This window comes from Oreochromis niloticus, linkage group LG5 (genome assembly GCF_001858045.2).
Source record: "Oreochromis niloticus isolate F11D_XX linkage group LG5, O_niloticus_UMD_NMBU, whole genome shotgun sequence".
Taxonomy (NCBI): domain Eukaryota; kingdom Metazoa; phylum Chordata; class Actinopteri; order Cichliformes; family Cichlidae; genus Oreochromis; species Oreochromis niloticus.
The window spans coordinates 17,735,013-17,994,528 of record NC_031970.2 but is presented as its reverse complement, the minus strand read 5'-3'; the positions used below and the strand labels follow the sequence as shown (position 1 = coordinate 17,994,528).

At 41.0% G+C, this 259,516-nt stretch overlaps 9 protein-coding genes and 1 non-coding gene across 27 annotated transcripts in view; 7 read left to right on the top strand and 3 right to left on the bottom strand.

Moving 5' to 3' along the window:
- Window positions 1–7,063: 7,063 nt before the first annotated feature.
- On the top strand, window positions 7,064–21,154 carry prdm2b (PR domain containing 2, with ZNF domain b). Of its 2 annotated transcripts, XM_005453464.4 has the most exons (8): window positions 7,064–7,378; window positions 9,101–9,218; window positions 10,096–10,199; window positions 10,482–10,634; window positions 12,315–12,441; window positions 14,556–14,660; window positions 14,780–19,323; window positions 19,446–21,154. In XM_005453464.4, the coding sequence occupies exons 2-8, from the start codon at window positions 9,104–9,106 to the stop codon at window positions 19,461–19,463; spliced, it is 5,166 nt and encodes a 1,721-aa protein (XP_005453521.1). In that variant the 5' UTR covers window positions 7,064–7,378; window positions 9,101–9,103; the 3' UTR covers window positions 19,464–21,154. The 2 variants fall into 2 exon arrangements, with proteins under 2 accessions (XP_005453521.1, XP_005453522.1); XM_005453465.4 differs by lacking the exons at window positions 7,064–7,378; window positions 9,101–9,218; window positions 10,096–10,199; window positions 10,482–10,634; window positions 12,315–12,441 and adding an exon at window positions 12,452–12,880.
- A 4,608-nt stretch (window positions 21,155–25,762) lies between these two features.
- On the top strand, window positions 25,763–171,104 carry kaznb (kazrin, periplakin interacting protein b). Of its 9 annotated transcripts, none has more exons than XM_019359251.2 (18): window positions 25,763–26,287; window positions 26,407–26,505; window positions 61,046–61,203; window positions 95,184–95,391; window positions 134,876–134,983; window positions 151,150–151,341; window positions 153,429–153,565; window positions 155,844–156,014; window positions 157,298–157,478; window positions 157,681–157,760; window positions 159,558–159,681; window positions 162,127–162,317; window positions 162,444–162,562; window positions 164,634–164,865; window positions 165,117–165,218; window positions 165,684–165,850; window positions 165,968–166,064; window positions 166,358–171,104. In XM_019359251.2, the coding sequence occupies exons 2-18, from the start codon at window positions 26,430–26,432 to the stop codon at window positions 166,517–166,519; spliced, it is 2,505 nt and encodes an 834-aa protein (XP_019214796.2). In that variant the 5' UTR covers window positions 25,763–26,287; window positions 26,407–26,429; the 3' UTR covers window positions 166,520–171,104. The 9 variants fall into 9 exon arrangements, 6 of the variants coding, with proteins under 6 accessions (XP_019214796.2, XP_025763018.1, XP_019214795.2 ...); XM_025907233.1 differs by having other exon boundaries at window positions 25,768–26,287; window positions 157,627–157,760; XM_013273267.3 differs by lacking the exons at window positions 25,763–26,287; window positions 26,407–26,505; window positions 61,046–61,203; window positions 95,184–95,391; window positions 134,876–134,983 and adding an exon at window positions 137,441–137,806 and having other exon boundaries at window positions 157,627–157,760.
- LOC112846904 (piggyBac transposable element-derived protein 4) lies at window positions 167,809–168,967 on the bottom strand. Its single transcript, XM_025907236.1, has 2 exons — window positions 168,692–168,967; window positions 167,809–168,559 (listed from the first exon to the last, which is right to left on the bottom strand). The coding sequence occupies exons 1-2, from the start codon at window positions 168,930–168,932 to the stop codon at window positions 167,838–167,840; spliced, it is 963 nt and encodes a 320-aa protein (XP_025763021.1). The 5' UTR covers window positions 168,933–168,967; the 3' UTR covers window positions 167,809–167,837.
- A 1,755-nt stretch (window positions 171,105–172,859) lies between the features above and the next one.
- On the top strand, window positions 172,860–182,515 carry tmem51b (transmembrane protein 51b). Its single transcript, XM_019359249.2, has 4 exons — window positions 172,860–172,964; window positions 173,108–173,156; window positions 178,928–179,348; window positions 181,051–182,515. The coding sequence occupies exons 3-4, from the start codon at window positions 178,942–178,944 to the stop codon at window positions 181,481–181,483; spliced, it is 840 nt and encodes a 279-aa protein (XP_019214794.1). The 5' UTR covers window positions 172,860–172,964; window positions 173,108–173,156; window positions 178,928–178,941; the 3' UTR covers window positions 181,484–182,515.
- Window positions 182,516–188,635: 6,120 nt separating this feature from the next.
- On the top strand, window positions 188,636–219,292 carry skib (v-ski avian sarcoma viral oncogene homolog b). Its single transcript, XM_003448307.5, has 7 exons — window positions 188,636–189,926; window positions 215,188–215,295; window positions 215,498–215,601; window positions 215,723–215,952; window positions 216,379–216,653; window positions 216,748–216,978; window positions 217,105–219,292. Exons 1-7 carry the CDS (start codon window positions 189,033–189,035, stop codon window positions 217,324–217,326), a joined length of 2,064 nt encoding a protein of 687 aa, XP_003448355.1. The 5' UTR covers window positions 188,636–189,032; the 3' UTR covers window positions 217,327–219,292.
- A 2,983-nt stretch (window positions 219,293–222,275) lies between these two features.
- On the top strand, window positions 222,276–234,235 carry plch2b (phospholipase C, eta 2b). Its single transcript, XM_003448382.5, has 21 exons — window positions 222,276–222,925; window positions 223,869–224,015; window positions 224,772–225,015; window positions 225,131–225,260; window positions 226,816–226,986; window positions 227,293–227,386; window positions 227,512–227,715; window positions 227,809–227,929; window positions 228,023–228,194; window positions 229,267–229,377; window positions 229,473–229,556; window positions 229,641–229,738; window positions 229,831–229,919; window positions 230,036–230,221; window positions 230,323–230,430; window positions 230,526–230,650; window positions 230,756–230,840; window positions 230,931–231,077; window positions 232,487–232,566; window positions 232,656–233,745; window positions 233,848–234,235. Exons 1-21 carry the CDS (start codon window positions 222,574–222,576, stop codon window positions 233,853–233,855), a joined length of 3,846 nt encoding a protein of 1,281 aa, XP_003448430.2. The 5' UTR covers window positions 222,276–222,573; the 3' UTR covers window positions 233,856–234,235.
- Window positions 233,992–238,440, bottom strand: grik6 (glutamate receptor, ionotropic, kainate 6). The gene is made up of 10 exons (XM_025907232.1): window positions 238,320–238,440; window positions 238,110–238,199; window positions 236,801–236,832; window positions 236,536–236,715; window positions 236,152–236,375; window positions 235,891–235,988; window positions 235,567–235,784; window positions 235,264–235,483; window positions 234,913–235,157; window positions 233,992–234,616 (listed from the first exon to the last, which is right to left on the bottom strand). The coding sequence occupies exons 2-10, from the start codon at window positions 238,174–238,176 to the stop codon at window positions 234,512–234,514; spliced, it is 1,389 nt and encodes a 462-aa protein (XP_025763017.1). The 5' UTR covers window positions 238,177–238,199; window positions 238,320–238,440; the 3' UTR covers window positions 233,992–234,511.
- A 3,100-nt stretch (window positions 238,441–241,540) lies between these two features.
- brpf3a (bromodomain and PHD finger containing, 3a) lies at window positions 241,541–254,348 on the top strand. Of its 4 annotated transcripts, none has more exons than XM_005453470.4 (13): window positions 241,541–241,794; window positions 245,305–246,828; window positions 247,010–247,166; window positions 247,993–248,124; window positions 248,536–248,664; window positions 248,777–249,089; window positions 249,211–249,549; window positions 249,756–250,307; window positions 250,411–250,468; window positions 250,589–250,671; window positions 250,842–250,939; window positions 251,497–251,651; window positions 251,761–254,348. In XM_005453470.4, the coding sequence occupies exons 2-13, from the start codon at window positions 245,324–245,326 to the stop codon at window positions 251,942–251,944; spliced, it is 3,705 nt and encodes a 1,234-aa protein (XP_005453527.1). In that variant the 5' UTR covers window positions 241,541–241,794; window positions 245,305–245,323; the 3' UTR covers window positions 251,945–254,348. The 4 variants fall into 4 exon arrangements, with proteins under 4 accessions (XP_005453527.1, XP_005453529.1, XP_005453526.1 ...); XM_005453472.4 differs by lacking the exon at window positions 241,541–241,794 and adding an exon at window positions 242,938–243,283 and having other exon boundaries at window positions 250,866–250,939; XM_005453469.4 differs by lacking the exon at window positions 241,541–241,794 and adding an exon at window positions 242,938–243,283.
- Window positions 241,855–241,926, top strand: trnae-uuc (transfer RNA glutamic acid (anticodon UUC)). The gene has a single exon. It is a non-coding gene; the product is annotated as a tRNA-Glu (tRNA).
- A 3,145-nt stretch (window positions 254,349–257,493) lies between the features above and the next one.
- Window positions 257,494–259,516, bottom strand: part of mon1bb (MON1 secretory trafficking family member Bb) — a 6,771-nt gene continuing 4,748 nt past the window's right edge. For 4 of the 6 annotated variants that reach the window (XM_013273253.2, XM_019359248.2, XM_025907230.1 and 1 more), the window contains one exon: window positions 257,494–259,112. In XM_013273253.2, the coding sequence (XP_013128707.1) occupies window positions 258,885–259,112 (228 nt within the window). In that variant the 3' untranslated portion in view covers window positions 257,494–258,884. The remainder of the gene's footprint in view (window positions 259,113–259,516) is intronic. The other 2 variants (XM_013273254.3, XM_013273252.3) reach the window with 1 other exon arrangement.

Here is a 259,516-nt window from a genome sequence, read left to right as displayed (position 1 = left end):
ACTGATCTTCAAGTTTTTTCCTTTCTAGTGTCTTTGTCACTACTTGTACCAAGAGATGGTTCCAGTAGGTCATCAGGTTGCTCAGGTAGACCAGTTTCTCCAGGATGGCACTTCCTAATGAGACCGTGTTCACACTGAGGACGTGACAGATGTGAAAGAGCGCTCTGGATGTGCTTTCTTCAAGGGGCTGATCTATCTGTGCAACCTGAACAGGCTGCAAGTCCCATGTCATGGTACTGACAAGGACACTGGGTCAAAGCAAAACTAGAGAAAAGAAATCGGTAACGATTTATCTGAAGATTTACCAGCAAGAGAATAACAATCGTCTCAGTGGGGGAAAATAATCGCATTATAGTCATTACCAATTGAAATTCCTAGTGAGCGATTGTTGAACTATCGTAATGTATGTGCAGAAGTCTCAATCAGACCATGGAGAGCAAAGATCTTCTTGCGCCACCTGTAAAGCCATTCTATTGTCTTGCTGTTGCCTAACTAGTGCATCTGTAACACACCTGCATTTATATATATCTGTAGTCTCAATGAACAGTCACAGCAACATTTTAGCCACATGTTCATACAGCGTTTTATTCTATACGCTACCAGGCTCATTTCGATCACCACCACGACCTAACGTGCATTTTTGGGGGTCGAAAGCAGGAGCACCTGGAGGAACCCCACACACCCCCACGTGTTTTGTTTTTAATTATTATTATTTTAGGTAGGACGTGTCAGAGGCATGTAGGTATTACAATAAAAACACTGAAAGCAGTTGGCTCAGTCTTTTAGACTTCCAGAGTCTCAATAAAAACGTCCAGCAATGCCTCATCACGCAAGCTACAATACATTTTTTTACCAAACTAACAAAAGCTTAAACTACGTAACTTTCCTGTGTATTTCAGATTTTTTTTTTCCAAATTCACTAATTAATTTCAGTTTGATTTAAAAAAGAAAATTGTTGCAGTTTCTGTGTTATTGCAAGTCTTTACAATATTAGGTGCCCTGAGATGACTCTTGTTGTGATTTGGCATTATATAAATAAAATTTAATTGAATTAATCGTGTAATGATTAATATATCATATTTGATATGTGAGTTTTTGTAAGGTTTTGGGACTTCTGCATCAACAGTGTGATACCCACTGAAAATGTAAATAAAATGCACAATTACATTTATGATGAAAATTAAAACTCATATATGGAAATTAATATTTATTTCATTTAAAAAATGTTAAAGGAGAAAAGAACCCACTTTATTTTCAAAAACATTTGAATTTTCAATTATTTCATCAAAGGTTTATCACTGTTCTCACCAATGCTGGAAACCACGTAACATGTCCACAACAATCAAAGTCTAAACACAACAAAAAATTAACATTTACAATATTTTAATTGAAAATTGTCAAATGAATCTATTCGACCTAAACATTTCAATTTCTGTGTGGTTTTACATTTTCATACCATAAACGACACTCACTCCTAAGTATAGGACTATTAAAGGCATTTACAACTTTTAACTCTATTCACAAAGACAGCTACATTACTTTACAAAGTCACCCATATTTTTATGTTACAGTGTATTTTTAATATCTTAAAAATAAATTTCATAGCCAGGTAAAAGGATGTATGAGTGTTGTTCTTTCTCTGCCGTGGAAAGGGAAAAGACACCAACAACATGTTGTAAATGTTTGTTAAAGCAGAGGTAAGTTGTGGATTGCTTAGAAATAGTCATGCATTGATGTGACTTCACCCCCCACCCCCCTTTTAACAGAGCTGATTATTAAAAAAAAAAAAAAAAATTATGTATGTTTTTGAGCTGTGATATAGCTCATGTGATCAAATCTCAGGAGCTTTGTCTTTCAGCACACAGCCCTCCATGTAGTCTACATGCAGTGTGATACTTCACATCATCCTATAGGGATCACACTGTATATGCCACACCTTTATAGGATAATTGTTCTGGCTCGAGTAGGTTCATGTTCAAAGTTTCCCCTCCTGCTGTTGACTCTACGCCCAAATGTTCATATAAATGTAGCACATGAGTCAGACATCTTTGCTGTGAACTGTCTTTTTGTGGTGGTCACTTAAAGCTCTGAACAGACTCACAGAGCCATGATGTGAAAACATTTCAAAGCCATCTTAGAATCTACCTCTCTGAAAAATACTGAATGCATAAAGTTATGTAAATGCAAAATACTCTTAAAATAAATCCCTGGTGCTGCATGTTATTATTCAGTTCTCTCCTGCTGTTATTACAGTTGTCGGTTAGTGAGGGCAAACCTGTGTTTGATGTTACATAACAGGTAGATTGTGAGTCAACAGAATCTCGGGCAGGAAAAGGCAAGTGTTGCTTTAGGTATTATCTACCTATGAATAATAAAAAAGTAATAATATGCATTCAGTTTGGAAACTGACCTCAGCCGGCCCCATAAATCTGCCTCAATTAACAATTTAGCCAACAGCACACGCACTTCCACACAATAAAACAACACTTCAGACATGTACACTGCCAAACAGCAGATGATTCTCTATTACATTATTCATATTTATATATCAATAAAATTGAGACAAAAAGTTACAGGTAGGACTCATAGGCCTGTTTCTAAATTCAGATTCAATTCTTGAGAAACATGGTGCAGGTACCACCTTGGCCTCGGGTACAGCTTGGAGTCAGTTTGACCAGGATGTATCCTTTATCTGCATAACAGTCTCAAAATAGGAAACTTCCTTTCTCAGAGTGATGCTGAAGAAACGAGTCCATGCATTCGTTACCTCTGGCTGAACAATGAGATTGTTCTAACGGCTGAAAAGCTTTCAGTGGTAGAAAAAAACATCACATTTCTCTCTGATTAACTTCTCTTCACTGGCTCCTTGTTAACACCCCAAAAATCTTTCTTCTCCTCCTCGCATACAAAGTCCTGAATGATTAGCCCCCAATTAAAGACCTGCAAGTGCCATATTATCCCAAAAGAGGTTTCTTTCCTGTGGATTCAGGTTGCTAGGGGACTTCCCATCATGCACTGGGGACTTCTCTTCCACTCCCCACTGTGCATGTTTTAGCCTGTTTTTTGTTTGTTATTTTACAGAATAAAGCACCTTGAGAGGATAAATAAACCTGAACCTCATTTACCTTTCAGCTAAGTGAATATGTGGAGATATGATCAGCAAAATATAACTGAAGTATAAAAAAATAGTAATAGTACAACAATGCATTAATGTGTTTGCACCATTTTTTCTGGTTGGTGGAAATAGGGATTACCTAAAATTATATGACTTCATAAAAGGTGTTGGGTAGTTTAACTCTTTATGCCTCGAAAGTATACTAGGAGTAACCCAAACTGACTGCTTGCTGTCATAGTTCAGACCTGCCTATAGAACAAAATGACTGGGTTTGCATTAGGGGGATAGTGACTGTGGTCTATCCCCTATGCAGCTACCCTTAGAAAAATCTGGAAACTATTGTAATGGTCATCAAACCACAACTTTATTGAGCTCTCAAAACTTGTCTAGGGAAGGTCATCAAATGTCAGCCCTATGGGAGAAAGAGTTAAACCTTAAAAATCATAATATTTAATGCAGTAATTATACATTTCAATAAACTATAATTTATAGTGCAGCTATAGCTGTGCAATGAATGCAGATGAGCAAAATATATATTTTCCTCTGAAATATGAAGTTGCAGACATCGTTGGCTGTGTGAAATACTAATGTGAAATACAACTAAACTGTGCTTCAGTAGTCTTTCAGTTACTGATTCTATCAAAGTTTAGCTGTTGGTTATTATAAGCAGAGATCATTGATTGAACAGGAGAGAATAAACTGTAATAAGTATTTGGCTGTTTCAGAATTATGTAGGAGTGTGTTTAAATGGAAGCATTTCCAAATGAATGTTTTAAACTTGTTCCTAATTAAAATTTCATCCCATTGCTGTACTTGTTTTAAATTGTTATTGAGAAGACCCGAGGGTTACGACTCTTACAGAATATATGTGTAAATACAATTTTACAAGATTATGAGTACTGTTGTCTTGGTACATCAGATACTAGTTTTTATTAATTAGCTTTTATTTATACTTAAAGTCACAGAGAGATCAGTTTTCTTTACAGAAGTGATCTGAGAACAAATTACATTTATATGACATAAGAAGATTTATTGAAACAAATGAGTTACAAAGATTTCTTAAAGTGTCAGAAAGTTCAGCTTTATGCAGGGAGCAGAACCACACTGTTAATTGAGGCAGGGCGGTTTCAGATTGAAACAAAAATAGAAAAGAAAGTGAGAAGCAAGTTTTCACAAGGTTGCTCAGAGTCTAAAACTAACGTACTTTGTACTAAGTCTGGACTTTGGGCCATTTTAACCTGGTTCTTTTATTTTTCAGCCACTCTATTGTAGATCTTTTTGCTGTTGCATGACCCAGTTTTGTCCAAACTTTACAGACGGCCTCACTTTGGTATACAGTGAGGTTCATGGTCCACTCAGTCACTGCAAGGTGCTTAGATCCTGCAGATGCAAAACAGGTTTGAATCATCACTCGTCCACCATGTTTGACAGTTGTATGAGATGCTGTACTTTTTTCAGTGTAACTTTGCAAACCTAAGCCACGCTGCCAGAGAAGAGGCTTTCTCCAGGCTACCCTTGCAAACAAGCCATACTTGTTGAGTCTTTTTCTATTTGTACCGTCATGAACTTTAACATTTAACATACTGCTGATTCATGTACACTGTGAGATGGATAGAGAGCACTGCAAGATCTGAAATTAACTGGAACATCCATTCCCGGGAGGACCATAGCATTAACTGACGGAGAACTGAATGCTCCAGACCTGCAAACTGCACAAACGTCTGCTTCTATAGAGATGCTCACTGTTGCAGATGATCAGTTTATCAAATGTGAATCCATGAAAGGATCTGACAGCTACGAAGAGTAAGAAATCATAGAAACAAACATCAAACAAAGCGCTAGGTATATATTTTAATATTTTCCTACCTTGTGATTTATTATTGCTTTTTAAAAACCTTAGCTATGTGTGTATCAGGTGTCAAGATTTGCCCTTGTTATGCTGTCTTGCACTTTGCCATGAATAACTAAAACTCCCAAAACCTTTAAAATGACTGGATGCCATCCAGATGTTTCTAATTACATGTTCTGTCTGCTGCAATGTGAGAAATCAACATAACCAAAATGTCTCTCGTCATTTATTTGTTACTGTCATCAATTATGCTCCATAGCTGCAGTTGTCTCTTTGAAATCCAGTCTTAGATATCTGCCCTCGTAGACTGATTACTTACAATAAACTGAAAGTTACAGTTTATCCAGTTCTTTGTCAGTAATTATATTTCCCCTTAGTGTTGACAAAGTGACAGTTTCCTCAGCTTGTTTTAAAGGTAAGTGCTTCTGTTGTTAAAGTTAATTAAATCTGGCAGGATTTGTTCAAGAACACTGGAGGATGATGGACGAGGTGACTGAAAGATGTCGTAAAAAGCAGGAGGAGCTGCAACAGCTGTCAGCATGGTGGACACGGGAAAGTCACCGGGGTGGTGCAGGAGGTGTCCGTGGGGTAGTGGAGGTGAAGACATGAATCAGCACATCTGCCTAACGCATGGTGACCACGGGTGAAGAAGCAGGTGAGGTGAGGACCTGGGTGATTCACAGTGTGACTCCTCTTGTGTAACGGCATTTCTGAGATATTTTAAACTAGATGAAAGAAGTGGAAGAGGAAGTGCAGTTAAAATAGAAACTCTGGCTGAGTGTCCTGAGGTGAACTGAGTGATCAAGTAAAAGCATTGCAATTATGTGCACTAATAAGGGCATGAAGTCACACCATAAGAAGCTGCCACATGGATGCTTTCATGATCATTAACAGCAGGAACGGTGTTACCTTTTATTCCTGTTAAAATTAGACAGAGACATCTGCACTGTGCAGAGACAGGTGGTAAATTTTCCTACACATCTGATCACAAGTGTTACAACTCAGCCAGTACTTATAATTTAAAGTGCTGATCTGACCCCAGCCCAGTTCCATCTCCTACAGTCACAGTTCACAGATCTGCAGGCTTGTACAGGAGCTTCCACATGGACAACCAGTATGTGGTATCGCAGCAGCCTCTAGTGGCCACAGGCACTTCCTGTTAGTAGTGAGAAATGTCACGTCTACCCAATTTGCTCGACAGGAACCAGTACTCTTACTATATCTGTGAGGTTACACCACAGCCCAACAGGAACTCCAACAATTAAGCTGAGTTGCTTGCTTTAGCTGTTTATCCCACCCACTTTTTTGTGTATGTGTGTCGAAATAAAGGAATCAGGTTTGTGTGAACTGCTGTGGTGCTCAGAGTGATTAGAAACTTAAAATTTATAAGTCTTTTTTCTCCATTATTAATTTAGCATTATGGTGATCTAGCGCTTTGATTGTGTTAAATAATCTAAAAAAAAACGGTTGTCCTGTATTTTACTTAATCAGACTGACTGACTGAATCATGCAATATATAATTATATGTATATTCATACTGATGTTGATGAAACCAGCTATTGTAAGGCCTTGCTTCCTCAGTTAACATACATAATACATACACACACAATACATAATTTTCCTGAGGGATTAATGACGTATTCTGATTCTGATTAAGTACTTTTACTGAAAAGTTTTCACTCGGCTCTCATTTGAACTTGTTTCTACATTATTCTGTTAAAAAAAATCTTAATAAGTTAACAAAATAAATTAACCAACACGTGCTTGTGCTTTTGGAAACACTAAATCCCATTTCACCCCCGATATACCTCCCTCATTTTGAAATGATGTATATTATTTAAATTCTAAAATACTGCCCTATTAGATTTAGAATAACCGCAATAGAGATATGGCAACAAGGAAGCAACAGCTCCGTTACTTAAAATGAAAAATACATAAAAACAGAGGACGCATTGACACCCTTCTGCCTGCATTTCCACTTCTTTTTTTGAGTTCCTCTCTGCTATTCATGGATGCACAGATGGTACCAGCCTACAGGCCCATTATGCTCACAGATGAATCTAAGCAAGGTACTTAATTGGCATGGTTTCATGTTAGGCTGCAGTGTGGACAGGACTTGGACCACTGCTTGCAAGAGAGGCGAGCAAGGGAGCCTTGCTCTTGTCGTCCACAAAAAAGAAAGAAAGAAAACCAAAACACCCCCCTCCTTCCTCGCAGGCTGACTTGAGAATTATATTTGCCCCATCGCTGTGTGTGTGAGCACGGGTCTGAGAGGCTGCCTCTCCCAACTCCACTACACCGCGATTCGAGTCACTGAAAAGGCTTTCGACTCAAGCCTCCCTCCATCCGCCATTTTCAACAGATTGACAGCAGGTAGAGCACAAAAATCACAAGTTCCCGGTGAAATAAAGCAGGTAAGTGCGCGTATGAGTATCCTAAACCCAACAAACACCTTACGACAGGAAATATTGAGGGAGAAAAACCGCTCCAACCACCTTACTCCCGGCCAGCATCGGGAAGAATAAGGGGAGCGGACGGTTTGCCTACAAGGGTAACAATAAACTGCATCCTTCAGGCGCTTTAGTGTAAGGCTTCCAGTCTGTTTTGTTTGCTTGGATCAACTTTTTTTTTCCTTTGACGATCTGAGAGAAAACGCTTTATAATGCGCTTTACGCACACACCCTAATTAAAATCTCTTGCTGTTTGTTGCTTGAACTTCAGCTAGGGGGGATTTAAACATGTCTGATCACAACTCCAGGAACGCCGGTGGTAGTAAAAGAAAAAATATATAATCAATCTACACCGACTGGCCAATAAAAAGTTAAGCATTTTAGCCTTTATTTTAAAGGGGCATCAATAGCTCAAGCTCGAGTGCCTCAAGTGGAGACAGTGAGGTTTATTGTCTCAGCTATGCCATTTATCTGCCACTGAGATAATGCAACCTCATCATTATGTCATGTTACAGTCGTTAAGGTCAAAATATCTGCTAGTGAACCGCTCGGGTTTTATATCTCTTTATTGGATTGAGTGTAATAATGCGTATGCCTGGTCCACAGAGCCACACATGGGTCAGCTGCTTATTGTTGTCCCTAACAAATGGCTTTTCTGCCAGTTGGGATACAAAGCGAGAGACTTAAAGCTCAGTATGTGCCTGTTATGGAAATAGTTACAGGATTAATTTGCTGAGCTGAAAGTTAATTCCGTGATTAGTTAATAGACAGGAAAAAAAAACCCCTCTAAAACCAACAAACAAAAGATTATTTTGGCTTTTTTTCTCTTTTATTTTTTATGAGTGTAATTTGAAAAGTTTCTGTTAACTTGCACAGCGTACTGATACTAAAGGTGTTAAAGAGCGGCTGCCTGCAAGGCTCTAAGTGGAGTAAGATGATGCTTACTAAATGAATGGAAGTTCACCAGCTTGTGCTGGAGAAGAAACTTGGAGGGGTGGAAATAACAAATGGCACTGACAATTAAACCTGAGAGCTACATTATTAAACTGAAAAGGAATAATATTACACACATACAAGTACACAATCCCTGATTTTTTTCCTTTTCATGGGTGTTTTTTTTTTTTTTTTGCCTCAGTTGCACACTGACTGAAGTCTGTAGTAAATGATTGTTTCATATGCACAATATACTGCTGTATCGCGATACCGCTGAGAATTATTCTTTATAATTCCTGTAAATCAGCCTTACTGAATCTGAAGCATAAACCTTTTAGCTGCTTATGCATCTGGGGAATAAAAATGGCTGCATAATTATTCAGAGCCACAAGAGGCTTCTGTAACAGAAGCTGACGAGGAAATATCTCCAAAATGCTGTCTAGCTGTGGTCAGATTTGCATGCTGCAACTTCCATGTCAGAAAAAAGAACAGCTGTTTCTTTTCAAGAACAGGAAATGGATCACTATAGATAATAAGACATTGTAAGTTTTGCTTTTATCTACTATCGGATCTCAGTTTTATGGACAGACGAGTAAAAACGCAGCATTTTACATGTTGGCGATTAATTCAGTTTGAGAGCGTACATTGAAGTGTGCCACAGTGTTTTAATCAATTTGAATATAACTGCAGATGTTTTAATGAGCCAGGTGCTTTTGACAATCAATGAGTGCTGCTTCATGTCACTTATTGCAGGTCATGGCTATTACTGGAGGTACAGTGGAGTCTTTGAATGAAATTCCAGCTCATGTGTGGAAAGGTTTGCCTGACTATCTGAATCTGGGGCCTTCTGCTGTAAATCAGAGCCGCATTGGTGAGTAGCCGGTCTCATTTCATAACTGTAACAACTTCTGTTAGGACTGGCAACATGTTGAGTTTCATTTGAATCTCACGGCAACATAACCTTGAAACAGACTTCCAGCAACCAATGATTGCGGGGCAAAGCGAGACCAGGCTGGGCCAGAAAGTGAAACTTGAAAATGATAACTGAATCAGAGCTTAAACAAACATGAACCTTAGTGCAAGTCATCGGAGTCAAAGGCTTTGAGTGTTTTTTTTCTAACATGCCTCGTGCATGCTTACTCCTTCAAAGAGTCTGTTAGATGCATAAACATCTCGTGGTGCTAAACACCCGTGCTTTACAGCTAGACAGATACATTATAAGGACATGCAAACATGCATTAAATCAAGAAGTGTGGGTTGTATTGATCTGTATTTGAAATCAAAGTGAGCAAATGCAATAAAATAATAATGAAGAAACTGATCAAAGAGGGGAAAAAATCAAAGCAAGGACAAACCAGGATATGATACTGCTCACCTTGATCTCCTATCAGACACAAAATCCACCGGGTTGAAATATAGTTGCATAATTATTTTATCTCCTGCTGCTGCTAACTGATTTATTCTGTGCACAAAGTTAGAATTTAAACATCTAAATCAGTCCTAAAATGACCCCCCCCCCCCAAAAAAAATGACTTCACTGAGGTTTATTACATAGCGTATCATGCCTATCCTTACGATTATCAACACAGACTCTTAAGGTTTACCAAAATATATCAGTCATGGCTCTATTTTATAAGTGTGCCCACATATCCCCATGCATTATTAATAAATGCATTAATATATAACTCTCAGATGTGGCATGAGTAAGGTGTCTTTGCTTTTTATTTATTTATTTTTATTATTTTCAGGTGTTTGGGCAACACGAGTCATTCCTAAAGGCAAGAAGTTTGGTCCGTTTGTTGGAGAGAAGAAGAAAAGGTCCCAGGTGACCAGCAATGTTTACATGTGGGAGGTATGTTGCAGCCCTCCCCCGGCTCCTTTTCCCTAAAAATGCGCATAGCCACCTTTTTCTGTGATAATTGCTAATAACGAGCCCAGCTGCATTCTTTATCAAGCAGCAGCAGTTCAAAAGAGTTTAGGAAGTCCTCTGTGTGCCGTGAGCAAGTTAACATAAACATTTGGAATTTTCCGAGGCACAAAATTAAAAAACTCTTTACTGCATCTCTGTTTCTGATTTAGATTTATTTATTTATTTGTTTTTTTAAAACGTCACCTTCCCGCTTGTGTTCTGTAGGTTTATTTCCCAACACGGGGCTGGATGTGTATCGATGCCACAGACCCAATGAAGGGGAACTGGCTGCGATACGTTAACTGGGCCCGCTCCAGTGAAGAGCAGAATCTTTTCCCACTGGAAATCAACAGAGCCATTTACTACAAAGTATTAAGGGTAGGTTAAACACATTCTCGTGTCAGCGCGTTGCATGTGCGACTATGAATATATGAATGTACTGCTGATTAAGATCCTCAGGGTTGGATGGTTTTTGGTTAGATGAACTTGGATGAACTTGAGACACCCGGGAACATTGTTTTTGGCCCTCTTGCTCTCTGCAGAGTTGATGTAACCTGTCACTTAACAGCTGTTGTTAATCATCAACCACAAATATAGGCAAAGGCGTAATTGATTTGCCTCTCTTTGATTAATGATTTTCTGCTGGAGTGTAGCGGCTCACTATGGTGTCTCCCGAGCCGTCTGGATGTTTCTGTGAAGGATTAGAATTAACAGTAAAAAACACACCCAAAAACCCTAAACTTAAACTGGGCGTATTTATTTGTTACAGCAACATGAAAACAAATTCTATGTGAGAAAACAGCGAGGCAGTCTGTGGGGGCTATGGCAGTCTAATGTAGCATGCACTCACTGGACAGTTCATTAGGTACACCTCATTAGCTGCACATCCATGATGTGAATCTCCCATATCAACACATTTATTGTTCAGGTGCTCTACTGGATTGAGATCTGGTGACTGTGGAGGCTATTTAAGTACAGTGAACTCAATGTCACGTTTAAAAAAAAAAACAACAAAAAACAGTTTGAGATGATATGAGCTTTGTAATGAGGGTATCAACCACCAGCAACCGTGCCACCTTGAATCACCTTTCTTTCCCATTCTTATATTTGATATGAATCATGTCTACATGTCTAAATGCACTGAGTTGCTGCCATGCATTTGTTTGCATCACAAAAACAGTTAAAAAGGTGTACCTAATGAAGTGACCAGTGTCAGTATATGATTTGTTTTAATTCAGTTTTATTTATATAGCGCCAAATCACAACAACAGTTGGCTCAAGGCTCTTTGTATTGTAAGGTAAAGACCCAACAATGACTCAGAGAAACCTCAACAATCAGGCGACCCTCTGTAAAAATAGCACTTGGTAACAGTGGGAAGGAAAAACTCTCTTTTAACAGGAAGAAACCTCTGGCAGAACCAGACTCAGCCATCTACTGTGACCCATTGGGGTAGAGGGGAGGAAGATGGGACAAAAGCTGCACTGTGGAAGAGAGACGAAGATTAATAGTAACTAATGATTAAATGCAGACAGATGTATAAACACAGTGAAAAAGAAATACTCAGTGCAGCCCCCAGCAGCTTAAGGCTATTGGAGCATACCTAAGGGTTAAGGGGTCACCTGATCCAACCCCAACTATGGCCTTATTAAAAAGTACTACATCAGTGAGTTGTATTGGATTGTACAGGTGTACATTTACCATTTAAAGCAAGAGCATTAAATTGGTTATCAAACAAAAGGCTCAGATGACGGTAACACCTGTAATTATCCTCTAAGGTACCCCTTCGAACTATTACAAAAAAAACTGAATTTGAAAGTTTAGATGCAGTGTGATTTATAAAGCCTTTATAAACCTCATAAAGTGGTAATTAACTGCGTTAATTTTGAAATGACAAAGTTTATATGTTGCATGCTTGTTCCTATTGAGATTATTCTTAAAACACTGTCAAATACCCTAAGCCTTTAGACAGATTAGATGCACAGTAGCCCAAATATCCCCGTTGCCTCTCAGCAAGCCGGGCTGTGATTGGTAGGCGACCTCATCTCTCATTGTTGCAGCCTATCGGGCCGGGAGAGGAGCTGCTGGTGTGGTACACTGTGGAAGACAACCCTGAGATAACAGCTGCACTAGAGGAAGAAAGGGCCAGCAGTCTGAGCAGGAAAAATTCAGCCAGAGCGAGGCGAGGTGAGGCCTTTTACTTCATAACCATGATGACATTTGAGCGCTTTGTTTGTCCCTTGTGGCAGATACGCAAATTAGCCGGGGATTGTTTTGCTGTGGAGCCCAGCCGAAGTTGTAAGTGGCGAGCTAGCGAGCTACAAATGAAGGAAGGCTAGTGGAAGCTAACGTTAACGGTCGCGATGTGCGGGGCTTTTCTTTACTTTCGTATCCGACTTTACATTCGCCCATAGCGGCCGATTTGGCTCTAAACGCCGACCAAGTGGCTACACACGGGCCGTGAGATGACTTGTTTAGCTTTCAAACGAGACTCCGAGCAACTTTTTTTTAGCAGCTTTTCCTCATCTGGGTCCTGACGTTGTCGAGGATGTGACCTTCCTTGAGTTCCTAAAGCGTGAAAGCCATCCATCGGCGAGCCTCTCGTCTTGATGATGGCCTATAGCAGGTTAGCTAACTAGCCAGCTTCCTTATCCAAGCAGAGGCTGATCGAGGGGCCCATCTAAGTATTGGGTAACAGGCTGAAATATCACGGTTGTATTTTTGCATGTAGTGTTTGAAATCGGGCGATACATCGCTGGGGTCCAGAATAACCAGTTCATCGAGTTGTCATACTTGGTGTTCTGTGCTAGCAGTAAGCTAAAGGGCTAGGTGTGATCGCACGGACATCTCGGTGTGCAGTAAAAGAAGGGAAACTGTGTGTGTGTGGAGGGTAATTTTATTATTAAAAACTTATCGCTGGCGGTGAATACACAGGCATCCACTATGTAAAAGGTCGAGGCAGAGTTATATTCCGGGTTGGCAAACAAACTTTCCGTGACACAACATCAAAACAAAACCAAAGAGTAGCAGCACACAAAAGTGCTTCTGTGCCTTCTCCCCCTTCTCTCCTCACTTATTTTGAAATAAATAACGTATAAAAACGTGAAAGTAAGCAGTAGTACCATCAGCGCAGGTGATAAATTCCAAGAAACGGTAACCTTGGCTGTTGTGTTGTGTGCCACATTTCCATTTACCAGCATGAACTTTGAACATGTTATTTCCATAAAAGACAGCGAGCTCTCACCTTGTCATGAGATGTCGTCAATACATGACTACAAAAAAGAAGGCAAAATTATTAAAAATATGCAGTGTGCAATGTCAAAAATTGGTCAGTGTGGACTGTTTTGCTTTAGAGTCTGCTGTAAATGTATAATATTCCAAGAGTACAGTGCAGTATAATGGAGTACATCTGCCCACATTTCATATATAGTCTTATAAATGACTTGACTTGCTATTAACATGTAATTAATAGCTACATTCAGCGGGCAGAAACACAAATCCTTCATTATAACATCAGAAAAAAATAATCTGAGGATTGTGAGCTATACAACTCTACAGGCAGTATGTTGTCCCCCCTAATGCCACTGTACTGCAAAGTGAACCTCAGTAAATTAACCATCCAGCCTTTGGATCAGCAATGATCCATATTCCCTAACCTGTGTGTGGTGTAGTTGTAGAGTGACTGCTGGATTTAAAAAAAAAAAAAAAAAAGTTTACACAAAGATAAATTGTACAAAAGTGGGCAGTGGTGCAGCTGCTGTGGATTTGGCAGAATGGCTTTGGCCCTCAGATGACTGACGTGCAGCATGTGTTTCTTTGCTATGAACTGGGCTTTGAAGGCCAGGTCAGATGACCCTTTGACTCCTTTCAGTGACAAGGAGGTGCAGGGGAGACTCCTGAGTCAAACTAGACAGGCATTCAAAATATGTCCTGTTGGGCTTAGTGTGAGCCTTAATCATTAGGTAATTGTCACATTTAAATGACTGATCCATATGACCTCATAATTGAAATACAATTTAAGTGTGCTTAAGTGTAATCTGCATGCTTATCATTGCTGTAAATTGTAGTGTGTACAAACTGAAAGATTTGCTGTACAGACCTGAGCAATCGCTGAGGAAATATTTGAGCTGACTTTGGTGTAGAACTTAAAGTCAGTTAAAGTAATCTGGCAGCAATAAAAAAAAATATCAAGAGGAAAGGATATTACAGGATACTAAGATAACTTTTCTTGACTAAAGTTTGTGATCAGTGATCGAGCTTTATACAAAGTGATGTGTGTGTGTGTGTGTTTGTACTTGCAGCAAGAAGAAAGCTGCTGGAGAAAGCCAGACAGGCTGGTTTGGGTGGATTCAAGAAAACGAGTGGAACCAAACCTACTGTCAAGGAGATGTGGGATGGGGAAGGAGGTAAGTTTGCTTATTGTGAAGTAGTCGATTTAAACAATTTTATTTTATTTACTTTTTTAACTGCTACCTGTGTGTTGCGATTACTTAAAACATTTGATTAATTTTGATATGTTTTGCAGGAGTGAAGGGGACGGAGAAGGATGGGACGCCGTTATCCGTGCAGGAAATCAAGACAGCGCATTCACTGGGAAGCACTGACCATAAAGATGTACAGGACATGTCAACAGCATTAACAGACAGAGGAGACTTGGAGGAGGCAGAGGAGGATGAAGAGGACGATGAAGTAGAAGAAGAAGGAGAGGAGGAAGAGGAGGAGGATGGTGATGATGTGGAAGACTCAGAAGCTGCTCTGCATTTAACGGTCACTGATTCCATGTTAAACAAACTAGCCTGCCCCGAAGAAAGCCACGGGGATGCACAGGTAAAGTCGGAGTCTTCCTCCCTAGCAGGGCGAGAGCCAGAGGTTGATCCCGATCTTGACCCTGATGGTGACCTTGAGGGTGATCCACAAGGAGAGCCCTATCCCTGTCAGCACTGTGAACGCCACTTCGCCACCAGACAGGGCCTGGAGCGTCACATACACATTCATGCCATGAGCAACCAGCAAGCACAACTTTTCAAGTGCCGCTACTGCAATAAATCCTTTGGCTCACAGGTGGGACGGCGGCGGCACGAGAGACGGCATGAGAGCGGCTCTAAGAAAAGGCCCGGCTATCTGGCTGGACCTGCCAGTCCTGTGGTGCAGACGGATTCAAGCCCTGACTGCACCAGCCCAACTACTCACTATATAGCCACAGGATCCCAGTTTACAGGAGGACAACTGCACAACTCTGATATGCAGAGAAAGGAGTTGGGGCCTCAAGTTGACCGTCCCTTTATGTTGGATGAAAACGGGGAGTCAAAAGAACTCCACCCCTGCAAGTACTGCAATAAAGCCTTTGGCACACACACTAACATGCGCAGACACCAACGCAGAATACACGAACGACACTTGTTACCAAAGGGAGTTCGCAGGAAAGCTATGCTGCAGCAAGAGGCAGCGCGGCAGCCTGACGGGTCCCCCAGCATGAGCCCTCCGACAGTCTACGTTCCCAGTGCAGACACGGAAGACGAGGCAGACAGGGATGATTACGCGGTTGACATATCCAAAAACATCTCTGAGAATTTGAGCTTCTACATTGATGGCAAGATCGTGTCCACGAGCGCAGTGAGTACTTGCGAAGTGATAGAAGTGGACTCGAGATCTGCAGCTCTGTTTGGTCTGGACACCGTCATCCTCAACCCAACTCAGATCAGTCAAGCGCTGAAAGTGGAGACTAGAACAACTAACACAAAGCAAACCTCCAACACTGGGCAGCCCGCAGCTAAAAGGAGAACATCTACACCCCCGCTTATTCCCAACCTTAAAGTGGAGACGGAAACTTCAGCGTCATCTTCATCATCGTCTTCCACATCTTCCTCATCCAACTTGTTAGTGGGAGGTCTGTATCAACAGGCCACTGATTCATCGGCTTTTCAGCGAGAGAAAAATGTTTACCTCTCGCCGAAGCTCAAACAACTTCTTCAGGCGCAAGACATTCAGAAATCAACCGTAACTCTGATAACAGACAGCCATAAGCTAGCCTCGCAGCTGTCCGTCATGCCGCTGCAAGGGTCTTCAGGGAAGTTTAAAAGAAGAACAGCTTCTCCTCCGTCGTCGTCTCCGCAGCTCAGCCCTGCAAGTAAAAAGGAGAGCGGTAAAGTTGAAGTGGCAAGCTCATATGCTCTTAAGGTACCGAAGCTGGAAAGCCAGACCGCATCGCCTTCTGAGAGCCTGATGGACAAAGATGACAGGGAAACCCTGAGCCCTTCTGGAAATGCCACCCAAAACCAACCTTCCTCTAGTAGCGGAGGAAATTCCTGTAATCAGCAGCCCTTGGATTTGTCAAGCTCTGTCAGCAAGAAGAGTGAGAATTTGAACAAGATGCTCGGGGACTCGGCTCTTGATTTAAGCTTCCATCGGAAGACCACAGCCGAGCCCGAATCAAAGGGGAATGCAACACCACAGCCACTAACCAAAAAGAGAAAGCCTAACACCAGCATGCTTGCAAAGGTGCTAATGAACGAGTATGCTGGTCTAAATTTGCCGGGAGATGAGGGTCCCTCGACTCTGGCGAACCTAAGTTCTTTCCCTTCTCACTCTCCTAATGTTGCATCCGATTCAGCCAACCCCTCTCCGCCATCTTTGACCCCCATGACCATGACTCCCTCTTCACCCGGGACTTCTAGCGTCACATCCCCGACGCCACCCCCGCCTGTACTACCCACCATACCGTCTCCACCAGCCATGCCTAGTTCTCCTCTCTCTCAGCCTTCGGACTCATCCTTGCTGAGGCCTCTGCCTGTGCTCTCGCCAAAAATGTCTCCAAGATCAGTTGAAGAGAAATCCCACTTGGAGGAGGAGAGCTTCTTAGCTGAGGAAAACAAAGATGAGGAGGAGAAGCACATCTCTGAGCTGCTGGATTCCCCAGACATTTCACTTAAAGGTCCCTCAAATGGCTCAAGTACACCGAGCCCTCCGGAGCCAGAATCAGTCGATATGCCCACTACAGAGGATGATGTATCGCAGACTGAAACTTCCAACAGTCTGCCTAATGGTAATCAGAACCATGACACTGTCTCTGAAACTGAGAAACCTGACTTTGCTGCTATCTCATCCCAACCAGAATCCTCATCCTCTTCAAAATCTCCTTCTGAGTCACGTGATTCATCCTCATCACAAGCTTCACAGTCTCCCCATCCGATTACAATAAAAGAAGAACCTGAGCACTGTATAGATGAGTTATTGGGTACTAGTCATGCCTCTCCGTGTGGTGTTGACTCTTCTCCTCAGCCTGCTGCTGCTCTCCCTGCTGCCCCTGAACCGACTGATAAAACTGCTGAGCCCGAGGAAATTGACATGACGTACTGCAAGACTTTTGTGTGTAATGTGTGTGAAGAGCCGTTTGGCTCCATCAAAGAGCTCAGCGGACATATCGTAGAGCACGCTGCAGACTGGCCGTTCAAGTGCGAGTTTTGCGTCCAGCTGTTTGGTGACGCTCCAGCCCTGCTTGCTCATCGAACGACACTACACGGAGTGGGCCAGATCTTTGTGTGCTCCATTTGTTCCAAAGAGTTTGCCTTTCTCTGTAACCTCCAGCAGCATCAGAAGGATCTGCATCCAAATGAAGCATGCTCACATACTACTGTAGAGAGTGGGAAACTTAGGCCACAGAATTATACCGATCCTTCCAGAGCCAAAGAGGAAAGCAGTCCCTCAACACCAGCGCCTGAGATGGCTGATGAAAATGCGCCACCCAGCGACTCTCATTTACTAAAGGAAGAGCCAGATGTTAATGGAAATCATGCAGAGGAGGGGGCAGAGGACCCCAATGAGGAGCTGTACACTACAATAAAGATCATGGCATCAGAAGGAGGGAAGCCTAAAGGTCCTGATGTCCGCCTTGGCATTAATCAGCACTACCCCAGTTATAAACCACCCCCATTTCCTTATCATAGCCGTTCCCATGCTGGCTCTGTGGCCTCGGCTACAAACTTCACCACCCACAACATACCACAGACTTTTAGCACTGCCATTCGCTGCACCAAGTGTGGCAACAGCTTTGACAACATGCCCGAACTGCACCAACACATACTGGTCTGTGCCAGCGCCAGTGATAAAAAGCGTTACACTCCCAAGAAAAACCCCATCCCTCTCAAGCAAATAGTGAAGAGTCCAAACGGAGTGGCGTCCGCGACAGCAGCCACTGCAGGCCAGAGCGCTTTCCGTAGAATGGGTCAGCCAAAGAGACTTAACTTTAATCAAGACCCTGGCAAAACAAAAATGAGTGCCCTGAGCAAGAAGAAAAACCAGCTGGTGCAGAAGGCAATTTCACAGAAAAATAAAACCGCCACGAATGCAAAGAAGGCTGCCATCAAAGTGGAAGAAGAGCACACCTCTAATGTCTGCCCCCACTGCAGTCGTGTGTTTACTTATACCGCGAGTCTGACTAAGCACATGGCGGTCAGCTGCCCCATGAAGCCTGTTGTTGTTAAAAAGGGCAAAAGAGGTCTGGCGGAGGTGAAAAAAGAGCCAGGGTCTGTGGCAGATAAAAACACGAGTCTGAGGAAAAAAGCATCTGACGGTGAAGCACATGCAGAGACTGAATCTAAACCTTTGGGGAAGACCAGGGCTCGTAGCTCCGGTGGTGCAGACCCTGAACGTCTCCAGGCAAGAAAAGGGAAAACCCCTGCCGCGGTGGGCCGACCAAAGAGGCCCGCCTCCTTCCCAGCTCCGGTTCCTGCAAGCAAAAGAACTAAAAAGGGCCAAATTCAGTATTTACCTCCCACCCCTACAGCCGTGGACACTCCTAGCGAGGCTTCACAACGGCCAGCCATGAGAATGCAGCGTATGGGCAAAGAGGCAGCACCCAAGAGATTAACGGAGGCCAAGTCATCATCATCATCACCGCCATCAACAATGCAGCAGCAGCAACAACAAGTGAAGAAGGAGGAGCGGTTCTCTCTTCGAACACGGGAGAGAGTGGGTGGTCCCGTCACCAGGAGCTTACAGATGGCCAGCACAGCTCCTGCTGCTGAGGTGAAGACTGACGAACCACCAGTTCAAGAGCCAAAAGACACTCAGGTGAGTTAGCTGTTGGCTTACTGCAGTTACACTGATGTCACACTGATGTCATGTTTTTGAAGCAATTCAAATAACTGACCAATCATTGCCCTGTTTCTGTTTGTTTGCCCCCCCCCCCGAAGGAGGTGGCGACGAAGTGAGCCATGTGACATTATTGATCTCCGTCTGTTCACCGATCAGGCAGCACTCTGGAGTCATCGTGTAACCGAGGACGCCCTTTGTGATGTTTTGCTCAGTTGTTGTTGTTTTTTTTTTCCTACTCGAAACATGTCAAGTCTGCTTATCTCAACTGCCTTTGCTGGATTTAAGGAGGGAACTCTTTATCTTCCATCCATCTTATGAACTGAACTGAGCCTCGATTTCTAGCCAGCCTTGCAAAAACAACAACAAAAAAAAACACAAAAAAAGGAAACTGTAAATGACAGTGAGTTAATATATTCAATGTGTGTCCTTACTTGACCCAAAACAGTAAGATTAGGGCTCCGTTATTTTTGGAAAGCTGACATATTGCAAATGGCAATCATGTATCAGTTAGTGTTAGGGAAACTTGTTTATTATTATTATTTTTTCCCCCCTTTTAGCTCTTTTTTTGTTTTTATTTGTTTTATTTGGATGTCTCCAGAGTCTCTTAATGCATGAGCTGTATAGAGTTAAAAACTAGATTAAACCCGTGCCTCTCCTTGTGGGCACCTACTTCAGTTTATACATGATTTGCAAAGTATGTACGTTCGAATTTCCTTTTTTTGTAGTCTTTATATTGTAGAGTATATCTTATTTGTTTGGGAAACAAAAATGAAAAAGGGCAGTACAGTTTACTGCAACAATTGGTCCTCAGGAACACTGTATATGCGTGTGGTAAGTATGTATATGGTTACGGTTGGATGACAGCTCTTCCTTAGGTTTAAATCTCATGTCAAGTGTCATGTTTCTTTTTTTTTTTTACTTGCTTTCTCTTTTGTTCATCTGGTGTTAGCAGGTGATTCCTGTTGTAAAAATGTGATGGGACTGATGTCGGAGTCTCCTCTTTAAAAAAATAAATAAATAATCAAAATAATTTTGATATCACACATTAAGCCCAGTGTTCTTACAGCACTTTAAAACAAACTGCCAAAATTTCAAGCTGGATCGGAAAGCCTATTTATAAGAAACATGCGCGTAATGGAATGTATTCAGGTCTGCTGCACTTCTCAGATGCTGATAATTTGCCCCAAAGGGCAGAAAATTATTCTTCCAATCTCAGATATTTACCTTTTTTTTTTTTTTAAAGCTTTTCTGCAAAGACATCTGCAAACTATTTGTTATCATTAAGAAGTTTGATACAGGAAAATGACCCATGAACCAAGTTTTTGTTTTTTTCCCTAAATGCCAAAATGCATGATACACTTGTTATTTTTGTAAGTGGACGTATACAAAGTCGCTTCATGTGTTCTTTCTCATACGAAAGCCACAGAAGTGCAGCTGAAGTTTTTTTTTTTTTTTGAGGACTGTGCCATTTCTGTTTCAGTGAATTCATGTGTACTTCACGAAAACCTCATCAAGGCCCTGCAAGTGAAAACGTTCGTTTCTGCAGTGTTCGACCCACCTTTCCCACTCGCATCCAGTTATCTGACGGCAAACACGCAGGCAGTGCTTAAACGCTCGTAGCATGTTCTGGGAAAGTAAATTGAACAATATGATTAAAAGCTAATTTATATTTCCATGAGAAATCTTCATGTTTTGCCTTTCAGTCTCATGAATTATGTATTTAAGGATGAACAAAGACAAAAATCCCAAATGACCTCATGTAAAACGTTGCTGTAATTGACATAATTAAAATACGTTTTTCAATTTGTGTAAAGCTTTATTTGTTCTTTTGCTTGTGGGACTCTCAGTTATACGCAGATTTTTGAGATTTGGCTATAGAGAGGACTGGGAATTTTTTTTTTAATTGGCAGCACTGGGCTTGATTTAAAATATGTACTTGTGCATTATCATGTACTGATGTAAAAAATCAATTTGTGAATGTAGACAGAAAAGATTTGATTAACTGAACTCATAAGCAGGTCTGACTCCTTTTATATACTGAGACCTTTTTCTTTCTTTTTTTCAAACATAATAGATGTCCCTGCCATTGGAGCTGTCATAAAGTCTTTCACATTACATTTACTGATTACCTTCTCCACTTAGAGTTTGGCAGGGACTTCACCCAATTATGAAAAATGAATTTTAGTTTTCATTCTATTTGACTTTGATAGAAGGTAAGATCTTGCATAAATCATGCGAAGTCGCCGCCTTTGCTACACGGGTTGGCATACTACGACCGGGACTGGGGACCCGGGGACCCCGTCAGCTGGTTCCTGCAAGATTTGTATCTATTTTGGGAGCAGTTTGCTAGTCAGGTGGCTGATATGTGAGTCGTGCATTACCTTAAACTCTTGCCTCTGTGGTGTGGGCCAGCATAGAAATGGGAAGCAAATTGTGTAACAGTTATATGATTCAAAGCCCTATTGGGCACAGTGCACGTTAGATATGGCTGTTTTGTTTATGGACTTTGAAAATAATTAGACTAGAACTTAATCTTATAAAATATAAAGTGTTGTGTAATTTAAGTCAGGTTTGACTGTCCTCCCTCCAGGTGTGCATTTATATATTCTGAATGGTCACTGATAAATAACAGTTATAAATCCTTGCAGGGCTCATGCACAGGCAGCAAAACAAAACTACTGTGCACACGAACTATGATGAATAATTCAGTGTTGTGCATATTTGTGATATTTCTGTCACTTGCACACTGCTGCTTCTTATTTACGAATAGTGTTTATTACATTACAATATGTAAACGCAAATATTTAATCAGCCAATCACAGGGCAGCAACTCAGTGCATTTTGGCACACAGATGTGGTCAAGACGACCTGCTGAAGTTAGTGAGCATGAGAATGGAGCTGAAGGTGATTTAAGTGGCTTTGAGTGTGCCATGGTTGTTAGTGTCAGATGAGCTGGTGTGAGTATTTCAGAAACTGCTGGGATTTTTTCCCACTCAACCATCTCTGGGGTTTACAGAGACTGATCCAGCAAAAAGGAGATGTCAAGTGAGCGGCAGTTTTCTGGGTGAAAATTGCTTGTTGATGTCAAAGGTCAGAGGAGAATGGCCAGGCTGCTTCAAGCTGTGAGGACGACAACAATGGTAACTCACATAACCACTTGTTACAGCCAATGTATGCAGAAAAGCATCTCTGAAATCAGAACATCTTCTAATACTGACTCGGATGACACTGCTGTCAACTAAGAACAGGAAACTGAGGCTACGGCTCACCTAAACTGGGCTACAGAAGGTTGGAAAAACATTGCCTGGTCTGGTGAGTCTCACTTTCTGCACCTTGACCTTTCACCAACTGTTTGTATTCGACTCCTTAATGAAATTTCCTCCCTCAAGACATTCCTGAGATGTTGTGTTTATGAGGATGTGACAGTGTGGGCTGTGTAATAAACTGGTTGTAAAAAAGAATTCATAATTCACATATATTCAGGTAAATCGTACACTTTCAATAAAATTTATTTTTGTACCCGGGCCACAGTAAACATCTAGTTTTTTTTTTAGTTTCACTTCGTTCTGCACAGTATTCTTCAAAAATAGAATAAATTAATATTCAAGGAATCTATCCCACAGATTTCCCCACCATGGTAAAAACACAAAGTTTTTAATAGCTGTTTTGTTTCCGGAGCATCGTTCAGCAAAACCACAAATCTTCACCAGAGCACTGTGGCGTGGACCAGATCCTCACAGAAGACATCCTGATGGATGGGGTTATCAATTAAATGTAATCTGTTAGTTGGATTTGATCCACAGGCTGCATCCCTTTATTCAGAGGGATGTGGAGACGTGTTTATTTGCCCCAGTGCCATGATGGTATAGTTTATGGCTGGATGTAGTTTATGGCTCCGTATGTGAGTGTGTGTATGTGTGTGTGGAGGGGTGGGCACTTGGAGGAGTGCTGCACCATACTCATGCTGTCAGGGTGAAATATCGCTGCACTCTCTCTTGATTGCTGTGTACGGTGCTTCAGCCCTATTCATAAAAATGCAATTCCATGCAGTACCGTGCCTGACTTGACAAAATAAACTACGACATTCCAGAGAGGCAGAGTTAAGATGTAAAAGAGTGGAGCGATTACCCATCTCAACCTCTCAATTACACCATGCATACAATTCAGGACAAGCATCTAATTTCAAATAAATAAATAAATGGCATCAGCATCAAATAAAATACAATATTTCACTTCACATCTTGATAAATATATTCCATCGTGAAATTTTTCAAGTTGGTTGCTTCTCAGTGAAAACTACAATCTGGATTTGTGAGGAGATGTTTTTGTGTGGAGACTCCGATGGAGAGCAACAGTGTCAAGTTATGAAAAGTTAGCCTCCTTCCAGCTGATCAAAAGACATTATTTTTTGCTGCTGTGAGATAAGCAAGTGTAATATTTGCTTAAATGTAGAAGTCTTTGTGCTATGCAGTCCTAGCTGAGTGTCATGACATGCTACGATTCAGCTGTCAGTGCAGTGGTAGGAATGTTGTTATTGTTTCGCTGGGAAGAGTTTGAAATTTTGACCTAATGCGGGGAGAGTCGGAGATTCCCCCTGAGGGAGGCATAAACGTCTGTGCAAATATTTCAGCCTGGACCAGCGTGGCGGATGGATCGAACAACATGCTGACGCGAGCAAACCGCAGACCCACTAGCACGGCTGAAAATGTCAAAGAGATGAGAGCAAGCCTGAAAAGATGCAAACTTCCATTGCACGTACACACAGAGAGGGCAATAACTTTGCCAAAGCGCTTCCTGTAAAGCAAACATTAAGGCTAAAAATAAACATCTGTGGCTCAGAGCGTGGACAGATCGATATTCTGATCGTTTCAGTGTTCATGTGAGCTGGTAATTGTTTTCATTAATGAAATCTTAAAGCTAACGAGTTTTAATAAATTAAATAGCTTTAAAGTAATAAAATCAAGCTTTACTAATGCGAGATGTTTTCTTCTTTATCTAGCACAACACACAGTTGAACATTAAAAATCTGGATTAAAATAAGATATACACTTATTTGTCCCCAGGAGAGAGAAAATTGCCAGTAACGGGATACATGGTGGAAGGGAATGACAGCTGCTCATACACAATGATTTACAGCCTCCTAAAAAACCTCACTATGCCTCTATTTCCTGTTCAAAGAGAATAGCATTAAAGCTGATGAAGGTGGAGAGGAGATGTATTCTGCAGGGCATTAGTCTCTCCGACTTGAAAGTGAAGGCGTGCCTGGTGTATTCTCACTGTTTATGAAATGCCAGGCTTCACTTTGACCTCAGCATTTTGCAGATTTTTAGTTGGGCCACATGCTGTTTGCAGCTACCAAACCCTTTCCTAACCTACAAACTGACTATCACTTGCTTGCAGGCTTTCAGTGCAGGACATTTTCTTCTTCTTCTACTACTTTTTTTTTTACTTGCAGAAGCACCTGCTTAAACCGGCCCACTGCAGTCTACTGAGCTTCCTGTCATTTCCTTTCAAAACAGGAGGATGTGATGTGAGGATGTGAGTGCTGTGGTCAGGTCCCCGGTGAGCTCTCCTTGGAGAGCAATGGCGTGAGAGATGGCTCCATGACAATGCTGCTTCCTGGCAAAGTTGTTTTTTTTTTTTTTTTCTGTGCCTGGGAGGAAATTGGCTGCTTAACACCGGTTTACAGGCTGCAGAGAGGTTAGACATTGTAAAGATGGCCTGAGTGCGATAATGTGCTGGAACCACTGTGTTGGTCTCGTCTGTGGTGGAGGTCTCCATGCCAACCGCTGCAGACTGGGTACAATACAAGTGTGCCTCCAAGGTCTGGGAGGGTATTTTAAGATCTCGTAACATATGCCCGTTTTGTTCCTGTGGTGTTGTTAATATTTATTACAACACCTTCATTTAGCCCTTTGCTGCGGCGTGAAGATTTCAGACAGCCTCATTTTTCACTTCTCCACCAGAGCTGCTGCACTACACATCGAGGCAAGTGTAAGTTTACAGGAGTTACATTTTCGGTGGAGTAGGAGCTGATTTTTATTTTATACTCAGCAGTTTTCTACAATTCCTTTTCAAGATGAAGCCTCTGGAAACTGTACCAGCCCTACTTTTCACTTTTTATACAACCTCTCCACTTTCTCATCCTCCTTTTTTTTTTCTTCCTCTCCCTCAGCACCGGGGGAAGATGAAGCACTCGAGTTTGCTAGAATCTGTTTCCCAGCAGCGGCCCGAGCTTTAAGATGGATCGAGGGGATTTGCATGGGGCGGGGTGGAGAGTTAGTAAGAGATGTGAGAGAGAACAGGAGAAATGTTACTGCTGAGGCGCAGCAAATGAGGGCTGGAGAGAAGAGAGGAGAGGAGGGGTAGGAGGAGTGAAAAGGGGGCACACTCTCACAGATCAGAAAACAACAGTCCTGTCCTATGCCCAGAGGACAGACGCTGCTATCTACTTAAGCTGAGACTGAGAGGGGAAGAGGGAGGATTGACTTTTACCTGATGTAGAAGCTGCACTCACCCCTCGCCACCCCTCTCTTCTATCCAGCCTGTCTGGAGCCGCAGAGGACTGTCAGCCCGTACAGACGAAGCACAAGATCAGAGTGCTGGCAGAGCAAGTGTGCCTACAGCTCTGCGTTACCTGCTTTACCACCCTGCAATCGCTCTCTCGCCCCACATGCACACATTCACAGAACTTTCTCTCGTGCGCGAACACTTACATGCTGACAAGCAGGCAGGCAGGCAGGCACACACACACATACACCCCCCCTCCCATTATTATCTGTGCGGCGAGCAGTTCTGCTCATATTGGTGCGAGCAGCGAGGGGCTGCATTTTGCTCCTCAGCAGCAGCAGCAGCAGCAGCAGCAACAGCAACAACACAGGACGGGTCCAGAGAAGAGCAGTCACCACCAGAGATCAAGCAGCAGCTGCTCCAACTGAAGGCAAGCCCCTTGTCTCTTGTTCTCCTCATTCGCTTTCCTTCTTTTTCCCATCTGGATGTGACGCAGTGATGCTGACCTTCCCTTTCCCCATTCTCTCCCCCCACTCTCTTTCTCCTCAGCTGCGTGTGCCAGTGGGACAGCCATGGAGGACACCCTCACCTGCAGCCATGCCACTTTCTCCCAGGTGTTTGGACGCCAGGGACAGCTCATGCAAGCCAGTGAGTTTCACTGTCTCAATATCCCCCCCCCCAAAAAAAAATCTTTAATCACATGCATGCCTCACATGTCAGCGTAACTGATCTCCACCCTCAGCAATTCCACACGATCGCATCCTGAGTCTTACTGCTGTTTTAATTCATCTGACCCTTGGAGGCGCATCAATGAGATTGCATTATCACGGCTTAAATCTTGCACAAAGCACAGAGTTTTCAAAGAGATGACAGGAAAACAAAACTGGGTTATCTTTTCACACGTTACGGTGATGTTAAAGGAAAGAAGCAATCTTAAATTTTTCCTTTTTTTTCATCCTTGACAAACTGTGTGTGACTGTCATTGTGGTGCTGCCCAAGTTTCTGAGCAGCAGGATTAACTTGTGCAGCACTGTGTTATATGGAGGTGGCTTGAAAAGCTTTTTGGACAGCATGCGGGATTAACCCGGGACTGTGGCTCAGCTGTGTTGGGAGTTACACTTTGCTAAAAGAGCGCTTTAGAGGTACTTGAATACAAAGATAAAGTGGAAACTGACAGCTTTCTTTACAGACCAGGTGTGCTGGCTAATATTTCTGCATGCTTTTAGTAATTTCTGCAGTCTAAAGTAGCAGATCTGGATGCATACTTTGCAGCACAGTGTTATTCACAGTATGATTGAAACTGAATTTGTCAGGGTGAGACACTATTTGAGGAGCTCTCATAGCTCAGACTGATAGCTAAATTATTAAAAAGGGAATCTATCAAGATTTTCAGGGGTGCAGACACACCGAACACAACCTTGGAGCGCCGCATATAAAGCATGCTCAAGTGATATCTTATTATGTAACGCACATGGTCAGAATACATATTTCCCCCAAGAGGAAAAATAGAGCAGAGATTGACTTGTCTCCACAATCAAAGTGTCAGCTGCATCCTCCCATAACTGACCTGGTATTTCTCCTCATGGAGTCATGCAGCGAGAACTTAGTCAACGCCTTTGATGCCTTCGCTCGGCCTTAAACGCAAAGCGATTCTTCACACGGTGTTATGAAGGATAATGAGGCGAGCCCGGGCGGATTTCAAAACAGATGTGCCTTTATGCTACGTATTGAGTTTGTCACATCAATTTTAAATGCCTTTGTTTCTCGTCATTACCACCTGCAGAGAGGGGCGTCTGATTAGAGTTTCAAAGCAAGTGTTATTAACACGAGCGCAGCTAAGACAGCACTTAGTGGAGCTAATAATGGAAACACATCAGTCATTTCCCTGTGCTGTAAAATTCATGCTTCTTGACACGTGTTACTTAGTAAGGTTGTGTTGCAGGAGTTCATCTGCTGGGATTTTTGAATCATAGAGTTATTTGGGAAGATAAATATGCAGATGCAGTGCAGTGAATTGTAGTTGTCTTTACACGAGAGCACTCTTTTATAAATAATGCGCTTTGTTTGAATGCATCCACGGGCTTGCGTTGATAAGAGCATATTACTGTTGAAGGGGTTGCAGGGTTTTGATTAATATTTTGCTTCAGACGGGCAGGATGCTGAAAGCATCTTCACTAAATGAGTGGCTTTAAGAGCTGCTGTCGTCTCTCTGGTTTCAGGTTTTTATGGCAAGCAGAGAATGCACTGGATTAGTGTGCAAACAGTGTGCACAAAACGCCGGATAAGTCCAACATATAATGACAGCTACATGTGTATGCAGATGCAAATGTATGCAGAATACAAATGCTTCATAGCCCTGAATCAGTAGATTATCTGGAGGGCATCTCAGTATAAAGGGATGTAAACAAGGAGAGGGTGTGTCGGTGCTGAAGAGTCTTATCACATTGGATCAGAGATGACAGCAAGGCAAGCCAAACCTTCACAATAAAATTCAGTATTTCTTTCCATCATCAGAATACACAGTGGAAAATTTGAATTATAAAAAGCAGTAGATTATATTGTGTTGTAGCACATGGCAGTGGATCTCAGCCTTGTTATCATGCAGCATGTATAAAGTCAACTTATTAGCATGTAATCCGCCAAAGCCTTCGCATACACTGGCTGGCATGCAAAGATTTAAAAAGATGAAATGTTTTTGATGTACTTTTTTTTCAAATATTACTTCACTATTAACAATTTACCAGTGACTTGTGAATTACTGATCATTCAAGACTTCTCCATTAATAGCTACTTTTGTCTGCTTATTAACAAAGGTCCGCCACAGCAGGTAGCGCCACCTGTTTGTTTTGGCAGATTATTATTTTTCTTATGCCCGACGCCCTTCCTGATGCAACCCCAAAGGGATTTGTGTCACCTCCCAGGATTTAACAGGGATCTGTGACTTGCTAGTTGAATGTGTAAACCACTTCACTATGAATATATAAAGAAAGACAAGAAATTCAGATTTTTAACACAATCACACAATGTGGAAACACTGATTGATGGGATATTTCATCATTTGCAGGGATAGTGTTAACTTTTTGAGCATCTTAAAACTTTGACTCATTAAGATTCGTAGGGCAGGTCAAGATTTGGCATTAGATATTTTCAGAAAAGAGCTCATAAATTCTCTGACTCTGTAAACCTGAAAAGCCCGGAAACAGTCAGCAACCTTTCCATATAAAAATGCAGCTTCTTGGCGGCCACTGGCTATAAAGGCTATAAAAAGATATCAAAGTGCCTCCAGCCTGCAATTTCCACTGCCTGAAATGCCATTAATGCATGTGAAAGTCACGATGTGGATTTGAAAGAACAAGAAGACTTCACGTCTGCTGGGCAGAAAATAGAAGCCACCCGTGAGTGTGAAGCAGCTGTACGAAGGTTTAGCTGTCGCAGCAGCGTCGTTGTATCAATCCACTGTGCAGGGTTGATGCACAAACATCAGAGAGGGAAATGCTACCTACATCCTCATCATGGAAATCAAATGCGGAAATCTGTAAAGCAAAATTTTTTGGAAGCAACTTTTGTGGACAATTTTAATTAAAACTAAACTCTGTGGCGACGATCACCAAAGGTTTGCTCAGAGAGAAAAGATGAAGATGCCAATTAATAAACATGGGACTGATTCAGTTCAATTCAATTAAATTCAATTCAGTTTTATTTATATAGCGCCAAATCACAACAACAGTCACCTTGAGGCGCGTTATATTGTACAGTAGATCGCACAATAATACATACAGAGAAAAACCCAACAATCATATGACCCCCTATGAGCAAGCACTTTGGCGACAGTGGGAAGGAAAAACTCCCTTTTAACAGGAAGAAACCTCCGGCAGAACCAGGCTCAGGGAGGGGCGGGGCCATCTGCTGCGACCGGTTGGGGTGAGAGAAGGAAGACAGGATAAAGACATGCTGTGGAAGAGAGACAGAGATTAATAACAGATATGATTCAATGCAGAGAGGTTTATTAACACATAGTGAGTGAGAAAGGTGACTGGAAAGGAAAAACTCAATGCATCATGGGAATCCCCAGCAGCCTACATCTATTGCAGCATAACTAAGGGAGGATTCAGGGTCACCTGGTCCAGCCCTAACTATATGCTTTAGCAAAAAGGAAAGTTTTAAGCCTAATCTTAAAAGTAGAGATGGTGTCTGTCTCCCGAATCCAAACTGGAAGCTGGTTCCACAGAAGAGGGGCCTGAAAACTGAAGGCTCTCCCTCCCATTCTACTTTTAAATACTCTAGGAACAACAAGTAGGCCTGCAGAGCGAGAGCGAAGTGCTCTAATAGGGTGATATGGTACTACAAGGTCATTAAGATAAGATGGGGCCTGATTTTTTAAGACCTTGTATGTGAGGAGCAGGATTTTGAATTCAATTCTGGATTTAACAGGAAGCCAATGAAGGGAAGCCAAAACAGGAGAAATCTGCTCTCTCTTTCTAGTCCCTGTTGTGTTGGGCTCTTGAATAAACTCTCGCTCAAGCGTTACCGTGGAGCAACAACCATCTTTTATTTTAGCGTCTCTCGTGCTGCTTACATACCACACATTTCCTGTCTAGAGGGTAAGTACTGCCGCCTAGTGGCGCATGCATGTACATCAATATAGATTACACCACATCCCCCTTACTGAAGTTAGGCTGGTACATTCTTTTGCTCTTCAAACAAAACATAACTGTATACTATTTTTTTTTCAATACAGACATACTCCAGCATTTCAGGAAATATAAACTCGGTATTTTCATAAACACTTTCTTTTCTCTTGTAACACATGTCAAACCGTTTTCCCTTTTGAACACGCCATTCTCAAAAACAAAACTTAGCATTTCAAAATACAACTTTTCCCTTTCCAAACAATTAGCTTCACAGATCAAGTCTTTTTGGTTTGATCACTTCCCTACCAGACCGGGTTCTAACCACACCTGGAGTATGGGGTGCGCTTGGCTCAGAAACAGTCTCTATAGGGGTGGACTGGATCTGTTTTGCCTCGGTTTGAGTCTCTGTTTGTGGGACTGGCACAAGATGACTGCGGTTCCTTCTGATCGTCCCTTGGGGTCCACTGATGATGTACGATCGTGGAGTCGGGTGGACTGATGTCACTGTGCCTTGTGCTTTTGCATCCGTGATCCAGACTGGTTGCCCTGGCAACAATTTATCCAGTTCTCTTGTTCTATGTCTTTTGTTAAAACATTCGGTTTGTCTCAGCCTTTTCTCTCTCTCAGAACGACAAATCTGCTGAAAATCAGGCAGACATGGCTCCAAGATTTCAGGAAGCACTGGTAAAGTAGTACGAAGCCTACGCCCCATGAGAAGTTGAGCCGGGCTGTAGCCATTCGCCAGTGCTGTTGTTCTGTATGCCAGCAATGCCTTGTATGGATCGCTGGCTTTTTTGAGGAGATTTTTGATGGTCTGGACACCTCTCTCCGCCTCGCCGTTGCTCTGCGGGTACCTGGGACTACTGGTGACATGCTCAAAACAGTAGTCCTTTGCAAAGTCTTTCATCTCTTGACATGCAAATTGTGGGCCATTATCAGTAATCAATGTTTCAGGTATTCCATGGCGTGCAAATATTGACTTTAAATGCACAATCACATTGGCTGAACGAGTCGGGCTGAGTTGAGCAATCTCGACATATCTCGAGAAATAATCTACTACCAACAGATAGTTTTTGTCTTTTAGTGTGAACAAATCAGCTCCTAAATTCTGCCATGGCCTTTCAGGTAAACGTGTGGGCATAAGAGGTTCCCTCACATTAACTCTCTCCTGTATGCAAAGCCTGCACTTAAGGACAAGTTCACTGATCTGATTACTTAAGCCTGGCCACCACACTGCTTGTCGGGCGCGTTCTCGACACTTAACTACCCCTTGGTGACCCTCGTGTATTTTGTCCAAAACTGCATTTCGCATGTTTGCAGGTATGACCAACCTTGTGCCTCGCAATAGTAGTCCATTGTGAACGCTCAAAACTGCTCTTTCCGACCAGTAGTGTTTTACTACACCCTGCAGCTGGTTCCTGTCAGGCCAGCCCTCTGCACAGAACTTCATGACTTGGGAACAGACGCCGTCAGACTGTAGCTGCTCACGGAGATCTGCAAGGTATTTGCTGCTAGTAGGAAGGCCCTCCAGCACTGCGTCAACGTAAATATCAGTGTCCTCCATAAGATCATTGTCTCTGGAAATCACACTGTGTGTCAGCGGTAACCGTGACAGCGTGTCGGCTGTGGTGAGGCTTTTGCCTGGAATGTGCCTTATAGTGTAAGAATACCTCATTAGGCGCATGCGGAATCTCTGTATCCGCGGTGGAAGCAAATCCAAGGCCTGCCCTCCAAGTAGGCTCACGAGTGGCTTATGGTCGGTCTCAAGCTCAAAGTGCAGCCCCAAAATAAAGTCACTGAATCTTTCACAGGCCCAGGTGAGCGCCAGCGCTTCTTTTTCCAGCTGAGCATAGCGCTGCTCTGTGGGTGTCAATGATCGTGAGGCATACGCGACTGGTGACCACACGTCACTGTCTTTCTGTAGCAAAACTGCCCCCAACCCGTATGAAGAGGCATCTGCTGAGATCTTTTGGGGTTTGTTTGGGTCGTAAAGTTGCAGTACTGGAGCGGATGACAGTTCTTCTTTTAAACTGCTAAATGCATTTTGTTGCTCATGCCCCCAGTACCACATGTTTTTAGTTGAAAGCAAGTCTCTCAGTGGTTTGTCTTTTTCGGAGAGGTTTGGGATGAATTTCCCCAACTGATTCACCATTCCTAAGAAGCTTCTAAGCTCACTCACGGTGCTTGGCTCTTTCATATTCTGCACCGCACTAGTTTTGTCAGGGTCAGGACTCATGCCTTCGGATGACACAATGAATCCTAAGAATTTCACTGCTCTTTTGCCAAACTCACATTTTGACATGTTCAGGGTGACGCCCGCCTTCTCTGCACGGTCGAGGACAGCGTGGAGTCTCATGTCGTGCTCCTCTTTCGTGGATCCCCAGACCAGGATGTCGTCCATGTGGCACACGACTCCCGTGAGGCCGGCTGTCACTTCCGTCACCATCATGTTTTGGAAATGCTCTGGTGCACTGGAAATACCAAATGGCAAACGATTGAAATGGTATCTACCAAATGGCGTAATAAATGTGGTGAGGAGAGCAGATTCTTTGGACAGCGGTATTTGCCAAAAGCCCATGTTAGCATCAAGCTTGGAGAAATACTGCGCACCTGTGAGCATGCCTAGTGTTTGGTCTACAGAGGGGAGGATGTATCTTTCACGACACACAGACTCATTCAATGGTGTCATGTCCACACAGATGCGGACATTCTCTCTGTCCTTTTTAGGGGCTACGACCATGCCGCAACACCAGTCTGTGGGCTCTTCCACACGACTGATTACTCCCAACTGTTCCATCCTCTCCAGCTCTGTTTTGACTTTGCCCAGTAGTGGCAGTGGAACACGCCTAGGCACTTTCAGTGAATAAGGTTTAGCGTCGGGCTTCAGCTTAATCGTGTACGGTTTTTGAACAAGCCCGAGCCCATTACATAGTTTCGGGTACACTTTCTTCACTGTCTCAAGGTCAACATTGTCCATTCGGGCAATTAGTTTCAGTCTCACAGAAGCTGTCCTGCTTAAGAGAGCTACACGCAGATTTCTGACTACATAGATTGTCTCTGTAGTGCTCCTGTCACTGTAGGAAATGTCCTCCTTTATAGACCCAAGTACGCTCAGTGCTGCACCTCCTGGTCCATACAGTGGCTTTTTAGCTTTTTGCAAATGTTCACTTGGCTGCTTAATGTCTTTGAATGTCTCCTCTGAGATAGCTGTGACATCTGCCCCCGAGTCTAATTTAAATGTCATGCTTTTGCCTCTCACGCAGATGTTAGCAAGCCACGGGTCTTCTCCTGAATCTAGTTCACCTAGGAAAAGTCCATCTGCACTGTCTGCCACCTCATGCACAGTTGTAGACCTACAAACTCTCCCGTAGTGTCCACGTTTCCCACAGTTGTGGCATTCTGCATTTTTGGCTGGGCACTGTGCTGCTGGGTGCATCGGTGCTTTCCCACATTTAGAACAGGTTTTATTCTCTTGTCTTGTTATTTGTGGTTTATGTGGCTTGAACTGCTTTTGGTCTCTGCTTCTGAATTTATTTGGCTGTGATTTTCTGACATGCACGGCATCCACTGCTGTCTTGCCAGTGCTGCTTTCACCTCTTAGGTCAGTTTGCTGTCTTTTTATTTCCTCAGATTGTCTCGCCATTGTGATAGCTTTAGCTAGGGTCAAATCTTTGTTGAGCTGCATTCTCTCCGACAGCGATGAATCTTTAAGACCCACAACGAGCCTATCCCTCAAAAGTTCATCGTGAAGTTCACCATATTCACAGTTTTCAGCGAGAGCATATAGAGCTGTTATGAAGGAGTCAACTGTTTCTGCTGGCTGTTGTACTCGCTTATTAAACTTTGCTCTTTCATAGATCACATTCTTTCTGGGGACAAAATGTCTATCAAATGCGTTTCTGACTGCATCGTACTGCTGGCGCTGCCCGTCTGTTAGGTCAAGTCCCTTAGCACGTCGTCAGCCTCGTCCCCCATGCAGTAAACTAATGTGTTCACTTGGTTAGCATCTGTTGAGCTGTTCAGATTACTTGCCATTCTAAAACGCTCGAAACGTCTGATCCACTTCTCCCATTCCTGGGGCTTTGCGAAGTCGAACGGTTCCGGTGGCTTGATGGTGAAAGTAGCCGCTGGTGGAGCTGCCATAACCGGGCCAGGTGTCGCCGCTGCCGCCGGTAGAGCCGCTGCTTGCTCCGTCATGTTTGTCGCTAGCCGATCGCCAAGCTGACTTTCTTTTCAGTTTTTCTCAGTTCACCGCTTAGAGCGAGTGCACTTCTGACACCATGTTGTGTTGGGCTCTTGAATAAACTCTCGCTCAAGCGTTACCGTGGAGCAACAACCATCTTTTATTTTAGCGTCTCTCGTGCTGCTTACATACCACACATTTCCTGTCTAGAGGGTAAGTACTGCCGCCTAGTGGCGCATGCATGTACATCAATATAGATTACACCACAGTCCCTGTCAGTACTCTTGCTGCAGCATTTTGGATTAGCTGAAGACTTTTCAGGGAGGTTTTAGGACATCCTGATAATAATGAATTACAGTAGTCCAGCCTGGAAGTAATAAATGCATGAACTAGTTTTTCAGATTGGGAACAATTAGAGGCACATTGCAGTGATATAGCAACACATTTTCCTGATAAATATCATGCAGTTAGATTCATAAATATTAAAAAAGATGGATGTAGCCACTTTGATGTCAGGCATTTTGAAGCTTCAGGTTTTGTGATGTCAGAAGTCACCTTATATACACGAAAGGATGGAGTGCGAAAGTTATCAGCATTTATAACAAGTATTAGTGCAATCAACAGTATCAAACTTTGACTTACAAGTTTGAAACAGGCTTCCATAGGTTTCCCTTTACTGCAAGCAGAGACGTTTAACAGCTCTCATACATCGCTACTTGAACATCACTAAAAATTAGTGGTTACATCTCAACATGTTACCCAGGGTGTTCTCATCATGTACTAGTTTTTTCAGTTTCCTAAATGAAGGCACAAATATTTGAAGAAAGGACGATGTTTAACATCTGCTGTACAGGCTATATTTGCTTCATTTCACCTCAAAAATCAACTAATCTCTCATAGCTTGAGCCATATTCTCTTTGTAGCTGATGTTATTTTAATACTGTGACCTGAACAGACGCCACACACACCCAGAAATATCTTCTTTCTTCTTCTTTCTTTGTTTCCTTTCTGAGTTTCACTCAGCTCATTTGTTTGACCATGAGAAGTCTCACGAGTTTGGTATGATGTGTTTCCACTATCCAGTTCTACTTGATTGGGCTTCAATGAATGGGTTAATTGTCAGAGTGGGTACAATTACAAGAGAGACTAATCTAACAGATATGCAAATCACAGTTCCAGGCTGTTGTCTTTTGTTGTAATGAGCTGGATTTGGCTAAATGCATAGTGATTTTTTTCATAGAAAAAAAGATAAAATGACATCCTGTAAGAAAACACTTTTTGGATGACGAACAAGAGCTGTTAGTATACAAGTACAGCAGGATTGTAAAATTAGGTGTTTTATAATTTGCGTCATTATGAGATAAAAGTCTCTCCTCCTCTGCAGAGCAGCAGAAGTGTGAAGTGCAGACAACATGTAAAACTGCAGCAAGTCTGTCCTTTTGTTCCAACAGCATTTTTTCCACTTGTGCTTCTAGGTAGAGCGTTAACTTTTCCCTGAATAAATGACAAGTGAAGCCTCTGTTTCTCAGAGCTGCATGCATTATTCACTACATTCTTAACCTCTTTCTGTTGCCTCTTCACTCTCCTTTTTTCCCCTATTTTTGCTTTTACAACATTGCTTCCAAAAAAGTTGTGGACACGGTGGGGAATTAAAAAGATAACACAGCAATCAGCGAATCGTTTAAACCCCATTTTTGCCTGAAAATGGCACAAAAACCTTCGACATCGAAAATCATTTTATTATTTTAGAAAAACTACAGGTGGATTCTGAATCGATCGAATTGGCAACAAGACATTTGAAAATGACAGGAGCAGGTTTACCACCGTATTGCATCATTTCTTCTTGTAGTAACACTCGCCGTTAAATGCCTTTGCATTTGGGAACTGAAGAAATCAGTCAGCCTAGTTTGGAAAGTGAAACAGATTTTCATTCTTGGGTGATATAAGATTTTGGTAAATTAACAATTCGGAGCATCCCAGAAAGTCGATTCTGGTCATCGGGATGTTACGTTTCGGTAGAGAGATTTCATCACTCATCCAAGTGACTTTCTCAGTCTCCCCTTGGATGAGTGATGCAATGTTTTTCCCAGTGAAATGTTACATCCTGATGACCAGAATCAACTCACTGGGATTTCCCTACTGCATGACTGAACATGCATCAAGACAATTCAGGGCCACCTTTGTTGTATTTTTTATATTCTATCTGAATTACACACACACACACACACACACACACACACACACACACACACACACACACACACAAATATATTTAGGAGGTATCTATCTATCTATCTATCTATCTATCTATCTATCTATGCATACACCATATTGCCACAAGCATTGACTAGGCATGCTGACTGCTTCTACTGACTGCTGGCTCATTGGATTCCATCATGGTACCGTGCAACAAGTCCAGTCGTGAAACTTCCTCGCTACTAAATATTCCGCATTCAGCTGTTAGTGATATTATAAAAAAGTGGAAGCGATTGGAAATAACACCAATTCAGACATGAAGTGGAAGGACACAGAGCAGGGTCAGCAGATGCTAAGATGCTCAGTGCCCAGAGGTTGCAAAATTTCTGTAGTCAGCCACTACAGGCCTCAAGAACAGTGCATAAAGAGCTTCAGGGAAGGGGTTTCCAGTTTGACCAGTCTGGGTTTGGCGGTTTCCAGGAGGTCCGTACTTGCTTTGCATTTCACCAAATGTTTGGTGGAGGACGATTATGGTGCAGGGTTGTTTTTCAGGAGGTGGGGTCAGCCCATTAGTTCCAGTGAAAGGAACTCTTAATGCCTCTGCTTCCAAGACATTTTAGACAATTTCACAATCTCGACTTTGTGGGAAAAGTTTGGGGATGGTATCTTCTTGTTCCAACATGACTGTGCACCAGTGCGCAAAGCAAGATCCATAAAGACATGGATGAGTGACTTTGCGGTGGAAGAAGAGTCCTCAACCTCAACCCGACAGAGCCAGGCCTTCTCGTCCAACATCAGTGTCTGATCACAAATGTACTTCTGGAAGAAAATAAAAACATCATATTGATTCCTATAGATTAGGAATGGGATGTCACTCAATTTCAATTACGTGTGATAGCAGAAAATACTTTTGGCAGTATCGTGTATGTGGTGCCAGCTTATATATTGTTGAGCATTACTGGGGCCTTCATAGATGTGCAAGTTATCCATACCATGCAAACCAATGCACTGGATGGTTCTTTCCTCTTTAGCCTGGAGGATTGTGTCTTACATTATTTCCAGATATAATTCCACATTTTGATTTATGTATTAAACCACAGCACTGTTTTTCCACCTCAGTCCCAAGGAATGTAACAGCTTTTCTGGAACTTGTTTTCTGCGTAATTAGCATTTGCAGATAAAGCAGTGAACTTTTAATAATTATGAAACGTGTTCCCGAGCTCATGCAGTGATTTCTGCTTTGCAGTCTTGTCGATTTTTAATGAAGTGCTGCCTCAGGGATCGACGATCACGGCTATTCAATATTTGTTTTTGGCTTTGCTCACTGAAGTTTCTCTGGATTTTCCAAATGTTTTAATAAAATTATGAACCGCAGATGCTGAAATCCCGAAATTCATTGCAACTTTATATTTAGAAAAAAACCTCTGCAAATGTCTTACTATTTGCAAACTTTGTGTGAGTTTAGGCCACTTGGTGTTTTTTAAGCACTGCACAACTTTTCCAGTCTTTTGCTGGCCTTGTTCCAACTTTTTGTCAATATTTCCTGCATGAAATGGGAACAAATTTTTCAAAAAAAACAATAAAACCTTTCATATTCAACATTTTCAACATTTGTTATGTTCTCTTCACTTTTTTTTCAATTAAATATGAATAAATTACAGAGCAACTCAACTTTTCTGGAAATAATTCTTGTCCTACTTTTTTCCTTCAAATTGCTTGCGGCAATGAAAAAGCCTCACGAGTGCTATTGCTACGTTTGCATAAATCCCCACAAGCTCAGGCTCTGCTCCTTGCCAGAATGTTGTGTCCTGACACAGTGAAGTGGTTTCAGTCACCTTTCTGCTCCACTGGACCAAAGTGATGTGAGGACGGCCACAGTGCAAGGTTGTCTGCAGTGTCGTCCACAGAGTAGGTCCACAGATGTCAAGAGCTGAATATCTTCATCCTTCCTATTGTGGAGATTTATCCCCCTATCTTTGCTAAGAGAGGTCAGGGGACCGCCTATAAACTCCAGATTTGCTCATTATTGACCATACATTACAAACCACTAACAGTAAATCCAATAAGATAAATACAAAATTGCCTTATTTTTCATATTCCTGATAAATTAAACAGCCTAAACAATGCAAACAATGTAATCACTGCTGCTAAATTTGTGTGATACATCCTACACACTTGTTAATATACTCTTACTTACTCTATTGATCCTACTTAACTCCCTGGATATCCCCAGCAGCACTGAAAATCACTTCCTCAGAGTCATTACAAGCCTAATTTAGATCTGCCTACCTATTTTTATCCCTATATTGGATTTAAGTAGCTCAGCAGAGCCGAGACCAGTGGACGTGTCTTAATCTCTTGGTCAGTATATCTGCTATCAGAGTGAGCCTCAGGCCAGAGCAGCTGGATCATTCCAGATCAGCCATCCATCTCCATCCATCCATCCATCCATCCATCTTCATCCGCTTTATCCGAGGCCGGGTCGCGGGGGCAGCAGCCTAAGCAGAGAAGCCCAGACCTCCCTCTCCCCAGCCACCTCCTCCAGCTTATCCGGGGGAACACCAAGGCGTTCCCAGGCCAGCCGAGAGATATAATCTCTCCAGCGTGTCCTGGGTCTGCCCCGGGGCCTCCTCCCGGTGGGACATGCCCGGAACACCTCACCCAGGAGGCGCCCAGGAGGCATCCTTGTCAGATGCCCGAACCACCTCAACTGGCTCCTTTCGATGTGGAGGAGCAGCGGCTCTACTCTGAGCCCCTCCCGGATGGCCGAACTTCTCACCCTATCTCTAAGGGAGAGGCCAGCCACCCTTCGGAGGAAGCTCATTTCTGCCGCCAGATCAGCCACTCTTGCTAATTCATTAAAGGTTAATTATTAGTTGATAGGATTCACTCATTTTTACAAACCAGGTTTAAAATATGTAGTCCGATGTGGTGAACTGCACTGTTGTGCATAATTTAGCTGCATAATGCTGCTTAGGTCATTGGGAGAGCAGAAATCACATGCATCTGTATTAGCAGACTTGCCCTCAGGGTGATCAATAATCCAATGGCTGTTCACTTAATGGGGTGTGTGTTCAGACAATCAGCCTGTCTGGAATTAGAGAATATCAACATGTTTGAATGGCGGGAGTTTGCTCATTGGCTGGAGATGGTGTAATTAGTAGATGCTGAACTTTCTTGAGCCACTTAGTCTTACTGTAATGCAACAACCAGCAACCTTTTATATTCTTTTATTACTTTTTATTATCAGTCTATACTTGAGGCCCTCTGAGGTTGTACTGTATGTACTTGGCAGCAACACAGGATGCTAATGTTTAGCAGGTATGCTAATGCTGTGCAGCATCCCCTGTTTGAACAGCATGCTGCAGACGTCTGTGAATCGAGGAGACCAGCTGCTGGACTTGGGAAAGAGGAAACGTTGGCCCATTCTTGTCTGATACAGGATTCTCAACAGTCCCGGTCTTCTTTGTTATGTTTGTCTTTTCATGATGGGCCAAATGTTTTTGGTTGGTGAAAGGCCAATTCAGCTCCCAGAGTCGCTGTTGGAATAGATGCAGTATGTGGCTTAGCATTGTCTTGCCAAAATATGCAAGGCCTTCCTTGAAAAAGATGTGTCTTGATGGGAGCATATGTCGCTCTAAAATCTTCATACAACTTTTAGCACTGATGTGGCCTTTCCAGATGTGCAGGCTGCCAATTCCATAGAAACTAACGCACCCCCTAAGATCAGCGATGAAGCTTTTTGATCTGAAGGCTGAAAACAAACTGGTTGCTTGCTGTTCAAACTTCAATTCATCGGACCACAGAACAGCTTTCCACTTTCCCTTAGTTCAGTTTAAATGAGTTTTGACCCATAGAAGAGAGTGGCATGATCATCTTCACATGTCCATGATAAAACTTTAACCTGCATTTGTGGATGTCACAGTGTTTACAGACAATGATTTCTGGAAGTGCTCCTGAGCCCATGTAGTTATTTCCATGACAGAATCATGCTTTTTTTAATCCACTACTGACTGATTGATCCAATATTGTCCTTTGCACACTGAGATTTCGTTACATTCTGGTGATATTATGACATTTAATTTAATCTCAGTTTTAGTTTAAAGAACATTATTCTGAAATTGTTCCACAAGTTTGTTCATGCATGCACCTCTGCCTACGTTTACTTCTAAGAAAGTCTACTTAAAGGCTCTTTTTATGCCCAATTAAACGCAGTGCACTCCAGGTGGCACCATGATTATGACAAATGGACAAATTTAAAATGTAATAATTTAATTGTCACGCGTCTCAGGGGATGAATGACGGTACCTCATTTTTATTTATTTTTTTTCATGACATCTGATGTGTATATACCCTACTGGGAGTGTAGTGTAATTTAGTAATCCCCAGTCACCAGAATTTAACACTGAAGGAACATGAAAATCATGCAAAATATATCAAAACTCTCAAATTCATGTCGTAATAATCCCCTTTTAAATGTTTAAAACTATAGTAAGCCACAAACTATCGTGTGGATTTGCATTTCAGGCCTGAAGAAACTGGTAAAAAGTAATGGAGGGAAAAAGCTGCAAACAGGTAACTTTTTTTTTGTCAATTACTGACTTCCAAAGTAAAAAAAAACAAAACAATGTTATGTATAACTCAGGTTTTTATATGTCTTCCAGAAAGGAGGTAGTGCTTCACTTTCCAGAGCAAAACTAGTTCCAGCCTGGATGTTGCTTTATTATTTCAGGTTGTAGCAAGAAAACCGATTTATTCCTGCGATACCACAAACCCCTGTGTTTCCATGTCCATCCCGGACAAAGTGCTTTGCTGTTTGTACAGCGTTTCATCCTGTAAGGATTTGAGTCATTTCTCACACTTTGAATTGATGCGTCTCTTGCTCTCTTTTTTGTAATCTCCTCTGTCTCTCCCTGTTGCTCTCTTGCAAAAACACATACACGCCCTCACAGGAAACGCGGGGTTATTGCAAAATTTTAAGTGGATGCACATAAGCTGAATACTGCGCGCTCAGCGAGCACATCACTTGGATTTAATAGTCACTCATCTCCACCACTTTAAAGCGGCTAAATTTGTCACTGCTCGATCTCCTGTGTGCACACACTGAAGTGCCAGGAGAGTGTTTAAGATATGAACAACAGCAGATTTCACAGAGAAGCTAATCCTGCTCATTTTGGCATCTGTATGATTACTGTGTGCATCCTTTTTCTTCTTTTTTTAAACTGTTGTGGCTGCACATATCCGTCAAAATGGATTTTCAAGTTCCAAACAAGGTAAAAACACACAGTGAAGTCGCAAGTGGTGGACAGAAAAACAAAACAACAAAACACTCAGCACTGCTCGGATGAAAAATGATCTTAATATATTTGTACACCTAGAGAGCATTTTCTGATTTGCCGTTTACGTCCCTCCTGTGGTTTCTGCATCATGAGCTCTCTGCCTGAGTGCTGAATGTGCATATCTGCCTCAGCACAACCACTACATCTGGCCTCTTTTCCCCTCTCCTTCCTTAGTTACACAAATGCTGAGCTGAACATCAGTGTTCGTCTCATAATCTTGTCATAATCCACCACAGAGAAGACAAAGAAACAGAAAGAGAAGGAGACACAGCGGCACGGAACAGCAGCTACAGCACAATGCTCATATGGAAAACTTATAAGTATATAGAAGTTTATATTTCAAAAAGGAAAAAACAAAACAAAAGGGGGGGTGTAGATTAAGAAAAGTGCCACTTTGGCAGATATAAAAACCCAGCTGGAAATGTTTCATATTTTATGATACAGCTCGGAATGATAGTAATGTCACAAGGCAACAACAAAAGGTTGAACACACTGTTCAGCAGCTTAATTTATGAAGCAAACTTACATACAAAACTAATGATGTGTGCAAATCAGTAAGATCAGCGGTGTAGGATGTGCATGAGTGGAAATGTGTGTGAGAAACCTAAGAAATGCAAATTTGACGCATGACATAAGCAATTATGATGAGCCCTGATCAATCCCCCCAGGGACCTACAATTACTGCTGTGGACTATTTTGGTATCTAATGATATCAAGTACTAAACTTAGAGGTGATCGTGCTTTTGCTGTAGCTGCTCCAAAGTTGTGGAATGATCTGCCCTTGCACGTTAGGCAGGCCTCTTCTCTTTCTGAGTTTAAAACTCTTCTTAACACATTTATTTGCTGAAGCCTTTGGCACTCTTTAAGGGGTTGACTCAATTTGTTTTAACATGTTTTATTTTATTTTATTTTGTGAACCCTGGTTTTATGTTGAAGTGCTTTATAAATAAAGCTGGTATGGTATGGTAAGTAAATACAGGGTCATTGTCACCATTACCAGTACTGATACTTTTAACCTATAACAGCAGTTTATGTAGGAGAGACCAGTGTGTCATGATTCACGACATCACCACCATCAATTTGCAACTGTGCTTTTTACTTGCCACAATAACAATTTAACACAATAAAAACACACCTTTCAGTTTTTCATGTATTTTGAAACTTGGTATTTTGGATACCTTTAGTGCAGATGTGGCTGTCTCTAACGCACTTTGGGTCGGCTTCTGTTGTTTAAATGTGTTATAGGCTACAAATAAACTAGACGTGACAGTTAACACAAAAATGTTAAGGTATTTTTCATAGTGTACATTTCAGGTATATTTTCTCTTTCCCCCCCCCAAAAAAAATCAGTGGGCTACATACTGAACTTAGAGGCTAGAAACCAGGCATTGATCCTATTATTGATACCATTACCAGCATTTGTATCAATATTATCAACATATGGAGTGATCCACCCACCTCTACCTACAAATACACAGTATGCAGAAGAAAAGGTTGCGAGTACAGGCAGAGGTCGTCTCAGCAAATACTACCCTTTTCCATTTCGGCTTCCCACTCCTCAGCACTCACAGCACCGTCGGCCAAAAGAAGAATCTAGTGTGCTCTGAGTCTGTATAAATATGCATCACTAGTTAGTGCAGGCGCTCCTGTGGTGATGAAATATAGCCGATTCTCCCGGGTTCCTCTCTTTAACATGCAGGGCACGCCGTTAAAGGATGGGAGTGACACTGCATACTGCATGTATATCTGTGCTAAAGACAGTTTTCACTGGATTCGCTCCCTGCATGTGATCAGAAAATTAAAACATACACCATCTGGAAGCGTTTCTCTGCTAAAAAGAGGCTTTAGTTTCTGTCGTCACCGCTGAGAAAAAGTAGCACTTTTTGGTAACTTTCAGAGAGTTCAGTGATGTTTTGACACTGTAAACACTAATGAGAAGAACCGTTTGAGCCTACGCCTTGTTAATCCGATATTCTCCTGAGCTGAGACGCTTCACTGTACATGTGATTTGCTACCAATTTAGGAAGGAGCAGCATTTTCAATGCCAACAGTTTCTTAAGATGTCTACAAAGTGTGGCTCAAAGAAAGGAGTCGGGTTCACTTTTCCAGAGCTCACGATAAGCAGCTCTTAGATAGAAAATACTCATTGTGAAGCCCTTTGAGGAAACACCATTACACTGCGGGACGGAGTTTACATGACGGTTGTGAAATGAAGAGTGTGTGTACGTTTGTAGATTAGCGCGTCTCCGTGTCGGCCACCACAGTGATATCAGGCTCAGTGCCTGCTTTCTACACATGCCCCTGGATAATATGTCTTAATGTCTGTAAGAGTCACACATGTGGCCTGTGCTACATTAGCTGGCCACGTCAGACACGTAATCTTCTTATAAAGGTCCTGGGTGATTTCTGCATAAGTCTGCAGAGCTGTCCGTTCTAACTTGTATCTCTCTCAGATTGATGCAGAGAAGTGAAGGTAATAAAAAAATTATGTGTGATGATATAAACATTTGTGGTATCACAGTGCATCTGTGATTCCTCTCTCACTGTGACATCCAGTGGGGAAAATAACACCGCTCCACAGGCTTCACCTTTGACCTTTGTTAGCCACCAAAAATCAATCCCGTGACTTTTATGGCCTCCATTTCAGAGGTGAAGGTTAGGCTGTCAATAGACTAACTGCTTATTTGATTAGTAGTTGCAGCTTTGACGTTCAATTCTTGATAGCACTTTTTCTTAATTCTGACATATTTATTCATATGCAAAGGGGAAACAGTCCTGTGCAAAAGTCTTAAGTCACCCTTCATATTTTGCTGGGAAAATGGGAATTAGGCACAGTGTTCTTCTTTGGAACGCCTTTTTTCACATTCTCTGTTAAGATGATCCTGCTCTGCTTCAGTTATGTTGAAGTCAGGGCTCTGGTGAGGCTGGTTCATGACTGATATTATTCGATTTTGTGTTTTTATGTCCAGGTATGCTTTTACTGCGTTGGCAGTGAATTTGGGATATTGTCATGATGAAAAATGAAGCTCTTGCCAATCAGACACTTTCCAGATGGTATTAAAACTGACGGTACCTTTCTGCATTCATAGGTCCATCAATTTTTAAAGCTCTGCAACACTACTGGCTGGCAACTCTGCCAACTCATAGTATGAACACCTCCTGTGTTCATACTATGAAAAAACTATTTGAAAAAAAATTTCTAATTTGGATTCATCAGTCCATACGACCCGTTGCCACGGACTTTCAGTTGAGTTCTTGTGTAATGGGGCGTACCTCAGCCCTGTTTTCCTTCCTTAAGAATGGCTTCTTGACAGCTGCCGTTAAACTGAGATCATGTCTGATGAAGCTCCAGTGAACGCTAGACGGATCAACTGCCAGATGGAACTCTCAGATCCTTCGTCAGGTCTTCCCTGGATTTTTTTCCCTGTTTCTTTCAGATACTGTTCATGTGCTGTAGACAGTTTTTTTTTTGCCACATCTTCTTTTGTGCTCTTGTCCTGTTTCATCAAAATGTTTAATGACACACTGCACACATTAGAAAGATATGCCAAGTATTAACTCTTTGGAATCACCTTTTTGGAGCAAAATTACAATTAAAATTAAAATGATACGTAGACACAATACTGGTTCATTCCTTGAGTTAGGTGCCTTTTTTATGCTTGAATGATTCATAGGTCAGTGTCAAGTGGCTAAACAAACATAAAACATTCTTCAGAAAACAGTCAGGTACAAGTACTGGACTGAAAATGAGTGAAAAAGTAGCCAATGTGACAAGAAAAAGTCTGAAAGACCTTCAGAAAGGATGGAGAACTGTTCCTCAAGACCACTTTAAAAACCCACAAGAGTGTCTGGGTCTTTGAAAGGAAAATATAAAGAAGTGAGGGGTGGCTCAAGATGTTTACACAGTACTAGTATGTCTAGAAAACTAAAACTGCACATGTTAACCTAAAGACAGTAAATATGAACACAGCAGTTAAAACAGGACTTGCAAATGCAAAAATGCAACCGTGACCTTTATAGCACAGTCTCCTGAGATCAGTTTGTATAAACCACTTACTTTTCCCCCCTTCTTGCTACCAAACATATGGACAGAGCCAAGATCAGAGATGCTGAACACATATTAGAAATCAGAGGCTTCCTCCTAGTTATGGATCGGCAATTATGTCAAATGCTTTCTGCACCACAATTCTGATGTCATTTCGGTCAAAGCTGTCCTCCACAGACGTGCACTTGAAGAGACATGCTCAGCATCATTAAACAGCGCTCTGCTCTCTCCTCTCCACGCTCACGAGTAGCGGCCATGTGAATATGCAGAACGTACACGTTTTTTGATGTGAGAGGGAAGTGAAAAAGCCCACGAGATGTGCTGGCAACAGTTTTCCCCACACAGGAATGTCTAACTTGGTAAAAATGTTGAGCTTATGTGCCTTTGAACTCTCCGAGTTGTTTACGTGCGCCGAAACGTGTTAATGAATGATAGCAGTATTACCTGCAGTCTACAGTCAGAGTGGTTCATCTCCTAATAGAAACCTGTTTTGAAATTGAATTTTGAGCATCAAAGTGGCTGATACCGATAATGGATTCAGAACTGTCACCCCCCACGTAAGAGCAAATTCCGAGTTCAGATATTTAATCCCCATCTGTCGTACTTCAAGTTGGTGAGTTGTGTGTGCTACCTGCCATTGTGCAGCGCCACAAAGATATGTGGCTCTGACCCACTTTCATCTGCCCTGCGAGACGGGTTCAGACACTTTCTCACAAACAGTCCTAATTGGAGGCAGCCTTGTCACCGGTGCTGCCTGTAGCTCCGGCTTTTCGAAAGCACTCCTGCGTGCAGCTTTGGATTTTGAAATGTCATGTTTGAACTCTCACAGGTCTGCTCTAACAAGCAATGTTTACCCCGACTGTAAAAAGACGAGAGGATCCCGATTTCCCCTCCATATCTCAGCCAATGCAAGAGTTTCTTCTCTTCTGTCTGCCAGTTGCATCCTCAAAGTTTCTCCTTAAGCTTGTTTTCTTGCTTGGAAACTTGCTATTGAAAGCAGCAGTTTCAAAGTGACTCACCTTGCTTTCCCGGGTCCATTTTGTGCTGTGTCTTTCTAGCTCCTGCCGCATTGTGTTGTGATACTCGCAGCACAGCTGGGGAACTTTTTCAGCAACCAAAACATTACTGACGAGGTTCACATTGAGACCTGTCTTGCAAAGAGGGAAAAGTTTCTCCAACAACAATCACGATGCAGATGCAGTGATTTATTGGTTTGAAGTGCGCTTTTGTTGTTCTCTGCAGCTGCCGCTGCGACTGTCTCTTATGCCATTTTTCTCCACCTACACAGCTGAAAACGACATGTGCTTGAGTGATTTTGGGTATGAAGTTTCCAGCCGATGTACGACTAGAAGAGGCACATTGCAGTGAAGTAGGTGCACCGATAAAATAAATCAAAACACAGAACCACCTGGAGTGCACTGCGCAACAACAAAGTGTTATTATATAAGAGAAGCTCTTTAATTTATACAGTATTTATACAAGATTTCACTCTCTTTCTCTGCTGCTTTTGCCTTGCCTTCCTCTCTGTAGTTAAGATTTATTGAGGTTGCCAAAACCAATTCATCTTTAACCCCCAACTTGAGAACACACACAAGCTCATAGCTACTTGTTCTCTTCACCATAACATTTTTCCAGATTTTAGTGAGCACCGTTCGTTATCTGTAAATTAATTACCTGTGTGTGACCCCCGTGTGTGTGAGTTCCCGAGTGGAAGAATATGAGTGAGAGCCACAGTCCTCCGAGTGGTTTCATGAGGTGTTGAAGAGGTGGCCTGAGGCAGATTATCAAAGGGCCATCTGAGGCTTTTATGTTCATCCGACGGCTTGACACTCCCGCTGAGGTTTGTTTTACTAAAGTCTTTGACTCAAAGGAAGAAAAGAGAAACCCACATTGCTCAGCGCTGGTCTATTGTACTCCTCACTAGGTGGCACACTGATCAAAGTTATGCAAAAGTCAGCGGAGGGCCCTTTACCCGTTTTTTTCCACAGCATAGTGTGCTTTCTGTATAATTAAACTAAGCACCATATTTTCATTATGCATCAGTAGTGAGATCAGAGATAACCTTTTTTCTAATATGTGCTTAATACATAGTCTAATATGTGCAGATTAAAGGGGAAAAAATGGCTTTAATGAATCATTTGACATTTGAGGCTTTTTAGTTTGGGTTTTATAACGCCGGAAAACTTCATGACCTTGTTTGAGCAACTCATGAGTGTTTTTAAATACTTCACTTTTACAAGAAGAAGAAGGAAAAAAGCTCACAGGTCACTGTCAGTGAGACAGCTGAGGCAGGTTTTCGTCCTACTTTTTGCAGCATGCATCAAAGCCGCCAGGTGGTGGCAATGTTGCTGTGGGCAAAAAGAAGTCCCTCCTGTAGTTTCGGCTTCCACACTAGAGCCTCGTCCTCAAATGTAGAAGCAGTTATCACAGTGGCGTTCAGATTTCTTAAAGAGTTGAAGAGGTTTTTATTTTTTCTTTACCTCTTCTGACTATTCCCGAGTGCACAGCTGCTTCGGAAGATACACTGGCAAATGATCGGGACTGAAGCCCTTACAATATCCAAGTTTTCGGACGTGTTTGATCTGTTAGCCAGTCGCTGGTCTTTTCAGATATGCAAATCGGACATTGCATCATAATCTAAAGGGTTTAAGATTTCTGAGAAGCCGTCTAAACTAATCTTCCCAGTTTAGCCCAGCATGACATCCCTGTACCTCCAGTTTTTGATTTCTTTTCTGGTTCGGGTCTTCATTTCTCTTGTAAGGAAACTCTCGAGGCCAGTTTACTCTACATGATTCCCAGCCTTTAAATTTCACTGAGTCTTATGTGGTTTTGGAGCCAGCTTTGCAAGTCTGAGAAAATTACCTTAATGCTGACATTTTTATGCCTTAATTAAAGAGCAGACAGCAGAGACATGACAGTAAATGAGAGGAGAACGACGTGGGGATTGAATGACACACACACACCAAAAAAATAAAAAATAACAAAAAATGGCTGGAATCAGGACTCATATTATGGTTCCCAGTCTGAAATGTCATTTTTAAATTGGAAGTGCAGTGTTTTCATGTTGTCACATAAAATATGCTCTTGCTTCTGCTTACACTATTTCGATATTGCTAGATCTTTTCCCCAGTCTGTTTTGCTAAAAATTCCTCTTTTCTGACAGCATTATTGCAAGAAGATTATTGTATAAATTCAACAAAACAACTGAGGACATTTTTCCCATCTAAACATGAACCAGGACCCAAAATAACTGGTCTGGATCCAGTTGGTTCAAGGACTGGTGCTTCCTGCACAGACCCTTCACCTCAACCAAACACCTTCAGTATAACTTGAAATGAGGCAGATTTTAATGCTACATTAAGACATTGCTGCATTGTTTCATTGACCTAATACCTTTAACCAAATACTCTGCTTTAACATGTGTGGAGATTAGGGTTCAGCCTCTTATTTCTCATAAGCTACTGTAGGCGGTCTTAAGAGGTGATTACAGTATTCACTTCCTTGCAGTGTTTGGCATTTTGTACTCTGATGGTCATCTGATTTATGTGTGTCTGTCTTGGAGTTAATGAGTATGCCCTGCTAAGAATAAACTGAAGGAGATCTGTAAACAGACTCTGGAAGTAGCTGAATGCTTAATTTGACCAACAAAACTACTCTAAGTTATAAAAATGCAAGTTTCTAGTTTCCAGGGAAGGATTTGTGTTTATTAGTGCAGTGTGGGGAATCTACAGGGAACGCTGGAAACTTTTCTACCCTCAAGGCTTCATTGTGAAGATGTTTTCCTTCAGGCTGCCCTTGAGATCTTTACTGTCTTACCTGTACCAGTTTTCACTTGTTTAATAATCTGAATAGCAGAGAGGAAAATTAAGAACCTATTTGAGGGAGAACGTGTTTATTTCATTAGCAGCCCCATTAGCAGTTTGCAGATTTGTACATGATTGAATTATGGGAGCAATGGGAATTAACACTTGCATCTCTGCACACATCTCTAAGCTTAATATTTACAGGTTGTGATGCGTGTTTCCTTTATTTAGAGAAAGCTGATGTAACGAGTCATTTATGACTAAATGCTTGCAAAACTAATTGCAGGACATTCCCATCAGCCTCAGCTGTCCTTTGTCCCTTAACTGCTTATCCAGTTAGGGTCATAGGGCCACTAGAGCCTACAGTATCCCTGCTAACAGTGGACAAAGGGCTGGGCACACTCTGGAGAGGTTGTCGAGGTCCATCACACGGCTCACACAGAAACAGGCAGACACTCACGCTCACATGTACACCTGCAGCCCTTTTTAGGATTCATCAATTAATAGTATCTCTCTCTCTCCAGCACAACAGTCTGGTGCAATGCCCACATTACTGTTGACAACTTTCCATCTCATTTTCCACTTATTTTCCAATCTCGATACTCCTTCTCTTGGGGCGGCAACTCTTCTCTCAGCCAAGAGACAGACATCTACTGCAAATCGTACACTCAAATCCTCATCCTGGCTGTGTACACACTCAGCTTAAATACACATCGGTGCACCTTGAAGGTCACGTTGGTGAAATGAACAGAACCATTTTATCTTGAAAAAGGCAGAGAAACCAGAGTTTTCAAACGCAGACAACTTTATAACGAGTAATCTCCCTTTTTGAAAACGGGAGCCAGCATCACAGTCAGCCTCTAGCGTCTGTACTGCCTTCAGGAACGCTGCCTCTGCCAGGGTAGTGGGCACGTCTTCAGACTTTGCTTCTTCCACCAACAACCTGATGGTCAGGTTCATTAGATTCTCAAACTGCCTGACAATTCACCGCCTGAGATTATACAAACTCTGAGCCTACAGTGTTCTTCCCTGGCTGTGCAACGACCAAACCAAGTACTGTTTTCCCATCTTGAGTCACAGCTTGCTATGAATTCCTTGAGGCGAATTTAACGTTCCTCTCCAAAGCCTCCTCAAACTCCATGAGCTGAACACAGTTAAAGACCTCATGGACACGAGACTCAGTCACATCTCTTTTGCCTCTTTACCCCATGAAGAGGACAGGCCATTGATTTCTCCCTGCCAGCCCACCCCACTCCAAGCTATGGAAGCTTGTTTCAGCCATGGATTTTTTTGTTTTTTTAGCCATCCATAAGTCAAAATTTCAGGTTATTATTTTAGAATTTTGAGTTAGGTATCTCAGTATTTTGACTTCCCAATATAAACGTCCAAGGAAATAACTGAAAAATTGGGAAAATAATTATGATTTACTAAGTTACTAAATTTTGAAAAAATAACTCAAGATTTTAACTTATGGATGCCAATTTATTTTTGTTTTTGTTTTTGTTTTTCATCCGTGGAAACAAGCTTCAATAGGCTACTGAGCAGTCTTCTCCAGATCTCTTGTTTCTCCTGAGAGATGTGGTGTTCCTGAGCTTTCTCCTGTTGCTCGTTCCCTGTGGATTCCAAGTCAAGACCTGATTTCATTAGTATGCTTCCCGAGGTTGTGGCTACTAAAACTCCACTTTCGTCTCAGGATCATTGTGGCTATTTGCTTCTGCTTTGTTCTTGTTCCTCATTGGTGATCTTCTCTAGCTGCTGGATACGCAGGATTTTGTGCAGGCGGCTGTTGATGAATGTCTCCATCTTTCAGAATCATACAGTCACATTGGTGACTGTAGCCCAGGACCTAAAGCAGGTCACCTAATAATCAGCACTTTGGTGTTTTGATTCCTGGCTGCTACATTTGCATGTCAAAGTATACTTTTGCAAGATACTGAACCCCAAGTTGCTCTTTGATGCCTTCATCTGAATGTTAGATAGAAAGCACTTTGAGTGCTCTGAGTGCTCTAGTAGAGTAGAACAGTGCTGTATAAGAATCAGTCCATTTACCAAATATCCTCAGCTCCAAAACTCCTCGAGGATCAGGGAAACAGTTTGCTATTGGCCTATTCTGCCCATCAGAAGTTAACTGGTGTCCATGATTCTCCCTAAACAGGTAAAAAGGATATGCTGCTACTGTGATGGAGCTACAGCCTTCCTGTTGTTGATGTTGATGCCAAAGGTGGAGCCTTGTTGTGCATCTACTTTTTAACAATTTTAACTTTGAAAAAGTAAACAAACCAAAGAACTGCCACTCCTTGTCTTGTTATTAGATCGTACACTATATTCATTTTATTAGATGTTTATGCTATTAGTGTCAAACACTGAAAGGCCTTTCATCGTGAGACTTATTAGCAATACAAAAACTACTTAAATCTTCTTTTTTCCACATATATACGCTTGTTCATCAGCTACCAGTTAAGATGCATTTGAACTACAGTAAAACAGGATACAGCATATCAACAATAGACAAGGCGATATTTTTTTCTGGAGCTTATTAAATTTAATCTTTATCTTCATCCACATCTGATTGCATTAGATACAGCTCACTATCTAAACCAGCCAAACGTGACTGCTGCGCTGCAGGAAATGTGGAAATGAGAGTGAGATGCAGAAATGAGGGACGTGACGTGGACAGGGACGAGACAGCTGGCATTCTGCCTGATCCAGCAGTTTTTCCTCATTTCAGTTCTGTGGGAATGTAACAAAAACAAGAACAGCTAATAATAATAATAATAATGATAGTACTAAAACCAATGATAATAAAATACAGAACCCATATGATTTCCCTGGTGACGCTCCATAGAAAATCTACCATTTTCACAAATTTGCCCAAAATGACAGACACTTGCCCTAAAACTGAAAATAAACTAGTGTAAATTAATTCTCTGCCCAGCATAAAAAATTAGAGATCACTCGCTCTGGATAACATGCTCTTTATTGACATTGAAGTATTAAATGTAATATATGGTTCCTTGATTCAAAGGTTTCAAATTGGGCTTTCGCCTCATCAGTGATATCAAAGGCATTTGGTTTGCCAGTGTTTCTCTGTGTTGATTCAATGTTAGCGGTTCATTAGTTTATCAAAGGCTTGACCAAAAAGCAAATAATATCAGCACGTGGACCAATGAGCACAGGCCTACCAGTCATTCATTTAGTCATTAGAATAGAGAAGACAATCTGCAGTGACTGAACGAGTCAATTTTTTATTTCTGCATAGGGCCAAGTAGGTTTGGATAGCCTTTTTTCACAAAGTCATCATTTAAAAACTGTATTTAAAAACATTAAAAAACTGCATTTTGTATTTATTATGGTTATCCTTGTCTACTATCAAAATTTGTTTAATGATCTAGGGGGGAAATACTTTTTCACAGCACTGTCAATAGAAATGTTTGCCAGTCAACAAAACAAAAGATTATTTCTTCATAAATATTTCAAATCAAGGTGCTAATCAATGACAAGCTTCAAAAAAGCTGAATGACTGATGGCGTACTGAAACAAAAAACAAGGAAACAACTGAATCAAATGAAAAAAGGTCACGATAAAGGCATCAAAATGTAGCAGGAAAATCATCTTTAACATAAGGGCAAAGCAGCCAAAGTGCTTTTCAGGGTGAAGAGATGTCGTATCTTTGACTGGCTGAGTCAGTCAGTTCATCTCAGTCCAACTGAGCTGCGTCCTACTAGCTGAAAAAAAGGGAAGAAAGACATCATGACATCAAAGAGCTGAACTGTCTGAAGGTAAAAGGATTTTCTGTAAAATATTAAATTTGATGCTCTTGTTTGAATTCATGTGTATCTAGTGATGAATTACTCTCAAACACAAAGGTTTAGGTGTTAAAATGTGTTACGTGTTAAAAGGATTAAATGTCCCGCACAGTTCTCAACCCACTCGAGTTAATGCTCAGACTTTGGAATTAAAATGATGTGGTTAATTTTCCGTTTAGCCTAAATGAACATCTGGTGTGTTGGTCCAGTCCAGTTATAATATAGATAAGCAGGTATCTGTAAAGGAGAGATGATATGACAGTTTACATGGTGCATTTAGTACCTATTACCCAGATTAAAAGGCTGATCTCACATGATATCCAGCTGCTGGCTGTGAGCACAGCTGCAGTTGTTCCTCCTGTAGTGATGAGAGAAACTGTGGATGAATGAATATAATGTACCTGTTGGTGATATGCAAGGGGATGCATGGGACATGTGTCCCTTCCAAAACTCCTTATGTGAGCAAAAACAGGTAACACGCGGACATTCAAGCAGGTCAGTTTCCTCAAACAAAACACACAAAAGTAGTCTTAGCCCTCTCGCTCCGACACGTGGAACCAAAGAAACACGACAGAGGATAGACAAGTAATTCGTGCCTGTATATCTGTGTTTACTCAGGGATGATGTTAAATGATTCGTAATCAATCCAGAATGCCTGAGAGTCTTGCTGCATCATATTTCAATTCATGTTTTTCTCCTGCCCTGTGGATGATTTTTGTGATTTCCTGTACATAAATGAAGCTCTAGGAAGTGTTTACTTTTAAGAGAACAGTATTGTATTTTGTAATTTGTACTTTAACACGTTTGTAGTTCAGTAAAACAAGTGCAAAGTGCAGGCTTTTGTTTTTTGGCCTGTTAAAACATTAATATAACTGACATTTTTTATTTATGTGGATATAGTTCATGATTGAATTGTTTAGTACATTTGTTTAAATATTTAGGAATGAATATCACGTGGAAAAAGTTTATTTTGTTTCATTTTTTTGTGCTTATTCAGGAACATGTAAATGTATTTAAATTGTTATAACCTATAAGTCATAATAGAATAACATGATTTTTATAATCCCCATGTATTGTTCCCTATATGCCTCTGTGTCATCAATACAAACAATGGCAGTAAGAAAAATAGCTTTAACACCACTTTTCAACAGCTCTGCACAGCATCATTATCACTTTGACCTTGAAGGTGAGGTCAAAGGTCAAATGTGACACATTTTAAATCTTTATACAGTACTGTCTAAGACTATTTGTCAATTTTCAACCAGTAATCATGAAGCTGACCTTAGAGACCTTGGTGGATCTAAAACTAAGTAACATGACCCCACTTCACACTCCTGCAAAGCTTGATCAGCATTCATTCAAACTTTTTGAGCTGTCGTGTGAGAATTAGAATGACACTCATACATGCATGCAAACGCTGCAAAAAAAAGTCTGTGCCCGAGGTTAAAATTGACCAGAATGCAACAAATGAATGCAAGAAATCAAAATGTGTTAAGGGCGGACCCTCAGATCATGTGTAGATATGTATAGTTTGGTCCTTGGATGCTTCTCTCAGTGATGTGTCACCAACATACAGTAGATTCAATAGCTCAGCCAGCTTAATCATGAAGGTATACGCTAACACTGCATACTGTCAGCATTAAATTAATAAAAAATAAACATGTTATAGCCACGATGGTCACATCTAAAATCACTCCAGCTTTGCACTCAGTCACAGATGCAGCGTGTCCTGGCAGGGGTCAGTGATAAAATTAACAAACCAGGTCCTGTTGTTTCATTCAAAGTGCAATGGGATAGACTTGCAAGACAGCGCAGAGGTTGTCCTCCAAAATCTTTTTTGCAAGACTGCACTAACTTTTCACAAATAAATGCTGTTCTCATCGAGCTACACAACCACCTGATTTGGAGAGACACTGTATCCTTATCTTTGTCTTTGGAGTTTTCCTTTGGGGAAAACGTGTCCAGTTTCTCTGGGGTATTATATTGCACAGTCAGCAGGGAAACTGGATAGTGATGCAGCACAGTGAGGCAAACAAGAAAATTACAGGCTTGTTCCAGATACAGAAAGGGGTTCAGTTATTTGTATGCAAAGCAAACTTTTGTACACTATAATTGATCTGTCCAAATTAACAGTTAACTTCACAGTAATATGTTTTTTTAAAATTTGCTAGCTCTCATCCTGACTGCGGGAGATACTGCTATTCCCTCGGTTTGTGTTCAATGCAGGCTTTTGTCCCTCAGCAAGATTGTGTTGTGTATTTATCTGGCATTGGTGTAATTGAATTGCAGCTGAGCACGCTCACTTGGGATTGACTTGGATTCCTACAGACTTCCTTTCATCTGATTCGGGCCTTTTGGGATCGAAATGTGACATTTTTTGGAGCTGCCTCAAATTGTCTTGGCAGAGGCTGCCCGACTGGTAACCAGTGGTCTCCAAAGCAAGCAGAAGCAAAAGGGTTGTTTTCATATTTTTGTCATCACTGTTCCTGGTGGGACAGCTGACTGAACTCATTTGAATAAATTTTCCTGTAGATATCTGCATTATAGAAACTCTCTTCTTCATATTTTGTGATTTTGCAAACTAATCTACAGAGAAACAGCATTCGGTCTTTTTCCCCAGAGCGGGGACATCATTTTATGACTGTTTCTTTTTTTTTTTCATATGCATATTATATTCTCCTTTCACAAAGACTGTAGCGGCTGACAAAACACCAACATGCCTCATTAGAGTTCATTGTTGATGTTGTTTTTGCTCCCGTGGGTGGCTACAAAGATTGTAATGAGCTGTCCACATCTCACAGTCACCAGCAGCACTGGGCCACCTGCATGTGGGAGTGTGCGTCACAAAATATACAATATCCTTCTGATTTAAATGATTGTATCTGAATATTTTTCAATCAGAAATAAATAACCCAATCATGCAAATGCACTGTATTTTCCAAAGTGTTTCATAAAGTTTTTAACTATAAAATACACCGGGGAAGAAATGAAAGATTGTGTTTCACACATGATTTTTCTATTTTTTAAACAGTGCATTCACTTATTTACATATCATTGCAGACAAGCGAGCAAAATGCTGATGTGGACCTGCGCGATATATCTCATTACCTCTGTAGACCCCATCACTGGTGGAGTGGGAGAAAGGCATGTGTGATCAATCTTTGCACTTGATTTTTCTCACCCTATAGGCAAAATGTTAATCTTATGACCTTTATTAAATGACAGCATATCATCTGCATGTGGAAACAGAAGACATTTAAGAAAATAGAAATTAAAAAATAAAAATGAACCAAAAAACATAAAAAAATGAGAAGAAACAGGGAAAAAATTAGGATTAATAAATAAACAGCAATTAATACTTGGGAAAATAATAGTATTTTGCCTAATATTTTGGATATTACAACCTTTAAGGTAGCACACTGTGTAAAATGTAATTAAAACAGATCCATAATAGAATGTAGAAAACATATCAAATGTTTAAACTAAGATATTTTTCTACTTCATGAAAAATGAATTTGGAATTTGATGGCAGCAACACGTCCCAGCAAAAGGCTGGAAAAGTAACTGGTGCTAAAAAGAAACAGCTGGAGGAACATTTTGTAAATAATTAGGTTAATTGGTCTGGAAAACCTGGACACTGTGTCCTCCAGACTAGAGAGGATATGGACCGTTCAGCTTGTTATTAGCTCTCAGTTCAAAAGACTGCATGTCTCCTGATGATATGGGGTATGTTAATGCCTAAAATTGCCTAAACTTGGCACCCTACACATCTGGAAAGAAATGTCAATACTGGACGGTATATACAGGTTTCAGAGAAACACATGCTCCCATCCAGGTCTCTTTTTTGGGAAAGGTCTTGCATATTTCAACAACACAATTTTGCTGAAATATGCAAGACCCTGCACAAGGAGTCTAGGTGCTGAACCAGTCTGCCTGCACTCCAGTCCCTTAACCAACTGAAAACATTTGGCCTATCATGAAATGAAGAATAATGGGACAACATTACTCTCCCCAAAGTCCAACAGCTGCTCTCCTCAGTTCACAGATGTTAACAGACTGTTGTTAAAAGAAGATGAGATGCTACAGACTGGTAAACATGGCCCTGTTCCATTTTTTGTTTTTCCTCCTGTATGGTACATTTTCTCCATTTAAACATTTGATGTGTTTTCTATGATCTGGTGTGAAATTCAAATGGTTTTATGAGATTTGCAAATCATCTCATTTTATTTTTATTTAGATTTGACAAAGCATCACAACATTTCTTTTAATTTATCTACAAAGATAAGTGAAAAAGTGCTTAACAAGGACAAAAATGTTTTCTTTGAGCCCAGACTGATAACAGAATGGACATTTCTCAATAAACTCTAATTTTTTCATCATTAAGATTCCTCTTCAGATATCTTTTTTGCGTTATTTAAATATTCACAAACGCTCGGCTTCGCCTGGCCATGCTGAATACTTACACTTGCTATTGAATCCAATCAGCAATGTGAAAACAGGGCTTGGCATTGACTCACTTACATATTCTTGGCAGAGGACTGGGGTGCGCTCTTGTGTATATGCTGCTGCCTTGTCTGGTTTGCTTCAATAAGAATATTAAAGGTGGAAGTGTTAGAGACTTTCAGAGGTACATCTCAGAGCTGAAACACTGTCAGAAGCATTGATCAAGGGTGTCAGCAGCCTGGAGATGAGATTCAGCCGTTTGTAATTTCACAAGGGAGAGGCAATAAGTTATTACAAATGGCTGAACAAATCTCAAATTCAATATTTCTTGGTGTTTTTTGTGCCTTTTTTTGTTAATATCATTTCTCTCTGATTCTTTATGCCTTTGGCCAAAACCTGTGGCATTTCGAATGAGATGTGGTATGTTGACGTATTCAGTCTCATCAAAGTAACGTAGAAAACCACCTGTCTCCTCCATCATCTATCACAGTGTGCGCTAGAATGTGCTGAATAAAAATTGAAAGCGGAGTAGAGAGGGGAAGAGGGTGTGTCTGCATCCCATTTTGACAGCATGTCATTTTCAGCAGCAGCATGCCATTACCCAGCGTGTTTGGCCATCTTTGGGGCAGAGAGGTACACCTTGTAAATGTTGAATGTGAAATTAGAATCCAGTCATCAACCTCTGCCATAAACATTTTATTTCTCCCCTGCACCCACCCATCCCGTTCTCATTTGATGTACGCCGCGTTGCCTGCAGGGCTGCTGTGTGCTCGTAAACATGCCTCTCTTTGCTATGCTTCCACAGTTCAAGACAAGGCTGGAAGGTGTGGCCATAAATCTTTGATCGTTCTGTTGAAAAGTCGACCTTGACTGTCATCAGAGAGTCACACGTTGCCTCAGTCGCTCTGTCAGTCATGCCCAGATTGACCTCTTAGCCTGCTCAGTGGTGTGTGGATGAGAGAGAAAGCGATGCTCGACTCGGAGTCCCGATGGTTTCACATTTCTACGCAGTGTGTAAAAACTCATTAGTTGATTATTCTGTTGGTTCACTGACAGAAAATTACAATTAGGCCTGAAAGTAGTGATTATTTTGATTATCATGCAATCAAGTGATTAATTGTCTTGTTCATAAAATGTCATAAAATGTAAATCAGAATTTCTGGCAGCTTTTTTGTTTGTCAGTCACAGTAAAATACCAGAACTGAACCGGTTAACTGAAGAATAGTGAGAAGCATAAGAAAAAAAGGAAGAATAAGAAAATGATGTAGTCTTTGACCATGTAGGTAATCAAGAAATAGAGCTAAATGATGATTTTAGTTAATCGAAGCTTACCATTTTCCTTTTTCCCGATATTCATAAATTGAATGTACAAGATTAAGTTGATCAGACAGACTAACAGTCATATTCCTCTAAGCATTGCCCAGCCCATACAGAGTTTTTCATTACCAATATTCGTGATTAAAAATATGTCGGATATGTCGGACAATATTTTTTTTATTTCAGACACATGAAGGATAAACAGGTTACCCTAACATTTGTTATGTGCTTTTATTTATGAGTCAGTATTTATTGAGATAATACAACAATACAGTTTAAAAATGATCTCATTTATCACAAAAAGTAATTTTTGTAAACAGCTACTTGTTCTGTTGAGATCAGCTGTTGTTGTTTGTCCCGTTCCAAACACTTGCTGCCAACAGGAAATTTGCAGAGTGCCCTCTGGTGGACAAACAATGCAAAATCATCATTCAAAACATGGTTGAAGGGTGTTTCTTTCAAGGTTGGCTGTGTGGCAGAAATGAGTTGGACCCAAAACGACTCGGGAAAATGAGGAATAAACTGAAAACAGCTTTACAAAATGCAACAAACACAGAGAAGGCAAGGCCAAGGAACTTACTTGGTACTATGGAAGAAGCAGAAGCACAGCATAAAGGACGACACAAAGAGCAGAAGCAAAACTGACCATAGCGCACACGAGATTGGAGAATGTCAAAATAAAACAGGAACCAAACAAACAGAACACAGAAAAAAATGCAGACTTGACACAAAGACAGAAAGGGGAACACAGAGACAAGACTAGACAGGATAAGACGTAAAAACACCAACATCATCTGAAGAGCATAAAAATGGCTACAATTTTAAATAAAATTCTTGGTTTGATCAACGCGTATGAGTCTGTAAAATATAAACAGCAGATACATGAATAACTGCTTAATAACAGTCTGAGGAGGAAGCCTTGTACAACAATGGTTCCTCTTTCTAGTGTTCATCTGAAAAAGTAATCTATCACTCAGCTGGCCTTAGATTTACACGGCCGTCTCAGTGAAAAGTCAGTGTTCATCATACTTTTCTTTATTACCACCCACAGGGTCTGACCAAAGAGCTCTGTGAAGCAACCGCTGTATTGCCATTGTTTCTAATTGACAAAACCCTGGTGAATGGATTATGTAATGGGCTCTATGTGAGTCCCTGTCTTGGTTATGGATTTAACCTAATGATGCCCCTTTACTGCAAAAGAGGGATTATTCTGAAGAGAACAGTAGAGCCGTGGCCGTATAGATGAAGGAAGTGTCTCAGATCACACACGTCTGATCCAGAAAATCCCACTAGAGAGAGAGCATGCAAACAAGCTTGTCAAGACACTCAGGAGATTCTTGACCTACATGAGAGGAGCAGAAAAATCATTTGTAGTGTTTTCATGTGGTATGAATTTTCAACATTTGTTTTAAACTTCTTTTGCAGCCGTCCAGTCTCTGAACAGCCTGAATGACCAGATTGCTCAGTTCATGGTTACTCGACCTTGTAGCCTGACTGATGAGGATGAGGCCTTCATGCCGGGAGAGAGGGATACCTTGAGGAAGTCCATGACTCTGATGAGACACTTGCTCATGGATGCTCAGGTACAACTTCCTTCTTCTCTTAAAGTCAAACACATCGTTTTGTGGACACCTGTCCGATCAAAATCCTCAAAAGAAACTAAAATTATTCTTCAGTGCTGTGGAAAGATAACACTGCTGGGACAGATAACTGGTTACAGGTAACAATGAGCCAATTTTCTTTTACAAACCAAAACCGTCTCACACGGACGTTTACCTGCTCAGGTTCAGTAGGTTCCACAGGCAGACAGATGAATGATTGAATGAATAAAGTTTTTATTATTGTCATACCCAAAGATACACTGTGCCAGGTACAATCTCTGAGGAATGTGTCCAGCATACTGTTGACTCTATGCTATGAAGACTTTTTTTGATGGTAAAAGGAGGTACAGCCTGGTATTAGCAAGGTGTACCATATCAAAGTGGCCGGGGTCAGAATATTTATATCCATAAAACATTGGCAATAGAATTTCTTTTTAATAATAGAAAACTAAGCATCAAATTTAAGCACCCTTTCCAATCTTTGATTATGTGTTAGCCAGAATCTGACCACAAAAACAAAGTTTCAAGGAAACAGTCAACAGGACATTTTTGTCATGTTGAGTGCTGTATGCCAGCCAAGATGAAGGACCCAAATGCAGGACTCAGAAACTGAAAGTTAAACTTAAAGCGAAGCTTTATTGCTGGGAAAAACTGTTTGTAAGAAATAGACTTTTACAAAAACAAATCAAAGGACTGGGAGCTAGAATATTCTCAGGAACACGAGAGGAGAAAACACAGTACGGAGAGCATGTACGACACGACAACAAGCAGGGAAAGACTGAGAACTAAAACACACAGGCAGGAATATGAGCAGACAGGGAACAGTTCGAAACACAGCTTGGACAAATCAGACATAATGAAATGAGGGAAGGCAAAACTAGATACACTGACGTTGGATAAGGACTATCAAAATAAAACAGGAAACAAACTGACTCAGGACACACAAGCTTAACACAGCAACTGGGGAGACCCGGGGAACATAGCAACAAGGGTGACTAGACACGAAACGTGGGATACAGGAAAAGCATAGAGTAGACATGGGAACACAGGCTAAGATAACTACTAAGGGAGGAAAGACTACAATCACTAGGAACTACAGAAAACCAAAAATATAAACAACAATCATCAAATAATATAATTACACAGTCAGAAACACCAATACTTGGTCACGTGACAGTTGTTAAAGTTCCTTTACCAGAACTTTTAAAATCTTTCAGCTCCTTGTCGAAATTTTGTTATTTTTTAAATCTATGCAGAGAATTATAGTATTAACCTTTTTTTATGGCAACCAATAAATAAATTAACGTTTCCTCAACTGAGGATTTATCATTAGTTTCATATACAGAAGAAATTAAACATTCGTGACCTCTTTATTTAAAAAAAAAAAGATTTCAAAGATTTCACTTTAGTTTGCAGGTTTAGATTAATAAAATTTTTCCTCTCACTCTTTCATACCTGCATACGTTCTCGTCAAAGAGAAAAGGCGCCTCTGTTTCCGACATGTTAGTGTGAAATCCGTTCAGGGTGACTGCAGAGCCTTTTCATCCTCGTCCTTGCCCTTAGCACAACCAGGCCAACGCTGTGAAAACTTTGCCAACCTCAGCAATGCTGTGAACAATGTACAGTCGAACCAGGGAGTGTTTTTTTTCCTTCTTAATCCTCATTTTTGGCTTCTTCTTCTTTAGAGTTGCACTAAGTCTTTAGGCTAAAGCGAAATATGCGATGTGGCATAATTTCCTTTTAAAAGTTTCATCCTCTCTCTGCTCTGCTTCAGAGATAATTCATCCATACGATGCTGCTCCCATTCAGCCTTTTATTTATATACCTTTTACATTCTGATAAATCTTGACACGGTGATGGATTTGTGTTATCTATTAGTGCCACTGCAGGATGGATAAGGAGTCCCCCTGCCATTCTCCTGGAGATATTTTCTCAGACATAGTGTCATTGATTAAATGGAAGGTAATTCAGTAAAAGGCCATTGCTCTCGCCTCAGCTCGGTGGTATGCAAGCTGGAGTGAAAGATTGTTAGCCTGCAGTCTGTTCTTTTTTTTCCTTTTTTTTAACTCAGGAATATACCACTGGGAGGTGATGGATGAGTAGGAAACTCACCTGTGGATGGAGTACCGATTATCTCTCCAAGAAGTTGTACTTGGAAAAAAAAGTTTGCCGGTAGTTCAATGTTAAGTGGGGCACTCAGACACCAGTCATCATGACAGATTTCTCTGCCTTTTGGCCTTGTTAGTCAGACGCTACACCCACAGCCTTTACATGTTCCCTGTTTTTTTTTTTGGTTTTTTTCTTCAGTGGAGTGTCAAATGGAGGCCCCTGTCAGCTGGAGGCCTGTTACTCTGAACTGTCAAGAGGACAAAAAAATATCACCAGGGGATGCTGGCAGTTGCTACGGCTGTATGTTTGTTTATTTAAAGGTTAGAGCTCAAGCCATGCCTCGAAATAGATATTATATACGCGCTATGTTTTATTTCAAAATATTCTGTCAAATGACAATTCTACTCCACAATGCAAGACCCCTAAAAAGTATCGAGAAGATGCTGACAGCTGAAAAAATGTGACTGCTGGGTGACACAGCTCTAGAAAAATCTGGAATAAAGAGCAAAAAATGAACAAACAAACCAAAAAACTGACACAGACGGCTCAAATCTTAGGAAAAACACATCGTTGCATTGTTGTCTGTTTGTGGTAAAATGTAGTGTTACAGTACACTAGGCAGCGTTAATAGATTTAGGCGTCTCTGTTGAGGCTTGTGAAATATCTGGATTTGAAGCTGATGAAGCTCAACAACTCATACTTTTTCTAAAGCACCTTTTTGTTAATTAGGAGTGAAAAAAAACATTTCAGTGTCAGATTTCTCATTCACACTCTGTCATAGCTCTGCTTCACCAGTTAATGCAACAAATGTGTTTCAGCAGTTGCCACACATCCATTTTCTTAACCACACATCCAGTTCACAGTCGCTGGGGAGCTGTAGCCTGTCGTAGCTGTCATAGGGCGTGATCACCAGTCTGTCATATAGAGCCAACACAGAGAGACATGCAGCCATTCATTCTCACTTTTGAATCTTTGGGTAATTTAGAACCACTAGTTAAACTAACAAGCATGTCTTTGGACTGTGTGAGGAAGCCAGAGTGTCAGGAGAGAACATGCAAAACTCAACACAAGTGCAGCTGTAGCTAATTAATGATAAAGGCTACCAAGTCCAAACTTTTTGTGCATAAGTCTTGAGCCACGTCCCATTTCTTTATATTTAACTAGGAAAATGGAAAATACGTGCAGCAATACTTACAAACATCCATAGAAATACAGTATATAAGGCACCATTCTAACAAACTTGAAAAATCAATATTTGATGTGACCTCCTTTTTTTCTTTCACACAGCCTGATCTCACTTAAGCAGCTTTCTTCTAATTTCTTTTAGTCTTCAGTAATAGTTCTCCAGGCTTCTTGAAGGCTCTTCTTTGGATGTTGGCCGCCTTTTCTTCTGTTCTCTGTCAAGACGATCCCAAGATGTCAGATTTTTGCTGGATTCTTTTTATCAGTTTCTCGAGGACATGACTTTCATGCTTTTCATCAGCTGTAGTTTTTTTCTTACACTGTAAGAAAAAGTCCTAATATAAAAGTATTTTACTATGTATTTTACAGTTTTTTTTATAACTTTTTATTTATTAATTTACAGTATGAGAATACAAAACATTAGGTCAGCATGGAAGACGTACACAGTCTCAACATTAGTATCTACTTACATCATGGTAATATTTAATTATTCAGTACAAAGGGAATACACAATCCATTTTTCCCAGAGCTTCTTGAATTTCTCAAGCTCAAGTATAAGGACAAAGGTAAGTCTCTCCATTCCAAAAATTTCTTTCACTATCCCATGCCACTGGGCCAGAGTTGGAGGGTCTGCCTTTAGCCATCTTCAGGTTATGGCCTTTCTGCTGCTAGCCAAAAGTATTTTCAATAAATAATTATCTTTATGTGGAAGCGCCTTAGGTAAATTGCCAAGATACAAAGTATCAAATGAATAGTCTATTTTTATCCCGATTATTTTGTTTATCTCAATGGCCACCTCCCCCCAATATGGCTGGACTCTTGGGCAGGCCCAGAAGACATGAAAATGGTTTGCCATGGGGGTACCACAACCTCTCCAACATAGGCCCTGGCTCTGTGAGCCTGTTTGCCGAGCTGTGAGTTTAGGAGTGATAAAAAATCTCACAACATTTTTTCAACCAAACTCTCTTAAGGACCTTGAATTTGCAGAGGTAGCCTGAGACTCACATATTCCCAACCAGCTGTCCTCTGATATTTGTGAGCCTGATTCCCTCTCCCAGTTTTGCTTAATATACAATGTAGAGTGGTTTTTAGAGGCTTGTATACTTCTGTATAGCTTTGAGACCAACTTTTTAGAGTCCTTTTTTTGTATGCATCTTGAAAGATATGAATTAGGTTGTATTCGTTTTCATCTCTGAATAGTGACGTCTTGTTGTAATAGTCTCTAACTTGCAAGTATGTATAGAAGTCATGCTTTGCCAATCCGTATGTATCTGAAATACTTTTATAGCTTTGAAATCCCCCGTTTGTTGCTAGTGAACAAAAAGAAGTAATTCCTCTCAGAGTCCACTGTTTAAAGGTCCCATCCAGCCTGGCAGGCACAAATTCCGGGTCATAAGCTATCCAATTCAAGGTCCTAGCCTGTTTTTCTATTTGTAGTTTCCTCACTACCCTGAACCATAGTTTCAGGGTGAACCGGGTCAAATGATTCAAATTTTTGTAAAATTTTTCAGCTTGGTTTTTATTTCCTAATAGAGACTGTAATGGGATGTCTAATTGAGTAATTTCCATGGTTTTCCATTTAGCTTCATAATTTGGGGAACACCAGTTTACCAGGGGTTTCAGTTGTGCGGCATAATAGTAATCTTGTAAGCATGGCAAAGCTCTCCCTGTATTTTACAGTTTTGTTCTGTTCTTCTAGAATATCATTAAATTTACATAAATAGACTGTGATTTCACATTTCAAATGTAGATTAACGTAAAATCACTGTAATGTAATAAAACATAATTTTCTTGTTTTTTAAATGTATTTGTCTGTACATATGCATATTTAGATTGTTAAAATACATTCACAAATGTATCAGGATTTCACAAATATTTGTCCGTTATTTGAAAGATTGAACTGTTAAATTCAAATGTAATGCTATGGAAAAATATATGAAATGATTCTTATAAACTTTTTTAACATCAAATAATTATTACTATTATTGCTATTTAGGGCGATCGTGGCTCAAGAGTTGGCAGTTCGCCTTGTAATCAGAAGGCTGCCGGTTCGAGCCCCGGCTCCGACACTCTCGGTCGTTGTGTCCTTGGTCAAGACACTTCACCCTCCACCTACTGGTGATGGCCAGAGGGGCCGATGGTGCGATATGGCAGCCTCGCCTCTGTCAGTCTGTCCCAGGGCATGCAATCAACCAACTGTTAACTGTATATTTCTGTACATTTAAGTATTATTATTCATATTGCCACATTCATTGACCTTGTTTATAGGTAATTTTAGTGTTTAATCACATTAAAATGTTCCTAATTTAATGTTTAAAAGCACTTGAAAAAGGCAAAATCCCATGTAAAATTAGGGCAACAAACTGTATTGTCATTACTGAAAATAACCGTATTTTTATGAGAAAGTTATTTTCTGTTATTTGATGGTATTATTTTGGCGCCCCAGCTGCCGGAATATTACTGTTTTTCTAGGATTTTTGTTTTTAACAGTGTAGGCCTGCTACTCCTTCTCTACTCCCCTTGTTCCTATTTCCTCAAGATTTTTTTTAAGGACACAATGCACAACGTGCTAAATATATGCCAATATTTCAGCTAATAGCTGTTGCAAAAATGCTGTTTTATACCTGTGAAAACATGTTATCTTTGGCTTTATTCATGGATCCAACGCTGGAGTGCCTTGAATGATTCAGAGGTCACTGTTAATGTGGCTTAGCAAACAATTAAGTTGTTTGTAGTTTCACCCACTACAAAGTAATGAAACTACTTGTATTACTATGCAAATATAAATCCAGTTGAACTACAAGCAATCTACTGCAAAATGCAGTTCACCCTTGTCTTGTCTAATTCTCTGCAGTTCTCCCAAACTTTTTCCTTCAACCACTGGATCTGATAATGAATTCAGGCTATCCAGCCCGGTTTCTGTATTTAATGTACTTGATCCGAACAGCAGAACTGAGTTTGGAGTCTCTCTGTTATCACTCGGGTTACAATTTATGTACAAAATAATATTGGCCAAATTATGCATCACATTTCTTTGTTCTCTGAGCCTCAGAGGTCAGAGTCAAGTGTGATCTCATCCCATGTAGAAAAGCTCTGCTCATCAAGAGGAGTTTGCATTCATGGAGCACAGTCTTTCCACTTTCAGACTGAATATGAAATTAGTCCAGCCTATCTCTTTTAACGTCTGGTCTCATGTGTTTTAAGTGCCTGCTGCTGAGTTCAGGCAGGCCCGCGTGCTCTGATGTCCAGTATTTAGTGCTGCCAGTGTTCTGCAGAGACTTTACTGTTGAACTGGAAGAATAAAGGACTCTCCAAGGCTTACCGTCAGTCACGAAACCTTGACGTTTTCTGTTTTATGCAGATCTTTTGAGCATGTTTTCTGACACCAAATGGTTTCGTGTGTCTGGGAAAGTTGGGCTGAAAACATCGTCTGATAAATTCAACATTAAGATTTCAAGTCAACGGCCACTAAAAGGCAGAAAATTAATTTAGAGGGGATTTGAATAGTTTCTCTTTGAATGCTGTCCCGGAATTGATTGCCTCATTTGTCATTTGCACAGATGAATTATTTATGTCCTCGTTGCTGTGCTGGGGTGACTAATCAAATGCATTTCAATGGGTGTGGAAGCTGCGAATTGATGTCGTGGAACACTGCACTGCATTAGGTGCTTTGGTAGAGGAGTCAGCAGGGCAACAATAGTTGCCTGATGATGGCGTGGCAGAAGAGACAGTGCTCATCATAATTAACAAACGAATGTACAGAAACAACACTCTGTTCATATAAAGTCCTCTCTTCACCCTCGGACAGCGAATCCGTTCAGAGGAAATACACAAACACAACAATTCTTCAAAACGTCTGTAACTCTGCACAATCAGTGCAGGGTAGCACAAATTCTCGAATGTTTTATGAAACTTAAAGGTCAACGCTGGCAGTGTTTTTTCTGGACTATTTTTTGCATCACCTTGCAATAACTTTTGCATTTCCTCTGAACCATATGAACAGTTGAGAGAAATGCTTGGCATTACAGAGAGGAGAGATGATGTGATACTTTACACGGTGCATTTATTGCTCATTTCTCATTTTAAAAGGCTGAGCTGTCACAATATCTAGCCACTGGCTGTGATCAAAGCTGCAGCTGCTCTGTCTGGCAGTGCTGGCTGAAGGATATTGCTTGAAGTTCGGCAGTGTGCTAAACCATGTAAATTTATTGCATACATGTGTCATAGCCAGGATTGTGACAACCAACATGGATCCACGGCCACAGCCACAATCAAACAGACAGCTATGGAGTTTCAGTCAAAGTCAGAGCTACTGACAACCTCAGCAGCGGTCAGAGCGCTGCCGGGGTGAACTGCTGCTATGGTACAGACTTGTGCATGAGCAGTTCAACTGAGGGTGTGCACTCTGGCCACAGAGAGGAGTGAACCAGCTCAGCTTTTCTTTATGCATCAGTGTGAACTCAGAAAATGACTTTGAAAAAAACCCACTATGTGTCTGTACAGATTTTTAAGGCCTTTGCAAGCATAGCTGATTGGTCCGTTTTGGCCAGGATGGTATTTCAGACTAGAGAACTGCAAGTTCCATTATTGTTATCATCAAATGTAAAACAAATTGTGCCATAATTTCCAGGCAGTCATACACCTCTTTAAAAATACTCCTAATTAAAAAAAAACCTCACGCCAATTTATATCACTAGAATTGCCTTCATTTCTGTCTACTTAATCATCTCAGAGTTGTTAAAGTTTTAACCAGACTAGCCGGACATTCCGGTCCAGGATAAAACATCTCAACAACTACTGCATTGTAAACCAGAGCGTCAGTGATGCAGTAGCTTATCTGGCTCACACTCTGTCACAGTTACAGCACAGTGTCATTAAAATCTGACCAATATTTTATCAGGAATATTTTTGTGAATTGTCGATAAACAGAGAAACAGACAAACAGATAAACAGAAACACCACCACAATATATATTTATATGCTCTTAGACTGGATGAGCTTAAAATTTATAGTTGCCTGTTGACAAGTTTCAGCCATTAAACAGGGGTGGCTGTAGCTCAGGAGGTTTGAGACAGTGCTGGATATTTATTTATTTAGGACAGTGCATGCTAATGAACATAAATGTAAAAACAAATTACATGAATGTAAACATGCCAGATTATAGCCAAAGGCTAATTTCCATCTGTTGTCCTTAAACATAAAAAAAAAATAGACATAATTCATAAAAATTCATCATTCATTCATAATAAAAACTCCATCACCAAACTTACACATACACACCATTCTCTTCCCAAATAAAACATTAAAACTATACAACTCATACATGATCACACACTTGATTTGTCCATAACCAGTTTTTAAGCTTTGCCTTAAACAAATTGAATGTCGAGCATTCTCTAATGGGTTGAGGAAGACTGTTCCACAGATGGCCACCCTTGACAGAGAGGACGTTCTGCCCAAATGCTGTCCGTCTGTGAGGTATAAACAAGTCTCGTCGGATTGTAGCTCGAGTGGTCCTGTCTGAGCTTTCTTTATGCCTAATGAACTGCTTTAGTGGTGGTGGAGCAAGGGAGTGTAAGACTTTATATATTAAACAGACTCTTTTAAGTTTCACTAAGTTATTGAAGTTCAGTAATTTATGTTTTTTTAACACATGACAGTGGTGGTGGGAAGTCGGTTTTTTGTCAAGTAGTTTCAAACTTCTTTTATAAATGTTTTCAATAGTTTTAAGTGTTGTTGGACAAGCAAGTGACCAGGACGTCAAACAATAGTCCATATGAGAGATGATCATTGAGTAAAAATAAGTTTTTGCAACATTCATATTTAAATTATTACATATATGATTAAAATTTCGATTATTAAATTTAAGTACCTGGGACACTTTATTTATGTGACTCTTGAAGGATAATGTTGGGTCTAGAATGACCCCAAGATATTTAAATTCTGGTGCTAGATCAAGTTCTACTCCATCCAGGAATATGTTTGACTGCTTCAAGTTTAAGGGACGTTTTGAAAAATACATGCAGACAGTTTTTGAGGTGTTCAACATTAGGCATGAGTCCTCCAGCCAGCTATTCCAGAATGGATATGTGGCACCAGAATGGAGAAGATTAGAAATTAGTATAAGAGAACTCAGCTTAGGCAATTTGGAGACAAAGCTAAAAAGGCAAGGCTGAAATGGTTTGGACATGTGCAGAGGACAGATAACTGACGTATTTGACAAAAGATGTTGACGATGAAGCCACTAGGCAGGACAAGAGGACGAAAACAACAGAGGAGATTCATGGATGTCGTGACAGAGGACATACAGTGGGTTGGTGTGACACAAGAGGATGCTGGTGATGGGATGAGATGGAGGCAGATGATTTGCTGTGGTGGCACCTAAAGGGAGAAGCTGGAAAAAAAAAGAAGAATTGACATAACATTCATGTCTCTAGTATGTCGGAAAAATCCAGAAAACCCATGTACAGTAAAAGCATACAATTCAATTCAATTTTATTTATACAGCGGCAAATCACAACAACAGTTGCCTCGAGGAGATTTATATTGTAAGGTAGACCCTACAATAATACATACAGAGAAAACCCAACATTCATATGACCCCCTATGAGCAAGCACTTTGGCAAAAGTGGGAAGGAAAAACTCCCTTTTAACAGGAAGAAACCTCCAGTAGAACCAGGCTCAGGGAGGGGCGGGGCCATCTGCTGCGACCAGTTGGGGTGAGAGAAGGAAGACAGGATAAAAACATGCTGTGGAAGAGAGACAGAGATTAATAACAGGTATGATTCAGTGCAGAGAGGTCTATTAACACATAGCGAGTGAGTAAGGTGACTGAAGAAGAAATACTCAATGCATCATGGGAGCAAAGTGCACAAAGAAGCCCCAGTAGGCAGGTAGATTCAAACCCAGGACCTGCTTACTGTGAGGCACCAGTGCTACCCACTGGACCACTGTGCAGTCCAACTCTGTCCATCCATCCAACAACTACTTTGTGTTTAGATGTTTTAGACTATGATGTTTATATTTCTAATTTAAATTTATAGAAACCCTTTTATACTCAGCAATGCAATATATGTTGTTCAGCCCGGTTTATCTTTCCCACCTCTAATTCTCCTGGTCTCAGAGAAGCATAATATTTTCACAGTGACGGTGGTTTCAAAAGAAAGCCCAGCAACATGTTTGGAGAATTGTAACTGAAACTATGAGCCAGAAATCACAGCTGATTGCAGCAAAGCAGTTTTTCTTACTTATATGGGTGTTAGAGCTTTTTTTAAATTCATTATTGACTTGAGAAGGATTAAAGATGTAATACGGGCCCAAACCCAGTAAGTAAAATAGATCATAAGTCTAGATTCATTATCCAGGAGCTGAGGCTTGGCTCAGCTGCTGTTGAGAAAATTGACCAGTTCAGATCTGCTACCTAATGAACGAATAAAATATTGACATACACGAGATATAAGAAGGGGACCAATAAAAAGAGAGAGTCCAGTGACTGCAGCAAAAGTGTAGCTCCATACTGAAACGAATCTGTGGTGTCTGTTGTTTCTATTCAGCCATTTTGACTCCTACTGGCTGCAGGAAAAATAGGTTATCAAGATCTCGTTTGTGTTTGGACACAAAGACACTGTTATTACCTGAATGTGTTGGAGGAAACAACAGCTTTCATCTCTTTCTTTGTGGAGAGATTCCTAATAGGCTATTGTATGGAAATAAGTCCACCCCTAATCCTTTACATCTATTTCAGTGTTTGGTCTTGTATGCTGGTGTGGGCTAGACTTCAAAGTCCTGGGATTGCTTTTTTTCATAACAGCTGCAGTTTCAGTGGTATTCATCTCTCCCCACATTTCTACCCACTACAGAAACACCAGGGAAACAAAAAAGATTAATGAGTACACAAAACCTGACCACAGTGAAGCCGAGTGCCGAAGAGATTTTAAAGCAGGCCCGAGACAGCTGATGATTAGGTGAACCTCGGCGCAGGGATAAAGTGACAGCGTAGATTTAAATTTCCTGACATGGCGTGTCGGATCAGATTGTTTTTCAAATGCCACGAGACAGACACATTCGTTTCTGTGTTCCTCTCAAACCCCATCACATTAATAGACACACATGGTAATCTCTCATCCGGTGAAACAAATGCTATTTTGGTCTGTAAAGGAGGTAGAATTCGCTGGATCCAACTTTTGCTGTGGATATTTTGAGATGAAAATATGGCCTCCGACAGATGAAATGATGCATGCCAGAGTGAGACTTCGTCATCCTTCAGCCTTTCTACAAGCCATCTGCTGATGCGGTTCAGGATGTTTTAGTCCGCCTTGTTTGGGGCGCGCATGTTTCTATGGAAACCCCAAGCACCGTCACAAAAGCAGATCCGGATCACTACTCGCATCTTTCTGCAGATCAAAGGTGTTCACCTCAATTTCAGAGGGAGTTTGGGCGATATGAAAGGGCCTCTTTCCCTCTGTCAGTCTCCTCTTGAGTGACAGACAGTGTTTGTACTCTCTGCAGCCCTTTCTTTGAGGGGTTGTTTGTGTCTGGCTGATATGGATAAGTGTCTGGGATTGGCTTACTAATGCAGGAGCGCAGAGACAGATTCGTGTCCTCCTGGTGTCTTTCTCTGCGAAGCACAGGAAGCTTAAAGTTCCTGGAGATTTCTCGAGGCTTCCATCAAGCTTATTCTGTTTTGACTCTTTCACAGAAAAGAAAGCTGATCCATTAGTCCATTATCTCGTATTCATCCTTAGGTGAGTTTCCTTGTAGCGCCGGAGTAGCCTTCACAGAACCGAAACATGAATAATTCATGGGAAAACAGCAGAGGCAGGCATGAGGGGTGACATTAATGTGACGTGTGGCGGCATTGGTACGCCTATTGTTTTGTTTTTCTCAACCTTTCCAACATGTCAACACAGCCTCTTAAACACAGTTATTCACTGACGTCCACGTTGTCATGTTTACTTTAACCTTCTTAAAAACCCTTCATCAGAGGCAGAATTTCTGTAGCGGTGACAAGTGTGTGGAATCAAAGATCGGATACTTGTTATCAAAGCCAGTGAGTTCCCTGTTGACCTTAGTCAAGATTTAAATGCTCCCTGCCTCCACAGCTTGTGGGGTGATGCAAGAAATATAAATGACTCTCCTTTCTATCTGATTCCCTGCCAGAAGCAATTGCTCTGAGGACTCAGGCCAAGTGGGCATCTAGCCCAGAGCTGCTTCAGACACCTTTTTTTAAAACCAGTACACCAAAACCCCTTTTTGTTTGTTTGTTTTTACCATTGCAACTTTAGCTGGTCTGTTTTATGCTATGAAATAGCCAGAAAGAAATAGATCGGAATGAGGCATTTAGTGAATAGAGGCAGTAGAAATTAAAGATATATTACTATAATACATGAAATCTCATAAAGTTTCTTTGTCTGCCATCTCCTCCTACACAATCATTAATTAAGCAACCAAACTGAGCACACATGTACATCCCAGTATAGATGTTTTTATCTATATCAGATATTATGATGTCACTAGATTGCCTAGTAACCACCTAGCAACTGGCTAAAATGACCGGTTTTAGCACTCATGCACAAACGCGACTTTATAAAAACAGTTTAATCACATTTATATCCATCACATTTCTGTTATATCCACAAAAGATGAATTATACTTGACATATTATAATGTAATCATGTTTCCTAACAATGAGCAAAGGGCTAAAATGACACATGTCATTGTCTTTTTAAGGCCAACAGGACAAACAGGACAAACACTACCAGAGCAAAGGCGTGTGTTAGTAATTATAAAAGAACATATCTTGAAAGTGGACACTGTTGTTTGTACTGTGTTGTATGTGCATGATTATTAGCTAGAAGATAACTGTTAATCTTTTTACTTATTTTTAATTGTTATTAATTTAATTATATGTTTATCTAGCGCACCAGTTCTTCTTTTAAAATAAAATGACACTGTATTTTCCTGTATCTAAAATTAAATTAGACATTTTTTTCCTTTCTTATTTTCTCTAATTTTAGGAGTTGTCAAAAAAATACAATTAATCCACAGACCCCAAAATAATACATGAGATTACATCATTTAAATAACAAAGCTTCCCCCGTCTGATGATAATCGTGTAAACCATGCAGCGCTCAGCGTTTGCTGCCTACAATCTTGTAATCTGGTCATGTAATCTGGAGTAATGCAATTAAACTGAGAGGCTCTTTGGCTGTAATCCTACAATGCAAACCAGGCTCAGGAGAGGCTGGGTGTTATGGATGACCAGACCTCAGCACTGGTAGTCAGGATTCAGTTACCCAGTATTACAAGTGCCTTATTCATCTACACAGAGTGACTCAGCTTTTCGCTGCCCTGGCGCCCTGCACCACATCAAAAGTCCCACACTAAAATCCATCATTAGCTACTGTAAGACTACACTGGGTTTTCTGTAATGGCTCCATAAATGCAACTGACTTCAGCTTCCTGCCTTGGAGCGCTAACTCTAGTTATTCTACGAAGGCAAAATTTATTTAAGATGCTCAAGTGGTGCATAACTCAAGGCCAGACTTTTCAGTTAATTGGAAATCAGTAAATAGAAAAAGAAATATAAGACAATTTCAAGTTTTATTACCTAGAAAATTGGTGAAAAGTTATTTTTAATATTTGACCGAGACTTGAACAAGTGTAAATTATGGCTTTTTGTTTCCATTATTTTAAATGTATACTACATGTGCACCACATTTTGGTGCACATGTAACAGCTGCTTCTAAAAGTAATGATCACGACTTGTTTATGTGTCGACGTACACAATGTACAAATCCAATTCGAAAAAAGTTGGGACTGTGTGTAAAATGTAAAATTGAAAAAAGCTCAAGCTTGCAAGGCTTTCCAGGCTTTTTAACAGAGTGCTGATAACAAGCTGGATGGTACCGCTCCTCAGACCTGACGTCTGTTTCATTCCAAAATGAATTTGAGAATTGATCTGTCTGACCATAGAACAGTTTTCAAATTTGCCTCAGTACTTTTTAAATGAGCTTCTTTAGACGTTTAACCTGCATTTGTGGATTTCTGGAAGTGTTCCTGCATCCATGCAGTGATTTCCATGACAGAATCCTGACTGTTTTAAATGCAGTGCCACCTGAGGGCCTGAAGATCACAAGCATCCAATATTCATTTTCAGCTTTGTCCCTTGCACACAGAGATTCCTCTAGATTTTCTCCTGTTCCAACTTTTCTGAGACAGTAAAATGTCATATTTGAAGTATTATAGATAGATATATTTTTTTCTGTGTTTTGAATGAAATACAGGTTTCTTGCAAATGATCGCATTCTGTTTTTATTTACATTTTGCACAGTGTCCCAATGTTTTAAGAATTGGGTTGGTAAATGATCAGTCTTAATTTTTTCTGGTCAGTCTGCATTTCGTTTGTCAAATTTCACTGCAGAACAAACAAAAAACAAAAAAAATCATATTGGTGAGTCACTTATTCTGGAAATAGAATGGTAATGAGCAACAGGACAAGCATTTGGCTATTAGACTAAATGGTTTGTTAAGAGCGTTTTCGTGTTGGTTGAGGAAAGTTGTTTAACGTTCTTCTTTCCAATAATGCAAAATAAACCAGCTTCTCTGTCCAGCTCCTGTATATTCTCTTTGTGGCTATTGCTATTACTCAGTTTCATCAAGTAAAGATGAGAGCAAAAGAGACGTCATGTTTAGCCAGTACATTTAGTGCATGACAGCCAGCAGGAAAATCTACACATGTGATATAACTCCCACCTTATAGTGAAACTTAAATGAAGACCTGGAGGATTCAGTATGTGGTATCTCTCATATTTACTGTATTTAAATTTGTTTATTTTTTTGCCCTGAATGCATGGTACTGTATATTATGCTTTACTTAGCTCTAATCCATATGATTTACTCTCAGTTTACCATATTGCTCGTATATTAACACTTCTCTGCTGCATATCATCGCTTCCTGGGAAGAAGAGGATGTGTTAGATTCATAAACAGGCGCAAACATTTAAATGGAAAGATTAACTGCGGGAGCACGGTGAAGTGTAAAAGCAGGAAATAGGATCAGAAATGTCAAACATAAATGCTCATAATGAAAACCCAATTTCGATATGTTCCAATAAGCCTATTACTAAAATGGGAGCAGTTGGTTTGATTGTGCTGTGTACATAATGAATCATGTTCTTAATGTGCTATTCTGCTCTTTTCCGGTCTTGTTAGTATTCATGAGGACGATTACGATGGCTCTCCTCGACTTCTGCTCGGAATCCTCTTACGTTCTGCTACAGTTTCACATCTATACATTTGTTAGTGTGTGGCTGCTGGCTGCTCTGCTCTGCCTGGATGCTCCACTTATTGTTTGACTGTTTTGGTTAGAACATGTTTCCAGGGATCTAAACTAAAAGCCCATCAGCATGCATAATCATACATCGTCTAATACCGCTGTTGCCAGATTACTGAATCCCTTTTTTTTTAGTTGTTTTACAGTTCTCTGGAGAACTATCCCACTCTGTCATGAATATCTGCAGTTTTTTTAGCAGCAGATGGTATTTTAATGAACTCCACAGAAGATACTTTAATACGATGCTTGTCCTCTTGCAACCATGACATAAGATGCCAGGCAGGTTCTTTAGAAAACAACAATAAATGTTGCTCTATGAGGCCAATGTGTGGCTACATGTTTGTTTGTTTTTGTGCAATGCAGAAGTACGACAGAGAAGTAGAAGATTTTTGATAAATGAAACATTCCAAGAAATGCTGAAAGTATCTTCTCCTTGGCATGGTAGCAAACAATGACAGTCATAAAAATTATGTGAGTATTTCTTTTATTTTGAGGTATTGTGGTTGAATGCTTGAAGTCATTACACAGTAGAAAATGAGGCTCAGCAGGTTTCCAGCAAAATATCGAGGATTGATTTGGAGTAAAGCTGTTTTGAAAAGCACCAGTTTGAGAACAGTTGCTCTAAATGGCCAACATTTCTCCAAACAGTTAATTACTTTAGTTTTTTTTTTAAGACCAACTTGCTCCCTGCTGATCTCAATGAATAAACATGTAGGAAAATTAAGCAATATCTTGATTTCCCAGGAAAATGGACTAAAATCTTACGATCCATGAACTCTGTTTGTTTGCTCACAAACTCCCCCCTACACAATCGGGAGCCAAAAAATCAAACTTGGCACAGATGTATATCTTGGGGTCCCAAAGGTTCTTATCTATGTCAGACAGGAATTATTACATCATGATCAATTTACATCCACAAATTATGCCCAGCGACCATATAACTCTTCCACCCTGGCTCTCCACAGGGCTGTGCGCCTAGGCCGCTACTGTACAACTGCACATCCACCCACCCCACTAACACAACTACTAAGTTCGCTAATGACATGACACTGGCGGGACTCATATCAGGAGGAGATGAGTTTGCCTACAAGAACTGGTCATCTGGTGCTCGGCACACAATCTGACAATCTGAAGACAAAAGAAATCATCATAGTCTTAAAGAAGACCACAGCCCCTCACCCGCTGATCATCAGTGGAGACTCTGTAGAGAGGGTCCTATGATTTTAAATTACCTTCATTTCTGACAACCTCGCCTGGTCTGCTAACACTACAGCTGCAGTGAAGAAGGCTCCGGAGCACCCTCACTTCCTGAGGTTGCTGAAGAAGAATTGTGCAGAAGAGAAACTGCTGGTGGTCTTCTATCATTCACCCCAGAAAGCATCCTGGTGTACTGATTAACGGTGTTGTATGTCAGATGCTCTGCGACAGATAAAAATGATAAGAGGGTAATAAACACTGCACAAAAGATCATTGGCTGTGCTCTTCCCTTTTTGGAAGAGATTGCAAAAGCAAGATAGCACTCAAAAGCTGTAAAATCACTAGAGACCGTTGTCACCCTGGACACTTGCTGTTTGTCCCTTTGCCCCCTGGTAGATCCCACAGGTCCATCAAAACAAGAGCAAACAGATTAAAGAGCAGTTTTTATTCAAGCGCAGTTACTGTCCTAAATCAATCAGGATTGCAATAATGCACCGTGGCACCTTCTATTTAATTCTTGACTCCCTTATATTGATAATTATATATTATCTTTGTTTGTGTGAATGGTTTATTTTTTTATACTGTGTGTTATTTATTTTTTCAATCATTACCTGCAGAAGCAGCACCGCAATTTCCCTTCATTTTATAATACAATAACAAGAAAAGGCATTCTAATTCTGAAAATCCCAGACCAGACACTACTGCAGCACTGACATGTACTAGTGACATTAAAAATAATTTTCTTGCAGAGTTTACACCCCCCTCAAAAAACACAGAGATTGGCCTCAGTGTCACATGCTGGTTAAAATGAGGATTACTCCTCATTATTTAAAATCATGATATAAACTCATCTGGAAGTTATCAGATATTCAAAAAGTAGAGTTACAGAGCAGTTTGTGTTTTCATTGAGCCTCACTGTTCGCCGATCATTTCTCTACATGTACAGTAGGAGAAGCTGCTCCTGAAAGCTAAAGCAAAGCAACTGCTTGCACAAGGAACTGCACCAGCTATCAATCTCACACAGTCCTCCCTTCAAAATCCCACCCAGAGCTCCATCATATCTTCAGGAACGTAATCCTCTTGTCTGTGACAGACAACATGCAGCAGTAAAGTCCCGTCACTTCACCTCCACAAAACACCCAGGCGTGTCCCATAAGGTTCGAGTTTGTGCGACCTGCCCACGCAAAATAATTCACCACCATGAAACCTGCAAAAAACACCAACTCATGTGCAGATTTACTATCACCTTCTACGAACAGGGTGCAGAGGGCAGACGGCAGAGGGCTGAGACATAATATAGCATGTTTTGTTTAAAAAAAAAAAAAGAATTTAAGAGCTCTGCTTAAAATTTTGCACTTTTTCATTTGCGTTTCAGACCTAATGTCCTGTAAAGCATGCAAGGCTTTTGGAGACATGGTGGTCAGATGTTTGTCACAGTAGCCTCACAGCCAGCTGTTTCTGGTTTTGAACCTGTGGGCTTTTTTGTAGAGTTTATATGTTATGTGTATGCTTGAGCTTTCTTTAGGTGCTCTGTGTTCATCCTACTGTCCAAAGATATGTCTGCATGGTTAATAGGTGATTTTACTTGATATGAGTGTGACTGGTTCTCAGAGTCTCTTTGTTAGCCATGAGATGGACTGGCAGTCTGTCCAGGGTGTTATCTGGGATTGGCTCCAGCTCCTCCACAACCCTGGCTGGATAAGCAGTTAAGAAAATGGATGAATGGATGGATTTGGGCTTTGCTTAAGAGAGGGGTTTCAATCAATTTGTCATACAGTGTAATGTATTTACAATGATATTTTAAGCTTGAACTGAGAAAATGTTGCATAAATTCAAACGGAAAAACATAATGCTTCCTGGATTATGTTTTTATGGACGGCAGCGTTGATCCATCTGTCACTCAGCCCACCACTTCAGTTTGTTTGACGCTGAAAAATTTCAAAATCTATTTGATGGATTGCTATAAACTTTAGCAAACTCAGTGGTGTTCAAGCAAACTCTTGTGTGCTAACACACTGAACTAAGACGCTGAACATTAGCATGTCAGCTGTAATTGTCACACAGGAAACACTCAAGCATCACAAAATTGTTCTCCTTTAGTTTGCAAAATTTCACTCACACCTGTCACAGACTCAGATATACAGTTTGCACAGCTCAGGATAATTGCGTGCATCCTGCGCCTCAGTGCTTCTGTAACTAACGCAGCATGCATTCGCATATGGAAAATGGCTCATGTGCTTCCTTTACATAATACTGGTGACTTTTGGGACCTTACAAACTATTGACCCCTGAAAACCTATCCTGGAGTCATTAGTCAACACATAATAGCACTGCTAACTGTAGGATAATAAGGATTTGGATCTGCTCATGATATACTCAAGGCTTTTGACGTGGCTGATCAAAAAATGCTCTTAAATTAACTGATTTCTGTGGGCTTTGACGCTTCAGGTAAATAACTGTAGGCATTCCTAAAGGATAGATATTAGGACTATCTTCTCTTCCAAACTTGCAGAGTTCCAAATTAACACTTATCCTGGATGTCCAGAATTTTAATCATACTTTTAATGAAGATTTGATGGATGCAGCTCAGCATTATAAATATTTATAATATGCTGTATTTTCATTAGGATAATTGGACACGTCCTACACCTCGGTGCTCCTGTTGCTACTACATCACACATGTACATATGGAAAATTGCCCACGTGCTTCCATTACGTAACACTGCTAACGTTTGTGACCTTACAAACTGTTGACCTCAATATTACATTGAAATCCTAGAGCTATTAGTCGACACACAATAGTACTGCTAACAGTGGGATAATAACGGGCTCTAGCTAGCAGGATTTAGATCTGGTCATTGTTGATCTACTCAAGGATTTTGACACAAGTGACATAAAAATGACACATTCAAGCAGGACAAGTGGTAGGAAACATTTTGTACATTTATCCAGACTGATGCAACTGCAGACAACGGGTGTCTCAAATCTTTAGCTGTGCATTTTCACCGCAAGAGCTCTTCACCGTACTCTTCAGCTTCTATACCTTTTATGTCTAGCCATAGGACGTCTCTTCAGGGAGAAGCAGAAAGACCATTAAGCTTTCAAGGGCTCGTATAATGAAAGGTGGTTTTTAAGTCTCAGAAAAATTGCAGTCCAACGTGATTGTTATCCACAGTAAACAAACTGCCTTTGATTGTAGCTTTAAGCTATGGTGATCAACAAATACTCTTTGTCCTCCCCCTTCCCACTTTAGTCCCTCTCTGCTCATTTGACTCTGTGTTTGTCTCCATTTTCTTCTCCTCTCTCTGGCATCTTCACATACAAAGAGCTCAAACAAAGTCATATTAGAGGCACAAACAATCTACAAATACTAAGCGCCGAGGATAATAAACACATGCTCTGCAGGGAAACTGGTTGGGTACATACTCTGGAGTACATTCATTTTGTGAGGCATGTAAAATGGTACTATGGTAATTAGTTTGCCCACATGCAGCATTTTTTAGAAGCAGAAAGGAATATTACATTGTTTTGCTTTTCATGGATCTTAGTATTAATGCCCTGTTCTAATCCCTTACAAGAGCTAAACTCCCTGAGCCAGACAAGTTTTGGATTCAAACAAACTCATTTAGCATGCAGATTAATGCAATTCCCAGCTCCTGCAGGAGTCAGCTTATTAAACACATTTAAATCACATACATTTACAATTAGAGTAAGTTAGAGCTATTAAATAAAAGACATAATACAAAAGTAGCTCACCAGCACAGTTTGTCTCTCTAAACACATTTGCATAAGTGCTTCGTCCTTTCGTACCAAAGCATAAAGCATAGTCACACTCTTTAAACGCAGTTAAAGCAGGCGAATGAGCCACCTTTTTCTTTAGTTATATTCATGGATGAGTCAGCCATATTGCTCTAATTAAAATAATCAAAGTCCTGCTGTCAGGTTGGCACTTCTTAGGCACAGTTGTGGCTTGTGTTTAATTGCTTTTGCATTTTAATGTTTGAGAAAGTCTATCTGTGGGTGCATATGTATGAATACAGGTGTGTGCGTGTCTGGGTGTGTGCGTGCGTGCAGACGGCTTTCCATGCAGAGCAGCATGCTACTGTGGAACAGTCAGAGCTTTTGCAGGTCCGGTCATCAGCGTTCCTCCTGCTGACTATACTGCACGCTTGAATGTCTTTCAATTTAGGCCTTCTGATAACTCGGCTCTCTCTCTCACAGAGATAAATGTTGAAATATAATAAATGAGTTTGCAACTTCACATGTTGTGGCTCCGACCTCGTCCTTCTCACACTGTCTCTGTGCCCTCCATTTCGCTGCCTTATTTATCTTTCGCTCCGCTTTCCTTGTTACTCATTTTTCAACATGTTCGAATGACTTTCCTATCTTGTAGCATAAGCTTTAGCAAATAAAGACTGTATTTTCAAGTACAGAAGGATTTTTACTTCCTGGGAACAATTTTGAATCCTCTTTATACTACAGAGTTATTACTATAACAATAGAACAGGAATTTGACTCTATTATGCAAAAAATATATTTCCTCTTTGCCCTGTTATCTTCAAGACCTTACTGAGACAATTACAGGTTTGGAACAGTTTTACTGCTAGCATTATGCATTTATTTGCATAAGAGGTGGACTGCTGAGATATGGAGAAATGGGGAAAAAAAACTGTGCAATATTGACATGCATACAAAGTAGCTGTGTGGTGACAGCGATAAAGCAGTGATGGAGTGATCATTGTCTCTAGTGTCGCTGTGCACTGAAACTGTCCACTAGAGTTGGAACAAATGAGAGTGAGATGAGTCTCTTAATCAATACGCTTTGCAGATGTGCCTTTACTTGCACAAACAACGGGGATAAGCTCCTTATCAATGCACTGTACCAAAACTTTTCTCAGATATGGATTAATCTGTCCTCTGGACTGCGCATTATTTTTTTTTCCTCCTGAACCTGTCAGTCAGATATTTTCCTGCAGTGCTACAGTAAATCTGGCTGTGGTAGTCTTTAGTGTAGAAAATTCCTGTGTGGTCTCAGCTATATTGAGAGTTTTTACTGCAGACTGCTATAGCCTCTGCTACTGAATGTTGTCCACCACCCAGGGTTAGAGAACAAATAACATTTCAGTAGGAAAATCAATACCACCCTCATGTATGTTTACTGTGACACTAATCTCAGCAGCATATTGACTAGCATATTAACTTAGCTTATCCTCTAGCTCACTAAGCCACAAACCTCCTGGAATATACTACAGGTACATAACTGAATGCAAAACCCTATTTTTTAACCATTCTGAAGGAAAATAATGTGTTTCTAGCTTTAGAGCTTTAGCTTTAGAGATGCTAACTTGAAATGCTAGCTATTTAGCATTGCTGTCAGTCTTTGTACTATGCTAAGCTAACAGAATGTAGCTTCATATTTACTCATGTGTACATACATTAGCAGAGTCTAAGGAGCTTGGAAAGAAAAGCGTCTGGACTTCTTTGAGTTGCTTGAAGACGTTTCACCTCTCATCCGAGAAGCTTCTTCAGGTCTAAGGGTCAATGGTGGAGAGTCCCAGATTTAAACCCAGTGGGAGTTTCCTCCCAAAGAGGGACAAAGGACCCCCTGATGATCCTCTACCTAATCACATGAGCCAAGGTGTGAAAACGGGTGTGAGTCCCAATCAGCCCGGGTTTCGGGTGAGCTCATTGTGAAACCTGGTCCCACCCTATCATGTGATTTCCTGAGGTCAGATGGCCCAGGATGTGAGTGGGCGTTAAGACGTCTGGGAAGGGATCTCAAAACTGGATTATAGTGGGACTCTCCACCATTGACCCTTAGAACTAAAGAAGCTTCTCGGATGAGAGGTGAAAATGTCTTCAAGCAACTCAAAGAAATCCAGATGCTTTTCTTTCCAAGCTCCTTAGACTACGATGACCTGGATGACTGAGAACCTTCACAGATACATTAGCAGACATCCACAAAGCAAAGATACCAGCAGAGAAGCAATAACATTCTAAAGTCTCTATCATTCAGTCATACACTACATGGACAAAAGTACTAGACCACCTAAAGGAGCTGCTTGGCAATGGAAACCCATAACATGACGTTCCAGCACAGGTTTCATGCTTATGTTAATGCCAGAGGAGGTTTGGAGCTCTGATTTGCCAGTTTGGATATGTGACCTTCATGGTGACAGTCATAAAGGCCTTGACACTAATCTGCTGACCATCTAGAAACTGGGAATGGTTCCTGGAGGTTGATGGCAGTCGTAGGGAAAATTACTGAAGTCTCAGTAACACAGGTCTAATAACTTGTCATTGACCCACTGACAAGCGTTTCCTGAAAACCATGTATTCATCCAACCAGTTAGCAAAAATCTCATTGTGACTGCTTTGTTCTTCAGTTGTTGCCTACTCCACATCTGGTTTAGTTCACACTTTTTGAAGTTTTACTACTGCTGGGCTCATAGGTAGCAAGTATTTACAGAGAAACATGAAAAACTACAGGCAACCTGGCAATCTGCTAGCAACCAAAATATTGACTAGTAGGTTGTTGGTGCAGCAGTTTTGTTGCAACCCAGGAGGGAGCCAGAAACCTCCAGGAACCACTGCTATTACATTACCACACTAAAATTCAGTGAGCTCCAAGACACATACTTTATCAAAAGTTCGTCAGACTGCATGGCTAGGTGCTTGATTTTAAACAAAAGACTGAATTAAAAAGCCTTAGAATTGTGGCCCAGTACTTTGTCTGTGTAGCTTATGCCAATATATGCGCTTTCATCGGTTGCTTTGATATCGGATCAGGAAGTTGAGAAAAGTTTAGGTGTGAATCCACCAACAATCGATGGCCTCTGGTCGCCATATTACTGGTAATCACCTCCTGTGTGAAAAGCTCTTTAGTCTTTCACCTTGTCTTCTTTTGTTCCACTGATTGAAGATGGGTGCTTTACCAGAAACAGACACACAGCTGACCTGCCAATCATTTCCCTATCCAAGTCTTGCCCAGATACCTTCTCGAAGTGTACTCCAACCTGCTCTCAGCAGCCTATAACCAGCTAAACGTAAATCATAAATCAACCAGGAGAGCTCTGTCAGGGTGATTACCCCTGTAGTTGCTCTCTGAAAATCACTATACTGCCCTAAAAGAAGAAGGAAACAGAGATTGATGGAGAAAAGTTTGGCAATGAAAGAGTTTCCTTGTATGTAGTAGAAAATGTTTTACCTTGACAGATGTCCTCCTGTACTATTACTCACAGATGAATAATTTGCTCTGCTGAAACCTGTTTTTGCTTTTTTTTTGGCCTGATTAACGGTGTGATTAAGCTACCACTTGATACTCCAATAATCTCATATTATTTGGATTTACTCAAATTGCTGTTACCATGTTGCTAATTATGCCACCTTCAACTATTTTCTCACCTGAAAGCAACAGGAGCACATCTCATTCTCTCAGCATCACCTTTTAATTGTGTCTCCTGCAGAAGAGAGCACAGAAGAGTGGCAGCAGGGGTGAGGATCTCATTTAGAGAGAAGCAAAGTAGCCAAGTGTGTAATGCTTTTCACAAAAACAGGCACCTTCGGTTTCAACACCCGCTTTGTTTGTGATCTCACCATGATATCCATGTTATTAGAGATATCTGTGATATTCAGCTCTGCATGTCTGAACGTTTCATTTTGAAGAGAGAAGTACAAATGTGGTAGAGCTAAGGCAGAAAAAGGCTATTGATTATGAGTACCACAGTGAGCGCAATGAGGAGAAGCAATTGCAGGAAGCAGGCAGCAGGGAGCAGAAGTGAGAATGAGGGGAAATGAGAGAAAAATCAAAATGGTGTTCAGCAGAGAGTAAGTATGGAAAAAAAACACACATTTCCTCAGATTTATTTCCCATCCTGCAGGTTCATCATAACAAACCCGCCGTCTCTCACCCATGCTTCCTCTCTCCCTTTGATTCCCTCAGAGCCCTGTAGACAAGCCTTTATCTTGATACTTATCAAGGCCTCTGGCAGTGTGTTTCATCCGTAACCCTGTCAACTGTTATCTCCAAGTGTAGAGGCTGTCAAACTGTTAACTGTGTTTACTGTGGTAAACAATTATTACAACGCTATCAGTGATGGGAGAAGGACATGGCTGCAAGGTGTTTGAGCGGTGTCGACTTTGGGCGGAAAGTGTGTTGAGTTTGACAACAGATAATAGGTGTTTCTCTTCAGGATTTATCTCAGCCTAGAAAAGCGTCAGTGATGAGAGTTTACCCTTCTGCCAAAGTTGAGGCTGCAGAGGTGGAGTGGAGCTGCGGCTTTTCCACCGTTGCCTGAATGTTCATTCAGTGATTATCTGCATGTGCAGACAGTTGCAGAGCTGGGGCTGAAGAGATGACGAGTGCTACTTCTGATCAAGCATTTTATTTCATGTGTTGCATTAGATATAAATTCAGTCAGTTCCTCTGACTTCTGTTACTCTTGAAGATAAGTCTAACACTTTGGTTTTAAATGAAAAACACTGTGAAGTTTCTGCTATAACTTAAATCATTGTTTTATCAAACATTTGACACCGAATCAGTTTAAAACTTATCAGATGGCTGTAATAGGAGAGAAAAGGTTCATCTTGCTATCACCAAGTCAGACATGTTTTATCTTGAGAACTTTTTTGTGTCAGAGATGCAACAAGATGTTGGAAACATTCCTCAGAGATTTTGACATAAAAGTATGACAAAGTTATTTCACATTTGTCAGCTGCACATCCATAGTGCAAATCTCCAATTCTACCACATCCCACCGTTACTCGACTGTATTGAGATATGTTCACCGTGGAGGCCATTTAAGTGCAGTGAACTCATTGTCATGTTCAAGAAACCAGTTTGAAATGATTTCAGCTTTGTAGCATGGTGCGTTATCCTACTGGAAGCAGCCATCAGAAGATGGGTACACTGTGGTCGTAAACGGATAGTGATTATAATAATACTCAGGTAGGCCGTGGTGTTTAATCAATGCTCAAGCAGGGCTCATACTATGCCAAGAAAATATCCCCCACACCATTACACCACCAACAGCCTGAACCGCTGATACATGGCAGCATGAATCCATGTTTTCATGTTGTTTATGCAAAATTCTGACCCTACCATCAGAAATATAGACTAATCAGACCAAGCTATGTTTTTTAGTCTTTTATTGTCCAATTTTGGTGTGCATGAGCAAATTGTAGCCTCAGTTTTCTGCACCCAGTGTGGTCTTCTACTGCTGCCGCCCATTTGCCTCAAAGTTTGATCTGTTGTGCATTCACAGATGCTCTTCTGCATACCTTGGTTATAATGAGCTTACTGTTGCTGTCCTATCAGCTCAAAGAATTCTTGCAGTTCTCCTTCGACCTCTTGTATTAAGAAGGCATTTTCATCCAGAGAACTGATGTTTACTGAATATTTTCTTTTTCAGACAATTCTCTGCAAACTCTAGAGATGGTTGTGTGGGCAAATCCGTGCAGGTCAGCAGTTCCTGAAATAGTCAGACCAGCATATTTGGCACCAACACCCACACAATAAGTCACTCAACTTATTTTTCTTACACATTCTTATGATGATTTGAATTTCAGCAGGTTGTCTTGATTATGCATTGAATTGCTCCCATGTGACTGGCTGACTAAATATAATAGTCAGAGGAACAGATTTAACAAATCAAGTGACCAATGAGTGTATGTCTGGCCTCCCATGTACACTACTCAGACAGCAGCCTCACCCACACCAAACAAAGTACTTCTAGAAGCCAAAAACACATCTGTGTGCTACATGTGAAAAAGAGCAGTTTCAGACAGCGCTGGGACCTGATTCTCCCAAATTTATCTGGAGTCTTTGGACGAAGACAGGTCAGTTGAACCCTTTTACACTGAACACAGTGATGTTATCCATTGATGAGACTTCCTTTCATAAGCAGTAAAGCTTCTAACTAATGAGTAAACTTATATAAATGTTTTTTGAGCAAGGCTGTTATACACCAAAAGTGACGTGAAAGAAGCATTAGACAAAAAGCTCAATACAAAAAGAAAGAAGTTGAGTTTCCGTTCCCCGCCGATCATAGTTTATTCCATCAATGCCTCTCTGTCCTCGATTGTCACTACTTGGGGCAGAAGGCTTTCTCTCTTCATCACTTGCACAGACATAAATACCCTGTTTTTTTCCTCCAGCTGTGACATTTCCATTTGGTAATTCTGCAGTGTGTGGAGCATTCAAAGCAGCATTCTTCATGCAAGCTTTCTATAGCTTTATCTGTCCTGTCACACATGTAATGCAATCGTTTCTGTATTGCATCACTTTAAACAATGTGCATGTGCTTTTTAGTAACAAAGTACACATTTCTACAACAATGAATCAAGCACACATGATCTTAGGATAGTTTAAAGGCAGAAGCCTTGTTTTTGTGAAAAACTGGTTGTTTTTTAACTGACTGCCAAAGGCCAGATTTGTCTGAAGTATCTTGTTTGTTGCAAATGTTGGCAAAAAGAAAGTAAGTGGTAATGGCACACAAAATGCTAGTTTTTTTTTTTTTGTAACTTTGTAGCACACCCTCACACACACACACTAATCCGATGCCACACAGACAAAGGTAACATGTAAATGCAGTGCAAATTAACCTGCCTACAAGTAAAGAATGGAAAGTCCTTTACTCTTTGATGTTGGCAGACACTGTGCTGTGTGCTCAGACAGCCTTTAATGTCAGAATAAAATAACCTGGAATTTGCTGTTTTGATACAGACCACAGCAGACTGAATATTGTGACATATTACAATTTACAAATTCAGGCCTGCTGTCTGTGACAGCTTAGATTCGGTGCAGCGCTACATGAAGGCTGGGATATACTTTCAGCCATATACAAGCTTTATTCCTTGGGAAGATGTTTTTTTCTCTCTCTTAGTGACGGTTAAGAAAACAGGCCTATTATTACTTGACTGTGACATGAACCTAAAAATATTTAAGATTTCAGATCTTCCCAAATCATAAACAATGACTGCTTTTTAAGAGTGTTACATAAGCTTTCTCATGAAAGATCATTTGTGAGATATGAAGCTTGACCAGCTAATACTGGAGATGAGCTTTAGTCATGAGCAATATGGATATGGAAAATCTTTTGTTGTAATAGATTTACTTCAATAGCCAGACGGGGATGTGTGTTTTCGGCTAATCCTGTGAATTAAACTAATTCTACAACTAAATTTGATTAATAATACCATAAAAATGCAATGCAATTCCCACAGGCCTTCAACATTTCCTGCAATTACCTAATTGTAAGCACAGATCAATATTTTCTTTATTAACATAGTATCAAATGCCTAATGCAATGTAATGTTATAAACCCATGAAGAGTTATCACTACACTCTGGAGCCTGTCTCAGTTCTTCTGTACTTTTCAGCTTCTCGTTTTACAACATTTTGCTTTTAGCCTCGAGCAACTTTACTATTGTGATTCACTCTTACTTCTCTTATCATCATCATTCTGGCACAGCAGGAACAGTTTCATCCAAACAAGCCCTAAAAACCCATTGTTTTCCATCTGCTCAGGACCCATGGCAGACAGACAAAGATGATGAAGATGGTTTAACATTTAGTAACCAGAGAAAGAACCAGACATACCTGTCAAGATTTAATGGAGACAAAAGAAAAGAGATGTGAAAAGGAGACTGGCAAACAACTGAAAATATTTCTCAAGGTTTGCTTTATGTAGTCACTGCTGGAAACCTTACAACACCAGTGTTGTGTCCATATATATATATATATATATATATATATATGGACACAAGCATTTGTGAAAGAATAGATCGCGCTCAGTGAATTCCGGTATGGTACAGTGATAGGATGACACCTGTGGAACAAGTCAGGAAATTTCCCTCGCTAAATATTCCACAGTCAACTGTTATTGGTATTGTAAGAAAGTGGAAGCGATTGCGAACGACAGCAACTCAGCCACAAAGTGGTAGGCCACATAAAATCACAGAGCAGGGTCAGCAGATGCGCAAAGTGTGCAGAGGTCACCAACTTTATGCAGAGTTAGTTGCTACAAACCTCCAAGCTTCATGTGGCCTTTAGATTAGCTCAAGAAGAGTGTGTAGGGAATGTCATGGAATAGGTTTCCAAATAAGTTTTTTAAATTTAATTTAGGCAAATAAGCAACTTCTGAAAATAGTTTTGTTCTTTGATGTCCTGTTTTATTTTGAACTTACTTACCGGTCAAATGGTCGAGTAATCACTTCTTCTTAGGAAAGCCCCTAACTACTAAGGAAATGTGCCTCAGTGTTTCCTTGAATACTTCCTTTAACACTGGATACTGGACCAACCTTTAAGAAAATGAAGTAAGATGCCATCCCATAATTCATAGTGGCACACTACACTACTGTCATGAAAAACAGACAATCATCATAACTGACAAGTGACAGAGATGATGTGATGAAGTGATATTTCCCTCTTTTATATGTCTTTCATTAAATAAGCTGATAAGAGCACTCTGAGCAAAGCATACAAGATGAACTTTCTGCAGTCCGGGTCAAATAGTAGTTTCATCATGGCCCACATCACCAGAATCCATCATCACATTATTAAAGAGCCTGGTGTAAGTGCAGTCCGATTATTAAAGCATCGTATTTCACTTTTCCTAAATCCTAATATATATTTTCCCTCACACCTTAACTTGTCCTTATGCCCTTTTCCATCAAGGTTAAGGTAAAGTGATAAGAAAAAGAAAGCAGGAGGTCATTTTTTGGACTTTTCCTTTTTTTCATTTCCTGCCTTTGTGAGAATAAGTCATCACTGTGTACATATACTTCACTTCGTTCCCTGGCAGATTGTCTCTGCACTCACAGCAGGGAAGTGTCCTGGCCATTCCCCGTCTTTCCCTTGAATGATCTCTTGTCTGTTTTTCGTTTGCCTTCTGCCTGATATTCGACTCACATGGACTGAAAGACTTGCTGTAGATGCCCTCTTGCCTGGTAATAGTTTTGGATTTTGCCTTTCTCTGCTGTCCTCTTACCTGTGAACCACAACAATGGGAATAGTAGGGCTACATCAGCCTGACTGCACTGCATTTCTTAACCATCTTGTTTTTGAAAAAACTTTTCTAGTTTTTATGCAACTTTCCAAGTTCCTCCTATTCAGAGGTAAGGCTCACATACCTCATAGACTTTCTATCTTTTTTTGCAGTATTTGATTAATATTAGTAAGTTTAGCCGAGCGTAGTGGATATTTTCCCCAAGCCCCTGATAAGACGTGTATTAATAGTTGAGCACAGCATTATATCACTTTGTTATTGGGAAAAAATGGAAAGCATTTCAGTGTGTGGAGGATTAGTCGATATTCAATTAACCCAGGCAGACAGTCATGGTGACTCTTTATCAATACCTCTTTTTAACTGCACACCCTCAGCACACTTAATTAAACTTCCCATTAATAGCATCAAACAAGTGAGAAAACTAACAACACAAACACTCGCATAAGTTTGGAAAAGTGATCCAAATCCATAGAAGCACCGATCGGAGAAGTGGTTATCAAAGGCAGTCGGCCAAGCTGCTGCACTGGCCTCAGGTCTCGGCTGTGGTCATAGATGCTCTCAGTCCAGTTGTGGAGACAAAGGAGGAGGAGGAGGCTGTGTGTTTTGGACATGGCACAATCGCGTGTCCTCAAACTATTTGTCTGGTTATTGATGTGTATCTGGGACACCCTGTGACCCTTGACCCTGAAATCATTAATTTCCCTGCATTCCACAGCTGGGTTTATGAAAGCCCTCCCTCACATGGCTCAGTGCAGAGCGTGGTTATGACTATGAAGGAAGAGCTTCGAGATTGTTTTAGAAAAGCAGTAATTTTGAAATAACAGAAAGCCTTCTATGTAAATCAAGAGCCCTCTGATAACCCTATCCTTATTCCAGACCATGCTACATTTCTCTTTGATAATCAGCTACAAATCAGGGCCAGTGTGCCAACTGGGGCAGCGATGTGACTGTCTAGACAGTGATAATGATCTGCTAACATGTCTGTGCTGCCGTAGATCTTCTCTACTAACTGTAAGCAATAATTGTTCTCTATGGGAATAACTAGATGTGCATTGAACAGTAGCTATTATGGGAGACCTTGCAAAAAAGATTAGAGGCCACTGTTTTCCCATCCATACAAAGCTGCAGTACAAAGAAGGGTAAGTCAACCCTCATAAAGTGAATCGAATGTTAGTGTTGGCATATTTACAAACTAACTTCAATGAAACTGTACAACCCATTTCCCTATAATTTTTTATGTGTGTGTGTGTGTTGCCCAGAGTTAACATTAAAGCTATTTGGTATTTAGTTTACGCCCAAATATCCAATTTGTTGCAATATTCATCAACAAATGTTAGGTGTTATAAATGTTCAGTTTTAAATTATACAGTGTTCACTAAAGTCTTTAGCAACCCCTCATTTCTTTATATTCTGCTTCCAAGGAGCCAAATTTTCTTTTATTCTTTCAAAAGTGGTCTTGAGCAATAGTTCACCAGGCTTTCTGCAGGCCTTGTAAAGTTTTTGTTTGGACATTGACTGCTTTTTCACTCATTTTCAGTCCAAGGAATGGAAGAGAACCAAGTTTTAATTGTGACATTAGGTGCTTCGTTACTAGCAGCCGTCACAAAAACACATAATTTGTTTCCACTTCTATGAAAAATACCAAAGATAACACAGTTTAATAGGGATAAAATAGTGTTTATGGACCAACAGGTTTATTCCAAAAGATTTTTTAGCCAAAAACTTGGCATATCTCACACAGTCCTCTAAAAATATTAGCGAAAACTGGACAAGTGGATGACAGAAGAAGTGGTAGGACTAAAAAAAAACTTACAGACACAAAATCTACAGATGAACAGTATCTGAAAGTCCTTAAGAATTAGGCAGAAAATATCCAGCAAAAACCCGAGTGATGCTTTGTTGAAGCCTGATCACAAATGGCCGGAATAGAAAGGTGGCATTAAGAAGTGGTATTAAGAAGCCATTCTTAATGAAGGAAAACAAGGAGAGAAGGTTGAGGGTTGATCTTGTCAAAACTGATGGAATTATGAACACAGAAAATTAGTGTCAGATTTTGATCTGCAGTTTGGAAAGTGCCCGATTGGCAACTTCAGTTTGTGGCTCAAGAGTTTTGCACAGTAACTTTTAAGCCCTGCAAAATAATTTTTTCTCAAAATTGAGCAAAGCAGATTCTCACTTGATGACGTTAATATTTAATCAGTTATCAAAACTGTTGTGTAGATTCTGTTGATGGCCTTATCAGCTGATTGACTAATTGTGTCAGCACTACTTAAGACCAGGAGAAAGTCCCAGCTGGGTTCACTGCTTCAGAACTTTAAAAATGCAGCGTGCAATTAATTTGTTCATAATCAGCTTTTTCTCCTGCTCCAGCCAAAGATAATGACATGCAGTAAAAATATTCTTCAAATTTTAGAGGCACAGCTGCTTACAGGTATAGACACGTTTTGCAAAATCACTTGTGTCTTAATTAAATTAGTCCTAATTTATCTGCAGCAGTATCTTCAATAGTTAATGATTTTAAAGGGATAGCATCCTGTTTCCATTTTCTTTTCGACCAGGCAGTATAGTGAAATATTTTTCATCAAAGGATGGATACTGGCTTTACAGAGTAAAATAGTTGAGTGAAAGTAGAGGAGTCACGGCCACATAACCCAAATAACACCAACACTCTGAGGAATTTATTGTAAAACAGTATGCAGTGAACAGACTACCGGTGCAACTAACAAGTTTTGTGTCTCATTTGGTTGTCAATCTCCCGAGCCCGGTGTCCCATCTTTGTTTGTCACTCTGCGCTGTTGCGTGAATACCAATGAACAGCGAGCCGTTATCACCTGAGCCTCGGATGACAGCATCTCAGTGATGTATTGCTCATCAGCCTCTGTTTCGTGCCAGACAGGATGTGTTTTCTTACTTGGAAAATGAAAATGTCAAATGCAGATCTTTAGTTGTGATGGCTCAGCAATATCCCGGATTGTTTTAAGTTAAGATGCACAGCCCAACCCATCTCTAACCTTTTAGATGCGTGATGGAGTTTTACAGCTGTACAGATAAGAAACGATGCCGCTGCGTTTATTTCCTGTGCTCGCTGATAAGCCGAAATATAATTCTTTAAACTGCTTTTGATCAAAGACGTAAAACTTTACTGTGTTCCCGCCACAACTCCATTGTAATTCTCCAGGCCTCTTCTCTTACCGTGTAGCCTGTTAGAGGGCTGTTCCTCCGTCCTCTACCAAGTTTGTTCTGAATGTTGAAATGTTTTCCCCTTGGGTGCCTTGTGCCAGCCCCCTTCCTCTTCCACCGATGTGGGGGTGAGCTTTCCCAGGACAAAGAGAAGAATATATAAAGGAATGGAGGGCGGGGGGGTGGGAGAGACAAAAAGACAGCGGGTGTGTGAGCGAAGGAGGCCAAGTGAAAAGATATAGAGGGCTTGACAAGTGCTTGTCAAAGGGCTCAATACTGCTGGCAAGCTTTGAGTGTGGGGATACAGAGAGAGGAGGAAGGAGAGAGAAACAATCTGTACTTTTTCCCCCTATTACAAACCCAATTGCTCACTCCTTACAGACTCCACAGGGTGTGGGGTACACACCACGCTCCGTGTTTAGAGACTTTCTGGAGAGCAGCTCAGTCCAACTGCACCCCCACCATCTCCCCTAGTCCTCCTGCACATGGTACAGTCCATTTAAAAGGCTGCATGTCATCTCAGTGTGTGCAGGGTCCTCTCTGAGAGCAGCTGCTCACAGCACATTCTCCTCTGCGGGAGCATTCACTTTCCCCTCCGCCTGCTGGGCTGCATCTTTTTCTCCCCTGCCTTTTTTCTTTCTCTTCCTGCTCTCTTTGGTTTCTCTTCCCCTCTTTCTCCCGCGCTCACTCTCTCCACTCGCACACACACACATGCTTTCTCTGACTGTGTAGCGCTTGGCCACATTCTTTATGCAGTAACAGGTAGACATCATCTCTGTACTGCCGGCTTTTTTTTTATGTGCGAAGTACACTGTGAGAGAAAAAGCACAGGTGGAGTAGGAGAAGAAGAAGAAGAGGGTGATAAGAGGTGGCGGAGGAGGAAAGAGTCTTAACTTCACCTCCTGTAATGCTTCTCTTGACACCATGCTGCTCTGTGTGGATTTGGTCCTCAGGGGAAAATCCTTAAAATGATGGAAGACAACAAACAGCTGGCACAGAGGATTGATGGGGCCATCCAGTCTGCCAGTCAGGAAGTGACCAACCTGCGCTCCGAGCTCTCTGCCACCAGCCGGAGACTGGCAGAGCTGGGTGCCAGCAGCCCCCCTGGCTTGGAGAACCACCACCAGCACAACCACCACGATGACAGCCTCCACTACCGGGGTGAGTGCCTGAATGTGTGCGCACTCACATGTAATCTCGTGCCTCTGTGTCTGTGTGTGTGAGAGAGTGAGAACAGGGACATGTGTGAGTGTTTTGAAATCAGCAGTGGGAAGTATTCTAAGAATGTGCAGCGGAGTGACTAATATCATCCCACCGTTCCTCCATTGACTTATTTTTCCCCAAACTCAGCATGAGAAAAGTCAGCAGCTTGAAAGAAAAGAGAGAAAGAGAGAACGACTGAGTGTTGTTATTAGATGGCAGGGAGGGGTTGGGGTTAGAGAGCGTGGGCCAGAGTTGCTCAGGGTTTGGTTTCCCAGGCAGCAGCTGGGCTCCTCTGGGGCTGCACTCCCTCCAGCTCTGGCTCCTTCTCCGCACTCTCCCCGAGTCTGGCACTGAGTCTATGAGGAGAAACTGTGCTTCATGTCCAGAAACTATATGCCAGCATCTCTGAAAGAGGGCGGTGACACCATGGCACCACCACTTAGCTGGGAAAAAGATGTAATGAATGACGAACGAGAAGTTAAAGAGAAGTTTTCATGGGACTGCTCATTGAGGCTTCCTGCTCTTAAAATAGTTTCTATTGGCTTCTTGTTACACTTATTGATATCTCTCTTGTTGCTAAAAGTAATAACTTGGCCAAAGCACTGTTTTATATTTAGTTATTCCATGACTAATGATGTCTGACAGGAAATTTTTATCTAGTGTGAGACCGTGTTCTGGGTCTAATTAAGCCTCGTTACGACGTATTCGAGTTAGTTACTTTTATATCGCCGACATCTTGGATTCATTAATGATCATTTTTATGGAGTTGGACAGGAACAAGAATGAAAGGGGAATTTTTGTTTTCCTGTTGCCTTGAATGCATTAACAGAACAGCAAATACTCGTGTCAGCTATCCAGATAATTTGGTGAGAAACTTTCAAAAGTTTCCAAAGGTGAATAACATAACAAATAATATTTTGCATTCACTGCATGCACAGAAAATTTGGCTTGCTGAAAAGGAGAACAAGAGAAAAATATGACCTTTCGCCTTTTGGTGTTTCTGTTCTGCATTTGAGTTGAATGCATCTGGGAGCCTGTATGTTTTTGAGATCTTATCATACACAGCCGCAGTGGCTATTAAATGCACTTTGAAAGATATACAAGAGACTACCCAAGCAGGAAAAGGTCTAATGAATGAAGACAAGATATAAGTTACAAAGGACTAAAAGGTTTTGCTAATACTTGTGTTACAAATCCCATAACTTAATGGAAGCGAAACCACTGTATCATTCATTGTGGGCATGCTGTAAAAGAAGAAGTACACGCTGAGAAAATGGTAATAATAAGCTGACAGTTATTATCTCCAATGCAAACAATTTATAACAAAAAACTCAATTTTCATTAAAAGAAATGTTACATTTTGCAAATTAGAGAACATAACAGAGATTATTCAGCCAGCTGATTTAGCCCTCAGCTGCTGCCTAATAGATATATTTTTCAATCCACCCGGTACACAGAGATTATAAAAGAAAAAACAATGTGAACAAAGCACTCTATTATTCAGAAAACACATTTAAAAGTGAGTTTTTTGCACTGCCAGCTACAGCTGGTAAGCTTTTCTTGACCTGTAAGTCTGTTGAGTTGAGCACATCTTCAGGTGCAGGGACTACATGGCAGATTCTCCTCTTTTCTTCGAAATTCAGCGGATGCTGGAGCGTGATGGTTCAACTACCAATGTGAAAATGATATAACAACAGATTAATCTGAGTAACAGATTAATGCTTATCAGATGGCCAAACCACGAGCAGCAGAGTGGCTTCACAAATCCTGAAAATTATTATGGCGCAGTCATTTAATCTATTCTTGTCATGATTTGAAGTATTATATATGCTGCATTTATAGTTTGTTTGTTTGTTGTGATAAATGCCAGTTCAAGCCCAGTCTGAGTGTTTCATCTGTGTGGCTGGAATAACTCTGCTGCAGTGAGTTATACATGTTGTGTTCTTCCAGCTTGCTGTTCTGACTCCCTCTCAGTGTTAACAGGCAGCCTGACATTCCCACATTCCTGAATGTCAGGGTGGTGATGTCATACTTCCTGTTCCCAGAGGCCAGGCTCGCAGTCAGGTGACTGATTAAACTAAACACACCCACACACTGAGAACCGCTTGGCTTAAACATGTTTTTGTAAGTTCTTAAGTTTAGGGGGTTTGGGGTGTGATGAGCCAGCACCATCGTCCAGTGGCTTAGTGAGATTAAATGTTCTTTAGGTGTGTATCCCTCTCCGGGCCAGGCTGTTCGCTTGCCCGTTTGTTGGTCGTGTCCTGTGCAGGATCAAAACAGAGTTTTTTATTAATATGCATGAACTGACTTCCTGTAAATATATTACACTGTGCCAAATGTCAGAATTTCTGCTGTGTTTCAACTCCCTGTGGAGCTACAACAACATCTCTGACAGACATCCAATAAGCCCATAAACACAGCACTTCAGCCTGCTGTTCCTGATGGCCTTGGAGTCCATTGTGGAGTCCTTCTTACTGAGCTAACCACAAGGAGCAAAGCATTAAATGAACCAAAACTTTCAGTCCGTTCACAGAGATCCAGGATTAACTTGATTATTTGCTTTTGCTAATAAACATTTTGTATAATTTTTATACTTACCCTCTTTAGAAGATTTTCTTTATTTACCAGCATTTAAGAGTACAGTATAAGCATTCAATGGAAAGGTCTATGACTGGCTATTAGACATGACCTTTATTATTCTATTCAGGCTGCTGACATTAATGTATTTATTGCCAGGATAATGAAACCCTATCGAGCCTCTCTCTTGATAGACCCAACTGATGTCAAGACCTTGTTTAACATCCCTAAACAATCAACTGCATTGCTGCTGTGTCTATGTTCCACTGAGCTGTTTGGAAAAAGACATATTCATCTTCCTCTCAGTTTGTCTCAGGGAACTGAAGCTGTATGAAAATATCCTGTCCTCTAAAATCAATGTTAGGTAACCCTTATGGGGTTTTACATTATTTATATAAGCGCCTTGCTGTCAGTGGGTGAGAAAGTGCACATCATGGGCTCATGGGAATCTGCCAATTGCAATCCATAAGCCTCTAAAACACAACTATAAGGCAGCTGTTAGTGAGTCGTACAGCTCGGAGAGTATGGATGACCTTTGGCTGCTTTAACGAGCAGAGGACAACACAAAGGGAGAGAGCACTGATGTGGGTATTGTCTATCAGTTGTCATTTGTCCTTGAGTATCACAGTTGGTCACTGTGGAAAGAGAATAGTTAGGACAATGCTCTTACAAAGTGAGTTATTTCAGACATTCACGGTTATGAAGGTGATGAACGTTATGAAGGTTATGAAAGTGAAAGTAACTGCAGAACACAGAACGTTTGATGACTTTCAGTTTAAACATTTCAAGGTTTTGGTGGAGGAAGATGTTGTGTTTTTAAAGACCTGACTCGCTGACACAAAATTAAATGCAGAAGGTAAGAGGTCAACAGCAACAAAAATGGAGTTACATTTGACCTTTCGGTGAGAAGAATTCAGAGCTCATAGAAAAGCTTGAAATTCTGTTATATGTTAAATTCTGTTATCTGTTATGTGACCTAATGAACCATTGGCAGCTTAGATAAGTTAACCTTCGAATTTATGAGCAATCTGGGGTGAATGTGGTAACTATTAAGGAGCTCTGAATTTGTTACTGCTCTGGTCCTTGCACTTTGTTCAGGTTTGCTGCTCCAGTGGCATAGTCTAAAAACAACCCACCACACAAAAGGCAAAATTTATTTTTATAAAAAGATTTAAACACTTAGATAAATGTTGTTCTAGTAACAATTAAAAGAAAGCTATAGTGGTTTACAAGTGTGATAAGCAACTTCCTTCTTGTTTGGAATATGGGGTGAGCACAAATTCAACAAGGTGCTTGAAAAGTTCCTCAGAGATTTTCGTCCATGTTGGCGTCAGAGCATCACACAGTTGCTGCAGATTTGTTGGATGCACATCTATGATGTGAATCTCCCATTCCGCCACATCTCAAAGCTGCTCTACTGGAATAAGATCTGTTGACTGTGAAAGCCGTTCTAATGTTCAACAAGCCAGCTTGAGATGATTTGAGCTCTCCACCACCTCCAGCCTGAACCATGGATACAAAGCACAATAGATCCAGACTTTCATGTTAACGCCAAATTCTGACCCTGAAATCTGAATGTTGCAGCAGAAATGAGGCTCAACAGACCAGGAAACATTTTTCCACTCGTCTATTGTCCAATCCCGGTCAGGCCTTGTTAATTGTAGCCTGAGGTTCCTGTTCTTAGCTGGCAGGAGTGTCACCCAGTTTGGTCTTTTGCTGCTGTTTCAAGGTTGAATGTGATGCAGATTTAGACATGGTCCTCTGCATACATTGGTATCAACAAGACATTTTCACCTAGAGAACTGCAGCACACTAGATATTTTCTATTTTCAGACCATTCCCCGTAAAAACTTAAGAGATGGTCATGTGGGAAAATACAGTACATTAGCAATTTCTGAAACCAGCTTGTCTAAACAGGTGTACCTAATAAAGTGCTGAGTGAGTGTAGTTAAAAGTAAAGTAAAACTTTCATAATCAGATAGTCTTCCATCTTAGCATTTCTATTAAAGCTCCCATGCTGTATACCAAAATAATGTATTCTGAGATTGAGGAGGGTGGCACATTTTTAAAACTTTACAGTGTACTGCAAGGCATGCACGCTGATTAAGTATTCACTAAAAGACCCCGCGATTATCTTTTCTCCAAAGAGGAGGAGCTGTACTGGCTCTAATGCTCTCTGCTGCAGAGTAATTGTAGAAAAGAATCCTCTCCCCATCTGGCCTGAGTTTGTTAGACGCCTAGGTCTCTCATTACTTCATCCAGCAGAAGAGCGGGGCTGGGAACACAGTGCCAAACTACAGCAGCAAAATCCCATTCACCCCAGCTATTTCCCTGTAACGCTCTCCGGACCACCCGCCTTCCTGTTTGCTGTCAGCATCAGAGCAACTATGCAATGCAATGCAATGTAAGCTTCCCCCCTGTATTTACCACCACCCGAACACCCCCCAGCCCTTTCTTTATTCCCTGCCTCAGCCACACCCCGTCTGTGGTCAATGCAGTGTGAGAGAAACTGTGTCCAAACAATAGCCCCGGAGAAGCAGCCCCTCACTTCCCTAACATTTTTCTCTCTCTAGTCTTCCTACAATAAAAGAAGTAATCGTGGAATAGAAGGGACTCCAACAGCAGGTGGAAACAGCAGCATTAGTGGGTGGTTCTGCTGTTAGTTAGGGATGCAGACAACAGTGATGCTGTTGGGCACAGAGGCACTGTTTTAACACTGCAGCAAGAGCTCCTCTTACTATCCTCCTCTTAAACGCTGGTAAACTGGTTATCTTCAAATTAAGATTTGTTTTTTACTTAGTTGCAGATTCATGCATAATCCAAAACTTCAATAAATAGCTGGAAAAACTAAGAAATGAAAGCTATTAGTGTGCAAAACGACCTGGAACAAAGTTATGGAAAGGCAATCAAATGTGAAACCAGGACTTAAAGTCCTTACAGTGTTTGCAGTTTAGTTATTTTATAATTAAGGTCCTTTTTGCATTCAGTGTTTATTTTGTTGTCCACACTTTTTTTTTCAAATACATTTGAGTGTCTGTGCTTAACAACTGAATAGAGCTTAGAAGTACTTACTGGAACTGGCGGACTTTGTTCTGCGGAGGTAATGGCTTTAAATAAATAATGACTCTGTGGTTATTTGTTTTGCTTTGTAATGGAATGCAAGCCCCAGTAATGAACTGACAGAGCAGTGCAGACTGTCAGTGGGAACAGAAGCCTGGTGGACTTTGACTTGTGCAAGAGTTTCCACTTTGGAATTTAGCTACGCAGAGAGCAGGGAGGAGAGATGGGCGCCACATATCCACTTTCATGTCCATACGGGGCTTGGATTGTTTCAGTTTCTTTAAAATCTTACTTAGTGTGTGGTTCACCAGGAGAACATTACCTATTTCACATTGCAGTGTTTGTAAAAAGGTCAGAGGTGACAGATGACAGCTGACCTCAACATGTCTTATGGGTCTATTAGCAAAGGTGACAGAACTGCTGCCCCCGGACACCAGCTGGTGATGCCGTTCCTTCGCTGTGGGCGCCAGATGGCCGCAGCGCTGTCACCATGCGGCCCATGTTGTGTAAACTGCCACCTTGAAGCGAATGAGCCTGCAAAAAGGCGGGCAGTGAAGTCTACAGGCAGTGAGGCAGAGCCAGAAAAGGGAACTGCAAAAAAAAATGCCAACTCTCAGAGAGGGTACATCTCAAACAGACATTCCTCAGCACTTAAATTTTCCAGGGCAGCTTTATCTGAATGAAACTTCACATAGCAAGTCAGTGAAAGCCATTTCAAGGAGAACTGAGGAGTACTTTAACCATGACACGAAGCATTGAATTGCTTTCCGGTGTGACACTCTGCCTCTGAGAAGATATTATTCCTATCAGTGAGACTGATATGTCTCCATATGCTAATTATATCCATGAAGGCTAAAGTGCTTATTTAACTGGTTCTTTTCCACAAGTTCCAAACAGTCTTTTTTCCCAGATGATTTTTTTTAGGGATAATGTCATTTTAATATTGATTTCCTGTCTTATGTCACGGTTCAGGTTAGGAGCACGTTGTGAATGTGGCTTTTATTAGCAGGGGAGTCGGGAGAGAGGGACTGACTAATGAGGATATTCCTCACTGTTATCATTGGTACTCCTGCCAGTTTCCCTCACATGGGGCCCCTTCATCATAAAAGTACTTTGCAGTTTTCATCCAGAAAGGAAACTGCTGAAAATGAGAACTCTGCATAACTTCAGTGACTATCTTGTGTTTATCACCATCACATGTCAGGGGAGGGAATTAAGTATTACTTCCTGGTTGTGTTTTATGGGCCTTGTAGATGCTCCATCTGTACCATGTGCATCTGGAGAGGATCAGAGATGGGGAAACCTGCAGCAAGCAGTTCTCTTAAGAGGATTTCCTTAAATCTGTCCTAGGTAGAAAAAGACATAGAGTATCTGGAGGAAGGATGAGGCTTGAAAATCGGTACAGGTGTTTGACCGAAGCCTGGCATAGGGGACAGTGAGGGTGTGCGTCTCCATTAACGACACGCTGGGCTAATGATTGAAAGAGATTCACTGAACTTCATACAAAAAAAAAAAGGAAAAGAGCTCAGACAGACTGTTTAGTAAGATTCTCCCAAGTGGGGTGTTTCAAAACTGTTGTGGCTGCTTCACGACAGGAGGCACAGATAATGATCAGGCTTAAAGAACCCGGCTCCTCTGCCTCCTCCGTGCCTCCACTCTGCACATCTAGCCTTTCGTTTTCACCTTAAATCATTCAAATCCCCGGCGAGTCCAAACTTCAAACAATTGAAACTCTCAGAAAGAAAGAAAGATGCAGACAGCAAGAGAGAGTAAAGCCTGGTTGCTTCCACAACAGTCTCAGCTCATCCTATTAAAATGCCTCATTGCTTTAGCAGCGGAGACTTTTTATTGCTGCTGGTACATATTGTTGCCTTGGTTGCAGTTTAAATCCATTCCCAGAAGAGAATGGACTTGGCATGGAGGAAAATAAGTTGTGAGGAAGTGCAGACCCCCTCCCTTCTCATATCCAGAGGATGCAAAGCGTGACATTCCAGCAGAGCAGAGGATAAGCAGAACACTTTTCTGCTTCTCCGAATCATCTGCTTCATGCAGGCCTCTGACAAGATTGATGAGCTGAAGACATCCTGAACATCGGGACAATGCTGAGCGCTGTTAAACACCCACACGATCCATAAATGGCAATGCAAAGGATGTGTACGTCTTCAGATCATGTCATTATCGTGTCTCTTGTGCAAACGTGAAATTATACGAGGAGTTTAAAATCAAACTTTTACATGAATCCTTTATTATTCTAAATTTGTAACGTAGGAGTTTCTCAAGTCAGCTGCAAAAGTACTCCATAAAGCTGTGTTTGGATTATAGCTCAAATAATTAGGCAGTTCACTGAGCAGCAACTGAAAATTAATGATAAGCAATTTGATTTTATTTAGTTTTTTCCACTTTGTAGCATTTCTAAGTATAAATGTTTACCTGTTTTCTTTGCCTTGCATGATCGCTTACCTGAAAATGGACAAAGCATCATTTAAATAGAATAACTTGGATTTTAAAAAGTGTGAGGAGCATTTCCAGTTGTTTCCTTACATTTAAGTAATAATATCCTAATAATGATTTCATTGTGAAATCAGTTGTGGTATGCGGTTTACCAAGATAGGTATTTGCTAGTTTGAAGCCTTCTTCATGTGAGAGTTTCCTGATTTCTTTCTTGCTTTTGCATCCTTGTGAGAGTCTTAAAGCTGGTTTTACAGTCCAGCATGTGTTTCCGTCAGAGTACACGATTCTGGTCAGACAGAGGCGGGAGAGGGCTCCCGTGCAGTCCTCCGAGGTCCCGACTGGTGGTTGCTGGAAGCAGATCACATAAACGTCTGCTGAATGTTGACTGTTGGACAAGTGGGCCGGAATAGGGGGCAAGCTGAGTTCAAGAGGAATGGGATAAAAAAACAAACTTCAAAGATCAAAAAAGAAAACATGAAAAGCAGACACAGCAGCTGTAGTGGACACTTTTCATAGTTTTTAACACTTGGTTTCACTTCACCATCGGATTTAACCATCAACAGCACAAGCAAGAGTGGCCCACAGACCGGTGGTACCACATCTTTGGACACTGCCTCCATCTGGCAACAGAGCTCACTGCAAACAAAGGGGCCATCCCTGGACTGGATCTCACGACCTCATCTAACAGTCACTTGTATTTACAATCACCGTTAAGGCGCAGGAGGCTGCTGCAGCATTCTCCTGAATAATAGGTGTCGCCACTCAGACATTATCACGTCAAACGTGCTGAAAAGGAGGAGAAGAAGTCAAAACCGGAAGCCAAGATTTGTGTTTGTTTCACAAACTCAAGTTTTCAAACAGCTAGAACATCTCCTTCTGTGTGTCAGTTTGTCTCTGAGCTTCTGTGCGGGATTATCAATAAAATGGTGGCAAACACCAGCACTGGCAGTGCAAAATGGCAAGTTACAAAACCCAAGAGGTGCACAACCAGTCAACATGCCACAAAAACTGTGTCTTGCAACACAGGATTTGACGTGAAAATCGTCACGCAACACAAGCGACGCGGCAAGCATAAAAACGACTTTAAACGTCTTTAAAGTCCACTTGAAGTCTGCACATGTGCAGTTGGTGGACTGTAATGTAAATTCAATGCGGACGCTTGCATTCACATCCAGTTACATCACTGGGACCCAAAGACCCTAACACAGTCGCTTTAGAGCCAGCGCTAATTAGGTTTGGGTGTAGAAATAATAAAAATGTTTTTAAAAAGGAACCATCAATATATACAAAAAGAGTCCAGTGACAAGACTGAATGTAAGAGATTACAGACCCTGTTGCATATGTATTTCTAGGATTTCCTTTCTCAAGCCGCAAACTATAATGAGGACATAAAGTCCGCACACTAACGACACACAGTTTACTGATAATTGTGCAGATTTTTCATGCCAACAAAAAGCATGTCTTTGTTTTGTAAGTCACTCGTAAAACTCACCACATCTTTTGGGATTTCTTCCACATGCCATTCGGCCACGATTTAGTCAATCTTGCCCATCGTCATGCAAAACAATCACTTTTGAGATGCAATTTTTTTGCTCTCAGAAAGTATTTTTTTATATATATATTTGAGAATGTAACAAAAAAACTCATAAAAGCAAAAACTTGTTAGCATAGTCAGAGTTTTGTGCATGTAGTAGTTGTAATTTGCGTTCTGTGTTGCATCTACACACCTTTTCTCCCAGGCTACAACAGATGGCTCACACTGCAGCACACCTCACTGTTTAGTTTCTACGGGGAATCCACTGAGCGCCGCTGCTCAGGTTGTTTCCAATTACTCTAAAATGAATAAGTTCTGTCTTTGAATGTATCATTAGGGAAAACACTGATTTCACAAATGAGATTACACACGTCTGAAAAAGCCTGGCGTTAGAGTTTGAAAGAAACTTTATCTGCTTCTGTTTCTGGAGCAACACTGCTCTTTTTGAATCTGCCTTCCATTCCTCATAATCACTCTTTGTTTTTACTTTTTATTCTTTTACTTTCACTTATTTGTAGTAAACATTTCTGCTTTAGTTGTGCAGTTTAATCGGAAAAATTCTCTTTGAAGGTTTAAAAAAAAATATCTATAGGGAGTTATTACAAAGCAACAAACATTACATGTTTCTGTTGATGCATCATGATCATCATCATATCTCCAGGCCCCCTGAAATGTTGATATCAGGCATGTAAGTGGGCTCCATCCCTGAATTATTTTTGGTTTGCAGCCTGAAGGCATTAGTGTTGAAAGCATGCCTCTATGTTTTCTCCTGCTGAGGAGGTCCTACACAAATATTTATCAGGTCGCCAATTACCGTAGCCCGTGTTCCCAGGCACATAGAAAAACAAAACAGTGTGCCTCTGTTGCCAGGCGTGTGTATATGCATTCCTGCAAATCTGATTATTGTTTGAAATAAGTGTCTTGCTAAATTTGACCTCAAACCATATGTTCTCCATCAATATTCCAGGAGACAGTGCGCTTCTTCTCTCGCAGCTTATTGTTAGAAGCAAAGAGGCATCTTTATCACAAGACCTTTAAAAGTTACACACACCTGGCAAGCAGTCAGATCAATGGTCTAAGAGATTGCTTTCTCTCTCTATAAAGCATCTATTTTCAAACTCAATTTTCCACATAAAGGGATCAGAAATAACCATGTGGTAATCTTCTGTATGCATAGAATTACATTATTTACTCTTCAGATTAGGATACATCTGCATCTTTAATATAAACAAACCAAAATTAAGCCTGCTAATCTATTTCAGCTGATGGAATTATCATTCTCAATTGACTACAAAGCTTTACAAAGGCTACTCAGTGAAACTGCTGTGGGCCGTTTGATCCTGAATTATGCAAATTGCAGTGAAAATAGAAATTAAACAATCAGCAGTTTTTTTTATTCTATTCAGCATTTCTTTCAAGCTTTGCCATATCTAGTCTCCATTTAGATTAATAGGGTAAACCAGAATTTAGAAAGCTGCATTAATGTTCTAATCAGGATATTGCTGACTTAGACTCATCATTGTATTGACATCATTTCAGGTTTCATGCATAGCAATAGGACAATTTCCTCTATATGACTCCAGGCTGCATGCACTCACATATTACAAACCACTCACTTAGCAGTTTGTAATTTTCTCCTGTGATCGGACATTCTCAAGTTCGATATTTTTATTTAAAAGTTTTGTTTTTTATTTAAATATGTGCCTTGTGGATATTTACTGTGTTCATTTTTCAGGTTGTTTCCTGTTTGTTGTGCTCATGGTGGCTCAGTAGTTAGCATAGCTCCTTCATAGCATATCTGTTCTGAATTAGCCAATGAATCAGTGTGTATACACTCACCAGCCACTTCAAGAGGTTCATCTTGTTAGTACCAGGTTGGACCCCCTTAATTCTTAATGGCATAGTTTCAACAAGATGCTGGAAACATTCCTCAGAGATTTTGGTCCATGTCGACATGATAGCATCACATAGTTGCTCGAGATTTGTTAGCTGCACATCCATGATGTGACTTTAGCAGTCTGAACTGTTGATGCAAGACAGGATCTATGCTTTCATGATGTTTCTGTCAACTACCATCCAAATGTCACAGCAAAGTCCAAGACTCATTAATCCAGGCAGCATTCTTCCAATCTTCTATTTTCCAATTTTGGTGTGTCTTTGCTGACTGTAGCCTCAAGTTCCTGTTTTTAGCCGACAAGAGCGGCACATGGTGTGGTCTTGTGCTGCTGTAGGCCATCGCTTTCAAGTTTTCACTGTGTTATGCATTCAGAGATGCTCTTCTGCATACCTTGATTGCATTGATGAGTTATTTGAATGACTGTTGCCCCTCTCACCGTCGTCTGGCCATTCTCCTCTAGCATCAGAAAGATATTTTCACCAAGAGAACTCCTGCTCACTGGATAGTTTCTTTCTGATCAGTCTCTATGAGCCCTAGAGATGGTTGTGTGGGAAACTAAAGGAGATCGGCAGTTACAGAAATCCATCTGGCACCCACAACCATGGCATGTTCAGTGATTGGATGATTAGATATTTGCATTACCAGCCTGAACCATTCACTTCTCACTGGTTATATCCTCTTATAATTTTTTCCAGTCAAGGTTACCAACAATTTCACTACTACTCATTTTTTGCCTGTTCTTTTTTGTTTGTTTTTTGTTTCCTTATGTTCCCATTGATGTCTTTGAGTGTGACTTTTTGGACCATTTTTGCAGTTTGTCTCATCCCAGCGCCTCGCTGGAATTGTTTGTTTATGCTTACTGCCTCCAAGTGTATGACCTCTGCCCGGATTAAAGAAATGGATTTTGGATTTCCGCTCTGCCTCCTGTGTCGAACGTTTAGGTCCTCCTCTTTCTGAAACCCTTACACAAAGCAAATCAAGGGCAGCATAGTAACCAACTGATCCTGTACTTGCAAACAAAGTATTATAAGCACCAATCAAGTGAGGCTCACAACTCATGCCAAAGTCCCCGTTTGCCAGCGTTCCCAGGCATGCCAGTTTACCCCTGCAACCGTTTCTTTCAAGCTTTCAGTTTTAATGCCTGCCTTATAAAACTTGAGTCCCTAAGCCCACGCAAAGATAACCCCATTGAGGAGATTTTCTTTGACTCTAACCAAGTTCTGTTTTTTAAGTCTGAGTAATACTCCTTATGACTAGTCATTTCACTGAGACACGCTAAATCTTAAGATTGCTTCTTTAAGCATCGTTGGACTTCAACTATTCTGTCTTCTGTCATCTGGTGCTATTACCGCACCCACTCTCTGGTACTGGCCCTCTCATGGTGAGGATGGCAACGCCGACAAATGGACATAAGTGATGGAGTTTTCTGCTCTGGCCACGAAACAACGAGTTCTATTCAGTGTGGCCACCATCACTTGAAGTGAAGTGGGTTTTTTTGGAAGAATGTTTCAGATTCAGGGGTTTCCCACAGACTCCCCCTAATTAACCGCAGCAAGAGACTCAGCTACTCTCTCTGTCCGGGAATGTGCTCCTAAACCTCCAAGTATGCCACTGTTCCATCCATTCTGCAAGCCCTCCCTACTTCCAACTAATATACAGTGAGAACAAAACACAATCATTTTATTTTACAGCATTAAACAGTCAGTCAGAAGGGACCCACCATACCTGTATGTTTTACTGTTTTAAATGAGTCACATTTTCCTGTGGGTCTAGTTGAGGTCGTTGGGCTAGAAGGGGTTGTTTTTGTTTTGTTTTGTTTTTCATGGGTATTATGTGGCAGCTAAGACAGGTTCTATTACTTTCGCTTTATGAGGTTAATGCGTGCCACAGGGCTGCACAACATCCACTGCTTTGTCAAAAGACTGGACTGAAGCAGAGGAGCTGGGATGTGTATAATTTATTGTCCACCGTGAGGTCCTGAAACTACAGGCAGAAAACAAGAGATAAGGAGAGACAAGGCAATAAATAGGAGAGGAGAGGAGAGGAGAGGAGAGGAGAGGAGAGGTAGTTTCAGGCTTAGCTCCATTATTAGATCCTGTGTGCTGCCGAATTGATTTTGAGGTCAGTCCATAAAGCACACTGCCTCAGCACTGTACTAACAGTGGCATCATTATGGCGTTATTAGTGCAGAGCGTGAGGACTCACAGGGCTGTGGGAGTAATTTACAGGTGTGTTAAACATGACTGCTGTTCCAGAAAGAGAGAAAAGAGCCCAGACCATTTCTGTCACACTGCTGTTAGCTAATTACATTCAGGGGGTACCTGAACAACATTGGTTCATTTTCTGTCTTCCTCTCATTTTCATTTTCAGCATGAAACTCGTGCTTTGATGTCACATGAGCCGCTACCTGAGAACTATATGCATACTGCTAAAATGACCTGATAACTACAGTAGCTCAGGTAGTGCTCAGGTAGAGCAGGAAAGCTCTATATAAGCGCCAGTCCATTTACCATTTACTTAGCATTGTACCATAGGGAAATGAATTGCTTAGAAAAAGTAAGTCACAAAATAATTTGTTTTGTAGCGTTTTCTTTGTGTAAGGCTGTAATCAGCTGACCTGTGCTGCTGCTTCGACATTCACTGCGCTTTGAGGATTTAGCCGAATTCAATAAGATGTAAGCAGATGTTTAATGAGCTGCATGGTTGACTTCCAACCCCTAGACACCATAAAGCTAGTACAGTATAAAAGCTACAATTCAGTGAGTGAATCTAATCAGCCCGTATGCTCTGTAACCTTACACTGAAAAGGCACTGCATCACTGTAAACTTCACCACAGTACTGCAAACTAGCCAGTGCAGCCTCACTAAACTGGACCAAAGTGCTGAGTGCATTTTCATGCAGCCTCTTAATAACACAAAAAGTGTACTTTTGTTAGTTTTGCAAGACACTTCACAAAAACATAATTCAGCAACAAATCATGCATTGATCCAACATTCATTTAAAAACCATAAAATGAATGAGGACATTCCATGTAAGCTTTGAAGTTTCCAGTTTATAAAATGTCACTTGCTGAGCAATCCTCCTCTTTAAAAATAGTTTAATCTTCCTTTTCTTGTCTCATTTCTTACATCTTTTTCAGTGTTGCACATTGCACTGGGAAATGCAGCAACTTTGCATTAGCTATCAGACACATTTTGTTATTTTATTCTTGTTCCTCTTCCGTAGCTCTAGCTAGATACTTAGGTACTGTGATTGCGACTTTATTTACATCTGCACCATGAACGTATCACAGAGATGAGAAGTAAAGGTATAAGCAGATCATAGGATGTCATTATTTTTCTCATATTGAGAAAGTATCTCCATGCTGTCACTGGAAGCACTGTCAGGTTATAGCACATGAAAAATTCAATCATTCAATAGTAGCTTGCCTGTCAGATTTAATTGCTCATTAACTGAAGGTACTGGAACTCCATTGGAGATCTTTCTGGAACACTTTAACCCTTAATTGAAGCCATTTCTGATGAGGCTTTGGTGAATAGTAGATGGATAGCACTGAAAGGCCAGATTAATTTCTGTTGATGCTGCTGAATTTATTTCCCTATTTATAAACCACATGACGTTCAGATTCTTTTCATTTGCTGGCAGTTTTTTAGGCTCGCCACTTCTTCTTTGGGCCTCCACTTGTCCAGGTTCCACAAATGTTTAAAGGACATACTGGACACTATGCTGAGATATGACAAGTGCTTTGGCTAATAGGTCATTGGGAGTCATGTGCATGCAAAAATACTACTTTGGTTCTTTCCTAAGGTTTCTGTTATGTGTAGACACAACACATCCATCCTTTTTTGTGTTAAGTGGCTTAAAACTAATTTTAAAAATCCTCTAGAAATGGTCAGGTACAAGGACTGGACTGAAAACGAGTGAAAATGTAATTACAATGTAACAGTAAAAACTTTTGAAAACCTCCAAGAAGCTTGCAAAACTTTTACTCAAGACCAGTTTTTAAAAATTGCAACAAAGTCTGGAAGCAGAATATAAAGAAATGGTGGGTGACTCAAGATATCTGTATCGGTTAGTTTCAAAAAGCTGTAGTATAGCAAAGGGTTTAAACATCTGTAACATGTTCATGTTACAAGTAGAGTAAGATAAATGAGATAAATAGTGCATATAAACAGAAAAAAAAATGTCTGAACACCCCAAACAACATAACCAATGAGGCTTGCTGGCTGCTCCATGTGGACTCAATTAGAGGTCCTGATATTCACTATTCAGCTCAAGTGACCGTTAATTCCTGTTAAATCGATGCAACTTTTTCCTATTAGTCGCATTTTGACCTTTCAACAAGTTAACACAAGCCCAGTAGGGATTTAAGTGATTTCTATTCACACTGTGCCGCCTTTATGAATAAATGAAAAGCTAACCGTGAGCGGGAGACCTGTACTGTAATTATTAAGGCCGGTTTCACTTTAATAGACTTACAGCGGGATGTAATGCTGATTGTGGTTCTTTTTTTTTTAAACGGAAATGATCATAAGGTGTTCTTGTGAAAATAGTTTCTGCTGCCTGAAGCTGTTGTGGTGAAATAGTCTCTTTCTGTTTCCCAGCTCCGTTAATGTCATGTGGGGAATTCCAACCATCTCAGAGTCAAAATGCACTTCAAAATTACCGCTCCCTTCTTAAAAGTTTATGGTTAGATGGCTTGCGCAATGTTTTGCAAGAGGGAATGTGGGAATTTGGGTTGTTCCAAATATGTCATCCATCTCACATGAATAAACTGTTTGGACAGAAAAAAAGCAGGTCCATATAAACACATGTAATGTCTGCGACAAGACTTCAGCCCTTTGCACTGCAACCTCTGAGTGCTTTGTTTCATTGTTCAGTGCCAGCAACAGAGGGAAGTTGTCGAGAAGCAAGTATTTTGTCAGTGTTGTGATTTCATGCGAGTTTTGATGTCTGTGCATTGCTTTGTTTTGTTTTTGGCACTGCCGTCCTTTTCCAAATTTCTAATTCTCATGAGTTTCACGAGTATATTCCTCTTGAATTTTTCTTGTCTACATGCTGACTATAGCTTAAGCTGTAACATATGTCCAAACTGATTTATAATTGTTTACAGGCATAGATGCCAATCTACATAGGTCTGCTGATGGAAGAATATTTTGGGCTGCTGTCTCTGTTTCTTGCTGGGAGAGAGAGAAAGAGAGGGAGACAAACAGACATTATGAAACAGACAAGATGACATAAAGGGGTAAAACTTTGAGGCTTTCAACAGACCAGTGAACTGCAATCTGAAGAGCAGCAGAGCACTGTGAGAGACAGGTAATGACTGTGTGGTAATACACCTCCAGACCTTAATTGGTTTGAATGAGCAGCTGGAGAGGCTCTTCCACCGGGCTGTGAATGAGCAGACTGTCAGGTGACAAGCCGTGGAGGGAGAACTAATTGTCACTTTCCTCCAGACACGCTCCTGTCTTTCCTCGTGTAGCTGACAGAAACCCTAGGAGGTGAGGTTGGCTGAGTGTGTTTTTATGAACATGAAGGCTTGTTGTATAGATCTCTGTTTGATTCCTTTAAAAGTGTGGTCACATTCTGGAGCGAAACTTCAAATTACAATAGTTAACTTTTATTTTTTCCATTTTTAAATTATCATTGCAACGTCTGTGGCTGTTTGAATAAAGCAGTAGTTACAGACAAACCAAACCAACAGTGTTTAGATTAGCTGCTTATCAACCTCGCTGTCACTCTCCAATTCTGTCTTCGGTATGAATTTTCAAAGAAAATGAATCCCTGGTTTACAGCAAAGAGGGCGTGCGTTACATATTAAACAAATAAAACAGGAACAGAAAAGCACATCTGTTTTAGCAATGGGTAGCTACATGTAGGTTTAAATCCCTCTTTGTTATATATGATCAAACACATAATATAATACAGACAAGAAGAGCAAATGTAATGCAATTGTTTAGAGAAATTAAAATAATGGTTAAAATGGAAATACTGAAAACGTTTGTGCTTCCTCCCCAAATGGCTTGTTGTTGGGATTTTCTCTGTATTATTGTATAGGATCTTTACCTTTACAATATAAAGCACCTTGAGGTGACTGCTGTTTTGATTTGGTGTTATATAAATAAAGATTAATTGAATTGAATGTAAGCACTAAGGAGCAGTTTCAAATGACAGTCTCTAATGTGACATGTTTGAATGGATTGCAACATAACTTTAAAAAAACAAGAGATGATCAAACTTTTTCAGTTGCTCGTAACAGTCTGTTCTTTCTTTTTTAATCCAAAGGATGTTTATGCTATTTATGCTCACCTGCAAGCACTTCATGTCAATTTCTGTCCTGAGCTGCCCTACAGTGCCAACAGTGTACAACGTTAGCTAAAAATGCATGACTAATTTCCAGTGGAGCCTGACCAGTTTATCCATGGAGTGATATTAGCTTCTCGATGGTGTCAGCCGTCGTAATTACTGATAAATAAAAATTTAAAACGTAAAGTGGAGGAACAGGAGAAACATCCTTCAATTATGTTATGAATGATGATGTTGCATAGTTTTCTCAGCAGGGGGCGTTCTGCAGTACCACAAACACACTAACAACCAGCTGATCTGAGCAGAGTTAAATAAATAACTACAGGTAACAAATGTTAGGGAAATCTGTTTATATAGTTTGTGTACCTGGAAGAAAACTATATATTGACAAGTATAATAAAATATTTTATTTTTTACAGACAAATTATTGTTATCGTTTCAGTCTTAAAAATCCTATATCAGTCAGGCTCAAGTTACAGCCATCTCCAGTGTTGGCTGTAAATTTTACAGTATATTTTGGGGGCTTTTAGCCTTTATTGTATTAGGACAGAGGAAGATTTGCAGTAAATAACTTCAGGGCAGATTGTAACCCAGGCCTCTACAGTGACATTATGGTATATCGGTTGCCTACTCGACCCAGTGAGCTAATCAGCACCCAATATCAAGCTTTGAGTAATGATGTGGGAGCAAATTGCCCAAATGTGCTTTTTGTTCATGCTCTGACAAGCAAGGCGAGAGAAAGCATGGACTCTATCCACCTTTTATCTATATTTTATCAAAGTGAGTTGGAAGTTTTACATGAGATGGGTGTAAAAGAAAATAGTCCAGATTTCTTGTGTAGAAAACAAGTTTTGAACTGAACTGAACCGAATGCTGAAAGCTGTTGAGGTAAACTCTGCATTGAGTCATCAACAATTTCTCTTTGTTGTTGAAATTTTAGTACTTTGTAACTGAAGGTTTTTTAATTGTGTGCCTTGGGAAGAGTTGAAAATGATGAATAACCTTTAAATTCAAGTAAATATGTAAATAGAAGCATTCAAACTGTAATTTCTTAAAATTTATAACTAAGTAGGAGTTTGTTCAGGGAAAAAAATGCAAAGAAAAAAGCAATAAAACACAAATACAAGAGCAATCATGCTGCAATACACATTAGATTATCTCAGAGGAGACGGCTTGTTAATGTTCAATTTCTCCAGCATGGGCATGAGATACTGAAGTGGCTGTTAACATGACTGTTACGCCACAAGAGTCTAATTTTCAAACATACTCTTGGTATTAGAGGAAGTGGAGACATTGTTGCTGCAGTACAGTATGTTCCGAGTGGAGTGAATGCAGTGCTTTAATACTGACGAAATCAAAGGATTAGACCAAGTCTGTCTTGTGCCTTGCATATGTCCCTGTGTCACTATAGGTATTAGCTTTTTAATACAGTCTGCTTTAGCTGTCTGATTACACTGCTGAAGAGTGAAGGTCCTGGCTTAAGAAAGGCTGTAAGCCAGCAAAGTATGAATGTAGAGGAATGTCCCATCTGCCGCTGCGGGATTGTTGGTGGTGCAGGATCTGTGGGGTTAGACCAGCAGGGGGTGGGCAAGACCATCTGAGGGGGGAGCAGGGTGTACTTTATAATAGTTAACAGGGAGGGTAGAAGGGGGATGTAAATGATGGGAGGGCGTAGGCTGATCCCTATGGTAATCTCTGTCCCATCCCTCTTCTGTGATGCTCAGAGCAGTGAACTGATGCTGCAGGAACAGCAAAAATCAGACTATAAAAAGTGAAGGAAGAAGGAGAGTTATGGATTTTTCCTATGTATTAAGGAATGAGGAGAAGCTGCGGCCCAGCTGCATACCGTGGGAATTGCACGGAGATGGGATAAATGGAGGTACCGCACATTTCTCACCAGGGTCAGAAATGCTCAACATGTTCCACCTCTGACCTCCATGAGTGTCGTGCAGCTGCAGTGCAGTAACTTTTGATTTATGAGGTGGTGTTTCTACAGCCTTGTAACGAGATATGCATGGATATACACATACCATGCTATCATTTAACCTTGTGATCAGCAATTTGTGGACATCTGATACTCAAGGCGTCTCTTCTATTCTAAGGGACAGTTCCTGTGTGTATGTGATTGTTGGACATGGCCGAATGCACGTGACTGGATAATACATTTCAAATTAATTAAGTCTGTGTCACAAGGGACACCTTGACACAGGAAGTCGATGAGTGTGAATTGTAATAGTGTTTATATAGTGTATAATAGCGTTGCTCAGTGAACACTGTAAATGAGTAGCTGGCTGGTGCTTCGGTTAATGGTTTTGTGCATCTTTTGTCTGACCTTTCCTTCATGACGATGAACTCCACAAAGCATCTAAACTTTACACTATCAGTTATTTTTTATTTTTACCAGCTCTTTGGTCTATTATCTTCGGCTTTGTGCTAAATCTGTATGTTTTGAGTTTTGTGGCTTTGCCATTTCCTGACATTCTTGGGCATTAAATTAGCCTATTGAGCTCATGTCATGCTGATCCAGCAGCAGCTAGCTGCTCTGACATTTCTAGGACAGAAGCAGGTTTGGAGATGAGAGATGGTTAATTTGAGACCCTCTGTTATTGTTACTGCAGATCCTTTGTTATTTTTGGAGCACTTAGGTGTGGGAGGAATTTAACAAAGACTCAGTTTTATTTGTTTGTTTGTTGTTTGCTTGTTTATTTGTTTGTTTGTTTTAGTTTTAGATGCATTTACAGATGGGTGCAGTATATTTATGATCTCTTTTTGTCCTATTATTCTACTGTAAAACAGCAGCAGCTGGAGGACAAAAGAGGCTTATCGGTCCCACTGAAAGGTATTATTTCTTTTAAGTCTTATCTTCAGCTGCATTATGGCGTATTTGTTTCAATAGCTTGTGCCAAGACTCAATTTTTAAAAGTTACGCTGCTAAGGAGTAGTTTGGCATTTGAGAAACATCACAATTCACCCATGGACGTTTACATTATAGCATTATCCATTGCCTCACGAAGCAGGGGTTTGGCTACTGCGAGTTTTTTTTGGTCAGTTATCAGCAAGTTATGCTTCACTAATACTGTGAAAACAGTGGCTTGGGTAACAGTGGCATGACCAAAATTAGTAACATGGATCTGAAACAGAAATTCCTCCATAAATAGTGATGTAGCGACTGCAGGACTGATTGCAGCATGTTGGCAATCTGCGTGCATTTACAGTTGTGGTCAAAAGTTGTGGGAATGAAAGTCCTGGTAATTTGGGGATTTTCATTTTTAAACAACTGCAGATTCTACTGTCATCAGTTTAAACAATTGTACATAAGTACAATTATTCATTTGCGTCACCACTTTGCCAAGGTCTGTAAGGAGACCCAAACTGTCACCATCAGTTGAAAGGAAACTGGTTTACATGTTCAGGAACAACCTAGGAACCGCAGAGGCTCAAGCCTGCCATGCACTGAAAACTGGTGGAACACCAGCGTCACTATCCAGTTTTACATCACCATGGGCTGAAACGGTGCTGACTGAGAAAGAAGAAAGAAAGAAAGCTTATGTAAACTTCGGACCACAACTGTATAAATTGGATAGCAGTTATTTTCAAACCTTGCCAGTCTGTCTGGACCACAGTTGGTTGGACACAGGTTGCCGTCCCCCAGCCAGACTATGCAGACAGGCAATGCAATTGCCTTGCAGTCAGGTTAATGCTGTTCCATACTCAGAATCTGAGTGTTTGCAATAGGTCAATGCACTCACCAGGTAACCACAGATTTTTCTTAGTCAAAAGGAGATTTGAGACCTATTTTTACTCTAGTGTGATTGAGCCATTAGCAGTGGAAGCTAGCAAATTTGGTTGGCAATGTGAAGTAAATGACTTTGTGCATAACACTGGTACATGTACCTATTATTTCTTTTAGTTCAATTAACACACAGCACAGCAGTCCACTCTGCATTATATGTCAGATATTTATTTGTATCAGGCTGTAAGCGTATTTATTTCTGGCTCTAAAGCTGTTATTTTTAGTACAGGAGTCAGTGGGGATTGGAATTAATATGACATGGTGACACTAGCATTTTTGCACTGGCTTCATTTTTCAAGCCTAGAGTTTGCTGCTTGTTTTTGGCTTCAGAGTAAATAGAAATTGTTAAATTTTAGTAGATTGTAGTTTTTTCACTCTTTAAAAAACAATTCAGAAAACCCTGCTGCTGGACATAGTACATGTGTGATTCATGAAGTTTCCATATATCTAAATATTTCTCGACACGAGTGTTGTAGAAAATGGAAAATGTATAAGTGGAGTGGAGGATATCTGCAAATATGCAGCAGTAATAGAAAATATTTAAAAACACATTATTGGTTCTTTATTTTTATTTTCCGTGAAACTTGAAAGAGTGAATGTGAGATAGCGATCTTTTTCGCTCCGAGTGCTTCAATCATTTGGTGTCTTCCCTTCCAAACTCTACTTATCAGTCGTCATCTATTATTCAGTGTCCCTGTTTTCTTGGACATTCATTCAAATTTTCTTTAAAGAGATTATGGTTTACACCAAATGTTACCAAGTAACCCGGATATCTGATGGAGTTTATTCAGTTATATTTGACATAAAGAGCATCATACGTAGCTTGGAATAGTATCGTTTTAAAACAGCTATACTTTCTCTTATCTTGGGTGTTTCCTAACAAACTACCACTATCAGGTCAGTGTATGTATTATTCTCCACGTGAGCCAAAGGTTAAGGCTTCAGACTGTTATAGATTGAGTTTCAGATGGTTTGTTATTCCTACTATTGGGTTCTATCCACATATGCATGGTTATTTTGGAAAATTGTGTTTTTTTCTGTCCGTTTTGGCCTATCGTCCACGTGAAAACAACATTTTAGGTCACTGAAAAGCTTTTGAAAAACTCCTTCGGGGGTGAAGATTTTCACTCCACTTGTGTGTTTACATGTGGATTAAAAAAACAACAAAAAAAGATCCTGGTTTAAAAAAATACCCATTCATGTGTCATAGCCTTGGATTTGTATGTCACTGAGAACAAATATCCTTAATATGGCCGTCTCAGGCACGCAGCTCCGGCTGTGAAGCCAGCAGCCTTATCTGCCAGCTGTTTCAACCTTTTGTCTAAGCCCCTTTTCCGTTAGTACCATTAGTAGTAACTCGGATCAACTCACCGCGGATTGCCAAGACTCGACTCAGATCAACTTATTTTCCATTACAATCCAGTACTAACTGGTGTGGTTGTCGTTGTAGCAACGTGTCTGAGCTTCCCACGACGTAATTAATATGTGACACAAACTCTAGAAAAAAGTGGACATCGAAGCAAGAATATACCTGCTGCTCGGTCTGTGGCTTTTCGTCAAACTTGGGAAATAAGGTGTTGTTTTTTGTAGCCATTTCCCTCGTTCAAAAATGGCGGTTTTAATTTTCGTGAACGAGACGCTTTCATCACTCATCAAGTGACACTACTGAGCAGCCAATCGGTGGCATGCAGTCTGACGACATCACATTTTAGTACCTGCTTGGATTGCTTGGAACCCCGGGTGAGAAGGTACTAAAAAAAGTACCTAGTACCCAGTACTATGACCTAATGGAAAACCCTGAAAACCGTGGTGAACTGTGCCGTATCGATCCGAGTAGGTACTAATGGAAAAGGAGTTTAGGGGGCAGCCAATCAGAATGAAGCTGAATTAAAGGGTGATGGCCTAAAAGGGAGAGCTGGATGAACTAAGGGACGGCACAAAGGGCTGATCTAAGACAAATCATAATGAATTTGAACGGCGAATCAAGCAAAGAAACTTTAGTAAAGTCCAAGAATAGAACGGAAACATTTCTTTTCAGTAAAATATGCTGATCCAAACGTTACGGGTGACAGTCCTGTATTTAAGTAGTACTTTGTTGTTTTCACAGTATTCACTTATTGTTAAAGACATGTTTGTGATGATGAGTGTAATTTGCTCTTTTGTTAAATTATTGTGCTTTGATACCTTTTTTCTCTCTGATTTTTGCCCTGACTTTCTTTTTCTGTGTGTGTTTTTGTGAATTTAATTACGATACAGTTTTTAAATTCAAACTATTCTTCTGAGTGTGCATAAAGGCTGAATCTGGGAATACTCATAATGTTAGTGGATAAAGCGTATTCATAACCAACAGAAATAATGGCCCATAAAATTAATTTCATATTTTTTTTCAGTGAGCTATAACTATTAATTTCCTTTAGGCATTTCAGACACATTTTCCTGTCTGTGAATTCTAAACTAATCTTCCCCTCCACACGACTAAGAGTACTTTCCTTCAGACAAATTTCGCACAGTTTCATGGTAAATTGTTCTCGGGTTTTGAAATAGAAGCTATCTTTGGCTATTTGAAGTGAAAGAAGATTATTGCGCAAAGTTGGCCAGGTGCTCAGAAGAGTCTTGAGGGCCTGCCTCCAGAAATACTGTGCAAATAGGAAGCAAAATGGTGCCGTAGGAATCTGAGCTGACTGTTAATTAGGAGGAAGAGGAAACTAATGAAGATCTCCAGTCAACCTTACTCAGTCCCTTGAGAGTGCAGTGCCCTGGGGAGACACAGGAACATAAAACTGTTGTTTCAGTAGTTCAGATTACAATTTTACCATCATGTTACACTACAGTGATCTCAGTTGCAGGCATCATAATGACTTGTGAAAAACAAATGAATGAATAATCTCTCTTTTTAAAAGTTCAATCCGTTCCTTCTCTTTCTGCTTTTCCAGTTTGACTATGTTTGCATGTTCCTCACTTTATGGCTTCTTCTCTTGCCGCCTGCCCTGCAGGGCGCCAGCAATATGCATCTTAGAACCTCTCTGCTCTTATTACTGCAGTTACTCTCCTGGGGAGAAAGCCTCAGTGGATCGAACGAATGGTGATCACTGACGCAGAACCAAACAGAGGGAGGAGAGGGTGGAGGGGCATTAAAGGCGAAGGGGGGAAAAGTGACAGGCTGAGAGAGCGAGAGAATTTTTCACTGCAGGAGTTACAGTACAGAGACAGTAAAGGAATCTTAATAATCATGAGGACAAAAATCCTAGGAGAGAAAGAAGTAGATGAGTTGAGGGATTTGGGGGTTTTAAAACTTGGAAGAGAGGCTGATTGATGAAGGAGGATGCAAGAAGAGAGGGCAGTGAAGGAGCGGGGAGGCTGCTGGACTGACTGAACAATTGCAGAGCTGGCGGCGACACATAGCATGAAAGGCAGGAGAGGCATGGACATAAGGAGAAAGAGAGCCAGTGTTGCTCTCAGCAGTTTAAACTCCTGTAGCTAATGAGGTGACATCAATCACTCAGTGTACCTCTAAGCCAGTGGACTATTGTCTGCACTTTCAAAATGCAGTATCACAGTAAAGGTCAGCTTCCTTCGCAGGATGGCGATAGAGGTGCCTACTTGCTTTGGGTCTTATCAGTAATTGTCATTACAGTCTGCAGCAGCAGTGCAGGCAAACAAAAAGAGCGCTGTCTTTAAGCTAGAGTTTCACAGTGAAACATTAGACAATGAAATTCGGTACAGATTTTCACCCCCAAAGACGGATTTATCTGATCTTTGAGAATGAAATTTTCAGCACCAGCTTGCATCAGCCTGTTGTCCCAGGCTGTGTCATCCTCCACTGAGACATAGTTTAATTTAAAAAAAAAAGGGGAAAAAAAGTATTCTTTCAATTGGACATAAAAGTTTCACATTGGATTACTTCTTCACATTTTCATCTTTCACCACTGGCTTATAATGTTTCTCTAAATTGCTTTACTCACTGCATTCCACTGCTGAAGGTGAAACCCACTTCTTAATGCGATTTCTGTTTCTGCACTGTTGTCGGAAAATACATTGGCTAACATGAAACTCGGGTTTCATTCTGATGTTCTGGCAAAAACCGTCAGACACAAAGTTCCTTCATAATTACTCAAAAGTGTTTATGTGGGGGAAAAGGAACTATCTACAGCATTCTCCAAAAGTTGAATCTGTTCATCTGGACGTAGCGTTTTGTGGGAGAAACGTTTCGTCACTCATCCAAGTGACTTCTTCAGTCTCAGCTGACTGCAGGTTTCCCCAAACCTTATAAACAGTACATTTGCATAATGACTGAAACCAGCCCACTGAAGGAACAATGGGCTGTGAGGTCAGTTCCTTAATCATAATTATGCAAATTCCCATGACCATTGATCAACAATCACTGACCAAAACCCACTGATCAAAGAACACTGATCAATGGACATGAGTACCATTCACAGAGAGTTGGGGAATGGCTGCAATCACAGCATTATGATTAAGGAACTGACCTCACAGCCCATTGTTCATTCAGTGGGCTGGTTTCAGTCATTATGCAAATGTACTGTTTATAAGGTTTGGGGAAACCTGCAGTCAGCTGAGACTGAAGAAGTCACTTGGATGAGTGACGAAACGTTTCTCCCACAAAACGCTACGTCCAGATGAACAAATTCAACTTTTGGAGATTTACTTTCCTGGATGATTGAGAATGCATCAAGATATCTACAGCATTCATTGCTTTAAAGATTATAAGATATTCAAGAACTATATTGTACAGTACAGAAAATAGGATCGTAGACTCTCAGGCTTTTCTAGCTGGTTAATTAAAAAGAAGGTAAACAGAGATGTGTCTATAAAAGTGTTACATGTTTTCTTGCTGTTATACAAGAAAATTAAAACTATTAGGATGAAAATAAGGGATCTAACAAGTGCTAAAGCTAAAGTACAACAAACTATATCATTCAGACTGGTAAATATTACACTTTAATCATGTATCTTCTGGAATGAAAGTAAACATTTAGCAATAGTACTGCAATTAATACTCAATAACTACTTACGTTCTTCATTAACACTGGATTAAGGACCCGCGTAATAAATACACTGCAATGCAGAAGTAAATGTGTACATTTATTGTACAGTCATGTGAAAAAGCATTCACAATCAAGAGCATGCTAACTGCTTAGCGATTAAGAGGCCAAATAACAGCCATGTGCTGCTATTCAAATCCGCTTGATTTGATTAGCATTAGAAGTGTCAGCAGTTCTATAAAAGTAGAAGTTTTGACAGTTTGTTGGTCTGGAGCATTCAGGTGTATGTTAACATAATGCCAAGTAAGAAAGACATCCTCAGTGCTCTTAGAAAAACGGTTGTTGCTGCCTGTCAATCTGGGAAGGGCCATAAGGCCACTTCCAAACAATCTGAAGTTCATTATTCTACACTGAGAAAAATTATTCACTAGTGGAAAACATTCGAGACAGATGTCAATCTTTCCAGGAGTTTTTTTGCCTCAAGGTTGGAGCATGCAATAAATCAGAGAAACTCCAAAAACCCAAGAGCTACTTGTCAGACTCTACAGGCTGTTAAAGTTCATGACAGTACAGTTAGAAAAAGACTGAACAAGTACAGCTCGATTGGAAGTGTTGCAGAAACAGATAGTCTCCTCTATCTGGAAAAAACAAAACAGCACAGCAAATCTGAATCTTAATAAATTACAAGACTTTTGGTGAAGAGATCTGGCTGTGATGCATAGCACTGTGTTTGTTGAAAACCAAACACAGCTTATCAGCACCAACACCTCATAGCAACTGTGAAGCACGGTGGTGGTGGAGGGGTGATGATTCGGGCTCGTTTTGGAGCTGCAGGACATTTTGCAGTCACTGAGTCAACCATGAACTCTTCTTTATACCAAAGTATTCTCGTCAATGTAAGGCCATCTGTTTGGCAGCTAAAGCTGGGCTGAAATTGGGTCATGCAACAGGACAATGATCCCAAGCACAGCAACAAATCTACAACAGAATCACTCAACACAAAAAGAATCAAGGAGCCACGATGGTCCAGTCAAAGTCCAGACCCTAACCTGACTGAAATGCTGTGGTGGCACCACAGAGAGAGAGCTGTGTATAAATAATGCCTCAATGAACTGAAGCAACAATGTAAAGAAGAGTCGGCCAAAAGTCCTCAACAGTTATGTGATAGTCTAATAAAATAATCAGAAAACAGTTACTTCAAGTTACTTCTGCTTAAGGTGATTTCACAATCTACTGAACCATGGAGTGTTTTTAGTTTTCTCAAGACTGCGTAAAGCCCTGGGGAGCTTTCTTTTTCCACATGACTGACGTGGTGTTATGAGGCATGTCAACTTGTGCAAATAACCTGTGGTGATTTGTGATGCTACAATACAGATATTTAAAAAAATGGGATCAGAGGAATGTCATCAACCTGTGTCATTTATCACTATGATTTCTTGAAAATGTAGTTGTTCATTAGCCGAAGTACAGATAAGGACACAAAAAGAAATCTGAAGTGCAGTTAAATGTCACATAACTGACTGCTCATGAGTTATATTTAAGTAAATAGAGTGACGTAAAACACAAAACAGATTTCAGTGAAATTTCCTCCCTCACTGATCATTAACGTCTGATATTCAGCCTTCGGCTGTTATCAGAAATAATTGTAAAAGTAACCAAGCGTATTTTCATTTTGTGTTCCACAAAATATTTTTGAACATAAGGTACTTTCATAAAAGGAAGATGTCTGACTTATTTAACTACCTGAAACAGAATATGTTTACACAGAAAAGGAGAACATTATTTCATTAAAAAAAAAAATCTCTACAACCCTGACTGTGGAGGTCACCTTTATTAATTACCAAGTGTTTACACTGTAGCTGCAGGTATGGAAATCTTCAGTAATTGGTCGACATGCACTGTGCCAGGAAGAGACACCCGGTTTGTGGTGTGTGTGTGACTTGTGCTTGAAGCTTTGTGGTTAAGTTGTAAAACTTAGCTGGGATGCTAATTAGCTCTTCTACTGCCATTCGGCTAATTATAGTCTCATGGGGGCTGCAGCACTGACAGAGAGGAGAGGATAGAGTGTGGATACTTTGCTATACAGGAACTCTTTGCTGTTCTTTGATGTTGTAGGAAAGGACGTAAGAAAGTGGTCAGCTCCCTTCTTTAGATTGGGCCTGTGCTGAGACATTACTCATTCTGAGCGCTGCATACTGCTGAGCAAAAAGCTGATTCAGGCTCTTATTGAACTGTAAGGCACTGCGAGAAGAAGGCAATGACCTTAAAGACTTTAGCATCCATTGTAACACTAGCTGTGAGTAGAAGTCATGGTGTGGATAGCTTACTGGGTCATTTTTCATTTGCTGAATGTTTCACCATTACAGTAAAACTCGCCAGTGCACTGTGTAATCCATCACCACACCAGAGGGATGTAATGCTGTATAATATGCAGTATTTCATCCACCAACAATAATAGAGTGACTTTTCTATTTCTGTTTCTCACACTCATGCGTCCCTTTTTTATATATCAGTATGGTTCAAATGAATTAATGTGAAGGGCTCCCGTATTAATCATTTAAGTTTCTTCTAGGATACTACTTACAGTTTTTTGGGTCTGTTTTTAAAAAAGCAGACCATACGCTCATCAGCCCGATTCTCAGGGATTCACATTCAGCTGCTCATTAATACAAATGTCTAATTAGCCAGTCACATGGAAGCAAATCTTTGCATTTAGGCATGTAGACCTGACCAAGAGGACCTGCTGAAGCTCAAACCAAACATCAGAATGGGGAAGAAAGGTGATTTAGCCTTGTAGGCTGTTGGTAGCGGTGGTGGTGTAATGTTGAGGGGGATAATTTATATTATTTCTGGCACACTTTGGGCTACAGTACCAACTGAGCAGCCTTTAAACACCACAGCCTAGCTGAGTGTTTTCAGGAACATATCCATCCCTTTATGATAACAGTGTAGACGTCTTCTGATTGCTGCTCCCAGCACAATTAACCACCATGTTTAAAAAAAACCTTCTCCACGTCCACCAAATTTCAATCCAGCAGAGCACCTTTGGGATGTGGTGAAATGAAAGATTCACATCACGGATGTGTAGCAGTAGCAGACAAAGCTGCAGCATTTGTGTGATGCTATCATGTCAATAAGGGTCAAAATCTCTGAGGAATTTTTTGAGCACCTTTATGAATCTACACCAAGGTAAAAAGGGGACCAACCCAGTACTAGCGAGGTGTACCTGTAAGTGCATGTTTGTTATAGTTCTTTCACTACTATAGAGAAAGGCACAAAGAGGATATTTTATACAAAAACATTTTGACCTCCGAGGATATCAGCATGGTTTTTAAAAACTGATACAGCCTTGAGTTTGCTTCAGATAAAGTTTTGGGTGCTATCTTAATATTTAGCAAGAGAAATGATTACAGCAAACAATACCTTTTTTGGTCTCCAAATGGGCACCCGTGTATCCCTGCAAGACAGATTTGTAAAATTTCCTTTAAGTAAAGGGAAATTAAATCAATTTAATACCACATATTTATCTCAAGAGTGTTGAGAATCTACAATAACTTCTATCCCCCAAAAAGACCCAAAGACAAAAGACCTGCTGGTAAATGTCGTTGTCATAAATGCTTGTTTTTCTCATCTGTCAGGTTCCCAGAATCATTGTGTGCTTGCCGATTTGAGGATCATTACAGCAAGAGAGCACAGTTTGACTAATAGCTCTAGACTTTGTTGTTGGTTCCAAGATAGCAAAAAAAGCCACTTGTGGCTTTTTTCATATTATGCTTGGTGCCAGGAGCACAGCGTGGTTTGTGTTCTCTGCGCTTTTCTCGTGCAATTAGCAACTATAATAGACAGGCATGGCAACTGTAGCAGGCAAGCTTTGTTTATAACAAGAGCAAGATATGTCGCATCACAATAAAAAAACATTTTTAAATCAATAAAACATGCTGCCATCAGATATGACTTTTATTTTTGCCCCAGCATAGCTGCAGTTGCTTGGTTTAAACTGGGGTTAGCTGAGTTGTTGTATATTGGAGGATATATTCAATTCTCTTTGCGGTCTTTCTTCATTGACTGGTTGGCTACAGTGCTCTGTTTCACTGTGGGTGATCTCCATGTTTGCATCAGTACTCAGCTTGTCTGGGCCCAGTGAACATTGCAGTCTCAGTTGTATTATTCACAACTTTAGCCTCTGCTTCTTTTGGTCAGTACTATGCATCACATACTACTAGAGCTATTATACTGTAGCAACTCTAATACAAAATCTCTGTGTTTCACACCAAACACAGCCTCCAAGCGCCATGCTACTGTGTTGTATTATTCAGACTGAACAGACCGAAGAGCTGCAGTGGTTTCCTCTGCAGAAGATGCTCTGGTCTTGCAGCAAAGCCCGTCAATCTGTCACCTTTGTCATCTTTTTGATTCATTTGTTCATTTTGGTTTTCATTTTTTCTCACAAACTCATCTATAACTTACAAGCAGAGGTTGTGATAGTTTAGCTTTTGGTTGGAATGACCAGTGTAGAAAAATAACCTGTTTACTTAAAAAAATATGAATATTTTGATGGTAGCCTTTCTGTCTTCTTTCTTATTCCTGTAGGAGCTGGGATAGGTAATGTGGCAAGATTACATATGGGGAGAGGGAAGTAAAATAAGTCTCATATTTTCCAAATGTTCCCAAGCCAATCCTGGCCAGCTGCCGCGATCAGAAGGCATTGGCACAAGGAATTGGAGGAATTTTTTTTTTTTTTTAGTTGTGTCAGCGTTGGATTTCTTCCAGGCAGATTTTCCTGCTTAATCTTCACTTTAAATCCGTCCTCATCTAGCTTTCCTAGTCCGGCAAAGCCTTTGGGTTATGGCAGGGCGGATGATGCCCTGCAGTGGCCAGCTGTGGCCCAAAGAGTCAGATGAGCCATACAGTGTGTGTGTGTGCACAAGCTCACATTTGATTTTGAGCATGTTTGCATGAAAGGAAACTCTTGCATGTGTCATTGTGTTCTTCCATTCGTCTGTTGTGTCCAAAGGGTATTGATGTTTTTATTTAGATGAGAATTCATCTCAATTATTCAGCTGTACTGTGGGGAAAAACCCTGGAATTTAGAGTTTGTTCTTGTTTGTGGTCGCAGAGGATAGACCCATGTCAGATCCTGACTAATCCAACTGAACCTTAAGCGCTGGATCCTCCTCTTCTGTCTGTCTTGGATTAAATACTATTCTACTGAGTGTTTATGGGTTCACATCACTTTCATTATCTACACCATAATGAATTCCTCATTTTTCACTGGCTGCACCACAATAATACTGCAATATTATTACAAATGTTTGATGGACCGTCATCTATCCATCCTATGCCTTCATCTATAGCTATCATAAAGGATGATGGGATTTATTTATTTATTTCTTTTTTGTCACTGCTTGTCATTAAGCTCTAGTCTCCTGCTATTCCAGTTTGGCAGGTCAGCTCCGCTGTGATTATTCATCAGCCAGCGTTACTGCTGGATGATGCACAACTACTGTAAATCATCCCATAGTGACTCCAAGGTTAGGTATCATCCCATAACCTTGTTTTCCTGATGGTACTGTCATGAATAATGAACTGAGGTACTTTCCGTTCTCCTGAGCCCTTCAGCTGTTTTGGTTTCGACATAACAGCACAGCTCATTTTAATCACAGGGTTGAGCACTGAAATGCTGATATTGTTGTGAGCAGGTGTGGCATTTGGTACTGAATTAGTAATTCAAAAGACGCTCATTCATATGTCTTTGTCGACTCTGCTTAAGCCCTCATTGTGGAGTGCACACAGTTCTTATTTTAACGGCAATGACTTGTTAGGACTACAGGAAATTAGAGTAAACAACCCTACAAAATACAGTCGGAGAGGGGAAAAGGCTCAGAAAAGGATTTATGATTTCAGAGGGTTTTTCTGGTTGCAGGTACTTTTTTGGGAAATAGATGAACGTCTCTTTTTCTTATCCTAAGAGAGATTCCTTTTTTAAGATATCAAATATGGATTACGAATCATTTGTTCACTACTTCAGAGAAAAGTGGCTGTATTTTTTTACAGTCTCATATACTAGATAAAATAAGCAGATGGAAATGTTCAGATGTTTTATCTGCTACGGTGATTTAAATACTGTAACCAACAGATCATTAAACTTTATCACAATGATGCAAAAATGTACAACCGCTATAAAACTGCAATGATGTGCAGCATTAGCCACAATGGGCTGCTACATGCTGAGATATTAAAGGGGTAGCAACAATTTCTCAATGGTATGGAAACATTTGCGTGTTATATTGTGGAATAAATCTCCCTGTCAATCCCTGCGCTGAAAATTTTGGAGTTCCAGTTCAATGTTAGTGAAAAGGGTTTCCGAAATTTTGGAGACAGCACACCTTTCTTGACTCTGTCCTTGCACACAGACATCATTAGAGTGAGCAAAACGCAACAAACCTGCAGACGTCTAAGATGAGCAACACCGCTCATAACACCGGTAACCCTGGACGCTCATCTTCCCCAGGCAATTTCTCCTCATTGATGTAATTGATGTGTCCCTGAAGGGGCTTTTTCGCCCATGTTTCCTAAGGGCAGGCTGCTGTTGCAGGCTTAATGGCAACTCACAGACAGCATCCAGAGGCTATGGATCACAGCAGCCTTGGAGCAGCCTTTCAGGCCTCTGTTATTTGAGTGCCAGGAGTATTGATTCACTGTGTCACGGATTATTATAAACACAGATTAATAGACAGTAAGTTTTCAGCTCCGGGCAAAGAAAAAAACATTAGAGGAATGGCATTTTGCTTCAGTGGTTTGGCTACATGTTGGGGTTGTATAATAGAGATGTGACAGCTCAACCTTCAGTATATAGCATGCAGTTTCAGTTTTAATCCCCGGAGAAATCTTTCAGTTGCTTTTCTTATAAGGCGACGACTGCGTTGAATACTAAGTCAACTTTTCCTGGAAGAATTTCAGTGTTGTCATATAACTATTTGACATGTTTACAGCCTGAGTTTATGAACTCTTCACTCTTCTCCTGTTTTGTTTTGTTTTGTTTTTTCAAGTATTTTTTCAGTCATTTCCTTATTTCATTTGGTTCCATCATAAAAGTGATTTATTTTCAATTTCTCACTGCTATCTGTGTCAGAGGCTGTTAATGATACCTAACAGTGGAGGTGCACGGTACTGTGGGAGTGTCACTTCAGTGTTCTGTACACTGGGATTTGGAAGCACTCTGTGTGTCTGTGCCTGATAATACCAGTAGGGACCCGTGAGCACTGAGGTCAGGGATGAGCAGTCTCCCTTGTGAAATATTCAAACACTAAATATCTCAACCGACTTCAATCCCGTTGTCTTATGTAACCAGGCGGGGTTTTTCTGGCTCGGTACGACGCCAGAGGTTAGAAATCCAAAAGGCTTCATTTCATTCAGCTTTGCTAATGTATTCAAAGTCTGCGTGGTGGTGAATTTTCATTTAAATACTGCTCGAGGTTCTTCACATTGTGTTACAGATTCTATATCAGATTCTTGCTAAATTATTGTGGCCAAAATATGTTATTGATAAAAATATTGTCACCACATCTATAGAAAACAGCATTTTTGTCACAGTTAAATATTTCAGATCACGAAGTACATACAAAATTAGGGGGAAATATCTACCCAAACCTACTTGGCCCTATGTGAAAAAGTACCTGTCACCTTGTGAAATCATGAATTAAATGAGATTAAGCACATTTTTTTGGAAAGCTGGGTTTAATTTTTCTAGCCACACCCACGCCTGATTACTGTCAGTCCTGCTGAATCACTTAAACAGAACCTGTCTGACAAAGTGAAGCAGGCTAAAATGTCCAAAAAGCAACAGAACGACACAAAAAATAGCAGAGAAACAAAGTCTATCTATCAGTTTTGAAAGGGTTACAAAGCTGAAACTCACTTGGGTTATGCAGCATTACAAGTTCACCACTGAATGGCTAAAAGAAGAAAAGAAAATTAAGATTTTGGTGGGTCTAAGTCAAATCAGATTGAGATGCTTTGGTGTGACCTTAAACAGGCTGATCATGCTGAAAAACCCTTTAATGTGGCTGAATAAGAACAATTCTACAAAGAAGAGGGAGCCAAAATTCCTCCTCTCTTATGAGAAAGACTCATTGCCATTTCTCACAAACACTGATTACAATTTTTGGTGCCAAGAGCGGCACAACATGCTATGAGGTTTAGGGGGGATTTTCACATTTTCACATCGGGTTATGTAGGTTTGGATATCCTTTCAAATGTGACAAGTGTGAATAAAATAAGAAATTAGCACGGGGGCAAATACTATAGTTCATTTTGCTCTTATTGTCAGTACTTGTATGTTGTATTACTGATTCATTTTGCACATAAAACATGTAATCTCATATCTCCTGTATATTTTTGTTCTCCTCTAACTTTACTTAACATAAAAAGGATCTCCATAGTACTTTCTTTTTATAAAGAGTAGAGTACATGTGCAGAGTACAAATGAGCTGCTGAAAACAACAAAATCCCCTCACTATGTATAAAGTGGTGCTGAATTATTGTAATTTAAACTGCACGACAACCTCTGTTTAAGATTGCAACTCATCTGCCTTAACAAAGACCATAAAGCCTTTCAGGGAGAATGTGTGAAAACAGTAAACATTACAATGAGCTTCTGTTCTCTATGAGCGACTGATCAGTCACTCACCTCTTAAACTCTGCCCCACTTTGCACACAATCAACAGCTTGTGTTTCCGCTCATTACAAATTACTGCAAGTGGTGCCCGTACATGTTTGTGTCAGTCACTGGCAATAATAAAAAAGGATCTGTGTGTCTGAACTCAGCAGGACAGTATTTTAGGGTGTTGGTATTCCACAGTAGCATGCTAATAGCTCTTATTTCCTTTCCGGTGCACTGATTGATACAGGAATAAATGCATCTGCCACATGATCGAATGACTGCCAGAATAATTAAAGGTTAGCTGAAGGTGGGCTGTCTCGAAACTGATGGTAGTTGTCTTCTCTTTCTGCTTCAGTACCTACGCTGGCTCCTGCTGAGCGTCGACTCTTTCTATCATGTACTGTTAATGCCATTATGGCTCCAAAAGCTGAGTGTTCACTAAGAGGGAAAGTTGGGTCAGATGTTTGAATAGCTCCTCTGACTCTCAAACTCACCTCCTCATATTCTCATTAATAATTAGCTGTTCCCGAGTCCATTGTAATGCTGTGCTTCCCCTGCTGCAAAGAAGGCTCTTTCATTTTTAAAGAATTCAATATAACTTTTGACTTAATAGGAAATAAAAATGCAAATTTTCTGCTGGAGTATTATGGGTCTGCTTTGTGGATGCTTTCTATTTGAAGGTAAATAATGCATAAAAGAAAACAATTTGCATTTAATATATATATATATATATAGGCTTTAGTTTGTAATAGTGCTTCAGTACCTGTAGGCGTGTCCTTAACAATTCATCTCAGTAGAAAGAGACGTTGTTTGCATATAACCAATCAAAATGTTTTTTGAAGCACATTTGTGTAATGCTGTGCTGTCACTCAGCTTTCATCAGCCCCCATGCATCACCGGAAAAACACATTTATGAAAAACTGGCTTCTTAAAAATGCATCTCTACTATCCTCAATCTCACAATTTAAACCTCTTTTGCAACAGCAAACTGCCACAGGAATAAAAGTGTTTTAAAAACACATAGATCATTCTGTCAAAAGTGGTGGCTCACTCTGTCAGTTGGGAGCAAAACAGTTGTCAGACTGGATTATCAGTAGCTATAGCGTCTATAGTGAAAATGCTCTTAATGTCTTACAAACCTATGTCCCACTACACAGCTGTTTTGTGTGACATCTGTTTGTCGTGTCACAGGAAGGAAAGACCACATTTCTGAAAAATGCATTTAATAATTGAACTGAATTTTATTTATTTAGCACCAAATCACTACAGCAGCCCCCTCAAGGCACTTTATATTGTAAGGTAAAGGCCCTACAATAATAAAGAGAAAATAGTGATTAATATTGAATCTTTTTGCCAACATGGTGGTCAGGACTGTTGCCTCACAGTAGAAGAAGAAGTGGGAGTGTGGGCTGGTGTTGGTGATTCTAAATTAGCCCATAGGTGTGAATTTGAGTGCCAATGGTTGTCTTTCTCTCTCTCTCTCCCTCTCCGTGCTAGCCCTGCGACAGACTGGTGACCTGTCCAGGGAGTGCCTTGCCTCTTGCAGCTGGGACAGGCTCCATTTCCCTTGCAACCCTGATCTACATAAGTAGTGAATGAATGGATAAATTCCACTTAGCTGCTTCATTTTCAAGGTCCTGGAAGTCACGTCATAAGCACAGCCTGTGCTCTTCCTTTGACAGCAACCCAATATGTGCACTTTGAACAGTCCTATTCTTGTTGATTTGTGAAGTTTGGAGACTACGTGTAACTTCAGTAGAGTGCTGACTCTAATTCTAGAGTGGACTGGTGGTCAACCAGAGAGAGAAGCTTAGCTCCCAGTCCAAAAATAACAAACAACAACAAAGCAGTACTCTCTCTTTCTCACAGGTTTTGAAGCAACAAAAACACGTTTTTCTTTAGTTTAAATGTTATTAAAATACTCTACCTTTTCAATAGTAACAGCAGGCCTAATGACAAGATGGTATCATCGCATTTAACTGAAAGATGAGAGTGACAAAAACATTAACTTTATAAGACATAATTGGCCGAGATCACAAAGAGCAGCACAAACTGTCCCTTGTGGCCTCGGCTTGGGCAGCCAGGTTACAGGTGCACCTGCGCAGCTGGACCCTTTAATTTCCATAGCCTTTAACCTCTCACAGCTGAGGTCCAGCCAAGCGGAAATGAAGTGATTTGATAATCGCTCTCTGTGGTGCTCATTTGGGCCATGACAGGGTGTGTTCCCTTGAATTACAATGAACTGTACCTAACCAAAGCCCCTATGGAATGGGAGGCCACTTAAATCAGTAAAAAGCTCAGAAAATATAATAAAGTACCAAAACAAATATCCAAAAAATGAAACATGCACAAGGAGAAGGCAGATATTTAAATACTGTGTAACAGTTATTGATAATAAATTAGGGAGATACTATGGCTCCAGCAGAGGTATTGACATCTTTTTTAAAGAGTACAGCGAGCCAACACCCTTAAATAAGTATGGGAATAGATTATGTATTTGTCTCATCGCCAGCAGCTTCATCTTTTCCCTCTATCTATCTCTCTCATTAATGTTTGTGGTAAGAGCGGTCGAGCATGAGCCTGCCTGCTCTCCAATCCCCATATTAAAAATCAAAGAAAAGGTCAGCTTAACAACACCTAAACTGTTGTTGACAGGTCAGGGGGATGGAGGAGGGGGAGAAGGGAGGGGAAGGTCGGTAATGCAGATAAATACCATAGGGTTGTGAAATTAAAACTGTCAAAATATGCAGATTAGGGGGGAAAGAGTGAGAGCATTATTGAAGAAGATTGGATGTGCACGTGGTTCTACCGTAGAAGGCACCTGAGGGTAGACAGTTATTGCAGTACTGAAGGAAAATATAGTAATTAAGAAAATGCATTTGTATGTTGCACAGCGATACCTATATCTCTGTATCTCTGAGGAGAACTTATATTCATAGCCCCATAGAATGCATAAGGTAAGCAGGTTTAAAGATATTAAACCGACTGTGGGATCATAAGCCCACTTTGGAAGGAAATCATGCTCTACTTAATCACTCCCTGGTACAGTGAGGATATTGCTGACTCCCATAATCATTGTCATTTTCTATGGCATTTCATGCTTTAGACACCAGAAAAAACTGAAGAAGCTGGGAGAAAGGCAGTGAACTGGAGAATCTTGATGATTTAAAAACAAACATGTGCTCCCTCAAACCATTTTTCTTTGAAAAGGGGAGGAATGATGAGCAGATGGGTCTCTTTCACTGCAATTCACAGGAGTCCTCCTTGAGCAGTTCCATTAACCTTTTATCAATGTATGGAGCACAAAAGATCATTGCACAGGCACAGTGTCTTCTGGCCTTACTTAGATAGGCGGGGGGGAGGGGATTTTAGTATTAATTCAACAACCATGCATCATTACTGATACTCATTCTGTGGTGTAATTGCTTTGTGGATCACAACTGCAGTGATCTGTAAGAGAGAGACTCATATTTTTTACATGTGTAAAATTCAGACGTCAGAATGGATTCCCTGATTTAACAGGCAGTCACACAGCGTTACATATATTCTTAGTATGAGAACAACATTTACAGCAGAGAGTTTTGCTGACTAAAAACGCCATGGGCGGCACGGAGGTGCATTGGTTAGCTCTGACATCCCACATCAAGAAAGGGTTTAAATTTCCTAATCTCTGGGCCTTTTTTCTATGGAATTTGTTCTGCTCTGACTGTGTAGGTTTCCTGCAGGCTTCCTCCCACAGAACAATGACATGCATGTTAGGTTAATTGTTATTTGTAGATTGGCTGTTGGTGTAAATGTGCTTAAGTGTGTAGGATAAAGTTTTGCATGTGAAAAATGAAAATGTCCAAAAGCTGAGCTTAACTCACAATCCCAACAGATGGGATGATAACAGCAAACTCTTAGCAGCTGCATGGTAAAGTACTATAATCATCCAATATCAAATTTCATATAGGAGGTGGTATTTGAGTTTCTTTAAAATGCTCACATGTGTTTGGCAAGCCACTTTGCAACCCACCTTGAACCCAGCTCCTAACCTTTGTGCTTTGATGCCTGCTCTGCTCTGTGTGTGTGTGCTCTCTCCAGAACAAGATCCATACAGCTCTTTTAATTTGATTGATCCATTTCAGTAAAATCTAACTTCGTCTCTTTCTCCTACAGATCCATCCATGCGTCACAGGCAGAAGACAGTGGTGACAGACATGTGCTACCCAACAGAAATATCCAGCCTGATGGACTTTGGCACACCAGACTGCTCGCTAGGCAAAGGTACTGCGTCGCTCCAAAATACAAGATGTTGCCTTGGTGACAGCAGGAAGTGAGCATGGTGAAGACAGACACAGAGCTGTCAGCTTGACTTGTGGGGGCGATGGGGGGTTAAAGCTGAGCAAAAGGCTGCACAGGCTAAAGGAGTGAGAACAATCAGATAACAGCACTTGGTGCCTGACCACGAGGGCTTTACCATCCATTGCAGCCTTTGATTTATCGCAGCTAAATAACGTGTTTTGTTTCCCAATGCAAGGCACAGAAGTGCTGACACCAAACTGGGAGACTTGATTGATTCTCAGAGAAAAACATTTCACTCTGCAAACCGTCTTAATCTGAATGGAACTATATTGATGTTTATTGCACTAGAGTTACAATGCAGCATGCAATTGTTGCAGGGCTGCACAGCCACTTACCTCCGACGATCACTGCTGTCAGTGTAAGAGGCGTGTGTAGCTCAGGATAATAGCCTGTGTCAGTTTCTGAAGTGCAGCAGTCAAAGTGACCAGTGTGTATCCGTGGCACAAAAGGTATCGATCATGAGGTCAATTGATTGTATGTCCATTGTTGCTTGTGTCCGTTAGTGTTTCTCATTCTAATGACTGCTATTGTCCCCGCTTGTTCTCAAACCAGAAAGTCTGCACTGTAATTGTAATTCCGGTCTTTTCTTCTAGTCTAAACCCTTGAAGCTGGAAGAACATGCTCGGTTGCTGTTCGACACGTCTGATGTCATTTCCATCGACAATGAGCGGCGGCTCTAGTGACCTCGGCCACTCATTCTCCTGCTTCTCCCACTGCCTATTGTTGTTTTGAGTTTTCTTCCTTTCCTCCTTTTTTGATACAGCCTGTACTCTCTGTAGGCAAGCTAATATTTTAATCCCACTTCATCCTAACTCTCTATCAGCACTCCCCAGTGCTGATAATGCAGACTGACAGGTCAACTGTTCACTGCTGAGAGAAGGGAGAGCAATACAGCAGAGGAGAGTGGAGGGTAGAAAAAGAAGGCTTTTAGGATTTCTTCTTGCTTTAATGTGAGCAAAGCAAATGAATGACATAGTGATACAGGGAGTTAAGCTGAAGAATAAGGGCACAGAGGAGTGGAAAATTTCAGACTGAAGAGGTGTCAGAATAAAAGCAATACTGTGAATAAAATTTGGTGTAGCTGCACCATGACTTTAGATTCGACTAAAAAAAAGTATGCATTTATATAAAGGCAAAGAAAACACAGGCAGATATAGAACGGTTCAAATATTAATCTAATTTAATATAATTCCATTATTATTAGATTGAATCATTTAAAAGTTCACTTAAACCAAATCTAGGAGAATTTATGATACAGGCCTTACCCTAAACCCAAAGCATTCCCTTGTTTTTGATGTCTTACAATAACTGCCAATGAAGAGTTACTGTTGCAATCTTTATTCTGAGCTGTGATCGGACAGAGAAAATGAGCCTGGCAGTAATCCTTGAGGTGTCAGTACGTGATTGACAGATCCATTGCCTCATGTGACAAGTATCTGGTTAGACCACATTTGATCTTTGGACGGAGTTAAAAAGCTAAGCATCAACCTCTGACAGCTGGGACAAATGGCGCGGCTGCTCTGAACTGCTGTCACATCTTTACATGCAAGAGATTTAACTGAAGTTTCTGTGACATACAAACACTCCTACACACAAAAATATATTATGCTTACACTTTAGTATGCTAGTTATGTTGCTCGGGTGCTCATAAACTTAAAAAAAAAAAAAATCCATCATAGGTTTCTATCTAAGTGGGCCCTGTAGGCTGAATTAATTCAGGTACAGCTCTGTCTCTTTTCTTCAAATCACCTCACTGTACCTGCCTTTGGGTTTCAAGCCTGAAGAGACTTGAGAAGAAAACCGGACCAGCCTTCGCCTTATTTACTGTTAATCTGTTCAAACACATCCCAGTTCCTATCTAACATGACACAGTCTGTCCTTACTCAGCACTGGGCAAAGACCAACCCCATCCCCGGAGGGTTAATGATAAGGTGCATTGCTCATGCTAATATTCTAATCTCACTGTGTAGAGGTAAGGTGGTTTAGTTTGAAGCAATTCGCCACTGTTGTGGTCCTTTTTCTCCTTTTTAAAGCGTTTTATACTGAAGTTTATTTGGATGTGTTGGGGGGGGGGGATTTGTTTTCCTCTCTCTGGCCAAAACACAAATTCACATCCAGGAAGTGAGCACTGTACACTCATGTAGAGGCCCACAGAGAGTGCATAGCTTTCACAGAGGGGTGTATCCTCCAGCGTTCAGCTGGTGGAGTGTAAAAGCACACGCTTCGCCGTGCTCTCGGCCATCAGGTGGGGTGAGAACTCCACTGACTCACCTGGCTCATTACCTGAGGGCCTTGGTGCAGTTTGTATTCCCCGCCCCCTCCACCCTCCCACACGTGTGTAGGAGGGGGGAAAGAATGAAAAGCGGTAGTGGGCGTGAGTGAAAGTTGTCCTAGTTGCCCGTGGACACCTCCTTACGCAGGTACACAGTGAAAGAGGCTCGTTTGGCAAGAAAGGAGGCAGGAAAGAAGGCGAGTTTCTCTCAGGGGATGACTTCCTGGTAACCTGTTTGGGTGGAGCCACAGAAAGCAGAGCTGGGAGCGGCCGGACCGGCAGCTCAGTGTGCGTGTGTGTGTTTGTATGTGAGGTTTGAATGGTCTGTGTGTGCCCTTGCCGGGACGCATAGGTGTGCGTTTTAATTTTTTTTTTAAATCTGCTATGAGAGCTCACACCGAGGCTGACAGTGGAGCCGAGCATAGCCTGTGCCGAGAAGGACATGAGGTCCGAGAAAGAGGAGGGGAAGACCGGTGAGTGATCAATAGAAAATAAAATAGACGGTGAAAAAAGACGCCGTGTGTGTGTGTGTGTGTGTGTGTGTGTGTGTGTGTGTGTGTGTGTGTGTGTGTGTGAGAGAGAGAGAAAGAGACAGAGTAAGTGGGTTCGTGTCCTTATGTGTGTGCTTGCCTGGACTGATTACATAATAGGAATATAAAAGTTACAACAACGCTGATTAATTTCTGAAATTTCACGTTTGACACTGAAAGTGTAACAAGCGCTGCTGTAGGGTACGCTACATTTGCCTCAGACGTATTTATTTGGTACATGCTTGATTTAACTTATACTTATTGTCCCGATGCAAAGCGTGGACTTCGCACCGATTACATTTATTTGACAGGCAGACTATAGCTTTATTCAAAACAATATCATTAGTTTATGAAAAAAAAACAACTCCACTGCGCCTCGTATTGCTTTAATGCTCGATTAATCGGCGCTTTTATTCATGATCGATCATTAATAGTTAATCAGCTTAGTTAGGTTTTGACAATCAGATCATATATTAATTGACTGATTACACCTGCTCTAATATTAAGAAATCGAACCAAGCTTCTTTTCTTGCCAGCTGTGATATTGAAGTGGTTCTCATGGCAAAATATTACAAATATTTTTTATATATTAATTATATGCCATGAAATGCTGTTAGAATTACTGAAGTCACATTGTTATAAAACGGATATTTTTCCCCAATACTGTGTTATTATAAGTCTTACTTTTTCTTTACCTTTCACCATATGATCTGACTGTGGTTCATTTTTTTTAATACTCACAACCACATGCCTTTCCCCCCACTATAAAAGCTGATTAATATAAATCTACTCCATATCCCAGGATTATTTATTTTACTTAAGTAAAAGTGACCTACATACTGTATGACACGTTTATATGGATGATCGTTTAATCTTTTACATTGTGCATGAACTGTAATGTTTCATCAAATTCATGTTCCGTATAAAGGAGTTTAGTGGCTCAGCAGACATAATGAAGCTGGCCTATAATCTAAGAGCTACGTTGGCCCTTGTGTTTGGATTCATTTAGGAAGCAGACGCACTTGTATTATCCAGAAAACTGAAAAATTAAGGTGTTATGTTTGATGGAAAATGAGAAGATCTTCTGCTATGGAGAATCTTTTCCTAGATGCCATGAAAAGGATTCTTTGATGCTGCTGTGGGTGTGTGTCTGTGTCTTTCTACACATTCAGATGCACTTGTTGTGGTTGTTTATGAATCAATAGAGACGAGTTTCATCCCACAGTGTGTTGCATGACTCGTACAGGAGCTCATGTTTGCTGAAGCTTGAGGTCACCGCTCAGAAATTTGGAAGCTAATGAGTTTGACTGACTGCACTGCAATGCACAGATTGTTCTTTTGCTGTTGCCGTCCCACTCACTGCGCTGTTGTGAAGTCATTCACCGGCGTCGTTACACACAGCGTGTGGCACATCTTTACATAGACAGTCAAGTTCGTTTGTTTTGTTTTCTGATTTCTTCGATCATGTTTCTGTTTGATCTCCCTGTGAGCTGTAGCTACCCTGAGCTAATCACAGACCATTATTGCTTTCAGCATCTCAACAAGTGCAACGGTTAACGAGTACAGAACGGGTAGTTAGTCAAAGTCAAAGTCAAAGTCAGTTTTATTTGTCAATTTCTTCAGATGTACTTGCCATACAAAGGAATTGAAATTACGTTTCACACTGTCCCATGCGTAGACATAGACAACAATAAAGTGCAGATGCACAACATTTAGGTAACATACAGGATATAACAAGACAGGACCTAACATATAATAAAGAAATAATTATTGCAGTGTTTTACATGATTTAAACTTGAGTAAGGCTTTTAACGTTACACACACAAGCTGCAGCCAAGGAGGCGCCACCTGCAGTTTGTGAGATTATTCAGGCATGCTCCAGGACATGAGGGACGCTGTGTATCAAAACACGTGGATTTCCAGTTCTGCACAGACTAGATCCTGTTGTTCCTAGCAGATGTTAAGGCTTGTCTGCAGATTCAAAATGAGGGTTGTTTGCCATTTTCTTCTTCAGCGATCAACATCATGAACCCAACCTCATACTCATCTTCAGTATTTTCTTTTCTTCTTGAGGATTCATAGTTGTTGATATGCACAAGTCCATTGATGTTTGGGACTTAAGTGAGTTGCCAAAGTATTTGATGGCTTCTGGTTGCTTTGTTTCAAATGCTAACATGGTGGCATGATGGTGACTTTAGAATTTGATGGTAAACACCTCAGTTCATTAAACATTTTTAGTTTGCCAAACTGTTTCTTGACTGTAAAATCCTTCTATAAAACCACAAATAAAAAAACAAGGAAAGAGATATGATGTGTCTAATGGTGACCTTTTAGAGGTGCTAGTTGAAAGCATTTCTTCCCCTTGGATAAGCCATTTTCCTCCTTCCAGGCCTGTGGCCTTTCTCCAGAGCTGCATATTTATAATACTGACATGAGCGTGGTATCGATCTTCTAATCCTGCCCTTGTTAAGAACACAGGAGTATTTCCCAAACTGTCAAACTATGCCTTTAAAATAAATGCAGTATGAAATATCATAGCAACCTGAGTGTGTAGCGTCTGTTAAGTCCTGTGTGGCTTTACCACAGGAGCTTGTGCTTGATATCTAAGCAGATGTATCCGAGTGAAAACAGCTTGAGCAGATTGATTGGCTTCTCCGGTGTCTCACATTAGAACGGGGGAAAATTGTTATATATGGTGTAGCTTTAGAGGGATGAGGTCATTTCGATTGATTGAACTGAAAGCTGGATAATAGTACATTCCCTGTACAGTCGCTTCAGTGTTATTCCTTTGTCATAAACCGAAGGAGTGCCCTTTTCAATTCCTTCATGCCAGCAGGGTTAAGTAATCGCTGGGTGATTCACTTTATGTAAACAAAACCAATGCACAGGGAACGATGCCAATTCCAAGTGACATCGAGGGTGGATGCATCTCTTGACCATATTAAAAATATTTAAATTACTTTCAAGTTCCTAGAGCCTCCAAATGGAGCGTCTTTGGCAGAGTGCCTAATCTGCACATTATAAACACGTGAATCGATTACAACTATCTGCACTTGGCATCCTTGCACTGACCTCAGTTGTAATGTAAACCCCTCCAGGCAATTAATTAGTAGGAACTGTTCCTGATAGATACTGTATACTTGCACAGATGTAAAGTTCAGAGCCTAAGCAATTTAACTCTTACACTGTTTTCATTCATCAGACCTTGTTTTTGCACATTTGGCTTGAAATAAAATACTGGTTCTACAGCACAGTAATGTGTCAAGTTTAAGATTGAATTTGAGTAGGATTGGTTTAGTTTGGTCCTTTTTAATGCTGTACTGAGCATTTTGTGGTACAAGAGTAAACGGCACACAAATTGCAGTTGTTTAAGAGTAGTTGCACATTCGGAATCCAAATTTTATTTTGGGAAGCTGTGCATTGTTTCAGTATTAGATCATGCACAGGTCAGAGATTAAATTGAGGTTGAATTGTCTGTGAATGCTGGGAGTAAAGGTTTGAGAATCCAGGTAAATAATAACCAAAAAAAAGGAAAAAAATCTGTCAGCTAGAGAAAGAAACTGTGATTTGCTTGCAGAAAAAAAAAAATCATATAAAGGCCAAACACCTGTTTATGACTGCACTAAATGTCAGGAGTGCTATCTAGGAAAGGAGAGCAGACTTGTGTCCTTGTCAGTGATTAAGGGAACACGTTGTGTCCCTAACTAGAAGAATCGCCATAAAATGCAAACCCTGGGTAAGAGACATGAAATGAAACTAGATCTGTGGACCCATAAAAAGAAATCAATCTCTGACTCGTGAGACTTTCTATGTTGTTGACAAAGCAGCATCCTCTGTCAAGCACTGTGCTTCACTGGAATCGACACTGACAGAAGCAATGGGATAAATCGGAGATGTACAGGAGCAACATGTGTGCGCAGAAATGGCTAAATGTAACCCCACTGGGTGAAATTTTACCATTCAGCAGTGCAGCAATCGTAAACGTAGCTATAAATCACCCAACAACGAACTTTTCAAGTGAACAGCTAGAATATTCTCGACTGGTCGAGTGAGTTGCCTCAACTCAATCTGCCTGAGCTGCATTCCGCTTTCTAATAACGAGACTCTACAGGCAGGGACTTTTCACAACAAACAAGTAAAGGTGGATCCAGTGAACATCTCAAGGACCAGCATGGCATCTCGAAATCGTCTTCTGATGTCTGATATGAAGACAGCAGCAGCGACTGACTTCTGCTATGTATTGAATATGATGATTCTATTTGATTTTTTACTAAAACTGGCATGGGTTGTTGTATCCTTTACTTAAAAGCAAAAAGAACTGAAAGCACGCAGTAGTTCAGATACATTACATACACACGTGGAGAACTTCATGTTTGCTGGATTTATTCTTATGTGCTCAGCCAGCACGGGCACATATACAATCATGTTAACATGTTAGCAAATTTTAGAAAATTGTATGTATTTACTGTGTATATATTTGAATTTTTGATGTATTAACTGGATTTCTTATCCATAATCATGTTAAATTATCAATTAAATAGTAAATACTTTAGTCAGGTAGGTTAAAGAGTCAGTAGCATGCATTATTTATGCCCAGATGTGTTATAGAGAGCCAGGTGTAATAGCCTGACAGGGGAATGGACCTGACCCATACGTGCAGGGACTTTTTAGGATGCAAAAGCACAGTGCTCAGAGTCTCCAGGTGTCAGGGCTTTAGAAATGAGGTGTTTGCTCACTTCTATTTGATCTCCTGGTTTGAAGCTCATCAGTGTTTTTACTGCTATTTGTAGCTTAAGCATATCGAATTTGACTTAATGCAGCCCACACTCTCTATACAATCTCCAATCCATTACCACACAGGTTCCTACTAGAGGTGGGAATCACCATACATCCCACGATACGATATTATCACAATACTTAACGCACAATACGATATTATTGCAATTTTTAAAAATATTTTGCGATATTCAGATTCTGTACATAAAGGTAAACTTTATCAATATTCATTTTATCTAATAACAAAGTCTCACACTCAGTCTTTCTCTCATTTCAGTCAGTTTTATTGTTGACAAACTGAACGGTTTGTATTACAGTCTAGTCCAACTTAACTGAACGTAACCATCTGGTACAATTATAGCTATTCTGAACTATGCAATTTGTGAAAACTATGCAGCCCCTTCAGCAACTGAAGAATTTGAAAGTAAATTAAAACAAAATATAATTTTACATTAAATAAAAAAGTTTTAAACCTAATTAAAATAAAACATGTCTTAAATTAAAATAAGTAAACTGTCATGTTTATTGCTGTCATAAAAAAAGTTAAACACATTTGGACAGTGAAGGAATGTCAGGATTCTTGCTCAGAAAAAGGAGCTGATCAACATGCTCTGAAGTCAGAGCATGTTCCAGTCCACAAAAACTTTTTTTGTAACAAAATATCGATTTCTGCTGTCCCTGTATCGATACATTATTAGCAAACAAAATATCACGATACTACACAGTATCGATTTTTTCCCCCACCCCTAGTTCCTACTGTGCCCATAGTACAAGTTGACAATAAAGATGCTAAATATAGTTTTGCTGATGATTTTACAAAAGCCACTAATCGCTGCAGCGTACCTATGCCATCCACCCACCCGACCTCCCCTTAATTTGACTCAGCAGGGTGCCCCTGAAGGAATTAATGTATTTACTTATGAAGCTTCTCACTCTGTCTTTTCTCTCTCTTTTGTGTCAGGCATGGGTTTGGAACTGATTGGTTACAGTTGTTTAATAAATCCGTAAACACGTGGTTTGGTTTTTCTGTCTGAAGTTGTAAAAAGCTCAGAAGACTTTTAGGAAATAATCTGAACAGACATTTGTTCAATGCAGAATTGGAAGGAGGAGGCAGCGTGATGGTAGATAGCGCTGTTGTCTCACAGAAAGAAGGTCCTGTGTTCAAATTGCTGGCCACCTGGGGGCCTCTCTCTGTGGTGTTTGCATGTTTTCCTTGCATCCGTGTGGGTTCTCTAAGATACTCCAGCTTTTTTCCACAGAAAGAAGATGCAGATGCATATTGGCCTCGAATGATTGTCTGTTTCTGTGTGTAGGGCCTGCAGTAGAATGGCCACCTTTCCAGGAAGTAGCATGTCTCTCATCCTATGGATGGATGGAATTATTTGAATGGGAGAAAGGAACTGAAAGGAAGGTGTTGTTTGGGGGTTTTTTTCTTTTAACTTGACTTCCTGATTTTATATATCTGTAGTTATGCAATCATCTGTAAGACCACACACTTTGTCACGTTGCCCCTTTTATCTGTCGCTACCATGATGACATACTTGCACTGACGGGGCAATCACACCGATGTTTATGGAATATACTGAGGCTAATGGGAATCAACCTAGTATTAGTCATAAACAAAAGTATGTAAAGGTTTCATCCAGTAGTTCTTCAGATGCCAGAGATAACATAAGAAAACTAGTAACGTCACTCAGATACTCTTGTTTACCATTCACACATCGCCACTCTGATGAAGCACTCTAAAGTTATTTGCAATGTGACGCAAGTGACACACTCATTAATGTATTGTTACTGACTGTATGCCTTGCATGACTTCTTTTAAGGTGTATTTTTCCTCCCTTTGAAGGTTACAGAGTTACTTGTATGAGCTGAATCACACTGTTGTCTTCTCTCACGTCAGTCTCACCCGAGCTTCATACCATAAATAGTGAAGGCCAGAGCTCAGCAGGCATGTGCGCCTGTTCTCATAATTTACTATAGAAATAGCCACCTTTAAGCTAAATTGCACACACGAAGTGCAACCATTTTCAGAAACTCAGGACACTGTAAATGTAAATTAAAACAGGAGGCATCGCTGTGCAAATAATTCAAGCCCTTCATTGAAAATAATACTAAATATTGAAACTGAAAAGCTCTTTTTCACCCCCAAATTTGATGCTGATAACATGTTACAGGAAAAGCTTGGACACGACCACGATTGCTACTTTACTGCATAAATTCTTCTTTTAACAATGCTATTTATATTTCAGGGGAACTGAGGAGACCGATTTTTATAGTTTAAAGACAGCAATGTTGTCCTGTCCATTCTGGATGTGGGATTTCAGCAGCCCCATGAGCCTCTTTTGTCATTTTACAGCTCCCTGCTGCAACGAGGGAAGTTCAGCACCCAGACCCTTTTGTTAAGGAGTCTGGCTGCTGTAATATGGGCAGAATATAGTTTACTTATTTCGGCAAGACCATGGTAGAAACCTTCCTTTAGAAAAAAAACACATTGTTGGATTGGTAGCATAATGGTGAATGGGTAAAGATAGATGTGTATATCATCAGGGTCAAACAATCTAGAACGGGTCAGAAGATCACAGACATTCAATGTAGGCTTTTGGCCTTCTCCCTTTTAAACATTTTATACATTGGTCCAGTGGTTAGTGCTGTCACCACAAAGGAAGAAGGTTCCTGATTCAAACCCCGGCTGGGCTCTTGGTTTGTGGAGTTTGCATGTTATCCACTGTGTGGGCTGTGTGGGTTTTCTTTCAGTGGCTCCGACCTCCTCTTACAGTCCAAAGACATGTATGTTAGATCTGTGCTACGTAAATGCACAGACGTAGCATTTGCAGTACATTGCACTGCAAAATCTTTGCAACTTTACATGAAGAAATGTTATTCTGAAACTATAAACTTGCTCATGCAGTCTTTCAGGGTGTTGAACAAACTCGGGCTGTCTCAAATGGTCTATTTATACCCAGTTATGTGACTGACCTGCTGCCAATTAACCTTATTAGTTGTGAGGCGTTCCACCATGACCTTAAATGAACCAGCTCAGAGGGTTAGATCCACAGGTTAAGCCCTTCTAGCTCCTCTGAAGTTGGGGCTTAAATGTAAAGGTGACAGTTTCTTTAATTTACTTTGCTTTGTTTGGCTCTAACAATGAGCTTTTCTGCTTAAATTTACCTTCAGAGTTTTTGCTTTGTGCTTATGTCTTTTTTTTTTTTTCTTTTACTCCTGTTTACATCGCATTTTATAATTATATTATTAATAATCATAAGACATCATTTTAGCTCACTTTCTTCAGGACTCTGTTTGAGTCAACACAATCACCTGCAATGCAGCTACACACTTATGTAATGTTTTTCTTTTTGCATAAAGCCTCCGAGCAGACTGCTGTCCTGAAAACAAGTTTTTGATGTTTCTATTAGTTCATTCTAGGTAACGTTTATCAACAAGCAGAGCTTAGGAAAGAAGAGCTTATTAGGAGGCTTTTATGGAGCGTTTTAAAGACTTCGGTGGTTGTTTAAAACAGCTCTGCTCATATCAGCTACTGACAACAAAGCTTTTTGTTACAGTGAGGTGTTTTTATCCCCAGTAAACACTTGTCATATTGCTTAAAATTTGGTTTAAAGAAAGCTTTGATATGTTTTCTTGCTTTATTATTCGCTGCATGGTCAATTTTTTCTTGTTTTTTTTTCTTTTGAGAAATGTGCCATTGAATGGGGCTGCTTTGATGTCCCAGTATATTAGCCAGGCCCCCTCCAATGCGACACCAGAACATCTCTCAGTGCTTTCTCTGGAAAGCCATTACAGTTTTCATCATTCAGCTCCAATTCCCCAGAACACCTCCTTCACATACCCGACACATTTCCTGCATTACAGATATCATATTATAGCTGTGCATCAACAGTAAGGGACCCAACTGAGTGGAAAACGACAGTGCATGATCTTCAGGAGTAAACAAAATGCCTTGAAGCTCTACAGTTTTTCTGATTATTGCAAAAAAGCTTCGGTTTTCCTCCCCGTAGTACGCTCTGTTTAAACATGTTGACAGACTGTGATATAATTTAATACTAATCTTCTAAAAGAAGCCAAAGCTGTGGTTTGCACTTTGTGTGGTGCTGCACTCGTAGCTCAATAAGAGCTCATGCAGGAAAATGGTTTGAAAGTTTTGGCCGGGTCTTCTTTGTGTGCAGGAATAACTTCCTTCATATTTTTAACAAGTGTCTTGCCAACATGTTCGTTCCATGGAAGCTAAAGCTGTTCAACCAGACTGAACGGCCTCCTCTTGATTTTTCTGTCATGAAGCCGTCACATAAATTTGTTTGTTACATTTTTTTTAAACAAGAAAAGGTGATCCCTTAGAGCCTAAAGTGAAAATCTCAGAAAACCCACCTACGCTCCTACTTAATGAAGGTTCAGCAGGTATTTATGAGATAGGTGTGGGGTACTACAGCATGTGTGGTAAAGATCTTAGAAAGCTCCGTGTGCCCTCGTTATCCAGCTCAGCTGTTTTCACTTACTGTACCTGAGAGATTAGAGGAGAAGAACAGCCAGCACCACCGCCTCTGGGTTTGTCTTGTATACTGTACTTTAAATTACACAAATCTGAATTGGCAGGAAGACCGAGGCGGAAAAATGACAACCATGCACATCATAGCTCCTCAAGGCAAAATGGTTAGCTGCTGTCACTGCAGAGATTTTTGACGCCCTGCTTGACTGTCAAATGTCACTCTAATGGTTTTGCTTAAAAATATTCCATGCTGCTGGAGAGGCTGCTCTTTATGGTGTCTTGTAGAACAAAAGTGCTTTGTTAAAAGGTGCAAGTACACCCAAATTACAGAAATGTTACCATGCTAGCAGCTAGCCGCAAGTACTGTTGCAGGTTTGAGATATCTGTTCAATTCATCTGTGAAGGTTTTCAGTCATCCTGGTCATTGTAGCCTAAGGAGCGCTGAAAGAAAGTGTCTGTACTCCCTGAAGACGTTTCACCTCTCATCCAAGAAGCTTCTTCAGTTCTAAGAGCAACTGGTGGAGAGTCCCAGATTTTAAGCCCTATGGGAGTGTCCCCAAGAGGGTCATGGACTCCCTATTGATCCTCTGCCTAATCACACCCACACCGTGTGAAAACAGACGGGGGTCACAATCAGCCGTGGTTGATAGAGAGTCCGAGGTTCATAATAACTACTGTTTAACTGCAGAGTGGTGTATAAACACATAGTGAGTGAAGAAGAAACACTCATGCTCTCGTGCATCATGGGGAGCCCCCAGCAGCCCAGGCTTATTGCAGCGTAACTAAACGAGGATTCAGGGTCATCTGATTCAGCCCTAACTATATGCTTTATCAAAAAGGGAAATCATAAGCCCAATTGAAAATAGAGTATATCTATCCCCATGAGTCCTGGAAAATGTGTTTAGATGTCTCATGAGAAATAGTTTCCAGTTGTTCTAGTTAATCCACAAGCCTCACATTTAAAGTTCTCTGGAACTACTTCTACCATATTTTTTCTATTCAGTTTGTGGCCTCCTTCTATTAACAGGAACATTTTTCGTGCGTTGAGAATAGTGAGCCACAAACTGTTTTTAAAATGCAACAAGAGCATTAGCTTTAAATTGACTTTCTCATCCAAGTTTAATATTCCACCATAGTGCACGTTAAGCATCTTTGATCAGTCATGTATACAAATGAGGCCACTTTAATCCTGCATATGGTTCACAGGAGACTAGTTCAGGTCTTTGACCACCAATCAACACATTTCCAACACCCACTTAACCTTCCCGGTGCCTCTGCTTTCTCTAACACCTCATCATAAGCCTACAGCTACTATATGCGCTCTCCTCGTGTGTGTCTGTGTGTGTGTGCTGGGTTTTAATAGCTCTGCTATGCAAGGGAAAGGGACAGAGATTGACCTGCTTCTGACTGGCTTTGATGGACACACTAATGGGAGGCTTGGATGAGAAGTTCATTGAATGGGACGATGCTGAGTAGGAAGAGAGTGGGTTCTCTTCTTATGTGGGAGGACACTAATAGCTTTGCCAAGCTCTCTGCACAACCACTCAAAGCTCAGAGCGCATACTGCTTTGTGTGGCTTATATGACTCCTGTCAGTTTAAATTGCTTTTTTAGATTGCATAAAACAGTGTATATGTAGGTGAATTATCTGTAGGTACAGGCAATGGATGGCTCGCCTCTGTCGGCACCCTTTAGTCAGTATGCAGTGAGGGAACTTTTCTTTATGTCCTTTCACTCTTTTTGAGATGTGAAACGATCACATACAGCATCTGCAGAAGAAGTCTTAGCTTTTATTTTTCCTCAAGTTTTACCACAATTTGAGTTGTTAAAAGAAAAAACCTCCTGCAGGTCCATTTCTGTGTATTTTAGCCTGTGTCCGCTGTGTGGGCCGGCGTATTTAATTGTGAAAGAGGATGATGCTGAAAATTAATGCAAAATTGGATTCGGGAGAAATGTGTTATTGATTCTTTGTAAGTTAAACACATTTCTCACTAAATCCACCGTAGATACCCTTAGGACAAAATGCTCACACTTTGTTATTGAGTTACAGCTTAATGGATATAACACAAGCGTGTAATGATGCTAATACTTGGCAACTAAAATGCAGCGATTTCCAAACTGACAGCTAATGACAAGAGTCGATCAGCATCCACATCGCAGCGAAACAAATATAAAGCGTCCTCAGAAATAATGTCCAATTCTGTCCAGTGTCATCAAAAGCAGCTGCCGGGCTCCCTGTGACAAAAATAGGAGAGCCTGCAGGTAAACAGATGAATAAACGGATTTAAGCTGCAAGAAGGCCATGAGAGATTGCTCTCTCTGGGAAACAAACTCTTTTTTGTCACATGCAGCACAGAGCTGCCCGCTGTGCTTCCAGAGTCCCGCGCTGACAGAGACCGATGGACTGTCCCTTCTCTCTTATCGGAGCTGCTGCAGCCCCACAACGTCTGGCTGCAGGCCTGCTGAGACCTTCTCTCTTTTTTCCTCTGATGCAGGCTTCCTCACGTTGACGTCGGCTCTCATTATAGTTTTATACGAAGTTTTGAAGGCATTGCCTTGAAAATTATTGAGCACTTCACTTCTTTACTTGAAATATTGCTGTACGAATGACATCCCTCGATGGTTAGTTGAGCTTATTGATCCAGGCTGTAACAATTCAACAGCTGCTGGATCGTTTTCATAGTTTGTTTGTGTTTTTTCCAGTCATGCGTTCTGGATCATCACCGTTTTTCCAGTGTATGTGTTCTCAGTTTAACACGGGGTTAAATCAGGGTTACCTCTGAATTCCTCTTCCCAAGCCCCATGATGTTTTCGTGTGTGTGTGTTTTGCTGTTCTTCCTTTGACACAGCCATCTATCAGACGTTTAGCTTTTCTTTGAAGTTAACATCAGAGCCTTGAGTGACGCTAGCTTGATTGCAGATTCTTATTCATGCAACAGAAAGTAAAACTCTAATGCCTGTAATTCACACGCACACAAATGCACACTCACACATTTATCCCATTTATCCAATTTCTCACTGATTTGTTAATTAATTTTTTGTCTGTCGGAGTCCCAACAGAAGTCACCCAACATATTTTCCTAGACCCCTTGTTATGTCTGAAAAATGTCAAAAGTTGCTTATGCTTTCGAGCATAAATCACTTTTTTTAAACAAAAAAATTGTTAATCAAACTGTTTTTTGACTAATTTTCTGCTTATTTAACTCATGATTAATTAACCCATCATCCCTTATAAGATCCAAATAGCTTTTTTTTTCTTTATGTAGCGCTCTACGGTATTGAGTTATTTTTGGGGGGGAATTACAAATTTATCATTGTGTTTGCAGGTTTTATTCTATAGCTGAAATGTTTTGGCTGACTGCGTATTTCATCTGTCTTTGTTCTTGCGTTCTTCTGGAACAGACCTTCCACCCTTTATGTGCGCAGTATAAATCATCGTGACACTTTTGCTAGTACGGGTTTCCTTCAATGGACTTTTTCATTGTTTCTGTCCTCTGGCTTTACAAATGTGTCCACCAGCTTGTGCCACTGAGTTCACTCTTCAGTTTGCTGTGTCCTCGCCTTAGTTCCCTGCTCATGTTTGCTTGCCTGTTTCCCCTGAGGGTTATGAGGCATTGCACAGCTGAGGGAAAATACGGCACCGAGGAGCACAGCCCGAGTGTGTGCCGCTTATATTTTATTAAGTCTTATCAGGCTGCTGTCTCTTGCGTACTGCCATCACCAGTGCCAGCCCTGAGTCTGTCGCTCGGCATGTAACTACATTTCTGCAACACCTCTGGCAACATCTGAAGGGAAGCTGTAACTTTTGTGGTTTGATGTATTGAAGAATTTTATCACTTTTGTTATTAATTCATATTTTTCCATTTCCTGTTGCATATTTTGCCCCTTTTGGACTTCCCTGTCGTTTACTCTTTTATTTCCATCCTCCTTTCTCATTTTTTTTCTGCACATTTACCCTCCATATTTATTCTACACATAATCTAAATTTGCAAACTCTTTCTCTCCTTCAGTGTTGCTGCGTGAAGAGGTGGTCCAGCTCCAAGAGGAGGTCCACCTGCTGAGGCAAATGAAGGACATGTTGACTAAAGACCTGGAGGAGACCCAGGGCGGCTGCTCTGCCAATCTGCTTTCTGCCACAGAGCTCCGTGTGCAGCTGGGTGACAAGGAGCAGGAGCTGGACCGTGCCAAGGAGGCCTTACAAGGTCAGAAGCAAACAGACATCTTGTCGTCTTGCCTAATCTACCAGAACCCCCGTGTTTCCAGCACCTACCTACTTCAAATGTACAGCAAATACAGCTGTCCAAGCTTTCATGGGGATGTTATGTCAAACCAGAATATCTTGTAATTAAATGAAATCCACTTTGTCTTACCAAACAAAAGCAGACAGTATAATGTTTTTCCATTACATGACAAACATTTGGGACAAAATAATCTACAAAATCATTTTTTTGTATTCATACAAAAATGTCTTCTACATTGTGCTTTCTCACAGTAATTGGTTCAATTAAATGTTTCCAGGCAGCGTATACAGTGGTGTGAGCATGGTCCAATAGGTTCATTTGTCCAAAGAAAATTGTTCCAGAAGTCTTGTGGTTTGTCTTAATGCGTCTTAGTGCCGTGAACTTTAATATTTAACTTGCTAACTGAGGCCTGGGGAGTCTGATATGAAGCTTTTGGCCTTTTTGAAGTTTCTCCGAGCGTTTCACAATCTGAAATTCACAATCTTTTTCGGGGAGGGGTGCGGGCGTTTGCTGGGATGTCCACTTGTTGGAAGATTGGCTTGAATGTTTTCCACATGTGAATAATCTTTCCCTCTGTAGAAATGATGGACTTGAGATTGTTTGGAAATGTTTTGCTCTATCTTTACTGAGACATAAAACCTTAGAAATGACAGTGTTTACTTTCTGTTTCACAGCTTTGAGGAAAAAAACACAGTTTGTATGAAAATCTATAAAATAACTATTTATCCATTTATACTTCTGCATCTACCAGGTTTACTTTGAATAAACGGCTCACTTAAATGTTTTTTATCTAGACAGTATATCTCTTACTGTCCGTGGTTTTATATTCAACTCTATACATTAAGAGTTATCATGTTCTTTACCGACTCTTAAGAACAAGCATGCCAAATAGCTGGGTGTTTTCCTTTTTTGCATTTGTTTACTTTTTTGGCTCTCAGATTCTTGTTGTGTGTGTGTGTGTGTGTGTGTGTGTGTGTGTGTGTGTGTGTGTGTGCATTAACTATCAAAATTACGTTTTGGGATTAGCTTCTCTTTACTAGACCAACGTATGTTGATTCATCTATTTCAAGCAAATAAGAGTGATTCATGGATCAAAGCAGTGGGTGTAAATCATTAACTCAACAGCATTTTTCACATTCATCAAAATCCTTCACAAGTAACAGCAGACCAATTAGCATAATAGTAAAATTCCAGTGATTCTTCTGGGGCATAAATTAAAATGAGCAGGTAATCTCTCTCTTTATGTGGCTAAGTTGAAACAGTCATCCCGAGCCGATGAGCAGCCAAGTCAACTCAAGGTTCACCTCATTCTAACCCATCCATCGATCATGAGCGAAGCTTCGCTCGGACACTGATGTGTTAGGGATGTTCTGTTTTTATTGCTTCCAGTTATTATGCAACACCACCATGTTTACATCTTTTTGCAAAAAGCAAAGCCAGTCCTGCTTGAAACTCAGGCAGTTGTTTTTAGTTTAATGTTCTACCTTTGCGCGGTCCTTTCAACAGCTCATAGTGGTAAACTGCAGCTTGTAAACCGTCATGTAACTGCGGCAAAACAGGTTTAAATGCTGTATGATAAATGCCAGGACGCTGAACGCTGACAGGAGGAATGCACCCTGAATGACTTGTGCAGTTATAGAAAGTGCAGGTTCCACTTTTCCAGTTTTGCCTCCCTGGTGAGCCCGGGCTCTCATGAGAGCGTTAGTATTGTTTCTACCTGCAGAAAAGCCCCACAGTTGCATCGCTGCCGTTGAGCTGAAAGTGAATGAAGTTGAAAGGAATCAGATCCAATCACGCTGTTTTCAGGATGAGTCCACAAAGACTCCACATGCCACCTGAAACCGAATGACTCAGGGATGATTACATCATTTTCTCTGGGCCCCGTCTTCTGTAACTCATTAACAGAAGACACAGTGTCACCTAGTGGCTCTCTGATGTAATTACAAAGCTTTGTCTTTGTCTACTGTTTGTCCACTGTCCAGTTTTCTATTGTTGATGGACACAAATGTGCTGCTCAGTGTCTCAATGTGTTTGTTTGTGTTTTGAAGCTATGAAAGCTGACCGTAAGCGGCTGAAGGTGGAGAAAGCAGACTTGGCGAATCAGATGCAGCAGCTGTACACAACACTGGAGAGCAGAGAGGAGCAGCTGCGAGAGTTCATACGCAACTACGACCAGCATCGAAAGGTAACGCTGTCAGGTTTTGTCTCTGTGTGCCTGCATTCCTATCCCAATTGTCAGTATATATTAAAAAAAATAAATAAATAATAATCCAACCCACACGTGAGGGTATTTTGAATTATGGCTACCTTACATTTTGTTTTCTACCAAAATAAAAACGAGAAGTTTTTCAACTCTAAAAAGTTTAACCAGTCCGATAGCACTTCACTTCAAATCTATTTTATATTTAAAACTAAAAGGGCGGTTTTTCATTTGTCCAGCTGTACAGAGATTGTTTAGTATTTTTAAACCGTTTTAACAGTTCGTGTTTTTACAGTTCTATCCATTTATAGACTGTACATGAAAGATGGATGTAGCCACGGTGACGTCATGATTTGTGTATTACCATTTTGGTACTTTGGATATGTCTTTTTGGTTTTTATTGAACTGGAAGTGACACTTTAGCTGTGTCCCAAAACGTCGGCTGCATCCTTCGGAGGACCCGGCCTTCGCGGTCTGCATGGGCCGGGTCCTTCAAAGACCGAGAAGGCCGGAAGTGCGAGGCTGTGAAATGGGACGGTCTAGCCTTCAGATTTGCGTCACCGCTGTCTTGGTGGAGTTTAATAAACTCAGCCGTCTGCTCCTTGCTATCTAAAATATAACAGGACACTGGCGTAAATTCTCGACCGTCTCACACTTCTGTTTAATCAGTTTTCTGTTTAACGTTTATTCAGCTGTGTGAAAATCCCGGAGGAACCCACCTGATGGATTAATAAAGTTTTATTTAATCTAATAATCTAATAATTTTGATCTCAGCCAAACCGATTTACTCCGGAACAAATAAAACACCGAAAAGGCAAACAATTACATTTTTAAGTTATCCGAGTGACTTATATATCATGTTTAACCTGAGTAGCAAAAGAGCGGGGGTCTGAAAACGATGAAGCCGGGAGTCCGCTGCTCTCGCCGGCTGGAGTGACCATTGAACCCCCCCAGCTTGCTATCGAGCGGGTGGGTAACAGACGTCTCCGAAAACGTCAGCACACTTTTGCAAATATACGATGTCTTGATAAACCAAGCAGATATTTGTAATTTGCACAGCTACTTTCTCGCCTGAAAATATGTTAAAAGTTTATTTTGTGACCCAGAAAGATTAATAAGACTAATTTTAAAACTTAGTAGCGGCCGCCATTGTTGGCAGCTGAAATTTGGCTGGGCCGCGCTATGAATTCTGGGATATGGTGGGCCACGAAGGACACACCCGACCCATCCTTCAAATTCGGGAAAATGAAGGACGCATTTGTCGGCCGCATTTGAAGGAGTCGACGAATTGGGACAGCCTTCGTCGCCGGGCTGTGACGTAATCGGCCTTCAAATGCGGCCTCCGGAGGATGCAGCCGACGTTTTGGGACACAGCTTTTGGCAAGTTATCAGTCAAGGCTAGCTAGCTTTGTTAGCAATGGTGCAATGGGATGTAAACTTGGATACTAGCAGCATTCATGTGCTTGATTATGATTATGAGTTACATTAAAAATTAACCTTTACACGGTTATTATAAAGGATAGAATTAGTTATGTAGACAAAGTATATTTATTTTAGTTCTGAAGTCAGGCATTTATTGTTGTAGTCTATGGAGATTCACGCATTTGAAAAGCTAAAGTTCGCTAATAGTTAGTAATTAGCAGTGTTTTCGCACCTAGAGTCATTTTATTGTGGTCCCATCAGCAGATAGGTTTGTAAGCTTGTAACGTTCCCTGTGGTTTGGTTTCATTTCACACAGAGAAAAATCCAAGTGAACCACAATGTGTCATTACAAACCACGTAAGAACATTCAGACCAGATGTGTCTGGGGCGTGAGCAGCAAGTGTAAATACAGGAAGAAGGTGTTGCATTCTGGACTATTTGAGACTACTTGTGCGTATATAGTATAGTTCAGTTTAAACAGACTAAACATCGCAGGTTTGGAAACACCCTCGGGAATTAATTAGCACTGTTGACAGGTTTAACTGTTTGTCTACGATGTAACAGTAATAACTGCTTCATAAAAACATAGACACTAGCATAAAACATGAATAAAGCCTAAAAAATGTCTATAAAGCACACAACCACATAACAGTCTGTCTTACTTATCACTTTGTTTTAGTTGCAACGGTCCGTGACTGGAATTACTAAAAAACCCGTCGCCGTCATGCAGCCACCCTTTTCAAAACCATACAGCAACACACGATGTGTGCTGCTTGACTCAAATTTTTTTCTGATCATTCAACGTGACTTTGATGTGAAATCACGATAACTGTATGTGCAGGAGAGTGAGGATGCAGTGAAAGCCCTGGCAAAGGAGAAGGACGTGCTGGAGAGGGAGAAGTGGGACCTGAGGAGGCAGACCAAAGAATCCACAGAGCAGGCCAGCATCCTGCGTTCTCAGCTGGATATGAAGGAGAACAGGATTAAAGAACTGGAGGCCGAGCTCACAATGGTGAGTCGGACGGAGTCACAACTTTGCTAAAGTTATTAAACCGCAGTGGAGTCACCTCAACTGTTAGCTGGTAAACGTGGCGCAAATGCAAGCAAGGTCACGTGTTCATATCAGTTCAAACGCATGCAATATGCAACTTTCTCAGTCTGGAGCAAAGCTTAATGCTTTGAGATAAAGAAATTCATGCCTTATCTCTGCGCTGCTGTGTCAGTCCCTCATAGGTACACTTGTCAGTCTGTGTGTCATTAATCTCTCTCCTCCCTCAGCAAGTCACAGCCACCCACAGATCCTCACATCACGCTCCATCACAGATCACATTTGTTGGCACTTCAGTGCCAGAGCTGCATCACTGTCAAACAGCCCAGCCACACAATATCATTCTGTCTCCTTCTTTTCTTTAAAATGTTGTTGCTTTCTCTGCCGCTAAACTCAACTTTGTCCAGTCTGTCTCCTCTCAGAGGCTTTCAGTAAAACAAATATATAAATAAAAAAAGTCCTATGGAAAGTGATGAATATATTTGGTTTATAACACTGGCTATTTTCTAACTTCAGCTTTTGTCGTCACCATATCTCAGGAATAGACCATGCTGTTGCACTTTCTAATGTTTAAAACAAACAATACTTGAAGGATCAGTCTCAACGTAGCACTGATCATCATGTCACAGTGCAGCGCTCTGCTGGAACCCCTCAGTTCCCACCATTCCCATGGATGTTTCTTTGACAGGTAACACCAAGTTAGACAGTGCTGCAGAGTAAATGCGTGCTCCCTGATGGCAGCGGCCTCCACCAGCAGGGTTATGCACCCGGCCACACCCATAAAACGACAGAACTAGGAATGGCAAGAGGAATGCAACAAAGAGCAACAAAAGCTAACAGATAACAATCCGATTGAGCATGCAGAAGGATGTGTAACAACAAGCCCGATCATCGGAAGCCCCACCCTGAAACCCACAATACTTGAAGGATCCTCTGCCACTCACCGAGGTCCCATGTCGTTTCCCGGAGACGCAAAATATTAGTTCCATTTTAAAAAAAAAACAGCTGGTACTCAGTTGGTCGTGTGAGATTAATTCTGATGATTTCAAACTTAAAAAAGTGGGCTTCTTCATGACTCTCAGTGTCCATTGTCACAGCCGGTGTAATAAACTATTGCCTGTATAATCTTATATCGTGTATACTGATCCTTGTAATTATACTTAGTCCTGTAATGTTAACATCTTTGTCCCTGTTCACTCTCATGCTAATTTTCTGTTGTTTATTTATTTATTTATTTTTCTTCTTAGGCAAAGCAGTCTCTGGCCACTCTGACTAAAGACGTACCAAAACGCCACTCGGTGGCTATGCCAACAGAACCGGTGGTGAACGGCAGTCAGGAGTGGGTGATGCACGCCGACCTTCCGCTCACGGCCGCCATCCGCCAGAGCCAACAGACCCTCTACCACGGACACACCACAGACAGACAGGGTAGGTTTTCTTTTCCTCTTTGCCTCGCGGTCTCTTTGCTACTTGGTGTTGCTTTTACTAACACAGGGTTTTTTCAAGGAGGTTTCTCATACTAACTCTGGGAATCTGCAATATCGGTGTGTTTGTGTGTGTTTGTGTGACGCCTCAGCTGTGGTCAGGATCAGCCCCTGCCACTCACGTCAGCCTTCTGTGATCTCTGAAGCCTCTGCGGCTGACGGAGACCGCTCGTCAACGCCAAGTGACATCAACTCACCTCGTCACCGGACCCACTCCCTCTGCAATGTAAGAGCTGCCTGGCCCCCTCGACCAAGTAATCACACCTCCGCAATCTTCTGTTAGTGCCTTGCTCCACTCTGCCTTCTCTTGTCTGTTCCTCTGTACTGTCAGCTTCATGGGCTCTGCTTGCCTGCTCAGTGCTGGTGTTGGAGTTCTTTTGTTTTTTCATAAGTAACAGTTTGGCATTGCACTAGCTTGGCACTGTGTATTTAATGCCTAATCTTTCAATATGAGTAAGGATGAAGCAAAAGTCAGCAACTGGTTAGCTTAGCTATACAGTGAGACTGGAAAACGGGGCTTAACGGGTAGCAGTGGCACATTAAAAGCTTCAATTAACACGTATTACCTTATTTGTTAAACAAACGTGCACATAAAACCAGGTCGAATTTTTTTTTCTAATTAAACAAGCTATAACTTTATTCCTTTTAAAATATTTATACATGCTAGTGTGCATGCTTTCCTTTTTGGGCTATTAAAAAAAAAAAATTAAAATCTTAGCCTTATTCAAATAGACTACATAATAAGAGTAGTCCATTAAAAAATGGTCTTGTGGTTAAAATTTCTCTATGTGAAGTGGTAAGATGATCCAGCTGATAATGTATCTGGTGAAAGGTTATTAACTACTGTATTAACTATATTTTAAATATCATTTTTAATAACTAATCCCTCCATTCTGATAGCTTTACAGTTATTTTGGTGTTCATGCAATAATTATTACAACAAATTTGCTCGCAGTCGTGGAAAAGAGAGAATGCGTTTTAAGAAGAGGTTTCAAGTTCAGTATCGAATGATCATTCACAGGTTATTGGTTTGTTGCTTTATGCTCTCACTCTGTATTTTGACACAATGTCAAACATTTTAAACATAACAAACACCAATGTGTCACAAAGTGTTGTGAATATTTGTGCAACCACAAACTTTGTAGCCAGTGACACAAATGTATTTACCAAAAATGTTATTCAAAATGGACAAAACAAGAATGATGCTATTACATCATCAAAATAGCTACATGCATCTAAATATGAAATATAATTTTATTCTTAAGACGAGTAGAAACCTGAACCTATAAAACCAAAAATGTTGGGCCGAACCTCTTTATCTTTAAATTCTGTTTTCAGTCCCATTCAGGCTTGTTAATATAAAAGCTTGACATCGTTGTAACAAGTCAACTGGTTAAGTGTCCTCCCTGCTAGATATATAACAATCAACTGTAAGTAGTATTATAGACTGGTATGGCAAACTGGTAACTCAGCCTCAAAGTAACAGATAATGTAAACTTAAATAATGGGTGCATAAAAGTCCCCAGCGTTTCTCCTCTGGAGCCTAAAAGCTGTGCACTGGGAGCTTCGAGGCAACGATTTTCATGGTTGAGCAGCTCCTGTAAGTGTCATATGCAGGTGGCCTGGTAATCTTGTTCATATAGTGTATTTAACATGAAGTTAAATGAAGAAGCAGTTAAGTCTCTGGTTGAATTCACTTACTTTTTTACAGCCAGTTCCAAAGAAATCTGTGATAAACGACTTTTGACTTGAATTTTACGCATGATGCGGGAAAAAATAGTTGATCCTTCAAATGCAAGATAAAAATTTAAAATGCAACATGAATTCAGGCTGAAACGACAAAAAGCTTTTATATTTGTCTGGATCCAGTTGGTTACATAGATCACTGGATCACGCTACTCCCCTCTCTCTCCCTCTCCCCCTCTCTCTCTTCTTACTCGTCATGAAAGTTTATAAAAATGTGAAACTACAGTGTGGCTCTAAGGCAGCTGATTAACCCGGCTTTCCTATCTCCTCTGCTCAGTCTATGGAGGACCTTGAGGACCAGAAGCGGAAGAAGAAGAAGGAAAAGATGACACTGGGATCCCTATCAAGGGTGTTCGCTCGGGGCAAGCAGCGCAAGTCACTGGATCCCGGCTTGTTTGATGGTACAGCCACCCCTGATTATTACATAGAGGAGGATGCCGACTGGTGATGCTGAGTGTGTGAGTGCATGTGTGTGTTGAGTTTTTGTAGATATCCTCTTGGCTTTAACTGTGAGTGAAGACTGTTTTGTCTGTGGATTTATCTGGAGGCGAAGGATGTTGAATTTTAAAGAAAAGCCCTTAAAGTCACTGCTATCACCATAAATGTACAGTATATTGCCCTAAAATTGTATGTTTGTAAATTAGATATATATTTATAGTTGTACATGTATGCATATGTATATATGTTTACATGCATATAAATATATATATATACATATATATATATATATATGGGTTATTCTTTCGTGTAGACATGTTTATGCTGTATTATCATAATTGTCTTAATGTTTTATGCTTTTTTTATATAACTGGAGACTTGAAGTACTGCTGTTCATATGTAAATAGGAGCTATTGTGAAACTAGTGTTTTACTGTAAATGCCATTTGTTTTTTGTTACTTTTACAGTTGCTTTTTTCATACTTTGCAACATTTATTTCCATATTATTCACAGTCTTGCAGGCCCAAATCTTACTATGAAAGGATAGAAATGATAAATTACTAGACTTTAATTAACTGGCCCAGATTTTTCTTCCTTTTTTGTTTTTTTTAGTTTCCCGTTGGTTTGAAAACACTAGTTTGAGAGGTATTTCTGTTACAGGATTGTCATCACGTTCCTATAAATGCTGGCTCACAGTAATTTATTCACAGCACTGTGGGCACCAGGGAAGTTTTTTTGCGGATATTTTGTAATCTTGTAATCATTTTAATAATGCTCTCGTACTGGCCATCGAGGGTTTGTAGAGTCAGCCTCACCTCTCTCACCTGCTGTCAAAACCATGTGCAAGTGCCAAAGTTTAACGACTCAGTCACTCCGTCACTGTTAGCACTAGCCTCGTAACATTGTTTATGTCTGACTCATTTCTTACAGAGAGCTATCTAACATGTGCCTATACGAGATGAACGAATGTGCATTAAACACGTGCATGATCCCTCTGTGTTGCTTCGGTTAGACATCCATTCATTGCCAACCAAATTAATAATCTCTGAAATCCTGTGTTGCTCCTGTGTAGCCCTACCCATTTTTACCAGGTTATCTTTTCCTTGCATTTTGAATGCATGGTCCTCCCCTTATTTTGCTGTGTTTTGTTTTTTATATTTGTATAGAATCCCTCCTCATTTTATAATTTTCTTTTTTTTTTTTTTTTTTTTTTTTTGTTTGCAAATGTGGCTCTAACAAATCTGTTAAATGTTTGTAATTTAGAAAATGTTGCATAAAAGATTAAATCTATTGAAGTATTTTATTTAAAAAAAAAAATGAGACAAACAAGAAGTGACTTCAAATATTTATCTGCTGCAGCTGTCGCAGCCAGATGTCGAGGAGGTTTTAGCATTTTCAAAGTGAATTATAATTGAAATGAAATCTTATTTTAAAAATAAAACCACTAACTGAATAAATCCAATGTGGCAGTTTTCTATTTCGTGAGTAATGTTGGGTTGGTTTTTTTTTTTTGGTTTTTTCGTCCCAGTCTAACGTGTGTGTCTCCCTCTCCTCCTGCCATTTCTAATGGCAACTCTCTCCTGCCAGTGAGTAACTCCTCATCTGTGATTACCAGCTGTCTGTTTCTTACACTCTGGGGATTATTCATATCACGTATCATGTCCATTGAAGAGTACCAGTTTGTGTCATTTGTTTTTTGAAAACTCTTTTGAAAGATGGTGGGATTTGCATGCAGCCTTTTTTTCAGCATGTCGAGACGAATCAGAGTTCATCCTGGATTCGTCGGTTCGGTATGAATCAGTGTTTCCTGTTTTTTGAGATGAGGGGCTGATGGGCAGAAGCATGATGTTTTATGAATAATCCCTTTGTCTCTAATACATGATCCTAATGGTCTTAAGTCTCCTCATATGCCTCAGTTACTAGTGTTGTAACGTCTTTTACTAAGCAGTAGTTTTAGAACTGACCGAAATCACCACACTGTTACGGAAGAAGCAAAAGACGTCTGTATTCCTGAATTCAACTACTGTTTTCTATTTAGACACATTTAAATGTGCAGTCCTATCTACTTGGAAAAAAAACCCCCAAAAAACAAAGCACAGTTCATTCAAAGATACTGGCTGTCTCCAGTGAGATAATCTGGCGCCATCTAGTGGTTATGTAACATTTTTCTTTTGTTCTCACTTGAATGGATTGATCTTGGGGTGCAGATTTCTCCTCGATATACAGAAAAAACTGTAGTGTACTATCCCAAATGTAGCTCATTATGGTTCCACATTAAGGTAGACGCAATACTTTTGTTCTGCTCCCCTCTGATTGTCTCCAGATGTGTAATCTGATTTGACTTTCATATCCATCTGACCCTGAAATTCTCCTGTATGCCACACCGTAACTTCTCCTGACCAATCCAGACTCTGATAGCCTCACACAGCAAAGCCTGTCTGATGGAGAAGAGCAGCTGGACCGCCTCCAGCAGGCGGAGCTGACTCGAAACACATGCATGTCACTGTGGAGGGCAGGTGCAGTCCAGGCCTGGCTGGAGGTTGTCATGGGAATGCCCATGTACATCCGAGCCTGCTCTGAAAACGTCAAAAGTGGGAAGGTATGCCTTTGGTACATGTTGCTTTTTGCTGTTTGTTTACCTGTGTGTGATGCTGTGTGATGTTAGCAGATGGGCATGTTGAGGTGTTGTCTTTGTTTGATAGAGAACTGTATTTCTGCTCTTTAGGTGCTTCTAGGCCTGACGGATGACGATTTAGAGCTAGGTCTGGGCATCAGTAATCCAATTCATCGCAGGAAAATAAGATTGGCTATTGAGGATTACAGGAGAGCTGAAGGGGACCAAGGGTGAGTAACAGCCAAATAAAACTGCAGAATAACTAATCAGCTGTCATATTTTTGTTTTTTATAACATGACCTCAAAATCTTCATTTTGTCTGTACGTACTTTTCTTTAAAAATATGCAGGCAGGGATAAAAGTGGAACGTTTTGGTTTTAATATGTGCTACTGAAGCAGACATTTCTGGCTCAGAGTATGAGAGACAACTCCATCCATTTTCTACCACTTATCCAATTCAGGCTGGAGCATGTCCCAGCTGTCACTGAGCATGAGGCGAGGTACACCCTGAGCAGGTTGCTAATCTGCTGCACTGCTAACACAGAGAGACAGACTATCATTCACACTCATATTCACACCTATGGCCAATCTAGAATTCCAATTAATCTAACATGCATGTCTTTGGGAGGAAGCTGTAGTATACAGAGTTAACACACGCAGGTGGTGCAGGGAGATCATGCGAGCTCCACAAAGAGAGGTCTCAGCTGGCCTTTCATTTTGAACCTAGCACCTCCTTGGTGTGTCTGCCAAGAGAAAGCTTGTGTGATAAGAAGCCTTTAAAGCTATGTATTGTAAAAATCTATATATTTTATATATTTTAAATAACGGATTTCAACACGAAACTTTCCAAGTCACTTTTATTTAGATGGGTTTTCTGAAATTTTAAGTTTAATATGTGTGGGTATTATATCAAAAGATATTCAGCAATATGTATAAATGCACTGCAGACACAGAGAAGTAAAATAAACACCTACATGTGTATTTTAGGACACTTTTCTGTACTTGTTTTACTTGCTTAGTCTGATAAATGCTCCCAAATAAAGGCAGGAATATAAGTAGCAAATTTTCCACCTTAATGGATTTTCTTTATTTTTACGACTTTCTGCATTGTAGATACATGCTCAAGACATCAAATATATGAAGCAGGATTAATGGAATTGTGTAGCAAAGAAGGAAATCATGAATAACTATAAACATGTTTTATATTTTAGATTCCTCAAAGTAGCCACCCTTTGCTTTGCTGACAGCGCTGCAAACCCTTGGCCTTCTCTCAATGGGCTCCATGATGTAGTCACCTGAAATGGTTTTCACTTCATGGGTGTGCCCTGTCAGGGTTCATTTGTGGACTTTCTTGCCTTCTTAATGGGGTTGGGACCATCAGTTATGTTGTGCAGAAGTCAGGTTGGTACACAGATGACAGCCCTATTTGACAACTGTTACAATTCATATTATGCCAAGGACCAATCAGCTAAGTAAAGACAAACGACAGTCCATCATTACCGGGGTCAGTAATGATGGACTGGGGATTGGGGTCATTACAGGACAATGACCCCAAACACACCTCCAGGTTGTGTGAGGGCTATTTGCAGGGGCGTATTTTCCAGGGGGGTTATGACCCCCCCAATAAGCAGACCCAACCAATATAACCCCCTCCAATAAAATTATGAATTATCTTGCATAAATAGGCTGTTGATTTTCTTTACTCATTTCAGGTATTACCAGGAAAATAGTTGCATGTTTAATCATCTGGGAATTTACTCAGATTTATTTATTAATTTAGACAGAGATCTTGACCCCCCCAATGTTCAGCACAAAGTTACGCCGATGGCTATTTGACCAAGAAGGAGAGTGATGGAGTGCCGCGCCAGATGCCCTGGCCTCCACAGACCTAAACCCAGTTGAGATGGTTTGGGATGAGATGGATCGCAGACTGATGGCAAAAGGACCAACAAGTGCTCAGCATCTCTGGGAACTCATTCAAGACTGTTTGAAAACCATTTCAGGTGACAAACCTCATGAAGCTCATTGAGAGAATACCAAGAATGTGCAAAGCAGTAATCAAAGCAAAGGGTGGAGAGTTTGAAGAATCTGAAATATTAAACATGTTTTGAGTTATTTCACACTTTTTATGCCTTCAATGAGAATCTACAATGTAAATAGTCATGAAAATAAAGAAACTGGTTGACTGGTAGTGTGTATATGTATATATAGATATAATGCATATGAGTAAAATAACATGAGGAGTGCATGAAATATGATGTATTAAAAAAATATGTTATTGTTCGATATTGCTGATCACAGATTATCAAAAGCATCTGAGATGGACCATCACTGGGTTGCAACATCATGGCTGAGTGATGTCGGACTGCCTCAGTACTCCCAGACCTTTCAGTCTCACTTGGTGGACGGACGAGTGCTTAACTCTTTGAACCGCAGAGACTTGGAGAGATTTCTCAACATCAGTGACCAGTTCCATCAGACCAGTCTACTTCTGGGAATCCAGCTGCTGCAGATGCTCAGCTTTGATAAAGAGGTCAGACAATATGACAATAGATTCATGACTGGAGTTATTCAGCAATCTTTCCTCGATCACTGCATGACTTTCACTCAGCTACAGTGACAAAACTGCATGCTTATCTGCGGTAGCTGGAGTCACACAGTAGCTTGTAATGCTCCATTATCTCAGCATGTCGTTGGCCTTCTCTGATCTTTCTCTCTCTGTGTTTTCATTGGCCTCTGCCACATTACTGCTTGCACTGCTATGTTTGTGTGGTGTTTTTAAAGGCCCTGCAGGCACGGCGGACAAAATGCGAGCACCAAAACTGGGATCCCATTGTTTGGACATGTCACAGAGTGATGAAGTGGATCAGAGACATCGACCTCAAGGTGGGTGGGGCGGTCAGTGATGGCATTCCCCTCTGCGCTGGAGATTTCTTTGCCAGACTGGAACCAGATACCACAAAGTATGGGTTTTTAAGAATCCCTCAAAAATAATGATAGCTTTGTTTCTTTGAAGCCTCACACCACTGAAAGAATACAGAAGAATAACAGTAGTGTACACTCAGTAATGGGGAATAGACCACACAGCGTGAGGTTTTTTTTTAGTTCTGCAATATACCGACATACTTATTTTGGGCAACATGTGGTGAACACTTATTATGACCCACAAAGACAAACCAAAACTGTTTTTAAAAGCTTTTTTGTTGTGTACTTGTAATTGCTACCAAATTAAACTTTAAGACCAGGGAGCGATTTCTGCAAGGTTAGTTATTTTTCAGCTACCACTCACTGATGAGCACACTGAGCAAACTGCATCATCTTAATCCAACGCTTCTCTCCTGCGTTGCTCAGGAGTTTGCAGACAATCTTCAGGGTAAAGGGATTCATGGTGCAGTGATGGCTCTGGATCAGTCTTTCGACACAGATGCCATGGCCAAAGCCCTGGGCATCCCCAGCAACAAACACATGCTTCATCGGCACCTGTATGAAGAGATGAAGTCACTCGCTGTCCCTCTCAGGTAGATTAAAAGTCCTACTTGGATACCTTCCTGTTCTATCCTATAAATACATTTGTATGTATATATTCTTGGATGCAATCACAAACAACAACGTCTTGTAACACCTTATGTTTATAGTAATACCGAGCAGGACACTGAGGTGATTGGTTGTTCCTCTCCTGTCGCTGTTAACCGTTTTGCTGATGAGAGGATGTCTATAAGAAGATCCGGAAAGGTATTAGACAAAGTTTAAAAAGACTGAAATGTGCAGTGCTGTGCAGACCCTTTATGATATTTCACATGTTTAGATATATACTAAGTATGTGAGTACACTAGAATAAGAAAAGAAGAATCAGTAGTTGGCTACTAAAGTCTTGTGGTCAGATTCAAACTAAGGATTCTGATATAAGACCATCATAAACACTAATTACTTTTTAGCTGATAACGTTTTATAAACAGGCAAATGTCTCATCTTTAAAGAAACTCCATATTCTGTTTTCAGCCTTTTTGATCTTTTTTTTTCTCCAGAGTCCGCTGAGGTTACGAGCAAACAGCCACTCTGTGGAGCGAAGTCTGGGCTTCCACGGCAGCTGCAGCTCTCTGCCCAGAGAGGCCAGAGTTCAGGCGGTTCCCCGAGCCAAAGGCAGCCCGATGCACACCTACAAGAGTGTCGAAATCACCAACGTCTGAACCAGCCTCAGCCATCGAGATCTTAACCATTGTTTACATTTTTGTTGTGTTGCAGTTGTTTACAGCTGAGAGACACCCACACTGAGCCACACTAGAATTATAGGAAGAGAATGTCTTAAAGGGGTATGCCACTCGATTTAGTAATCTGACATCTTTAGAGAAGCATTTACTGAAAACAAACTTTATAATTTTGACCTGATGGACTTGAGAGGAAGGTAACTTAATAGCTAGGTCCATTTTTTATTTTAATTTATTTTTAAACTACGTATTCAAAGACTTTTATATATTATTGGAAAAATCATATTTGTATGATAGATGAGAAGGCTTAGGACAGACTTAACACAGTTATATAATTGAAATTAGTGCTCTTTTAATGCCTTATATTAAACAGGTCCATATGATCTTCACAGCACTGTTACTATTTATTACTGCTACTTTTTAACATGTTCATTTTTTTAAGCTGCAAGTGAAAAACTCTGTTAAAGACAAAAGAAAAGTTGTTATAACTTACTCTCAGCGTAAAGATACAGCACATATCAGCTGTTATTCAGAGTAGATGAGGGCCCTGTTCTTCATACATGTCTAACCCAGTTAACCAGACATGAACGCTGGATTTGTTGATTGGATGTTTCTAAAATCAGAGAAAGCTGTACAGAACAGAGACATCTGGAGTGCGATTACAATGTTTAAGGTGATTTTTATTTATTTATTTTTTGCAACTTACAACAAGTACATTCAAATAACCAATCATAACTCAAAGGACTGTAAATTAGTATTCAGTTTTAGAGGCATTCACAGGTGTACTACAAGAGCTTTGAGATGGTTGAAGACAGCTTACAAATTATGGGTTAAAAGACAACCACAAGATTCTCACCCTTTAAACCCTAAACAGCACCACCTGGAATTATTTTGTTGTTTTAGCTGTAAAAGTGTCATTAAATCTACCATGAGTGTGTGCTTTTGTCCCTTTTTTCAGGACTACTACTTCTTTCAACATCTGGTAGTTGTTATTACACACCCTTATTACACACACATGCTATAAGTGTGTATTAAGGGAATAACAGTAGGAAAACACGAAATTGAAATTTAACAGATTTTTACTGAATAAGGCACTCAGAATGTACATGAATAAAAGATTTAGAATTTGCAATTTGAGCTTTGAAATAATGACAAATATTTGAACGTTGGCCCTATAGTTTGTTTCTGGGGGTCTCTTTTTTTCCTAAGCAAGTCCAGACGTTTTTGACCCCTGGTGGAACACCAAAAAGCAGTTCCTTTCAAGCTGCAGGCAAAGGCCTACATTGCACTGCTGGCATTTTCAAGGAGTGCTTCTCTTACAGACAATGCACTGCTTCCTTCCCATGCTTGCCCTCTGCCTCTTTCCCATATCTCCAGTGCTCATAGGGACAGGAAACTGTCCTTGACTTGGGGACTCGGGCTGGTAACCAAGCAAACACCCAGGAGGTGTGCAGCGAGCTCCTCCTGGAAGGCCTGGCAAGTCTTGTGCTTCTGTTGCTTGCTGATGCACAGCTCTTTGTGAAGGATGAAGCTGTTGGTAACTGCAATGTCCAGAAGATGCTGGAAAACTGTCATGTTCCATCTTCTGGTTTTGCGATGGACTGAATTTGTTCCCAGCATCTGGTCTGATGTATCCACTCCTGCCATGCATTTCTTGTATTCGGTCACAGCTGTCGGCCGATGTCGATGTACCACAAGCCCCAAATCCCTGCTTTTTCAAGTGTTGGAAGAGGGATGGGCTAGTGTAGAAGTTGTCACAGTAGACAATGTAACCCAATCCCAGATAGTCTTTGTCCACTAGTGATGTAACCTCATCAAAAGAGAGTCCTTTCCCTGATAACAACTTTGATTTCCCCATGTACAGCATGAAATCTATGGTGCAGCCATTCACATCAGCAAGAACAAAATATTTTAGCCCCCACTTGGTGAGCTTGGCTTTCGTGTATTGCTTGATGGCTAATCTTGCCTTTGAAGTAACCATCCTCTCACCAACTGAAATATGCTGCTTTGGGTGGTAGTTACCCATGCAATCAAAGGAATTTGCAAAGAAAAGCGTCTGGACTTCTTGCTTTTCTTTGCTTTTCTTCGCTTTTCTTTGCAAATTCCTTTGACTACGATGACCTGGATGACTGAGAACCTTCACAGACATCTTACCCATGCAATGATATCTCATCATTTCAAGGAGGGGTCTGACCGACTGTAGTGTGTCATAGTCCTCTGTGCCTTGTTTTTTTTTTTTTTCATTGGCCACATTATCTTCTGGATCACTGATATTAAGGTTAGAAGCGATGGCCAGAAACCGGTCTCTGGACATAACCGTGGCAGGAAAAGGAACGTGAAAAATTGTGTTTCTCCTCCAAAAGTCTACCATTTTTGGGAAATTGCAGACTGCCATGTAAAGTAACAAGCCCAGGTACTTTTGTAGTTCGTCTGGTGTTATTTCATTCCAGGCAAATGTTTTGCCCTTTTCCTTATTTTTTGCAGCATTCTTGTTTGTGTTTGTATCAAACTCAGCCAAAGGAAGGAAGGAAGGAAGGAAGGAAGGAAGGAAGGAAGGAAAGAAAGAAAGAAAGAAAGAAAGAAAGAAAGAAAGAAAGAAAGAACACGGTAGAAAAATATGGTAAAACACAGTTTTTAAAAAAGGCAAATCACAATAAAAAACACAGCACAGAGCAGCAAAAACAAAGCAATAAAAAAAACACCCAAATATCAGATAAAATGTCAACTTTCTGCAGAGCTCTGTTATACTCCCTCACTCTCTTTTCAGTCAACCAACCTTTGTTTTCCCGGGGTTGCTGCACCTCGGGACTGGGATTACCGTAATGACTCTAATATGACTGGGAAGCACAGCGTCTCTGCTTTCAGAAACAGTTTTGAATTTTTTTTCAATTGCCAAAAATTGAAAATTTACGGTAATTTAAAGAAATGTTGCAAAAACCTGGCGAGTGGTTAGCTAGAACATAACACAGCATTTAAATGGACATAAAGTTTTGAATAAAGATTTAAGTGAATAGTTGTGGACCTCACGTTGCTAAAATATCTTAGATGCATGTGAGTGAGGTTTCATCTCCAGACACAGATTTTGATTACTAATTAAAAAAATCACTTGCATGGCCATTGGGGAGAATATTGCTCAAACTTACTCATGTTTTAAACATGAATTCATGTTTTATATTTTGTGTTTGTCTCTGTGAAACTGTTAAACTCCCTGAAGAATGTCAGTAAAATACAAAACCCAAAGGTTTTTCTCATCTCTCTATTTTGATCTACCTCGTCACCTTGTCCCGAGTCACCCTGCCATTGACTCTGAAATTGATCAGAAGCCAACTTCAACAAAGTCTTACTTCCTTAAATGCATCTGGAGGAGAGAGGAGGCCCAGGCCTGTCCTTTGCAGAAGCCTTTACAGCACTTGTGCCATATAAAAAAAAAAAGGCATAATGCTTAACTTGTCATGCAATGCCACTTCGGTCATTAACACTGTTACCATCATCTGCCAGAGATCATAACATACAGTGGCAGGCTGTAAAAAAAGAAAAAAGAAAACCATGAACTGACAATGCAGCTGTGCCACGCGTCGTATTTAATTGGCATCACTGGAAAATGACAGGTCAGAAGCAAGGACGTTTCCAGTTTTTGTTAAAAGCCTATTGTCTCAGCTCCTCTCCCTCTGTTAGTGCAATCACATGCTCAGCATTCAGCCAGTATTATGCCTCTCCATATCTTTTCCCTTAAACTTTTATTTGGGATTAACAAACCAATCCTAAAGCAGGCTGAGAGAATCAGACTAGATTGACGAGACTAAACCAGATTCTTGTAACCTGAAAAAAGTATTTTAGCCTAAATTCCTTCAGATTGAAGAACAGGGCCCTCAAGTGCCATCAGCTCTAAATGTGTAAGATGATGCTACTAAAAACAATGACATGTGAAGTGTGTGTCTTCTTCTAACAGCTGGTATACCCATAATTATGTCTTTTTTTTATGTAAAAGATGATGCAGTCATCCAGTGTGATATGTAGATACAACTGTGGAATGTTGGATTAAGAATGTGGTAATGTACAAAGACTCCACATGTGTGTATAAACTGTGAAGAAGGCAAAACTTTGTGCCATTATACTATGAAGTCAATGGAAAGAATGTAACGGTGTATTCTGTAGAGTTTTGGTCGTGTTTTATAATGCACAGCTGTTCCTGAGCATGAAAACACTCATTAAACGCCACCGCTGGGACTTGCACAGAGCCACACCGAGTGTGGCTGAAACCTTGAGGTTACTTCAAATAGCAGAGAACAGGTTTGTCCGTCTCTATCTGGGCGTCTCTTTGGCTCACCAAAGCAAAACTGTTTAAGCGGGAAGATCAGACCAGTTCAAACCTGTATAGGGAAAGAAGACAGGGACTTGCAATGTATTTGCTTTTAACACATGACATCTACATCTGTTTGCAAAGCAGTACAAGCTTTTCATACATGTCAACATGAAAGTGGATTTATTGTAAACTGTTGCATAGAATGTAAGAATGTTATTGTTATTTTTGAGGATAAATGCATTAAAATTTGTGTTAACAAACTCAGAATGTAAAGTTGGTCCAGATGTAAATTATTTTTTCTTCCAAGGGTTTTGAACATATATCTTTCTGTTTGCATATGCCACCTCTGTGTTATCTTAAAAAGAAGCTCAGAATGGTCACATTAGCCTGTTGAGTTGGTTATTATAAGAGCTTCATAAAAAATATATGGACATTATTCTCATTTATTTTTTATTAACTGCGGTGATCTGACTGACCCTACTCTCTGCTCAAAGATCACCGTATGAGAGCAAGATCAATTTGTGTCACTTTAGCACCAGAAGGTTGTGCCACATCTGGCAAGAAATGGTAGCAGTTTGCATCTAACAAACACAACATGGCCCCAGTATAGAGACTACCAGCATGGAAAGGGTTAAAGCTGACTAGTACAAAATTTTGAAGGGTAGCTTTATGGCCCATTAACCACTCCTGTACTACAGGCTGTAGTGCACTCTGACCTCTTGGCGTCTAAACAGAGCCGGTCCCAAGGACCTTGGCACACAAGGGACCTTGGCACCTGCCACTACAAAAGTGTATGAGGCTTCACATTTAAATATTTCCATTAATCCCAGTAATTACCTCAAACTAAAATCACTGGTAGTGTTAGGGATCTCCTATATCACTATACCCAAGATATGAAAAAAAGACACTTTCTAAACTATAGCTGACAAAAACGACTGCACCAACAGCTCCTCTGGAGCTTTCATTGGGATTATTAGGATTTTCATAAGGATTTAAATAAATAATTGAATCCCCTGAAGGTCATGTGATATGACTCAAACTGCACCACAGTGGACGTTTTGGCCTAAAATATGTGTGCAAATGGCCTTATTCTATAAAGATTTTCAGCTGCTCTTTTAGGATCTTATCGCAGGAGCTCATTTTCTCTTCTAGATACGAAAGATACTTTGACAAAGCATGTAGTTTTACTTATACTTACTTGAATAATCAGGCCCTACCCTATTTTAAGCTTTCAGACCCCTCTGCAACCAGCTCCCAGTTTGGATTCAAGAGACAGACCTCCTTTTGACAAAGTTAGGGCTAAGCTGACCCTCCCTTAGTTACACTACAATAGGGCTGCTGGGGGCTTTCCATGATGCTTTTCCATGTGCATTTCTTCTTGACCCACCTTTTCGCTCACCATGTGTTTATACACCACTCTGCAGTTAATCATTAGTCATTACTCATTTCTGTGTTGTCTTCCTCCTCTCATACACAACCGGTCTCGGCAGATGGCTGCCCCTCGCTGAGCCTGGTTCTGACAAGGTTTCTTCCTCTTAAAAGAGAGTTTTTCCTTCCCACTGTTACCAGGTGCTTGCTGTGTTACTGTAGTGTCTTTACCTTACAATATAAAGCGCCTTGAGGCAACTGTTGCTGTGATTTGCAGCCATATAAATACAATTTAATTGAATTGAACTTATATTTATATTGACACAATATTTAAAAGCAAAATTATGAGTTAGTCAACTATTCAATAAATGCACCCTTAATAAATTCACCAGTAACTAATAAGCCAAGATTTTCTTATTTTTATTTTTGCAGAACATAAATATTTTTCTCTGGGCTGAAATACTGTGTCTTATTCCTGTAAGACAATAGTTTTATTTTTCTAATATCTAATTGTGTGTATCTGTAATTAATACAGTTAATACATCCAACATTAATCGTGTACAATACAATTAATTTATTTCAATTAAGCTGTTTCTGGGCGTCTCCTTGTACCACTAATTTATTCCCGGTGGAGGTTTACCTGAGCAGCACTAGGACCAAGAGGACACGGGCGCACTTTACAACAGGGGGTGGCGAGGTTTCACTACGCTTGGAATTTGTGCAAAGTTCTTGTCAACTCTGTTTTTATCTGCAGCGGTAAACATTGTGTTGATCAATCCGTCTGCGATTTAAAAACTTTTTAAAAGGAAAAAAAAAGTTGAACCGGTCCTGACTTGCTGCGTCTATGTCGTCTCCTTCTCTTCCCCTCTGATCTTCCTGAAAACACCTGCGTGAGTCAGGTAACTCACCGATGAAGAGGGAAGTCCTTGGCCACTGAGCGGTGAAAAGGTAAGGCCTACACTTCAGAGCTAAGCTGACTTACGCTCGTATATACTGTGACCAGGACTGTTATCGATTTAATAGACACAGCACGCGAGTTGTTAATCTTTGTCAGTGTCATTGCGTGGGGTCCAATCCAATCTGACCTGTGTCCGGACACGTTTAGATCACAGAGTAATTCATGTGGGCAGGTCCACCCTCTCCCCTTCCTGCTTCACCAGAAAGCACTACCAGCGTTTTTATTTACTTTGACAGCAGTAATGTCCGCCTGATAGATCTGTTAATGTTACCCACAAGACGGACCAAGTGAGCCGGTGTTTATTACCTGATAAGCCGAATTTTAATGCTGGAAATTTACTGATGTTGAACGGGACACACCCATGCAATGCAGCAGGCCTGCAATGTAGAGAAAAGGGTAGTATTTACGTTTTCATGCACAGAGCCACTATGAATGACAGTGTTGGTCTGTGTGTAATCCTCTTTTGCAACTGTCACCTTCTTTTTGTCCTTGTTAATGTGTGTTTAATAACTGACGAGGGGAACACCAGGACTTAGTCACATACTGCATTTATTCAGTAACTCTTAATAATCAAGTCATGAATATCAAAGGGAACTGCAATAATTCAGCTGTTTCCCCCCCCCCCTTATACTAAATTTAGTCGCCTGCTCTCTGCTAAGGCAGACTACACCACATTAATATTTCTTTTTTAATTAATTAGGCACTAAAAAACTTAGTTGGCAGTCCACCAACATTATCTAATGAATGAGCCTGCAAGAGACTATATTTAAAATAGATATTCAGTCCATTAAATAAGTATCAGTTGATCCTTACAGCATGAATGAGCGGTTCAGAGTGTAATGCTGTGAAACAGGATGTGCGTTAGGGCTGGGTAATTGTCTCTGAAGTCATCAATGTGAAACAATACTTAAGAAAAACACTGAGAAATGTTTAGCTGTTGTGCATTATGTACAGCTGTGTTTAGTTTAGTTTTTTTTCTTTGTTTGTTTGTTATTTTTTTAATTGGTTAGCATACTCCACTAACTGTTGTGGGCAACTATACACTATAAATAACAGCTAAAGTGGAAAAAAAAAACACTTAAAGTGAGACTAGTGAATAATGAACAATATTAAAGTGCTATAAATGCTACTGAAATTACTTCTGTAGTAATTAAAAAAAATGCTACATTGAAAAAGTGATTACTACTAAACCTATAAAACCAATAAATTAATAAGGTAAGTGATATTAAATATATTTTTAAATAAGCAAGGCTAAATTTTGTCTCAAAAATATATCTCAATACTTTTTGAGAGGCATATGGTTTTGTGTTACACTGCTATTACAAAAAGAGTACACGTTTTTTTTTTTAAATGAAAAATGCTGTTTGTCAAGAGTAAAAGTCAAATCGCTGTTCATCCCATCACATCAGCAAAGTGTCCTGAAGTGTACACTTGTATGTTTCTCCACCTTTTATGACATAGATGTATCATATCACAGATTAAATCGTAGAGTTTAAATTCAGTTGGGTTTAATTAATCCACAATTTTAGGCCGGAAAATGAAATTATGCAAAACAGTTACAAAAATTATTTACTATATATGTATATGTTTTTTTTAAAGATATTCAAATAGCAAAAAATATAAGGACTAATAGATGATGAATGAATTAGCGCCAAACCATCCATCCATCCATTCGCTTCCGCTTATCCTTTTCAGGGTCGCGGGGGGCGCTGGAGCCTATCCCAGCTGTCATAGGGCGAGAGGCGGGGTACACCCTGGACAGGTCGCCAGTCTGTCACAGGGCCAACACACAGGGACAGACAATCATTCACACGCACATTCACACCTAGTGACAATTTCGATTATCCAATTAACCTATCCCCACAAGCTGCATGTCTTTGGACGGTGGGAGGAAGCCGGAGTGCCCGGAGGGAACCCACGCAAACACGGGGAGAACATGCAAACTCCACACAGAAAGACCCTGGCCTGATGGTGGAATTGAACTCAGGACCTTCTTGCTGTGCGGCAACAGTGCTAACCACCGTGCCACCGTGCTGCCCTAGCGCCAAACCAATTAATCACTATACACGATATCAGTATTTATAACAGCCAATAAGTGAAAACCAAAAAAAAGTAAAGGAGAGACGAGAAAATGATCTTCAACCATGTTATAAGTGTTGACTTTCCATATTGTCCATCAGGGGGAACTCTACAACTTCCCCGTTAGCAACACAGGTTTGAAATTCCACAAAAACAACAAACAGCTCATGGTGTAATGAGCAAATAAATGACTACACATAACAAATGTTAGGAAAATTATGTTTTGTCTTTCTTAAAAAAATTGGTCTGATAATGATCGGAATAATAAAATGGCAAATATCGGCATCGGTATCGGTCTTACAAATCCTGTGTCAGTCAGGCTAAACTGAATGCTTTTGTTTTCATGTATTACTCTTAAATGGCCACGCTGCAGTGATTGTAGTTTTCTGTTAGGTGGTTACTCTGCAGCATAATGAGACTTTAATTTCAGTGTTATTATCATGATTAATTAAAATGATGCATGGCTTTTACGAAGGTGCTGTAGGTGCATAAACACTACAAATGGCTCATTGTAGCCAGTTGCTAGGTGGTTGCTAGACAACGTGATGAGGTCATAGTATCTGATACAGCTAAAAGCCTTCAAGGGCTGAATAGCTACCAGTATGTCAGTTTTGGTTGCTCAACTTTTGATTGTGTAAAGGTTTGTGGGCAAACAAACAAACACAGATTTTTATACATTAGTGTGATGTAAAACTGCTGGGTTTTTTTTCTTCTTCTTCTTTCTAAACTTCAGTTACTCATAAAATGTAAATTTCAGTAATCTGTAGTCTAAACATCTTTCTTTTTCAGGTTAGTTCCCCAGGGTTTCAAACATTTGAATCTTTAAATACTCTTCAAACATTTATTTCTGGTTTAAATAACTAAGTATACAATTAACTCCTCTAAGACGTTTTGCCTTCGTGGTAGTTGTTTATATTACTGAGTAAATTCCCAGTGCTGTTGTTTGTTTTGGTTTTATTAATTTTGGCTTTATTTTATATTAGTTATTAAGAACCGTTTTCATTATTAATACCTTGTAAAAGTGAATTAATTTTCTTTAAAATAAACATTTCCTGGATTTCCCTGCATTTATGTTAGTAGGATTTGTTCATTAAGCAGCTTGGTATTTATTTGAGACATTTTACTATTTTAGTTTAGTTTTAGTTTAGTTTAGAAAAACTATTCCCATGTAATTGGGTTATAAAAAGGTTTATTAGCACAACAAAAGCAAATAATAATAATATTGTGATTTGAGTAAATCCTGCAGGGTAAAAAAAAAATGCCCCTGTCATATTTAATTTGTAAATACTAAGCTAACATGCGGAAGCAGCACACCCTATGAGTCAGCAGATTTGAGAACCACCTTTAACGGCATTAACTTAAAGTAAACACATTGTCTTCGACTTTATCATCTCTCAGATCCTTCAGTCTGTGAGTATTTGTTCATCCACAGCTTGCTTAAGATCCCACCATGACATTTCAATCAGGCTGAGGTCTGGACTTTGACTGGGCCACTGCAGCACCTTCATTCTTTGCGTTTTCAGCCATTCTGTTCAAGATTTGCTGCTGTGCTTGGGATCATTGTCCTGTTGCATGACCCAGTTTCAGCCACGCTTTAGCTGTCAAACAGTTGGCTTCATATTTGACTCTAGAGTATTTTGTTATACAGAGTAGTTCATAGTCAACTCAATACCTGCAGTGTCCCGGTCCTGCGCCTGCAAAACAAGCATTCAGGTCCACTTTGGTTTTGCTTTCCAAAGTTAGTTGTTCCAGAAGTCTTGTGATTTGTTCAGACGCAAATTTGCAAACCTAAGCTGTGCAGCCATGTTTTTTTTTTTCGTTTTTTTTTTTTTTTTCTTTAAAGAAGAGGCTTACTCCTGACAGGACTTTCAAACAAGCCACTGAACATTTTAACTGAGACCTGTGGAATTTGTTGTTTAACTCGTGGGTTTTTTCAGTTTCTTTAAACATTGCACAGTCCCCGTTTGGAATGAACTTGCTGGGACCTGCACTCCTCTTAAGATTGGCAGCTGTCTTGTTTTCAACTTGTGATTGAAAATTGATGGATTTTAGATTGTTTGGAAATAGCCTTATAACCCCTCCCACACTGATGGACAGCAACCAGTGATTCCCGAAGAAAGCTCGAGCCCAGCAAACTACGGTGTGATACATCATGTGTTGTTGGTCATCTGAGGTTCTATTTATCTCATTTTAAGACCCATTAAGGACCAGATGATATGTAAAACCTTACAGTTGAACTTACTTTTTCCCCTGATTGTATATGAAAGTGTTCAAAAGTTGCTTTAATAATTAAAGAGATGCTGTCTGGTGTGCTTAAATATACAGATAGGTGACAAAATTAAAGCAAACTCTAGCATAAAATGTGTTGGCACACAATCACATGCTCAGAGAAACGCTTCATTGTGCCTTGGGATGGTTTCTAATGGAGCACCAAGATTTTCTTCTATCTGCCGTTTTGATAATGTTAGTCAGGATCGCTTAGTGACACCTCCCACTGATGTCCTCAGATCTCCCACTGGGTTGAGATCTGGGGACAGTGAATATCACAGTATTTACATAATTTGCATTCTCATCAATCAATGCAGTATTCTGCTATAGACTACGGGGTAACTGTCATCCAGTTAGAGATCATTCCCAACCATTCCAAGGACAGAAATATTTCATCATAGGATACAGATGAGCACTTTGAGTAACGGACATGCTTGTAAACATTCGATTACAGCTTTAGTTCATAATCATCTGCACAAGTCACGCTTATGTACAGCTATTACAGAGGAGCAGTCTGCGGCTGGAGCCAACAATGGCATCTTTTTTCAGTTATGTGCGTTTTGGGTTTTGTTTTTTTTTCCCTCAGGCCTTCAGGAAAAATTAACCTCTGGTTAAAGAGTAAGGTTCACAAATGTTGTTGTTTGGCAGGAAAGTAATTTAAAATGCATTTTATTCTGTAGGTGTTCGTGGTGTTATTGTTAGATGTTTATCTGATTCTAATTTTATAAATGCTCTTTATTCTGTTTGATTCTGTGACCATTACAAAGACCTTTTGTGTCACTTTTTTATCTCCATCCTTCCTTCTCTTGGGTTAATGTTTGTCATGTTAAGACATGTGTGGAACTACCACTGAACTCTTTGTTTTCCTGTAACCTGTTTTTCACCACACCTGACATTTTCTTTTAACCTGTTCTCCTACTTTCTCACGCATCAAAAATGTACCCTCAGCGCCTTTTCTGTTTTCAAGAGTATAGCGTCTAAAACCGGTTCATGGATACAGCGAGATAACCCTCAAACTGTCATTTTAACCTTTTGTTCCGCCACTGGTAATGGTTTATGTTTTATTGGCATGGTCCATCGCGTGTGATACGTGTGGTGCTCTGATTGATATGGACTCTTTCACCAAGCCCGTTCTTACCCTGGAAAATCTAAATCACTTGTTTGGCCACTCATACACATACAGGAAATTAAGCTTAATGTACTTAACAAAATAGACAGAGAATACAGACAGAAGCACCATGACGCAGGCAATAACAATGTGATAATATTAGAAATTTGGTCACAAATTGAAAAAAAGTTCAGATACTGTGATCTAAATGATTTTCTACAGAGGGGGTAAATTTCTGGAGGAGTGGTGGGGTAGGTGGTGTCTGCTTGTGCAAACTGAAAAGCCTTTTTTTCCCCCACCTTGCAGGTTGTTTTGCAGGTATGTGTTCCAGTCAGGGTATATGCGGTAACAACGGCCGTTCCAACAGATCCTCCAGCTCAAGGAGCTCTGGTTCAGGCGCCCACTATGCCCTGTGTGCCCTTGGAGTGGGCCTCATTGCCCTTGGCATTGTCATGATTGTTTGGACTGTGATACCTGGAGGGGATTCAGGTGCCTCTCCAAAACCATCAAGCAACTCCACAGGACCTAATAACAATGGTGGTGGTAATAATTCAGATGCCACCAAGACCCCTACAGTGGCCATGGTGCTTGTTGGAGTTGGGGCAGTGATGTTGATCTTGGCCATTGGCCTTGGTTTAAAGAGCAAGAAGAGAGCTCAGGATAGAAGGAGTGAGCCTGTGACCACAGGAGTCCCCTTCATGACTCAGATACCAGAGGAGCCTCAGCCGTAAGTGATGACGTTTGGTTCTATTTTTATTCTTAGATCGTTTATAAATGTTAGGATTTATACATGATATGATAATTCCTTGGGTTAGCAATCAGGTGTGAAAAGGTGTAGTACTGGTGTTGTCTGTCTCTATGTGTTTGTCCTGCAACAGCCTGCTGATCTGTCTAGGGTGTACCCTGTCTTTCTGCTTGGAAAGGATCCATTGCAAGTAAACTGCAAATTATGTAACGTCAGGGACTAAGTAAAGGTTTAGCATTTTATTTACCTTTATAATCCATCCATCCATTTTTATTTTATTCAACAAGAGAAATGTGAAAAAAATAGATCTTTTTTGTGATAGGAGAGATTGTAAATTAAAGTTGGCTGTTATGTGTATCCAGAACATCAGTTCATCCCTTGAGTTTGTTGCCTTTTTTACACTGAGATGATTCATAGGTCACTATTTAAGTAGCTTAAAACACACAAAAAACTCTAAAGAGTGGCTCCTTTGAAACAAAATATGAAGGGGTGGCTCAAAACTTTTGCACTGAACTGTGCATACATACATACTGCTGTGTAATTGAATTTGCACTTATGAACATATAATATTTCTTTCTTTATGTATTCATTGCACTTCTGGTTCGATGCTAAGTGCACTTCAGTGGGTTTGTACCTATGTTCAGCACAATGATGCTAAAGTTGAATCAAACTTAATTTAAAGACCTTACTGACTTGAATGAAACCTGAATTATTTCTAATGGCCAGCAGGTGGCAACTCATGTGATTTAAACCAAAACTGAGAAAAACACCCTTTTGCTCCTTCGTTGAACTCACTGAAGAATATTGAGTTTGTTTTGTGAGCCTTTGCTGTTTCTTATAAATTTCTTGTAGCGACAGCAGGCAGCTTCTTTCAGACAAAAAGTAACATTGACAATCTACTTTGGCTTTAACAGCAGACATGGGCAGCACTTACCTAGTCAACATACTAAGATTGAATTGAAACTGAAATTGAAAGCCTTTATTGTCATTATACATAGTATAACGAAATTAGAAACACCTCTATAAAAGTGCACACGTGCTTATAGCACATTATAAAAACTATGCAATAATTTAACTATACACTTACTATATATATATAAATACACAGTACAGTACTAACACAGAGACAGACAGGCAGAGAATTGATGATATTTCAGTGCAGATTACTTTTTGTACAAGTTTGAGTTGAGTATGGTGATAGCTTTGGGGCAGAAGCTATCCCTGAGTCTGTTTGTTCTGGCCCGTATGGATCTATAGCGCCTGCCAGAGGGCAGTAGGTTGAAAAGATGGTAGCTGGGGTAGGTAGTGTCCTTTAAAATGTTTCTGGCCCTACTAAGACAACGGGAGTTGTAGACGGCAGACAGGGAGGGCAGGGGGCAGCCGATGATTTTTTTTAAAAGGCACATGTAGGGAGAGCTGCAGTAAGCCGCTGCATCTGTGTGGCCACCATCTTGAACCTAGATATTAATATCTTGAATCTAGATATTAAGCAGATAAAACAAAAAGCTAATAAACTTAAGAGTTTATGGGGACCAAAACAAAGCTGAAAAAGCATAAATATTAAACTTGTAATACTCAGATGGCAATAAACACAAATGAATGCCTGTATGGTGCCTTTTGAAGGTGTTAATCGGCAAAAGGTTGTTGACAGCTTAACACAGTTAAAACTTTTGTCTCTTTCCAGCGACCCAACTACATATAACGTGCCAAGCTATGAGGAAGTCGTCAGCAGCAGTGAGTACCCTGTGCGTCAGAGTAACCTTCGGCAGAGCACCTCTCACCTGCCGTCCTACGAGGACATCATAGCTGCGGTGGAAAACGAGGGAACAGAGCCCGCTAACAACACGACTGACGACACCCCTGTTAATGATCAACCTGCAGCCGCCGAGCCTCCATCTGAACCCGCTGGCCTTACATCTAACCCCAGTATGCCAACCCGCAGTGCTAGTCGGGCCAGCCGTTTGCTCCGGCCCCTCCGAGTGAGAAGAATCAAATCTGACAAACTGCACCTGAAGGACTTCCGCCTTCAAATCCGCACCCCCACACAGAACCCAGTAACCATTGAACCCATCACTCCTCCTCCACAGTATGAAGATAAGATGCCTGAATTTAAGTAGGGCAGCGTTCTACATCTACCTTATTGTGCGTTTCTAAAAAAAGGAAAAAAATTTATGTAACGCTTATGAATTTAGTGGATTTATCATAACATTTCTGGAAAAAACGATTTGAAAGGTTTGTGTTAAGTAGGTAAATACAGTAAGAACAAAGGGGCCACACACGCCCACTGCTGAAATTAGAATATTGTTCTTCACCAAAGAGCTCTGGATTTGCATATTTAATCTATTATAATTCATTATTAGGTATGCGTGAAAGGATCCGCTTTCAGAGTTAAGTCTGTCGTCTTAACGATCATGTTATAACTTATGTCAAACAGAAGATAGTCTTTCAATTTTATTTATTAGCCAGCCATAACATGTTTTTCACCTTTCCAAGACTTTATGTTGTTGCCATGTCTTGATTCTGGTTTGCTTTGAAGTTTGGAGAAGTTGAAGCTACATTCTGCGATTAATTGATTTTTTTTTTTTTTTTTTTTAATCATTCTAAGTTTAAATATTCTATGGAACCATTTTTTTTTAAATTTTTTTTTAGAATAGAAAATTAAATTGGTTTTTCTGTGTGTGTGTATTTTTTAAACTCCAAGTCTTAAAGAAACTTTATTCTTTAAGATAAATGTTAAGAGAGAAAAATATATATTTTGGCACATCCTAACCAGAAGAAAGGTTTTGGATATTCTGGTGATGTATCATTTTTATTCATTGTCTCTTAAAGTGTTGAAATGTTTAGATTTCTTTAACTATGTTGTAATATTTGTAAAAAGTGAAGAATAATTTTTTTTTTTCTATTTTGTTTAAGTTCAACTTTATATTTTTGTTTCAAAATGTCCATAAAACAAGTTCAGTGTGTATTTAATCCTCATGTAATGTCAACATTAATAAAAGCAACTACATTTACTAAAAGTATGACGATCCAATGTTAGGATGCAGTTTAATTTTCCTACATTTGCTTGCTATACATTTGGGGGAAAAAAATAACATGCACGTATTGTAATTCGACTTTTGATTAATAAAATCGAATGGTGAATGTTTTGACTTGCTCTTTTGCATCTTAAGTTTCACTGGTTAATATTTGGCACCCTCCAGTGTTTGAATTTGGTCATTTATTCATTTCACAGTTCATCGTCATCTTTTTGCATCTGTTTGTTTGTTTTACCTGAAAGCAGGTAAAAGTCTAAAAGGAAATATAAGTGAAAAATTTTAAAATATTTGCTGATATGAGCTGAGGGGGGCAATATAAAATCATATTGAAAAAATAATACATAAAAAATAAAAGTTGTTATTTAAGCAAAAACATGGCTAAAATCAGGAAAATGTAGGTATTATTGTAGGTGACTGCTACAGCATTATTTAAGTAAAACTTTCACCCATGCCAAAATTTAAACAATAGCCTTCAATTAATTTGAACCCTAATTGTTTATTGATCATTCCTTTAAGACTTAAATGACTATTTTCTGGATGATTAAGTTAACTGGTTGATTTTTTTTTTTTTTGTTCGCTGTTTTGTAACAACTCTAGAAATGATTTTTATTAAAAATGCCCAACGCAAGTACCCAGAGCCTAAAGTGGCATCTTCAAATCAATGGTTTTTTACCAATTAATTATTTATAAAGAAGAAAACTAATTGAAATTATTCAAAGGAACCGCAGGATGTGAAAACCCAGAGCAATGACATGTTTCACTTGTTTGTTTTCTCATGTTGTCTTTATAAATTAGCTGCTAATCACTGATTTGATTGTTTTATATCTGTTAAGCCATTTCGGGAGTTGTTATGGCTCCTTTGTCCACCTCCTGCAGCTCCCTGTGAGAAGCAATATATGAATGTGAATATGGAACTTTTATTTATATTTATTAACATATGTTGCCATTTGTTGTTGTATGTAGGTCAGAAGGTTGGTTGCAATATGTAGCTAACAAAAAAAGGATTGCTTCATATCAAAAATAAAAACAGCCTTTTTTCTTTTTTAAAAAGAATAAATTTTTCTAATACATGTTTTTCTCCCTCCACATATATTCCAATTCATCTACAATAAAAACCACAAAAGGTAAACAATTTTTATTATTTTAACGCTTTAATTTACTTATTTATGGTTTTATTATATTAACACTTTCCAATACATAATAATAATATTTGCCTCTGTAAACAGAGGGGGAAGTATGAGATGACATATAGATATACATACTGTACTTGAGTCAAAAGCTTTAACCTTGAAATAGAACTTCACATCAGCTTTTGAGAATGACTTTTTTCATGATGATGATGAGATGATTATTCATGTTCAAAGCAGCTGCAACTATGCAATGTGAATGAGTATGCTGACTGTGTGCATTCAGTCATTCAAGAGCATGGAAGTTGTCTCCGTCATCAAGCACATCACCGTACAGGCCAGCGAGACACCGCGTATGATGAAAGAAGTACATGCAATGTGCAAAGTACAAAAATACTCTTTAAATCTGGCAACATGTTGCATAAGGGTAGCAAAGCACCATCACTAGAGAATACAGAGTTTCTTCCATGACCCTATGAATACCAGACAAATGTGGTAGACTATCTTAAGACATCACAGATGATAAAGCTGCTCCTCCACCCTGTGAGAACAATACAAACTTTCTAAATGAGCTCAACAAATATTTTGGGAGGTTCAAGGCAGTCAGCAACACACCCGTAAAGAAAAATGTTCCAGTTGCTGATGAGCAGTCTTGAAATAGCTGATGGCTGGAAGACCTCGAGAGGAGTGAACATAAGAAAAGCAGCGGGCGCTGGAAACACCTGGTTAGATGTTCAAGGAATGCAGCAACCAGCACACCTTTAATATGTCACTGGATCAGAATGTCCTACTGTCTTATTTCCAGACTGCTGCTATCATTGCAGTACCCTGAAACTCACTTGTTTAAATCATTTCTGCCCTGTAGCCTCATCTTAAAGTGCTTTAAGAGGCGGGTAAAGGACCACACTGTTTTCATTACAGTTTGCTTGCCACCCAAATCACTCTACAGAAGACGCCATCTTCTCTGTACTAAATCTCAGCCAAGGTCAAGAAGACAGCCATGCAAATGCTCTTTATGAACTTCATTTCATTCATTCATTCAACTGCATTTGGTAGATAAACTAGTTCCCCTGGGCCTCAGCACCCTTATGTGTAAGACTTCCTCACCAAGAGATCTGACCAGATGGTAAACTCATCTCTTTGAACACCAGCTATCCTCAGCAGGGCTATATCCTGAACCCGCTGCTAACTCATGACTGCTGTCCTACATTCACATTGTAAAGTATGCTGGCAACACAATGGTAGCAGGCCTCATTCAAGATGACAACAACCAGGCCTACAGAGAGGAAGTGAACCAACTGGTGGACTCGTGCAACACTAACTACTTGGCTGTGAATGTAAAAAAAAAAAAAAAAAACCCAAAAGGAGACCATCTTTGACTTTAGGAGGAGCCAGTACAGTCACATGCTGTTGCTCATCACTAACAACACAGTGGAAATGATGAGCAGCATCAAGTTTCTGTGCGTACAGCTAACAGACACCCTGTTCTGCTCTCTTGTAGACAGAACTCAACAGTGCCTGCACTTTTTCCCACCGGTTGAGGAGAGCTCACCTCCCCCCCTCACATGCTCACCACTTTATATAGAAGCTCTATAGAGAGCTTACTGACTGCATGCATGTCTGTGTGGTCAGGAGCCTGCAGTGCCTTAGACTGGAAGTCCCTGCAGAGAGTGGTGAGGACACTGGAAAAGATCACTGGGATTCCACTTCCCCACATCCAGGATGTTGCGCAAGAGCACTGCCTGACCAGAGCAAACAAAGTCACACGTGACCACTCCCACCCCCACCCCCATCATACACTTCCTGCTGGCCTCTGGGAAGAGACTCGCAGGATCCACAACAGAACAATTCTGCAACAGCTTCTTCCCCCAAACCACCAGGCTGCTCAACTTTCAGTAAGCTCCCCCACCACTGTCGTACACATGCACACACTCATACAGTTGTTCTCAAGACTATGGTCAACATATCTTTGCAAAATATAAATCTAATGTGCATTATATTTTTACAGATTATTTCTTATTCATTATTTCCTGTTAAATGAATGCGTCACAATGACGCATGTCAGAATCACCTGTTGCCGTTTGAATCATAAACTCATGAGAAGAGGTTAGTAACTTGTTAGGAATAAAGTGATTTCATGACTGATAAAGTCATAAAAAGTGAACTTGATATCACTAAGGTCATTTCTAAAATAAACTACAATCTAACTAATAATAATCTATTAGGTAATAACAGGAAAGAAAAACAAACTTCTTCATTCCTTTTTTAAAATAGAATATAATCAGTAAACAGTCAACTGAGCACTCAAACTGACTGGGTTAAATACTGGCCATGCACTTTTATTTGTGGATTTATGACACTTCATTGAGACTCAAATCTGATTTAAAATGTTGCTGCACTTTGCGTTTGCTGAGGTATTGAGATATGATTGAAGTTTAATTTAAAATATATATATATATATATATATATATATATATATATATATATTTAAACTGCACTGTCCAAAACCACATGACTCTAACAGTAATAAACAATGTGAACTGCCGTCTCTTAAATAAAACTGCAAAATACCTACATCAGACCATCACTTAAGTGTTTACTGAGACAGTTTTTTCCTTTTTCTTTGTTTTATTAATGCTAAACTGTTATAGCAATTTTACTGCCAACTAAAAAACAAAAAAACAAAAACAAAACAACCAAACATTAAACCTTTGACTGTTATGATTTTACAGAGAGTGTTCATGGACTAAGGCTGCTTGCTACCATAGCTGCTAGCATAACCCTGCCCTTAGGGTTATGCTAGCAGCTATGGTAGCAAGCAATATGCTGTTAGCATATTGTTACCCACTGTGCTAATTTTTCTCCATTTGTCCTGGTGGCTTGTTAGCTTATAAAGTATACACATTTCTATCTGTCAGTTAGCACAGAAAACAGTTGTTAAGTGAGATTATGACTTAAAGTTCAAACTGAAAAAAAGTGCAAAAGTAAGAGTGATCCTCTGCGCTAATGACTTCACCATAAGCTTGGAGTCAAATGTTCCAGTCAAGATGATGAGACTGGAACTGCTGGGTTTAGGGATTTCCCTACAGTATGTATAAATAAAGGCAAAGTTTGATCCTCTCTAGAGGGATTGAAATTTCTCTTCATCACAGACCAAGTCTCACAACCAGCAAAAGCAATCATTTGATGGGAGGGTGCTGGTGCTAAATGAGCGTCTGCGAATTAGCAAATCTGCCAGTTCAACTATATCAACTTTTTCCATCTTGCACTATGCCTGATTACTGTGTGTTTAATAGAAATGTAAAGTACCATGCTTTGTGTTCATTTTAGTCTGATTTTGTTTGAATATCAGATCCTATTTGATGATTCATCAGTTTAGAAATCCTGGAAATTGCAAAGGGTCCACAAACTCATGAACAACCACACTTTAACCCCTAAATTTAATTCATTATTAATATCTGTCTTTTATTTAGTCTTCCTGAAAACTTCCGAATTTAACTAGAAGAGGAAATTAATTTGTTGCTGATGTAAAATAACTAAAACTACACTGTGAAATTATCTATGAGCATTTCTATTATTGCCTATTTGATTATCACAGCATTAAACTGTAAAACTTAATAGCTTGTCTTGCTTGTTGACTAATAATTAAGTAACCTCAACTCGCACTCAGTTGTTTATTTTGAGTGTGGCTTACTTAAGAGGGATAAGTCGCATTATGGTAACTGGGCTTAAGCAAAAGACCTCTAATTTTAAGCTAATACACTTCATACATGGTCATGTTTACAAATTTTACTGTAAATAAAAACAGAAAATGTCACCATGTAGGGGGATTTACAAAATGAGATCTCAATTTTTGTAGCGTTTCTGCGTCTCAACCCCACCCCACAAATACAGACTTAAAAGTAGTGAGATTACATGTAAATCTTCCATGTAATTTTGTTACATAAGAACAATGCAAATTGTTAAATGTAATGGAATCTACTCAGTTGAAATTGGCTTGATTGGTATAAATTCGGTTTAAACCAAGCACATTTTCCTTAATGGTAAATTTAGATTTCATATATTTCAGTTGCATTTTACTTACAATTGTTGCCTCGTGTTTTAATGAGGGTGCAAAATGACTTTTCTACTTTGTTTAGCTGTATTAAGAGTTGATCAACGACGTTTCACAGCGGTCGGGATTATTAAATGGTGCACGAGTTTCCATCATGGTAGCCTGTTGTTAGCTAAACCTTTAACACTATTCTTGGTTGCACAAACACTGGAAACTGCATTACACATCACCAAGTATCAAAGTCTAAACACAACATGACCGAAATAATGATCACAACACAACTAAATTAAGGTTTTGAAGTTAAATATTAACAGTCTCATGGGTCTTTGCACTCTGCAATTACAGAAGCGTCCTGCACACGTAAGAAAGACATTTTTAAACACCTAATGAAATTAAAGTGTGCGCAAACTGTATGCAGGAGAAAACTTAATATAAGTAAGTAAACTTAAATGCACTGATTTTAATTAATTGAAGGCGTCTTTTGCATTTACAGGTCAGCAATGTATACAAGTGCATATTTTAGAAACTATAGATTTTTTTAGGCTAATACATTCCTATGTAAATTATCGTAAAAAGAAACAACAGAAGCACTCACAGTACAACACGGCCAACTTCAAATATGTACATAAGTCAGTAGTTACTTAATTAAAGGAATGCGTGCATTCGAGTATTGCATGTTTTTAATGTTTTCACTTACAAATTTTCTCTCCATATCGTGTTAAAATTTGTGCAGACCACTTTCTGCGACTGAAACAGTGCTGACCTACAAGGCGTATGCATTTGAAGTAAAGTTTGTGTTTGCATTCCCAGTATCAACTACATTTTCCAGAGCTCCACCCTCGCCTGGGTTTGGAAAGATTTTTTTTTCCTTCTTTTTTTCTTTTTCTTTTTTTTTTAAATGTGCAGCTGCCCTGTAGCAGAGGGAGGAACAGCTGGCTGAGGGAAGAGCCAGCCCGGGGAGTCAGTCACATTCCTGGCTGGGATTCAATGACTGAACCAGACACAAACAAACAGAGAGGGCGAGAGAGAGAGAGAGAGAGAGGGAGGGAGAGAGGGAGAGAGAGAGAGGGAGGGAGAGCGGCTCACACATTGAGTGAGTGGGGAGACAGCAGACTGAATGTACGCCAGACTGAGCAGACGAGGCATATTTCGGGCGCACATTAGGAGTGCGTAAAACCGCAGGAGCATAGAAACATAGTACCCGGTGATTGTATGTTGGATAATACGACTTCGGAGTCGCTTAGTTGTCGACTTTAATTGCGTGTGCTTACAGGAACTGCCCTATGATTTCAGCAGCTCTCAGTTTTCTGAATGGACGCGCTGGGAAGCTTCTCCGGTGACATGGAAGTGCGCGTTATTGAGCGTGTAGCCGGATGCTGAGGACGCCCGACCCGATAAGTCGATTTCAGCTCGCATTTTGAGTTTTGAACTCTCTTCTCTAACCGACAACATGGAGGGCACGAGCTTCCAGCCCCATCCTGGACTTCAGCAAACTCTGCAGCAGTTTAATCTGAGTTCCAGGCGCTCCCTCGGTGGACCGGCGGCGTTCTCCGCTCGATGGCACCAGGACTCACTCTTCGGGAAAGACGGCAAATCCGTCGAGATGATGCTCACCCTGCCGCCTCAGACACCTCCAGTGATGTCCGGTCCACTTTTCATCCCGTCCGACCGCTCCACCGAGAGGTGCGAGACGGTGCTGGAGCGGGAACCTATCTCCTGCTTCGTCGTCGGTGGTGAGAAACGACTGTGCCTACCGCAGATTCTCAACAGCGTTCTCAGAGATTTCTCCCTCCAGCAGATCAACTCGGTCTGCGACGATCTCCACATCTATTGCTCCAGGTGCACGGCGGACCAGCTAGAGATCCTCAAAGTGGTGGGTATCCTGCCCTTCTCGGCACCGTCCTGTGGGCTTATCACTCAGACGGATGCTGAACGGCTTTGCAACGCGCTCATCTATGGCGGTACTTACCCTCCTCATTGCAACAAGGAGTCGGGCTCTCTGGAGTTGGAGCGAACCGAGAAAAGCTTCAAAGTGTATCACGAATGTTTTGGCCGGTGTAAAGGCCTGTTTGTCCCGGAACTGTACACCTCTCCGGGTGCCGCCTGCATCCAGTGCATGGACTGCAGACTCATGTACCCACCTCACAAGTTTGTTGTCCACAGTCACAAGAGACTAGAGAACCGGACAGTCCACTGGGGCTTTGATTCTGCCAACTGGCGGGCTTATGTGCTCTTAGACCCGGACTACACCGGGAAAGAGGAGAAGAGTCACCTGGAGGAGCTGCTCAAAGAGTTAAAAGGAAAATTTGATCTGACGAGAAAACTGACCAGTAAATCTTGCAGAGTAAGTCTGTTGATTTTTCCCCCTTTTTTTTGGTTTTACAACGATGCCTTTTAGTTTGAGGAATTTTGCAGTGAATTGTTTGTTTGTATCTGTCGATATCTGAACTACATCATCTGCACTGATTGGCATTAATCTGAGAAGACTTCCTTCTTATCAGGCCTGCCAAGTTTCCTTTGATTAACTGATTGATTGTATCTTTCACAAGTGTTACCAGCCTTATCAAACGCCCCAACAGAGTAAAAATGCTGATCAAATGTCACATCACACCTTTCTGTACCTGTCCCATCTCATTTAGAGGTTCACTCACTTCTTCTGCATGTGGAAAAAAGTGAGGCTAACAATCAGCTTAATGCTCCCGAGCATACATCCCATCACCTAAAACTCACCCACCCAACCCCCAGGGTTACCCAAGGGCAGCTGCATTATGATAAATTGAGTCTCCCTGATATATTTTATTAGTGTGTGAGAGAGAAGTGAGGGGGCAGGGTAGTGCATTATGGTGCCACAAGGTGGAGAAGGGGGGATAAGAGTTTAAGGAGGTCTTGAATATGGAAATGTGTGTGTGAAAGAGTGAGAAGAGATTTGTGCTCATCAGGACAAGGATAAGAAATCTGAAAAGTGTGCGTGCATGTTTGTCTATGTGTGAGCGTCCCATTGTGGCTCCTTGCGTGGGTCAGAGATGTTTAGTATGGACAAAGGGCCAGGAGACGAGGTGGCTGTTCCTTCGTCACAGAGCAGCTGTTGTGTGGGACTCTGCTAATGAGTGGACATCTCTGTATGCATCACCATGGCGCTGCTCCAGTCTGAGCATGAGCCAGGAGATGTCTCACAGGGAAACCTCAGTACTTGTTTTAATGGGAATAGACGCTGGTTTATAGAAACATGAAACGAGGAGGTTGTGTTGAATTATGTTTTGAGGCTCTTCGCTGCTGATTTATGTCACGTTTCCACGAATTGGATGGCCTCTTGACGAAATCTCTCTGCAGTCGAGAAATATCTGTCTGTGGTATTTAAGTCTTGCACCTGCGATGTTTCAGCAGGCCTTGATGCATGACCTGTGAGTTATACATTTCCACAAAATGGTGATTCCTGCACTGTCAGTCTTTCAGAGAGTGTGGGAGAGATACAGAGGGCCTGCTCATCATGGATTGAAAGGGACGAAGGGGGCAGTGTTTGTTTGTTTGCTGTGGTTCACTGTCAGTTGTGTCCCAGTTAGCAGACAGGCCCCGTCCTCAGGGAGCTGCACACCAGCGCTCTCCTATACATCAGCCTGACAGGCCAAGCTGCTGAAAGGCTGGACTGAGGCTCACAGACTGTGTTTGGCTCAGCTTACCCATAAAATAAAAACACAATGTTATCGGTCTGTCTCAGCCTCCCTCTGATGTCAGGGTGTTTTATTAATAAGAGGCAGCCCTGAAGGTTAGCTCCTCTGCCTGTAACATCTGTCTAGACTCCCACCTCATGCACTGAACATGGTGGTTGCTGCAGACACCGCCAGGGGAAGGTACTCCGTTTACTGGACCGACTGAAATGTATTTATTTATTTAAATTCCAGTTTTTATTGATAACATGTGCGTGTACATGCAAGTATTCCCAGTCATATTCTAAATGGGGAAAGGGGAAAAAAAAGTATTCTGCCCACAAAAAGCAGAAGCCGGATTGGCCGGGCCAGTCATTGTGTCTGTTTTGCATCAAATGCAGCATTTGGTCATTTAGCCCTATAATGTGCAGATGAGGGCAGATTGGAGAGTGCACGCCGCAGACTCTCTCATTCAGAAGATGCAGGCTGTGTGAGCCCGGCCTTGATATGTGTTGTCAAAGGGCCTTGACCTGTGACCTCGCTCCAAAGACACTGACCCAGCCTACCCCCATTCTTTTTACACCATCCAATCTCATGCCCTTGTGTCCAGTTCACTGGCCAGATGGCTTTCTGATAAAAGACGGAGGGATATTCACCTGGCAGACAAAAACATTTTTTCTCAGCCGCGGCTCAATTTCCGACCAAACGTCACCATATTGGAGCCGTTAGGTCAATTTTCATACGAATAATAATATTTATTACTCTAAATTTTATGGGAACCTGAATTTGAAGTCAGACACAAATTGCTTTCTTCATTGCGCTGAACTTTGCATGTAATAATTTAAATATGAACTTTTCTGATTAGCATGGAAATCTTCAAGAAAGAGGATTTCAACTGGAGGGGGGAAAACTTTTTGAATACTGTATATATTTAAAAAAAAAAAAAAAAAAAAACAAGCTCTAAGCAGTATGCCCAATGCAATCAATCATTTGAATGAGTGGAGAGTAAAAGTAGACTCTGGAGAACTGTGTCGACCCTCTTTAATGGAATGGATATTAAAACCACCCAAGTGAGGCCAATTTATTCCATTTCTCAACCCATTGTTCTCCTCGCTCAATGCAATTAGTCTCAAACCTGGAGTAAACCAAAGTGTGTGCCCAAGGCTGAAGGGTTGCATGTTTTGATCATGAGCTGTTTTTAGAAGTGAATGAATAAATGAAAAAAAAATCTCTCGACTGCCTTCATCACCCGGTAACCGTGCCTTTATCTGCACTTGTGTGTAGGTGTCTTTATGTAAAGCGGGTATAAAAGTGTGTTTGCATGTAAACAGGCGAGTGTAATGACTGGATCAGCTGTGCGAGCCAGATTAAAATGAGCTCACGGCCAGCTCATTTCCATTCCCATCTGTCTGCTGACCTCTGTAAAGCCCTGGATCCTGATGTGGTATAACTCTTTGGTCCTTGGTGGGCCTGTCTGACCCACTCATTAAAGACCCAACCCACCCGTATTACCGTCATGCTGTAAACACTGAGCAAATCGCATTTAATTCAGGTTTGGTAGCATATTTCTCAATCTCCCGGCGCATCAAAAACTGCAGTTTCAGTTGAACACATCATTCTTTTGAGTGCAGTCGCCTGAGTCCTGACACCCACGTAAACCCGCTCCACCCCCCCTCCTCCCTCTGCAGTAGACAACACTCCTGTGCTGGCCAGAGTGTTTTGGCCAAAGCGGGGACGGTGTGTCAAGGCAAAAGGGGTGTCAGGCGCTCCCAGGGGTTGTGGCCTCCATTCTAGCGGCGATGACCCCATGTTTAAAGAGTGTCAGCTGGGGTTCTGTCATGGGTAATGTGCGCTAAAGACCTGCCGCCTCCTTTGTTTGAGAGCCAGGCTTTCAGAGGCTGTGAAGTGCAGCAGTTTCTCTTTGTTACCGTGCTGTTTCTTTAGCCGCTGTGTGGATAGGTCCGTAACCTCCAGCCTTTCCGAGGGTGGGAAATCCACGCTTGTGAGTTTGCTGTGTCACCGGTTTCCTAGTTATGTGCTCAAAGACAGAGTGGAGCCTTTGGTGGTGTCTGCATGTCTGATAGAGATAGGACTGGGCAATAATTCAGTGTTATCATTAATAGACTTTCAGTAGAATCATATTGCTTTTTTGATATAATCATGTAATGATTTTATGGTCTTTTGAATTTGGCCTTATGGGTTATTTTAAGAAAATTAAATTGGAAGCAATTAATAGATTATTTTATATGACTACAAATATCTGACATAATTTTCTCTGTCTATACAAATATATGCAACAATTAAAATGATTATTCTAGTTAAAAAGGTTATCTTTTTGTATTTTCAGCAGTCAGTGTGTTGAAAAGCTAAAAAAAAAAAACATAACGTAACACTTTTGACTGATTTCTCCTGTGAAAATAACCACAAACAAACAAACGAACGAACAAAAGAAGCAATAAATAAATAAAATGGCATAAAATATGTCAGAAGTCAAATACCTTTAATCGAAGTTATTAATGCCAGCAGTGGTTTTAACATCATTGTGTTCAAACTACTTCAAGTGTCCGCAAGTAAAAGCAAATTCATTCTTTGCATTTAAATTAAAGTATTAGGAGCTGTGGGACAAGCACAAAGCCAGCGCCTTGGTTAAAGGTATAATACAAGGAGTATTAACCTCAGTCCATATTATATTACTATGCATCATGTGGTAAATTTTTAGCAGTGCATCATATTACTCAGCTGGTTTTTTAGTATGCAAAAGCTATTTTGAATGAGGTCAAGAAAATCCGGTGGGTTAATAAAAAAACCAGCAGTATTTCCTTGGAAGTGTATCCTGGTATACTGTAAATACTTACATAAAGAACCTCATTTACAGTATTTTGTTTCTTGCATTCGCTGTTGTGTTTAGGCGCATAATGGCTTCTTACAAAGTGCAATTGCAAGAATTGGAGTAGAAAATGGATAAATAAAATTCATTCATGCAACTTATCGAGGTAATTCAATTATTCAAAAGCCCTAAAACTAAACAAGAAATAATTTCTGGGATTTCAGACACATAAGAGTGCCCGTTTCTTTTTCTGATCATTTCGTGTGGACAGGGTTTAGCTCGTTTCTGCTCTGAACCTCGATGACACAGCACAGTGCTAATGTGTGAAAGACTTCTTGTATAACTCATGGAGTGAGGGAGGAAGATGATTAGTGTTGATCAGTGATGATGAGATGAGGGAGGAGATGAGCACTGGCTGTGACTGCAGTCAACAAGCCAGTCAGTCAGTCAGTTGGTCCGTTAGTGGCAGAACAGATGCCTGTATTGAGTTAGTGTTATTCCACAATCATCATCAATTCCTCCTCGATCACCTCCTGATTTCCAGCTCTGTGATTAAGAGTCAGGCCCATCTGGTGCAGAGACAGGAAATCCTGGAGTCTGCATCTGCTGCTGGCTGAGCTAGTAAGCTGCTGCAGTCAAGGGGGTTTAGGCTCTTATAATCCTACATAACTACTGGAATGCCGAGACCATAGTGCACATCAAAATCATCGTTTTCTCTGGATGGCATTTGCAGAACGTGCAAAGGCTCCGCTGTGGACTTTCTTCTTCTTCTTCTTCTCCCCACTCAAAGTATCCTCTCAATTTATAGCCTGTCCCAGTGGAATTTCGTAATTAGAGCATGAATTAGATATACTGCAGAGAGCACATTACATAGAGCAACCAACAGCGTAACTGCACATATAAAATTAAGTGCTCGCCTGGTGAGACATTAGAGGTCAAACGACAAAAAAAGGCACGAAAATATTTATCCCTTTAAATTTTCTCTCGTCTCTCTATAATGACTTGCAGATCTAAGCTACAGAACTGTTAGACCACATTGGAGATGTGCTAATGGAGCTCCAGCCAGAGCAGAAGTAGGCCCTGCTGGTGCCATATGACAAATCGGCATGCTGCTCTCGCCTACAGTCCGCCCACCAAACACCTTCAAAGCTATCAGGAGGATTAGCTCACGCAGCTAAACCAAACAGACTGCTCAGTGTTCAGACAGCATTTGGTCCAAATCTTGTTTGTGCCTCCTGTTTTGGTGGCTAGCAGATCACAATCGGGGGGCTGCTGCCGGTTCAGTCATAACTGGGGCAGTGCTGAGGTGATGCACAGTGCCGTGGCTGCGGCAAAAAGAAGAATAAATGTTTTAGGGATTTGCTCGACTACCTTGCTCTTTGGGATATGCATAATTTATTTTTGGATTAGGATGGTTTAGATTAACTTTGAGTTCTCTGCAAAGTTCAGAAGACGGTGTAGCCGAGGCGACTCAGACGGGCGCGAATGCACTTTTGTCCTTTTTTTTGTGACATAAAAGCTCCATGTTCAGTTCTGGCGGGAGGGAAAAAAAGGCTCTGGATCTGTTTTGTATATGTTTCTGCATGTGGGCAGGTGTGGAGAACAACATTTAGAGGCCTCTGTCAGACTCCACACACTGCCAGGAAGGACTCGTCCTCAGTCAGAGTCTGCGCCGTATGCTTGTGATTGGAGGGCGCCTGTGGTTGCTAAGCAGAGCTGCTCTTCCTGTGCTAAATAAGAACTTCATGCTCTCTGGCTGGTGGGCTCAAAAGTAGCACGCCAAAACACACACTCACGCAAACGCGCGCGCGCACACACACACCTCTTACAGTACAGAGACCTAACGCGTCTCCATTCACTGCCCATCCTCTTTCATTGTGACCTCCACACTGTGACTCGACAACTCTCTCCTCCTCCTCCTTCTGCCCTCATGCTTTCCTTCCTCCATCTCCTCCTCCTCCACTCCGCATCACACGCACTTCTCCCACAGGTCAGCACTGAGTAAACCTCCCCCCCTCCATCACTGAGACCTCCTCGACGGACACCACCTCTTTCTCTCTCCTCTGCCTCGCCACCATCACTCACCTCCTCAGTTTGACACCTCCTCAACCCTGTAGGATACACACGCACACACACATGCATTCACATGCACGTACTCACAAAGACACAGACACAGGCTCTCCTACACTGAGTTCTCCTACTGCACTCCCCCTCACACTGCATTATACTTAGATCTCCACCTCCACTGTAGTGAGCACATGCTGTATCGGTCTGTATTCAGACTGGCCTACATACAGTATGCCACACATGTATCACTGTGCTGTTCCTTTGGTACAAAAGCTGCTTGTCTCATTCGGATGGAGATGGATAGATGGATAGATGGATGGATGGATAGATAGATAGATAGGGAGTGAGTGCTACTTTGTCAGGATGACCTCATAACCATCCTCTAGGCTTTCAAGAGCCTGCTAAATGAACAAATGAGTGGGCTCTACATTTTTGTCTCTCTCCTGATGGGCTGTGTGCTATGAAAGATCTCTATCATGTTGTGTATCTGCTGGTAAAAGAGTACCATGTCTTCTTCCTGAGTAGATGCATGTACCATGCGGCTCTTAGGAGTTTTATTTCGCTTACTTTCATTTTCTTAGTTGGTTACAGCTTTTGGGTCATAGAAGCTCAATCATTTTGTGCAAGCCCCCGTAAGCTCTTCAGGCCAGCTCAACATGTTGTCTTGCAGAGACGAAGCAATGCAGCATTGTCAGCAGGCACCCGTATCAAATGAATTCAGCACAGCTGTCCTAGCAGACTCTATTGCAGTGAGGGGGGGTAGAGAAACGTTATTTATTCAGTATTAAACTCACCCCAGGCCCCGTCATGGCCACTCTTTGCCACAGTATCATTTGGTCAGGTGGACCTTTTCCCTCTTTGACCTTGCCGGTCTTGTTTATTACCTCGTTCAAAAGCAGAATGTACTGTAACTTTGCAAATGCATCCATCTCAAGAGCTGGCCACCTGCCCCACTAGGTTCTCGCTGTCTGTTCTTTCTTTATTTTCAGCACACCAGTGTCTATATTTAAAAAGACAGGCGTAAAGATAGGCCACGGTTGCTCACACGCTGAGGTTACCTCCCCACACCCCCCACCTTTTTGCAGGTGTCTAATAGTTTCAAGATTGTCCCTGCGCTGCACTTGCTGTGCCGGCTGTCTAGGCAGGGCAGACTGCCTCCCTTGTGCTCGTAGCATTGACAAGCGTCTGGCTTTATTTCCAGCCAGTCGACGAGCTCAGACACAGGCAGCCATAGACTGAAATAGAGCAGGCCCACCCTTTATCCTATAATGAGGGGACTATTATAAGCCCAGTGTCTTAAGCTGTGTATAGCTGATGTCAAGGGAAGCACTAGTGCATACATCATGTTAAAAAACATCAAGCTGCTTTAAAGATTACCATCAAAACTAATCACCTCTCCTTTTGCCGTCAACAGCCTTAATCTGCAGCACAGGAGTATGTGTTTAAGTGCAAGGTCATGCCACCTCTCGTGAGCTGATGAGACTCTTTGCTTGAGACAAGAGTGAGAAAAAAACCATAGGAAGACAGTTTTGAACTAAAAATACGACATTGAAACAAATCTATTTGGAAGAAAATCGGTTCACTTGTGACCTTGTACCAGTCGGCTGAAAGCAGCGATGACAGTCTGGTCGAGGCATCTGTCCCATATGGAATGTATGAATTATTCCAGGGGTAGCAGGGCATTGTTGGAGCACTCATCTTCACAAAGACGCCCATCTCTGAATGTCCATATTTAATTCACTCCTTTCAGCTGCTGAACTGTACAGGCTGCCGATATAATGAGTCCCTCCAAAGAGATTAGCCGCCCTGTCATCAATGCAACTCCCTAATTTCTCTGCCTGTGTTGTGGTGCAGGCTGCTCTAAATGGGATAAAGGGCCTTGGCCGGACACAGTGGGAGGAAGTGGCTTTTGTGTTGCAAGCAGGTGCAGTGGAATGACAGTTTGGTTTTTTGGATACGCACGTGTATGTTTCTCTGTGTGTATGTGCGTGCAGTTCTGTATCTGGCTAAGCTTGGAGGGTATGTGCTCCCTGAGTGCCTCTGAGATACACCAGGAACCTCTGGAGCTTGACTTGAACCCTCAATCACAGGGCTCTTCAGGGGTTTGCAGTAAATTCTTCAGGCGAATGGTTTTCTCTCCCCTTCCTCCTCCTCCTCCTTCCCCTCCTTTTTCTCTCTCTTTTTCTGCTCACATCTGGTGAACAGCACTAGCACCCCTGTCATCTTTTACTGCGTTGAGGTCATTTCCACCCTATCAGTAAAGTGGAAACACATGATGTGCAGGATTCGGCCTTAATGGGGTGGGGCTGGCATGGACCAGCACTGACACAGCTTTACAGCCAAGAACTGCCAAAAACGGCCTCTCTGTGGAATGCCTCCTACTTTCAAATTAAAACCATTTGGGGGTAAATAATATTAGAATACACAAACCTGTTAAAATAATCAATAAACACAAATAACCGCTGTAATTAGTAACTTTAAAAACACACACACACACACACACATAGGATGTGCACATGTTTTCCAGAAATGCTGCAGTGAGGTGGAGCTTCGTCTGCAAGAACAGAGCTGAACAAGTAACTCATGACGCTTTGAAAGTGAAATAAAAAAAACTTACCAAGCATTGTTTAGACCTACACAATGATAAGTGCATAATGAGTACCAACTCCGGAAGACTCCTTTTGGAGTTTCTCTTCCTCTGTTCCGAGTTTTATTTTTGCTGTGAAATTCTTCCCTTCGTATAGGCTTTTTTTTTTCTTTTTTCTTTTTAACCGCATTATTGAATCCAACTGGTGAGCCGGGTACAGACTTTGGCACATGCCGGATAAAGGGTGCATCCTCGAGTTTAATTGGGATTCTCCTCTAGCACTAATGTGGATTCCCTCTAGCCTGCTGCCGCTCCATTCTTCTTTAACATTTTTCACAGCACAGCCCGCGGTGTTTGTTATTCTTCGAGATGAGCTTGTGTCATTTGCGAAAACTCAGCTCTGCCTTCTGACACGTTTTGCTTGATTTCTCCACAGTGCATCATTAGCGTCGGACTCATCTCGCCACAGATTTGTTTTTAAGTTGGGCAGAAATGTTTGTTTCAAACCACGGACCAGTCTTTTTTTTTTTTTTTTTTTTTTCTTAACCTGCTGATTTTAACTGTTAAAAACATTTTACAGTAATATGCCCAGATAATGTGCCGCTAAGGAATCTCAGTGGAATTAACAGTTTTAATGTAGTTTTACTGCCTCGCTACATGGATCTCAATGTGCCTCCAAGCAAATTCCAGTCACACTGTGGTTTCCATTTTGTGGTAGACAGAGCTGCAGTGTAAAAAGGGGTGGGCTACAGTCAGTCAGTTACTGCTGTCTGTGAGCAGACTACGGGCAGGCGGAGTGGCTGCTCAGAGCAGCTGCATGGATTTTTATTTCTGCTGTCCAACAGGACTCCATCACAGACTGCAGCAGCACTCATTATTGAGGGCACACACTCCTGTGCTGCATGCCTCTGTCCTCATTACCTCTGCAGCAGCTTAGCTCTTTGCCTTTGTTCTCTCTCTTGGCCTGAAACTGGAGAATATGGAAAGAAGTGCTGAGGCTGCAGTTAGCTGGGCTGCCCACAACTTCTGCCGCACAGGAGAAAACATAGCGCAGACAACCACCACCCCCCTAAGCCCTCTCGTCTACATATTTTCACAAAGCCATCGCACAAGGGATGCTCTAGTTTGATTTATCGCCCCGACTTGGATGTAGGCTGGTTGGATAAGAGGCTCGTTTCTTTGCCCTCGTTGCCCGTCTGTGTCTTGTTCGATTAAAATAGTTCACTCTTAGGTGTGTTTTGTGAGTTGGCCCACTGAACAAATGCCCTCAGGGCCATTCTGCTGTGTGAAAGGTCCCATAGACTTGCTGCTCAGAGGCATTAAATGGCAGCCGTGCAGAGTGGCTGGGGCGACAGTAAACTTTTATCACACTAATAACCCACAGACACAGCTAGCCTAATGGTTTTGCCAGCCATGGCAGGGGTTGCCTGCAGGTCAGGTTGAATTGCAGGACATAAATGGTAGGTTCCAACTGGTAGAACAAATAAAGGAAGAAGAATTAATAAAAAGGGGGGCGGGCATCCAAGCCATGCAAAGGGGTTAGAAAGCCGTTATTGGAAGGACAGATAATCACCTTAAATTATTTGCAATAATAGGATGCTTTTAATTTGACTGCTCTTTTATAGCAAAGTGATCTGCGGCCTTTTAACCCTCTTTCCCACCCCACTCGGTTAGCTCTCAAGCGCTGGATTCACTCCGAGTGCTCAAAGGACACAAGTCCTACACGAGTGACAAGTGCGTGAAAAGATCTGCGTTTGCCCAGCGCTCGGTGAAAACATCGTTCCGAGAAGTATCCGTGTGTGAGAGAGGGTGGGGGGGAGCATTTGTTAATGGAGTTCGAATCTAAACTTTTCCTCAGATTCCTCTCTGCCTCTGGCTGAGGTGGACGGGTGTTGAGAGTGTTTGTTTTAGGTGAAGTCAGTGCTGGAACAGAATGTTGTGAACCGCAGGCCAGACTGTGGTTCTGCGGTTCAGCTCCGACCTGAATGCAGACGGCTCTGTTTGTTTTGCTTCCCCGTTTCTCAGGGAGAATTTTAGACGCTGCCAAAGTCCTGCGCTCACACCCAAGACACGCAAATAAAAGTCCTTCACAGGGGGAAAAAGAAAAAAAAAAGTACCTGGGTGTAGTCTCTCCATCTGGACTTTACCACCTCCCCTGGTGGAAGGGTACAGTTCCATACATATCTCATCTTGTAAAAGGGCTCTTTGGGAGATGAGATGGCATTGGATTGCGTCGGTGGCAGGATGTTTGTGTGTTGTCTTCCAAGTCTTTTCATAAATAGCAGTTGTTATGTTACCGAGGTCAACTGGTTTTACTAGACTAGAGAGGCAAGTCCAGAGGCAAGGAGGCCTCCCCACCATCTGGCAGCCATAAAAGGGGGGAGCAGAAGGTTTTTAGTGGGGCTTTATGGGATGGTGGGTTGAGACATTCAGGGGAGGAGAGACATGAGTGGATGGTGGACTCTGGTTGCCCTCGAGCTGCAAAGCTTCCCCTGCAGTCTGAATGACAGGTCAGAAGTTCATTGCCTCTTTCTCATCTCGCATCTGCCTGGTAAGGTGGAGGAGGTGAGGAGTTCGAGGGCAAAGGAGAGGACGTCACCGTGAAGTTGCTATTGCTGCTGTGAATAGAGATGTATTCTGGGCGAGACATCTGCGTTTTGTTTTATGGGCCCGCTGTATTTTTAAAAGTGTTTCAGGAGACTATAGTCAGCCGGTCTGTTAGCTTGTTATGCTACACAGAGGACGAGACCGAAGTCCTACAGATGGTGCAGGATTATGTGGCTGCGTAAACACGGGTGATTCAATGACATGGTGTTGTTTGGGTATGCGTCACCCTCTCAAAGCACCCTGCTCGCCACAGAGTAACGAACAGTAAGTTGTTTTGGACAACTGCAGATCCAAGGTCTCTCTCTCTCTCTCTCTCCGTCTCTCTCCTTTTGTCCAGAAACTGCTTCACAGTCAGGTGGTGGCTTCATTTTACCTTAAGTGGCAATGACAACTTTGTTAAGTCTTGAAAATAGTCAAGTTCAAGGAGAGCAGGATTCTCATGGAGACTTCAGGGATGAAGACACTCCAGAGACTCTCAGTTGTGATTTCTTTCCCAGTTTTTAAGAGCCTGAGCTGGAGCTGTCTGGTCCATCTGAAGCTGGATTCCCAGCCTTATAGGTTTTCCAGAACGGGGTTATCATTGCAGAGGACTGTGCAGCTTTGCTGACTCTGGCACTGATACCTCCCATAGAGACTTCATTTGTTGTTATGCTGCAGCTGAGATGTGTTAACCCTTTAGCCCCTTTAGGATATTTAGCTAATGGAGGGATATGCCACTCTGTTATTACTTATGCTAACCTTGTGCAACCCTTCCATGTCACAACGTGCACACACGTTTGCGTAATATGAACGCTCTAATTAAAAGACAGAGTAAAAGTCAATTTGCTTATAATATAAATTATTTATACTGACCTCTTTCTCTCACCAGTCTGCCGCTGGGGTTTTAGACCCTCTGCTGCTTCATGCAGTCTGTATACGAAGACAAGAAAAGTGCTGACGGCGAAAGAATGAGAGCGTGTTTGGCAGGAACGCCCTTGTAGGTTTCTGTGTCACTCAGCTCTATTAAATTTTTAATCGTTTCCTTGCCGTGGTATAACGCTCAACAAGGCTCTGCTCACACAGTGTTTATGCTCTGTTCAATTCATAAAATAGGGGGAAAAGAAAGTAAAAAGTGGGATTTTAATTTTATTAAGATTTTGAAAAAAAAGAAGACTGTGACACTGTTAAGTTAAAATATTGCTTTCTCGCTTATTCCCGACTAAACGCAGAAGGAGACGCTGAACTAAAGCTGCTTTTAAGGGCTGCACTCACCACGAGATTAATCAATTAGTGGGTCGATAGAAGATGCGCTGCCAACTATTAATCCAAATATAAATTCAGGTTATTTTTTTCAAGCACACATGGACACTTAATAACGTCGATTTGATTAATCAGTTATCCAGACAAAAAGTCAAACTGCTGATGAATCCGTGGCTTGTTGGAGTCGCCTCTGTGCCCTTTGAGGCAGACACCGCACTAGTAGTCGTCATAATAATAACAACAATAATAGCTGCAATTTATAAAGCTCCACCCTCGGTGGTATTACTGTCATTCCAAAGTCCTCATTATTAGATTTATTGAAGTGTCTCCAAGAATTATCATGACAATGATCTTAAATATACTCTCGATGCCAACATCATTGATTGCACTTGCCAAACTTTAAAGAAAGCATCAAAGGCACCTTCAAAGGCAGGCGCAGTCAAAGAATCCAGCCACAGATTCGCGGAGAGCCTCTCAGCATACTTTGGCCTATTTATCGGCTCGCATTTTGCGTCACGCGAGCGTCTCGAGCATTAGGAAAAGGAGTGAAATAAAGCACCGGCTCTTGATTGAGAGGCTGGAAATGAGGGACTCTGCTCTTTCTTTAGTGGTTCCGTCCACTGCAGTGATTCAGGGGATAAAAATGTGGCCTGTGTCTCTTTAAGAGCGCTGGCCTGTCTGCAGAATGCATCAGTCCTGTGGAGCAGACACAGGCCAGCAGGAGGAGGGGGGTAAAGGGAGGAGCGTGGGGCTATATGGAGGGAGGTATGAGGACAGGAGGGAACAGCCGCAGTCTGGGCTTCCAGCCTCCTGGCTAGACTGCTGAAAGTTATTATTGAGTTCCTGTGTAGGGCCTCCCCTCCCTGTGGCATACTCCTCTGTGTTCACTACAAGGTAAACGGCGAGTATGGGAGAACCAAACAGAAAAGTTGGCAGCCTCCCATGCCCCTTTGCAATGACCTTATATGCAACAAATAAAGGATAATTTTGTTTGATTTGGAGTTTTTGCAAGGGTGAAACCTCTGAAAGACTTGCAAGACTTGAGAGAAACCACACATGCGCGTAGCCTCGCAGCTGCCTGACAGCAGCTGAAACTGTGGCCTAGCTCACGGTTGTCTTGAGTTACAGTTTAGCAGACATGTCCTGTTTTCTTAGGAATGGCCTTAACCAGTCAAGACATGAAGGTTGACGGCTCACCAATGAGAAAGCAGGGCGACTAAATCCTCGTCTGGCGTGCTAAATGATGAGTATGATTCAAGGACAGATGGTGGGAGGACATCGTCTCCTTCGAGTAACTTTGTCTTTAGAGTAGACGATGCATAATTCTCTGGAAAACGATGTGGTTGCATAAAGCTTGAGAAAGGGACCGACTGCTTTCACAGCGTCGTTTTCGCAGGACTGTTTGCAGTGCTGCAGTACGTCGCGACTCAGAGATTTGCTGTCTGAGGAAAGGCCATGCAGATTACATACTTACATACATCATGCCCTCCGCTGAGGCCTGTGTCTGCCTGCAACACTAATCCCTAGCTTGCCTCCCCTTTAGCGGCTACATTAGGGCCACAGAGCGCCTGCGTCCTTCCAACTCAGCCCACCAAGAGAGAGAGAGACAGACTTTTACGTAATGCTCTGTTTGGTGCATTTGTTCCGAACCTGCTGCTGCTTTAAAGCAGAGCTCCTGCAGGTTAACCCAGCTGCTGCCTTTCCCACTTGCCATGGCTCCGGTCCACAAAAAGCCTGAACCCATGCAGCACCTGAGGCTCGTCGGGAGCCCGCGAGACTACTTCCCCGCACATATCTTCTGCAGCTTATGTCACATGTTCGCCCTGATTAATCCCAGCATGTGCCTTCATTCATGGTCAGTGCGATCATTTGGCCTCTGCTTTAAAGCTGTCCCAGGCAGGGTTTTGCAGGAAAGCTGGGCGAGGGGGGAAAACCCTGGCGCTGAAATGGGTATTTTGTGGAGTTCTGTTTGTTGAGTCAGAGCTTATGGGCTCTACTGTTATGTGGTTGCCATGGAGAAAAACACAGGCTCTTGTGCAATAAAATCATCCAGGAAAAGACATTTCCAAGAATTTTTTAGAGTGAAGAAACAGACGGCAAATCGCAGAATTCATGAGGTGCTGCGGTCCACCACCCAGCCCCTTCAGTCCTCCATTTTAGAGCGCTCATATTCATTTTATAGAAGCGGCTCGGCTCGAGCCCTCTCACCTAATTACTTCTGTAAGCAGATATGTTTTCCTATGAATGGAGGAGGGACACAAAACCAGTGTTTAAGGATGGAATGTGTGATCTTAGGAACGGATGTTGTGGGTGTTTTATCCCCTATTTCCCTTACAGACAATTCCTCTAACAAGTGGAAACAAGTGAAATGCTATTTGATCTCTGTCAAATATTACTGTATACACACACTCACTGTGAGGTCGTCGTACATTTGAGCCAGATTGTTAGTCTGCCAGCGAGAGGAGAACATTTTCAAACGCCGTAACTCGTAATATTGTTTTGAAAATAGGTTGACAGTTAATTAGTTGAACAAGTAGAAAACTTAGTGGCTTTCTTGTTTTTTGGGGGGTTTTTTTCCCATCTGGAGTCGTTCTCTTCAGTTACGTCAGTGCTCCTTATTGCTCGTTAATGTGAGTTCTTTTATTATTATTTTTTTCCCTCACCGTTTCCCGTCTATTTAAATGGGCCCATTAGCACATTTCAAATCGTGCAGCTTTCTGGTTGCGTTTCTTTTGCATCTGGGAAAATGTCTACTATGCAGCGCTGCAGTCACAAATGATACAATGTTACAGGCTTGGAGGCTAAATTTCAAGTTCAAAGATAATTAAAAAGAATGCCTTTAAAATTCCCATCAGGTGTCTTTTTAATAGTGTTTCATTGTTTAAATAGAAACGCCATTGGTGGAACAAAGATTAGCTCTTCTAAGCTGGTGACCAGGAAGGCTGCATTTCAGCTAAATGACCTAGAATGGCATCTATAAATTTCAGCAGGATTTATTACTTCGGTTCAACCAATTAGCTCCTGAGCATTTTCTCAGGATGTATACTGTGTTGGTGAAATTACATCTCATGGGACCCTGGGTGAGCAGTGACCCTAACTTCACCTCGCCCTCTCACAACTTTTATGGCCTCCTCCCCCAAATCCCCTTCTGCCCCCCCCCACCCCACCCCCCTTCCGTCCCCTCACACCTCTTAACCTCTGGTATTCATCCCATTTTCATCTTTCCAAATAAACCTGCCACCTGCCCTCCTCTCCGCTGCCTGATCAGGGGGGCATGTGCTCATGTGGTCATGTGGCTCGTGTTACCGTGAAGGCACGGCGCCGCAAGCCGCTCCTCAGCTGACCAGCGAGCTGCTTTAAAATTTTGAAAAATGACCAGCCCCTCAGTGGCTCATTGGTTACACTGGGTTTTTATGATCAGCTTGCACTTTAAATTAGCTGCGGATAACTGTGCCATAAGTTAGTCTTTCTCAGATATTCAGTGATTTCCACAGCGAAGAGTCTGGTGAACGGGCTGAATGAAGATGAATGTATGACCACTGCAATTTTAACCCAGGGTTTGAGTCAGATCTGTGATAATCACCAAGCTCGGGAGACCCTCGAAAGTCTTCCTAAAGATTCAATTGAACTCTTAATAATTAATTAAATATCTTCTTAAGCTAAGGTAAGTTTCCTGGGCAGTTGGGCATTTCAGTAAGGAAAGGTGTTATGTTTTGACCAGGTAAGACGGTCAATGGGAACAAAGTGCAATACAATTGATTCGATTTCATTAAATATATTAATGATATCGAGACTGCTGGGAAAAATGGAAATGCACAATTCTGGCTAAAAGTTGCATTATAGAAGGTAGGGATGGCAATCCAGTGTTGGTTTATGAAGAACTACAAGAGAACATCCAAGGAAGTTGTGATATTATTGTGTGAAATAAATAACTGGCAACCCAAGTCAGTAATGAAAACGGTGGGAAGATACCAAAGTTTAATGAGAATAGCTGATTGATTAACAGGTATGGCTGTAGTGGGAAAGGGCACTGATGGTAGTAAGAGAAACGATGTGTGCCCTTAGGCCAGAATAGCAGAGGAGAGGATGCTCGCTGGATGCTGAAACAGAATAAACTGAAGAATAAATAATTGAAATATCTCGCATAATAAGTAGCAAGTGAGGCGAAGCAGCCTGAATCGGTATGGAAACCACGTGCCTGGATTTGAAATTGGATGTTGCACAACATGAGACTAATCTGGATGAAAGTACAAGCACATGGCACCAAGTCAGATCTTTACAGATGTTATCTCCTTTCAAAATCGGACTGGAAGATAATAAAATATACTGACAAGAATGAACCGCTGCAAACCTGGCAACCCATTGCCATTTAAAACCTGTATGAGGACCTCAAGATTTACTATGTATGTTTTTTTTCATAATTGATATTTACAGCCCTGGTGTAGTTTAATAAAACGTAGAAATGGTGACTATGAATCCCATTTGACATCTGTGTATGTTAAATTCAGACGTAATTTTCATTTTTTCCATTTACGTCCATATGTAAGCAGCGGTCCTTCAATTTGGAGGCCTGGCTCTTCCTCACAGTCTCTGCCCTGTGAGGGAGGTGCAGTGGAGTCTTCCAGTACCAGGTACTGGGAGTGATATAATGGTCTGTGTATTTGGAGCCGTTTGTGTTTGGGTTGCAGAGAGGTTATCCGGTGACATGTTAATCGTCAATCTGCCTTCTTTGCCGTGGCATTAGTATTAATCTGCAGGATTAAAACTCAGCCAGTCAGACACTGGACTCACAGTCTTTACTGTAGAGCTTCGCTAACAGCGAGAGAGCTGTGCACACATCCCTGGGTACAGGCTGGGATGTGCTTATCGGCATTTACAGTTGGAATACATCAGTCCTCTGATTAGATGATGTTTGTTAACACATCGGAGTGTTTTGGAAGTAACAGAGTCAGTTTTTATCAGAGATTTTCACTCGTGTCTTTCATCGCTCAACAGTCACAAATCAACAGATTTTCCACTGCCCCCCCCCCCCCCCCCCCCCCCTTTTTTTTTATTCCCACATAGTGTAAACAACTATTTTCTTCATTCAGTCTGAACGTATTTTCATAAAGAGACAATTTAACAACTGTAAACATATAAGGGTCAGTTTATCCAGCATGGTAGGTACTTTCCAGCCAGCATAAACCATTTTGTCTTTCTTGTTTTTGACAAGAAAATGAGCACATTGAGACCCTGATGACTGAAAGATGCTCACGGCCTGTTTTGAAAGAACCCAACAGAGAGGCCATAATATACAGCTGAACTGCATGCGATGTACCTCTTTTATGGAGTAAAAGATATGATATTCTGACCTCTGCTGCTCCGAGCAATTTTTTTTATTGCTGGAAAGCCTCCATAAATGAAGCCTACTGATACACCTACAGATATTTTTTTTTTTTTTAGTTGCTCTATCACCAAATTAATGTCTACACCATTCCTTGCTGTTATTAAATAAGCTGTTTTTTAATTCTAGATTTTTATTTTTTTGCAGTTTTTTTTATTAGATATTTCAGATTATTTTCAACAATTCCAGCTTTTGTGTTTAGAAATCACCTCCTTATTCTTTTAAGACAACGAATCTGCCGGCGCTGATGTTCAACATCAGGGCTGCTCAGCTAACGCCAGGTTGAACGTGTCGTCGGTAAGTAAGAGGTGTAAATGTTGGCAATATTTGCAGAAGTCTTTTATCTTTGAGAATATCACTAAGCATCTTAAATGAATCGCAGTCGTGCTTCAAACTGTGACGTAAAATCGAGGTTATAGATCACTTAAAAACACACAAGTGCACCACTGCCGGAGAATCAGATGAGGGTCAGTGTAATGCCAAGGGATTAAGCTTGCATGGCAATGCCGGTGCTGGCACTGCCGTACGACAGAGATCAGGTTCTGTGAAGGCACGCATACACGTCTGATACTCGGGATACGGCGACGCTAACGCAGTGAAATTCTCTGCAACACTGGTGCATTAAATGACGTAATTATGAAATATATTGATTCGTTTGTGGCGTTAGAATAACAGTGAAAGGGCTAGAATTTCTCCTTTTAGGTGTTGGAAGTACTTTGGAGCACATGGCTGTCTGGTAACCATTTTGGTTGGCCGGACAAAAGCTTTCTCACAGCTTTCCCTTCAATTCCAGAGCACTTAGACAATCTAAATCTGGGGTGATGCTTATAAAACTGCCTGGTTGCAGCTCTTTTTTTTTTTAAATGACAAAGTATTTGCTTTAAGCTTTAAGTACCATTCAAGTCCACCCATATGTGGTGAGTATTGCCCATAGACCCCTTTTTATTTCTATGTGTGATGCTCTCAAAAGTTGTGTGAAATATTTGATGTTGATTTGACGCATTCTGGTTATCAAATAATTTTCCGTTTACATAGAGTGAGTCATTGCTCCTTCTCCCTCCCTCTGTCTTTCTCGTTAACCTTCATCCCCTCAGGCCTTCTGGTCCGGACTGCAGCTGCTCTTACATTATTATAAGTGTGCTAAATGTTAATAGAAGCATAAAGGCTTTGTGTGTGTGCATACGTGTGGTATGTCCCAGTGAGATCGTGGCAGAGAGTGGGTGTTTCTTTGCCCGCGCTGGTTTGTAGATATTGCCGCGCGTCTTGCTTCAGATCTGGTCTGATTTCTAACTCGCTTATTCCAAGAGTACAGCAGGGGGGCTCAGACAACTATCTGCTGAATTTGGCACTATGTGTGTCTAGAAATACACCAGTCACAGAGCACGTTTCATTTCCTAAGATAACTTTGACTCACAACCATACCGAACATGCTCGCGCTAATAAAATATAATCTGCAGCGCTATCTGCTTCACGTCTTTTAGTCTCGGGTTTCCATATCTGTTGAAATAACTTATGGGTGCTTCCTAGTGTGAGGTCATCCTCTGAGGCAGAGAGTGATTTGGGCACCGCTGTCAACACCGCTGTAAGAAAGGCCGGCGGGCAAGTCCCCGTTGTTATGGTTGCCATGTTTGGACCTGACTAGGAATTCACATTCAGTAGTACAGTAATCTTTCTTTGTGTTTGCTCTCACCACCGAGATGATCTTTTCATGCGCACACAAGCAGTTCGCTTCATTCAGGAACAAGTTTTTTCACGATGAGGACAGTAAAAATGAAACTTGTCATTAAAAGATTAGAGAGTTTATTGTGCCTTAATATTTTTTCATCCGCATTTGCATGTGATGTATGATGGCATTGAAAGAGGCAAATTAAACCCAACAGAATACATGTGCAATCTTTACTATCAAAATCTCTGTCCATGCCCGACTCCTAAAACTCTTAAAAGTGATGTAGGACTTTTTCTATCAACCCCCTCCCCGAGTAGGACACGATACCTATCAAAGGAAGCAAAAGCGCCATCCTTTTGCTGCTTTTGGTTGTGCAATTGAGGCTTGAATTTTCTGGGAGACTTTCCACCCTGTGGTTGACAGAACCACCCCCTGACAGAGCTGCAGTAACCAGTCCTTTTCTGCATTTTAACCCTTTATTTGACAGCAGTGGACAGCGACTGCAAAAGAGTAGAAAGATAATGACAGGCACCCTAACTGCTTGGCTATTCATATGACCCCATAGGGAACCACTAAATGCTGAAAATGTTATTATTCTACAGGCATGGCATTGTGACGTATGTGCAGAAATGTAAAAGCAATAAACATGTGTATTTGCACTGTCAAAACAAGAAAAGATGACATTTGCATGTAAGGATACAAGCAACATTGTCATTACACAGCAGGTCTGGATTTGCCCATTGTAGCATTGCTTAACATGCAAAATAGTACAGAGATACTTTTATCATTATTTTGTTCACTGTTTTTTTCTCTTGTGGCCACATAAAATCAAATTTGCACTTATTGCAACTTCAAAGTCAAGCATTTTGCCACCAAACTGTAATCAGTACAACATCCTGTTCTATTTTCAGTAAAGTAAAACTTAAAGACTGGGTCTTGAAATATTGTGATGTTGTCAGGAATAATAAACGAATGATAATATTGCACTGTTTTGCTCCTCTATATGTGTCAGGCTGTGTGCATCTGATGAGATTTTCCACCTTTAGGAACACCAGCTTGTCCTGCATCTTCCTCAGACCTCATCAAGTCTCAATCCCAAAGACAATTAGGACAATCCAATAAGCTCCGCTGTAATGCCGTCCTTATGCCTGGCCCTGCGGCTTTCTCTGTGTGGCTACGCTGCCATGGCTCAGTTCAGCCACGTAAACAAAATATTCTCAAGCAGAGACACAGCAAATTGATAAATTAAGCTAAGCTTTAGAGAGGGGAAATGAGAGCTCCCCCGGTATCTGTGTGGAATATGGGATGAAGTTTCAGGGATATTCTGGGCAGACACCAATAATACTTCCCCAGCTGTTACAGTGACCACAGGGCTTTATATAAATCAAGGGACTGTCGTACAATTTATGCAGCGAGAGCCGAATACAGCGCTCAAGGCATCCCTGTGACCGTCCACACCAAACCATAGGGATCAGATTACCAAAACTAGTATTCCTTCACTTCCAACTAAGGCTATTACCCATGTGAGCCATGCCAGTTGGTGTGCCCTTGAGTGAGACAGCGCCCCAGTAAGCACATGTCGATCTGGGGATTACATTCAGGGGTTTAGGAGGGGAAAGGAGGCCGTAATCTGAAACTGTTGTGTCTTGTTGCTGTGCACTTTTCTTAATGCCATGCTATCATGCAGCATACGTTGGTGTTGTATGACTGGGGCCCTGCAGGAAGTTCAGCTATTTTGGTCTTACCATATGAGTATTGCCTCATGTTTTGTTTCTTGATAATTTCATTGCAGTTTTTTTTAGTAGCACAACAGATGCTAGGGGTTTCAGTTTTACCCTTTCAGCAGATCCAACAGGCTTATTAGCTGTTAGCTTTTTGGGACATTTTGCAGTCATTTGTTTTGTTGCTCAGAGATTAATTATTCGTGCCATTTTTATTCTTTTTTTAAATCTAGCCACTGTGCTTACGAGCTCCCAAACACTCACCAAATCACATGATATAGATGTATTAATTGTTTATCTTAGTTTTGTTGTATAGAGCCAGGCTAGCAGTTTTCTATTCTTCCCAGTCTTTATGCTAAGCTAAGCTAAGCTACCTAGAAGCTGGCTCTAACGCTAACATATTTCCTTGACAGATAAATAAGAGAAAGAGATGATAATCTTCTTGTCGTGCATCATTCCTAAAGCTACAGAAACAATCTGTTCTCACCTAATCTTTTTTTATAGACAGAGAAACATGCAAAGGAACAGGTTTCAGAAATGGCATGAGCACTTGCACTTGGACCCTTGCCACTTGCATATTATAGTTTTGGTTCAACCACCACATCACCGGTTTAGATGATCTCGCTAAAACCCTGTGCCTTTTCACCCTGCCTGATTGGTCGTGTGCACATTTTTGCTAACGTTAGAAATGACAAAGTTAGAATAATGGCAACAACCAGAAATAGTTTCAAACTTCAAGAGTTAGGGTCATACATTTTTACACACACTCCAATCAGCTACCTCTTCCCTCTTCATCCACCCACTTTCCTGCCTGCTACGCATCCATTCATGCTTTCATTGATCCTCTCACATCCCCCTCCATTCTCACTTCCTCCTCTGGCGTCTCTCCCTAATGGCAGATGAAGCGTGCGTCGAGAAAATAGCCCCTGTGAAAACTGTTCACCGCCTCTCTGTGGACGCAGTCCTTTTCCAGTGCTGGTATACTGCTATGGAGAAACTAAGGGATTAAACTTTAATCTCCATCATCTGCAGTATGATGCTTGCTGACGTCGACCGACCAAGTTAACCATGTTAAGATTAGGCTTTTCCCCCTCGTGCTGAACAGCAGTCCCATATCACCAGTCACTGAACAAATATTGTTGATTACATCCATGTTCAAGTGAAAGAAACGGCTCAATCAAAATTACGCTCCAGTTGGCGTGATGTCGAGAAATCATGATTCACGCAGGTCGAGCGCTGCGCTCTTTGAACAGATATTGATATGTTTGTGTTGTGTGTGTTTGCCACGCTGGGATAAGATTGTGGGGTGGAAAAAAGAGAGGAAAAAAACCTGGAGCTTATCCTTGTATTGCCGCGCCATTATGTAGCACTAATTAAAAAATAAAACATGCCTGCTCTTGCCCTTCTGCTATTAGACCCTGTTTAGCCTACAGGTTTGCTTTGAACCGCTCCCTCATTACAGCGCCTCAAAGAAATATCATACAATAGTGAGTTGAAAAGGGCAATGCTTGAATGGAGTCTGAAAGGGGAGGCTGTACTTGGCCTTCAAGTATACATTCCTTCAGCTCAGTGCTTCCTCTGTGGTCCCCCCTCTTCTGGCCCACCTCCCCCCTCCCACTCAATTCTCAGTTCCCACAGGGGACACAGCCAAAGCAAACTCCTCAGAGGAAGTCTCCCTCTCCTTCCAGTGTGAGAGAAATGGGGATGGATGTCCTATCCGGGCCTGCGAGGCAATAGGATGTATAAGGGGGGGTGTTTTGACTCCATGACCATGCTATGTCTATGATGTGGTGATGAGTAAAGCCCGTGCGGCTGCTCTCCTGTGAGGTCAGTGTCATATTTAGCCAGTAGGTCCCTTGTGGTGTCTGGGAGTGTCTGTTTTCTGGCTCTATTATGTCTAGTGCTCGTAGCCTTCCTGGAGCTGCAAACCTCAGGGTAGAAATAGTACCAGACAGGCAGACATCCTTTGTCAGGAAAACAACAGTCACGGCAGTAATTACAGAGTCTTATTACACCAGGGCAGCAGTTCTTAGAACACCACCAGCCTTGAGTCAGGCAGGTGAGGGGTCGAGTCACCACTGCTAAACACAGTCAGGAGGTTAGTCTAGGTTAAAAGAATTACCTTACAGTAGCAAATCCAACCAGCGGGCTTGTAAATGGGTGTGTGTGTGTGTGTGTGTACCGTGGTGACTGGTTAGACGGGTACAGACATTTGTAAGGCAGGCAGACTCGAGGGGAGTGCCCAGACAAACATGTCATGTACACCTCATAAAGCTTACAAATGTAGGCACAAATCAAACCAGGAAGGCAAGAAAATGTCAGAGTCACAGATTCCAGCCATAATTTCCTCACGTCGTCATTTAATTATCTTTATATTGAAAATTTAGTCTATTTAACACTCAAAAGGTCAAAGTTCCACTCAATCTACAGCAATTATAAAGGGACAGAAGCAGAGATCAAAGGCTTAAACAACCTAAATGATTTACTAGAACAATTGAGAACTACTCACTTGTGACGGTAAGCAGTTTCCTAATAGGTGAAACGCTTTCCTATCAGTAATTAACCCAATTCAAACGTGGTATCTATAGTTCAGGTATGCAGTGCCAGACCTGACTTAACACCTCCACCCCTAACCACACTGTATCACACACACTCACTCCATACCCTCCCACATGCACATATGCGTGTCTACACCCGCAGCCACCCACTTCCCCACATGTCCCAACACCCACTCATAGCAGTGTGAGCACACACGCGCGCGAGCACACGCTCGCTCACGCAGAGTCTGGCTTCGTGCTGCAAATCTGTGAGACGTGATTCATTACCGGCTGGGCTTCCTACTAAATGAAGTTTATTGTTAATATCCATCTCCAGGTGATCACAGCAATTGGCGATTAAAGGTTGCACAACTACACCAAAGGGAGTGTTTTCTCATTGAGGATTTTAAGGTAAACAGAGTAATCGTTTGTCTCGAATCGCACGCGCAGACAAGGAGATGGGAGTGTTTGCCATTCCTGGAGGCAGGATGTCATAGTAGTGAGTAAGAGAACGACCCGGCAGGTCTGTGCTGGCCTCTGTGCCTGCCTAGGTAAACATATCCTCTGTCTGACAAGTGCAGACCTGGTTGAGGATGTTCGCTATCACAGCACATGGATCTGCAACTTGCCACACACACGCATACGACATAGATAAAGGGGGGAAAAAGCTTGTGAGATTCAGTATTTTGTGGCACTTAACAAGGCAGATGCTTCTTCCCTCCTCGGGTTTTCAGCTCGCCCTCAAACAGCACATGACTCGGCAGCTCTGTGTTAAAGTGCAGCCGTTTTAGAACACTTCTACTCGATCGCCTGTCAGATCTGAGTGCAATTACTTTAATTTGTCTTCCTCTCTGTCTGCCTCTGTCTCTGGATTGCAATATTTCTGTGGTTCAAGGAGTCGATCTTCTCCACCTGACGGCGCCTCTCCTGCCTGGCAGGGAGCAATGTAGCCTTACTGGCTGCCAGCCAGACCAGCTTGAGTGTCTGCTAAGCTCAAAGCCCTGCTCTCACACACACACGCACACACACAAACATGCAGACATGCCAGGCTCTGTTGCTGAACGCTTGCACAGATGCATCGTCTATCCTCCTCGCCTCTCAGAGACTTCTCTGCAATATTTTCTCATTCTGTGACCTTCTGCTCTTTTACTGTAAAACATCTCTACATGTGCTGACAAATCCACGAGTTGCTCATGAATAATGCCATTTACAGTCATACTGTAGCATTTTTGGAAATTGTGTGGTTTTTTTCAACTGTCTATGATGCGCCGTATCTCCGCCTGGATCGTGATGATTAATCGTTTACTCCCCTTTTCTCCCTTGTCAGTCTCCCAGCCCCATCCGAGCCAAGAGGTCCAAATTCGACAAATTGCAGTCAGCTGACAAAGACAGGAAACCCGACTGGCTCCAGTCACTGTCAAAGTCTGCACACAAGGTTTGTACGCTATACGTCTGCGTTACTTATGTGTAACTTGAAAGATTAAAGCTCAAAGGAGAGACGTTAAAGCATGGCCTCTCTTCATCTGGCTTCTTTAAATAGAGAGGGGCCTTTGAATGTACTCGTCATGGCTGATTCAATGTTCTTGTGGCAGTTTTCTGAGTTTATCCAAGCTTGTTGTGTTGTTGTGTTGCTTCAGGATCTGAAACAGGTCCAACTAAAACAGAGGCCCTCTGCTTTCCGCCCCTGGTCTCCTAAGCCAGCAGAAAAAGTGAAACCGGCCGCCAAGAATGAGGTGGAGAGGTGAGCCTTCCAAACAAAAGATGTCACAGTTTTGGTTTTAAATACAGCGTATCTCTTTAATCAAGCCTCTTTTTTTAGCATTTAAATGCTTTAAGTCTGGCTGTGTTTATTATCCTCGCAGGTCGTGCTCGAGGAATCAGGAGACACACAATTTGGCATTTGCCCACCTGGCCCCTGCGGTCCATCCCAAGGACAGCAACACTCCTGACAGGGGGACAGCTGCCATTTCCGTGCAGGAGCTGCATAATGGTGACGCACAGCCTACAACAAAGCCGGCCCACTCCAGCAACACCAACCGAGCCGAAGACATGGACACAGATGGAGAGATTGATGTGGATGACTGTGATGATGGTGAGTACCACCCACCATCTTTTCTGTTTTTTTGAAGTGTAATCACAAAAATAAACTGTAGTTGAGCTTTAGAAAAACCGTATATAGGGCACAGACTCTTGGATTCCAACTTTTATTGCACAGTAAAGGAGCAGGCTTGTTGGTGGTGATTCCTGTGCAGCTGCGCCACCTGGTGTCAAGGGGAAAAAGTACAAGAGGAATAATAGCTTTTTATTCATGTAGCAAAAAATGCAAATATTTATAGCAAATAATTAAAAATGCAAAGCAAAAAGAACAAGTGAACGTCAATGATCTTCTATTTTTTATAACGCCTGTCTTCTCTGCTAGTGGTTATTTGCAGCATCTCAATTTTATATTGAGTCTAACACTAATATTGTTGGGGTTTAATCAGGATCTTAATAATATAAAACCTCTCTCTGTCCTCAGGTCCAGTGCAGTCTTCCTCCCTGGCTTCACCTCCGTCTGCCTGCACCAGTGTGTCTCAGACTCTGACTCCTCAGAGCATGGCTCGGGCTCAGGAGAGGCCTTCCTGGCTGCCAGGGACTGTTTGCCCAGAGATGGACACCATGAGACAGATGCTGTATGCTGGTCTTGACACCAAGGAGGCGCGGGAAAAACTCCTGCAGGAGATTGTCAGGATGAGAGTGAAGCAGGAGGAGAAGCTGGCAGCTGCTCTTCAAGCTAAACGCAGCCTTCAGCAGGTAACCTGTGAGACCAATCTCGCCAAAACTAAATGACATTAAAGCTTCACTGGATTTCATTTTGACACCTCTGATGACTCGAATGGTTTTGCAGGAGCTGGAGTTTGTGAGAGTGGCTAAGAAAGGGCGTCTTCGCGAGGCCATCGAGGCCAAGCGCAACCTGCGAAAGGAGATCGAACGCCTTCGCGTGGACTGGGAGAGGAAGATGAGGGATGCGGAGGAGTCTTGTGGGCGGCTGAAGAGAGAGCTGGAGAGAGAGAGACAGCTGCGAGTTTGCGATAAAGGCTGCGAAGCCGAACGCCTCCGGGTCAAGTACTCTACTCAGGTAAGATGCCCCCAAGACGACCAAAGCCAGCGAGAGCACTAGAAAATATTGTGCGCTCGGCTGTGGTTATTGATCCCGTTCTTTAGCTGCCGTTCATTTAATCTTGCTGCTTCCTGTGTTGCGCAGATCGAAGAGCTTCATGTGCAGCTGCAACAGGCTGAAGCCGATCGCGAGCAGCTGAGGCGGGAGCTGCAGCAGGAGAGAGAAGCTCGACAGAGCCTGGAAAGCGTCGTCAAAGACCTGCAAACCCAGCTGGCCCTGCAGGCCGGCGGCATCCTTCCTGGAGAATGCAAGGACACGAGCACAGAGGCGCACAGACAGACCGCACAACCCACCAATGGATCCTAAAGTTGCACATTTAAAACGAGACAGAAAGATTCAGTAAGAGGAGCATGTTTAAGGGGAAAAAGAAACGAAGAGTGTTTTTGGTAGGGGGAAAAAAATTAGTCATATACAATATGATACAGTATACGTCATTATTATTATGACATTATGAATTTTATCAAATGAACTGGAAAGCAGCACGATGTCCGAGCATGTAATAGAGCGTGAAACTGCGAGAGACTTTCTTCAGCGATGGAAAAACACATCTTTCCGGTGACGTCAGCGCCTGCGGTCAGACACCCGACGCCGTGCAAGGATTTCATTTCAGTATAAGCTATTCTAAGATGTGCAAATATAGCTACATAACACTACTTGAATATGAAGGGAAGAAACACGTTGCGCCTGGTGAGCAGTTGATGAAACTCTTGTTGCCACAATATACTGGTACACACAAGGGTGTCATTGCAGACCACTGGAAACAAGAGACACGAGTTTACCACTATTTACTTTTAATATCTGCTTGCTTTTTATAACTGTGTAGAGGATGTCCTTTTTAAGAAATTCCTGCTTGCGCAGCACTGTTATTCCACAAGCAACAAAAAGAAAAAAAAGGAAAAAAAGAAAAACATTCATATATAAACATGTACGCATGTAAACCAGCTTATCTACCTTTTGTATTTTATAAGCCTGAAGTATTGGAGGTTCTGTGGGCTGCCTTCAGGTCCACCACTGTTTTATTCTTAGATATTTTATGGAAGTATTACGTTTTTTTTTTGTTGTTGCTGTTATCCAGTAATGTTTTTGGCAACCGAACCATGTGCTAAATAAACAATAAGTAGATGAAACTTGCCCACGTTAGTCTAGTTAAATCTATAAACACTCCTAAAAGAGAGGAAGAAAAAATACTTTCAGTAGTTTCTGTTTATGCTAAAATGCGGTACTTCTGATTTTCTATGGAGTATTATAAAATAATTTATATTTTAACGATAATTTGCTGCCTATCGACAAGACACATTCATTTTTTCGTCACTGGCTTTAGGGCTCTTAAATCAACAGTTGCTGTTTATATGAACAACATTTCTACATATATACAGAAGTATGGAGATATATTTTTTTACTTTAAGAAAAAGGAATTGCACTTTTTAAAGAAAGAACCTTGCATTGTGCATCGTATTCCCTGTTACATTTTTCAAATAACAAGTTAAACATGGACTTTAAATTGAAATACTTTCCCTCAGTATCCCCTGATGTAAATACAATTATAATGTAAATAAGATATCGGTATGGTATGGTATGGTATGGTATGGTATGGTATGTTTGCTTGCTCCAGACTTAAATTGATTGATTATGAATATTATTTTTTGCTCTTACTTGAAACCAAAAATAGACTATATTTGGATTTGTAAACTGCAGTTTTTGTGTTGCTGATCCCTGAGCATCATTGCAATCACGGGGCATTCACCAGAACAGACGGACTCTTTTTGTTTTAAACCACTCTTTTTGTTTTGTGAACTTCTGTAGTTTTGTGGGTTTGACCCATGGACAGAATATTACCATTTCTCTGTTGATTGTTTTTTCTTTTTTCTAAAAAGCGCTTTGCTATTTGCTGAAATATATATGTATGTATGTATGTATATATATACATATATATGTATACATATTTTACATTACAGACCAAAAAACTGAAAAATGGATTTTAATTCTTTGCACCTCCGGCTCCGTCATCAGGTAGAGTAGAAATGACACCTTCTCCTGGTTTAAACTTTAGGTGCTCTCATATGTTTTAGAAAAGAAAACACTTTTATGTCTTATTATTATGATACCCTCGCTCAGTATTTGTTGGGTACAGTGTAATAGCACTATCCATTTTGTTAGCTGATAATGTTGTAGTTTTGGTTTGGAACTGGGGTTTCATTCGCCTCTTGTTTCAATGTTTCCTTTTTCCTTCGGATGACTTGTATAATACCCATTAAAATCTAAATCAATCCTTCTTCTGAGAACTTTGTGTTTTTCTCACCGTTAGAGATTTGTGTGTTGTTGTGTGTGGTTTTACTTTTAGCCATGTTGGGAACCTTTGTCCGTCCGTCTGCAGCGTCCACATATTTGTTCCAGACTGAAAATAAATTTACAGAGATTATTGCGTTTCCCAGAGGATGAAGATAATGACTAGAAGCCATTAGTCTTGCTCTGCTCTGTGGAAGGGTTTGGGGTTTTTGTTTTTCAGCAAATAGCAGCAAAACTGAAGTAATTCCCATCAGCCTCACACAAAGGTTACGTGCATGTAAGAGTTTTATAGTAAAAATCTAACATTTAAAATCTTAAAGTGCTCACTGTCACTGTTCATTCAGTACACCTGTTCAGCTCTTCATTAATACAAATATCTAATCAGCTAATCGACCTAATGCATTTCAGCATGTAGACGTGGTCAATTTGACCTGCTGATGTTGAAATGAAGCATCGGGATGGGGAAGAAAGGCGATTTAAGTGATTTCGAAGTATTTCAGAAGCTGATGAACTACTGGGATTTTCCATCCTTAACCGTCTCTAGGGTTTACAGAGAATGGAAAGAGAAACAATATCCAGGGAGCAGCAGTTCTCTGGGAGAAAATGCTTTGTTGATGCCTGAGGTTAGAGGGGAATGGCCAGACTGTTTCTAAGTGCTCTTGTTACAAGCAAGGTATGAAAGAGAGCATCTCTGAATGCACAGCACGTTGAAACGTCAAGTAGATGTGCTACATCAGCAGAAGACTGGTTGCTGGCACTGGTTGCTCCTCCTCTCAGCTAAAAATGGGACACTGAGGCTTTAACTCAAACATCCTCACCAAAACTGGAGAACAAAAGAGTGGAAAAATGTTGCCAGGTCTGACGAGTCCTGATTTCTGTTGCAACATTTAAATGGTGGAGTCTGAATTTGGCTAAAACCACATGAAATTATTGATCCATTTTACCTTGTATTAAAAGGTACATGCTGCTGGGAGTGGTGTAATTAAGTAGTGTCTATTATTGTAGATCACATACATACACTTTATACATACACTTTTCATCCTCTGATGGCTGCTTCCAGCAGGATAATGCACTTTGTCGCACAACTCAGATCTTGTTAAACTGATTTCTTGATCATAACAGTGAGTTCACTGTATCGCCAGAACCTAATGTAATTGAGCCCATTTAGGATGTAGTAGAAGAGGAGATTCACATGATGAATGTTCAGCAACTGTGTGATGCTATAATGTCAATATGGACCAAAATCTCTGAGGAATGTTTCCAGCACCTTGTTGAATCTGTGCAACTAGTGAGGTGTAGAAAAATCATAAATGCATAAAACTCCATTTAGTCCACACATGTACAACATAATCATAGAGCCTGAGAGTTACAACACTTTGCAAATATGGAGGCGCATGAGAAGACAACATCTTTCAAGAGTCCATGGGTGAAGAAGAGAATGTGTGGTCGTGAATCAAGGGGGAGACAACAGGATAAAGGAGGATGGCAAAGCATACGCTGTAGTTCTTCCCCCATTAGAGTGCTTTTTGTCCCGCTCACGCAACATGCAAATGAAAGGAGTTCTTTTGCCATACAAAGTAGAATGTAAAACCCAGTAAAATAAACACCTGAAGAGTATCTGCTTTGATACACCGCAGCAGTACAGAAGCCATTCATTGACACAAAGCTTTTATTTTGACTCAAATGTGTTTCCCTGCAAGCGCGTTTTGGGAAACGCATCTTTCGTAGTGAGACCTTTAAAAAGGTTTCAAAAATACTCCGAAGCAATTAAGAAAACGTGAAAATGTCCACGGTTCCTTTCACAGCTTTTCTCAATTGCTTTAGAGTATTTCTCAATGCAGTTTCGCAGTTCCCAGAAGTGTTGATGCATTTCCCAAAGCAGCTCATGCGTTTAGCAAAACACCACAGTTCTGCTGGATGCATGAGCTTTTTCTAATGTCACTGAATGAGTTATTGCCAGGTTCCTTTGACATTGTGTAAGCATGAGTGGTCAAAATATTTAGCCATTTTCTCAGAATGAATGCCTGCTGTTCCACACTATCTTTCTGTGGCTGACTAACTGCTGTTGTGTGGTTTCACGTTCAATTATTCTATTAACATTTTATGACAGGTGCAAATAAACTGTTTTATTTGTCCTGCGATGATCTCACAAAACTTTTAAACTGCACAGAACATTACCACGCAGAGCATCAATACCAAGAACATGTACTGTGGTAAGAAAACAGTGCTGCAACACTGAACAGCCTGTTGCTCCTGTCCCTTTGGACACCAGTTCTTACTGGTGGCCAAAAAGATGCCTGATTCTCTCCCTTGCAATGCAGCAAAGCCAGAACCACAATGTGCGCCACATCCACCCTCTGCATTCTTCTGCATCTCGCCCTTGCTACACCTACACACATCCTTACATCTCTTCTTCTTCCAAGGCAGAATTGTTGCCTCCAGGAATGTTTATCTAAGGAGGCTCCTACATGTTTATTTGTGCTTTGATTTTTTTTAAAGAAGCACAAAGATACAACCAATAACTGTAAACCAACTGTAGACATTTGTATTTAAGCTTCTGAAACATTTGCAGATAGCTAGACCCTTTTTCTTGTGTAAAAATGAAGTAAAAATATATGTAAAATATGAGTAAAAAAGTAAAAATATTGTGAAGAATTTCACATACTGGTTTGACAGCTTCACCTGCCATTCGAGAAGCGTCTGCTCCATGTCAGACTTTTGCCTCTAGGGGGAAATCCCTGCACACAGTATGACGATACTTCAAGCTTCTTAAAACCTTAACGGCTTTAGTGGTAAAGCCTAATACTGTGTGTCATAAACATGGTTATTAAATCTACTTTAATGTCCATATTCTGTAATAACTTTGACTCTCATAAGTATGGTTAAAATAAAATGTGCAGCCATCGTGTCCCACTGTCTTCCTTCAGAGGCTTACTGGAAAATCCCTCTATGAAAGCAAGGCTGAAGCCTCACTCCAGGATTACAGCTTGAGGAAGATTTACTGACACAAACAAGGTGCACACTTCTTCCAATCTGAGAACCCTCTCTGCATGAAAACATTCATAGAAGAACACTTGATGGTCACTACACTGGAAACCTGGACAAACAATGTCAAGGAATGAGCTTCCAGGGTGGGAATGCTGGTCCTTGCTCCCATGTAGGAATGCTTTAACTAGAAGATGAGGATATGCTGACCCGTGTTACAAAGAAACCTGTCTGAAGAGCCCAGCAGAGTGGGGAGGAAGAAGGTGGATTCTCGTGGTGTGGATGGGCCAGGACAGCCGGACCCAAATGTACAACTCAGGGATGAACATCAGCTCTGCGATGGCACCACAGTCTCCAGGACACAGTGGAACTCCACCACTGTCCTCTCTGTCTCCTAAGAAGACCACCTTTCAGTCCTTGGGATCTCTGTCATCAGGAGTGTTTTCACCGTCTCCGGCTAAAGCCTCCACTCATCAGGCAAACCCTGGCTCCAGCCGACTGAATTCCCCCACTCCATCTATTATGAGCTCCCCAAAACTTTGGCAGAAAGCATCCGTTTCCCGACTCGCAGAGGAATTCTTCTGGATTGGTGGAAGTGTGGTTGCACAGCCAAAATGGAGACTGGGTCAGATAGGTAATATTAAGTCAACTGATCACTAAATAATACTTAAATAATCACAGAAGCTCAGCAGCCTGTTTAGCAGAGATGCTTGCTGTCTGCACCACACTGAGAGGGAAGAGGGAAAATTTTTACTGGACATTTTTATTCCGGGTGTTGTAAATTTAAAACATTTGCCGTGACGTGTTGCCGCAAATGGCCTTCAAAACAAGGCGCTCGCACGTATAACAAATTAGGGAAGCGGTGAAGCAGATAATGGGCATATGGACAGTAGACAATCCTTTAGGATTAGCCTGAATGATGTGCCAGGTTGCGTCACATGCATCTGAGCTTCAGATTACAAACAAAGGTTACTCGCACACAGCACATAAACCGGTGACCTGATAATGACTTCATTGTTAAGAGAAAAAACTGGTTCTGTTAAACGCTTTCCCAGTATACTTACTGTGGGCGCACACGCCATTAAAGATTTCAAGGAAAGCCATTGAAGGAAGGTCAGAAGAGACACTGTAGAGCACTGTGACGCATCTGACTGTAGGCACAGGTGTTTCTTTTTAGACAATAAGTAGTTTGTGTATTTTCATGGTGTAACTCAGCCTGTAATTTCATGAAGTAATGCTTGATAGTAAACCTCTAATCATCCCTTTGAGCTCTCATGATACTTCCCAACACAAACTAATGTGGTGTAGTATTTCATAAGTTACAAAAATTCTCAGTCAATGACAACAGTAAGACTCTTTTGACTTGGTGGTGGTGTAACTGAGGCACCAACATGATATTTTTACTCATAACCTCAGCATGCACGGTCCCAACATAGCAAGATTTTATATTAAATTGAACATTTGATATCTTTGGGCACCCTGTGATGTTGTCCATAAATTAATCGCAGGATGGATTTCTGACAATCTTGACTAAAGAAGCCTTTGATGAATTTGTTTCTCCTTGTGTTCTCCTGTAGTGGAGAGGTGTATGTGCACCATGCAAACTGGCACTCAGTTAACCAAAATGAAGGGGAAGAAGAAAGGACTGGTGCGCTTCTTTTACCTGGACGAGCACAAGTCCTGCATCCGCTGGCGACCCTCCAGAAAACATGACAAGGCCAAAAGTGAGTGACCACCTTGCACCACACGGAAATCACACAGAACTTTTGGTGTGGACGATCACTCGGGACTATTCGTATTGCATGAGAACTGAATTCAGCTCAAAGTTCATATTTGTATTTACTGATTATGATGTCTTAAAGAAACCACATTTTAGGTGTGGCCCTTCAGCTGAGGAAAATCTGCAAAAAGCTGATTTGATGAATATTTAGTTTGGACCTTCAGTTATAACTCCTGTTAGTTAGGCAAAGTTTCTTTCAGTTGATGGCAAATTTACCAGAGTAGTTGGATTTCTGCTCTTTAAAAAGCTGACATGTTTTACATCTGATAAAATGTTCTATTGTTAGGCGTTGGGACATTTACTGGTGTCCCAATCCTGTAGGTGAACCAGGTAGCAAAATAAAAATGTCAAATGTTATCATAGCAGCCTGCTGCAAAAATAATTTGCCTTGCCTTGACTGTCCTGCAGGAAGCTTTTACTGTTCCTGAAGACTACTTAAAGAAATTACAGGAAAGCTTGTCTAAAAGGGTTGAGGCTGTGCTGAAGAATAAAGGAGGTCATGTTAAATTTGAAGCTTGTATTTTTTTTGCCTTATATAACGCATTTCCATGTATGTTTGCACATGGTTCAATAAATCATTTTCCTGGCAAGATTTATGATGAAATGGAGGCTTTTGCACAATACTGTATATTATTGTCTATAATTTATTTATTTTCAATGCTGCAGAGACATGAATGACCTCTCTGTTTTTGTGTTTCAGTAACTATTGATTCCATTCGTGAGGTGTGCGAGGGGAAAAAGTCAGAGGTCTTCAGGCGTTACGCAGACAACCGTTTCGACCCAAACTGCTGCTTCAGTATTTACTACGGGGACCGCGTGAAGTCCCTGGACCTGGTCTCCACCAACGCGGAGGAGACCCGCACTTGGATCACCGGGCTGAAATACCTCATGGCTGGTATCAGTGATGAAGATAGTTTGGCTCGGAGGCAGCGCACCCGTGATCAATATCCTTTATCCACCCACACAACTGTTCATCATGGTTTATAGTCACAAATACATCACTTTACATTTGGTAAACTGACTGTTTAGGCTATGGTTCAGCCTTAACTGCAGCTGAACGTGGTTACAGCAGACTTTCTCTGAGGCAGATAAAAATGGAGATGGGACCCTGAGCATCGGAGAAGTTCACCAGCTGCTCCACAAGCTCAATGTGAATTTACCCAAGCAGAAAGTCAGGGAGATGTTTCAGGTAAGACTTAAACGTGACAAGCTTAACATGAATGTAACCTCTAATTCACACTCCCCTACACTCAAAAAATGATTCTTTGACCTGAAATGTATAAGGTCAAAGGTTAACTTATTCAAACAATTAATCATTAAGGAAAAAGTGCCTGGTGTAAAATGAATGTATACCAATCAAGTTAAATTTATTTTCCCAGACACGATTCAATTTAGTGTTTTACACTGTACTTGTATAACAAACTTACATAACAAATTTACATGAAATCAGATTACTTAAAGTCCACATTTAGGGCATAAAACTTTTTTGAGTGCAGACATGTTTCATATAATTTTAAACTACAACATGTTGGTTACTTGAATGATAGCTTTACCTGAGTTTATTTGTCAATGATATGTAGTAAGTGACAGGCATCATCTTTATTGCGCACGAGCATTGCTGCTACTGTCACAGTCACTGCCTTTGTTTTTCCAGTCTTGTTGGCATGCTTGTATTCTTACTGATAATAACTGATCCTAAGGTAAGGGAAATGTATATATCAGAACAAATTTTCATGGCAAATTATTCAGTGGGTTCAGTGGCTTAAAGTGTTTCTGGCATGAACTCCTTCAGAACCAGAAGAAGTCCTCCTACTGCGCCACGCTATTTCTTTTAACTCGCTTAAAATAAAAAGAGATCCAAGTTCAATTTTTACTCGTGAAAAGTTAGCACAATGGCTTTCATATTCATAAACTCAGGGTCACTACTTTTTTAATGATATGGACTAATTCTAATAGTTTAATAAATAAAGTGAGTGACTACATCGGTGTGCACGTCTCTCTTCTGGTTATGTCATTGTCAATTTCCACTAAGAAGGCAAGTCCCACATTCTGAGAAAAACCCAGTCACTATCGAGACATTTAACACCACACCTTTCGTGGTAGTGACAAAGCAAAAGCATCACCTGAGATGACACACTTCCTCCTCAGAGGTGAAATCATGCCATCTCAGTAGTTAAACCTGCACAAAACAAGTATACCAGTACTTGTAGAGCCAAACCGTGACACTAAAATGGCTAAAAATAAATAAATAGAGCAAGAAAAAAATATGAAAGCTATTGAATCTAGTAAAATGTTTCAAACCCAGAAAATCGACAGGACACAAATCCTGCACTGTCAAAGCTGTGGCAGCAAGAAACCAGATTGGAAAATGTATTAACAAGTACAAAAATATGTAAAATCTTTAAGCGGACTATTCTCCCTGTGATCTTCCCATGCTTCCCATCATCCCATGATAATATACAGAGAAGTATAAAATGCTACAGATGGAGCCAGCAGACAAATATGTGCATTCAGTGTTTTTGTTGGAACGGTGTGGAAGCCTATCACCGGAAGCCCATATGGTTGTCACAGATGGCCTTTGGTGCAACGCAACATTGCTTTAGTCGCAGTAGCTCGCTGCTCTTCCTCCCCTCCCTCACCCGTGAATGAGCTCTGTTTTGATGGTGAAAGATATATCATTCAGAAGGTACTGAGAGAGAGAGACATATCTTTGCCTCATAAATTGTTTTGGCCACTATCTGCAGGAAGCAGACACGGACGAGAACCAGGGCTCTCTCGGCTTTGATGAATTTTGCTCATTCTACAAGATGATTTCCACACGCAGAGACCTCTACCTGATTCTGATCTCCTACAGCAATCAGAAAGAAGTCCTGGACCTCCATGACCTTGCACGCTTTCTGGAAAATGAACAGAAGGTAGTCAAATGTCAAAACAATCCCAATCATCTGTTTGATACTATTTATCCCCATTTTTACCTCTCTTTGAAATATACTTGAAGTGTATCAGATTAAAATCAGTGATGGTGTCTAAGAAGAAGCTAAAATGTGTTTTAATCCATCACTGCAGTGCAAGAGACAAACGTGAAGTCCTGAAACTGAGATATAACAAGCAGTAAAGTGCTTTAAAATATTGCATTAAATTATTGCTAATACCAGTTTTCAAAAAGCTTTTTACTTTTGGTTCCAAAAGGATAATAACAGTTCATTGTGCTCTATTTGTAGATGCGAGGCCTGAACAGAGAGCATCTAGTGGACATAGTGGCCAAGTTTGAGCCGTGTCCTGAGAACCTCCAGCGTATGGTACTGGGTATTGATGGTATGTAGGCCTTGCTCAAAGTGCCTGTGGCCGGTGAAACGTCGCTATTATTACATGTCAGTCGAACCAGATTTAATTTTCAGTCTGTAAATAAAATAGCTGCTCCAACAACTCTCTTCCTTTAGGTTTCACCAACTACATGCGGAGTCCTGCAGGCGATATCTTCAACCCCGAGCACAATCAGGTAAACCAGGACATGACGCAGCCTCTAACCAGCTACTTCATTGCCACGTCTCACAACACCTACCTGACAGGAGACCAGCTGCTCTCTCAGTCTAGAGTGGAAATGTATGCCTACGTCCTGCAGGCAGGCTGTCGCTGTGTGGAGGGTAAGAGCCGACACAACAAGAACCTGAGCTGTTATTTCAGTGTGTGATTTTATAAGATTACAAATGGTTGTCAGCTCTTTCCCCCTCTCTTAGTGGACTGCTGGGATGGACCAGATGGAGAGCCCATTGTCCATCATGGTTACACCTTGACATCCAAAATTCTCTTCAAAGATGTAATTGAAACAATAAACAAATATGCCTTCACAAAATCACAGTAAGTTATTTTTTTTTATTCCTGGTGCTGATTTAAATTTTGTCGAGCTGGTGCACCTGCACAGTCGTTCAGTTATTATCACCTCACCACCAGGTATCCCGTGATCCTGTCCATAGAGAACCACTGCACTGTGCCTCAGCAGAAAAAGATGGCTAAATATCTGAGAGAGGTGCTGCAGGACAAACTGGATCTGAGCAATGTCAGCGTGCATGAATGCAAAAAGCTGCCATCCCCTGAGATCCTGAAAGGAAAGATTTTGGTCAAGGTACAGTTGTTTTTACCCGCACACACACACCTATGTGCTATTCAGACCTCACCTGACTACAGTAGATAGTCCAGTTTTTTGTTTTTGTTTTTTGTTGGTACATTTCTCAATCTGAAAGGAAAAGCTGTACTGGTTCTCTGTTGATGCTGAAGGCTTCCAAGTATCATCTCATTGTAGTTATTATATGCAAAGTGGATGAACCAGCTGACAAAATACCTCACTGAGCTGATAGGAAGACATCTTTAAACCAAATACTCACTCATCACAACCAAGGAATGCAGACGAGTATCTCTGATTGTGCAACGCGCTGAACTTTAAAGCAGATGGGCTACAGCAGCAAAAGACCACAACAGGAACAGGAAACTGAAGCTAAAGTTCACATGGGCTTGCCAAAGGTGGACAATCCTCATTGCCTCACTGCCTTGTATCAACAGGTCAGCCTGGGGTAGTGTTGCAATGGTGTGAGTGTATTTTCTTGTCAAATTTTGGGCTTGAGCATCAGAATAAGGACCGAAATCTCTGAGGAATGTTTCTGGCACCAGGGCATTAAGAGTTAAGGCAGCTATGAAGGAAAAAGGAGGGTTAAACCCAGGACCAGCAAGGTGTACCTAATGAAGTGGCAGGGAATTTGAAATTAAGCAATACTGTTCATGATTACCTCAACAACAAGCTACAATGATGTAACTAGTAGTGCCTGTGAGGCCACAGACTCTCATTCACATTACATCTGAGGAATGTGACTCTGCAGACGATGAGGTGTGTTCATTTCCCTTCTTTTTCCTTTCTGTAACAAAGTCTGTCAACCCAACATGAAGGTGTAAATGTAAACCCTGTCCACTCTGTTGCAATCACTATCCCTCATGCAGCGATGTGTAACCTACACAGTTCTTGTGTAGGTTACAAACTGCACACAGCAAGTAGACAGAGGGCAGCTTTGTGCCTCTCCTATCATTGTCATCAGATCCTTGGCAGTTTACAAAATAAATGATTATATGTATATTATTACACACACACACACACACACACACACACACAAAGCGACAATGTCTAATTGTTAATTTTCTGTTTTTAGGGGAAGAAGCTGCCAGCAAACCTTGATCCTGACGTGGAGGAGGGTGATGTGTCTGATGAAGACACTGGAAATGAGGAAGAAGAGGACGATGATGACGATGATAACCCACAGGCAAATGAAACATTTAAACAGAAAGGAAGAAACAAAGAAACAAAGTAAGAAAGAAAGAAGGTAAATATAGTAAGATTGCAATTTGAACTTTTCAGGATGGGAATAGCGTTAACTCTACTAATCAGCCTAAGAAGAAGAGACGATTTGGGAGATCAATCATGAGAAGCTTCAAAAGAAAGGTCAGCTGATATAAAAGCACTATCTGACAGCTTTCCCTTTGGGTGACTTTGACTTAAAATATTTGATTTTTTTTTTTCTTTCAGAGAAAAAAGAGAATACGAGTGAAAAACAAGGCCGTGTCTGATGGTGAATCAGACTACAGCAGCAGCAGGGAGAGGACACAAATTGTTTACCATCCCAAGTAAGATCAGTTACTAAAGGTCAATAAAAGCTGGCAATCTAAACTTTATCATATCTGGGATTACACTTATATGACTCCCTCTGTCTTCGTAGAAAAAGGAAAACAATGAGGCTCTCCCGAGCTCTTTCTGATCTGGTCAAGTACACAAAATCTGTCCGTGTGCATGACATAGAAACACAAGGTAAACCAACTATCCAACTAGAAACCTTTGCCTGCATTTTTTTTTTTACTAAGCACATCCCAACTCATAGAAACTTTGAGTGAGTGTCTCATACATTTTAATCTTCTTTTTGGCAGCATTCATGAGCAGTTGGCAGGTATCGTCCCTGGATGAGACAGTAATGAACCAGATCTTACAGCTTAAACCGGGTGAGCTGGTGCGTTTCAACCAGCGCCAGCTTCTCAGAGTCTACCCGTCCAACTACAGAGTGGACTCAAGCAACTTCAACCCACAACCATACTGGAACTCAGGATGCCATATGGGTAACAAAACTGTCACCAAAACTGAATACTATGGTTATATGATACTGTTTGTTGTTACTGTGGAAGATTTAACTTGTTCACACGTTGCTGTTTCATCTTAGTTGCCATGAATTATCAAACAGAAGGTCGCATGCTCGAACTGAACCAAGCGAAGTTCTCGAGCAATGGAAACTGTGGATATATTCTGAAGCCCAAGTGCATGTGTAAAGGTACGTGGTGTTCACTGACACCTAGTAGATTTCTGCAGAGTGAAGGGCAATGCATCCTGGATGAGGACATAATAAATACTATTTCTTTTCATAAGGTGCCTTTAACCCAGTGTTGGAGGAGCCCCTGCCAGGACACAGAAAAACTCAGTTAGTGCTGAAGATCATTAGTGGACAGCAACTTCCCAAACCCAAAGACTCCATGTTTGGGGACAGAGGAGAGGTCAGGTCAAAATACAGTAGATAAAGAGTCAAAGAGTCATCATGAATGTGCAATAAAAAATAGGTTTTTAAAACTAAAGTCAATTTTTTTCTTGGATTTTTTTAGATAATTGATCCCTTTGTTGAAGTCGAGATCATCGGCCTACCTGTTGACTGCTCCAAGCAGCAGACTAGAGTAGTGCATGATAACGGTACGTGTGAAGCTCCACGTTGCAGTTTAAATCTCTCCACGCCAAGCTGACTTTGTGTTTCTCGGTCTTGGTGACATTCCTTTCTTTCAGGTTTCAACCCAATGTGGGAGGAAACCCTCGTCTTCAACATTCAAATGCCTCAGATCGCCCTGGTGCGATTCCAGGTGTGGGATCACGATCCCATTGGGAGAGACTTCATTGGACAGAGGACTGTTGCTTTCACCAGCATGATGCCAGGTGGAGTACCTGTACACTTGTTTGCTTGGTTCCAGAAGTTATACTTCTGAAAGCATACTCCTTTATTCTGTTAAAATTAAAATCTAAACCTTGTTGTCTTTTGAAAGGTTATTAATATTTCAGTGTTGCAAAAAATTCATTTTTACAAATAAATTAAAGATTTAGGGCAAGTTCCCACTTTTTGCAAAGTATCATTAGTGTTTTGTTTTAACTATGAGGCATTTGGGAAATGCATCTTCAGAACATCAAAAATATGAGAAATGTGCTAAAGCGATTGAGCAAAACTTTATGAATTTGATTATTTGTCCTTGCCAGTGTTGCAGATTTGTTTTGAGTCCTTAAATTGGAAACAAGTAAAAGATTAGAAGGACTGAGCTTCCATCAGTGGACTTAATATACACACAACACTGCAAGAAAAGAGCACAACACATTATTAGAGAATGTCATCATCCAGTCCAGATCACACCCCCCTCAGACCAAAACAATCAGCATAAACTATCAGAGGCAGCAGAGCGGCAGTCTGATCTCACATGCTTCTTTCCTCCCACAGTCAGAGTGACTGCCATCACTCTGCCATGTGTATCTATCTGACGAAGATACACAGAAAATCTGATTTATCCAGAAGTGCAATATATATTTCAGTAATGTGCAATATTTTTTTCATACACTAGTCATTTAAGTGCAGTACAGGAAATACTGTTTTATACATGAAATTACTTGACATATTGTCCTCTCCGAGGTTATGAAAACTAAAAGTCAATGTGAATTTTTTTTTTTAGTTAACTAAAATAAAAAATAAACATCTGAAAAAAACTCTCTGAAGCAATTTTGTGAACTTGGAAGTCTAGCGAAAATAAAATAAAATAAAACTAGAGGAAATATCTTGAGTTGGAGCATTTGTTAATTTGGTGGAAATATTATGAAAACTTGTCTCATGAGATTTTGATGTATTTATTGAGACTTTGGATGTCTACAAGACTTGGAGTCAACTGTTTTCAAAATGTTCTGTGCTTTTATTGTAATACCTGTGCTGATTTTCCTATAATATAAATTTCCTCTGACTTATGCTCTCCATACAATAATAATTAATAAAGACTAAAAACTAAGATTGAAACCAGTGAAAACTAAATTAAAATGAGCAAAGACACCCTAAGAGTATCTAAAACTAAACTGAATTAAAACCAAAAAGTGACAACAAAATAAAACAAAAACTAATTCATAAACAAAACTAAGATAACTCTAGTCTTAACTTTACCTCCATATGCATTTTGTTTTATTTATTTTTCTCTGACTCTAAGCTCTCAACAAGATGTCCTTTATACCCAAACCCAGTGTAAGTGTACAAAAATTCAAATCTAAACCTCTGTTATAATCTTTTTCCTGTTGTTTGTTTGTGTGCTTGTTTGCAGGTTACCGCCATGTCTACCTGGAGGAAATGGCAGAATCATCGATCTTTGTTCATGTCGCTATTATTGACATGGCAGGAAAGGTATGGCATTTTAAAATACACTTACAGATCTAAGATCATCTTCACCTGACAACTCTATCTCATGATTTCTGATTTCCTTTGTGTGACAGATCAAACCAGCAAATGCTGTGCAAGCAGCGAGGAAACACATCCAAAAAGCAGCCCAGAAGCATATGAAGGGCCATCAGAGGCAGCCATCTCTAGATTTTTCTGTCCAGTCTTCAGAAGATGGACGCGCTTTGTACTTCCGCAAGGATCCGGACACCATCTCTCAGGACAGCAGAAGTGGGGAAACATCTTATGTGGTTCAAGGGCCCGCAGCCAAGGCTTCCATCCACAAAGGGGCCATGAGTGAACCTGTCAGGCGAGCTCACAGAGTTAAAATTCTTGAACCACAAGAGACAAAGAGAGGGATCTTTAGCCGGATGTCTTCCACTGACTCCCAGCACACTGGGGTTGCTCCCTGCGTGATAGCTGAAAGCTTTGACCTTGAGACCTCTTCCCAGACTTCTTCTCCTGACAGTCAAAATCCAGACAGCCAAAATCCAATAATTCAAGAGGAGCTGGAAAATGACCCCAGTGAATTACAACAGTCCAACTGTGCTGGGCAGCAGATAGAGTCAGAGCAGCCTGAACCACCTGAGGAATTACCACCAGAATCAAAACCAGGCAATGACATTGTCACAGAGTCTGAGCCACTGCCAGAAGCTCAGAGTCAGACCGACACAGTCCCTCAGCCTCCGCTCGTGCCACAGTCAGAAGCCAAACCTTCTCCACTTGTCCCTCCATCGTCCCCTGCAAGGGTTAGACGGACTTTAGAAGCTCCCGTGACCCCCTGGCATTCCACCCCAATAAGGACAAAGGGCCGCTCACGCAGTTGCCCTCGAAAGCAGAGTACCTCTGCTCAGACACCGATGCTGAACCGAAAGCCTACTTTCCACTGTCAGACGCGCGGAGCTCAAAACTACGGCAGCTACGGCAGCTACGGCAACCCAGTGAGACGCATACCCAACGGTCTCTGCCTGTTGGACACAACGTCCAGCAGCAGCAGCGACAGCAGCACTGACAGCCTGGACTTTGTGCCCCCCCCCTCATCAGCTGGGTCAGAGCAACACGAAGGGACACTGCAGAGAGAGATGAAGGCGCTCTTTGACCAGAAGATGAGAGAGATCCGCTGTAAATCACCGCTTTTTCTAGATGGTGAGTCACATTTGCAAAAGGATGAAAAGAAGTTTGATTACAAAAGCTAAGTGGCTCTATGTAATCAGCCTTTTTGTTCTTTACTGTTTTTGTGTTTTTTAGATTTGTGACAGGAAGAGATCAGGGTCCTCCTGAAAAGAAAAAAGGATCAACAACGAGAAAGAAGAGGAATGATGGTGATGGTGGTGTGCCAGTCAGATATGTAGCTTTTCTTTCTAGAATGATGGACGACGCAAAGCATTAGAACACTGTTAGATGTTTTTTTATTTCTTTTCTAATCCTGCTGAAATGTTTACAACCATCCCAGTTCTTATGCATGAAGTAGTTTTTAAAAAGAAATTGCTGAAGTCACATGATGCCACTGCCAAGTGTACAAAATACATGATGCAGAGTTGCAAGCAGTAAACCTAGAAAGTAAACATATGTGCACAGTTTGTTAGCAAAATGTTGAGTTTACAAGTGTAAACTGAAATTAAAAATGTTTTTTTTATACTGAAGTGTTTGATTTTTCATTGAAAGAGTAGCATTTGTACTGAAAAATCAGTAATTTATATATCTGAATAAAGTTGGACTTTTTTACATTTTAGTTCAAATGTAAATAATAAGGTAAATAATAGGTTTACATTCTACTGAGTTAATATTTCTGTAAATTCTTTGAACAAAGTTATCAAGTGTTATCAAACCAAATGGAAAAAAAATAATTAAATCAAACATAAAAAGCTCTAAAAGTTAAACTTTTCAGAGTAGTTGAATCTCCCAAAGGCTTCTATGCTTTGTCCTTGTCTTTATCTACATTTTCCTGGGATCTGTTCCCACTGCTGGTCCTCAAGCGCAGACTCAGCTCCTCAGTCAGTACAGAGCAACATGTCTTCTGTGGGATGGACATGCAATCAAGATAAACACCAGTGCAACAAAAACACTTTATTCCACCTATTAGTTTAATGCAAATACAGATGAATGGATGGGTAGGCATCCCAGTCATCTGTATTTTCTCAAATCCATGTAATAAATGATAATGTTGCTTCAAAGTGCAACCAATAAAACGATCTTCAAATGGCAGAAGAATTGCTGTAGCCAAAAAAATCATCAATTAATTTAAAATCTTAAAGAATAAACGCACACACTGTTTCACTTGAGACATGTGAGTTGCGACAACCTTGCACGTACCTTGTGCTCTGCTGCACGCCTGCGACTCTTGAAGGTCAGCTCCAGGACAGCCACAAGCGTTCCCAGCCCAAGGCCGAGGGAAAGCACCAGAAACATCCCCTTGAGGTTATGCGGCTGCACAGCTGACACCTTGTCCTTGTTTGCTATGCAGCTGCTTGCCCACCACTTGCTCCGCAAGTAAGCCAGCTCCCCTGCCTCACTTAGCTGTAGGATTGCCACACTGAGGTTCTTTATGATTGGAGAACCTTTGAGGAAAAAAATGATAGTTTGGGGTTATGTGCTGAAAGTGATTTTACCATCTTTCATCTAAACTTAACTGTTTAATTAGAGTTTAAAAATAAGCAAACTCACCAAGAGCAGCAGCGATGCTGTATCCCCTCATGCCAATGACTTCATGCGCCCGGACCAGTTCACAGTGACGCGCTACAGCTAAGTCCAGAGAAACAGACTCTCCAATGAAGGCGTAGTTGCCCTCTTTTGCACGTCGAATGCCTTCATCCATACTCGACACAAAACTCTTTGTCCGCTCCATGTGCTCATAGATTCTGCGGTACACTGGGTTGTTTGAATTCTGAATGAAGAAAAAAGAATAGTTTAGAGAGAAAAGCTCTCTAATTCCAGCTTAACTAGACACTTCAGGGCTGCCGTACTCACCTTAAAGAAAGCAAGTGTGGAAGAGCCGGCCAGGCAGCCATATTCAATCACATCCTGATTGGCCAAGTCCTCAAACCCTTTGACCATCAGGTGAGAGGACTCTGGGGTCTTAGTGGAGCTGAGGTTGGAGAAATAGCAAGCCAAGAGGACAACGCTAAATAACCACCAACTGCTGCAGATGACACGCCCTGAAAGAGCTTTGGGATGAGGACCGGCACCTGAAAAACAAAAAAGGCTCAGCAAATGCCACAAGAGGGAGAGATGTTCACTTGTTTGTTGTTCAGATGCTTATTGGATTAGGTAGTATCTGGGTTTGCCATTAACCTTGAAGAGTCAGAGCTCCAGCTGTGTACCAAAGGCTGTGGAGGAGACCGAACGTGTTTTTCTCACTCTGAGGCTGACTCCACTCAGAAGGGCTGAGTCTGCAATTTGGATCAAAGGTGTTAATTGTTAATGAGACAGCACTCAGAGTAACCCACTGCCCGAAGGAATACAGATATAACCTCAAAACCCTCAAGAACTCAAAATCAATTATTATTAAATTAATCATAATAATCACTTTAAAGAACTGCTTTCATGACCAACCTGGCAACTATGAAGATGCAAGCAGCCGTCCCCAGATAGGCAATAAGTATGCCAACCCAGGTCTGTGCAGAGAAAGGGGATAGGAAATCAAAGAAGCCTGCTTCCTCCGAAATGTCCTTCCTCAGCAGAATACTGATTCCCGTCTGCATGAATGGTTTGGTCATTCCCACAGCTTTCTCCCGAGCTGCAGTGAGAGTCAGCGGAGCAATAGCGAGGTCTGCTTCCTGTAGGATAAAAATATACTTGGCTAGTTTGCTTACATAATGTGCAAACTTTATTGAAACTTCTTAACATAGTTATATATATATTTTTTTTTTTTACTGTTGAACCCTTTCAAAAACACCACATATTCACTTCTTCTTTTGAGAGTGCTTTGCTGCTCACCCCTCTCACCACCTCTCCAACCATCCCGTTCCAGTTCCCGCTCTCTTCCTGTCTACCATACGCGCCATCTTTCACCAGCTGCACTTTGTACTTGAAGCCCACTTTCTTGGCTACTTCAAAGAGCAGGTCCATGCAAAAGCCTTCCAGCTGAGCACCTTTGGATATCACATACGGCTCTTGCTGAAAGAATCGATGTGAAAATCAGTGGGATTTATTTCACATTTAATTTTGTATTTACAAAGATATGCAAAGCCAGATTAAGTACCTTTATTGTTGTGATTCTGAGCTCTGACTGCACTGTTGTTGAGAGACAAAAATAAGGAAAAATCTTTTAGATCTGCGATTCCATGAATTTTAAAAACCACAGCACATCTACATGACAGCTGTTTTCTGATTTTTATGGTACATTATTTGGAGCCACAGGACCTGGGCACCTCACAGTCACTGAGTGGACCACAAAATCTTCTCTATATCAAAGTATTCTTGAGACAAATATGAGGAAATCTGCCTAACTTTGGTTGGATTTACCGCATTTTAAAACCTGCAATAGAGTACCGTAGATATTTTTTGTGTGTCCTGATTATACCCTGATATGAAAAACCATACAAATGAAACAGGGTTTACTTTCTTTTATGTCTGTAAGCCGTACTAACAGATATTCACATTGTTTATAAAAGCTCAAAGATTAGAAAGACACAAGGGGAAGAATAAGTTAAGAACAAGTCCTTTGAATGCTTTTCCCATCACAGATGTTTTCACAGTTGGAGACCAAACTAAATTTAGAAGAATCAAAAACTCCTTTGTGCGGCTTTTCATTTTCAGACTTTAACACACAGAGACGTCCCTGAGGTGAAATTTGGGGTCCATCTACTGACTTTTTGAGCTCAAGTGGTTTCCGGTATCCTGGAGATCTGGCAGCTCTGCTCGCCTACTTGAAAAGTGTCCACAATCTATTTAGAGCAGTATGTTATTCCAAAGAGTTACAATGCTATGGCGCTGTGAGATGGGAGGGCAGTCAAAGAGCATCAAAAGCCTCAATCCAGGCCAAGGCCTAGGGGATCCGTCACCACAGGGTGACCCTGACAACCATCAGATCCTCCTTTTCAAGAGATGACACCAATACAAGCTCTTCAAGCCCCTGTCAGTTTTTGGCCACTCTTACAGACAGGGTCATTGTTTGCTCCATAGACTTGATTTATTATCGTTTTTTGTGTCAGCTGGCTAGCTTTCTTGGACAGGATGTAGCGCAACACTTTGATATTCAACAGGGCTGACAGTTTATGTATTTGTGTGTTGTCAACCATGATAATTTTCTACCAATTACTGGGGAGAAAACATGAGGAATTTGGCAAAGAAAGAAAGAAAGCTGCTACCACACTGGATTACAAATGCAGTGACCGGGTCAAACTGTGACATATCAGTCTTAACAAAAACATAAACTTAACAAAAACAGTGTTGTTGTTGATGGATGGATGAATGTCCGTCCGTCTGTCGGTCCATCCATCCATCCATCCATCCATCCATCCATTCTTATCTTTTATGCATAGATGTAGTGTAAATAAACAGTCTCTTACTTGCAGTGCATGTGCCCACGTCCAGGAGAAATCCAAAGGACAGTAGAAACAGTCCAAACATCATCATCTCTCTTAATCTAGACTTGGAACCTACAAATTAAAAGGAGAGTAGTAGTTTAAGGAGCATGCATAGAAGAGATGTATCAACTTTATAAGACAAAAGCAAAAAACAAAACAATCAAAGCAATAAAAAAAAGCTTAAAAACTAACCTGAAAAGAGTCCAGGACAGCACGTCAGCTTCGAACTGACCCAGTAGCCAGGGCTCGACTGTGATTCACTGTGAACTGGTGTTTTGCAGATTGCAGTGAAACAAGAGATAGCCAACCAAGACTTTGTGGGTGGAGAATGCGGAGTAATTATTTTAAGGGGGTGGAGACAAGCAGCATAATGTACAAACATTCCAGTGGGAATTAAAATGTGATTCATACTAATGATGACTAAACAGATTACACAAATAAACATCATCTGATTGCATTATAGTTAACCTGAGTCCCCATATGTTGCATGATACTTAAATTGCATGCTGGGTATTTGAAGCAAAATTTCTCTCATCATAAAATTAATAGTAGGATTTTGTAGAAAGACCTAAAGCTAGGGGATATTTGACAGGTTATTGGAGATGGTGATGTTACATATGCACAAAACACAAAACGCTCAGTGAGGAAACTGTCAAAATATGACTTTTGCAGCGTTACACTCTCTGGTGAAACGAACCATGTCAATCAAAGGGTTGCAGTAGATAAAATAACGTTCTCTCTCAGAGAACATAAACAAGGCTTTATTGGCCAGTGTTCACTGACCTTAGAGAAACATCTGAAGCTCTGTGGAGTATCGAATTGCTAAGAAAGCCTTTGAAATAGTGCAAATGAAACAGTGCTGAAGGTAATATGAAGTGAGAGACTGTTTTTTCCTTGCAGCTCTAAAACTAGTGTTTGACCTGTTCCCCCCTCTTCAGGTTTGGATTTCTGATTGACTACATGTTTCTTAGAGTATAGTTTAATTATTAATGGAAAACCAAGAAGTTAAAGTTTTATTTACACCCAAATGAATCTGAATTCTGAAAATGTACACAGTCTTAAAACATTTATTAAAATATGAACTAAGAGGCTTCCTAGCAGCCGTACTGCAATTAAATTTTTCAGTTTTGCAGTAATTTTGCCAAATTCAAAAGAACTGATTAGTTAATAAATACACATAATGATAAAAAAAAAAAATAAAGGAATGATGCTAAACTGTCTATCTGGATTTGTTCTTCTACTGATCAGTATGTTTGTGTGTTTTCAGTGGGTGTCTTGTAGCTTCTAAATGTAGAACAGACCTAAAGAAGTGAGTAAGCCAGTGATTATATCATCAATCTATCTCATCTTTCATCTTATGTAGAAAGAGTAATAAATATGTTTGACAGAAGCCAGCTGCCAAAATAAGATTATCTGTAATAAAGTAAAAGTCATTGCTGACTTAAGCAGGACTGAAATATGATTGAACTACCTTTTCCTAAAAACCTGCCCCACTAAACCATCTACAGGTCACTGATCTGTCGCAGGGCTAATGTTGTAATGTTGTAGAATGTGGCATAGTGGAATCATTGTGAGGATCTCCTGCCAGCTATTGGCTTAGGACTATTCTTTTTGTTTTGCATGTTTTTATTTATTTATTTGATGTGTGGACTTTAGCCACATCCATGTGGGAGGTTCCCCTCTTGTCTAGCTGCCAGCTATTTGAAGTTGAATACTGTTAGTGTGGGTTTGGAGCCCTTTTCGATGAGGAGGACAGAAAGGGGGAAACACTGGTGTGAAGAGGCAGGAAGTAAAGGTGCTGGAGAGCACACGAGCACACGAGGAGCTGGTTGAATTAGTTGTATGGAGAAAAGCACACCTGTAATGCCAATTGTTTTACCCTGGTCTGGCCGGTCCTGAGTTTTTAGTGGAAGGAAGATCCACTTTTAATCAGGGAATATGTGGAGTTAAAAAAAAAAAAAAAACTGGACTGGGAACTGATGCTAGTAACCTGTGTATTATGGGAGTCAAAGGAAGAAAAGCCTACTGCACAATTAGTAGGTGGCCAACCTGATGGAAGCAGTAGAAACTCACTCCCACCAACACACAGCTTTTTTAAGTGGAAGGTGGGTGGAAACTCTTTTAGGAAGATACAAGATCAATATATGATTGACTGCTTATACTGCTGAGTGACCATCTTTTCCTGTCTATAACCAGGCTTATAACTCAGACCATGGTGTTCTTAGGCCATGGACTGCGGACTGGAATTGCACTCCCAGTGCAGTAGTCTGCTATGAAAAGAAAAAAAATTATTTGCACCTTATTTCCTGTGGGTGTGGTGGTTTTCTCCAGACCACTATTAGGACTTGTTTCCTTCTTATACCGAGGCAACTTTTCCCCATTTTACATAGACTAATACATAGACAGCTATTCAAGCCTATAGTCTGATAAGAATCACCAATAAAACTAGCCCAATGCGTGTTTTTAAGTTGTGGGAGGAAGCCAAAAAACATGGGAAGAAAAAAACCCCACTCAGACACACTGAAAACATACAAGCTGCTTAGACTGGATTCAAATCCAGGACCAGAAGGTCAAAAGTTTAGCTGTAATCATGCTTATAGAATTAGGTTTTGTCCACTCAGCTGATGGCAGCATCAATAATTTGTATCAATAAAATCAAATGTGGCATCAGAAGGAGGATGTAAGGCCACAAAGTTTAGGGAAAGTGTCCAATGTAAGAGTGAGGTCTGAGGATTTGATGTTTAAGGGTATTTACTGAAATAAATAAAAGGGGCTAGCTGCAGGATGCTGGCAGTGAAGAGGTCCAACAAAGTAAACCAAGCAAAAATTTAGATGGCATGAGGAACACCAGCAAAGAAAATGGGCAATTGATAAAAACTGGGAAACAGATTGGGGGCACACAAAGAACTAAGAAGATGATGACAGGGGAAACTGATGAGGATGGCAAAAGAGATCAAAAACAAAGACAGGAAGGAGATGAAGAAAAAAAATCTCACTAGCAACTGTGATAACCAAAAGAAAACAGGAAGTGGCTATAACAGAAGCACAAGTAGCACACAAATGCGCTTTAAAGGCTTTATTGTGACCCGAAGGACACACCCATGCATACTTGATCAAGCCTCCTCTGTCCTTTCAACATGACCTTATAGGTCAGGTCAGGTCTGAGTAGATCAGGAGGTACACATTAGAGAAATGAAAGAAGCCAATAGAGATATGCAGAAAAGGTTGGTGGAAAATAAAATTTAAAAATAAAATAAAAACAAAATAATCCCGTGCACGGGATTATTTTGTTTTTATTTTGTTTACTTTTGTGTGGATATGGTCTTGAAACTACACATGTGACAAACACAAATCTATTCAGAGCTGCCAAACGTCAGTTCACATCTGCAGTAGGTGGAGCTCGCTCCGTTGTCATGGAGACGGTCCGTTGGGTTGCCGCTGTGCGCTAAAAAAAAGTATCGGCGTGGCTTCAAAGTAATTTAATGAAACTTCCTTCATTTAGCCAGTGATGGAGTAGTATTATTATTGTTATTTTTTATTTCCCAAAGAAAGTCGGACTTTTAAATTCACAGCAGCAAGAGAATCGCTAAACGAAGCAGTGACATCTGCCAGACTGTCAGAAAATCCATTGGACCCACTGGGAAAGACTGGAAAATCAAAAATACTAGTAAGTTGGCTCATTATTGACATTTTTTTCATCTCCACACATCAACAGCCCGCATGTAAGTCCCATATGGTCTAGCGGTTAGGATTCCTGGTTTTCACCCAGGCGGCCCGGGTTCGACTCCCGGTATGGGAACTCCTTTTCAGACTGTTCATTCTCACGTGGTTAAAAGATTTCTACCAATGAGAAAAATTTCTCCTCGTAAACCTAAGAATCTCTGTGTCGTGCTTTCTGCTCCTTTCTGCTATTATAGAATATCATGTTGAGGCAATTTCCTGCTGTTGTTGTTGTTGGAGTTTTTGGCATACTGTTGTTGGACCCCACTTCACCTTCACAAGTGCTTTAATTCCAAACTTAATTCCAATTCGATAGAGGTGATTCTGTTCATCTGGACATAGCGTTATATCCTTACATGGATGATTGAACGTGAATCAAGACAAGTGCTTTAATTCTTCATGATATAGACTGAACAAGGTCCCGTCAATGTTCCTCAAAAAGTTTGTTCCAGATTGACATGACAATAGCAGAAGTTATCATGTCAGTATGGTTGCCAGCTGTACTGCCACGATGCGACTCTCCGATCACTTCCACCTCATCCTTCCAAAGGTGCTCTGTTGGATCGAGACCTGGTGACTGTGGAGGTGATTTGAGTTTGGTGAACTCACTGTCATGTTTAAGAAATCAGTAAGGAATAATATTCTGGTAGCCTTAGGCCTTTAAAAGGAAGGAAGCACTGCTGGTCTGATGCACACAAAGAAGCATAAACACCTGTACCGTCAGAATAAAAGAGTAATTATAAATGAAAACAATAAATAGATAGGTAACAGTCCTGATGGTAGCAGCTTTTAACAGCATAACACTGTGTTTTCTTCACTGATCGTTTCTGTTACGAGCTCCACAAACTAACCCGCATGTTATACATGTTCCCCTTTGAAAATGTGTGGAAACAGGTACTGCGCTGGTCTGGAGGGGATGGGAGACAAGGCCAGAAGGCGCGCAATAAATTTCCGATTGTTTTCCTCACCGCTTCTTTTGATGATGAGCTCCAGAACGAGTCCGATGAGTCCGCTTTAGCACATTGACCAATCAAAAGTCGGTGCGCGTTGAATGCGAGGTGCAGCAGCGCCCTTTGATTGGCTGAGGTGATTTTTTTCTAAAGGGGCGTATTTTTCAAGCCATCTTGACTGAATATTTAGCCTCATCCAAGGTACATTAATTTGATATCTTCGGGATTTTGCTGTCCCTAGTTTGATGACCACTATCGTTTGAAAGGTTAAAACAACACCAATGAAACCGGGTCGAGTTTGTGTGTTTAAGCGCAGTCACGGCGGAGAACGGGAGTGCTGAAGATGACGCTGTCGCTCCTGAAATTACCGGCTAGCTAAGCTAACGGCTAGCATGTCTGCCTTGATTGTAGTCTGTCAGTAGCTGACATTTAGCTTGGTGCAGTTTTTCTGTCGGGCACTCGCACTGCAGAGGACGACTGAACAAGGTAAACAACTCTGGTGTGTTTTTTAAAAGGCGCTTTCAGCACTGATAGGAAATTCAGCCTTTCTGTCACACGGCATCCGTGTGTCCTGTCCGACCGAGAAACGTTATCACATCGGCAAAGAGACTGTCCTTTTTTTTTTTTTTGCAGGGGTCTGGACTACAAAGCAATACCTGAAAACGTTGCACGTTTGCACTGTCGTGATCTAATGCATACATGCAATGTAATTTATGCATTCGGGCTCGGTGCATACAGTGCACCTGCTCTGTGGCTGCTCTTTGCATGTATAATTGGGCTGCTAATCAACTTGCAATACAATCGTTGTCTCTGCTGTTGTGCGCCTAAAATGGCTGACAGATGTTAGATACTCGGGTTGGTATTTAGCGCTCTTCAACCTAACTAGGCACAGCAACAAGGGGGTAGAAAAAAAACATGGTGCTTGCGTTTGATTGGTGGGCGAGACTTGTGCTCGCGTTACGGACTCGCCTTTGGACCAATGGTGAGAGAGGCGAGATGCAAGCAGTGCAAGTTACTGTAGTTGTGTTTGTGCAACATGAGTGCTTACTGTGTTATTACAGAGCAGAGTACCCGAGCTGACCCCCTTTTACCCTGTGATTATTTACACAGGAATAAAAAAGAAACCACCAATAAACAGAATAAAGCAAGCTTTTAGGGCAGAATTAATGACAAAACCCCGTTAATGGATAAATAATGTCTATATATTCTAATTACCTCTTTATAACGCTTTATGTTTTGGGGGCTTTACTTTTCTTAGTCTGGAAATGTGGTGATAAAAATATATGTAATGTGTGAATGCTGGGGTGTGATCCCTTAATTTACATACACAAAACCACATTAAGAGCTACAGGCGTAGAAAAACTGCCTTATCTGGCAGAGCAGGTTATTGAGTGTTGCTTTATATTGGTCGGTAAATTTTGCAAATTATTCTCGAATATTGGAAAAGTGCAATAATAATGAAAATAATAGAAAAATAAATGGGCCTCTGTCAAATTGGAGTCAGTGTTGGTGCACAATAGATGTAGTGCAACATCAAGTCAAATCACTTTACTGTCATTTCAACCATATACAGGTAATGCTGTACATAAATTGGTGCACCATAAATTACCTTCCACATTACCAAAATTGCAGCCAAAAATTATATGTAACATATTGCTTGTCTTGTAGAAATAAAATTAAAAAGACAGTTTTAATGTGAAATGCTTTCGTTCTTAATCCAAACAACTTGATCCCAGTGACTACTTAAGAAAGAGATACAGCATTACAAGAATATGTATTTTTGGTTGGGGGCTTTTTAGCCTTTATTTGGTAGGATAATAGAAAGAAGACAACAGAAACTGAACCCAGGCCTCCACATTAGCCATATGCCAAAGAGGTCGCCTGCTTAACCCAGTGAGCTAAACCAGGACCAAAGAAGCCTGATTTGAAATCTGTTAATGGCAGAAGTGGCAGTCATCCAGTTGTTTTATTGTCTGACGCACATGCAGGACTGAGGTTCGTGATGGTTTCAGCTGTATCGTGGCAGGCGTTTCTATTTGCTTTTGCAGCGAAGGTGTAGGCTTGTGTGCTTTATCATTTTTCTTTGTGTTCGGATTGTGTCTGCGCTCTGGAGGACTCCTTTAAGGAAGCTGTGATGTTTTGAATTTTTTGCAAATGTGTAGTAGAAAAAATGGCCAAGTGTTTGCATTCACGTTTAATGCCCCTTTGAAATGATAGTTATTTTGCCTTGTTAGGGGTTCAAAATAGCTGCCTAAATGAGTTACCAAGGTGGCTACTGAGTGGCAAAAGTTGCTTCTAGAAGAAATTTGGTGATATGGTTTTTTTTTTCACTAATCTTGATATAGGCACTCTGTTTTTTTTCCTAAGCTTTTATATCTTCCACGCTCTCCAGTATGAATATACAGCAGCTACAGTAATTCTTTGCATATAATTTCACAAAGTACCAAATAGTGTTGACGCAGCAATTTCAGTCGTTGCATTAAACATTTTTCTTCTCTATTTCTAAGGGAGCTAGTGCAAAGTCCCATGCAGAAGACGAGGAGGTGGGAATGCGAGGCAGTTGTTAGCACACGCAGCATGGGTAGGGGTCGAGGCAGAGGGAGAGGAAGGGGCAGGGGTACATCTGGCCAGTTGCGGCCCCCCTCCCCTTACAGACTGCAGCTGTCTCCATCCAGGGAGACTTTGACATACGCTCAGGCTCAGAAAATAGTGGAAGTGGACCTAGATGGAAGGCTCCATCGGATTAACATCACAGATACTCTGCCAGTTATCACAGAGGACGAGATGATGGCCCAGGACATTGCCGAGTGCAACAGTAACAAGGAGAACAGTGAGCAGACGCAGAGTAAAACCAAGACGTGGAGGAAACCCACAAATGGCAAAAACAGGAGGAGTGGTAAAAACACATCAAATCAGAACCAGCGCTCCAGCTCTAATCAGCACACAGGGTCAGCTTTTTCCTTCCAGCAACCGGCTCTCCAAACACCTCTGCCTGAGCCGACCTTCCGCGTGCTGAGTTCGGTTTCCCCCACAGAGGCGCCTCCTCTCCCGGCAGCCTACTACCGTTACATAGAAAAATCCGGGGAGGAGCAGGACAGCGTTGCAGAGTACGACATGGACGAGGAGGACCTCGCCTGGCTGGAGATGGTGAACCAGAAGAGGGTGTCCGATGGCCATGCATCTGTATCTCCGGACACTTTTGAGCTCCTCATCGACCGCCTGGAAAGGGAATCCATCTTGGAGTCCCGCAGCCAAGCTCTGTCCCAGAATGCTGTCGACGAGGATGCCTTCTGCTGCGTCTGCCTGGATGACGAATGTCTGAACAGTAACGTCATCCTGTTCTGTGACATCTGTAACCTGGCCGTCCACCAGGAGTGTTACGGTGTCCCCTATGTCCCAGAGGGCCAGTGGCTGTGCCGCTGCTGCCTGCAGTCCCCCTCCCGCCCTGTAGACTGTGTTCTCTGTCCCAACCGAGGAGGTGCCTTCAAACAGACAAGTGATGGGCGTTGGGCTCATGTTGTCTGTGCCATATGGATCCCAGAAGTTTGCTTTGCCAACACGGTGTTCCTTGAGCCCGTGGAGGGGGTCAGTAACATCCCTCCCGCTCGCTGGAAGCTCACCTGCTACCTTTGTAAGCAGAAAGGCAGGGGAGCCTCCATTCAGTGCCACAAAGCCAACTGTTACAGGGCTTTTCACGTCACCTGCGCCCAGAAGGCTGGCTTGTTCATGAAGATAGACCCAGTCCGTGAGACAAGTGTTAATGGCACCACCTTCTCTGTGAAGAAGACTGCTTTCTGTGAGCATCACTCGCCTGTTGGGTCTCGGCGAGACGGGTCTGGAGATGAGTCAGTGGAAGGGAGGCTCGTGGGGGGCCGGGGTAATCGGGGTCAGCGGTCTTATACTCAGAGTCCCCCCTCATCACCAAATAAGAAGGCTACCAAAGGACAAAAGAAGAAGAATTCAAAAGGGTCTGGTGGGTCACGTCGCTCCAATATTCCTGTGCTGCTGGTGCCTCAGATCCCATCGCACAGGTGTGTCATTTGCATACTGTACTCATTTGCATAGTTTGCTATCTGCTGTCTGATTTTAATCTATGTCACTGAGAGATTTTTACAGATATTTAAAATAACCTTGTCATAATGTCACTATCCAGTGGTTATAATGTTAATACTAGTATTTTAATCTATGAACTCTCACTTTGTGTCTCAACAGGCTGAACAAGATCTGCACAGGAGTTGAAGTCCAGAGAAAGAACCAGTTCATGCAGCGGCTTCATAACTACTGGTTACTGAAACGACAGTCGCGAAATGGGATGCCTTTAATACGGCGGCTTCATTCCCACCTACAGGCCCACAGGACTGCAGAGCAGGTGAGGAGAGATGTCATCAAATGTACCTATAACACAACTGTAACTGTTCAGTTCTAACTGCACTGCAGTGGTGTGCAAATGACTGAGCACAGACGAAAATAAACAATCTACATTTTTAGCATTCACACATGTTGACTGCAAACGAAGCACCTGTGGTTTTGCCATCGCTGACCCATGTGACTTCGGTCAGCTCTCTCACTTCTGTAAAGCTGGTGTCTGTACTGACAGCAGCAGAAACAATATGAATGCAGCTGAGTGTTTAAATTATATAAATGATGAAATTTTAAAAAACTAGCACGTTTCTATTCTGCTGTCAGTGGAGGATGTAACTGGTGTCTGAGGCCTTCAGAGAGCCAGTCTGTTCAGATCAGAATCAGCCAAGTCACGGGAATAAAATCACTTCACACCTTATTCTCCATCCTCACACACTGAAATCCAACATAAGCCCAGACATCACACTTTGCAGTGGCTGATTTTGAGTATGGCAAGCTTCCACAAAATCCTTCACAGTTCTGCTGCTGCTGCTGTGCAATGTGTCGAGATGGCCTGTAAAATGTTGTGAAAATGTGTCGTTAGTTATTATCCGAGATGGCAAAGATGTCCTATGCAATACACAGCTGATAAAAGAGATTTGTTCACAGTTGCTAAGTTGGTGAATATACTTTATTTGATGTCACGTTGTTTCAATTTCTTTTTAAATTTTATAACAACTTTGTAGATTGTGTAGATCCCCAAAACTTGATGCTGTTCATCTGGACATAGAGAACTAAAGAGAGACAAAAAGAATAATTGTGGTGTTTTTTAAAGCTTCTTCTATCATTTTCAGAGGGAGCCTGATGAAAAGCTGAGCGCCGCGCGAGAGGAGCTGCGATACTGGCAAAAGTTGAGGCAAGACCTGGAAAGAGCGAGACTTTTGGTGGAGCTCATCCGCAAAAGGGAGCGGCTAAAGAGAGAACAGGTGTGTTTAAAAGGAAGTCTGAGACATGAGATGAGTTACATTAACAAATATTGTCAGTCATTATTGCAGAAGAGCTGAAACAACTGTAAATTAAAAAAAAAAAAAAATACAGTTAATCTCATAGTTTGGGATATTCTTGAGTTAATTTTTCTGGCAAAATCCAAGTAGTTTGAATTTGAAATCTGCATATTTCACAGTTGGAAAAAAACTTTCTGAGGATTTTGCTGTTTTTGAAAGTTTATAAACCAATCATTGAATGTTTTAATTTAAGAAATCACCAGCTGATGAGGAGAAATTAACATAACAGTTCAAGGGAGCATGAATTTCTGTTCCCCGCAGCATTTGTCATTCATTTGCACCCCGCAGAGTGACCTTGTATTCTCCCCTGTGTGATTATGTCACCACACTCAGATGAAAATTCAGCAGGCTGCTCTTGAGCTGAAGTTGACTCCTGCGCTGGTGCTTCTGAGATCCACCCTGGAGCAACTACAAGAGAAGGACACGGCCAAAATCTTCTCTCAGCCCGTCAATCTGTCAGAGGTTGGTGCAGTTAGACAGCAGCCCGTTCTTAAATGCACTCTTCACTCAGCAGCATGGCTACTTTGACTGTACTGTGACTCTGCTGACATTCCTTTTTTTGTGATTCACTGAGGTCCCAGATTACCTGGAGTTTATTACCCAACCCATGGACTTCTCCACTATGCGCACCAAACTGGAGGGACATGCCTACTGTTCCATCACTGATCTAGAAGAGGACTTCGATCTCATGATCTCGAACTGCCTCAAGTACAACTCCAAGGACACCATGTTCCACAGAGCAGCCTTACAGCTGCGGGAGGTGGGAGGTGCCGTTCTCCGCCACGCCCACAGGCAGTCTCAGAGCATCGGCCTGGACCCCAGTACAGGCATGCACCTGCCAGAGGCTCCAAACAAACATGGCTTCTACAACTGTACATGGGATGATGGTGAGTTGAGCACGGGACATAGATCACATCTTTTCTTGGATGTAACCCTCAGGCTTCATTTGTTCATCTGGCTATTTTTTTTCTTTCCTCCTTCTTGTTTCTGTGGTTGTAAACTCTGTAGTTGACTCTCTGTTGGACCCAGAGAACAGACTGCACTTAACCACAGAGGAGCAACTAAAGGCCTTACTGGATAAACTGGACGTGGTCACATCCATGCGTACCAGCGGCGGCCGCACCAAGCGCATTAGACTGCTGCGCCGAGAGATCAACACTCTGAGGCAGAAGATGAACCAGCAGCAAAGTGCTCAGTCTGTGAATGGCATTGAGAAGGAGGATGAGGGAAAGGAAGAAGAGGGAGAGGAGGAGGAGGAAGACGAGGTGGAGAAGAAGAAGGAAAAGAAAAGGGAGAAGACAAATGTGGATAATGGACTATTGACAGCAGTGTCAAACCCTAGAGCAGGTAATTAAGCCAGTAATTGTGCAGTTTATACATAATTACTATTACTTATTATTGTTTTTTTTAATATAATTCATAGAGTCTAATATCTTGCTTTTTTCAGTTTTAATTTAGCAAAGTTAAATTCTCACACTGGAAAATCTGCATCCAGTGAAGATTTTAGATAATGAATTACTTGTAAGATGAAAAAAAAATTCTCTTTTATCCAGATGACTCTCCACCTGTGCTAGAGCTTACCTGCCCAGTATCATCACCACTGCCAGGCGATGCTCCCCTGGAGCCCCCTGTCCTGGGCATTGTAACGGGAGGACGAAGGTCACCCGGACGTTCCTACAAACGTCAGAGGTCCTCCCGGAGTGGAAGCAAAAGCCAAGGCGAAGATGAGGCTGAAGTCGGAGAAACGCCTTCTTCGGAACCAGACGCTGTTCACGAGGTCACGCCACTGGGCACGCCTCCAACACTGTCTCTGGTCGGAGTTGGCCGTCGCACGTCGGTTTTGTTTAAGAAAGCAAAAAATGGCGCGCGAATGGTGAAGAACAAGTCCCTTCCACAACAGAACGGTAAAACCTCTGAAGCTAAAAGCAACGGGTTGGATAGCACCGCCACCAGCCCGAATTCACCCAGTATGAACAACATCACCACATTACCTCCCCCAAACGCCTCCCCAGCACCTCCTTCTCCCTCCTCACACCGCCTGAGGTCTAGAGGCCACAGCTCAGAAAGTGAGGCAGACAAACTCCCTCCTCCGCCCACAGAAGGAGGTAAGGACCGGATGGATCACTGCATTACAGATATTTGATTTTCTAAAGAAAACAGGGGGAAGAAAGTCTGTATTTGTCACCATGTGGTTTGTGGTGTTGCTAGGCCTGACAAATGGAAAGCACAGCTCTGCAGAACACGATGAAGACGACTCCAACCTAAGGTGAGTATGAGTAGGACAGGAAAAACAAGTGCTGAACTGAAGCATGCATTTTTTTTTCCCATAAATTTGACTTGAATTTAAAAAGGTCCTTCTTGTTTTGGTTTCCACTCCTCTCTGCAGTGTCTCCCCTCCCAAACGCAGTCGGGGTAAACCTGCTTTGGCTAAAGTTCCTAGCAGCGAGAACGGAGACATCTCCGGATCTGGTGTGTATCACGAGAAGACAAAATACAGTGAAATGGCTCTGTTTTCTTAGATCAGTAATTTATGAGCCTACACACATAAAAAAATACACATTTCATTTCATTCTCAGTTTGGGCTCAGGATCTGTCATGAATACAAATTAATTGCATGTATTGGGATATCCTGTTCACAGGAAAGTCTACACTTCTGTCTTTAGATAGCGAGACCAAACTTGCACCACTGGACCTAGTCTGGGCCAAATGCAGGGGATATCCGTCATATCCAGCAATGGTGAGGATGCATTTAATCTTACACTCCATGGTCTAGATCAGGGATGTCAAACTCATTTTTCATCGCGGGCTGCATACAATGCACTTTGATATTAAATGGGCCGGACCAAAAAGACTCCTCTTTCCATCAGCCTAAACAAGTTTCATTACTCATTATAAAAATGGTTGTAGATATTGTTTATTTATTACTAAATTAAATCCTTATGTAGTGATTTTCCACTCTCCCATTTACACAAGCACTTTCTTCTATGCTGTAGTGCTTTCTGCCTAACAATCACCCACATGGCATCAAGGAGCAACCTCCTAAACTACAGCCACCCCAAATTACTTTGGTGTAGTATGAATACCTGTGGGGGGAAAAGTTGTAAACTAATGAAAATACAGTGAAAAGTCAAACATTTGTTCCTTGCTTCACATTTTCCAATGCCATCCAATGGACCGGATTGGAGTTTTTGTCAGGCACTCTCTTGCCCCCAGGCCTTATGTTTGACAGCCCTGGTCTAGATAGACTTTGTTCCTTTGTTACTGTGCTGTACCTGACATAATCCGCTGTTACAGATTGTTGATCCTGACATGCCCCAGGAAGGACTTCTCCATAATGGCATACCCATTCCCGTGCCTCCTCTGGAGGTGCTCAAACTTGGTGAATGGAGGCAAACGGAGGAAGACCAGAAGCTCTTCTTAGTGCTCTTCTTTGACACCAAAAGAACTTGGTGAGATTCACACAGTCAGGGATAAACTCATGTTGAATTTTAGTGTTAGTGTTTGTCACCTAAATTTAAAACCTAGAATTAAAAAAAAAATGTCCCTCTTCATTTTCAGGCAATGGCTCCCTCGTAACAAACTACTGCCGCTGGGAATGGACGACACTGTAGACAAGCTGCGTTTAATGGAAGGCAAAAAACCCAGCGTTCGCAAGTCTGTGCACACTGCTTATGACCGAGCTATGGTACATTTAAACCACGTGAGAGGAAATCTTAACTTCACACCCTCCAATTTTATATAAAATTTTAAAAAATACAATTTATATAAAATTTAATTTTAAAGATTTTATCATCTTAAATAAGCTGCCTGGTCGTGTGTACAAAGCTTCTTCAATGCTCTTAAAAATGCGGGAAAGTAAAACAAACGCTTCCCAATAGGTGTGGTATTTGAAGGTTATCTGCATAAAAACAGGTTTTTTTTTTAAACTGATTTTTGAAATGAGGAGGGGAAAAAGTGCTTTTTTGTAGATTTACTTGTTCATTTGTTTGTGTACATTTTTTAAAATTGTTTTCCACAACCACTGTTGCTACGTGTTCATATAAAGTTTTTATTTTAGGCCAAAGTGAGTCGAGACTTTCGTGAGAAAAGTGTAATTATTTAATCGTGAACGGGATTTTCTTAATTGAAAATATATTTAGATTGTATTTGCCATTGAAACGTCACTGTGTATACTGAAGTGTGAAAGTCCCACTTAAGATTCACGTCATATCTGGACTTGGACAGCTATGGACACAGGTTTGTCTTCAAGAGTTCTCTATAATAACAATAATAATATCATTTGCATGTTGTCTTCAGGTGATGCATAAGCTGCTCCTTCAGATCCTCTGTTTGTTCAGTTACTATGAGTTTTGTTCCATTAATATTCAGAGCGATAGATTGGTGCAGTGGTGCTGAAGCTGTCGATTTATCAGTGGACCTTCTTTTCTCGCCCTCTTCTACAGCCACAACCTGCAGGTGGTGAGATTGAGATTGTGGATATTAGTGGTGGCAAAGAGCTTCCTCCAAGGAGAGAGGCTCCTTTATTCCAGAGGAGGTCGGAGTAGCTTCTTCATATTGAAAGGAGCCAGTTGAGGTGGTTCAGGCATCTGTCATGACGCCTCCTGGATGCCTCTTTTGTGAAATGTTTAGGCCACTTCCAACTGGAAGGAGGACCTGGACACACAAGAGAGATTAAGAATGCCTCAGGGTCTCTTCCAGAACAGCTGGGGAGTGGGAGGTTGGGGGGATCTCTGCTTAGACTCTTGTTCCTCTGACCAAGATAAGCAGCAATGCATGGGAGGATAATATTCATGGTATTACATCAAAGCTGTTACTGCAGGCATTCACATTGAAACTATGCCAGAAGGGGTGCAAATAACTTTTTTTTTGGTAACATGTGCTCATGTTTATTCAGCAGTTCTGGGAATTTCTTGGTGTATGGACGATAACCATGCATCATTTGTTCTCTGACTGATATTGCTGAGCATCTGGCTACACCTAAATGCTGCAGGTAGTTGGAAGTCTCAGTGAGCTCTCTCACTGTATCCTGTAATCTTCCAGTCATTCTCGGAAATATATTTATATTTTTTCCTCATCCTTCCAGCAAAGGGTCACTTCAGAGTCACGTCAATTGAGCTGAATTTAAAAAATAAAAAGGGAATTTATCTGTTATTACAGAGTTTTATATTTGAGCACAAAATTTAAAGTCTTTTGAAATAGATTTTTTTTTTAACTTTTCATGAATGAGGCATACGCTTTGGAAACAAGTACTAAAAATAGTTTTTTATTTTACTATATTTTGAAAAACAAATTGAATCGAGCGTTAAAGGAACAAGTGATTCCATTTGCTCCGAGGCCCCAAACTCTCAGTCCAGCTATGACGTGTCGTTGGTGAGACTTTAGAGTGTTTACTTAATTTTTCCATATTGTGAAACTGTACGATTATATGAGAACGTCGGCGTACCCGGTGCAGCTACCTGGTTAGTTAGATGTGAAGTCACTACAGAGGTGAAATGGTTTGTGGGGGAGGGAGGGGCAAAAAAAAAAAGGCTACTGCGATCCTCACTCAAGAATTTGCACTTGAATGCAAATCTGGCTGAGGAAACTTGAAAAGCACAAATGGTTACTTTTAAGGATTGGATTGGTGACTCCTGGAGCCATATGTGTGGCAAAACCTTATGTGTGTGTGCGCGCGTGAGAGTGTGTATGTGTGTACAGCTTATACATACATGTATACAACCTCAGTGTAGTAAAAGTGCATGTGTATAGTTTTGTAAATATGTAAATGTATGTTTATATCGGCTTACATGAAGTAATTTAAGGAATGCAAAAATCGAGTTTAGATTTTAATTTATAATTTGTGGCAGTTGAGAGTGTTATTTAAAAAGTTAAATATTGAAAAGATTTATGTATGATGCTACGTAGCTCTTTGTAACAGTGATGGTATTCACCAACATGTCGGAACATATTCTCTAAAAGCGAGGAGGCACAAGACCTTAACTCTGTGGGCAGAAGCTTCCGCGCCTGCCTGCAAGTTTTGTTTGTTTTTTTCCCTTGGTGGCACAGGAGATTTTTGATCTTGTCATTTAAATTGTATTGCAAGATCTATAATCTGCCCGAGACAATATTTTCTCACACAACAATAAATGCTGTTTGAAACAGTTTAATGTGCGTAGCGTGTTTTATTTTTATTCTTTTTAGTAAATTAAATGTATTGTTTGAAGATAAATCTAAATGTAAGAAAATCAGCTACTAAGACGTCCATCCACACTGCTAATAAATATATATATATATATGTGTGTGTGTGTGTGTGTGTGTGTGTGTATATATGTATATACATATATATATATATATTTCTACATTGTAGGTACGTACTGAAGACATCAAATATATGAAGCAAGATATATGGATTAATGTAGCAGAGAAAAAATTGAAATCAAGTTAACAGCACCTCAGATTACAGCCCAGATAAATGCCACACAGAGTTCCAGTAGCTGACGCATCTCTACATCAACTGTTCAGAGGAGACAGCGAATCAGGCCTTTATGGTCAAATAGCTGCTAAGAAACCACCACTAAGGAAACGCAACAAGCAGAAGAGATTTGTGTTAGGCCCAGAAACACAAGAAATGGACATTAGACCAGTGGAAATCTGTGCTTTGGTCTGATTAGTCCAAATCTGAGATGTTTGGTTTCGCCTGCCATGTCTTTGTGTTTCGCAGAAAAAGTGAACGGATGGTCTCTACATACATGATTCCCACTGTGAAGCATGGAGGTGTGATGGATGCTGCTTTGCTGGTGACACTGTTGGGGATTTATTCCAAATTGAAGGCACACTGAACCATGGCTACCACAGCATCCTTCAGCGACATGCCATCCCATCCGGTTTGCGTTTAGTTGGACCATCGTTTATTTTTTAACAGGACAATGACTCCAAACACACCTCCAGGCTGTTTAAGGGCTATTTGCCCAAGAAGAGTGCTGCGCTGAATGGCCTGGCCTCCAGAGTCACCTGACCTAAAACCAATGGAGATGGTTTGGGATGAGATGGATCGCAGAGTGAAGGCAAAGGGACCAACAAGTGCTCAGCATCTCTGGGAACTCCTTCAAGACTGTTGAAAAACCACTTCAGGTGACAAACCTCATGAAGCTCATCGAGGGAATGCCAAGAGTGTGCACAGCAGTAATCAAAGGGTGGATAGTTTGAAAAATCTAAACTATAAAACATGTTTTGAGTTATTTCACACTTTTTTGTTTACTACATAATTCCATATGTGTTCATTCATAGTTTTGATGCCTTCAGTGACAATTTACAATGTAAATAGTCATGAAAATAAAGAAAAAACATTGAATGACAAGGCGTGTCTGAACTTTTTATTTTAATTAAAAAAATATATATTTTAATAGAACTTAAAAATCTGTTCTGAAGGGCTTCCACCTTTTACTTAATGTTGTGATTTGATGCTATACAAATAAAATTGAATTCAGTTTTATTTATATAGCGCAAAATTCAACAACAGCTGCAACCAGAAGGGAGTGAGTGGACCACCAAAGGAGGGAATATGGTGGTCTCTATTGCATCAGTACTTCTTCATATCTAGTCTGTATGGAGAATGACCCCACCAGTCAGGGCATGTGGAGACTTCTATAAAACACTCCAGCTTGACAAGACATGCTCCACTGACAGTTTGAATGGAACAAGCTGCATTAGGTCTCTTATTTAGAGAACCAAGGTTACGATGTAACCAAACATCCAGAGACTTTTAAACCATAGGACTGGAAGACACTTACGCTTTTTCCAGTTTGAAGCACATAAATAAATCACACATATGACACAAAACTATTCCTGTTTATTAGCTGAACATTCTGCCTTTGTGAAACATACCTTGAAATTATGTTAATATAATGGCATGTTGCTCTCTAAGACCAAGTAGACAGTAAAAAATGATATAATCCTTAATGCTGAGGGTGGAATAAAAAGGAACCATAAAAAAAAAAATCAATGCTCCACATCAAGCTGGTTCCAGCTGTATCAAACAGCCTTGCAGGATGGAGCCTTGTTTTAAACCACTGTTTTAAATTTCAACCATACATTTTTTTCTGGCCACATCACTGAATTACTGAGTCTGTCCTGAAGGAAAGCTTTAACAGTCTTTGCTCGGTGAAAGTCTTCATTATCGTGACTTCATCATCATCAAAGCCACTTTCAATCAAAGGAATGAGAAAAGTGCCCAACGTTTCAGTGTAGACCTGTTCATTTACTATTGAGGTAATGAATGCCTTCTCTGCTGGTCTTTTACCTGACATGTCACGTTGACATTAGAACAACGCCAGACAAAAGTTGCAGATTTATCAGCGAACATCACTTTCATCCGAACATCCACAGTTCAGGATTGCCCCTCGTTATCCCACTCTAGCCTCATTTTCGTCTGCGTTTTGTTACTGGTGCAAATTTGGTTCATTTCTTACGGCTCTGTCATAAACAACAACTCCAGTGTCTACAGTTTATATCTTAAAGGCGTATTGCTTTGAGTTTACATCTTACCCGTATGTCTTCCTTTCATAACCTTACCATTTTGTTTGTATTTGCTACAAAGTTTGGTTACAGCTGACTGGGAACAACAACATGTTTTACCACAGTCTGTGCCGGCTTACATAGTTACATGTTTCCTTTCATTATTTCAGCTGACAGCCCTTTTGTTGAAGCCTCGCTCCCTTTCAATCAGCAACAGCTGGTTAAGCAATGCAGATGCTCTATTTAACTACAAACCTTGTTGGATATTTAGAAATGTGCAATTATTTGTTATATAAATGGGAATAACAAAATTCTTCTATATTTTTAGCGCTAAAATTAAAAATTTGCCATCAATTTTAAACCATTTGGTTTGTTTAAGGTATGTCTAATGAAGCCAGAGTGTTCGACTATCAAACAAAACTTGTTGTGCATCATATCTATGATTTGTTTATTTGTTACAAACTGCAAGAACATTTCTCTTGCTGTGGGTTTTAAAGCCAAATTGCTTTGAAGCTATTTTGGTGACAAGTTGCTCTAACATGTTACCAAGATGCTTTTCCTTCCTCTAAAGTCATCACCTACTTTTAGCTCTGACTATATTGAACAGTACAGCTGCACAGAAACAAGATGCTAACACTTGTTAGCAGCCTGGACTTGTTATGAGTCATGCCACATTAAAGCTGGTGGAATGCAGGACTTACCGTTAGACTACACAAGGTGATTCTGATTGTTTGAGGCAAAATTCCTGGTGATAAATATTCAACTAGCACTAGTTTGGTTTCTGCAAAGCTACACTGCTTTATAAAACGATGGAAGGTTCAGAATTTAAGAATCAAAGACGTGATATCAATAACCGCTTAAATTTACCAGTTATGTCGTTTGGGGTTTCTTGTAAGGACATATATAATGTGGCACTAATTAAGGCATACACCCTTCAAACCATAACTTTAAAAGTAAGTGTTATATATTTCTGTCATTCTTATTTATTGTTTGACTGTACTGTACATCCCCAAAACTGCATTTTAAGCTCACCTGCTTTTCCAATGCTTGGTTCTTTCCAGAAAACAGAAAATTATTAGGGCACTAATGGTCACTTGGTTTTCATTTGTCTTCTGATTTATTTATTTATTTATTTATTTATTTTTGTAATGGTCCACTTAAATAGGACAACTGCTTTTTGTGCATCCTGGGATTTATTTTGTAACACTACAGACAAACTCTTAAGACTTGACAGGAAATTCCTCAGAGGACACAAGGATGAAACAACTTTTCAGACCACCTTTAGAAAACTCTTATGCAAAAAGAATACCTGAACTCACTACATTAGGTGTCATACTAAAGGTATCTGCAGAACAAAACACGTGAGCTCATTGGCATCTTCCCACCTTATCAAGAAACTGATAAGGTCTGCTTTGTTTCAATGGAAACACTTAACAGTGACAATAATCAGGCTGGGGTTTCCTACTAATCTGCTGCACAAAATGAAACATCAATAAAACTCAAAGTCTCGTTTCGAGTCTAAACATCAGCAAGATGAGAAACGACATGTTTTCAAATTCTATGAAGGAGGGAAAACGTTCTGCTTGTGGCCTCGTGTGACTCACGCCAGGCCTATCCCTCCTCTAGCAGTTCCAGTTTTTCGTATTCCAGTTTATGCTGATCCCAAAAAGCACACACTCTAACAACTTGTATATCCTGTTTTGTGACATTATGTTATGCAACATAATTTTCGTGATTAGGGCGAGGAGATAAAGATTATGAACGATCTTATCTGCCAAAGGTAGTTTAACTTAATTTTTCCTCCTCATGCTAACTCATTAAATATGTAACATATGTTCCATTCGCTGTTCATGAGGAAAGGTTCTTGTTGCTGTAATAAAACAATATAAAAACGCTTAAATACACCATTGCAAATATGTTCTGTCACAGTTCATTTTAAAATCTACTAATGCGCTTCTGCCCCGTTTCTGCTCAAAAGCAGCAATGTGATGAAATGCTTCCTGGAGAACTAATAACACCGGTTTCGAAGACACCAGTCCTCCTTAAATAGCGTAAAATGTAGTGTTGGATTCCAGTGGTCAAAGTTTGTCGGTCTCATGAGTGTCAAGAGGGTTCAAAAATGTCTTGAAACCAGTGTACAAACTATTTTTGAATGAGGCAGAGCCACTTCTATTAGTGCTAACAGAGTCCTATAGAAGAGATAAGAAGCCATTATCTGTGGAGTCTTGCTGGTCAGATTTGCCTCCTCGAGAGCTTTTGCTGGGGTTTGGTGTGGTTGAATACTTTGGGGGGTATCTGATGAACAGACGGTCCTCCTCCTTTTTAATCCATCTTAGAAGCTTAGTGATAGCAGTAATGGCACAGGCCTTTGTCACCAGGGGGCTGAAGCAGGTGTACAGCTCAAATTTACTTGTGACCTTGAGTAAAGAAGAAAACAATCAAGAGAAGACTGTGAAATACATTTAGAAATAAGAAATAGAGCTATTACATTTCTTGCTAAGTTAGATGAGAAGATCAATGATGCTTCAGTTAGGAGCTGGTTATCTTAGCTAAGGAAAATACCTGGAAGCAAGCTAACAGCTTTTTTCAACGCCTTCTGAAAAAAGCTTCCCAATGAATGGACTATTAAGCCCCAGTTCCAAGGCTTTGCGCTAAGCTAAGCTTTTTTTTTTTTCCTAAAAAAAAAAAAAAAAAAAAAAAAAAAAAAAAAAAAAAAGGTACTCCCGTTCAACTGCTCTTTAATGCAAATATCTAATCAGCCAATCACATGACAACAGTTCAATGTATTTAGGCATGTAGAGATGGTTGCATTTTCTGCTGA

What these genes read in the sequence shown, in the direction of transcription:
- prdm2b (XM_005453464.4), top strand. Translation starts at nt 9,104, where the DNA reads ATGGCTATTACTGGAGGTACAGTGGAGTCTTTGAATGAAATTCCAGCT. An exon ending in TTCAGCCAGAGCGAGGCGAG is followed by an intron (nt 12,442 to 14,555) that starts GTGAGGCCTTTT and finishes TTGTACTTGCAG; the next exon opens with CAAGAAGAAAGCTGCTGGAG. An exon ending in GATGTGGGATGGGGAAGGAG is followed by an intron (nt 14,661 to 14,779) that starts GTAAGTTTGCTT and finishes TATGTTTTGCAG; the next exon opens with GAGTGAAGGGGACGGAGAAG.
- brpf3a (XM_005453470.4), top strand. Translation starts at nt 245,324, where the DNA reads ATGCAGAAGACGAGGAGGTGGGAATGCGAGGCAGTTGTTAGCACACGC. An exon ending in CGGAGACATCTCCGGATCTG is followed by an intron (nt 250,672 to 250,841) that starts GTGTGTATCACG and finishes TCCTGTTCACAG; the next exon opens with GAAAGTCTACACTTCTGTCT. An exon ending in ATCCGTCATATCCAGCAATG is followed by an intron (nt 250,940 to 251,496) that starts GTGAGGATGCAT and finishes CCGCTGTTACAG; the next exon opens with ATTGTTGATCCTGACATGCC.
- skib (XM_003448307.5), top strand. Translation starts at nt 189,033, where the DNA reads ATGGAGGGCACGAGCTTCCAGCCCCATCCTGGACTTCAGCAAACTCTG. An exon ending in TGACCAGTAAATCTTGCAGA is followed by an intron (nt 189,927 to 215,187) that starts GTAAGTCTGTTG and finishes CTCCCTTGTCAG; the next exon opens with TCTCCCAGCCCCATCCGAGC. An exon ending in GGGTCAAGTACTCTACTCAG is followed by an intron (nt 216,979 to 217,104) that starts GTAAGATGCCCC and finishes TGTGTTGCGCAG; the next exon opens with ATCGAAGAGCTTCATGTGCA.
- LOC112846904 (XM_025907236.1), bottom strand. Translation starts at nt 168,932, where the DNA reads ATGGCAGTCTGCAATTTCCCAAAAATGGTAGACTTTTGGAGGAGAAAC. An exon ending in GATGAGATATCATTGCATGG is followed by an intron (nt 168,560 to 168,691) that starts GTAAGATGTCTG and finishes TTGATTGCATGG; the next exon opens with GTAACTACCACCCAAAGCAG.
- plch2b (XM_003448382.5), top strand. Translation starts at nt 222,574, where the DNA reads ATGGGCCAGGACAGCCGGACCCAAATGTACAACTCAGGGATGAACATC. An exon ending in AGGCTGTCGCTGTGTGGAGG is followed by an intron (nt 227,716 to 227,808) that starts GTAAGAGCCGAC and finishes CCCCTCTCTTAG; the next exon opens with TGGACTGCTGGGATGGACCA. An exon ending in ATGACGATGATAACCCACAG is followed by an intron (nt 229,378 to 229,472) that starts GCAAATGAAACA and finishes TGAACTTTTCAG; the next exon opens with GATGGGAATAGCGTTAACTC.
- tmem51b (XM_019359249.2), top strand. Translation starts at nt 178,942, where the DNA reads ATGTGTTCCAGTCAGGGTATATGCGGTAACAACGGCCGTTCCAACAGA. An exon ending in ATACCAGAGGAGCCTCAGCC is followed by an intron (nt 179,349 to 181,050) that starts GTAAGTGATGAC and finishes GTCTCTTTCCAG; the next exon opens with CGACCCAACTACATATAACG.
- kaznb (XM_025907233.1), top strand. Translation starts at nt 26,430, where the DNA reads ATGGAGGACACCCTCACCTGCAGCCATGCCACTTTCTCCCAGGTGTTT. An exon ending in ACTTGCTCATGGATGCTCAG is followed by an intron (nt 61,204 to 95,183) that starts GTACAACTTCCT and finishes TTTGGTCCTCAG; the next exon opens with GGGAAAATCCTTAAAATGAT. An exon ending in GGACCCACTCCCTCTGCAAT is followed by an intron (nt 157,761 to 159,557) that starts GTAAGAGCTGCC and finishes TCCTCTGCTCAG; the next exon opens with TCTATGGAGGACCTTGAGGA.
- grik6 (XM_025907232.1), bottom strand. Translation starts at nt 238,176, where the DNA reads ATGATGATGTTTGGACTGTTTCTACTGTCCTTTGGATTTCTCCTGGAC. An exon ending in TGGAGCTCTGACTCTTCAAG is followed by an intron (nt 235,785 to 235,890) that starts GTTAATGGCAAA and finishes TTTGTTTTTCAG; the next exon opens with GTGCCGGTCCTCATCCCAAA. An exon ending in GGCGTGCAGCAGAGCACAAG is followed by an intron (nt 234,617 to 234,912) that starts GTACGTGCAAGG and finishes TCCATCCCACAG; the next exon opens with AAGACATGTTGCTCTGTACT.